Source organism: Centruroides vittatus, unplaced genomic scaffold (genome assembly GCF_030686945.1).
Source record: "Centruroides vittatus isolate TY-2023 unplaced genomic scaffold, ASM3068694v2 contig_876, whole genome shotgun sequence".
In the NCBI taxonomy this organism is placed as follows: domain Eukaryota; kingdom Metazoa; phylum Arthropoda; class Arachnida; order Scorpiones; family Buthidae; genus Centruroides; species Centruroides vittatus.
In genome coordinates, this window is record NW_027122568.1 from 64,071 (window position 1) to 352,428 (window position 288,358).

General features: G+C 31.6%; 12 protein-coding genes and 1 non-coding gene across 16 annotated transcripts in view; 4 read left to right on the plus strand and 9 right to left on the minus strand.

Annotated features, from left to right (window-relative positions):
• Positions 1 to 6,112: 6,112 nt before the first annotated feature.
• LOC136983091 (protein Skeletor, isoforms B/C-like) lies at positions 6,113 to 14,983 on the minus strand. The gene is made up of 16 exons (XM_067279720.1): positions 14,890 to 14,983; positions 13,200 to 13,343; positions 13,044 to 13,116; positions 11,956 to 12,064; positions 11,716 to 11,878; positions 9,857 to 9,926; positions 9,180 to 9,366; positions 8,983 to 9,088; positions 8,765 to 8,907; positions 8,571 to 8,694; positions 7,429 to 7,539; positions 7,078 to 7,260; positions 6,799 to 6,995; positions 6,676 to 6,733; positions 6,442 to 6,605; positions 6,113 to 6,370 (listed from the first exon to the last, which is right to left on the minus strand). The coding sequence occupies exons 1-16, from the start codon at positions 14,936 to 14,938 to the stop codon at positions 6,254 to 6,256; spliced, it is 1,998 nt and encodes a 665-aa protein (XP_067135821.1). The 5' UTR covers positions 14,939 to 14,983; the 3' UTR covers positions 6,113 to 6,253.
• A 6,403-nt stretch (positions 14,984 to 21,386) lies between these two features.
• On the minus strand, positions 21,387 to 50,190 carry LOC136983127 (uncharacterized). The gene is made up of 4 exons (XM_067279762.1): positions 50,069 to 50,190; positions 33,711 to 36,049; positions 27,765 to 27,837; positions 21,387 to 23,917 (listed from the first exon to the last, which is right to left on the minus strand). Exons 1-4 carry the CDS (start codon positions 50,105 to 50,107, stop codon positions 21,554 to 21,556), a joined length of 4,815 nt encoding a protein of 1,604 aa, XP_067135863.1. The 5' UTR covers positions 50,108 to 50,190; the 3' UTR covers positions 21,387 to 21,553.
• LOC136983120 (toll-like receptor 2) lies at positions 40,105 to 42,453 on the minus strand. The gene has a single exon (XM_067279757.1). It carries the CDS (start codon positions 42,451 to 42,453, stop codon positions 40,111 to 40,113), a length of 2,343 nt encoding a protein of 780 aa, XP_067135858.1. The 3' UTR covers positions 40,105 to 40,110.
• A 371-nt stretch (positions 50,191 to 50,561) lies between the features above and the next one.
• Positions 50,562 to 54,020, minus strand: LOC136983128 (toll-like receptor 2). The gene is made up of 2 exons (XM_067279763.1): positions 53,072 to 54,020; positions 50,562 to 50,704 (listed from the first exon to the last, which is right to left on the minus strand). Exons 1-2 carry the CDS (start codon positions 54,018 to 54,020, stop codon positions 50,562 to 50,564), a joined length of 1,092 nt encoding a protein of 363 aa, XP_067135864.1.
• On the minus strand, positions 52,432 to 52,503 carry TRNAH-GUG (transfer RNA histidin (anticodon GUG)). Its single transcript has one exon. It is a non-coding gene; the product is annotated as a tRNA-His (tRNA).
• A 118-nt stretch (positions 54,021 to 54,138) lies between the features above and the next one.
• Positions 54,139 to 60,321, minus strand: LOC136983092 (uncharacterized). The gene is made up of 2 exons (XM_067279721.1): positions 60,216 to 60,321; positions 54,139 to 55,361 (listed from the first exon to the last, which is right to left on the minus strand). The coding sequence occupies exon 2, from the start codon at positions 55,357 to 55,359 to the stop codon at positions 54,283 to 54,285; it is 1,077 nt and encodes a 358-aa protein (XP_067135822.1). The 5' UTR covers positions 55,360 to 55,361; positions 60,216 to 60,321; the 3' UTR covers positions 54,139 to 54,282.
• LOC136983129 (uncharacterized) lies at positions 56,387 to 57,280 on the minus strand. Its single transcript, XM_067279764.1, has one exon. The coding sequence runs from the start codon at positions 57,278 to 57,280 to the stop codon at positions 56,387 to 56,389; it is 894 nt and encodes a 297-aa protein (XP_067135865.1).
• Positions 60,322 to 81,530: 21,209 nt separating the features above from the next.
• LOC136983106 (actin-binding LIM protein 2-like) lies at positions 81,531 to 210,494 on the minus strand. Of its 2 annotated transcripts, XM_067279741.1 has the most exons (22): positions 210,244 to 210,494; positions 175,779 to 175,874; positions 169,157 to 169,340; positions 168,183 to 168,307; positions 160,807 to 160,933; positions 156,267 to 156,360; positions 148,936 to 149,026; positions 146,581 to 146,681; positions 136,456 to 136,530; positions 135,918 to 136,083; positions 123,233 to 123,283; positions 123,136 to 123,150; positions 121,548 to 121,715; positions 115,426 to 115,565; positions 105,363 to 105,504; positions 104,761 to 104,874; positions 99,961 to 100,049; positions 93,526 to 93,595; positions 93,427 to 93,455; positions 93,210 to 93,347; positions 82,012 to 82,083; positions 81,531 to 81,900 (listed from the first exon to the last, which is right to left on the minus strand). In XM_067279741.1, the coding sequence occupies exons 1-22, from the start codon at positions 210,245 to 210,247 to the stop codon at positions 81,787 to 81,789; spliced, it is 2,205 nt and encodes a 734-aa protein (XP_067135842.1). In that variant the 5' UTR covers positions 210,248 to 210,494; the 3' UTR covers positions 81,531 to 81,786. The 2 variants fall into 2 exon arrangements, with proteins under 2 accessions (XP_067135842.1, XP_067135843.1); XM_067279742.1 differs by lacking the exon at positions 136,456 to 136,530 and having other exon boundaries at positions 81,533 to 81,900; positions 210,244 to 210,491.
• A 21,453-nt stretch (positions 210,495 to 231,947) lies between these two features.
• Positions 231,948 to 232,503, minus strand: LOC136983122 (ankyrin repeat domain-containing protein 39-like). Its single transcript, XM_067279759.1, has one exon. The coding sequence runs from the start codon at positions 232,478 to 232,480 to the stop codon at positions 232,007 to 232,009; it is 474 nt and encodes a 157-aa protein (XP_067135860.1). The 5' UTR covers positions 232,481 to 232,503; the 3' UTR covers positions 231,948 to 232,006.
• Positions 232,504 to 245,481: 12,978 nt separating this feature from the next.
• LOC136983093 (nuclear hormone receptor HR96-like) lies at positions 245,482 to 255,629 on the plus strand. The gene is made up of 3 exons (XM_067279722.1): positions 245,482 to 245,640; positions 245,719 to 245,855; positions 253,365 to 255,629. The coding sequence occupies exons 2-3, from the start codon at positions 245,727 to 245,729 to the stop codon at positions 254,814 to 254,816; spliced, it is 1,581 nt and encodes a 526-aa protein (XP_067135823.1). The 5' UTR covers positions 245,482 to 245,640; positions 245,719 to 245,726; the 3' UTR covers positions 254,817 to 255,629.
• Positions 255,630 to 258,490: 2,861 nt separating this feature from the next.
• LOC136983095 (toll-like receptor 2 type-1) lies at positions 258,491 to 262,716 on the plus strand. 2 transcript variants are annotated; one of them, XM_067279723.1, is made up of 3 exons: positions 258,491 to 258,536; positions 258,612 to 258,652; positions 260,367 to 262,716. In XM_067279723.1, the coding sequence occupies exon 3, from the start codon at positions 260,370 to 260,372 to the stop codon at positions 262,644 to 262,646; it is 2,277 nt and encodes a 758-aa protein (XP_067135824.1). In that variant the 5' UTR covers positions 258,491 to 258,536; positions 258,612 to 258,652; positions 260,367 to 260,369; the 3' UTR covers positions 262,647 to 262,716. The 2 variants fall into 2 exon arrangements, with proteins under 2 accessions (XP_067135824.1, XP_067135825.1); XM_067279724.1 differs by lacking the exon at positions 258,612 to 258,652 and having other exon boundaries at positions 258,505 to 258,536; positions 260,368 to 262,716.
• A 7,526-nt stretch (positions 262,717 to 270,242) lies between these two features.
• On the plus strand, positions 270,243 to 281,637 carry LOC136983096 (leucine-rich repeat transmembrane neuronal protein 3-like). The gene is made up of 2 exons (XM_067279725.1): positions 270,243 to 270,382; positions 279,824 to 281,637. The coding sequence occupies exons 1-2, from the start codon at positions 270,379 to 270,381 to the stop codon at positions 281,608 to 281,610; spliced, it is 1,791 nt and encodes a 596-aa protein (XP_067135826.1). The 5' UTR covers positions 270,243 to 270,378; the 3' UTR covers positions 281,611 to 281,637.
• Positions 281,638 to 284,845: 3,208 nt separating this feature from the next.
• Positions 284,846 to 288,358, plus strand: part of LOC136983097 (phospholipase A2 inhibitor beta-like) — a 3,797-nt gene continuing 284 nt past the window's right edge. The window contains exons 1-3 of one of the 2 annotated variants that reach the window (XM_067279726.1): positions 284,846 to 284,875; positions 285,809 to 285,896; positions 286,817 to 288,358. The exon at positions 286,817 to 288,358 is cut by the window's right edge and continues 284 nt beyond it. In XM_067279726.1, coding sequence (XP_067135827.1) covers positions 287,047 to 288,358 — 1,312 coding nt within the window. In that variant the 5' untranslated portion in view covers positions 284,846 to 284,875; positions 285,809 to 285,896; positions 286,817 to 287,046. Of the gene's footprint in view, positions 284,876 to 285,744; positions 285,897 to 286,816 lie in introns of those variants that run through there. The other variant, XM_067279727.1, reaches the window with a different exon arrangement.

The following is a 288,358-nucleotide window of genomic DNA, read 5'->3' on the forward strand; positions in this document are numbered from 1 at the left end:
TATTTATTTTCCATTTCTTTATTTTAATTAATGTAAATTAAAGAGAAGTAAATGAAAATCTTAGAAGAGAGTAAATACATTTACACGATCAACAATATTTATACACGTCCCTTCAATGGATTTCACGAGGTAAGATTGTTAAATATTTAAAACTAGATATAAAATGAAGCTTAAAAATATATTTTATACAAATTTTTAACGTTTAAAAACAGAAAATTAACAATAAAAAATTAATTTCGATCTAAAAAATGTGGCCTGTTGGACATGTCCCTTTAAATAGGTCGAGTGATTTAGCATCCTCTAGAGGTAACAATCAGACTTACAGACGAACGAATATTTGGTATAAGAGGATCGAGAGTAAAAAAAGAAAAAAGAAAAATACGTTTGCAAATAATGTTTGAAAAGTAATCAACAATGTTATTCAAGTGGGAATTACACTTCTGTACAGAATTACCGCTGTCAAACAGGCGCAGATCGGAAGAGTATGTTTTCTAATGTAGCATCTTTCTCCAAAAACACAATTCGTGTCATTAACGAGAGGAGCGCTTGCTTGCAGCCAATTCCCAAGTTGATCTTAGCCAATAAGTGCTTTTCCGAAATGCACTAAAAACATATTGATTTCGATTCCTACGGGAAGATAAAAGTGGAAGAAAAACTTATTTGTAATTTTTCACTTAATCATTCTAGGTTAGTCAGTCAGTCATTGTTTGCGTGTTTTTACTGTAGATTAAGGTTAAAAAGTGCTCTTTCGCTTGCTTTAAGTAATTCGCTCTCTCTCGGATCATTTTTTCCTTCTTAACTGACATTAGAAGGGTTGATACACTTTGACACTTTGTTCTCTCTAGTGTTATACCATTAAATGTATTATATTACCTTTGACAGAGTAGAAAATCAAAGTAGAATATATGCTAATCAACTTGTGGCTCTAGTTTCGACACTTTTTATTCATTTATTTTTACTTTAAGTAATGTTTTAAAAACGTCTAATTTTTCAAACTTAGTTCGTTTTTTCCCCCATCATCAAATTAAGTTTAATGAATGTACCTTTTTAACCTTTTTTTTATTTTAGAAACAAAATCATTGTATAAATATTATCTTTCTAATTTTCTTCTTCCTCTTCAGCTTCCTTTTCTTCTTTAGCATCTTTGTTTTATCATTCGGAAATCTCTAAACTTATATAATTTTTGAGTATTTTTCGTGCATTTTTAGACAACTTTATTTAAATTTTACAACGAAATTACTATAATAAAGATAATTATCTACTCATCCCTTCAGCATCATCTTCTTTTCCTTAACATCTTTTCCTCCTCTTTGCTTTATCATCCAGAAATCATTAAATTTATAATTTTTAAACATATTTTCTCTCAATTTTTTTCAAAAATCCTAAATATAACGATTATTTTTACAAATTAATTTGGTTTTTTTTAACGTTTCTTCACAAAAATTATGTACTTAGAGAATCGATAGTTATAAGAATTCATCATATTTATTGTTGCACGCAATAACACTTAACCCGAAATAAAATGAACAATGAGTCACATTGTATGCGTGACAAATGGGCAAAAATTCTACTGAAAAAAATTACTTGAGTAAATATTAGTTCGGTCGAATCCTCGTCCAATTTCGTAAAATTGTTCGAGTTATGAAATTTGATGACGATATGGATGGGCGCTTTTTATGATCATTTGATCAACTAGATAATGCGAATAAAGTTATTGTTTTCGTTAGAGGGAATTTATATATATATATATAATAAAAACAAGGTACAGTTTGTCGATAATTCCTTTCATTTATTATGGTAAAAACTGTCTCTAATTTGCTTTAAAATCGATCGTAAAACTTTATTATTAAACTATAATCATTTTACTTATTAAATGTATTAATTTTATAAATTAATAAATAAAGCAATAATTCTATTTTTTGATTAGAAAAAAAATGTTTTAAAATCTATAATTTAGTATAAATAATTTTTAAGTGTTCCTCTTATTAGTACGAAATTTTAGCGATAGATGGCACGATTGTTGGTCTGTGTTTAAAATTTAAGAAATTATTTTAATATTGTAAAAATTATAAATAAGATTTTGAAATAATTTATAATTTTTTATAAATTTAATTTTATCGTTATTATCATTTTTAAATATAATTAGCTCTCGTTTATTATCCTTTATTCTGTATTACATTATTACATTGGCAAGGCTGGAGTGACAATACTGGTCATCCCCGTAAAAACAATCAATAACAAATCCTGTATAAAAACAACACAAAATATATAAAATTAAAGTGTGTTTCAAGTATGGCGATCGAGTTTCTATCGTGCAAGAAAGACCATTTTTAAACGATTGTTTTGATAATTAAGCTGTTATAACTATACAGAGTGTTTACTAAACCAGGGTTAAAATATATTCGATTTATTTCTTTAAAAATAGTGATTCTAAGTCTAAAATTTTGGCACAAATGAATTATTTGAATGATAACTACGCTTTCTTTATGGTAGGCTGATTCAAAATGGTTCGCCATCCCCTGGACTAAACACAAATGCCACAAACACCGTAAGTAAGCGTACTGTACAGACTGGCCAGGTAAGACTAAAGAAAAATAATAACAAACATTAAATATATTCAAACTTTAAATACTTAAATTTTATTGTCACAGTGCTTGTTTTGTTCATCTTGCCACATCGTATTTGATCTAATCAATATGCTTGAGTAGGTTAAATGGATTATATATGTTACTGTAAAAGTCCAAGTCCGGTAAACCGGTATTGACTGGTAAACGTCCGAAATCTTTGAGGAAATGTCTACATTTTGGACTTTTACCAAGAGATACTGATAAATGTCCTAATTTTTCCGATCGGCTCGGGTGAAAAAAGTATTCATATGTAATCTGTTGTTTTGCAATATACCTTAAAAATATAAATTAAGAAAATTAAAGTATATTAATGTAATGATTGGGTTGTAATTTGAATAAATTGTAGACCTATAAATTTCCTTAGTGTGTTCGGCGTTTGTCTGTTTGTCCTTGCTAAATCTCGAGAACGGTTTTAACGGAACATATGAGAGTCAAGATCAGATATGGAAATTTAGGGACAGAAGGACCCGATTAACTGTATTCGAATATCCGGAATAGACTGGAAGTCATGTGATTTTAATTGAAAAAGTTTCCCTGAACGGAGTTACATAGATGACCAGCACGACTCTGTTGTTATCAGGAAAAGTATAAGGTACAGGCGCAAGACACTACTAATTTGAGATCGAGAATCTATATCCTGATACATAAAGCTCACATTACTATTGGTCACAGTAAAAGAACTCGGATGACTATGGAACTGAATAAGGCAAGTATAAGAACGTGACTATTTAATCTATCGTTACTTATTTAAGATTATGTGAACCTCGTCAAAAGAAAGAAAATACACTGAAAAAAGGTGTAGTAAAACCCATCCCACACAATGAAATAAATTCACGATGCCAGATTGACTTAATTCATATGCAAGCCAATCCAGACAACGTATCGAAATTTATGTACCAGGATCATTTGACAAAATTTGTTATTCTCCGGCTAAGGAAGTTGCATATTATCTTTTGGATATTTTAACAACTTTTGACGCACCTAATATCTTTTATTCTGATAATGATAGAGAGTTATTTAACCAAGTTATCCAACGTTTATATGGCATGTGGGCTGATATAAAGATTGTTCACGAAAAACCGAGGCGCAGCTAGTCTCAGGGATCAGTCGAACGTACAAACCAGGACATCGGAAATATGTTATCAACTTAGATGAAAACAAATAAAACTTCGAGAAAGTCTTGAAGTTTGTGCAAGCAATGAAGAATAGAGCTTATTATCGATCAAATGTTCATCATATGAAGCTATGTTTGGTGTTCCAATAAAAATAGATATTGCCAGCTCAGTTTTTCTATGTGATTTAGTAAAAAACGTGGACACTGAAAAGAATTTGGATATAATGTTAAACGCTGGAAATGGAGAAACGCAGCTAGAAAGTGCAATTGAAGCAGAGAAGAAAGCTTCAGGAGGTCAGCAAGAAAATATATTTGGAGCAGACGAATCATCAAGAACGAGGCATTTGGCATTCGTTAAAACTGAGATCAGCAGACCCACCGTTATCTTCCAAGAGCTGTGACGTGACTTCAACAACTTCTGTCGGGGCCGAAAAAGTGATGCTGTTTGGAAAGACTATCGAAGGACACCTTGAATTGCAAGAGAAGAAAATGAAAACAGCTTCTTGTAACAAAATTCCAAAACCTACAGTTTGACAGAATGTACAGTACCTCGTAAGAATCAATGTACCGGATGTAGACCAAGCAAAGATCGATCCTAAATCAATAATAACTGTCGTTATAAATATTGAGAATGATGAATTTTATCAACTTGGCACCAAGGTCGGAAAACTGAAGTCATTTTACACTAGGAACCAATTTACATTATGAAAAGAGAGTTTTATTAGCATCGACGAAGTAGGAAAAGACGAAGTTAGTGTACGGAAAGTGGTTAGAAAACTATCTTTTGTTGGGGGTCAAGGGTTCAAAAAGTGCAATTGTTTAAAAATGTGTTTAAAAAAATATTTGTGCAATATTGTACCTAGCAGATGAGCCCGGACAAAAAATAACAGCAAAGATTAAGTTTATTAGATTATTTCGTACTTGTAACTCTTCTATTATAGTATTTGATTAATATTTACAAAGGTCATCTTACTCGAGAGTTTATCACACTACGTGCCCAATTTGACACATTGTAATTCCTTATTCGTCTACTGTACACAATTTAAAGAATCTTTAAAATGTGCCAAATTGGTCACTCGGTGCGATAAACCTTACCTAAGATAACAGTTGTAGTTGTGTAAATGAAATACTATACTATAAGAACATTAAAACGAAAAGCATATAAAGAGTTTGGTTATTTTAGCTATCATTATCACGTTTACCGCGATACTCGGATGGTACGAAATTTGACAAGTACATATAATATCATATTTTCAATTGGTACAATTGAAAATATGATATTTAAAATTTTTTCGGATATCATATTTTTTCTGATGTTAACTTTGCAATTCACAGCCGAATATCAAAGTAATCTTCCAACCAATCAAATTTCGCAAAAAACGGACCAAATATTACCCCCGTAAAACCACTTAAATCATATTTTGTGCAGGCTGGTAACCTCGTATTGTGTAATTTTCCTATTCAAATGCCACCATACCGGCAGGTCCGATAGGAGGAAGGAAGTGTTGTGAAAGGCGTCCAAGTAATTCGACCAAAAGTAGTCGTTGACCTCCTCCCGGAAGAGCGGAGGAGGTCAACGACTACTTTTGGTACTAATTAATACTGATTACGGTACTACTACACTACTAATTAATACTGGTCTATATTAAAATTTGAAAAATGATCCGTGTTAGACAGGTTGTGATGACCTCGCATGTGATCGAATTTGCTAACTTTAACGACCGAAAGACTTGATATAAAACTTGTTTAAATTAAAAAAAAAACTTGTAAAAGTGCGAGTAATTGCTTAATCTCGAGGACGGAGTTTGATAGATAAAAGTCGAGACCAGACATGAAAATCATAAATGAAAAGATCATATTACCTATATATGAATTTTCGATGTGAACCGTTAGTCACGTTATTTCAATACAAAAATTTTCCCCCGAACGGAGCTAGATACATAACCGGCACGATTCCATTGCTAATACGAAAAGGGTGATTTACAGGGGGCAAAGCATTACTACACTTTACGCAGGCAAGTGCTATGTGTTACCTGTCGTAATAGCGCATCTATCTATATAATATTTAAAATTATATCCTTTTTAGTAAGAATTATATTTACTTAATTATTTTGTGAACTTTTTTTTTACCAATAGATCGCGCTACGTATAAATCGAATGAAATAAAAATCGAATGTAAATAAAAAGGAATTGATTTATAGAAATGCGATCGGAATTTTGGGGTGAAATGTATGATATTATTCAAGTTAGAAGTATTTAAACGTAACTACCAAGTTTCGTAGCAATTGGTAGAATGGCCTAGGAGTGTATAGAGAACAAACAAACAAACATTCTTATTTCTGTATAACAAACACTAAACACATAAAAAAAATAAAATATACTTGTACTTTAATTGACATTTCGACGCTTGGAGTACAAAAAACAGCAAGAATGCAGTTTAAGAAATATAATTACATGAAAGAAAATATTTCTCTGCATAATGTATATTATTACCAAATTCTTACTTAGAAATTCAATAATTTAATTTTGAAAATACATAAAAAAATAAAATCCAGTTCCAAGATAATAGTATTCTTGCAGTGGAATTAACCACGTGAATTTTCCATCCAAAATTCCGATGTGTATAACACTAAAAGTGTAAAATGTTTTATAAATATTTATGCCTAATTTTTTATATGGTTGAATTAAAAATATATTTACCTGGTAATAAACAATATCGGGTGTATCATGGTTGGGTGTCCAATTAAATACTGCAGGATTTCCTTCATCGCAAGTTAACGTTACAGTTTTCTTATATTCTTCGAAAGTGTCTAAACTATCTGACATATCCACACCATTCAATTTATATTCGCAAAACCGTCCTCCTAAAATCAAAATATATTTTAATAGTGATAGACAATAAATTCAAATTTGTTTATATACTCAATGACTTACCTCCTGTTGAGATTATATGATTTTCATCTCTTTCTAGTCCAGCGTAAACCATATGTTTCTATGAAATATAGAATGTTTCTAAATCTGATAATTATTATTAAAACTACATAAATTAATACTTACAGGTGTCCAAAGTTCATCTTGATTTTGATATCCCCCACCTTCTTTATTATTTGTAATATAAAGAGGATGATTTTTAGCACCGTTAGTAATATCGTTACCCCCTTCTACAATAAAAGTGTATGTTACTCCTCTTTTTACAGTCAGTTCGGGTATTAGTAATCCGTTAATCCACCAGCAAAACCCCCAACTAGGTATCCCTAATGTTAAAGATTTATAGAAAAGGTTTTGCATTTAATTAATATAATTAAAACTGAAAAAATAATTTGCTATTGTACTAACCAGTTATAGCAGAATATCCTCTGTCTCCACCAGTGGGTCCTATCTTTGCTTTGAATATTGTCTCATCGGTTATTTTAAGAGGTAGCCAAGGTTTAAGAAAAGGTTTAGATGTCGGATCTGGTATTAAACGAGCACATTGCTGTTGTTCCTGTCCACCTTCCTTGAAATTTATTTTGATTGTATCTGTAAATTTGTGACGTTAAATTAATAATAATAAACCTTTTCGAAACTCATAGTTTAAATAGATTATTCTGTTCTGGCGAAACTACTTTTATGAGAACCGCGACTAATTGTTAAGAACTGCACGATCGTAACTGCTTAAATTACAAAAATAATATTTATAATTATTACCTCTTGTAACTAATCTATGTTTAGCCACTTCTTTTCTGGAATTGATCGGTCCAATTGCTGCTACAACAGTTGTAGCTTTGTTTACTTCTATCGACTTATCTCTCATCTCAACTTTGATTAAAATAATAGTTAAATTATTTTTCAATTTTTATAATATATATAATTACAATTTATAACAATTTTAGGGATAATAGATTATTCAATTTTAGTCAATTTTATATATTTTTTCAGGTTTAGATTTGATACGCAGATAAGCGGTTTTATAAGAATAATTATAATATGCCAGTATTATTTATAATTTTAATATAACATAAATGTACTTAATATTAATAAAATTGCATGTTTCACTTGAGAAAATACTAAATAACAAGGCTTAAATTCAGCCTTACATAGGGTAAGATTGCCCAAGTCGTACCCCTTAAAAAACGTTCTCAGAAATCAGAAAAGATATTAGTAAACACATACTTTTCAGTATCACTGGAAACTTTAGTAAACCCTGCTTTTATTTATTGCAAAAAAATTAAACAGACTGCGCACATTTTCTTTAAACTCATAAAATTAAAAAAAAATTGAAATAGGTACGACTAAGGAAACCAGTACCTTAAGTCGTACCACCTACTACCTAAGTCGTACCTCAAACTAAAATTAAATAAATATCTTGTATATGGTTTAAACGAGTGTATTTTATTAACACAACTACACAACTATATCTTCATTTACAGTCAATACAAACATATGTTTTTGTTTGTTTTGTAACTCCGCCGCATGCGGAGTCATGAATCCAAGACTCGCATTTTAAACATTGAATCATGTTTTCTTCACGGATATCGTTGCATATTTTATAAAACCAATCGTTGTTTTTACTATTCTTCACCTTTTTCGTTTTACATTCTTCTTTTTGTAATTTACGTTTAACAGAATTTTGCTTCATATCTTCTTTAAGGGGGTACGGCATAAGACACAGCATGTATGTCAGTTCATATAGCCCCAAAACTATTTTGAAAAAATCTTTCGCAAAACTGCAAGAGGCAAACAAATCACTAATAGATATATAAGTTATACTAAAAAACCAAAATGTAGGTACGACTTAAGCGACTTTCCCCTACTTAAATGGTTTAGATTTATCTAATTATAAGTTTTACCTGCTTCTAAAGGACGTAGATATGTTGATATTAAAATTCCATTACTATATTTCGAATTCATCAGCTCGACATTCTGTAAACCACCGACTCTAATGTCGGGACAAGCGCCATCGTTTAACGAACACTATTTATAATATAAAGAATATTTAATATGAGGTTATAATGATTATGCGTATAATGAATGCTTTACAAACCTGAGCTTTACTGATGAGATAATAGTCTACAACTTTAAAAGTTGATTCGCTTTCATCATAAAAAGCGACAGCAACGTCAGCACCTTCCATTGAAGCATAATCTTGGTGACCACTAATACCAAATGATAAATATTCACTGACACCTGAAACAGTAATTAAAGTGTTTATATTACTTACATAACCGTCATAAATAGAATTTAAATAGTATAACATCTTACTAGCTCTTCCCTCCAACTGAATATAAATATTATTTCCATCAATTTGCCATCTGACATTAAGATGATCTTTAATCATCTCATAACAATTCTCCAACGGTTGAATTCGCTTTAAAATGTAATATTTTTATATATTAATGTGCTAAGAAATTCATAATTTAATATAATTCTGTTTAAAATATATATTAAGAAAGAATTACATTTTGCATTTGAGAAAGATTAGACAAATGAATTGGGATATTGAGATTTTTTGGAATATAAACTTCACCGAAATTTTCTTTGTATGAAATGCAATAGAGGGCAAACCAATCTAAGTCAAACCACGTTAGATCGTCCGGAAGACGAAGTGTTACAGTTTTTCCTTGATATCCCTTTATTTTTCCTGCTCTAAATGAAATTAAAACAATTTAATCAGAAAATAATATCGAGAAATAGTTAATAATCAGGGCCGGATTTACATAAGGGCATTTGGGGCCTGTGCCCAGGGCCCCCACAAAATAGGGGCCCCCACAAAACCGCGACAGCCTAGTGTGGCCTAATCATGAGGGCAACAGGCTGAGAAAACCAAACATCGGAAAATTTCGGGAAAAAATTTCACATAGGTATTTTTCAGTTAAATTAAAATAATTAGTTTTACACAATAAAATATATGTATGTTTACAATAACCTTATTTTTAAATGAAATTTACAACTTCCTAGTTCAAATCTAATTGAAGGTACAGTATTTTGTGTAAATTTTCTAAATCATCAAATTTGCCTACTCTTAAAGGGGGGACCCCCACCGAATTTGTGCCCAGGCCCCTGGATTGGTAAATCCGGCCCTGTTAATAATAATATAAATAACTTAAAACTAGGAAAATAGAGAATAGAAAATAACCTTCCATTTTCGTCTGGTACTTTAAAACCGGATGGGTTGGGTTTACCTTTTCCCACAAGAAAATATGCATCTGAAAAAAAGAACATTTAGACAAATCTTTTATAAAGTAATATAGGATATATGCGCTAATAGACCAGATAGCAATGCGATAATATTAGTCTACTGCTGTGAAAGATCTGGATTCAAATTCAATCCCGATCCCCATACTTTCATCGATAGGCATCGTTCCCATTCCTTTTTCACCCGTGTTATCAATCCTAGTAAGATTATTTATACGTTAGTTATACATCCAGTATTTTTGGCATAACTTCATGAAAAGAGATACCAGATATAATTTCTATAGATAATGCTAAAACTAGACATATTATAATTGTTTTTTAATGACGATTGCGGATTCGACCTATAATTTATTATGAGAACTATGGGCATAATTTTTGATTCCTTTCACATCTATCTTAATCGTCCTCAATTCGTAGTAAATTCCAATAACGCCTTCTTAAAGGCGAATTGTGCAATGTGATGGTTCCTCGCGTACAAATCAATCGAATATGTTTATTTATTTTTAACCCTTCCGTTCTGTGGGCACTAAGAAGACCTTTTGAATCATATTCATTAAACATTTGGCCAGATCGACAATGCAGGCAGCGATAGTGTCGTACGAGACCGGGCATATTTGGGATAGACTACCAGTGGAAAAATTTTTGAGTCAATGATCTGGACTTAAAGATGGGAGCCGGCAGGTTGATGCCTTTAATACAATACTCAGTAGCCAGTTAATTAAAATTAAAACTCTAATCTTTACACCAAAATCGAACTGAAACCGAAAATAAAATTAAAAATAAAATAAAATTAATTAATTTAAATTAAAATTGAAATCAAATCAATTGAAACATAATATTTCGGGAATTGTGGATAAAGTATAGTCTTGATATAAACAATATATACATTAAAATCTATATATATAGATATAGAATAGATTAAATATTTAGTCTTGGCCATCCAGTTGTCTAAATAGAGTAAACTCAGCTAATACATTTCTCTGTACTGATTCACCGCCTTCTTTCGAAGAACAATAGCGTGACAAGTAATACACCCTCTTGCCCGTGTATGCTGAAAATGACTGCCACTCAATGAGAACGTGGGTGAGAGGCTCGGACGTTTTTTTTATACCATTCAACTCTTGTTGGTTGTTGATACTGCAACCCGTGTAACTGCTAAATAGATAAGTTGCCAAAGATCGTAATTTTTTGGTAGTTTGCTGTGTTGTTGTTCTTTATTATCCACGCAGAAGACAGTGCAGATGATAAAGATCATGGTCCGTATCATCAGCAAATTTTGCGGCTATAGTCCACATTACTAGTCATGACTGTGGTATTCCTTTTGTTGTTTTTTTCGATTTCTTGCAAAACCAGAAGGAAAAGAGTAGTGCAACTCTAGTTATTCTGCCGCTACCATGCTGGTGAGGAATGGATCCAATGTTAGAAGTGTCAGCTTTGGGCACATCTTTGAAATATGGTGCAGAAAGAAGACACATTTCTGTGTGAATTTTCTACAAAATAGTAACTTTCTGTCTGTTTCTAGAGGCATCCTTGTAATGTGAATTATGTGCAGGTAATATGGACCACAGTGGTCCATATTACCTGCGTGATTCATATTATCTTCACTTTTAAATTTTTATGATAGATGCACTTGTGATATCATTGGTATCAGTTTTTGCACCTTGCATCACAATGTTGGTTCAATTGCAGCAGTTACTCGAAAGTAGTGAGTCAAAGACAACATGGTGGTCCATATTAACTGCGTTTACTCTATTTGTATCGAAGTTTTAAAAATTCAACGTAAATAAAGTATTAACTGACCAGGAGCAACACCATCGTAATATAACTGATGTATGATAATAGTTTTCGAATCTTTCAAAATTATTTTTCCAGATTTAACTCCATGAGTTCTAGGAACCAAAGATGAAAGGGTCACTTCTTCGGGAGGAGTGAAATTGGAAACGTTTACATATCCAAAATTCGCCTGAAATTGAAATTTGGTTTAACCAATACAACTAAATTACAATTAATTTCATAATATTTAAATGTGATAATACATACACTAAATTTTATACACCAAACACTTAGCCACTTTATATCAGAAAAGGTTATATTTTTCGGTAATGATATTACAATATCCTTATTCTGATATTTTTTAAGAGGTCTGAAACTGTAACGAAAATAAATACCGAATAAAGTTCAAAAAAGGAATGATATTAGACAATATAAATTAATTTTAAATGAATACATCAAAATATTTTTTCTCTATTTATAGATTTTAACTTAAATTCTATCTAAATCTTCATTATTTTATTAACTGCAAACCAATGCTTGACAGACAGGCCCAGGAGACGGCAGCATACTGTGCTGGGAGAACTCAAAATCGAATCTAGACGGGTTGAAAAAGCCCCAGGAATTTTTCAGTTGGTGGTTCGTTCCGTCCCCGTCCCTCACCACCCGGTCGTCCCATTGTAGGCCTGGCCGAATCCATAATGGGCTTGTTTAAAGAGGGCCTCTTAGTGCACACAGGGCGGAAAAAGTTTAAAAAATACAAGCTCAGGCCGAATAAACACATACAAAAAGAGAGATGGAGTCATAAACGTCCTCACATTTACGCTCTATTTCTCTTCAAAGCTATAAAAACGCATGAATGAATGTATTAAAACAAATAAAAACAGAATTTTCAACGTTTATCAACATACTTGGGTTAACTTATTCTTAAGACCAAAAATTTGAACCCAGAACGAATTGCTGGTTTCTTTTGGAGAGGATGACCTAAAGAACTTTTATATTACTTTCATATAATTTCTTGTTCATAAATTTTTGAATGAAATTTTAGTTTTTCTGTGTCAATTTAGAATCAAACGGTCTGGCTAGTACCCTTCTATTTGGGAGTCATTTCAACATTGACAAATTCCATATTTTCTAGTACCCAATTTGTAAAATCAATAAACTGCATTAGATCATTAAAAATCAATTCTAGTAAACATATATTTTATAGAATTTATTTCTTTATTTATTCTTTAATAATAAAAGATTTAAATATAATAGTAATAATAATATTAGTTTTTCAATAAATAATATTAGTTTATTAATTAACAGTGATATATAGTTATAATAAAAATAATGAGAACTAAAATATAATTAACCTTCCAAATTCATCTGGAACTTTAGTTCCTTTGGCAGAGGGTTTTTCCGAATTTCCAACCCAGAAATGTGCATCTAAATGAAATTTTAGATTTTAAATTAATATAAAATTTAATTATAAAATTAATTTAAAAAAATTAAAACTGTTAACTACTTACCAGGTGCATTGCCATCATAGTTAAAATGTTTGATATAAAAAGAATTTTTATTTATAACATAAACTTCACCTTCGACTTCGTGCTGAACAACATTAAAACGCAAATTTCCTAGATAAATTCCTTCTCGTTCAGCTGAAGCAATTCCTATAAATAAATTTTGATTTATAAATTAGCAACATATATGTAAACTTTAGTCAAAAAGCTCAAGAAAATGTAGCAGCATGACAGACATTTCTGGTAAACCCTAGCTGTATGCAGTCGCGCATTATTCAGCTGAAAAATTGCTTTGCAGTCTTGCTGGAAAGACTGTGTCGTCACTGTCTCTCATACCGGTATCGCTGTTAAGGATGATCGATCTTTATAATGGCATGCTAATCTGAGGAGCCATCTCTGTTTCCCAGACTAGCACACCAACAGTGGTGACAGTGATCCACTCATAAGTAAAAACAGGATTGAAGCTCTCATCATTGGCCCGTTTCCAAACAGGATCGGGATTCGTATTTAGCGACAAGTTTCGGCTCTGTGGACTATCAGTCCGTAGCAGTTCATACTTCTCAAGGCACCATTGCAAACGAAGCTGATGCGACTGACAGACCGCGTAGCAATCACTGTTTATTCAAATTTGCCTATGCTAGTCGCCTTCCAATAGTATGATCATCTGTCCTGGCAGTCTGTCTGGAGCATTCAGAGCCTAGTCTTGACGTGTTCACTGTCCTCAACACTTTCACACACTTAACTCAGAACGGCCAGATAACGTGTAATTCGGTCATCCTGTCTCCCTCAGTCTGATAATGCCGCCTTTCTTAGAATTCGTCAGCTGTGCGTTTGGCAGTATTTTATCCGGATGTATAACTTTTTAAAATCAATGATCATAGTATAAGAAGAATCACAGCGTTTAAGTAACAATGATTTCAGTTAATCAGCTTAACAGCTTATCTGAATAGCTTATCCAAACAGCAAATGTTTTGCCTTTTGAGATAAAGTAATATGGACGACCTTGGTTCGAATCTCAAATAAATTCCTCAAAATCATATCCCAAATAAATTTAAATTAATTGATGTATTTAAAAGAGATTACTAATATCCACACAATTTATCTTTTTCAAAAAAAGGTAAAAAAAAAGAAGTATTTAAATAATAATTTCGATTTCATCAGACACAGGATGTGTAAAGCTCGACTTCCTTTTCGCTATTTCCGGAAGTTTAAGTCCTTCTATAGAAAATCTAATATGCCTTACTTAATTTATAAAATTCTGATCAAAATGGTAATAAATTATTTTAAAAGTATTCATAAATATATTGAAATTTTTAGAAGTATTTATACAAATATCGCTATCCTTTACGCTAAAATTGCTCTTTAAAAATAGGCCTATTTGTCAAAACAAGTTTTTAATTTATTTATTGTAAAGTCACTCAAAGATTATTAAAAAACTTAAAATTATATACCTATTTTGTTTAATACTATTTTAAAACATAGTTTCTTAGCTTTATATATAACTTAAGACCTTTTTTAAAATATTAACATATAAATAAATAACGTATATTCTTAAAAATAAAATTTCAGTAATAGAAAACGAAAGGTGTACTTTAAAAGTGCAAAAAAGAAATAAAATTAGATACATTTATTTTATTAATATATTTACAATTTTTAATTATTTATCTCAGAAATGTTTTTAAAAAAGTTTACATACCACAATAAAGTAAAAGCAGAAAAAATTGCATGATGGCAAGTGAGAACATTCGTGAATAATGCTAACCACACATATGAAGTCGGAAATGGAGGAAATGGAGGAAGTGTGTGTTTGTGGGGTATTTCTGCATTTTCGAAAATTCATTTACTTCAGTTGAATTTTAACGGAGAATTTCACTTGAAGTGAAGTGAAGTAATTTGAACTCTCAACTGAATGTCATTTATCATTTTCAATAAATCTTTTCTAAAACTAAATTTATTACTATTAATGTGTTTTTTAAAATTATATTTGATATCAAAATTTTACATATTTCCATCAATATCCAGGTTGTTACAATATTCTGTTAATATAATTAAGGAAGTAGAGACAGATACTTTCATTTTCTCAAACACATTTAAAAAAATACTCGTACATTTATGAATTGCTATGAATAAATATAATTGCTCATAGAAATAAAAGTAAATGTATGTTATAACTAATTTAAATTATATAGACCTATCATAGGGCTTACCTGATGGGGTTGGGTGAGTCAGGATCCTCCAAAACTTTAGCCTGAAGCTGCTGGACATACATAATTTTAAATTATATTTTATGATCTTATTTTAAACTCGGCTCCAGAGTACTATCGGAAAATCAGAATGTTAAATCTTTCTTCAATCGATGATAACGTATATCGATGCAAACGATAGCAGAGACAAATATTGAAAGTAGTGATTTGAGTGACACTTTATTTTAAGAAGTAAACGGATGATCTTACCGTTTGTAAAAAATCACAACTCAAAAAATTCAGCTGTTAATTAGTTTTTATTAACTAATATATCATTTAAAATCTATCAATAATCACACTAACTTTAAGATCTGTGAATCATTGACTATAACAGATGAATTATGAGAGTAAGGTTGCATTTAGATTACACTGACGTTTTCTGCTAACACATTGAGGCTAGGAATTGCAATTGCTGGATCCCTCATCCAGCAATCCAGTTGGATCCAGCGCATTCTTCGGCCTGCTGGATCCAGCACCAGGTGTTGGATCCAGCGCTGCGGATCCGCAAATACTCGATTTACTTTCTAAATAATGCCGCAAAAGTCTACGTTGTCGCATTGCCGCTTTGTTACGTGCGCTATCGCTCGGCGGCGAAAGTGACGTTGCCGTTCAGTGCGACAAGTGCTACACCCCCTCTCTACACTGCACCTCCCACCCTTTTGCCTCTGCTGATCTAATTGCCAGTTGACTTTGCGCTCTCGCTAAATAAAGTGTCTTCGCGCTAAATAAAATAAGTAACTCCTCTCATAGTCCTGGTGCATAATTCTAATTTACGGTCGGTTGTGACTTCAATGAATCACGTGACGGAACGATTTATGATTATTTGATCTTGAAACCAGTGCCGTAACTAGGGCGGTGCCAGCAGTGCCCAGGCACTGGGAGTAGACCCTGGGGACGCAGAAATTACCTGGACCAAGTTTTGGGTCATAGTTTTGGTGCGTAGTTACAGATGCTCGCACCGGGCGCATAAAAGGCTAGTTACGGCGCTGCCTGAAACCATCTAACGTAGAGGCAGAAAGGGCCTTCTCCGCAGCGGGATATATATGCAGTTCATTAAGAAGTAGGTTGGGAGACAACACCATCAATACCATTTGTTTCTTGTGATCCTACTTCCAGAAAATTAAAAATAAATAACAGAAGTGACTGATTTAATTGTATTTAATCCTTTAAAATACTTTATTCAAGACAAGACTAATATTTTAAAACTTCTACTCTAATTCTATTAAGTAAGAGTTTTTAACTTTTATTCTATAAGTGGTTAGTGGGCTAGGCTAGGCAAATTTATTGTGAAAATTAGTAAGAAACTGTGACTACCTAGTTAGTTAAATAGTTAATTAAATGAATGATTATCAGTATCTTAGATATATGATAATATGAATGTATTTGATTCTTGATTGTGATAATAATTACTAACTACTAATTACTTACTCACTACTTTACTAACATGAATAATTAAATTAGTTATAAATAACTACAGACTTACATGTAGAGCCTATATAAGAAAACTTATAAGACTGATAGCCACTGATTATCCGTCCTTACATTATTATAATCTTATATATAAAATTCTCGTGTCACAATGTTAGTTACCGTACTCCTCCGAAACGGCTCTACCGATTTTTACCAAATTTTATATGCATATTCAGTAGGTCTGAGAATCGGCTACTATCTATTTTTCATACCCCTACACCATTTCCCCCTTTCAAAAATATATTTATATATGGATTAAGGCTTTTATCTCCAACAGATGGCGCTAACTTCCGACGACCTAAGTTTGCTTTTCTGTGAGGCATTATGCTTTTCTGTGAGAATGGACTGAAGCAGATCATTTTCTATCTATCTATATAAATAAAATATAACGTTTGTTTGTTCCTACCGATTCCTTTGAAATTTTGACACAACGTTGCATTCGAATACGCACGTGTTTTTTATATAATATACATGTCGAAATTCCCCCCAGTGGGGGGAGATGGACGGGATTAAGGCTTACCGTGAAGAAGTCGGCTTCTATTATACTATTTTACATGCGGTTTTTTGCGTTTTTAATTGCGTTTTAATAGGTTACGTCAACAGAATATACACTAAAAAGGGATTTTTCGATATTCCCCAGCGGGAAAAATGACGGGATTAAGGCTTACTGTGAAGAACTCTGCTTTTATTATACTATTTTAGATGCGTTTTTGATTGCGTTTTAATAGGGTACGTCAAGAGAATGTACACTAAGAAGGGATTTTTTGAAATTCTCCCCACGGGGGAAGTGTTATACATTTATAATAGATACATTTTGAGCCACAACAACACGTGGCCGGGTCAGCTAGTCTTATATATAAAATTCTCGTGTCACAATGTTAGTTACCTTACTCCTCCGAAACGGCTTTACCGATTTTTACCAAATTTTATATGCATATTCAGTAGGTCTGAGAATCGGCTACTACCTATTTTTCATACCCCTACACCATTTCCCCCTTTCAAAAATATATTTATATATGGATTAAGGCTTTTATGTCCAACAGATGGCGCTAACTTCCGACGACCTAAGTTTGCTTTTCTGTGAGGCATTATGCTTTTCTGTGAGAATGGACTGAAGCAGATCATTTTCTATCTATCTATATAAATAAAATATAACGTTCGTTTGTTCCTACCGATTCCTTTGAAATTTCGACACAACGTTGCATTCGAATACGCACGTGTTTTTATATAATATACATGTCGAAATTTCCTCTCAGTGGGGGGAGATGGACGGGATTAAGGCTTACCGTGAAGAAGTCGGCTTCTATTATACTATTTTACATGCGGTTTATTGCGTTTTTGATTGCGTTTTAATAAGTTACGTCAACAGAATATACACTAAAAAGGGATTTTTCGATATTCCCCAGCGGGAAAAGTGACGGGATTAAGGCTTACTGTGAAGAACTCGGCTTTTATTCTACTATTTTAGATGCGTTTTTGATTGCGTTTTAATAGAGTACGTAGACATACCCTAATCCGTAGACATACCCTATGTACGTAGACATACCCTAAAATCCCTTCTTAGTGTACAAGAGAATGTACACTAAGAAGGGATTTTTTGAAATTCCCCCCACGGGGGAAGTGTTATACATTTATAATAGATACATTTTGAGCCACAACAACGCGTGGCCGGGTCAGCTAGAAATTACCTAGAAATAATTTATATGGCAAAACAACGTTTGCCGGGTCAGCCAGTATATTAATGTAAATTAATTAGTAGAATTACCTTTTCTATTATTTAACTTAAAGACTACATTATAATTATAATCTAACTAAACATTTAAAGTTAATTATCTCTATCTCAAGTGTTAAACCGAACCAAAGTTAAGTTTACTACCTAAATGTGTAAGAAGTTTTACTGATTTATAGTGACCAGTCTAAATAATAAAAGTTTCTTAAGAATTTAAATAAAAATGTTTTATTTCTTAAAAAAAAAAAAAACATAAATTGCTGGATAAATAGATAGATAACACTTTATTGCACCAAAAATGCATCCGCGCTGGATCCAGCTGGAATGATGTTGGTCCTGCAAAAATCCAGCTGGATTGAAAACACTGCTGGATTGCAATCTCTAATTGAGGCCAACGAGAAAGACAGGCCAGGGCGCCTTTTAGTCACGTGGTCAACTTACTGCTGTATAGAGTCTCTTGTGTTGTGTTTTTTTCCTATACGTACTGTACGTTTGAATTTCGAAACATTAAACATTAATTTCAATTAATATTTATACAATAATCAGAAGTATCAGTAGAGTGACATATTAGAACTACAGTCGCCGGCATTCCAATAGTTTCTTTCTCTTTTCCTAATTTTAACACACACATCAGTACGGATGAGTGTTGGCTGGATTATGAAGAAATGACGAACAGTTTCAAAAATTTAAAAGGTATTAAACGTGTAAAAGCAGCAGTCATTTGATGTGAATAGTGCAAACGTATGCTTTCAACTTATTCACCTATCATTATTTCAGTGTCTATGCTTCAGACTAACACAATTGTAATGACTGGTATAACCAATATAAACCCAATTGTAAACACATTTTCAATTCTCTACCTTCCAATATAGCTCTGGAATAGAAAAAAAAAAAAAAAAAAAAAAAATTATATTACCATTCTCATCAAGGCGGAGAAACAAATAACATTTTAATCTGCCCCACAGATGTTTGCTTGTAAACGCAAATTTTTATAATGTTAAAAATTTTATGGCTAAATAATATATATATAAAATTGGAATATGATAACTTATCTTTAATTAATTTCAATAGTTTAGTTTTTCTATGTTAATGACTAACAACAATAATTAATCACGTTTCCGATGTAAGACATCCGCTTACGAAAATCATGTCAGTTTCGAAATGAATAAACTAATTTAAGTTTAGATACTGTTTTGATTCTAAAAATATCAGAAATTAATAAAGTTTACGTTTTGTTTTGTTTTAAAATCAATTTTCCTGATTGGATTCAGATCGATTTGACCCTACGCAATTGCCCAATTTTCGGTTTGTGTTGTTGCATAAGGGGAAGAACTAATTCAACTCACACTCATTCATTACATCGAAGAGCAGTTTGAGCTCCCGAGTTGCTATTGTTACATCTACGGTATTTTTTATTCTTCTTGATCGAAAATTAAAATGGGAAAGTCGACAGTCGAAATTATTAAAACAAAACGTTTACTTAAATTTTTACAACAGAATCTAATTCAAAAATTGCAATTTATTTTTTCCTTTTGATACTTGTAATTTCGGGAAAACCGGAATTTCTGGCATCCCGGACAGATATTATCAGGGATGTGGAATAATGAATACGTATTTCCTGTCCAGAATAAACAACTTTGATTATTCATCTTAGTAAAAGCTTGGCATTTATAAATAATTATATTCAAAAACTCAAAAATGTTTCGAAGTATTAATCCATAACATTGCGTGCGATTTGAGTTTATTCGAGACAAATAAATCTATTCTTTAAACTATATTAATGCCTGATTTCGAAATTATTTCTCGATATTGTCATTTCATAAATTTATTTTACAGCAGATTTAAAATTCATAAAGATGATAACTTCATATAAGTAATGGAAGTACCGATGGTAATTTCCGTTGCTGCCGGTATTTCAAGTACAGGTAGGCCTATATAGTTTGTGGAAGCGAATGGAAGTGAATATACATTAAAAATGTTTCGTTAATTCTATAAATTTATACAGTATATATTGTAGGGCTACGAAAATCTTCTACTGAGAATATGAAAGATGAGCCTAACAATTTTATTCATTTGCTTATCTTTATCTTTTCCTCTCCAAGAATAGATTATTATGATATATTAATGTTTTCCAACCGATTTCATCCTATCAGTAGTTAAATATAATTTCATTTTATTTTAAAAACATTTAAACGATAACAAAAGCGTTTAATGCCTTCAAACTAAAATAAATCCATATTTATATTCTTTGTTTGTTTATGAATAAGCAATTGGTACGTGTGAAATATTGATAAGTCAAAGAAAATTATATGAAAAATTTATACTCAATACTACAAAAATATTTTTACACCGTATTTATTTATGATGATGAAAATATATTAACATTAACGTGTATATGAAAAAATGATACATTTGACACTAGAAGCATATCTTCATATTACGCGTGCAAAAACTATTAATAAGCAGTTCATAACTGATACATTCTACATGCAAAATTAATTTATGATAATTAATGCTACAAATGCAAATTATCGTCATAATATTTTATAAAGTTACGATCAAAACATAAGAGTAGTTGATAAAAATTTATTCGAAGTGTATTTTTCTGTCTCATTTAATTACATATTATGAGAATAAAATTAAAGAAACTAAACAATAGTTCGTTTTGTTTAATAAATAAAAATCTAAAAGGAGAAAAATCAAAAATAAATTATTTTTAGCATGATAGATTAGTGAAATATGTTCATATGATACATGTTAAATAAAACGTAGCGTAATACATGGTTAGATTACATACAGTTTGCAGAAAAATACCGAACTGCAGTTTAAAACTCATTGATATAGAAAAATGCAGTTTTTCTGTGTCAATAAAAATATTTACACTTAAAAATAGCATTATACACAGACATTATCTGATTTTATATAATGTTTTTCATGACTTCTTTATTGTCACTGTTATGTTTCTTGATAGCATCCGCCAACCGATTCCAGAATAATAATCGAGCATTTTCTTCTGTTGGCCACAACAAATAAGTTCTTGTTTTTAAATAATATTGAAGTCTGCGAGGAATCAAAATCTTCTTTAATTCTTCCATTTTGACTAAAATTAATGCATCTCTATTTTCTTCGAATAACTTGTCGTGAGCCAAATACAGTTCCATCATACACCAATCGCTCTCCAGGAAATTGTTCGATAAAAGAATCACCACTTTACGACTCTCTTCTATTTTCTCAGTAATATTTTGAACGATATCTTTTCCAGCAACAAAATCACGTTGGTGCATGCACAATTTTAATCCCGATTCTTCAGATTCCATTTTAGGTGCCAATTCATTCGCTACCCAATTCGTTTCTGCATCAGAGTACGATACGAAGGCATCGTACTTGTACGGACAAGAAGCTTCGCGCTGTTGTTTGTAGTTCCAAATAGCTGATATTACACGAAACAGTAAGTAACGAATGTACCAACGATGGTAATAAGCAAAGAACATAATTAATGACAAAATACACAAAACACAGATTACAGAAATCACAATGTTAGTAATTACATTAACATTTGAATCTAAGCAATCTTCATACTCAGAATTAATGCTAATCACTTTCTTGCGATATTGTTCTGCAGGAATAGAACAAATAAAAAGATCTGAATCTCTATAATCGGTAGCTTTCAACCACATCTGCAGATAGTAAACATTGCAAGGCGTACAGTTAAATGGGTTAGATGATAAATTAACAAATTCAATGTTTAGAAAATTATCAATCATTTCTTTGGAGATGTAACTCAGAGTATTAGATGATAGATCAAGACTGTGCAAGGAGGAGAAATTTAGAGAGTTTATATCACCAATAACATTATTAATTCGATTTTTTCTCAAATTTAAATACTTAAGATTGGAATGAGAAAAGTTTGACAAAGAATTTATGATATTGTCTTCGAGATTTAAAGTAATAAGATTATTTACCACATTAATAGTTTGTTCGGATATATATTGTAGACGATTTCTACTTAAATTAAGATGCCGAAGAGACTGCAAAGAGAAGAAAATGTCACCAGAAAGATTTTCCAAATAATTGCCAGATAAATCAAGAAATATAAGAGCAGTTAAATTGGCAAATATTCTATCGGGTAGAGAACTGATTTTGCATCTATCGAGATAAAGGAATTGCAAATTAGTGAAAGCATCAAATGATTCTTCACTTAAATGAGCGATAAATATTTTGGAGAGTATAAGTATTTTTAGGTTGGATGAAGATGATGGCACAGAAAACAACATAAAATTACCAACAATGGGCACATTTTCTTCTAAATTTAAATATGTCAAATTAACAAATCGTGATTTGTAAAATGGTTTTGGGATAGTTTGTAATTTACATTTACTAAAATCTGCAACTCTTAAAGCTGGAAGTTTGTCTAATGCATCGGCATGAATAAAATTAATTTTGCTTCCAGTCATGTTTAATAATTCCAATCTAGGCATAACAAATGCTATTGTGTTATTTTGAATGCTTTGAAGATTATTTTCAGGTAATGCTAATTTAATGACATTAAGTTTTGAACCAAACTTTAATATTTGTGATACATTCACTCTATTATTAAATCTCATAAATACATCTGTGATTTCTGCTTTATCGAGAAAATAGATTTTATTTAATTTATGAATAGTGCCGAATATCTCATCATTCGAAGCCTTGACTATCGGTGTAATCCAGTCATCAGAAACAAGCATTTTTATAATACCCCTAATTAATAAGTAGCAATTATTAGGTTTAAATTTAAACTTAAATGACTGAAGATTTGTAAATTTAGGATTGCATTTTCCTATTATATCACCAACCGCAAGTATTCTACGTTGAACAAAATTAATAAATATTCTTATTTCTTTTATACCATCCAATATATTTTCCATGATGTCGTATAAAGGAAATTTTGTTTTGTAATTTACTTTTTTGTTTGGTGATTCTGGAAATTTATTCATTGTTAAATTTGCAAATCTTAAACAAACCCTACTCCTCGTATGATTTAATGGTTGATCGCTTTCAAGTCCAAATGTTAATTCCAATGCACTTCTTACATAACTGGTTTTTGATGTCATTTTTTCTACGAAAGTATACATACCACAAGATACTTGAAGATAGTTTCGATCATTTAATGTAAAGCTGCAATCAGGCAGAGGTACTAAATCAATGATACTGAGTTCATCACAAGTATCGCTCTCTATATCCCAAGCATAAGTTGAATGCAATGTAATAGTCAAAATCCACACTGTTATAAGCATATTCATCTGAAAATATAAAATAAATTTTATTCAATCTTATTCAAAAGTTTTTAAAATAATTTTTTACTATTATAAAAATAATTAACTTTTTCAATCAATAATTAATTTACGCTACTTACAGACATGTAAATTTACAGAAAAATTAAGAAAAAAAGATGTAGACATATGAAGGTAGATGTAGCAGCTATAAAATTAGTTTCAATAGATTTACGAATGCAGGAAGTTTTGAATGATGCAATGTCACTGTGATAATAAACCAGGAAAACAAGCATCGTCACAGAAAAAGGCTTCGAGCTCTACTTTGTGCTTTAAAATTGTTGCACCTACAATTATTTAGCTGAACATTGGGCAATATTAGCGAAGGAACTTTAAGGCACAACGTGACTTTTTATTGAAATGTTTTTTTCGAACAGTTATTTATTAAAATTTTCACATAATTATTTGTTCCATTTCATACTTCGAAACTATGTAAGATACCAAATACCGTATCTTATAATATTGTACCTAATAAACTAGTTGGAAGAAGGAAAAACATACCTAAAACTGATTTTCAGTTTATATTACTGTATATCATTTTAAAGTTCAAATACGATTGTCTTAATTTTTTCTTTCAATTTACGTGCATACTATGATAATGATAAACCAAATACTATATTCATTTATTTAATTTGAATATGCAAAATTTTTCTATAAATATAAAAATTCTTAATATTTATAGAAAAATTTATTTTCTAAAAAGGCAAAAATTATACATAATTACGATAAATAAAATTAAGAAATGTGCGAGATTACAGACAAAGTCAATTTGATCACATTTCTGTATACGTAGTGTATTGGTGTATATTTCTTAAAATATTCATATTTTATGTTTTAATATCTATATATTACAATGAACATTTTAAATAAGAAGATTACTAACCTTAACATCCTTCGAACGAGGAACATTCTAGAGAAAATTTCATTAATATCCTCAGAGAAAGAATAATCCGTGTAGTCATTGCTTATCGTCTTTAGGAGGAAATAACGTAAATTTAGTATTGGTGTAAAAGATTTTTAATTTTTTTTGACTTTTAATTGGTAGCGGGGAGGCAGCCAATATAATTAAGAATATAAAATTCTCTCGGTTATTTGACCAGAAACCATTATATTAGTGTCTCTCCGGTTAGTCGGAATTCGTTGCGCTATGAAAAGGATATAGGTTAGCCATTTTTGCTATTTTAAAACATTGATTAGTTAACGTGAGATAATAAGATGTAATCAGCAGAGTTGATCTGTATGATTGTAGGTCTGTGGTATTTTAGTTTAATCAGATTACGTTAATGAAGTTTACATTTATAGGCTTTTAAACATATTTATTTAATATGTGTAAAGTAAAACGAAAACTATAAAAATGAAAAATCCATCAACGAGTTGCATAATATTTTCTGCAAAAACATTTGAAATTGCATGTGGCGCCATGTTATGATATTTTATTAATTATTACGAAATGTTAATTTTGGGGTAAGGATAGGTTTTATGAAAAAATTGCATATGCTAATAACGAGTAAAATCTTTATTAAATCCGACCCATCGCGAGAAATGACATACGACACCTGTATCTCCCCACCCCTCCGTCTTTAACCACAAACATTTAATAGCATCAATCCCCCAATAAACAAACCTCCGTGCAAAATTTCAGAAAATTTTAACAAATGACACAAGACTTATTATTAAGCTTCAAAGTCGGTGAATAAAATCGTGCCCACTCACACACACATTAACATCCACGTATACAAGAAAACACCCCGAATTTTTTTTGCATTTCTCAACGTTTCAAGCTCTCAGAGTTCAAAAATGTAGAAATCTTCAGAGGTCATGTTTTTGCCGATCGTCATATTTTCCCTCTGTTATATATAACAACCAGGAAAGTCTCGGCAATGTACTGTACAACGACGATCTGCGACACCCATTTTAGTATCGTGTCTATCCGAGAGTTTAACTTTACGATCCACTCTCCCTTCGGCCCTGGTCACTTTTTTTTATTATCTTACTTTGTCTGTCCCGATAAAGTAACTCAATTTTCACCCCATACTATTGAATAATTTTCGATCTACTCGAAACTTTGCATACGCATGTATTCCTGATGACAATACATGTTTTTAGTTTGCAAACAAGTTTAGCAACTGAAATGTAAAATATAAATTATCTTCAGCTTTCACAATAAATATTGAATTAAATAACCTACGAATTAATGTTTAGATTTAATTGTACAGTACATAAATAAGCTTAATATGACAAACCTTGTGTATGTTTTTACTTTCCCGGAGTAATATATAACAGAAGGAAAGTATGGCGATCGGTCAAAAAATGACCTCCCTTCATAATTTTACATTTTTGAACTCAGGCGATCTTGAAACATCGAAAAATGCAAAAAAATTCAGGGTAATTTCTGTATGTATGGATGTTAGTGCGCATGTGGGGGCGCGAATCTGTTCATCCTGTTTGAAGCTTAATAACTCCTATGCGTTTTGTCGAAAATTTCTGAAATTTTGCAGGGTGGTTTGTTTATTAGGGGGATTGATTCTGTTAAATTTTAGTGATTAAAGGTCGAGGGAGTGGTGAGATAAAGGAGGTTGTATATATTTTCATTAGGGTCAAACTTAATGACGATTTTATTCGTTATTAGCATTTACAATACCCATCCCTATCCTGAAAATTAAACTTTTTGCCATTTAATAGTTTAAAATATAAAAAGGTTTAAAACAAAATATCATAAATGGCGCTACCAAATGTTGCCGGTAAAGTTAAGCATCTGGTTGTTGGATTTTTTCATATCCTGATAAACATCTCATGATAAATAGGATTCCCAATGTTTCTCTAAAATATCCGATTATTATAAAGAAAATTTTCGTGAAAAACATTTTATTATTAGAAATTTTAATAGATTCTAGTAAATAAAGCTTTTTCCGATTTGAATGATTAATTTAATTTCAAATCTAATTTTATTGTTCGACTTAGCATTAAAAAATCCTTTAAAAAAACATGTGAAATGATGTAATTTGAAATTTTTAAGTTACAACCGTTTTGACTAAACCCCAGCACGTACTTTCTAGTACATTATAGCAATTAAATAAGTATTAATTAAAATAAATCACTTACATTTTGATGTATTTTGTTAAGTGTAAAAATCAAATACAAAATTTGTAAGAATTTTGAATTAATTACCAACTTACACTGACTTTTGATATAATAAGCATATATCTAATTGCAAGTTAATTTTATTCATAATTTTTCTTTTAAATAGAATATCGCTGTTCGTATATTATATCAGTTATAAGTATTTGCAGGAATAATACGAAATATTATAGTGTTTTAATCATAGTAATGAAACATTAAGAAGAATGATTGATTGATTTTAAATCACTATTATGAAGTATCTTCTTCAAGGTTTCTTAAAACTATTTTAATACAGGCCATAATTATATATATAGTTTTTCTTTTTCCTCCAAAGGCTATCCTTTTCCAGAGCTTCGTACAGTTAAGCTCAGTGTAAGTATGTATAGAACATAATATTTTCTTTTATATATTTTATGGTATAGTAAAACAGATATTTATGTACAGTACAGTATAGTACATTCCATAGAATACAGAATGTGTACAGAAAAGTTTTTACAATTATAAATATAACAATAAATTAAAAGTATGATTAAGCTAATTGGAAAACACTATACTCGTATATTCTCTCGTAAAGTCAATTGAGAACACTACTGTAGTTATAACCGTTTAGAATTAATAAAAGTAAATAACTGATATTAAATTAAAAAATAAGAGAAGCATTCTCGCATGTCTGGGAATTAAAAGCAATACATCATACCTGCAGCAGAAAACAATCAAAATATAAAATTTTGAAAGTAATGAGTTGTCGTCCATAGATTCCTAATTCAATCCTTTTTTATTTCCTGTCATTTACTGTATTGAATGATATGATAATACGCATCACATATATTTTCATCCAAATTTATAGCATTAATAAATTCAAAACATGAGTTCAAATACTTTCGATTTAGAGCCTCAGTCAGTCAAATTTCTGACAGAACATTATTCATGAAGGTTTTGTTAGTTTAACACGGTAATGCTTCACGAGCCTCACTGGTTGCGAAATCGTACTTGACCTTTAAAATAAATTAATCTTTTCAAGATGTTATGACGTGGAAACAACATAACACGAAAGTTTGCTACAAAATAAATGTGAGAGATCAGACTTGAGGAAAAAAGATTTTTTCCGCTGAAAATTTAATTAAATAATTTGCTATAATTTTCCTCACGATTGTTAAAATTGTAAAGGATATGATTTTATCCCTCTGTGGAGTCACTTCCCTTTCAAGATGATACATCGAATGTGTCACTAGGAACTTGGCGACAAGAAATTGTTATTGGACAGGCGCTGCAACTTTGCCAAAAAAAGAGCAAGGGGGAAAAGAAGGAGGACCCTCAATAAAAGACAATGACTGATGACGACAACAGGTTCGTCCACGAGAGAAATCCGTAGTTCGTCCTCACCGAGTTGCCCCTCGCTCGGATACCTCCGGGATCCTCCTCCGTCTAGAGCAGCGGTTTCCAACCAGTGGTCCGCAAGAGCTAAAATATTGTCCGCAAAAGATTTAAAACTTATTCATTTTAAATTATTATTCCCATGTTGATATAAACTGAATTTAATTTTTACTAAAAAATTAAATTCAGTTTATATCAAACATGGGAATAATAATTTAACTGAATTTAATTTTTACTAAAAAATTAAATTCAGTTTGCAAGTTTGCAGATTATGTTTTCTATTATAATAGTACTGTTAAAGCATGTTACTCTCGAGTTTAACGATTACTTATGTTAAAAGTTTTGATTAAAGTTTATTTTTAGATTTACACAGTTTATTTTTCTTAAACCTTGTGGTCCCTGCTAACAACAATGAAATCAAAGTGGTTCCTAGTCAAAAAAAGGTTGATGGTCCGATGGTCTAGAGTGAACACCTTGAATAAGTGAATTCCTTTAATTAAAATGACTTCTTCAAAAAGTGAACGCCTTCAAGGGAATAAGTGAACTCCTTTAAAGTAACTTCTTGGAAAAGAGAACTCCTTCCATCCAAGTGAACTCCAACAGTTCTTCTATCCGTTCAGATCCCTTACCAGGTATCTATAGAACTTATGTGTAAGCTCTCTCTCTCCAACTTAGATCTCGCGAAGACGCTTTAAGATTTAAATATGAGATAATAACCATTTTGTAGAACTAGCTTAATAAACGAAATTTTCCGCTCGCGCGAAAAAAAAAAAAAAAAAAAACGAAATTAGCGGCCATCTAGGTTTCTGTGTCTACCTTGAAGACACAGTGGTATCAGTCCTGACAAAATTGTAATCGCAAACGCTGTGTTGACCCTTCAGTCCCGTGGTGCCGAAGCATAGGGGGCGCTTCGCGCATTGTCACATAAATAGTCAACAATCCAACATGACACAAGTTCTATAATTGAATAGTATCAGTTATTCCTATAGACGTTCATTTCCATGTAATTGGGTACAGATCAAGGACGTAGTCGTAAATTACAAAATTTGAATTATGGCCACTGTTTGAATTTGAGGCGCTATCTTCTATGAAGTTTCGTATGGACAAAGTGCAACTTTGTGGCGCAATATCTGCAAGACGGTTTAAATGCGCTAAACACAATCAGCGAAAAAAAGCTGTGCAAGAAGTAATTTTTCTCAGTTTTTTTTCGCCAAGGTACTCTACATAAAGTCTAACCTAGATGTTCAAAAAGTACAAGGGCTTCACCCTGCTTTAAAAATAAATATTAGGGCGCCGCCCTGAAACGCTCTGGCACTGGTACAAACGTATTCTCTTATCAAAGTTTATACTGTAGTTTATTCGAAAAATAATTTTCTACTAGCTTTTTTGCTAGTAGAAAATTATTTTTCGAATAAACTATAAACTTTGATAAGAGAATCGGTTTTCAGATCGTTTACAAAGATAATACAAAAATAATCATCATTAATTGTTGAATACGTTTAGACATTAAATAGTAGGATATTTTATACTGGGATTTATTATCCCTTTCTGAGGTAATATACTTTTATTTAGGCACCCAAGTTTCTGATTCGTGTGAGGCTTTTGTTTTTATTTCGTTACTAAAGAATTAATAAAAAATAAACATATATTTGTAAAAGAAATAACTTTTTTTATTGACGTGAATACGTCTTTAAATTTGCTTCTGTAGTGGGAGGCAATGCAGAAAACTGATGATAACAAAATCGGGGAATACAGTTTGGCATCGCCGCTACATATCTATCATCTACATCCAAAATTTAATTACACCATTCGATAGTTAAAGGATCAAAGAATTCATTACGTTGAGTGGGGACCGTGATGCATCGCGCGCGGCGGAGGGGGAAGCGCCGCCATTTTGAGGTCGTTTCGCCGCGTCACATACTTTCCGTTTAATATGCATTTTGACTTGGAGAAGCTACGACGCTCGTTTGAGTTTCAATTTACAGCTCTCGTCAATATTTATCGATTGCGTACACAAAACATTAATGTGGAATAGTTATGGTGAATATATATGGTGTTAAAGTTAAAAATTAAGAAAACTTAATACAATATCGGCCTATACTCGTCGAAAAGCCAAATCAAAATATAGAAATTGTATACGGTCGGAAAGGGCTTCTCAAGTGCAATCCAGTGATACCCATAAAACATGTAAGTTCGCCGACCTTTAGGGGGGATCGTTAATCCCGCGACAGGATGGTCTAGGGTCGTTCGCGTGTGGGTGTGAGGGAGGATGACACAGACAATAAGTGTCTCACAAAGAAACCCGTTTATTTAAATATAAAACAACTCACACTATACACAGATCGTTACAAAGGTGAACGTTCGAACGTTTTTGTGCCGATGTGTTTCCTATCGTCGCTCGATAGAAGGCCCCGGGGCAGCGGCAGGTGCAGCGACTCGTCGGTTGGCGTCGGCGGACCTTTCGATGGACATCTTGGAACACCTCTTGTCTCCCTTGAAACCTCTCGGAAAAGTCTCTTGTCCTTCCAATTCGGCGATTACTTCAATCTCTTTTTTTCGTATTGTTCATGTTGATTGGCTCCACGTCCTTCCTTTCTCTCTTCTCGATTGGTCCCTCGCTTGTTTCCAAGCGAAAAACGACCCCTGTTCGAGTCACGAGAAAGAACCACCTCGACAAATCTACTTGACACCCTCCGTTTACTCAGGATGGAAAGAATTGATGGAACTTTGAAACTTGCGCTCATATTTTCCTTATTGTTGTCTAGTCTGAGAGATTTTTGAAATTCAATGCTTTGATATGAAGTTCCTTTTTATAATTAACTTTTCCCTTTTTCCTAATTTTAATGATCTAAATTTCGTATACGAGCGACTTGTCAAAGGTCCATCTATACTGGAGGACATTCGTCTACTATCATTACTCATTACAATTATTGCGTTTTATTTTACATTTGGCCTTTTTGCCTTTCGACATCTTTCTCCTTTTTTTCATGCGTCGCGGTTTCAAATGACTAACGCGTCTAATACGATCTTTGATCGGCTTTTGTCCCTTTTAACAATGGACGATTTTCTACATTCGTTTTAACATTCTTCTAATATAAATAATTAATGTTAACCCGTTTTTGGAACTTCACAAACACTATATGATAGCGTGAAGTGGTGCCGGGAACGTAAATAAAACATGGAGTTCCGAAAGACTTTTTACTGTTAAGGAATGATTATGACATACATATAATGCGCTCAAAGAAAATATTCCCCGTTAACGTACACGTATTCACGTAAAACACACGGCTATGTGCCCGACACAGCCACACAACAATTTTTGAATATTTATTTACAAGAGTTTTTTTCGGGCTGTGGTATTTTTAAAGAAGGCTCACAAGAGCTTAGCGCCTCTGACCTCGAGAAGTGAAAGTATGGCTCTATAAACGAGAGTGTGTATCATGTACTGTATAATATATATAAATTTTAAGTATAGTTATGCAGAATTAAAATATTCGTTGACGAGGAAAAACACTATACTCCTACGCAGTGGAACGATTCCTGTCAAAAATTAAGAAGACATGAGACTCGATCAACATTGCCGAGCCCCTCACGGTCTGATCATTATAAAAAGTGCAGTATTTAGATATTCGGTGTCGTTACATCGTATTCTCGTATAAACCTAGATGAAATCACTCGTTTCTTTATTTATTGTTAGTGAAATTTTTGATAGCTCACATGCAATAATTGGTTTTCATTTCAAGAAGTAACTGACTAAGAACTATTTAATCAGGGCTGTCGAAAGATTGTATGGGATTTGGAGGTAGTGCAGGCCTTTTGCCGTGTCTTTTTTGAACAAACGAACTAGAAGTTTGCAGAATGTTTGTTAATAAAAAGCAGTTTAAAGATTTTATTTTTGTTAGCAAAAATAATATTAATTTATAGAGGCAGAAATCGCAGGTTCCCAAGTTTTCTCCAGAAGAAGGAGAAGAGAGCCAGGAGAAGATTCCCAGCTCACCCTCTCGATGGCCCTGTAATTAATGTACTGTACAGTACAATCTCTGTAATACGGCCGTTTGCAGTTCGACACGTTCAGAAACGTGACACTAAACAACTTTTGGGTATAAATGGCACTGTTACCGGGTCGTAGATAAGCTTCCCACAACTTCAAATTTCAGTTCCCACTAAATCTAAACATGCTATTACTAAATGTGATATGATATCGAGCCAAAGCTTGGGTACGATATTAAAGATCGTTAAATAATGCTTGAAAGTTCCACGCAAATAAATAATTTTGATATTCAAATACAAGGTTAAGTAAGGTCTCCTATTTTTTAGAAATACAAAGAAACGTTTATTTTTAATAATGTTTACATCATTTTAACGGTTGAACATTTTTCTCTATTTTCCTACATAATCACCATTTTGGTCGATGCATTTTTGTAGGCGCTCTGGCAGTTTTTGTATGCCCATGTCATACGAGCTCGCCGCCAAGTCGCGGGACCCGTCTTGCGCATACCTTCCGATATTGCAGCTTTTCCGTTAAAATCCTATGAATTCGGGAAACCCCAGGAACCAAAATGCAGAGTACATCCAGAGTGATCCGCCGATCTTCACGCATGGTTTGCTCAACGTTCACGACTGTCTCGTCCGAAATTGACGGTCTCCCGCTTCTTTCTTCGTCGTAAATTCCAGTACGACCAGCTGAAAACTCCCTACACCACTTGCAGACATCCCTTATGCACAACTCGCCATACACTTCTGTCAATTGACGATGAATTTCAATCGGTTTAACACGACGTGGCAACGAGATGGTATGACATGGTCATACAAAAACTGCCACAGCGCCTTCAAAAATGAATGGACCGGAATGGCGATTATGTAGAAAAATAGATAAATGTTCAACCTTTAAAATAATGTAAACATTATTGAAAATAAACGTTTCTTTGTATTTCTAAAAAAAAATAAAAGACCTTACTTTTGGGATTACCTTCGTACTTTACATATTGCAAACAAGATTAATAACATTTTCTACCAAATTAGCTTACAGATAAGAAAAGAGATAAATGAAAAAAGCTACAAATACATGAAATGCATATTCCAATAAAATTCATTACTAATAATCATAAAAATCATATACAGAAATAGTTATAAAGTGCATGGTAAGTCAACACATTTTATATATTACAAATGTTTTAAACTAAGTCATTAAATATACTTTCGACAGCTTTACAAAGTTATATAAACGTAAATTACATTTAAAGTTAAACGTTGAAAGTTTTAAACAAGCTCTTTCATTTTATTTGAATTATTGTATTTCGCAATAGCTTCTTTCAATCTACTCCAGAATAACGATCGAGCATCTTCATCTGTCGACCAAAACAAATAAGTTCTTGTTTTTAACAAATAACGAAGTCTTCGAGGTATTAACACTTTTTTTAATTCTTCCATTTTGACTAAAATTAACGCATCTCTATTTTCTTCGAATAGCTTGTCGTGAGCCCAGTATAGTTCCATCATACGCCAATTGTCCTTCAGAAAACTGTCCGATAACAGAATTACAACTTTACGACTCTCTTCTATTTTGTCGTTAATATTTTGATGGATTTCCTCTCCGAGGGTAAAATCGCGAAGCCGGATGCACAGTTTTAGTCCCCATTCTTCAGATTCCAGTTTAGGCACCAATTCATTCTCTACCCATTCCGTTTCCTCATCGGAAAACGATATAAAGGCGTCGTATTTGTATTGATGAGAAGCTAGTTTTTCTTGCTTAAAATACCAAATTCTCGATTGTAAATGAAACAGCAAATAACGAATGCTCCAGCGGAAATAATATATCACCGATGCAACTAACAAAATAACGAATATCGTACTGCATAAAGATATTACAATTGTTATTGTTTCATCAATGACTAAATGTAAACAATCTTCAAATGTCGATGAAAGATTCATTACTTTTTCATTTGAAAGTTTCTCCGGAAGAAAGCAAATAAAACTGTCAGAATCTCTATAATCGGTGGCATTTAACCACATATGCAAATAATAAAGATTGCAAGGCGAGCAATTGAACGGATTCGATGATAAATTAACAAATTTGATGTTTTGTAAAATTTCTAACAATTCTTTAGAAAAGTTACTTATGAGATTAGAAGAAATATCAAGATTTTCTAACAGTGGCAATTCGATTGACTCGTTAGTAAACCCTTTGATACGATTGTTTCTCATGTTTAAATATCGTAGATTGAAATGAGAAAAATTTGATAGATATTTTACGGCATTGTTTTCCAGATTCAAAAACGTGAGATTGAAAACAAAACTGATAGAAGATTGCGGAACGAAATAGAAACGGTTACTACTAAAATTTAGGTATTGAAGAGAATGAAGAGCTACAAAGATATCGTCTTCAATCGTTTCTAAACGATTTCGCGATAAATCGAGCGATACGAGAGAAGTCAAGTTATCAAACGTGCCTTCGGGTATGGATGCGAGATGGCATTCACTAAGATAAAGATAACGCAGATGAGAAAAAGACGCAAAAGATCCTCTTTCCAAGTGTGTTATAGACGTTTTCGAAAGTATGAGTATCTTAAGGTTAGACGAGGATGAGTTGGATCGCGCTGGCAAAGAAAACATTTTGTTTAAAGGCTTATTAGCTTCTAAATTCAAATACGTCAGATTACTGAATTGGGATTTATAAAAAGGTTCGGGAATAGACTGTAATCGGTTTCTGCTAAAATCCACAATTCTTAAACCTGGAAGGTTGTCAAAGGCGTTTTCCTCTATTAAATAAATTGTACTTCTCGTCATGTTGAATACTTCCAACGTAGGAGTAAATGAAAAATCGTTATTTCGAATGATATCGAAATGATTTTCTGGAAGTTCTAATTTAAGGAAATTAAGATTCGGAACTACAGAAAATATTTTCACTGATTTCACATCTTGCGTTAAATAAAAAGAGAATTCTGTAATTGTTGCTTCGCGAATAAAATAAATTTTATTTAATGCTTCATAAGCTAATGCTACTTCTTGTTTCGATGTTGGAAACTTTTTAATCCAATTTGCGGTGAGAAACATTTTATAAATACCTTGAATAGCTAATTTACACGATGCGTTTCGATGTTCATCAATGGCCATAAAGTCAAAATTTGGTGAATCCACATCGCATTTACCTTGAGTTTCAGCGACTCCAATCATGGAACGTTTATTAAAATTTATATGAGCTTTTCCTTTTATGATACTCGACAATGCGGATGATAATGGAGGCAACAATGGGAATCTTAAACCATAATTATTCTTTTGATATGGAGAAACTCGAAATTTTGTAATCGTCATGTTTGCAAGCCTTAAACAAATTCTTTCGTCCAAATTGTAAATAAAGTTTTCACTTTCCATTCCTATTCTTGTTTCAATTGCGTATCGTTTATGCCCAACGTAAGGTGAGATACTGTCGATATAACAATAGATGCCACAACTTGCTTGAAGCTTTTGGCTATTCATAGAAAGTTTGCAATTTGGCAAAAATATTAATTCATGAATTTTTAGATCATCGCAAGTATCGCTGGTTACATCCCAACAATTTGTTGGGTAAATTGCCACAATCAGGAGCAAAGTAAAGATAAACATATTTATCTGAAAAAGAAAATATTTACATATATTAATATAGTAAATAGTAATATTGCATATTGAAAAATGTTAGAATAGTAAAATTTATTAATTATTATCGAACATATATCACGTTATCCAAATATAATACGTTCCTGAAAACGATAGAAATAGCAAGAATTTGGATTTCGGGAGATGTTTTCCAATATTTCTTATAAGAAAAAGTCTTACTCTTTTCTGGTTTATCCTATAACCTCAAAGACAGTAAAGCCCTTAAGAATCCTATTTACTGATCAATCGACGGTTTAGCATGATATTAAACAATATAAACTCCAATTACACACTATAAAATAATAGTGAGATCACTAAAGAATATGTTTAAGCAATAACTAAACAATTAGGTTTGTGTACAGTCTCCTACCGGGAATCGTATATGTACTGTAGTTAACAAGAATAATGCAATTATACAGTAACCTACCTTGTTTTTTTTATTAAAATATTATGTATTATATTATTTTGTATATTAAAACAGAACAACGAAGATTAAGATACAAGATAGTAAACATATTGTAATTTACTATTAATAATAGGCACATATAATTAGTGATTCTTATCATAAAACAGTTGAAACTGCACAACTGTGGTAGAATAGACGATATCACTAGATCACGCAGAAACCGACACTAGAAACAGTGGCACATTATAACTTTATGGGCGTCCAGGCAAAGTTGAATTAGGGTGCCCCATATTGTGTTGACTTCAGACATTTTCTTCGGAGAATTTTTGGGGGAAATATTTTCTTATAAAAGATTGGTTTGGAGCCCCGTGTTGGTGGGGGTCCCAAGCAATTGCCCTTTATGCCCATAGGATAACGCGCCACTGCACTGGTGATCTGTAAACATATTACTCTTTACGATTTTTATATTTTTAAAATTTTGTGGCTAGCATTATAACTTTCACATAGAATCGAACAATAGTGGTGTTTTTTGATTTAATTTATGAAAAATCTATTTATTTATTACGCCAGCTGTCGGAGAAATTCATCGGCAATTAAGTAAAACGAAAAAATAATTAACACGACTTAAAATTGGCTTGTATTTTTCAACTTTTACAACACTATTTTAAATAAAATATAATTAAAAATTCACATAATGAAATAGACTAGTACAGAAATATTAACGAACCTCAAAACAATTTGTTATTTGAGTAAAAATAAAAGAATAAAAAGCTTCCTTTATGCAATTTTTAATATTTATTTATTAATATGTTTTTATTTAAATGAAATATTTTTGTAAATGAAAATAGCTAAAAATCCCAAATATTGTAAAAAAAATTATATGATTTTTAAAATTTTTATTCATACCAAAACATAACTCAATTAAATTAATTTAGTTTTTTATAGTTATTGTTAAATTATCAGTACATTAGTGCAATCATTGTTAAAAAATAACAATGATTTAATTTTTCACGAAGGATTCAAAGTATAAGAATTGCCCGAATGAAAAGTGGACACATGTCAGAACTGATAAACATTTATTACGAATCTATAAGAAATCTCCACGTTTATTTAGGCAAATATCCCATCATCTCAGAAGCAGATCGATGTCTTTCGCATAGAATTCTGGTGCCTGCTGGTAAAAAAAATTTTTCGAATTTATCCTTGACATCATCATCCGACATGAATAGTAGTCCCTCGCAAACCTTTCTTGAGAAGTCCGATAATGTGAAAGTTGTAGTGCGAGTTGTAACTCGTCTATCACTAAAATAATAAATAACGCTTCTAGCACACGACTTTAATTTACAATGAATTAACTAATTCATTCTAAGTTGTTCAATTCTGGACGCTTCCATCATAACTAAATTCAATCAGCCAATTACTGGAGATAAAATCTATTCCCACCAATACTTTGTACAGCCCGTACTTCCACTTTTCGAGCTTATCCGCCCGAAAAGTGGCCCACCAATCGCTACTTTGCATGTTGAAATATGCACGTGTTCACTTTACAATTGGGTAATCCTTATACTTAAAGCTCGAAAAAATTTAATTAAAACAATTTGTTTTTTGATTAACAGATAACTTTTGATAAATCTTATTTTACGTTTTGATAAATTCGCGTTTGTTTTTGGTTAATGTTTATTAAATAATACAGCAAATACTTACACGCATAAAACTTTCCAAGTGACTTTCAACGGCATTCATATTGTCTTCAATTCTGTATAAGCCTATTTAAAACAATATTATTCAAGAATGAGACAATTCTAAACACAATATCCTTTTAAACTTCTGTGTTTCGTCACTTTTATGCAAAGGAAATAATTACATATAATTAATAGAACGTACAGAAACTACCTGATAAATTAATATTTATTTCTTAATTTTAAGAAGTTAACCGAATTGTACTTATTCCTGGCTTTTGTGTTTTATTTGAATTTAAATTTGATAAATTTTAATCACGTGTTAATAAAATTGAACAAAATGCAAAATAACTTGACTTTATAATCACAAAATTATAAGAGTAATTTTAACAAACTGTATTTTAAAGGATTTTAATTATTAAATAATTATAATGAAGATACACAAAATTTAATGATGTTTTTTCCTCGATACAATTTATAAATTTTATTTTATTCTATCTTAAAAATCTATTTTAATTTGAAGTAAAAATTTCTATTATGGATTATTAGTGGGAAAGCGCGATAGAATTTTCCTTCCTTCTCAGAAAAAAGAACTTGAATATTTTCTTATATTTTGTTTCACTTTATGCTGTGACACGTTTTTAGTTCATAAAAATCAACGATTTAAACCGAAATTCGTATCCTTCTCAAATTATAATGATGAATAAACATCTCAAACTACCAATAATTTACGGGGAAATTTCGTAAATAAAGTTACTTCTTTCACAATTATTTATAATAGTTTATTAAAATTATCGACATGTTAGTAAAATATTTTAAAAATTTAAATATAATTTATCGCTAGTTACTCTGCAATTCTATCACTGAATTTTCATTTAGAAGGAAAAGGAAAAGCTATCTAACATGATAAAATTATACGAGTTTAAGCACATTTCATCATATTATGATGCCTTCCTCTTCTTTGCAATAATAAATAAAAACATACAATTGGCTATTATCTACTGATTAATTTAAAAAGCTGAGAGGCTCTTGCACGACTTTTCGACACTCGTTATTTATAAACACAGATGGTGCAACACATAACTCTATGAGATTTTATAAAAAATTAATTTTATATTAAGCACTGTATTATAAAATGGCAAAAGAATTATTTGTGAAGACAGGACTGACTTTTTAAAGAAATTGTAAATGCCAATAACGACTGAAATTTTCATTAAGTTTGAGCCCACTGCAACACATATAGAAATACACCTGCCAAATTTCAAAACTTTTGATTTATACAGTCCTCAGATATAATGCAAAATAGGCATCGACAGACAACACACTCAAACACACATACACATACACATACACATACAGAATTTTTACATAATAATATATATATGTTACAGTAAAAACCAGTTTTTAGTTAGGACGCGTTTTAACTAGTTGAAACTAGTTTAAACTGGATGTCTTTGTTATAACTAGAATTTACTGCTAGTCAAAAATGAATTTGAGTTAAAACTAGTTTTAATTAGACAAAACGAGTTTTAACAAAGACATCCAATATAATCTAGTTTCAACTAGTTAAAACGCGTTCTAACTAAAAACTGGTTTTTACTGTAACATATATATTATATATATATGTTACAGTATATATATATTATATTATATAAAATTATATAACAATATATATATATTTTCTTTTTTATTTTTTCTTTAAAATTAATAATAATTATAATATCTTCACATTTATATGATTCGCTTTCTATTATATTAAACTTTCATGAGAGAAAATTAATACTATACTGTTACAAATAAAATTCATAAACATCCCAAAAATATTTAAATATTATAACTCATTTTTCTTTATATCAAAATTTTTTCATACTAAAAAGTATTACACATAGTTATTTTACAGCTTTAAAAGTTATATAAACGTAAATTACATTTAAAGTTAAACGTTGAAAGTTTTAAACAAGCTCTTTCATTTTATTTGAATTATTGTATTTCGCAATAGCTTCTTTCAATCTACTCCAGAATAACGATCGAGCATCTTCATCTGTCGACCAAAACAAATAAGTTCTTGTTTTTAACAAATAACGAAGTCTTCGAGGTATTAACACTTTTTTTAATTCTTCCATTTTGACTAAAATTAACGCATCTCTATTTTCTTCGAATAGCTTGTCGTGAGCCCAGTATAGTTCCATCATACGCCAATTGTCCTTCAGAAAACTGTCCGATAACAGAATTACAACTTTACGACTCTCTTCTATTTTGTCGTTAATATTTTGATGGATTTCCTCTCCGAGGGTAAAATCGCGAAGCCGGATGCACAGTTTTAATCCCCATTCTTCAGATTCCAGTTTAGGCACCAATTCATTCTCTACCCATTCCGCTTCCTCATCGGAAAACGATATAAAAGCGTCGTATTTGTATTGATGAGAAGCTAGTTTTTCTTGCTTAAAATACCAAATTCTCGATTGTAAATGAAACAGCAAATAACGAATGCTCCAGCGGAAATAATATATCACCGATGCAACTAACAAAATAACGAATATCGTACTGCATAAAGATATTACAATTGTTATTGTTTCATCAATGACTAAATGTAAACAATCTTCAAATGTCGATGGAAGATTCATTACTTTTTCATTTGAAATTTTCTCCGGAAAAAAGCAAATAAAACTGTCAGAATCTCTATAATCGGTGGCATTTAACCACATATGCAAATAATAAAGATTGCAAGGCGAGCAATTGAACGGATTCGATGATAAATTAACAAATTTGATGTTTTGTAAAATTTCCAATAATTCTTTAGAAAAGTTGCTTATGAGATTAGAAGAAATATCAAGATTTTCTAACAGTGGCAATTCGATTGACTCATTAGTAAACTCCTTGATACGATTGTTTCTCATGTTTAAATATCGTAGATTGAAATGAGAAAAATTTGATAGATATTTTACGGCATTGTTTTCCAGATTCAAAAACGTGAGATTGAAAACAAAACTGATAGAAGATTGCGGAACGAAATAGAAACGGTTACTACTAAAATTTAGGTATTGAAGAGAATGAAGAGCTACAAAGATATCGTCTTCAATCGTTTCTAAACGATTTCGCGATAAATCGAGCGATACGAGAGAAGTCAAGTTATCAAACGTGCCTTCGGGTATGGATGCGAGATGACATTCACTAAGATAAAGATAACGCAGATGAGAAAAAGACGCAAAAGATCCTCTTTCCAAGTGTGCTATAGACGTTTTCGAAAGTATGAGTATCTTAAGGTTAGACGAGGATGAGTTGGATCGCGCTGGCAAAGAAAACATTTTGTTTAAAGGCTTATTAGCTTCTAAATTCAAATACGTCAGATTACTGAATTGGGATTTATAAAAAGGTTCGGGAATAGACTGTAATCGGTTTCTGCTAAAATCCACAATTCTTAAACCTGGAAGGTTGTCAAAGGCGTTTTCCTCTATTAAATAAATTGTACTTCTCGTCATGTTTAATACTTCCAACGTAGGAGTAAATGAAAAATCGTTATTTCGAATGATATCGAAATGATTTTCTGGAAGATCTAATTTAAGTAAATTAACATTTGGAACTACAGAAAATATTTTCACTGATTTCACATCTTCCGTGAAATAAACAGAGAATTCTGTAATCGTTGCTTCGTGAAGGAAATAAATCTGATCAAACTGTTTAAACATCATTGCTATTTCGTGTATTGATGTAGGAAACTTTTTAATCCAATCTGCGGTGACCATCATTTTATAAATACCTTGAATAACTAATTTACAAGATGAGTTTCGATGTTCATCAATGGCCATAAAGTCAAAATTTGGTGAATCCACATCGCATTTACCTTGAGTTTCAGCGACTCCAACCATGGAACGTTTATTAAAATTTATATGAGCTTTTCCTTTTATGATACTCGACAATGTAGATGATAATGGAGTCATCAATGTGAATCTTAAACCATAATTATTCTTTTGATATGGAGAAACTCGAAATTTTGTAATCGTCATGTTTGCAAGCCTTAAACAAATTCTTTCGTCCAAATTGTAAATGAAATTATCGCTTTCCATTCCTACTGTCATTTCAATTGCGTACCGTTTATGTCCGATGTAAGGTGAGAAACTCTGGATAGAACAGTACATACCACATCTTGCTTGAAGCTTTCGATTATTCATGGTAACTATGCAATCTGGCATAAATATTAATTCACGAATTTGTAGATCATCACAGGTATCGCTGGTTACATCCCAAGAATTTGTTGGATAGATTGTTGCAATAAAAATCCAAATAAAGATAAACATATTAATCTGAAAAAATAATATTCAATTGTAAATTTTTTAATAATTGGCTTTGATTAGAAGTTGAATATTTTGTATAAAGTATAAACTTTAATAATAATACTTAATAAATAAAATTAATAATAGTAGTCAATAAAAGTATTGATTTGTAATTTATTAGATTTATTAATATAAATTTATAATTGCTACAAAAAAGTGTAAAAAGTTAATTAATTTAAATAGTGTGAAAACTTTCATTTTTAAATACACAAAATATTTGTGGGTTTGTGCGGTGTTCGGTAAATGGGCAATTTTCTAGAACCTATCAATCGTTCTGAAACATTCCTGTACACTACAGTTGTAACTAATATGTAGGTACTGTACGTACATTTTATGGTTCGAAAGTAACAGGAGATTTGGAGATCACTTTTAAGGAAATCCAATTGATAAATCTAATTAGAAAGGAAAAATACTTGAAATAAAGTGACATTCGGTAAAGCTGTAATGAACAAATTAAATAAAATAAGTACAGTGATCCTTTCTAAAATTATACTTGTAGAACATCGGCACAAGATTTTATTAGCAAAAGAGCTTTCTTTACCAACTGTGACACTGTGCTGTAATTTTTAATCTCGTTCGTATTATTTTTATTATATTTGATATTACTTTTCGAATTTATTTTTAATTCAGCTTATTCTAGAGCTATTATCTAGGCCACTGGAGAAAAAACTGGGCGACCATCACTTCGATGGGCAAGCAGAAACATCAGTTTTGATGTCTCTTTAAACAGTAGCAAATCAAGAGTCTTTCAGAGGAATTTCGTCTATACAAAGAGAATTTGTTACGTTTGTACGAGATGTCCAGCCTGCAAGATAAGGCCAAACAATAATGAAGCAAAACAAATCACTAAAAATTTCTCATCTCTGAGAGGTGCAAATAGCTTTCCAGGTGTAATAGGAATGTTTTTTGTCATGAGGTAGCACATGACAAACATTTTTAATATAGGAAAGTATGGCGCAAGTGACGCGTTGAGGTACAACATAAGAAAATCACACATGAAAGGAAACATAAATTGTTTACTTACAGCATCGTTGGCAAGGACGTCAATGTTTACAATAATTGCTTAAAATTGCGTCCACCAACAGTAATACGCTTGTCAGAGTCGATGGAGTGATCGGTGTACAGTTTGAAAGATGCCAAGTATTTCTCGCACATGTTGCAGTCGAACGAGGAGGTCCTCAACAGAGTCAACTGGATTCTCGTAAACGAGGGCCTTCAGATATACCCATAAGAAGTTTGACGCAATTATCAACGATGCTATAAGTAAACAATTTATGTTTCCTTTAATGTGTTACTTCTCGCGTTTGAGCCTCAACGCGTTACTTGCGCCCATACTTTCTTATTCAAAAATGACTTTTTGTCGTGTGCTCCACCACCCGTTAAACTTTATCCCATGAGTTCTGAATCAGTCTGTATAAAATGAAGAACTTCCGTCTCTTTCGTCTTGAAGTTTAAATTTTCGTCCGGCATTAACCACACTGCAACGGCTATGAGGACTGTTGGAGATCGAAAAAGCCAGTGCTCAACGGTCATGTGACTTACGCACTTCCTGCTGCTAACGGAAAGGATTAGAAACTTCTTCGGTGACGACGAAGTTTGTCGTCAGAAGTTGAGTCATTGAAGTGAACTCACTCAGCAAAATTAAATCACAAACAACCAAACACCTTAAGTTGCTGAGAAAATTTAATAACTAACAAACGTTTTCAGCCAAATCTGTTGGCCATCATCAGGTTAAACATATTCGAATGCAAACACAAAATGGAACAAAAAATTTAAATACAAATAAATAAAATAACGGATAAAATATACATATAAGAAAGTAAAAATTAAATATAAATAACAAAAATATATAAAAAATATGTATAGGTTAAATAAATAAATATTAATAAACTACACGAAACTCTAATAAATGCAAGAAGTGCATTTATCAATAAATTATACGAAATTCTGACAAATACAAGATATGCAGTGATAACAAAATCAAGGCATTAAATTAAGAGCTATCAAACCTCTTAATTAAATATTTCCATGCCGAAGGCAACCCTTCAGCATCCCTGGCATTAATGCAGGCATTGTGTAATCTGCTCTTAAATATTTCAATTTTTTCGGCGCAAAACGCTAAAGTCGGTGAGTGTACAGGTTTAATGATGTCTGCTTCACCCCACTTGACTACCGAGCCTTCAACCTGCGCCATCTGAGATAGAATTGTGGCGTTAGATCTTTTGCTGATGTTGTATTTGTGCTCCCTCAATCTAATCCCTAAGCTTCTATTAGTAACTCCAATGTAGTTTTTATTAATGCCTAGTTCTTGGTTTTCATAAGGAATTTTGTACACTCCAGCCATTCTTTCTTTATCAATACGGTCTTTGTCGTTCCTTAATAATTTGTACAAGTTGGGAGCCCTCTTGAAAATTAACTTGGTACATTGGGACTATTAACTCTACATTGGAGTTACTAATAGAAGCTTAGGGATTAGATTGAGGGAGCACAAATACAACATCAGCAAAAGATCTAACGCCACAATTCTATCTCAGATGGCGCAGGTTGAAGGCTCGGTAGTCAAGTGGGGTGAAGCAGACATCATTAAACCTGTACACTCACCGACTTTAGCGTTTTGCGCCGAAAAAATTGAAATATTTAAGAGCAGATTACACAATGCCTGCATTAATGCCAGGGATGCTGAAGGGTTGCCTTCGGCATGGAAATATTTAATTAAGAGGTTTGATAGCTCTTAATTTAATGCCTTGATTTTGTTATCACTGCATATCTTGTATTTGTCAGAATTTCGTATAATTTATTGATAAATGCACTTCTTGCATTTATTAGAGTTTCGTGTAGTTTATTAATATTTATTTATTTAACCTATACATATTTTTTATATATTTTTGTTATTTATATTTAATTTTTACTTTCTTATATGTATATTTTATCCGTTATTTTATTTATTTGTATTTAAATTTTTTGTTCCATTTTGTGTTTGCATTCGAATATGTTTAACCTGATGATGGCCAACAGATTTGGCTGAAAACGTTTGTTAGTTATTAAATTTTCTCAGCAACTTAAGGTGTTTGGTTGTTTGTGAAGTTGAGTCTTAGCTACGAGACTATATCATGGTATAATTTATAGAGAGGTTTCATGTCGACATCACGAGTAACGTCATGAGCATGCGCAATTGTCCAGCGCCATCTTTGTGACTCTGTGACTTGTTTACGTTTTGTGTGTGTTCACGTGCGCTTTAACTGGAGTTTTTGTGTTTTTTTTTCGTCACGTATATCACTATGGTGATTTGTTATGTAATTGGGTGTGATGCTAGTTCACTCAAGAACAAAGAAACATCATTTTTTAAAATTTCCGACATTATTTGTCATCAAGGATCCCAAACTGAGAAGCTTTCACGACGAAGGCAAACTGCATGGCTCTCGAGAATTAACCGGAAAAATTTCGATACGAATAAAGTGAATATCAATACAAGAGTTTGTCAGAAACATTTCATTTCAATATTTACATTAATAAACACTAAGTTATATTTTAAAACCTAAAAGAGTTTACTGATTTGCTTATATTAATTTATTTCGGTATAGTGCATTTATAAATGAATAACTAATGTAATTTCAAGCTTTAGCTAATGCAAACTTATAAACGTTACACGTGAAAACTAAAAGCAAGTAGGCTTATTATATGCTAATTTCAACTAGAAAATAAAGAAACAATTTAAATTAAAAAATTGCCACAGCTGGTTTTAATTAGACTTTTTTACTTTCAGACATAAATTCTTAGTTAAGAAATACGTAAAAACACGAGTTTTACGTACAAACAAAAGAAAACATATCTTTCCAAGCAATATTATTTTGCTGTTATTCATTACTTTTACTTTTATATCAGGAGAAACCCAGCCACTTGTTAAATAGTTATGGGCCTCTAAAGATTTATAAGCTTTCATTTGTGACAGGGTGTAGAAATTTGTTGTCAAAACCAAATAGTTTATATCACCAAATTCTACTTTCGGCCACAACTCTTGATCTACGACTTAGTCTGATAAACTGGCTTCGTATGGATCGCCTTGACATAACGAAATTTTCTCTTCGTGTAGAGCTGCATCTCGTCCTGTTAGACTGCTAGAATAGCCCGCAAGAAAAAAGTCTTTTTTAACTTAATCCATGATAATAGAACTGCAATATTTTTGTACGTTTAAACTAAAAAAGATGTCGAACAACAAACCATGTACAAGCTAAGCGAGCGAAAACTACCACAAAAATGGCGAATGGGCGGAGCAAACGTGTGTTTTATCACGTGACATGCGACCGTGAAACCTCTCTGTTGTTAGGTTGTATTAATGCCCTCTAGCGGCAGAAAGCCTTGTAGTAGTAGTAGACCAGTGTTCCCAACCGTGGCGATAAGTCGCCACAATAACGACTTTTAGAGGGACGTAGCGACGTAGCGGCGACTGCAAACAAATCAGCCAAAAATAGCGACTTTTAAAATTTTTCTTTTATTATTGAGAAATATAAATTATTTTTATAGTTTTCAAATTTACAGATTTTTCTCTATTTTATAGCGTTCTCTGGCGACAACTAATATTATTACGATAGACAAAACTGTAATTTTAGATTTTTCTAGTGTGCAGAGCTAAAAATCTGTAAAAGTAACATTTTGTAACAAAAATAAATCTGCCCGGAAAATTTTTCAAATTGTTAGAAATTAACGTCGGAGTAACCACAAGAGCACTGATTAATTAATGATTTAAGTAAAACTGACAATGAATTATTTATTTTGAAATGTCTAAAGTTTTACCAAAAAGCATTTAGTGAAGCGTTTAAAAACTTCCAATCGGAAATCTTTTTTAAAATAAAAATTTAAATTTTTTGAATAAAAACATTGTTAATGCCAATAAAATATGCAATTTAAAACCAATTACTGAAATTATGAAAATTGACATTAATGTTGACACACTTGAAAATGAATACAAAAAAATTAGACTTTATTTAAAATTTGATGAAGCCCCTTATAATACTTGTGATTTATGGATTCAAATAGCAGAAATTAAAAATTTCAACGACGAGTATTTGCTTAAAAACATTGTACAGTATAAGTGGCACAAAGTGCCTTAATTATTCCGCACGGAAACGCTGACGTGGAACGTGTATTTTCAATGTTGGCTGACATTAAAACCAAAAAAGAAATCTTCTTGGAGTTAATTTAACTTCGGCATTGTTAAGAATTAAAATTGAGTTACATAATACAAATTCGTGTTGTACTAATTACGAAATTACTCAAGAACATTTTTAAAAAATCAACAAAACTATCTATTAATTTAAAATAAGAGAAGCTGACACTGACAAACAGTCGTCAGAAGGCGAAAGTGACTCTGATTGAAGTCTGTTTTAAAATCTATTATTATTTTCATTTTTACATTTTTGTTATATATGTATTATAATTATATATCGTATAACAATTCAATTATTTTTGTTAATTGTTTTTGAACACATCTATTATGTGTACAACTTTTTTTGTATAGTATCAATAAATTTGTTTTGTAATAAAGCCTTTTGACGATTTGAAAATTTGTTGTTTATTGAGTAGCGACTTTTCAAAATATCTGTGGCGAAATCAGCGACTTTTATTTTAAAATGTAGCGACATTTATTTACGAAAAGTTGGGAACACTGAAGTAGGCTGTCAAGGCTTGTAGATGCAGGTTAGTAGGGTAAAGAGACAATCGCTGATGGTGTTTAAATTATGACGATGCACTTGGGGATTTTGCAGGATGATAGTACGGATGTCGTAAAGCTTGGTACAGTCGTTAAACGGTGTAGGGTAGTGTCAGTAACGTGCACTGCCACTTCCTTCATAAGCGTGATATTTATCACGCTTATGAAGGAAGTGGTTGGTGATAAGCATGTTGGCCCGAGCACGAGTGACGAGGAGGTGTCGGAGGGGACAGGCATTGAAGAGCCAAGAGTAATAATTTTTTTTTCATAGTTAGTCCAGGTAATATTCATGTCTTTGGTATTATCAAAGTCGACGATGGAGATTAGAAACGTTTCGTCGCAAATTGTGGCGACACTGTGGAGTTTAGAAATGCATAATTTCAAAGGAAATGTTGTATATAAGTAACGTAATAAAACTAAATTGCTAACTGAAAAATATTATAATGAACGAATTTCAACGTTATATAGCTTAAATCCTGGAAAACTTGAATCCAGATCAATAGGAAAATTATTTAGGGTGTCCCTTATTTTTCGAATATTTTTTTTTCTAACGCATAAGGCCTAGTTTTGTTTATTTTACCCTTAAATACTTCCACAATAAATTTCAGCTCATTTTGATCACTAGAACCCGTACCGACTTGCATCGAATTATTTCCATACATATGGTGCTAGAGAAGTGGCACGTATTCGCTTTGTTTGCCATTCTAACACAATTTGTCGGGCTATTAACACGTATAGTTTTTTCGAAGATGTCAGTGGAATTAGTGGAATTAGTGAAAAATTGGTGGATCTTTATCACATATGGAGAGGCTCCATACCTGATAAAGATCCACCAATTTCTTGACACAGTTAGGTATAGATTTTTTAGGTATTCTAGCTTTTTCCCGAAATATGATACACTCGCGTATTACAAGATTTACGCTTTCACTCACAGTTAGTTTAACTTCGCGAATGTTAAAAAACAAAACTGCGAGTACTTGCCGATTTGACAATAATTTTGCACCCGTGATTTGGTGGTTTATCTCTCCGACTAAGAAAATATGTTTTTTAGTGCTTCGTAATTCCACTGACATCTTCAAAAAAAAAAAAAAAAACTATACGTGTTAATAGCCCGACAAATTGTGTTAGAATGGCAAACAAAGCGAATACGTGCCACTTCTCTAGCACCATATGTATGGAAATGATTCGATGCAAGTCGGCACGGGTTCTAGTGATCAAAATGAGCTGAAATTTATTGTGGGAGTATTTAAGGGTAAAATAAACAAAACTAGGCCTTATGCGTTAGAAAAAAAAAAGATATTCGAAAAAGAAGGGACACCCTAATATATACATATATATATATATTGATGCCAAAGGCTTTAAACAATCCGTGAATTATAATCCGAACATATACATGTATCAATATATTTAAAATTAGCACTTGAAACTTTTTGATATTAAATCTAGGCCTAATGGTTTTATATAGGCATTATTGTTCCTTATCAGCTATATTATATATACACAGTATATATATATCGTGTCTTCTCGTTCTCTACATTTGAAATAGTGGCAAAAATGTTTTGCTACATTGTAGACTATTCCGATTGGTTATAACTTTATTTTATAACTTTACAACTTTATTTTATAACGTAAGCTTACAAAGTGAGACTAATTTCCTTAATAAAAGTAGGATTTTCCTTAAGGAAAGTAGGAATTTCCTTAATTTCCTTAGTCAAAATAATCCTATGGGCTTCTATGTACAATTACAAAGTGAGACTTTGCTTATACTTATAACGTTATGAATGTCCCTAACATTTTAATAAATTTACATTTACTTTAGGCTATTGTATATTTGCTTTAGGCTATTGTATAAATAAGAGAATGAATACTTACATGCATTGAACTTTCGACGTAATTTTCAATCTCACTCATATTAATATTGTGTTTAATTCCATATTTTTAATACAGTATTATTCAACAATAAAACAATAATTCTTATCGCATAAGCTAATAAATAACACGTATCGAATGCTTTGATTCATCTTCCTATAAAACTTTTGTTTTTTTCTGTTTATATAAAGGAAATGATTAAATATAATTGATAAAACTTCCTTTAATATTTATTTCATATTAAGTTTTATTTGACATTAAAATCAAAAAATTTAATCACGTATTTCAAAACGTTATACTATAGAATGGAATAAATAAACATAAATCTTAATTTAAAAAGGCAGACGGCATATTTACAAAATATAGAAAATACAGAAGATACACAACGTCTTTATTTCCGCCTTTTGTAGGCTGCGACTCTGCTACAATATGAATAACAGTTTAAAACTGCTTAAATTGGACCATTTTAAATCAAGTGTACAATTTTTATAAGTTTTTATGGCTTATCATCAGTGAGCATTTTTAAACTGTTTTGCGTATTGTAACCTACAATAAAAGATGGTCTCTGCGAAGGAAGATTGTTAGTTCCTGGTGGTTGCAAAGGGCGAAAGTGTAGACGTTTTGTATCTTCTGTATTTTCTATAAACATAAATCTATAAAAATTATAGCAATAAGAATACTTTCAATGAAAGTAACGATTTTAAATCAATAATTTTCATTTACATCTATTTATAATTTTTAAAATATTTTTTAAACATTGTTTTTAAGTTTAAATGAAGGTTTCGTTTAATATTTACTGGAAGGAAAATCGAAGAGAATTTTCCTTCCGTTTGAAAAGAAAGGAAAATCGAAGGAAAATTATCTTCGATTTTCCTTCCTTTTCAAACGGAAGAATTTCAAAATTCTATGAAATGTTTTTATTTAATTTGTCTTACAGTAATAAATTTTATTGCTGTATTTATTTTAAAAAGAACGAAAATAAAAGATTTTAGAAAATTTTAAAAATATTTAATTTAAACAAATTTTATCATTTTTAAATGTTTTTCTCCCGTTTGCAATAATAAATATAATATAGAAGTGATTAATTTCAAGCTATAATGAAATAAAAAATAATAAATTATTAATTAATTTGTTAGTGACATTTATATAAATAATACAAATTAAATTCTATTAATTTAAAATAATCTGTAAACTTTACTAATACAGTAATTTATGAAATAATTGCTATCTTATATATTACGTTCTACAGAGAAGTTCAAACTTTGTGATAAATTTGTAGGATATTACTACGAGTATTAATTAGTAATATATTTTAGAGTGCTAATTAAAAATGATTAGAATTTGTAATAAATGCTTTAAATTTTTAAAAGTAGAACTTTTAAAACTATTTTGTTATAAAGTATCCAAAAATTGATTACGAGGATTATAATGATTGAAATATATATATATACTGTATATTCATATATATTAATTGGAAATAATAACAAAATTACTATAGATTAGACACCAAACTCTTACTAATCCGGCCATTATTTGCAGACAAAGCCCATATTAGAGAAAGTGTCGGATTACTGAGAGTGTAGGCTAAAAGCCTGTCTAATAAGGCAATGAATGACGTGACCGGTCGCCTTACGTTACTGATTCTTTTACAGCTATTATTTAAAAGATAAACACGAATAAGAGACGAACATATAATAATGGGGGATATGTCGGATAATCGAAAGGCCGGATTGTTAAGAGCCAGATTAGCAAGAATATACTGTACTAATAAAATACTTTATATCAATATAATAAAAACTTTTAAAACATATTATTTTATGATACAAATAAAAAATTCAGCAACGAGTTGCTTAACTTCCCGGCTAAAAAACAAATTTAAAACTGCGTATGTGCCGCCATCTGTTATGATATTTTAGTATTAAAAAGTTTTTATAAAATATTTTTAATTATTATAAAATGACAGAAAGCTTAATTTTGAGAGTAGGGATGAGTTTTGTAAAAAAAATAGTAAATGCTAAATAACAAGTAAAATCGCCATGAAGTCCGGCTTTACTAGAGATACATACAAGCCCCTTATTTCCCAACCTCCTCGACCTTTAATCACCAAAATTTAACAGCATCAGTCTCTCTAATATACAAACCGTCCTACAAAATTTCAGAAGTTTCCAATCAAAAGCACAGGAGTTATTAAGCTTTAAACAAAGTGAACAAAATCGTTCTCCCACACCCCTCACACATATAACAACCGGGAAAGCAAAAATCGAATGTAAAATTACAGCTATACAAATCTTAGGTTTCAATTTAATTGTTCCTATAAAATATTACCATTTAAATTAATAAATTATTAACAATAAATCTAAAAAAAGTGCCGTGACCAGGATTCGAACCTGGGTTATTGCGGCCACAACGCAATGTCCTAACCACTAGACGATCACGGCAACCCGACACGTCTCTAAAGTCTTCTTATCGCCTATAAATAACTAAAGTTACTAAAGCGTAACAAGTAAAATGAAAAAATACGGAAAGTAGTTTGTTCGGTTGTAGATATTTCTGGTCGTTATCTCCAGTATACATTATATATAATGTATAGTGTTCTTGTATATAACAAATTTGTGAAGTAGAACAACACAAATATTTTAGTTATATTATGTTAATTGCATTTCATTACATACATTTTTATTTACAAGAACAAATAGTATTTTACAGATTGTCAGATGCGATGCTTGCAAAATATTTTATCAATATTTATTCAATTTACACAAATCAAGGACATGTCATATACAATTTATCATAAATTTTTATTTTAAAATATTTAATAATAGTCTACATTTTATTTTAAAATCTAACATCTACTACATTATTGATGCAAAAAAATAAAAAAAATCATTATTTTAATCAGATAAAATACACAGACACGCATTACTTGTATGTAAAATATCGCATAAACTTAAAATTGATGATTTTTAATAACTGTTCTAAGTCTTCTCCAAAAGAAAATTTGCGAACCTTCCATAGAAGGACACTCTAAACATATTCTAGTTCTAAGAAGATACGGAATGGGATTTTTAATTAGATCTTTGTTAAGTTTTTCCATTTTTATTAAGATCAAATCGTCTCTTTTGTTCTCAAACAACCTATGTTGAGCTAAATGTATTTCAAGCATGCACCATTCACTCTCCATAAAACAGTTAGATAGTAGTACTACTATTTTACGACTTTTATCAATACTATCGATAATATTTTGGGTAACATTTCTGCCTGCAAGAAAATCTCGATCGTGGATACAAAGCTTTAATCCAAATTCTTCTGATTCCAGATGAGGTACTAATTGTTCATATAGCCATTTAGTTTCTGTATCACAATACACTATAAATGCATCGTATTTATAATATCGCAATGCTTTTTCTTCTCGTTTACAATTGTAGAATATATTTTTAAAACGAAACCAAAAATAGCGGAGATACCAACGGTAGTAATATAAAATGGGACTTAATATTGATACGAAACATAAAGAACACATAATGGATAATGTTATTGTTATTGTCATATCTGTAATGAAGTCCAAACAATCTTCATATCTAGAATTGAGATCTTTTACTTTTTTGTCGGTTAATTCTGTAGGAAGAGAACAAATAAAACGATCGGAATCTCTATAATTGGTGCCATTCAGCCATGTATGAAGGTAATAAAGGTTGCAGGATGAACAATAAAATGGATTGGAAGATAAGTTAACGAAATCGATATTTAATAAAATATCGATCATTTCTTTGGAAAGTAAACTTATGCGATTGGAAGATAGATCAAGAACGTTCAGCTGAGAAAATCCTGTAGGAATAATCAATTCTTTAATCTGATTGTTCCTCAAATTTAAGTATTGTAGACTGGGATGCGAAAAATTATAAACATCTTTAATAAGATTATTTTGAAAATTTATAAATGTAAGATTCAATGCCATGATGATAGATTGTACGGGGATGTTGGTAAAACGATTGTTACTTAAATTGAGATATCGAAGAGAATGCAAATTTACGAAGACATCATCAGGCAGACTTTCCAAATAGTTGTCAGCCAAATCAAGAGATGAAAGAAAGATTAAGTTACTAAATGTTTTTTTAGGTATAGAAGTCAAATTGCAATGATCAAGGAAGAGAGAGTGTAAATGAGAAAAAGCAGCGAATGATCCGTTTTCTAATTCCACTACATGGTTTCTGGAAAGTCTAAGTATTTTCAACTTGGACGGTAACGATATCCGGTACTCGAGTTGGTAAAGAAAACTTTTTACTGTCAGGTTTATTTTCTTCCAAATTTAAATATGTCAGATTAACAAAACGTGGTGTATAAAATGGTTCGGGTATTGTATTTAATTTATTTTTGCTGAGATCTACTATTTTTAAATCAGAAACTTTATCAAATGCATGTTCCTCAATATAATTAGTTATACCTTCCGTCATATTCAGCACTTCTAATTTAGGAATAAATGGAACATCATCGTTTCTTATTAATTGAATATTATTTTCTGGAAGTTCCAACTTAATTACATTAAATTTTGCAATAAGAGAAAATAAAGTTTTGCTTACAACCACTTCTTTAAAATATATTAGCATTTCTGTAATTGTCGCTCTATCGAGATAATATTTCTCTTTTACTTCATTAATAAAATAAATCGTATTATTCTCTGTAATTCGAAATTCTTCAATCCAATTATCAGAAAAAACGTTAGAAAAGTTTGTTTTAACAATGAATTTGCACGTTGTATTCTGAATTTCAAGCTGAAGATTTTGAAAATTCGAAAAAGTATCATTGCAGGAATAAATTACTTCAGCTACTTCACTCAGTTTCCTTTCATTAAAAATTAAATTAATTTTCACTCGTTTCATATCTTCAAATATTGAATTTAATATATTCAATAATGACAACTTTACGCTTTCGTAATTATGCTTTTCACTTGGTAATATCGAAAATTTCTCCACTGTTAAATTTGTATACCACAAAGGAATATTTTCACTTGTATTATAAAATTGTTCTGCTACTTCCACGCTTTCCATTTCAAATGCCAATCTAATTATATCGTGTTTCGTAGCAAGTAATATATCAAACATGTTTTGAGCGTAATAATATAAATTACACAATATACGAAGGTGATTTCTGAAATTTAATGATACTTCGCAATATTTATTCAAATCTAATTCATATGTTTTTCGATCTTTATTGTATTCTTCATCTGTTTTTACAGCGTAAATGATCTTCAACGTAGAGACGAATGAAATAACCACGAACAATGAAGTAAATAACATATCTGAAAAAAAGTATTAGTAAATCTAAACACATACAGTTGATATCAATATTATAATTAAAATAAATAAGAATATAGAATAAAATATATAGTCGAACACCGTTCGTTCTCCTTGAAATTACTATTAAACCGAGCAGCGGCGGCCTTAACCATTGCGAGGCTCCGAGCGGCAGACCTTTGCGAGGCCCTTGTCCTTTGTGCAAAGTATGTGAATTGAAAGTAGGTACAGTAGAGACTCGTTAATGCCCCGGTAATCGGAATCGCCGGTAATCGGAACGATTTTCAGTCGGACTGTGTCGTGCTGAATCGAACGTTTTTGATACTAGATTTACTTCTAAAGTATAATTTTCATGTTTTTATATTCTTCAATATATTTATTTTGTTTGTACAAAATGCAGAAATAATTTTTAACGATACGATAGCCTCGATTATTATTATAAAAATTTTCGTTAGACTTAAAATCGACGAAAATTCAACACGAAGCGACACGCAACGGAGAAAAATTTGAACATCGGACAGGTTAATGTATTTTTTCGTGCATAATCAGTAATCGGAACAAATTACTAATCTGAACAACCCCAGTCCCCAATTGATTCCGATTTTCGGTTCTCTACTGTATTTCTGACGATTGACGAGAAATGCAAAAGTTATAAATAAATAAATTTGGGGTTTTAAAATATTACATTAGAAGATTTATAAAAGTTAATAAACATAAAGACGACAAATTATTAATGATGATAAACTAAGGTACATAACTGCCTTAAAGATATATGCAGGGATTTAAAAATGATGTTTGTGGCTTTTCCTAAGACTAAAATCTTTAATTAGAGCACAATAATCTAACGAATGAGCTACGTCATTTTCAATTGAAAGAATAGCAAGGGCTGAAAGCCGATCTTGTGTCATCGAATACCTCAAATATGTTTTAATAATTTTTAACCTCGAAAAACTCCTTTCAGCAGATGCAAATGTCACAGGTGTGGTGGCAATAATTCTCAGGACTACTTCGATAGTGGGGTACACTTCAGTTAAATTTTTTCTATTATATATTTCAGCACCGAGATAATGTCGTCGTTTCCTTCATATACACGGATAAACATATTCAGTTCTTCATACAATTCATGTTCATCAATATCAGATGTTTCTCCTACTGTTAGAGATATTTCCGAGTTGCTGCATTGCTTCAAAAGTTCACAATCACTAATTTCCTTTAATCTTTTTATGTTACACATGAAACCAAATATGCTCTCATGATGTTTAAGTGCCTCAAATCTAGGTTGGCAGCTTGCTCGCACATTGTCGACAATGACATAAAAATAGTTTATTTTGAAAATCTCTTCCGCAGGCAACTCAAGAGCTTCATCTTCCCCGTCATAATCAAAATTCGTTCTTTTACGTCTCCTTCTCACGACTTTGAACTTTCTATCAATATCATTTTTCTCGGCTATTTCTCTCGCTGTTGCCAAGGATGATTGGAAACCATTTTCCCGATAATTAACAAGCCAATGTGTAAATGCGTCTAGGTATTGTATAGCCACATCTAGGTGTATTTTTTCACTCTGCCACATTTTACTTATAACGTTTATCTTTGTAAGAATGTCATACATTACGACGAGTGCAACTACAGATTCGTAGGTAGTTATTTCCTTTTCTATAGAATGGCATTCACCAACCAATTGACAATCTGTTGTATTTTCTGCTAAATCATCCAAAGCATCACATATATCGCTTAGTTGATATTTAACGGCCTTCACCGATTCCACCCTGCATTCCCATCTAGTTCCGGAAAGTGGTTTTAGCGACAAGGATTTTACATGTGCTTTTAAAATAGCCCAACTCTGACTCGAGCCGGCAAACAGAGTGTACAGCCTTTGTAGCAAACCAAAAAAATATTTTGCTTGAAACACAAGATGATGATGCATCACCTAGGATGAGATTCCAGCTGCGACTCCCACAAGGTAAAAAATAAGCAAGTGGATTAATTTCAAGTATACGTTTCTGGACACCACTTTTTTCCTCCACGCATATTGGCTCCATTATCATATTCTTGGCCTCTGCAGTTTTGCAATGATATACCCAGCTGTTCTAGCTCTGTGATTATATAATTAGTCAAACTCTCAGCTATGGTTTTTTTTTGACGGCTAAGAATCCAATAAAATGTTCTTCAGTGTCAGCTGTATTTGTATTAAAAAATCTTATAATAATTGACAGTTGTTCAACACGAGAAACGTCACGAGTGCAATCAAGAATAATCGAGTAATATTTATTCTTTATTATTTTGTCAACAATTTGAGTCTTCGTGTGACTTGCCATTAATTGTATAAGCTCATTTTGAATATTTCTTCCGAGATAGTGGTCATTAATCGTCTTATCTGTTACTTGTTTTAGGTAAAGTCGCAGCATTGGATCAAATCGGGCTATTAACTTTATTAAATCTATAAAGTTGCCGCTAGCCTCACTTGAATCTGAGTCAGATATTAATTTCTCTTTATGACCACTGAAGGCCAAATTGTGAGATACTAAAAAATTTACAACTGCAAGTAGTCTTTCTAAAATAGCTCTCCAACGCTGCCTTTCTTGTTCAATTTGAGTCTGGGCTAAAGAGTCAATAGTGGTACAGCTTTTTAACCCGTTCTCTAAATTTAACCATTTCAACATACAATCTTTGTGCAGTCGGCTAGATTTATGAGACTTTAGGTAATCACCCAAATGTTTCCAATCACAAACTCCTTCACTGGATCCAATTCTTGTATTTTCTAGTCCGAACATTCGACACAGAAAGCAGTAAACGGCACCCTTTGTGAATAAATCATCCAGCGCCTGTCAAGTTTTTTACCATTAGCTAATATTTTACTGTAATGATATTCGCTGAATCGCCGTCCATTATCATTTACGGGGAAAAAAATCAACTTTAACCCGGATTGGACCTTTTAATACAATCTCAGTTTGGTCTACATCAGCAATTGTTAATGGCCACAAACCTGGGTCATTTTTAGGATTCAGATTTTCAATTCTGCCAGTCATGGATGTAGACGTAGACTCAGATACGTATTCTTGGCTGGATAGTGTTGACGGCGGCGGTGTAACAGACAATGATGTTGCTGACTCATTATCCTCGCTATTGTTACTAGGTGGCAGCGGCACCCATGACGATGTTGAAGGAATAATTTCAGCTGGGTTAGGGTTCCAGTGCAATAATGTGTCACTTTCAGTCAATGACAGGTTTTTAGTGGTTTCTTGACCATCACTTTTTATATATTTATATAAAGACCCATGTAGATATTCTTCACGTTTCCTTTTTGAACTACCCGACTCAAATTTTCTACCGGCTTACGATCACGCGAACTCATTTCATAAATCTTGTTTCGCATATAAAACTAATTCAGAAATAATTTACAATAGTTTTCACAGTTTTTTTTAACAATTCACTGTTTACTATAAGTACTGTTAATAATGTAAGATTCACTGAAACTTAATATCATTTAATGTTTATTTACCTACTGAAAGATATGTGCCATACAGCTGCTAGCAAAATAAGCGTCAGGTGACAAGAGTTGACGAACGAAATAAAACACGAAGATTCCCGGAGCGTAAATCGCAAATACGATGAATCACGAAAGTAATAAAACCGCGCGTTCAAGTGGGTTTTCTAATGCGCGAGGCCCAGGATTCAAATAGTAGTGAATTTTTCATATGTTTTACAGTCAAATTACAAAAAAATTTATTATTCTCTGATAAATTAATTAATTTTGATATCCGTTAATCTTACTTTTTGTACAGTACGAATGTGAGATTGAATAAATCTAAATGAGAAATTTTATTTAGGCACTTATTAATATTAATATATATTGTACTATGAATTAATCAAATTTATTTTATTGTTATAACTAATAGCTAAGGATAAAATAAAAAATTTTAAATATCAACTTTTTTTCTACTCGGGTTGTTGCGCGAGGCCCCTGCAAGAGCGAGGCCACGGGAGATTGCCTTGCTCGCCACCCCCTAAGGCTGCCACTGAAACCGAGTGTGGTCGAGACAAACAAGACGTTTTATGAACAAAAGGAGCACTTTACGTCAGAAAAAATAAATTATTCACGACTGAAAGAGGACCAGTACTTGCTGGTCTCTAAAACAAAGTACAGTAACACTTAAAATTTTCATCTTAAATTATAGAATGAACCGGCATTAATCCAATGAGCATTGTAATATTTAATCTACAATATATATTATCAATAAAGTATAATTAAAAGTAATTATATTCGATTAATAATAAAAACACTACTTGTTGACTATGAACACAATATAGTGCTTACGACGATCACTTGGCTTTTCTTCTCCCTGTTATTTAGTTGAGACAAGCATTACATGCGTATGTAGCTCGTTTTGGGCCTAATATGCCCCTCTTCAGTCAACTAAATATTAAGACGATGACACTTTACAACCAATGTTTCAGGCAATGACACTTTACTACTAATGTTAAGAACGTTGGTTTTAAAAACTTTTTAACTTTAAACCTTCTAACTAAAACTTCGACTAAAATCAGACTGTTTTTAGTCGAAGTTTTAGTTAGAAGGTTTAAAGTTAAAAAGTTTTTAAAACCAACGTTCTTAACATTAGTAGTAAAGTGTCATTGCCTGAAACATTGGTTGTAAAGTGTCATCGTCTTAATATTTAGTTGACTGAAGAGGGGCATATTAGGCCCAAAACGAGCTACATACTCATGTAATGCTTGTCTCAACTAAATAACAGGGAGAAGAAAAGCCAAGTGATCGTCGTAAGCACTATATTGTGTTCATAGTCAAATAGAATCAAGCGCGACACGGTTTCAAGTCATTAATCAAAAACACTTCTACTTACGGATAGTTTAATGCAAAAAGGCATTAAAAATTGCTGTTTCAAATCGACTCTGAATCAATTATTATGTGTTGATCATCGTAAACGGCTTTATGATAACTTGAAGATATACTGCTGTAAAAAATGTAGAAGGCATTAATTCCAAAAGGTAAAGTTTGAATTAGAGGCTTTTCATAATTGGTATTTTAAAATTTACAAATCTATATACCGTATTTTACGGACTATAAGACACATCTGAATTTTGGAGGCAATTTTTCGAAGAAAAAAGTGCGTCTTAAAAGTGAAAGACCGAATATTTGGTTTTGTTATTATACATTCGAACAATCGCCGGTCTATGTCGACAAGCACAGATAAGCTTTGGTGGAGGTCGAAACGACACCCGAGAAGCTGGTTCCCCAGCTATATTGCATTCAGATAATGGTAGGGAATTCTGTAATCAAGTCATATCCGAACTATGCGCCATGTGGAAAGATGTTAAGATAGTTCATGGAAAGCTTCGTCATAGTTAAACACAAGGCTCAAGTTGAAAGGGCCAATCGGGATATATAGAATATGTTAACTGTATGAATGAACGATAACGATACAAATAAATGGTCAGACGGTTTGTTCTTTGTACAATTTGCCAAGAACACTACATATCACGAAGGAATATGCCAAAGTCCTTATGAAGCCATGTTTGGCGTTAAATCAAAAAGAGGCATAGCATCGTCATCTTTGCCTGGCGAACAAATCGGAAATATTGAAACCGAACAACAGCTCGAAGAAATTGTTTATACTTTTGAAGAAAATTTGAGCAGTGGCCATAACGAATACCATATTTCAAAGGAAATATTGAAGAGGAGCTGCAACCCACCACGTCTTCGTATCAAGTCCTGACTGAACAACACGAAGTTATTTTCTATAAAAAGAGCGGCCGCGAAAAAGAATCTTCTACTGCAAGCAACGAAAATATTACGAATCTTAAAAAGAAAATTTCCTTCTGCTCAAATTGATGATACTGTACAAATACAAGTCCCTGATGTCGACCGTGTCCGTACAGATGCCCGAAATGTATTGGCGGTTGTTGTTAGAAAAGAAGACTCCGACTTTTATAAATTAGCAAACAAAAATGGTACCCTCAAGCAGCTTTATACCCGTAATCAGTTTGTAATTTGTAAAGAAAAGTTACTTTCCATAAATGAGATTTCTTCTCAAGAAATATCACTGAGAGAAGCAGCTGCACTAATTCGAAAAGTGGAGGGCAAGGCTATACACGCTATCATTGCAAAAAGAAGTGTTCCACGAATAAATGCAGATGTAAAAGCAAGGGACTCTTGTGCAATTCAAACTGTCATAACAGTTTAAATTGTTGCAATAAATAAGATTGTATAACGTTAATCACATAATTTATGTGTAAGTTTATTATTATATTATTTTCTTTAATGATTTAGAATGTACTATTCGTTTTAGGTTCAACAGTTTATTTACATGTGCTGTTACTTAAGTTTTCTGCTATTTTTTAATAAGTCAAAATAGCAGAAAACTTAAGTAACAGCACATGTAAATAAACTGTTGAACCTAAAACGAATAGTACATTCTAAATCATTAAAGAAAATAATATAATAATAAACTTACACATAAATTATGTGATTAACGTTATACAATCTTATTTATTGCAACAATTTAAACTGTTATGACAGTTTGAATTGCACAAGAGTCCCTTGCTTTTACATCTGCATTTACTCGTGGAACACTTCTTTTTGCAATGATAGCGTGTATAGCCTTGCCCTCCACTTTTCGAATTAGTGCAGCTGCTTCTCTCAGTGATATTTCTTGAGAAGAAATCTTCACTTACGTTAAGACAAAAATCTTGCATTTTTGTCTTAACGCAATAAAAATATTTTTATTCAACATTCACCATCAGTGCATACTGAATGTCGACATTCGCCGGATATCGGTCATTCATGATAACATATGTTATATATATATTATACAGTATATTTAAATATTTGAACCGAGAATGGAAGAGGTATAAGTCATAAAATTTAAAAATTGAGTTAATCAGTTTGTTATAATCGTATATCGTAATTCGTAATTTGTTTGCGAAGGTAAGATTATTATTATTTGGTTATTTTGTATGCACATATATGAGTTATTTCTCAATTAATAACACTTAAATATTTGATTATTTAAGCCATAGCGTCAAACCAAAATTTAAAACCGTTACCCATGATAGACAGTCGATTTACGGAAGAAGAGCTTAAAGAGATATTCGTATTTGAATACGATAACGGGAAGAAGTCAGTTACATGCAAGATTGAACACATTGAAAATGGCGTATCTATACAATGCAACTTCAAGGCAAGTGGAACTAGTGTGCGAAAAAGTTCAATCTTTGGCAGCATGTGAAGCGTAATCATTTTGAAATTTACGAAAGGATAGTTAAAAAGATGGATCAACAAGACGAAGCCGATGCAAGAAGAAAACGAAGAAAACGTAATCACGAAATTTTACCATTGCACTTTCATGTCATAAGAAATGCAGAACTGATCAACCAAAAATTGATACATATTTTACATCATCGAAGATTAAAATCACTATGGATAGTAATACTTTCCGCGAGGGACTTGTTGAGATGGTTTGCATAAGTATGACATCACTCACTACATTCACATTAAATAACAAAGGATTCCAAAGATTGCTGGTGACTTGGCTCAGAAGCTTGGTGTTTCGACAGGACATGACGCTATTCGTCATTTGGTAATAAGCACAGCAGAGTCTGCTCGAATCAATCTTACGTTAAACATACTTAAAAGGACAATTTAAAGCTAGATGCTGCAACCTGAGGAAATAGAAATTTTTTTGCCGTCAATGTACAATTTTAGAATGAAAAATACGAGAAAACTGAAATAAAACATTGGATATAATCGATACTAAACGAAGGCATAACTCTTTACATGTGAAAAATCAAATTAAAGAAACGTTAAACAAATTTGAAATCGATGAAAAACGTACTAAGCATTTGTGTAGATAATGCAGCAAACATGACATATGCTTTAAATAAACTTGGCGATCATGAAAATATTTCCCAGGATAAAGATGAAAAAACTGAAGACATCGAAGAAATGAATGTAGACATTTCGCAACAGTGGATTAGAGATCCTTCCCTAATATTGCCAGCGTGGACTAATGATAATAGGAAAATTCAACTAATGAGGTGTGGATTCATACTCTTCGACTGGCCATTTGGGATGGATTAAAGAATGAACGAATAATAAAAATATTAGGAAAAATTCGACAGGTTGTGGTAAAATTACGAACGTCAACAACTCGTAATGTTTTACTGAAAATGTATAGTAAAACTCAATCCCTAGATACAGTAAGGAGATGGGGTTCTACGTATGCCATGCTTGATCGTCCTTTTTTTCAAAGACTACTGCGACCAAGTAGCTGCTGCCGCCGGGACAAAAGATCTAGAACTTAGCAATGCAGAATGGGACGAAGTAAAAGATATCAAAGCTGTTAGAAAAAACCAAATGTTTCTACAATTGCCCTTCAAGCTGCCGATCTTACTCCGGGGATGTTTATGAAAGAATGGTGTAAACTAGAAAGATGTATGAAAGAATTTAGAGGATATGTTGCGTTAGGAATTCTGTCCTCCATGAAAAAGCGAAAAGAAAACCTTATTCAAAACACATGTTCTTGCTGGAGTGTGTGTTGATTCTAGGTATAGAATCTTATTAAGTGCGGCAGAAAAACTAAAAGCGAGAGGTCTTTCAGACATCCAACGGCGAATCAAAAGGCAAATACCATCAATAATTGATTTGGCTGAAAAGCCAGCAATTGTTGAGCTGTTACAGCCAATCCGTAACATAATAAATATAGATTCAGAAAGACAACGATTTTGAAAAAGAATTGGATAGAAGAGAAAACAGTCGTCTAATTTCCACTATAGGCCTACATAATAAAGATGACAATGAAATAGACAAACATATTGAGAAAGACTGCAATGCAATAGAGGATGTGGGGAGATTAAAGGAAAATGTGTTCGAAGCCATTGACCATTATCCAGAGCGCATCAGAAAAGCATGCCAACTTCTCAAGCAAGTGTTGAGCGTCTATTTTCCGGATTAAGATTAATTTTAAGTGATAATATGAAGGACGATTTGCTGTCTGCCATTTTATTTATTAAAATCAACGAATAAATTTTAGGTTGTATGTTAATTTTTTTAAATAACAAATAAATTAGTTGTAAATAAACAAGTTTTTTTATATGTACAGTACTTATAGGCCTATATCAAAGAAAAAATTCATGTAATTCCTATAAGAATATTTTAACCGGAGCATGGAGCAGAGCTGGAGCAAATACTTTGATGCCGGAGTACAGCTGGAACGGAGCAACTAAAAAAAAAAAAAAAAAATAATAATAAATAATGATAAAAAGGTCGCTCCAAAGTCCTGCTAAGAATTATATTCTTTATCTTAATTCATATGCCTTTGTGTTCTTATTATGTACAATTTATTATATAAATGTCTACTAAGACATATCGTGTTATTAGGGCTCATTATACTGGTGTTCGGTTTCTGCAAATTGAGGAAAACTTACTCAGAAAAAAACAATCTTTATTATTCATCTCACTTGGTATTTCACCTGGTATATCATATATATATCACCACCAAGTGATATATACCGTATATTTCCGCAGATAAAACGACCTTCAGATAAGACGAGGTATAAATTTTCATCAAAGTTTTATAGTTTTAGCATATATCTGTCCTATAAGACCAGGGCCGACGTGACCTTTTGCGGGACCAGAATACATTTAAATCCTATACTTAAATTTCACAATAAGGAATTATTTATTATAAGTACAAAGAATGTTATATATATTTTTTGTAAGATGAATATTACATAACTTTTTCTCGCTATTTTCGCCTCCAAATCTTTGATTACGTCATCAAAATTGATTGAGTTTGCTACTTCGCTTTCTATTGAAAGAATAGACAGAGATGTAAATCGGTCTTGGCTTATCGATGATCAAAGATAACTTTTTATTAGTCCAACGTTGAACACGGTAACAATGCGATAGCCTCATGAGTCTTTGTTTATTCCATTCACGCCCAAAATAAGACTACATGTGGAAATTATTTTAAATATTATTTATTATTACTAGGGTTTCTCAAACGGGATCCCGGGATCCCGGTTGTTTTTTTAACCCGGGAAATATCCCGGGAAATTTTTCTTATCCCGGGAAATCCCGCAAATTTTTTAAGAATTCACTTTTTTCTTATTTTGTGTTAAGGTTGAGGAAATTTTGCAAATAGAAAGTATAATTAACTCACAAACTGTCAGAATACATTTGTATTTATTAATTTTAAACCTACTTATTAGTTTTTTAAATTTTTGCATGTCATAAATGGTCAATAATCAATATGAAGCTTATTTGTGACAGGACTCTGAAAATTCTTTACTTGTCAGAACCTGTGATATCTGGAATAATTGTGCTTACGCTGTCTTAATTTTTAACCATGCCCAGTAGCTTCAATAATTGCGTAATGCCATGTTGTGCAAATTGGGCAAGGATACAAACGAGTACGAAGTCTGCAGTATGAAGTTTTTCTTCATAACCTGATTATTAAAGACAAACGAACTGCCGAATTATTGGGCTATGACGTTTCTATTAAAGCAGTCGAGGTAGACAAATCAAGAATACTAGAGAACAAAAGAAGTACTACAATCTCGAAAACGAACTAGAAATCTTCGAATTATTTATATTCGAATTAATAGGATACAGGTGAAAAACATAATATTTGTCTTTTCTTAAATGCATTAAACACGATTCCAATCCCATCAATTGAATCGGAAAAGGCATTCTCGGTAGCAAGACTTTTCATTACTAAAATAAGAATTAGATTGAGTGATCGGAGTATTGACCATCTTTGCTTTTTAAAATCTTGTAAATTTTTATAATATTTTGTATTATATTTTATTTAAAAAAACAAAAATTACCTTATAAGTTAAAAGTTTGATCTAAGTTCATTTTTTTTATATTTTCAACACAATTCAAAGCATTTTGTTGTTGTATGCAGTTTCCAGCAAACTTTAATAAATTTTTTCTATTTGTGAAAATTTATACGTAATTCAAAGGTAATTTTTAATATATATCTTACACAGCGTTATTAATATGATTTTTGGTTACAGAACGTATTAAATTACTTTAAAAAACGAAAAATAATATCATTTGATTTAATGATATTTTGTATATCTTAAAAATAATTAATTTTGTCCCGGGATTTCCCGGGATCCCGAGAAACAGTTCACTTTTATCCCGGAATCCCGGGACAAGCAAAAGACCGGGAAATGAGAAACCCTAATTACTATATACTAAACTAAATAAAAAGTAAAAAAAAAAATATTAAAAAAAAATGTTTGCCTTTGTATTTTAGTTTCCAGGATATAAAGACTTTGTGGACTTACAATTAACTTTGATGATTTTTGTCACGCCTTCGAATCGAATCATCGCTACTAAAAAAAATGTTTTCCATCTGTTCATGGTATTATAATTCTGTTAAAAGTTAATCAAAATTATTGTTTTCTAATTGGGTAATTACCTTAACACCTAATGTCCTCCGCACCCGTGCCAACGTTTGATGACAACATTTAATAGCGAGGTTGAAGCCGAAGTTTTAAACGCGAAAACGTGTACGTCGGACGTTCAGCGCCGCTTTCCAGTAAGCCTAGAAGTTTGACAATGGCGTTTGGAAAGTCAGTGCATTATGCTCGACATTCCAAACGCCATTGTCAAACTTCTAGGCTTACAGGAAAGCGGCGCTGAACGCCCGACGTACACGTTTTCGCGTTTAAAACTTCGGCCTCATCCTCGCTAATGTCAACGTCTGCAACACGCTGCAACGAAATATTTCAATGCAAAGATGGGAGAGAAAATCTTGCACTCATGTCAGTGTGCAGCAAGTTGTCATCGATTAGTGGATTATGCGATTGCATTTTCCACACACACCCGAATATTCAATCTTCAATACAGGGGGTCCTGCAAAATGTCTGATGAGTTTTCGTATACCTGGGCCTTTCAAAACACGGGGCCGAGTTCCAGCGAACGCGCTGAATCTGCCTCGCGGTGGGCCCTGTATAAGACGACCCCGAATTTTGGGGGCCTTATTTTATGATTCAGCTATCGTCTTATCTGCGGAAATATACGGTATATATATAAACTAATTACAAAATTTATTTATCAAACTTTATGATCATAAAGATTGTAAATAAATGTTGTAAATTATTGATTATACGAAGTTGTCACATCGTAATCAAATGATGTTACTATGTATTAAGCTACATCTTGCTACTTATTGATAGATCATACGAACTGAATCGTTTCTATTAAAAATACAGATGGAAAAATCTTACATATCAAAATTATTTTACGATTTACTAAGAACATAATATTATGAATCTATTTTAAGAATTAGACGTGAGTGTAAGTGTATATGTTAGGTTGAAAGTCCGAAAGCGCTTATTCAGCGGCGAAAAACAACAAAAAAGCGTTGTAGAAACAGCCACAAGAAATTTCGCATCCTGCTGCTTATAAAAATATCACGCGTTATATAAAGTGCAAATATAAAAAGTTTTTTAAAATGTCATAACGCGAGACGTTCCTGTTGTGACTGTTAAAAAAATGTCAACACGTTCTAGCATTATAAAGATAAGCCTACTGTTTGTTATGTAGTAGTAAACATACAAATATTTTTGCAAAAATTGCAAAAAATACATGCAAATTAGCATAGATTGCTGATTCAGTAGCGCTAGGAATGGATTAATATAATCATTTGTTGTCCGCCAAAACACAGATCCACGTATAAAAATCCCGCTTAAAAACAAGACCCTGCTGTATACTATATGAGTAAGTACACGAGAAATATTTATATGAAAATACTGAATGTGTTTATTTTGTGTATATTTTTGAATAAATTATAAGAAAGTATCACAGAAAGGTAAACTATTCTACTCATTGATACACTATATGTATAAAAATAATTCTATCACAAGCAACTTACCAAAGGCAACTACTGCATGAGAATATATAAACATCGTCTGATTAATTGCAACGCACTTCCGTTGTATTCACTATCATATGACCTAAACCGTATGCGTCAAATTCCCACTTACTTTCAAAACGAGTTAACGAAGATAATTTTCTATTTAATTAATTTACAGAAATTTATTTTATATCTTAAGTTAAATTTAGTAAACTATTAGAAAACCGAGGCTTTTTTATATATTAAACTTAAATTAAATTAAAAACTAGAACAAAAGTGACTTCTTTAAATTTTAATTTGGTAATTACACTAAAATTATTCATTGGTAAAAAATAAACATAGATTCGTTATCATTTTCAAATTAAAAATTCGAATTAATAATAATTGCTACGTAGAACTTAGACTTTATTTTGTACAAAGTACACTTTATTTATCAAACAGTGTTCCTGTATGATAAGTTCTACATAGTAATGTAGAACTTATAGGGTACTGTACAACATTTTTATTAAACTAATTTGTTTGTATAAGAATGTGTGCTTACTTCCAAAAAAGTCTTGAAACATTAAAAAGTAATTTTATCTAAAGACAAATGTCATTGACATTGTACACATCGACATCTCTGGGATTTACAGATTGCCTGTACTTGGGGAAATCCGCTCTTGCGTATTCTATATTATAGAATACGCAAGAGCGGATTTCCGGAACCAAGTGAGAATTTATAGAATGTATAAATCAATCGACTACATGCTATTTTCTTCTTTCAAATTTTATATTATCAGATAGATTAACTTAATTATCAATTAAAAAAACCATTTATGAAAATATAATTAATATACCGGAACAATTATTATAGTGCATAATGATAAAGATGTTTAACTTATTTTTATTATTATATACTCTACATTACTTATTTATGGCTATATTATTTTATATAGAAAATTTTAATATTAAAAATACAATAAAGTCATCGAACAGATATGATATATATTATATATTAGGCTACTTTAATACAGGACTATTAGTACAGTATTTGTTATTTCTTACTTGTAACTTTCGAACTTGTCCAGAGGGCAGTCTCATTTATTTTCTTGTTTTTATTTAACTTTTTCGTACTTCGTGCATATTTCATCCCGTCAAATAGTAGGCGTAACAAGTAAGTTTTTAGTAATAATAATAAAACAATCTTAAGTCCGTTTGAGTCATCTATTTAACTGCTTTCAGGGGAAATTTTGAATTGAAATAACGCGACTTCCAGTTTGTATCAGAAATTCATATACAGTTAATCGGGGCCTCCTACCCCTAAGGTGTCCATATCTGCTCTCGCTTTTTACCTATCTATATCCTTTCCCGAGATTATGGAAAGACGGATAGACAAACGGAAGACAGTGAGAATTTATAGGTCTACAATTTTTTCAAATTGCAGTCCAATAATAAATTTTATTCAATATCCAATTAGTCATTAGATTTAATCTTTCAACCTTCCAATCAAGTTTAAAGTCAACTTTTAAACTTGATTCAACCTTTTAAAAAGAATTTTAGCATGTGATCCTTAATATGATTTTTAGGCCTAATACTGTAACCAATTATTTACTTCTTAGTACATAAATTAATGTAAAATAATAATAAAAACTGAAATACGAGAAGTTATAAAAATACCAGGGCTGTGGAGTCGGAGTCGGAGTCGAAGTCGGAGTCGTCAAAAATCCCCCTCCCCGACTCCGACTCCTTTTCACTTTCCCAACTTGTTATGTATATAAAAAACGAAAAAGTATTTCAATCGTGTTACATTTGACTCTCCGAGTTTGTTTGCAAATCTATACGTTTGGAGATCTCTCGAACCCAAAAAATGTCAAATAAAGGGAAAAATTCGCGCGTCCACGCGTGTATGTTGGCGTCTAATTTGTTTAATTTTTTTTATTCTGCTCTGAACTATTAAACAATATCTCAGAATGAGTAAAGTTTAAGAAACAAAATTTGGCACAGTAGCATGTGTATAAAGGGCATTGATGCTATTAAATTTTGGTTCTTTATTAAAGGTCGACAGGGTAGAGACATAGAAGGGGTCGTGTGTCATATCTCTAGTGTGGTCGGACTTAATGAATATTTTACTCGTTATTAGCATTCACAATCTTATAATATAATCGAGATGGGTTAATAATAATAATAATAATAATAATAATAATAACTCTCCCGTGGTCACCACCTGGTCGTGGTGGGAGAGCCCAGTAATTTTACTGATCCATAGGGCAATGCAGGCTGGAGCATAAGCTCCTGGTAGGGACACCCATGCCAGTAAGGTCTATGGGGAGAAATGAAGCTAAGAGTGACCACGCCCACATTCTGTAGAGATATTCATCATGGTAATAACTAGATCGAAAGTGTGATACCGGCTCGGACGTCGCCCGGGTTAACAAGGTCCGCGTTCGTGGGTTAGGCAGAGGCTCACGTTCGAAAAATAGGTCACAGTCTCCCTTGGTTACCGGTGGCGAAAGCAGCACCGGCCCAAGCATGGCTACTGCAATGCCCTCAACAGATGTGAGGAACCAACCCAGCCTTGGTGTTTCTGTGGCAATGCATCCACAGACCACAAAGGCTGGAAAACCACGCCAACGGATGAAATGGACAGTAGAAATGAACGAGTTTATCATCCGTACTTATTACACCATCACAAAACTCGAAACAAACATGACAGCATACAGACAACAACTACACCATAGATTCACACAACAGTATCCTCATCTCACTGTCACCGAACAAAGGGTTGTTGATCAAAAAAGAACAATTATACACAACAACCTTATTCCACAAACAACACTTGAACATATCAAACAACAGGTTGCTGATCAAATACATCAACAGACAGAAACATCTACATTAATGAAGATCATGTAACCTGTCAGGATAATCCAGCAACAAGCATTGATAATAACACACATACAACAATTACCACTAATGATACTACAGACACTTCCTCATCCATCACTGATAACATAGACTTGGATTTAGTTAATACGCTCTCACTTATATTTCAGGAAACACTCACTAAATATACAGGAACAGATCCCACACAACGACCACGAATACCAAAAATCAACACGTCAAAGAAAGTAGGAAAAACACTAAATTATGTAAACACTCACTTACTACCACACTACATTCATTCAATTTCTACACTCGCAGACATTCATACATTAGTTTATGCTGGGGCAGTCACAGTAGTGACACACCATGGACTGAAAGTACAATCACAGACAAATACACAGAAAACACAATTCTATCACAAGCCTGCCTGGCAGAGAAGAATAGAAACACAAATAAATGACATTAGACAGCAATTAGGCAGGCTAACACAATACACTAAAAACAACATAACACCCAAATTAAGGAAACAGCTCAAAAACATTTTCAAGAAAATAAAAACACACACAAAACATGAACATCACAACACACGCATTACAGAATACATTGATACACTAAAACAAAAACTTGCTGCCAAAGCACGTAGACTCAAACGATACAAAACATGTACACTACGAAAACAACAAAATAAATTATTTACAAACAATGAAAAACTCTTTTACAGACAAATTAATAACAAAGCAAACACTGATACACAGCACAGTGGCACACCAACAGAAGAAGAACTCACAACATATTGGTCTTCTCTTTGGTCCAGTGCTGTCACGCACAATGCTGATGCAGGCTGGATCGAGGAGGAGAACAGAAACTTGCACAACATACCAACTATGCCCTGTGTTGAAATAAACATACATGATTTCCAATACACTGTTAACAGAACACACAACTGGAAGACACCTGGTGTAGACAACATTCACAATTTCTGGTACAAAAAGTTTACATCACTGCACCAGGAACTAGCTAAACATCTAACACACATCATCATCAATCCACAAGACATGCCAAATTTTCTTACTCAGGGCATCACCTACATGAAACCTAAAAACAACAATACCACAGACCCCACACAATACAGACCAATTACATGTCTTCCAACACTCTACAAATTATTGACATCCTGTATTGCAAACAAAATATACAAACATGTTGAAGAACACGACATTCTAACAGAACAACAAAAAGGTTGTCGTAGAAACCACAGGGGATGCAAAGAACAGTTACTCATAGATTCAGTCATTCTACGGCAAGCACACAGACAACACAGAAACATACACATGGCATATATAGACTACAGAAAAGCATTCGACAGTGTTCCACACAGTTGGCTGCTACATATCCTACACATGTACAAAATACATCCATCACTCATTGCATTCTTTCAAAACACTATGCAGCACTGGAGAACAACACTACATCTCAGGGTTAGTAACACTTCCATACAAACAAAGCAAATTTTTATTAGGCGAGGAATTTTTCAAGGAGATTCCTTGAGTCTTCTCTGGTTCTGCTTAGCCCTGAACCCATTATCCAACATGTTAAACAACACGCAATATGGTTACAATATCAGACACGAAAAAACAACACAGTTTACACTGTCACATCTCATGTACATGAATGACATAAAACTTTATGCATCCACACAAAAACAACTTCATCAACTCCTACAAATCACACATTCATACACCAAGGACATACAAATGGAATTTGGTCTAGATAAATGCAAAACAGTTCACATAGAAAAAGGAATCCTGAAGAAAGAAGATTTTGCACTTGGAAATGGAGACATTATTGAATCCATGGAAGAGGGCGAGTTCTACAAGTATTTAGGATTCCAACAGGCCAAACTAACAGAACATACACAAATAAAGCAAAGATTAATTAAAGAATACCAAAGTAGGTTGAATGCTATTCTCAGAACACAATTAAATGCAAAACACACAGTTAAAGCAATAAACACATATGTCATCCCAGTACTTACATATTCTTTTGGAGTTATACATTGGACTCACACTGATCTTGAGCAACTCCAAAGGAAAACAAGAACAACACTTACTAAGCATAAACAACATCATCCTAAATCCGCCACAGAAAGATTAACTCTTCCACGTAAAGATGGCGGACGTGGCCTGATTGACATAGTTAACCTTCACTACAAACAAATACAGTCACTGCGAGAGTTTTTCTACAAAAAACAAGAAACATCACAATTACATAAAGCAGTAACTCTAGCAGACTCAAATAACACACCATTAAACTTACACTCACATCATATGGACACAACACAACATATAAAAAGCATAGACACCATTAAGCAATCGTGGGCTCAAAAGGCATCCAAAGGCATCCTTACGATCTGGCCCAGAATTTTGTTGACAAAACTGCGTCAAACAGGTGGTTAGCTCAGGGATGCCTCTTTGGGGAGACGGAAGGATTCATGATTGCCATACAGGATCAGGTCATAAATACTAAAAACTACAGAAAACACATACTCAAAGATGCAACACTCACAAATGACACATGCAGAAAATGTCACATCATGCCAGAAACTATACAACACATTACCTCTGGTTGCAAGCTCTTGGCACAGACAGATTATTTACACAGACATAACCAAGTAGCAAATATAATACACCAAGAGCTTGCAAGGAAACACAAATTAGTAGACATCCACGAACCATAATACAAATACATTCCATAGACAGTATTGGAAAACAACACGCACAAAATGTACTACGACAGAGCCATAATCACAGATAAAACAATTTACCACAACATACCAGACATCACACTCATTGACAAACACAATAAAATCACATACATTATAGACATATCCATTCCAAACACTCACAATATACAAAATGCATGCACTGAAAAAATTAGCAAGTACACAGAACTCGCCCAGGAAATAAGGCATCTGTGGAGGATGGATAGGGTGCTTATTGTACCTGTTGTTCTCTCCTCTACAGGTGTCATACCACACACACTACACAAAAGCCTGGGCACATTAGAATTGAATAGAAACACATATATCACTCTACAGAAGGCCACTATATTGAATACATGTCATATTGTGAGAAAATTCCTGAATACAGACACACACACTGATACACTTCTTTAATTTCTGTTTTGGTTACTATGCCTTGACTTTGGTCCGGCATAGTACTTAGCCACCGGTGTTAACCGAGTATATCTAACTTAACCCAACATAAATAATAATAATAATAATACTGTAATAATAATGATAAGCTCAGAGTTCAAGCGGTTAAGAGTTGAAATTTGGTACACAGTTAGGATACATCATAAGAATGTACACTAAGAAGGAATTTTTCGAAATTCCTCTCGCGGGGGAAAGAGAGGGTTAAGGATTACCCAGAAGAACTCCGTTTCTACCCTGCTATTTTAGATGCGGTATTTTGCGTTTTTGTGAAAAATCGAACATATTTTTAGACCCATCTAAAAATTCTCTAATTAGTCTCGGAAGAGAGAGGACCTAATTCTTGCACCCAGTGAAAACGGGTAAAATCGGCAATTAATCTAAATATCTTAATCTTCGTTATCGTTACTTTTTGCGTGAGCAACATCTGGCTCATCTGCTAGTTTTTTTTTTTTTTTTTTTTTTTTTTTTTTTTTTTTTTTTTTTTATAAAACTCGTCTCCACCTTCAAAATTAAGCTCGAGTTCTAATATGAGTACGGACAGAAAAGGAAATCTTACAAAATTTGAAGATGATATTTATTATGCACTGGAAAAAATAAATCACATTGATCACTCTTCAAGTTTGGATGTTAAAACGGCAATACTGCGCTATCCAGACATTATCCAAAATACAACATTGATTGTCACAGCATTGTTACCAATCATGTTTCAGTAGAGCGTTTATTTTCCGCTCTTAAAATTATTAAATATGATTTAAGAACTTCAGTGAATGCTGATTTAATAGAAGTGATTTTTTTTTTGTAAGGAGTAATTCAGTTTATAACAGAGATGAAAAATAATAAATTAATCAACATGGCAAAATAAGCAACCTGTTTTTTACCAATCTAAATGTTATATTTCTCATTCTTGACTTAGTTTAATGTATCTGTATCTTATATATTATATAATCGAGACGAGTTGATAATAATAATAATCAGTGCAGAACCAAAACGGTAAGGAGTTGAAAGTTGAAATTTGGTACACAGTTAGGCTACGTCACGAGGACGCACACTAAGAAGGGATTTTTCGAAATTCCTCCCCACGGGGGAGTGGGACAGGATTAAGTCGTAACACTTCCATCAACAATGGAAGTGTTAAGTAACAATGGAAGTGTTACGAAACAATGAAATTGTTAAGAGAAAGCGACGTGCAAGACGCAGATGCGGTTTTTTTCGTTTTTGTGGGAAATCGAACATATTTTTAGACCCATCTAACAATTCTCTAATTAGTCTAGAAACAGGGGACCCAATTCTTGCATTCTGTGAAAACGGGTAAGGTTAACTATAACGTAATAATCTTAATCTTCGCTACCGTTACTTTTGCCCGAGCAACGCCGACCTACCTGCTAGTACAGTAGAGCATCGATTATCCGACTCAATTGGGGACTGGGGTTGGTCGGATAACCGAAAAGTATGAAAAAATACATTATTAGTATAGTGTATTAGGCCTGGTTTAAATACTAGCCTCCCTTTCATGGTCGAGCCAGTGAAGCCAGCTAAAACATGCAAAAATTTAACAAAAATAATATTAAAGTAGCCAAGACATAACCAAATATTGTAGCGCCACATCACTGGCGGACATTTGAATTTGACGACTAGAACGCGGTCGGTTAACCGATAAGTCGGTTAATCGGGGGTCGGATAATCGATGCTCTACTGTACTTATATATTATCCAAAATACTCGTATATTATGTACTGTACAACATTTTTATTAAACTAATTTGTTTGTATAAGAATGTACAGTCAAACCTGTTTTTATGCGGGGGATAGGGACCGCATTAAAAAAAACGCATAAAAAAATCTCACGAAACTTCACGAATGGCTGTAAATAATAGTTTTCGCAACACAATTTAAAAATATTTTTTTTATGCGGTCAACAGGGACCGCATAAAAAAAGTCCACATAGAAAATAACTCAAAACCGTACGAAATAGAATTTATTGACAACAGATGTCAGCACTTGACTGCATCGTCTGGTCTATCGTCTGTTTTACATATTTTTGTCCAGGTGGTGTTTTGTTGACTTAAAAAGTAAATTATTTCATTTTTCGCATATTCATGCAATAATATTACTATAATAAGTGCATTTATGCTATAATAAGTTTATTTAGCTATAATAAGTCAACGTAAGACATGACGAATCGCACGAGACTAGTCGCCAACTATACCGCACAAATTAAAAATTCGCATTAAAAAATCGCACATAAAAAGAGCGGATAAAAACAGGTTTGACTGTATTTACTATTTTTATTCATACACGCTTACCAAATACCTATGCCATCATCAAACAAGTCAATAAATATGAACTTATATATTCAGTAGATGTGTCAAATTTTAATTTTTAATTAATTTTTTAAAATCGTTTTATTTTGTATTTTTTTAAAAATAATCAGAATCATCGTCATTATTACTTTCCCGGCTGTTATACAGTAAGGCCTATAACAAAGGAAAAGAATGACGATCAGTCAAAAAATGATTTTCTCAGATTTTTACGCTTTTGGACTCGGGAAGCCTCGAAACGTAGAGAAGTGCAAAAGCATTCGGGTTTTTTCTGTACGCACGGATGTTAGAATGTGTACCAACCGATTTAATTCAACCATTTTCAAGCTTAATAACTCCTGTGTTAAACCATCCGACTCCGATTCAAAATCGTGCCTCCCATACAGTCTAACATTCGTACATACAGAAAAAAAAAACCGAATCTTTTGCAAATCTCGACATTTCGAGGTGCCCTGAGTCCAAAAATGCAAAAATTTGGGGTGGGATCATTTTTTGAACGATCGTTACACTTTTCCTCTGTTATATATAACAACAGAAAAGTAAAAATTATCGTATTGACTCATTACTTAGAGGCATATTTTAGCTTTGGAATAAAAAAGTTTCTACGTTCTATCTTTATTAGAACTAGCCTATATTTATTGATGCTAATATTCTGAGGTCACGTGATGACGTCAGAATTTTCGGGCCTACTTTGTTAACAAGTCCGCCCTTGGTCGGAGTCGGAGTCGGAGTCGGAGTCGTGTAAAAATCTACCGACTCCACAGCCCTGAAAAATACGCTAAAGTGTGTCATCGAAAAAAAAACAAGTGGAATGAGGAAGTCACTTTAAAGCATTTACTTTCGTTTTCTGATCATAATTGATTTGAATATAAAGACTTTGTAGCTAAGTGATTAAATGACTTCATTATTTTTGGATTCGAGCCTCGCCAATGGGCTGGCCATATGTTTTTCGGGTTTTCATCACGTTTATAACACCTAAATAGGGACCAGTTTCCCATTGAAAGTCCTCCCGGGAGGAATCCCCCTCGGAAGATCGTCCATGTGTCGTGTTGCTGTATAGAATTAAACCAAATCTAAATTAGCCTGCTTTAAAGATAATGATATAAAAATAAATCCTGTAGGATTGACAAACCAGAGTTTTCCCAATAGGGTCAATATTGACCCGTTAGTGGTAGATGAAAGTTTGAGAGGGGTCGATAAAACTTTGTAAGTGTAAAAAATTTATTTAAAAATTTTACACAATTTTTGTTCTCAAATAAATGTAGAAAACGTCTTTTAAAGGTTATATAGGAGGCTGTTCGATATGTATTTATATATATAATGTATAATATATAAAATTGAAGAGGTCGATGGAAAAAATTTTTCTTGTAAGGGGTCGATACATGAACGAGCAACAGAGTCATGCCGGTCATTTATTAACTGCTTTCAGGGGAAAAGATTCAAATAAAAATAACGTGACTTCCGGTTTATATCGGAAGTTCATATATAGTCAATCTGGGCCTCCTGCCCTTATGGTTTCTATAATCGGTTTCGGATTTCATCTATCTAACTCCATTCTCGAGATTAAGGAAAGACAGACAGACAGTGGGAATTTATAGGTGTACAATTTTTTCAAATTTCAGCCCAAAACCTTGGGAACGCCTGATATTAACCATCTTATCAGCGACTGTTTTAAATATAACGAAACTAGACTTTTGTTTGGGGTCCTCATGCTTATACAGGGTGAGGCAGAAGTCTGGAAACAGCCATTAATCTCGAGCAACAGCGCCGGCAAACTATAGAAAGGGTATCATACAAGACTGATTCAAAAAGTAAGGTAACAAGAGCTCTCACGGGTGTCATATATCTCCTCTTATTCGAATTTTCCATTAGGGCAGCAGCAGAAGACCACAACTTTATCGCACAAGCGTTACTTGGCGAAAATGTTGCGTCAGACTCTCGGAATATCATCTTGAAGATGGCTGTGCTCACAGAAACGTGGTCAAAAGTGGAACTGCGTAGTGTGATTCGGTTTCTGCGTCTAAAGGCCAACTCACCAGTAGAAATTCATCGTCAACTTGTTCAGGTGTACGGCGGTAATGTCATGTCACGAAAACGAGTGGGTTTGGTGCATTGAATTCGAAAAAGACAGGGCAGATGTGCAAACTGAATAAAGATCTAGTAGGCCAAACACGTCTTCTACTGATGACAATCTGTGCTGTAATAAAGGTCTGATTCAGGATGAAGTGATTTCCATCTCTTCGGACCATTAAAGAAACATCTGGGTGGTAGGCGATTCCAAACCGATATGGTAGTTCAGCAAGCCGTCATGACATGGCTGAAGGGACTGGAAGCAGATTTCTTCTCAGCCGGCATTGATGCCTTGTTATATCGTTGGAATTAATGTTTGGACAAGCATGGTGACTATGTTAAAAAATAATATGTACCATAATAATCTGTATCACTATATCTGCCTGTGAAATAAAATTTGTACAGGAGAGCTCTTGTCACCTTACTTTTTGAATCACCTACGTATATTAGGCAAGAAGCTTCAAACTTTGGTTCAACATCAAATCAGCGCTCTCATAAGGTTTTGGCACTGGTTGCAATCGGGCTAACCTAGCCTTGAAAACAAGGAACATTCTTTGTTTTCAAAACAATGTTTTGATCAACATGCTTCGTCGAACTACTTTACCACGAAGTATGTTTGACGACATGATTAACGATGAAGAAAAAGTTCCTCATCGTTAATCGTATCTTCTTTACCAGTAAAATTTTGAATATGACCATCATTAATTTTTATTTTTTCTCCGTTTTCATAACTGTGGCTTAATTTTTTTCGTTTCTTGAGCATTTAACAAATATCGTTCATTAATTTTTATTATGTTTGCGGAATAGGCTAGAAGCAATGAATTTTCTGTTGTTTGTTGATAATGGAATTTGGGGCTCTCTTGGGGATTTGGGAAAAGGCAAGCCAGACGAAAAGGGAAATACGTGCCCCAATTGTACGGAGCCTTTGATGTTGAGCATTGTTGGCAAATTTGACAAACCTCAAGATTTGACGAGGTCTCAATTTCATCACAACAGTCTAAAATTTCCTTCTTCAGATGCGTCACAACATAGATTTTCACCACATATACAAGGGACTTTAAACGCCTCCAAAGATAAGTCTAGTGACGTTAAATTTCATCTTAAGAAACGCAATAAGATGAATAATTTGTAAGAAATGATTTTGAGGCTTTCGTTAATGTAAGGCTCAGGCCAAAAGCCCTCGATAGTCTGTACTTGAACGATATGAACATATGATACAGATCTGATATTATATAAACTTAAAAAGACTTTGCAATAATATGCTTGTCTAGGACCTCGTTTAGGGTAGGCATATAGCCTAAAACTGTCATTGCATCTTATTGAAATGAGACTGTAGATTACTGCAGAAGTGTAGATTAACAATTTGTATACTTTCTATCTATTATTATTAATAAAACTGCTGAATAATTAATAAATGAACATAAACAAAATAAAATTAATAAAATAAATGAGTATAAAAAAATTTGTTTTATTATAGTCTTTTGTTCTTAATTAACTAATTATGAGTCTACAAAAGTCTCCTATTTTTTTTTTATTTGCTAGAGAGAGGGACCTCTTATATGCTATAGCCACAGCAAGTCTAAGCCCACTTCAATTTCAAGTAAAAGATTAAATTGTGAGTTCTTGAAATTTAGAATAAGATTCACGAAATTAACCCATGATAATTCTACTTTAATAAATGTTATATTATCTAATTAAATTTACATGTTCTGTTAGATACATATGTGTTGTTTTAATTTTGACAATGCTAAAACTTTCAGAATTTTGGATAATTGCAAATTATATAACGTTTGAACTGTAGTAATATATACAGTATGTCCTACTCTTAAAAATTGCTTAATAAAGCCAATTACATTATTTCTAAAATAATTCCTATTGCCAAATTATAAAAAGTGTTATTTCCTGAACATTTACGAAGAAATAGTTCTATAAAGTTAATTTCATTAATACTTCCTCTTATTAATACAGGATATTCATAAAAAATGGTGAAATTTCACAGATATGTATTTTCTGTATTTATCTTAGTCATGACATATCAATCAGAAATGCAACTGTCCAAGTGTTATGTGTGTGCACATAGAGGGAGTTAAAGTTCCTCTATGTGCACATCTTTGGTCACTCCACACACATTCAAGTGAAAATCATACTTATGCCAATCTGATTGATCAGATCTGGTGATACTTTCTCAGAGACATCATAGCATTGGAGTAATAAACTGTGCTTTTCACCTCCACAGAAAGAATTTACATGGAGTTTAGTCCAGGAACTGGGATGGTCATTATAAGGAGGTTATTGTCCATATTTGCAGTACTGCCAAGCAAGTATAAAGAGAAACAGCAATGACTACTTTAAGGGCCTGTATTATCCTAGGCCCCATACAAGCTTTCAACAGCCATGGTTAGCACTAACAAATTTAAACATTTAAAAATTTTCTACATGCTTTCATCATCATGAATATTTTGTGATTTAAATAAAAGAAGCTGAACAAGTTTGGTGTACACAATCTTTAAAATATAGTTACAGAATAAAAATTATTTGTTTATCTTTGTTATCTTAATGTGTGTTCTATGGAAAATTAATTTTAAGAAAATATTTTAAAATTGATAAAAATGTTATAACTTTCAAGATGATATTATTATAGTGAAAAGTTACAGGATGGTTTCAAGATATTAAAAGAAAGCAGGATTCCATCTTTTCCCTTTAAGCACTATGCAGAAAGGTTTTTGAAAAAAAAAATATATGCATATACAAAGAAAACACTTCTATAAAGATCATGATTATTTATTACTGAATAACAAAATAATTAAAAAGCATTTCCAAAATAGAACGTCACTCCATATATAAATTTAAAAAATTTATTATGTTAAAAACATTTATAACAGAAAATAGTGAATTATTGTTTTATAATATTCTATTTTGTGAAATACATTAATTTTGTAGAATAAAATCAAATTTCTATAATTACATGTCCATAAGTCTTATAAGAGAGTTTCACTTTGGAATCCACATACTTTAATTTGCAATTAAACACTTCTATTAAGAACTAATTATTAGATTTTGTTTAACTGCATTTATTCAAGTTTAAAACAACATGCATTTTCTTTTAATTTCATTCCTTCGCCATTCAGGTAAGCGATAGAATTGTAAGCGAGTCATATTAAAAAGTGAATGAAATTCGTCATTAGATAAGTGACGCTGAAAATGAAAAGTAAAAAATAATTTAATGACAATAATGAAATTAGTTCCTTTCTAAAAATAAATACTTAGAGTTTAAAATAAATTAAGATTTCTGTATAAAATAATTACCTCTAAATGACATCTATCAACATCAGGAGGAAGCCTATAGTTAGTTGTAATTAATAGATGGTATGGATAAAGCTGAAAAAATTCAAATTATTTGTTATTAGCATAATGAAGTTGCATATAAATAAATACATAACTCTAAGTAAGATTTAAATGATTTCAAAAGTATATTAGAAAATATTGACCAGATAGTAAGGTGATTCCTTTACCACTATGAGGGATCTGGATTGAAACTGACCCTGATCCCCATAATCATGAACAGTATTGTGAGAATCTGGAGCTGAGGGATTGATTTTAACAAGTTTTGTTAAAATATTCATTAGAATAATTGATAGAAATTTATCTGTTTGTAAATATTATATGAAATTGAAAAAGGAACTTCCTATTTTGATGGAAAAAAATGACACAGTTTCTTCAAAGCGATAGTGTAGGATTTCTCACACTCTATTCACAAGACCACCCGATTTCAGTCACGCATCAGAAGTGTGGAGGGCTTATTTCAAATAATCTGATTGGAGGAAATTTTCGTATAAAAGATGATAGGTCACCTCCAAACAACTCTCTCACTCTCTTTCCAGCTATCTACTCAGTAATCTTAACCTCAACCTCTCTACTCCATTTATTTTTTGTTTGTATTCCTACAATATACATATAAAAATAAAATTAACCTTATATATAACCTTATAATAAAAATAACTTTATATTTTTTATAGTTTATTTATTTAATTCACGTAATTTAAAATTTGTGTTTAGAATACTTCAAATGTAAAAATTTAAATGGAATGTTCTATTTATGGCACATTTTCTTAAACTTATTTAAAACTTGATAATGGCCTATGGCATTAGATTGAAAGTGTTTGTTAATAATGAATTCTCTCAGCAAATGCTCAGTTGTTGAAGTAAGTTGCAACTGTAGTTTTTTCCTGAGTAATATTTGCAGTTCAACATAAACAATTAATACCACATTTAGACCAATCTTTGATTGGTCCCACATCAGTGGTTCTCAACATGCATCATGGAATATTTTAGAGAGGCCATAAGAGTTATAAGAGGATCATGCTAATTTAAAAACTAGAATATAAAAGTTTATTTTCTAAGTGTCCTAATTAAAAATCTAATAACAAAGACATTGTTGGGGAAAGAAAAACTATATGATAAAATGAAACTAAGGTTCAGAGATCTACTAGAAATGTAAATCCCAGAATATGTGATGGATTCATTTGAATAAATGTGGCTAAAGTGTATGTGGAACTATAAGAATGTCTTAAGGATTTTGCAGAGCAATTCAGCACTTCTAGCAAGAAAACCAAGACAATTTATAAGTTAATGCAGTAGTTGAAAATAACTTCCAAGTGCCTATTTGGCTAAACTAAGTTTTAGTAGAGTCACTCATCTGATATCAAAAGCCTAGAAAAAGTTGGATATTGAGAACATGGGAGGTCTTCAGTTATGTTTAATTGATTTCCAGTCTAATGTGCAATAACTTGATTAGGTATCAAACTTAGGAAACTTACAAAACTGTACTCATGTTCAATTTTTTCCTAGTTTATAATTATTCAATTTTTGATATTTTTAGATTTCTGTTTTAAGTTCTATAAAATTGTGAATTTTTATTTTAAATGAAGAAATTTTCCTCAAGAAAGAAAATGATATTCAGTAGAACTAAAAATTGTTTATTTTCAAATCAATACCTTGATATCTGTCATTTCTGAGTTCATAGTCTAATCCTTACTTACTGTTCAATAAAATGTAATTTTTCAAATGTGAGCCACAGAGCCATGAAAGGCTCCAAGAGGACCACAAGATAAAAAATGCTGAAACTGTTGGTTTCTATTATAGTAGATATGAGTGACAATGACTGATTATTCTATACTCATTGAAAATTTTATCAGAGTAATTGATAACTGCCAATTATACATAATATGTATACTATATTTCCTAAAATTAGTACCAGGCTTCAAATAGTTATATGCCTTGAATAAGTGCTGGGATTTTGACCTGTGTAAATGAATAATTTCCAGGGCACTAATTTGTATCACAAGTTAAAATAAAAAGTTTAAGAGTTTAAGAAAGTTTGGAAATTTTTATATTATCAATATTTATGCATTTTATTTCAGACCTAAAATACAACACATTAGAATGTGTTTCTAGAAAAAGTTTCTGTTTTAATGAAATTCTTGATATAAGAATAATACTAGGTTATGGATAATATCAATACTGATAAATTATTGATGAAAATTCTGAATTAGTTTTTTTCTATACTGGAAGAGACTGAGGGGGAGTTTGGACACCATTTTCCATTGCACATACTCTTTTTACATAATATAATAGTTAATAATAATGAGCAGCTATTTATTGTGACATTTTCACAATGTTGGACTGCAATTTTTAATCATATTTTTAATTTATTTATTAATTTAAAATATATGTTTTCAATCTAAAATTAGTAGTATCTTGCCCCTGTACATCATACTTTCCTGCTAGCAATAAAGTTATGCTAGTCATCTATCCTTCAGGAAAAAACTTTGAATTGAAATAACATGACTTCTGGTCCAAATTGGAAGTTTGTATATAGTTAATTGGGCCTCCTGCCTCTAAACTTTCCATATCTGCTTTCAACTTTCATCTATCTAATTGCATTTTTGAGATTAAGAAAAGGCAGACAGACATACAGATGGATGACAGTGGGAATTTACAGGTCTGCAATTTCAAAAAATTGTAAATCTATAAATTCTCACTGTTGTCCATCTGTGCTGTCTATCTCAACAATAATAATAATAATAGTTATTTAATTAAATCTGTGTCTATAGTTATGTAACTATAGACACAGATTTAATTAACGCACTCACTAATTTATTTTAAGAAACACTGACTAAGATACAGGTTTAGACCACACACAGATACCATGATTACCCAGAATACACATATCAAAATGAATGGGGAAAATGCTACATTACCTAAATACACATATTACCAAAACACATTCAACCAAAATCAACACTTTCAGACATACATACATTAGTTTATTCTAGTGCAGTAAAATAAAGTATAATTATAAACAGACACATTAAAACTCTGCTTCAAAACACAGAAAAATTATAAGTCTGACTAGCAAAGAAGACTAGAAACACAAACAACATTAGACAACAATTAGGCAGACTGACATAATACTCTAAAAATAACAGAACACCAAACTTATGAAAAAGGTTAGGAAAAATATTCAGGAAAATTAAAACACAACACAGTTTGCATGTACAGGAATATACTGACATTCTTAAACAAAAATTAGCAGCCAAGTTGCAAAGATTGAAATAATACAAGTCTATATCCCATGAAAATAAAATAAATTGTTCATAAACAATGAGGAACTTTTCTACTGACATCTATATACCAAACCCACCACACAATCACATGCCAACAGAAAAACAACTCTCAGATTATGGGCTGCTTTTTGATCTACCCAGTTAAACAAAGATGATGAAGCAAGCTGGATCAAAGAGGAAGAAGATAACATGCTTGAGACTCCAATAATGCCCTATGTTAAAATAAATATACATGACATCTAACATACAGTACAAAGAACACACAGTTAGAAAACGTCTGGAGCAGACAATCATAATTTCTGACTCAAAAAATTTACATCTCTGCCAGTGGTGTGCCGTGACATTTGATGATAGGGAAGCTGTGTTTCTGTAAGAAGCCGACTTACAGGGGCAATCAATTAATTGCGCGTCAGGGCCCGTTCGTATTCGTTTGTTCGATAAGCCAGTAAAAACCGTATACTTCTTTAAATGTATTTTTAATAGATTATCTGAAGTACTTCTTAAATAACAGAGGTAATTATATTGAACTTTCTTATTAGATTCAATAAATTCCCTATGCCCTCTAAATGCCAATTCTTGCTTTGAGAAAAAACATATAACATCTATTAATTTAGATATATCTATTAATCGTAATTATCTTGTTATAATTTTCAATATTTATTTTATATTGTCTACCATTGTTAAATTCTATTCTATTTTGATTTCCAAATTCCTTCAATTTTACGAAAGAATTGTCATTCGTCATAAATTTTATCATCAAAATGTCAAAATTTTTTTGTTGACGTATTTATATTTAATTTAGGCATTGATCTTTCTCTTTTAATAATGTTTTCTTTTTCATTATATGGTCTTGAGCAAAAACTTTTTTAAAATAAATTTTTGAATCACTAGCCACGATATAAGAGCTAAAATTAAAATTATAAAAAAAAATGCCAAATCCTGTGCCGATACCGGTCAATGTCAAATGCCTCTTTTGTCGCGTCACTAGTATATCTCAAAGGATGCGACAGGGCTGTTGTAAATTTTAAATGTTTCTCACCATAGCTGTAAAAATCTAAATATGTTAAACTTAATAGTCATTTGTTTTCTAACTAATTCGTTTTAATACCAGGTGTACACGGAAATCAGTTCCCCACTGTACTGAGCTAGTAATTAGTTCGGTTAAGCTTTTGTTTAAGTAAAATTCTGGCTCTTTCGGCAGAGAGAGATGTCCCCATTCCCTAATCTCTTAATTATTTAACTACTTCTTAGTAGAAATAAGTCAAAACCAGTTACTTTGTACTTGAATATCTGTAGTCTTGGGAAAACACTGGAAAGACAAATTTTTATGACAACAGATATATAAATCGTAAATTTAAGTAAAATAAATTCTAGAGCTTTTTTTTTGTACCATTGTATGTCTCATTCATTAAATTTGGTTGTAAATGATGCTGCCAAAGTAACAGTTAATTTTTTAACACTGTACTAGAATTGTACACATTTTTTCTCCATTCCCTTACAGATAGGACATACTAAATCATAATATCACCGGTTTAACATTGAAATCCGTAAGTAATATAAGATGGGAGAGCGGAATAAACGCAGAATAAATATATCAAATATTTTAATGGAGTTTTTTTTAAACTTCTGTCAACTATACAGAACTATCATAAAAACATGCCAGTAAACTCCTATTAGTTGGGTTAAGTTATAAATCTAGTCTAGGGTGGGCAACCTTTTTTATAACATGGGCCAGAATAAATTTTACGTTTTTTCTGCGGGCTGTAGTAGTTAATTGACGCCTTCTTGTGACTTGTAAGTTTTTTAGTCTGCAAATATGAAATAAATAAATAAAAAGTTAATTACTACATTTATTTCTCTTATCGTTTTTGAAAATTACAAAGAATTGGAAAAATTACTATTAATTAGTTATTTTTCCAACTTAATAATTGTGGTGATTTCCTATAACCGTGAACGAGTCAAAAACAGGGCGAGGCAAAGGCAACAAGAACATTTATTAACTCACATACATCCGACTTGGATCTTACACGAAAAAGACGCCTCCTATCGTGAACAATTGACAAACGGAAGTCTACATTGACCAGACAATAAACAAAGCTTGTATATACGTAACTAACAAGGTTAAGTTTCAAATTATGAAGCTCGATCCCGAGCGGTTCTTTGACGGTCGGACACACAAAATAAGCGGATAGCGACTGACTAAAGCGCGGTTTACAATGACTAATATGATTAACCTTAACACACCTCCTTAATCATATTACAGTGTAACTTTTCGAATATTACACGATTCAAAGGTTTTGTTAATATGTCAGCAAGCTGATCGACGCTTTTAATATGTTTCAGTTCAACAGTCGTGCCAATATGCTGCTGAATAAATTTTCTCTGAATCTCAATATGCTTTTTACCCTTAGTTATCTTTCCTTGGTGAGCGTTTTTAAGCACGTGAATTGCCGACTGATTGTCGACAAATAACGGGGTAGGTTTATCATTCTTTAATAATCTCAGTTCAATTCCTATTCTTCGTACCCAGCAGATATCGTCGATAGATGAAACTGCTGCACGGTACTCGGCCTCAGCTGTTGAGTTCGCCACGAGATGCTGCTTTCTTGAATACCATACAATTGGACCTCCCCTCATGATAAGAACTCCACTTGTGGAATGTAGACTATTGGCGTCTCCTCCGTAATCCGCATCTGTATATGCTATCAATTTCGGATCTTGGTTAAAAAATATTCCAAAATGTGTAGTTCCTCTTAAATACTGAAAAATTCTTTTAATCATCTTCCAGTGACTTTTCATGGGTTGATTATTGAATCTGCTCAGATAATTGACGGCGTAGCTTATATCTGGGCGGGAAATTGTTGCTAAATAAAGTAAGCTTCCGACGGCTTCGAGGTAACGATTTTGTTTTTCTAGTGGCTGGTCATTGACAAGATTTTCAGAATTCGTTTTCATTCCTGGCTCTATCGGTGTATTCACGGCATTCACTTGATCATACCCAAATCATTTTAATATTCGTTCTGTGTAATCAGGTTGACTCACAAAAATTCCCTCAGACGACACTTTGATCTTCATACCTAGGTATGTCATATGTGATTGTAAAGTCCTTTTATAAGTAATTTCAAACTTGTCATTCAGTAACTTCAGAATCTTGAAAATGTCCTTCTCATTTTGGGCGGCAAAGAACCCGTCGTCTACAACTAATATTATCATCACACTTCTGTCGTTGTTATAATAAACGCACGGATCGTCGTCGGTATTAGCGAATCCTATCGTGAGAAAAAAGTCAGAGATTTCGTCATTCCAATCTTTGGCGGCTTGCTTTAAATCGTACAGACTCTTTTCAAGCTTGCAAACTTTTTCTGTCCCATCAGAGAATCCTTCCGGCTGGTTCATATATATCTCTTCTTTGAGATTGGCATGTAGGTAAGCTGTCTTGACATCAAAAACTGTTACTTTCATTTTACTGGATGCTGCGTGACTGAGCACGAGTCTGATAGATGCATGTCTGGCTATGGGACTGAAGGTGTCTGAATAATCGATGCCTTGTCTTTGTTCGAATCCTCTCACAACAAGTCTGGCTTTCATCCTGCCATCCTGCTTACGACGTAACACCCATCTGCATGTAAGAGGTTTTGCATATTTTGGAGGTTCCACCAAGCTCCAAGTCTTCAGTTTGATCAGGCTGTTGTACTCGTTCTGCATAGCCTTATACCATCCTCTGTCCTTCAAAGCCTCCTTAACTGAAATATCCTCGGTTTCTCCTATCATGGCATAGTTGTGAATAAGTCCCATCTCATAATCGTTAAATCTGGTTGGAGCCTTTAGTTTTCGGCGATCTCGTAAACTTCGTTGAGTTTCCTCTGGCGGTTGTGGTCTTTCATCGGTTTCTTCTAGAGTGATGTATTGTGAATGATTCTGTAAACATCTATCATCCGAATCCTCCACGGTTTCGTCTTCAGTTTCAGGCTCTTCTATCTTCTCTCCTGTTCCTTTTTCTTTCATGCAGGTCTCGACTTCAGCAGTGCTTCCTTTAGTTTCAGACTTTTCATTGAAAATCACATTGTCGGAGCAGACGACCTCCTTTTCATCTGGTAAGTAGATTCTATAACAGGGTGAATCGAAATCATATCCGATGAAGATTCCTTTCATAGACTTTCTCTCCATCTTTTTCCTTTTATGATCTTCAATCAACACATAACATTCACAGCCAAAGCTTTTTAATTTTGAGATGTTTACCATACGTCCAAACCAAAGTTCGGCAGGATTTTTGTCATCTACAGAGCTCTTTCCTGTTTGATTAATGGTGAATACAGCGTAGTTAATAGCTTCAGCCCAAAGATTCTCGCTTAAATTTCTGGCATGTAAAACAGATCGAGCTGACTCTACTATGGTGCGCATCTCTCTTTCTATTCGTCCATTCTGCTGCGGTGTATATATGTTTGTTCTGGTATGTAAAACTCCAAGCTCCTCCAATAACTCTCTGGTAGTCGAATTTTTGATTTCTGTCCCATTGTCAGACCTTAGGCTTTTCACTTTTCTTCCAAATTGATTTTCAACTAGTTTCATGTATTTATCCAATGCTGCAGGGGCTTCGTCCTTGGTTCGTAAAAAATACACAGTTCTAAAATGAGAAAAGTCGTCCTTGAATAAGAGAAAATATCTTGCCTTTTCCAGAGATAAGGTATCCATTTCACCTAAGTCAACATGTATCAGATCCAATACTTCCTTCGCTACCTTGTTATTTCTTGGATGAGAGATATGATGTTGTTTGCCGTAGACACAGCCAATACAAACGTTGTTGTCCCAGTCATCAATATATCTTATATTGTTTCTGTCCAAAATACTCTTGCAATACTTCACATTCTGATGTGCCAGTCTTTCGTGCCAGACTTTGATTGAGTTGGCCACCATACACATTCCTGTGACCTCTCTGCGGAACATCATTTGATATAATCCTTCGAGTTGTTGTGCTACTGCTATTTGCTCCTTTCCATCGGCCGTTTCGATAACTGATGTGTTGGCATTGGCAGTCTGAATAAACCCTTTATCCAACATTTGGGTAACCGAAAATAGATTGAATGATATATTAGGAACATATAAAACGTCTTTCACGGTTGCTGGATACCATTCCCTTCCATTAAAGGCCTCGAGTTCGACGTCACCTACTCCGATTCCATTGATTTCTGTGTTGTTCCCGAGTATCACTTTCGTATGTTCCTCCAGTGCTTTGTAGTTTGTCAGCCATTCCTTCCTGAAGGTCATGTGCTGTGTGGCAGCACTATCTTGATACCAAATATCCTGTCGGTTTCGTCTTGAGTTCTTGTCATTTATTTTCGTAGACGTCAATCCTACAGTGACAAGAGCTCGTCGTTGTCCTTTGGTCTTATCTCCTTTGTCTGATTCGTCTGACTTCTCATTTTTACATTCCCTTGCAAAATGGCCCTTTTGATTGCAGTTGTTACAATTGTAGGTTTTCCTGCAGTATTCAAGATATTTCTGACACGGCTTATTCTTGCAACATTTCTTTATATGTCCCTTTTGTCCACATCTAAAACATTCGACTCCTGAATTTTTCTGCTGACTTCTGTCCTTGTTACCTTGCGTTTTCTGTTTTGAAATGAGGGCATTCTGTGCGATTGGTTCCTTCTTGTCGTCTTCCTTCAGTCTGTCTTCTTCCAGTCGAAGTCGCTCAATTAAAGTGTCGATGTTCTTGTCTGTTGGATTAGCGTTATCCCATGACGTCCTGAAGTGATGTAGTTTCGGCGGCAGTATTCCGAGCATTCTTGTCATAATCCAGCTTTCCTTAATTGTTTCTCCTTCAGCTTTTAAGTCTTCTGCATATTGTTGAACTGATAAGCAATTCTCCACTACAGACTTACTTGAATCATACTTATAATTAAAAAAATTTCTCTGTAGTCCTTCAATTGTGAGATCGGACCTTTTACCATACAAAGTTTCTAATTTGTGTATCATACTATACGCAGAGGTGCAATTTGCAATTTTCTTTGCGATATTACTGCTCACATTTAAACCTATACAAGTTTGAGCGTCTAAATCCTTTTTAATCCACGCTGCGACATCTGCCGCATTATTCGCATCTTCAGGTTTAAGAATGATTCCGTTCGCAACGTCGTACAAGTCCTTCGATCTCAACGTAAGATTTAGCTTAAACTTCCATGAGATATAATTAATATTTCCCTGCGAATCTTCTGACAAAGTTTCCATTTGAGATTTCACGCTATCCATATTGACAGAGAGCACTGACGAGGTTGACCGACGAATGAAGCTCGTCAAAGATGGCGATTGAGGACGATGAACGAAGATGTGGCTGACACGTGTCTCGACGCAACTTGCGGTTCTCAATTTATGCAATTTCCTTTCTTTCAGACAAATTCGACTGTTGAGATTCGTTCACGGGACCTGGGCCCATAATCTGTGGTGATTTCCTATAACCGTGAACGAGTCAAAAACAGGGCGAGGCAAAGGCAACAAGAACATTTATTAACTCACATACATCCGACTTGGATCTTACACGAAAAAGACGCCTCCTATCGTGAACAATTGACAAACGGAAGTGTACATTGACCAGACAATAAACAAAGCTTGTATATACGTAACTAACAAGGTTAAGTTTCAAATTATGAAGCTCAATCCCGAGCGGTTCTTTGACGGTCAGACACACAAAATAAGCGGATAGCGACTGACTAAAGCACGGTTTACAATGACTAATATGATTAACCTTAACAATAATCTATTAAAGATCTCGCGGGCCAGATAGAAACTTATCGCAAGCCGTAGCTGGCCCGTGGGCCAAGGGTTGCCCGCCATTGATCTAGTCTGCTCATGATTCACATAATCGGGCGAGGGTGACCGAATATCTAGCAGGTGGCTAACAGCACAGAACCACTCCGGGATATAAAATTGGATGCTTTATGTGTGTGTTGCTTCTACCAGCTAAACCGTGATGTTGGTGCTCTGTAAAGCGCATGTGCCAATGCCTATAATCTGGCTGCTTGGAAGTTGACAGGCAGGTGGCTAACAGCTGAGAACCGGTCCGGGATATAAAATTGGACGCTTTACATGTATGTTGCTTCTACCAGCTAAACCGGGTGAAGTTGGTGCTCTGTAAACCGCATGTGCCAACGCCTATATAATCTGGCTGATTGGAAACTGACCCAGTTTCGATATTCCTTCCACCACCAAATTATTCGAATATACAATATCAATCTTATGGTTTTTTCACATGTAGTATGGAAATTTGTAAAAGATACATAATGCAGTTTATAATAAAATATTAATTTTAATTAATTAAAAGTACGTTAAAATATGAAAATTTATATTTTTTAAAATACAAGGGAAGGCCATTGGAAGGTGGAAGCAACGCTTCCATTGCTTCCAATGATGGCACGCCACTGATCTCTGCACCAAAAACTAGCCAAATCTTTTACACATCCACATGCATACAATCAAAAATCATGCTTACAGAGTAACAAAATGGCTATGGCTACACAAAAAACACATGAACAATACAGGTGAATGAATAAGTACCCAGGTGCAAATTCAAAGAAATACAGTATATCATTTAGTATTAAATAGTAACAAATATGATGTAAGAAATATAAGAACATTTCCAATTTATGATCTGGTTATTGAAATGAAATGCTATTGTAAATTGAGGAATATCTGTACTTTAAAACTTACTTATGGCTTTAAATTGTTCTATTTTAATATGTTAAAAATGAAAATTTATTTAATTACAATTATAATTTTAATCAGTCCCACAACTTTTAAGCATCATCTAGTTACTTGATTAAAAAATAATGAAATTCTTCCTATATAAATTTAACAATATAAAATAAAATAATTTAAACTAACCTTTGGAGGTTCACTTGATAAATGCAGATTTACATTAGGCATAGATCTACGCATATGAGGACTATAAGAAGAATATCTCATGCCTCTATAACCTTCTGAATATGGTGTGCTTCGAAAAATTCCACTAGAACTGTGACTCTAAAACAAAAAAATTAAAATTTCTTTCAATAAACAAAACATAAAGGATAAATAAAAATAATTTAAATATTATTCTTACAAGAACTCCTTGTTCTGATATTGAGGAAACTGCAAAAACACAAAGATTTTATTAAAAAGAAAATTAAAGTTAAAAAAATGAATTATTTAAGAAACTAACTATCTGATCTTCCACTTCCAAATTCAGAACTATGAGTCTTTTCAAATTTTCCACATCCCAACTCACTAGACTAAATATAAAAAAAGTTTAAAATTAATTAATTAATAATTTATATAATTATTCTATTAATATCAACTATTACTTTGGATTCAAATCTTAAACTAAATTGTCACTAGATCTCACAAATGCTAAAGGTTAAATTATTTTTTAATTGTCTACATGGACATTACCCATTACTAGGACTTTACACTGGTGTTTAGATATTGACACAAGAACGAGAATTAGTTCAGAAAAAACAAATTTTTTTTTATTATATCACCTGTAGTAATTTTCCCCGTACACCTATTACACGTGTTTCTGGCTTGCATGCCCCTCATTATTACTACAAAACAAATAAATATGTATTCCAACACTGAGTACAACAACTGGATGATATTTCTCATTTTAAATTTACATGACATCATCTCAGTCAAGGTTTTGTTCACAACCACTCAACAACAAAAGTTGTTGAATAATTGTGAACAAAACCTTGAGTGAGGGGCATGCAAGCCAGAAACACGTGTAATAGGTGTACAGGGAAAATTACTACAGGTGATATAATAAAGAAAATTTGTTTTTTCTGAACTAATTCTCATTCTTGTGTCAATATCTAAACACCAGTGTAAAGTCCTAGTAATGAGTAATGTCCATATAGACAATTAAAAATAACTTTAGAAATAAGGACAGTAAGGCAATTATAATTGCTAAAGGTTAAGGTTTATGAAGTTACTAAATTTTAGAGACTTCTTAAATTAAATAAAACAAATATTAAATACCCAAAATAAACCTAAGCTTAAATCAATAAAAAAATATTTTTAAAATAAATTTTCTGTTTTTTTGTTTTTTACATTTACAGGGTGTTCAGAAAGTCACTATGCCCTTTTCTAATCATATATTCACATTATTTCAAAAGACGAGTGGCCCTACGCTCACCAGATCTAAATCCACTCTAGACTTTTATCTATGGGGAGCAGCAAAATCTGCAGTGTATTGACATTGTCTGTGCACACTGAATGACTTGAAGGATCCAAGCCTGTATTGATGCTAACAGGGGACATTTTCAACATTGTCATTCGTATTCTATATTGAAACATATCTGTTAATAAATATAAAGGTGCACAGTGACTTTCCAAACACCCTGTATAATATAAAATGAATTCATTGATGACTATGAACATTAGAAGATTCTGGTAGAGCTAGCAGACATCTCTAATTCTACAGACTACTCTGAGTGATCCCAAATGATTAAAATGTATTTTGATAAAAAAGTGAGTTGATTAAAATTAATCAAAACAATGTATATCAAATAAAAAAAAGACATTTCTAATTCACAAATTAGATAACTAGATTGGTTAAGACAATAAATACTCATACATCAGACTGTTTCTCTGATGAACTCAAATCAGCTTTGAAATTTTCATGAGTGACATGACCAGGATATGGTACACTATGTCTTACAATATTTATTCTCTTGGTGAAATAGTCATTTTTCATATCATTACATGTGAAAAAGTTATATTCATTACATGTAAAAGTTATATAAAAGATATAGTTACTTCTTTCTGTCATGAGGCACAAGTCTATACCATCCAGTACCGATGAACAGACACAAGTATTTTAGGATTTTATTCTTTTATAGCTACTTTTTTCTTGGCTATTTAATCAGACTTATTGCACCACAATAAGTTTGATTGAATAGCCAAAAAAAGTAGCTATAAAAGAATAAAATCCTTTGGAAAAAAGGACTAGAAGCTTTATGAATAAAGACACAAGTACTGTACAGGGGGTTATAATTAAAGTTGCACTACTCAGACCTGTCTAGAGTCCATTCTTGTGGATGTATTTTGATGAAACTTGGTATATATGTTATATGGACCATGGGGAAAAGGAAAATGCAAAAAAAAATATTTAGTTCAAATTTTTACCACTAGGTGAAAAAATGGCGCATGAAGAACAAGAAACACAAAATGGAAACACGCAAAATGAAAACACGCAAACACGGAAACGTTTCTATTCACAACATTTGTTCAATGTGCAATCCATTTGCATCAATTACATGTTCAAAATGCCTTACAATGCTACAAGGCATTTTGAACATGTGACTGATGCAAATGGATTGCATTGTAAGACGTTTTGAACATGTAATTGATGGAAATGGATTGCACATTGAACAAATGTTGTGAATAAAAACCTTTTGCGTGTTTCCATTTTGTGTTTCTTGTTCTCATGCGCCATGTTTTCACCTAGTGGTAAAAATTTGAACTAAATATTTTTTTTGCATTTTTCTTTTCCCCATGGTCCATATAACATATATACGTTAAGTTTCATCAGAATACGTCCACGAGAACGAGCTCTAGACAGGTCTGAGTAGCACAACTTTAATTATAACCAACCCGTGTAAACCTGTAACCAACTTTAATTATAACCAACCTGTTTAACTTAATGTGAAATCAAAATACATTTAAGTTTAATTATAAGATTAAATATTAAAGATTTGATATTATATATTGTTTGAGTCACTTTAGCTGTATTACATAATACTTATAAAAAACATAATATTTTGTAAATATTGAAATTGAATAAAATTATTGATGATAAATAAACAGTCAGTCCTCAATTTACCCCCCACCATCTGTTCAATTCTGAAATTGGTACTAAATTGAACCACTTCAATGATAAGGATTATATATAATGAGGTCTACACATATTTGAGTTTTATACTTTGTTGTTACCAAATCATGTGACTTTTGGAAAGGAAACATGCTTTTTGATTTCCATCAGTAGTTTAATATCATTTATGGTATTATTACTAGAAATCAAAAGATGTGCTTTCTTATATAATTGTTTTACATCCAGTTTGCCTTGAGAATATTTTTAATATGCGACTTTCAGTATCATTTATAATGCAAAATCATGCATTATAAATGATAATTACAAGAACTGAAGGAGGTTTTCTATTTACTGGGTGTCTGCTGGTCAGGTGAGTTAGGAAAAAGTCAGATTTATTCCAAATCAGTAGCAAAATTTTCATCATTTCAAAAATTTCTAGACAAGATAATAAATTGTCAGGTATAGTAGTCACAACACATATGCAAGAATTATAATTACTGGATGTACTCTGTGAATGTTTTTGAGACAGCTATTGGCAAATACTGCTTTGGCTAAAAGGAATCATTATTAGAAAGTACATTTGTGTATGATACTACATTGTATTCACAGGGTAAATCATTCCTATGAATACAATGGTGCTGCAGCTAGATGCCTGTCAAGGAGGATCAAAGAGCATGATTATGAGTATACTGTCAAGAATAGTCATGACTAACAAACATGGTGCCTGCTACCTTTGCAACTGGTAATGAGAATCAAGTCAAATTCAACAAAGCATGCCTTTTATGTGCTGCCAACCCATCCTGTCTGAAGTACTTTGAATATGTAGAAATTTACAAGACCTCTAAGAAATGTATAGCAGGGATATTATAAAGAGATGAATTCTCTTTCTTCAGCTTGATGGACACTTTATGAGATCACATACTGCTCTTTATTAATAATTTTTATTTTTGTAAATTATTATATATTGCAATTTTTAATCATTTTACACTGGAAATAATTTATTCCATTTTTGCAGCAGCTCTACTGAGCATGCACAGTTTTTGACTACTGGAAGTTTTTATCTTTGTATATTCTAATTTTTAAAATAAGTGTTCTATTCTGCATTCCATATATTTTACCTAAAGATGTCTACTTGAAAACAAAAGAAAACATTTGTTTTCATTAAATTTGTTGGTGTTTTTTACTGGTTCTTGATGTGATAAAGTATTTATTCTTATCAGTTTAATAAAAATGTAAGTTTATTGATACTCTCTCTTAAAGAATAATCAAAAACAGTAGAAAAGTATAAAAGATTTTGAGGATTTTTCAACTGTAGTCAAAATAGACAAAAATAGCTTCTTATAATGAACAAGCAATTATTTATTGTAACATCATCACAATGCCAGGCTCTCCACCTCAAATTAGCAGTGGCTTGTCCCTGTACATCATACTTTTCCTTTAACAATAGAGTCATGCCAGTCATCTTTGAATTGAAATAACATATATAATTAATAGGGGCCTCCTGCTCCTAAGGTTTCCATATCTGGTCTCATCTTTCATCTATATAACTTTGTTCTTGAGATTAAGGAAAAGACAGACAGACAGATGGCAGGATGGATAGACAAACAAACGACAATGGGAATTTATAGGTCTACAATTTTTTCAAATTGCAGCCCAAAAGCCATTTTTAAGAACTATAAAAGCACTTTTATCAGATATAACTATCAATGAGTTATGCATAAAATGACGTTGAAAATATCTTGTCAGGAGGAAACTAGGATTTTATCTAAAATACGAAGTCTAGTTATAACATCAAATTCTTCTATAATGCTGGTGAAAACGCCAACTGAAACAAGTAAAATGTTATAGGCAGCTCATGGAGATCAAGCTCTATCTCACGGATAAATATTTGTTTAAGTGATTTTAAGATGTGGAAAATAACCATTGCTTTAAATGATTGAGAATGACTTTTAACTGAAAATCAGTGGAAAAATGCATAATATATTGGGTTGTTCGGAAAGTTCGTAGCGATTTTTGATAGCCGACAGTTGAGACACCGATTGACGCAAAAATGATTAGAATTGTACAAACCAATGAATATTACGATAAATGACCTTGAGACGCGTCCGTTACAAAAAAACCGTTAAGATTATTCAAATAGCGTTTAATTTGTCTCATTGCAAAAATGGATGCGAACAACGTGCATTATCGACACTTGTTTCTTTTCTTTTTTCGTAAACGCAAAAATGCTGTACAAACAGCAAAAAAGATATGTGATGTTTATGGTGGGAGTGCTGTATCAGAATCAACTGTTCGAAAGTGGTTTGCAAAATTTAAAACGGGTAATTTCAGCCTTGAAGATGCTCCTCGCTCAGGAAGACCTCCTGTTATTGAAGAGGACCAAATCAAAGCATTATTGGATGAAAACCCTCATTACACAACTCGAGAGATTGCAGACATAGTGAAGTCATCAAACAGTACTGTATTTCAACATCTAAAGAAGCTCGGATACGTGAATCGTTATGACATTTGGATACCTCACGACTTAACGGAAAAAAACTTACTGGATCGCATCTCCATTTGTGATTCTCTTGAAAGACGAAATGAAAATGACCCTTTTCTGAAGCGTTTAGTGACAGGTGATGAAAAGTGGATCATTTATAACAACATCAGCCGAAAACGATCGTGGGGTAAGAAAAATGAATCACCATTAAAAACTCCAAAGGCCGGTCTTCATCCAAAGAAGGTCATGCTCACTGTCTGGTGGGATTGGAAAGGAATCCTGTACTATGAGCTGCTTCCACAGAATCAAACAATTGATTCTGATAAGTATTGTTCCCAATTGGATAAGCTGAACATGGCAATTAAAGAAAAACGTCCGGAACTGGCCAATAGAAAAGGCATTGTGTTTCACCAAGATAATGCCAGACCTCACACGTCTTTACGAACACGCCAAAAATTATTGGAACTAGGCTGGGATGTTTTACCCCACCCCCCTTACTCACCCGACCTTGCCCCGTCGGACTACCATTTGTTCCGTTCTCTACAAAATTCCCTTCATGATAAAAACTTTGATACTTTGGAAGCTTGCAAAAACCACGTGGATCAGTTTTTCGCGGAAAAAACTGGAAAGTTCTACAAAGAGGGTATCATGAAGCTGCCCCATAGATGGCAACACGTCATTAAAAACAATGGCGCATACATAATGGAATAAAAGTATATTTTTAGTATTAAAACAATTTCTTTTATTTCTCTTAAAAATCGCTACGAACTTTCCGAACAACCCAATACTTGAATGTGGCTACTAATTAACCTTAGAATGGTTGCAAGTGAATTAAATATGAATAAAAATCTATAATTATCAAACAATGTGATGCATGAAATAAATGCTATTAAGACAAATTTTCAAAAAGATTTACAAATTCTAACATTGTAAGTAATGTATTAAATCTGTAAAGAATTATTTTAATAAATAAATAAATATGTATCACTAATAAGAACATACAGGAATAATGTATAGATGTAAGTACTTTATTGCCAGCCACACTGTGCAAATTACATAGATACATATATTATTCTTGATAAAATTTTTGCATTATTTTTAATATGTCTTACTTATAATGACAGTTGTTATCAATTATTTCTTTTTTTATAAGTAAGATTATCAAAAGACATTTTCTTGTTTCTCTGTTAATGTCTCAACCATTATAATATATATATATTTCAAAAATCTTTTACTACAAAATGTGTTCGATATTTTAATTTCTATGATTATATTAAGCTTTTGAAATCAAAAAATGATCTTACTGTAAATCCTAGACTGCTATCTCTTCCTAAACTAGATTTTATTGCTAATCCATAACCAGGTTTAGGAATAGCACGTAAAGATGATACCACTAAATAAAAAATAATAAAAAATAAAATTAATTTATAATAATAACATAAAATTTACACACTACATATTATTTAAAACATTAATACCTGTGAATTTAAAACATAACTTTTAACAAGCATTAACAGACTAAATTTAATGTTTTGAGTTACAAAATTAAATTTATATTAATTTAATAAACTTTAATACAAATTAATACTAACACTATCTAAACAATCACTGGATTCAACACTAGGTTAAATATTGGTTTAACAAAACAAACATTACCCAGCATGAAAGGATTTACAGATAAAAGACACAAGGTGATGGATTGAAACAAAGTGACTTTTCAGTTTCAACCTGAATTACATAGCCAAATTAAATTTTTGCAGCATTTACAATTGTACAAATAATTCCAATAAACCAAAATGTAATGATATTTCATCAATTTCCTTTGAATCAAAAGAACACATTAACTAATTGACTTATAAAAAATACCAGTTAATTTACATCACAGAATTTGTTCTGCTCAGTTTGAAGACTCGTACAGTATTTCAAAATTACAAATTCATAAAAAAAAGTTATTAAAAAGTGATGGAGTTTCAACAAAATTTATATTTTCTAAAGGAAAATGCAAAGAAAAGCCCTTCCTGAACAGAAACAGATATATATGTATTAAAATATTGAAAAATTCTGATGATGATTATTATTTTTAATCAATAATATAAGCTTAAATTAAGATTTTATTAACTTCAAAATTAATTCCAATTTTGATTTTTTAATTGTCATTACCTGTGTGTGTGTGTATGTGTATATATATATACACATACACACACACACAGGTTCTTTGTTATTATAGTTGTAATTAGTATTTTCATTTACACAGACCTAAATGAAAGTAATAGTAATGAGCAATTATTTATTGTGACATTATCACAATGCTGGGCTGCAATTTTTAATTGTATTTTTAATTTATTTAATTTAAAACATATGTTTTCCATCTCAAATTATTAGTGGCTTGCCCCTGTGCATCATACTTTTCCTGTTAGCAATAGAGTTTCTCACTTTACGAATGAGTTCCATTCCAACAACTATGTCGTTAAGCAAATTGGTTGATAAGCGAGGAGCTTGCGCTGGGAATATAGGATCGTTATAAAATTATACAAATTATGCAGCAAACTTCAAATTTATTCATAAAAAGACTATTATAGTACTATTAGCCTATTATAGTACACTTAGTGTGCATGTCACCATTCACCACTGATCGACATTCAAGCTGAGAAAGGGGATTCCCCAAATTGCAGGTCGAAACTCGATTGGTCGTAAGTGCGAGTGGTCGTTAAGCAGATAGGTCATAAAGTGAGGAGTACCTGTAACAACTTCTGGTTTGCATTGGATGTTCTTATATAGTTAATTGGGGCCTCCTGCCCTTAAGATGTCCCTATCTGGTCTTGGATTTCATCTATCTAGCTCTGTTCTTGAGATTATGGAAAGATAGACAAATGACAGTGGGAATGTACAGCCCAATGAATATTATTTTATTCAGTATACAGTAGAATCTTGATTTAATGAACTGTGAAACAATGGATTTTTTCCCCAAGTCCCACTAAATCAATGTAATTTTTTACCTCCTTTTATCAGATCTGTAATGAGAATAACAGGTTTATTTTCGCCCTGTCCATTGTAAACTTCACATTTTTTTTTACATTTAGCTAATATTTGATTATTTCTGGGAATTTTTAGAGTTCAATGATACACTTGTTACATCTTGGATACATACAATTCTCTAATTGTACAAAGAGAGTCAGGCTGATATAATTGAGAGGAGCCACCTGGTGAATATTCTGCTGCTGGTCCAAGAGAAGTACTGAAATTTAGTGAGGACGTGAGGACTTAGAATAATTCCAAGTCCTAAAGATCTTCCTTAAAAGTTTCAGCATAAATGAACAGGCTGTACATGACATTGCTAATATCAAGTGGTTGTTGTAGGTTATTCAATAGGCAGAAAAACAGCATCAAAACAAACCAAAATTGACAAGTTTTTAACAAATTGTGAAGTCAAGTAAAGTGGTAATGAGCACATGTAATTTTCCTCTTTTTGTGTTTATAGTATATACAGTTTCTGTCAGCTTTATCATATACAAGTACAGCATAATATATGATTTTGTAACATAGGTGTTTCTAAAGAATAAAGAACAGAGATCTCAAGAGACTGAATAATTTCAAATACTGGTATTTCTTATATGTTAAGGGTTAAAAAACAGAAATTTTCCTGGGTGTATGGAAAATTCATTGTTTGCAATATAATAAATCTTCAGAACAATGGATGATTTTAAGCATCCCACGCAATCCATTAAAACAAGATTCTATTGTATACAGTTCATTACAGCTTGATTTTTTATATATGGTATTTTATTAAATTACTGTATTTACTCTCATATAAGATGATCTCAAATATAGGATGAGGTGTAACTTTAAAGATCAAAACAAAGAAAATTAGATTTATTAATACAATTCTAATTTTAAAATTCAGAAATAAAATTTCAAATGCACATAAATGAACACATTATCCCACAAAAATTACTGGCATTTTAAACTTTAAGGAAAAATCTTGTAAAATCACAACATAATTTGTTCATGTAAAGCTGGACAATCGAGAACTTTTTGCCAATTCTTAACAGTCGAATCCACTCTCTGTCGATTACACTTATGAGTTTCTATGAATTCTGATTTTTGAATAATCATCTGTTTTCATATGGAAATGGATTAAAACTTATATTGAGCGCTTGTGTGATTTTGGAATTTAAATTTGGAATTCAATTTAAAAGCTTTCTTTTTCCTATTGCTGTTCATCTTTACCCCTGACAATACCACAAGAAGGTTTTTTGAAGCAGTAAGAATTGAATAAAATGTCATCTTATATGCAAATAAATATGGTATATTCACAGAATTTATATTATAGAACTCTGTTCAAAAAATATAAATCAGTTTACACTGAAAGTTATTATACATTAATAATTACATTTAGATATGCTCACATAATTTATAAAATTTTGTTTTCAAATGTGATGAAATATATATATATATATCTTTTAAACAAATAACTACTTTTAAATATTTTTAATGTGATATATTTTTGCAGATTTCAAAACCTGTATAACAAAAACACTTTACAGGCAGTGCTGTCTTTAGAAGAGGGCCTATGGGGCCGGGGCCCAGGGCCCCGAGGTTGTAGGGCCCCTGAATCCGAAAGTAATAAAGTTACAAAGAAAACAAATAGGTTACTTGAAATGAAGAAACCATTAATAATACAATTGAAATTACTCCTCCAACATGTAGTGTGAAGTGTTGAGTACAGGGTGAAAAATCTCACTGGCTAAAAAAAAAAAAAGGTCAACAGATTTTCTGGAATATGTTAAAAAGGTGATAGCACAATATCCGTAACTGGTCTCACCTGTGCTAGCTACACCAGTGACCCCTAGGTCTGTAATCTAGTATTGATTCTGTTTCTTCTTGGGGGCCCCCACATTCTTCTGGCCCAGGGCCCCTTATGTTCTAAAGACGGCACTGTTTACAGGACCTTTTTAAATAAAAACTCCAGTAAGTCATCACCTGTAGAAAGACATTTTTGATCCTTTCTCTGGATCTTCATCAGGTCAACAGCTTTTAGAATCAGAATGCTTTGCCTAGAGAGCTGTACCCATATACTGGGTTGTTTGGGTATGATTTTGCTATTCTCAAAGCAAAAATTATGAAACATTGCACAATACTTGACTGACTTTGCATTTGTAAAAAATATCTCAACCTTTATACTTTATTATTATTTTTTGCGTAGCTTGTTATGCTACATGAAAAAATTGAAACTAAGTAGTGTATGAGCCACTCAAATAATTTTTTAATATGTGAGTGTATTGACTGATTGGTTTAGACACAAGATAATCTACCAATTTTGAAGGTAAGGATGGGTTTCATAAAAAAATTGTAAATGCATAAACAAGTAAAATCAAATCATCATTAAGTCTGAACTTACTCAAGATATGACACACATCCCCCTTTATCCCCAACCCTTGATATGTTTAACCAACAAAATTTAATGGACCTGCTGTAAAATTTCAGAAATTTTTGACAAAAAGCATACAGGTTATTAAGCTTCAAAGAGGGTAAACAAAATCATACCCCTCACACACACATACTAACGTCCATATATACAGAAATTTTTTTGTATTTCTCAATGTTTCAAGTCCTGTGTCCAAAAATGTAAAAAATCTTGGGAGGTTATTTTTTGACTGATTGCCATACTTTTCCTCTATTATATATGAGAGCTGGAAAATTAACAATTGGAGATAACAGAGAATATGTTTTTTACAAGTACTATATTGTAACTGAAATATTGTAAAAGCAATTTGTGAATACACAAATGTTTCACAATCATGTGGTTGGTCCCAATTGTGTGTATTGGTTGGTCACAATGTGGTTTTTCAATTGCAAATAAGCAAATGTGTGGATACCAAACATGCAAATACAGCATGGAGAGTTACCTGTAGTATAAAGCAGTAAATATGACATAAACAGACCACATTAAGATTTCTAAGATCATTTAACTGTGTTAAATTTTCAGTAATAAAAATAACGGTGCAAGAATATTTATTGAAAACAAACTACTTTTCAATTGCAACATTTAATAATATAAAAAAAATTTCATTTATAATGAATTTAAAATATAAGAGAATAATTACTGTTGTAATTTGGTATTGTTCCTGCATATCTACCCGTTGATGATCTATACCCAGATCTTTGATCAAAGTCATCATCCTCCCATGGTTTAGGATGATCAGCATCTCGAGATGGAGCTATAAAACAAAAATTTTTATCTTTAATTCAATACAATTTAAGAAATTAAAACAAAAATTAATTCTAATACAGTAGAAGTTCCTTAATCTTGCATCCAATAATACAGATTGTCTGATAATTTGGAATTGTATGATGTTGATCTGATATGCTAAATACTGTACTATACTATATATTGTATATTCATATGAAGTGTATATTTTGTGCAATAACATATTAACATTTTTGACATTTTTAATCAAGCTTAACACTATTTGCACCATACCGTTTTCAGATTGATTAAAGAGCATGCATGAAGAAATTAAAAGTTAACACCAATGTGTGCTAGTACAAAATATACAGAAATATCTACAACATTCAGATTGCTTATAACTTATCAAATTTTGTAAAAATACAAAAATATCCAATAATCTGGCACCACTCTGGCTGCACAGATGCCAGATTGACAAACTTCTACTTTATTAGAGAATCATATTAAAATTTTATTTACAAGCATTAACAGGATTATCATATCTCAATTTCATATGTGGTTCTTTATTTGCAGATGGAGTACGTGATGCATTACGTGGATCTAAATGTATCCTCTTCCATGCTCTAATTCTTTCTCTTTCTTTAACAGTTTTCAAAAATACCTGAAAGTAATATTACCATAAAATTGTATATTTTTAATATAATAATTTTAAAAAACTAAATTTGCAGAATCTGATATGCTATCTTGAAGTATTACAAACAGAACAGAAACAATTTAAGATACAATATTTAGATAACTTTTAACATTAATAAAATTTTTTATAGATGCATGATGTGTCCAGAGCTTCTTGTTCTTTTATTCAATTGTTGTACTACTTAAATTTGTCAAGTTAACAAATATTGGACTTTTTTGCCAATCTGAAACAATGTCATTGTACATTTCTGTTTCATAAGCATTATGAAGTGCAATTAATGGAACACTAGGCATCCTTTCATCCTTTTATTTGTTCTTGTAGTTGATATGTCTATTCTACACATTTCAGGCCTTATGTCGCCCCTCTTTAGTCAACTTCAAATACTTATCTTTTTGGGATGAAAGGATGCCTAGTGTTCCATTAATTGCACTTTACAGTGCTTATGAAAGAAAAACATTGGACTCATTATATAGGAAAAGTTTTTAAAAGAGTGAAATTAATCATATCAAATTGTTTCTTTTTGGATGCATTTTGGATCTGAACCTCTCTTCAGCAGTTGACAATTCTTATAAAAAGATCCTGAGTAAAGTTACTAGGAAAGCACATTTTTAGTATAATATTAGCAGAAAAGGAATATATAATATCATATGCTGAATATTAGATTATGATATGAAAATTTTTTTAAAAATGTGAAAAAGCAAAAAGAATTTACCTGGGAGAGTGTCATAGAGTTTTTATATATCAATATTTTGATCTAGAAACTAAAAGTATAAATTAGTTACTAAAACACACAACAAAAATTATTTTAGTCAGTTAATAATTACAATCTACTCCTATCCTGACAATCTTGTTTCACTGATGAGTAAACTGGTAACTGATTGTATTTAAATGCTAATTTCGTGACCAGTGTGCATAAAAAAAAGGATGAAAGAGTGTGCCTTATGTCTTTTCCTGACCCCCTTCATCTTATGGTGGGTCCAACTTGGTGGAAAGGAGTTGTGTAATTCTGGGTAGTATCTGAGGATGGGAGTTTTATTGGAGGGTGCATCTCAGGGAGAAGGAGAACGGAAGTGGAGAGAGGACGTGGAAGAAGCAAAGTAGTGGTGGTGTGTGAAAGTGCACAGGAAATTAGTCAATAAGTGAAAAAAAAGACTATGCAACCAGTGTGGAGATTTTGAATTATGAACTGTTTTCTGCCCAGTGTGAAGCTAAGGAAAAGATACACTTCAATCTCATTTGTTGGTATGTTATGTCCTCTCGTTATGGAATTTTGAGCAGTATATTGTTGGGAGATTTGATGTTAATGATATTCGGTATATTAGATTGTCAGGCTCTGTATGTTCCTGTGATAATTGTTCTTAGAAGTACTGTATGTTCTCAGAAAAATTAAAAGGTTTCTTGTTAATTTGGATGGTTGTCTTTGTCTAGTCCCTACTGAGATCAGTGGATTCCCCCTGTTAAGCGTCTGCTCTATCAAGCATGCTTGTTCTAAATTTGTCCCTTCGAAGAAATCACTGAAGTTCTACGTGTCGACTCGTTCTCACATTTTATACTCTCACAAGAGCATGCAGAACAGAGCAAGAAGGATGTGTAATAAAAAGGGAATTCAAGACCTGTGTTACACATTAGGGTTGATGATTCCACTCACTTGAACATATGAAGAAAAACTAATGTCCTCAGACAAAACTTCTCTCTAACATCTACGCCTTGAGTACGTACTCGCCCAACATTCCAATGTACACAATCTGATGGGGTCAGATTCCTTCATGACAACCATATCGTGATTTTTGATCACTCTCGATAGTTCTGTATTTCAATCGATGCGTAGCTGTCCGTTCACCAATGTACAGTACTTCCTCATGACTAGCTCTCTTGACTTCCAGGTTGAGTGACAAGCAGGGTATAAGCACAAACAGAGAACAAAAAAGTTCTCAATACATGACACCCAATGTTTTTATATTTTCTCCCTCCCCACGTGACTCCTGCTGGCCAATTTGGATGCCAACTTAGTGTAGGTTGAAAAAAAGTGATACCACTGAATGTACAAAGGGACAGAAAAAAAAATGAAAGAACACAAAATAATATATATATATTGTGTAGTTAGCACAACATATTATGCTAAAAATGTGCTTTTCTTGTAACTTTACTCAGGACCTTTTTATAAGAATTGTCCTGCTGAAGAGGGTTCAGACCAAAAATGCATCCAAAAAAACACAATTCAAAGTGATTCATTTTACTCTTTTAAAATCTTTTCCTGTATAAGTCCAATATTTGTTAACTTGACAAAGAAGTACAACAATTTATAGATGCAATTTAAATTCATGCATAATTAAAACTATGAAAAACAATAACAATGGGAAAATGGAAATGTGATTAAAAAAAAAATGTAATATGTATATATATTATATACTTTAAATATATCTCTAATATATATAAAGTATACTCTTCAGTGAATTTGTAAAATAACTTGTAACCCAAAAAGCATCTACTTTAAACTGAAGAGGGACATAACTGTCTGAAATGCATATTTAATAAAGTAGAACAGACAAAAAGGCCTCTTGATACAAATGAAAACATTTCCCAAAAGGGAAATGTTTTCATTTATATCAAGTGTTTTCATTTGTATCAAATGTTTTCATTAGTAAATTCCTCAGACTATCTTTTAGCTGCTTTTAGTTAAATATGTTTATCAGACTTATGATTTTTCAGATTTTGGAATAGTAATACTATATTTACATATCATATACTGGCATCTATAAAAGTAAGGATTCCCTAGGATTCCACTAATTACTAACATGACCAATACAGGATACTCAAGCTTTACTGTATTGATAACAAATCATTTTTGACATATTTTGTTTCTAGATCATTTCTTATGAAAAATAACTCTCCTGTATGTCAAAAATTCACCTAAAATAAACAAAACATCTGTGAGCAGCAAGAGATATGTCTGATTTGTAAACAATCATTGCAAATGACTTGATGTGCAGACTAGTGAGTCTCCATGCTCCATGAAAAAACATTTGATTTATGGTGCTTTTTGGTTTTCAGAATTTCAAATAAGAAATAGTTGACCTGTACTTGATATTCATGTCATTTCATTAATTAACATTTTTATATTTATATAATTTTGTTAATAATTAACAATGAGAAAATATCGTTTTTCTTGAATTCAAATATTAAACAATCTCAAATAATTTATTAGTGAATTTAATTGTCTTCTGTAACTTATTTAATATTTGTTATTTAACTTGTTTTATTTATTTCAATATACTAATAAATTAATAAAGTAAAATGAAAAGTAAAAAGAAAAACAATTTACTAAATTTTAAAATTTTTAGAAATGAAACTTCAAACTTTTAATTTTGACTTTGAGTTTTAAAGTAGCTTTCTTTAGGTACTCTTATCTTGACTACAATAGATTAACAAATAATTGTTCTCATTCTCACTTACTGAAGATTTTTATTTAAAAAAAATGAGAATTCAAAAGCATTTATGATCTAGTCTTCTTTTCTTTTCACAAATTTACAGAAGTACTGAAAAGACATTGTGGTGAATATAAGAGAATATCATTGACACAAAAAAATTACAATTTATTTCTTTGAATTTCAGAACTTCAAAATGTTTTTTAAAATATGACGGCAGATGTGATTTATCAGATCATCCACAATATGTTCATTGTACTGTACATGTAAATGTTATTAGTAAAAGGTGCTTATTAATTATTCAAAAAATTGGCAATTTTTGAGTTATCTCCTCTTTGGGTACTTCTGCATCTGGTATTGTGACAGTATATAAGGCATATATTGGAAATTTTCATAATACTCAAATTTATCTTTCATCAACATAATATTTGAGATACCAAATCTTGAACACTTTCAAATATTTTAATATTTTGTGGGATTTGCGAAGATCCTTAGGGTTGAAGATCGCAGGTGTGGGTGTTTGATTACCACGAAAGAATGGAGACAAACGAGAGATACACTTAGAACTAACTTTATGTACAAAAAGTTTTTACATACAACGTCAACGTCTCCACAAGGTTGGCACACGTAGCACAAGGCGGTTCACAACACAGAAGTCCTTCGGCGAGAAGACAAAGAGTTGAACATATCTAATCGGTTCAAAATAAAAAAAAAACTATTTGCTCCGTGAGGTTATAAACCAGCGACCGATTCGCTTGTCTAAATCTTATATCGTATTTCCGATTTCTCCCTCCGATGGAAACGGATTACCAAGACCAGGTACTTCCACACACACAAAGAAGAGGAAGACTATTCACCCCTATGCACACAGCAGTCGTGAAAAATCGTCCTTTCCTCAAACACCAAGAACCAGAATGGAACGTTGCCAGCCCCTCACACTTTATATAGCGTGCCTACCGCCAACACAGTGCTGCCATAACATATATACAATAAAAAAAAAAATATGATAATGATAATAATATATTTTACAATTTAAAAAAAAAAAAAAAAAAATCGTGTGTACAGAAATAGATAAAATAAAAACAAAAGTGACAAGAGAATAAACAATAAAATAAAAATATTCCGACAATATAAGAACGACACATATGCCCCCTCCAAAATTGGAAAATAAAAAATTATATTATTATTATTTTTTTTAATATCCGCAGTTTAGGGTGACGTAATCAACTCTCCGTCGCCTGAGGTTATAGGGAGCATTCTGTTGGACCATTATGTCGTCTTGCCCCCCTTCGGCAAGTACATTGGTAGTAGGTTCCAGAGTCTGATGGACCTCAAGAGAGGGTCTGTGATACTTCCCCATGCACATGTAAGATTGCCGATAGTCAGTTTCCTCCTCGTCATTATCATCAGCCCCCTTGGCCTCAGCCACATGGGTTCTCCTTCTAACTCTTCTCCCGGAGTTCTTCTTTTGCCCGTAAAAAGGCTTAAGCCGGTCTATGTGTATGGTTTGATTATCCTTTAACTTCCAGCCTCTTACCCTAACCACCACATCACTAAGCATTTCCTCTACCCGGAAAGGACCTGTATACCACGCAGAGAATTTTTTGTGTATAACTTTTGACGGTTTCCTGATTAATACCAGATCCCCAACTCTGAATTTCCTCAGTTGCCTGTTTTTATTCCAATACTCCCTTTTTTTAGCTAATTGCTCTCTGCTGAACACGTCTGCAGCCTCACGACAGACCTGGAGCTTGCGGATTAATTTCTCACGGTAATCCAGTGCATCAGTAGCGACTAAGTCTCTGTCCAGTGTACGGGTTTCACCAGGGATGATGGGATCAAAACCATACAGCAGGAATGATGGCGTTTCACCAGTCGAGCCATGAATGGTGGTGCGATAAGCTAGTAACGCGGCAGGGATGTAATTATCCCAATCAGCATTATCACCGTTAGAAATCCTCGCGATCATTTCAATTATGGTTTTGTTAGCCCTCTCATATGTCCCATTAGAGGTAGGTCGATATGCAGTCGTTATTCTCCGATCGATGTTCAGTATTTTACTTACATCGTTCATCAGTTTCGAGGTCAAATTTGCACCCCGATCGGAGATAAGAGTCTGCCCGCCACCGTAACGACACACAATATTTTCGAACAGACAATCTGCTATAGTCCTTGATGATACCTCTGAGACAGGGATTGCCTCAATGAATCTTGTAAACATATCGATAAAAACAATAATGTACCGGTTTCCCTTCCGTGATTCGGGCACGGGGCCTATCACATCCACTGCGATCACTTGCATCGGCTCGTTCGGGTGAGTTACTTCCTGAATAGGTGCCCTCTGAGCAGTGTGATTGAATCTTTGGCAAATACTACATCTGGTTACAAAATTTTTAACTTTCTTCCTCATATCGGGAAAGAAATATTTATTTCTGATTTTCTTCAGCGTTTTTTCCACACCACCATGCCCGCTTATCTCATGGTAATGTTCAATTAAAGGGATCTGCGCAGAATCGCCAACACAAAGGCACTTAACAGGCTTGCCTCTATGATTCACCCCTTTTTCTATCAGGAGACCATTACTCACTTCAAAATCACGGAGATAATTGGGGGTGTCATCGGCCCTTTTTCGTACCAACGTGTCACGAGTCTCGATTATCTTACTATCACTTTGTTGGGATTCAATCACCCAATCATTAATGCCCTTAGAGTTATCATCATCCGTTGGAGATACGGAATTGATGTTTACTTTGACCTCAGGTGAGATCTTCTGATCCTCATGGGAGCGAGACAATATGTCAGCCACTTTATTTTCTCCGCCTTTCACATGCACCATCTGAATGTCATAACCGGCTATCTCGATAGCCCATCTCATGAGTCGGCGGTTATGGTTATTCATATGTCTGAGGAAAACCAATGGCTTGTGGTCAGAGTACACAATTATCGGTCTACCCAGGACTAAGAAACGGAAGTGGCGGAGGGCTGTCAATAGCGCGAGGCATTCCTTCTCCACTATTGAGTAGTTCAATTCGGCGCCATGTAACTTTTTGCTAAAGAAGCCGATAGGAGCGAGACGACCACCATGCTTCTGATGTAATGCGGCCCCCACAGCCCGATCGGAAGCATCCGTATAGAGGTGGAATTTAGATGTGAAGTCAGGATGTCTCATTGTTGGGGGAGTGGTTACAGCTCTCTTCAGGTTGTTAAAGCTGTCTTCGCATTCCTTCGACCACTTAAAACGATGCCCTTTTTTGGTTAATTCTGTGAGTGGTAAGGATATGCTGGCAAAGTTTTCTATAAAAGGCCGATAAAAACCGAGGGCTCCGAGAAATGAACGTACTTCTCTCACCGTTCTAGGCGGCGGTATTTCAAGGAAGGCCTTTACGTTATCGGGATCCGGCGAAATCCCCTCATCGCTTATTATGTGTCCTAAATACTGAACAGAAGTTACTGCAAATCTGCACTTCGAGGGCCTTAGTACTAATTCAGCCCTTTTTAGGATGAGGAGTACATCTCTTAACAACTCGCTGTGTTCGTTCATATTCTTGGAAAAAAGTACCACGTCATCTTGGAACACGAAACAGGAGATTCCTACATACTTGGAGAGTATCGAGTTCATAATGCTCTGGAAGTAACGGCCAGAGTTCTTTCCACCCTGGGGCATGCGGCAAAGTTGGTATTTTCCCCAGGGGGTGGAGAAGGCAAACACCTCACGAAGGTGGGGCGCAACAGGAATCTGGAAGTAACCAGAATTTAAATCTAAAACGGAAAATATCTTTCCTCCCTTCAATTGAGCCAGGATGTCGTCAATCCGCATTAGAGGGAAGTCTTGACCTTTGGTGACTTCATTGACCTTCCTCAGGTCTAGCGTGAAACGGATCTCCCCGTTACTCTTTGGTACAATATGTATGGGAGAGTTCCATTCAGATTTCGATGGCTCAATTATACCGGCCATCAAATATTGCTCAATTTTTTCCTTTAATTTTGGCAAGTACACATGCGGAATACGGTATTGACGGGTGTAGATAGGGTGATCTGTGCTCAGATCGAAATTATGAACAAACTTGGTCGTGCCCACCAACTCTTCTACATTTTCGCTGAATATATCAGAAAAATCCCTGATGATGTCTTGTATCTTTAATGCTTGATCATGGGGGAGATGCGATAAGTCTAATCGTTCGGTTTGGTCTGGTGATTTGGGAGTTTCTCGGAGTGACACGATTGCTACGGTTGAGCTTCCTCTATTCGCAAGAGCACCACCCTCCATAAGGTGTGCTATTTTAGTCAAAATTTCCGGGCAAGCATACAAGAAGTCCATTCCGAGGATACCTTGGTTGCCTACCAAAATTCCGGAGTCGACGCCGATGAATTGAGTAGGGACGACCTTACTACCGAACTTCACCTTAAACAAAAACCCTCTGTCGCATTTCATGATGCCCCCGGATACTCCTTTTACCCTCACGTTGACCACGTTGCATTGATGACCCATGTCCCCCAGAGACTCAATATTTTTTTGGTTAATAAGGGACCTCTCGGCCCCGGTGTCAACTAGCAAGCTTACTGCGATGCCATTAATTTGACCGGAGATCATTGGAAGCTGGTGCTCGTTAATCTTTGGTTCACTAGCCAGTTCAATAGTTAATTCCGAGCCACCGACCTGGCTTTCACAGTGGCTCCCTTCGCGTTTAAATTTAACGGGCAATTGGCGCACAAATGATCCTTACTTTTGCAGATAAAACATTCCCTCGTCCGATTGGTTCCCACCCTTTGACTACTTACACCCTGCTCCTCAGGTCTTAGAGACAATCCCATGATTGCATTAGATAACTTCGACACAGTCTCTTCCAGACTGGCTAGTCTGTTTGACAACTCTGCCGCATTGGTCGAGCCCCCTTCAGGCGGTTCCGTTTTACCAGCGGGCGGCACGACGACCCCACCTACTTGAACTTCCTTAAAGCCGCATAATTGCTCTATCTTATAGAGTTTCTCCGCCAACTCAACCGCATCGTTAAATGACTGAGGCTCACGTTCCAATAACTTCATCCTCAGACCGGGGATGAGCCCTTGGACGAATTGACTACGGAGCATTTCGCTCCTTAAAGTAGCCATATGGGGATTCGTACATATCATTTTCTCAAACGCGATACATAACCGAACACGGTACTCACCGACAGTCTCCTCGCGTCTCTGCCTTATACTGATAAAGTCCTTCAGAGTGTCTCCCTCACTTTGCTTAGGTCTGTGGAAGCTGCTTATGAGCGAGGATTTTATCCGATTATAGTCGTTGCCGTATGCCGCACGTAGATCCATAAAAAGGTTGAAAGGTTCACCCTTCAACCTCGATTGCGCCACCACTAATCGAGTCCCATTGCTCCATTCCGCAATACATGACACCTCCTCCAATATGTCAAAGAATTGCTTAATTGAAATATTATCAGTCTGTGATCCCGAAAACATCGGGATCATTCCTAAATACCCGGTGATAACCGGGGTTGCATTAACCATTTCCTGTTGACCTTGCCGGGCCGCTGTGCTTGTCACAAATCTGTCGCAATTGTTCAAGTCCCCTGTGCTCGCTATCTCCATTATCACACGTGGTAATCCTGTCGCGGACGCCAATATGTGGGATTTGCGAAGATCCTTAGGGTTGAAGATCGCAGGTGTGGGTGTTTGATTACCACGAAAGAATGGAGACAAACGAGAGATACACTTAGAACTAACTTTATGTACAAAAAGTTTTTACATACAACGTCAACGTCTCCACAAGGTTGGCACACGTAGCACAAGGCGGTTCACAACACAGAAGTCCTTCGGCGAGAAGACAAAGAGTTGAACATATCTAATCGGTTCAAAATAAAAAAAAAACTATTTGCTCCGTGAGGTTATAAACCAGCGACCGATTCGCTTGTCTAAATCTTATATCGTATTTCCGATTTCTCCCTCCGATGGAAACGGATTACCAAGACCAGGTACTTCCACACACACAAAGAAGAGGAAGACTATTCACCCCTATGCACACAGCAGTCGTGAAAAATCGTCCTTTCCTCAAACACCAAGAACCAGAATGGAACGTTGCCAGCCCCTCACACTTTATATAGCGTGCCTACCGCCAACACAGTGCTGCCATAACATATATACAATAAAAAAAAAATATGATAATGATAATAATATTTTACAATTTAAAAAAAAAAAAAAAAAAAAATCGTGTGTACAGAAATAGATAAAATAAAAACAAAAGTGACAAGAGAATAAACAATAAAATAAAAATATTCCGACAATATAAGAACGACACAATTTGCAGATAATATTGCCCATCTCTATTAAAAATATATAGAAAAGGTTTCCTCTTACCATTACAAACTGTTTGGTTTGTAAATGTACTAAAAATGTATTTATCATTAATGAAAGACTACAATGAAAAGATTTTCTCATATTGAATATTCATAAATGCATGCAGTTTTACCTTTCCAATTCCTGTTGCTATTTTAGCTAATTCTTCCTCTTCTTTCTTTAATTGTGGATCTTCTTGAATTATTTCTTCTTCTTCTAGTTCGTCATCTATATCAGCATCTTTAGAACTTCCGCTCCAACGCCGGCAACGTTCTATAAAAATTTCATTCATTATAAAAATATATTTTATCTCTATTTTTAAAATATTTTAAAAATCAATATTATCAATACCTTTTAACATAAATATAAACAACATTATTCTATATCAAATTTAGTTTTTATACAAAATAAATAAATATAAAAAAATGAATCATCAAATATTCAGAACAAAAATTTCTGTTTTTATTTATCAAATACAAAAATTTTGATGAATTGATTACAGTACTTATTTTTTTTAAAGACTTATTTATGATATTTTTATTTTCACGATATTAAAGAATAATTATTAATTTAACAATTACAAATTGCATTAAACAGTAATTTAATAAATTTTAATTCAAAAAATAAAATAAAACAATAAATTAATTAATTTGTGAATGATAATTTATCTCCACAAAACGAAAAAAATAATTAGTGGAGGAAAAACTACTTCAGTGGTTTTTTTAAGAGTCACTCATGTCTCAAAGCCCTGTCAATTACATTAACATAAAATTGATCAGAAACAGAGCACAGATATAAGAAATAAGAAAAAATATAAAAATAAAAATCCATGCCTCTATAATATATAAGATTTCTTTCAAAGACATTATTACAAATGATATCAAATTGTATGCAACAACACAAATTTATCTAAAATAGATCATCTAACTAAAAAAAAAATGTGGTCTCTTTTTTACATAATGGATAAATATATATAATATTACTGTCATTATATATATATATAATATATATATATATATATACACACACACATATATTTATATTTATATAAAATTTATATTGGAAGTAAACTGTTCAAAATGAATCATCATGAGCAAAGTTCAAAATGTTAATCTTTATTAATTTCAGTCCCTGTGGACCACCTGTCTCATTGTCATAGACCACAAGTGGTCAGTGGACTAAAGGTTGAGAAATTCTGAAGTAAGTAATGCACTTTAACAATGGGTAAGATTGAAAAAATTCAAACATTTTCAACCTGGTTAATAAATTATCAAGCACAAACAGATTGTAAAAAGAATCTTTAAAGGTTTATTGCTTACTTCATTAAATTAGTTACAGTGGCCAGTTTAATTTATGAATAAATTATATATTGTTTTTTAATATATAATAAAATTATTTTACTTATATATTGACATTTACTTATGATTCCGAATCATACCTACATGTCATATCTAAATTAAAAGAAAGATATTTCTGTGTCCCACCTGTAGGGGGAGGTGGAGGGTGATGTGAAGAAGCTGTGGAGAACATTTTTTTCCCCTCCTTCACATTACTGTGAAGAAGAAAAAAAAATCCATACATCTCCTTCACTTTGCATTTTTCTCCTTCACTCCTTCACATAATTTTATGTAGGAATAATAATAAAATTGATGTAAAAAATTAACAGTAATCATAGTAAATAAAATAGATCTTGAAGATATAACTAGAAAACTTACTCCTATGTAAAGCAAGTTCCAGATCAAAGAAAGTTCAATAAAATTTTGATGTTCTAATTTCTTCAAAAATTGATATACAAATTATCTGTCACTTAATTTAAATTTAACTAATTTAAAAACTAATTATAAATCAAAATGCTTTGTTCTGTTCCATTATATGTCTAGTCAAATCCATGATGAATATATCAAAAAACTTAATACCCATAGAATAAGAAAAGTTTAAAAAATTCAATGTGATGACACCAATACTATATTATGCTGATCTTTTTAGGTTTATAATTTATTTGAAATACATGTAAAAATAAATGGGAAATTAGATATGCAACATGTATTTACAATATACATGAGAAAAGATTTGGCATTTAGTGTTTGTTCATTTCTCAAAGACCTATATATCAATCATTAGTTTATTCTATTATTATTTATATCTTATATTACTTAAAATAATAATATTGATAGGGCATATTTTTATTTACTTAAATAACCATGTTATTATTGAAACAATAGGTACAAAGATAACCATTTGAATCTTAAAAGTATTGATACTTAAGCTTAATATAGCTTTAAAATGTTAAGTTTTAGTAATTTAAACTTTTACAAAAAGTTATTTTGGGTTGGATTTTAAAATGGTTGATTAATACTACAATGTAATGAATGTAATTTTTAAATTGTAAAAGCAATATTTAAAGTGCATATTTACCATTATATGGTAACACAACAATTTTAATAAGAATTGAATAAAGGAAACATAAAGACCATTTTATCCCAAAATGATAATTGTTTTATAATTTTTATAGTTTCTATATCTTTATAATCTTTTATATTTTATATATCTTTTTCTAAGCTCTGCATAATCCTAGTGTGTGTGAAAAATCAAACCATTTTGAATCTATAGCCATATCAACCAGAACCTTCATAACTTAACACACTTATAATTTAAATAATATCAATGAAAGTTTTATTTTTAGTTATTATTTACAGGTATAAAAAATTTGGAAAAAATAAAAAAAACTACCCATGGAATTACTGTAAAAACTTACAATCAAAAATCGAACCTGTTACCGGCATTTATCCTATAGAAAATCGTCCCACAAACGTTTTCGAACTTTTTGAAGTTCTTCTTCAGGTGGAAATGGAATACTTCGGAAAAAATAGAACAACTTTCAAATCGAAAAATTTGCCAATTTCCATTCCGACGGACATGTGCTGTTGTGCGCCGATGTCAAATTATTACTGATATTTGTCAAGGAGGAGTTGCCAGGCTGGTGATAGGTTGAGCTCCTCTTTCTGGTTAATGCATTTATTAGTGTGGCTCATTTTATAAATAGCCATAGCTTCTAACCATTTTATGTGCTTGCTCGGGGTGGGGCGTGGTTGCAACAATTTTAGCTTTGTCGAGTTCTGCTTCGATATCCTGGTCTGTTGCATAAATATTTAGGGCTGTAGTGAGCCTTCCATGTTGTAGATCAGCTTGGTGTTCCTTTAATCTGGTCCTTAACAAGTGCTTAGTAAAACCAATGTAGATGAGTTCTTTTTGCCATCTGTTATCCACTAGAGGGAGAGAATATACGCCATACATTCTGTTGTGATCTGGGGGATCTTTCCCATTTTTTAGGATGTCTGCTATGGTAGGTCCTCTTCTATAGATAATTTGTAATTGTTGTTTCTTGGCTATTTCTCCATATATTCCTTTAACATATGGGTTGAAGGTAACAGGGAGCCTTGTTTGTTCGTCTTTGGTTGTTGGTATCCTTCGTCTGTGTTGCAGAGGTGGCTCGTTGATGCTGTTGTTTGGTCATATGTTGTATCAATGAGGGATTCCCATGCTCCGCTGTGACTTTTTTAAGATAAGCCAATTCTGTGTTAAGAGCTTGCTTTGTAGAGGAGTGGGAGATTGCTCTTTTTACTAAGGTTTTGAACGCAGATATTTTATATGAGAATGGGTCACATGATCCCCTAGGTATGTATATTGGTGTTGCTGTGGGTTTTCGGTAGACTGACATTTGGATGGTCAGGCTTCCACTTTGATGGCTATATCAAGAAAATGGGCTTCTGTGGTGCTTGATTGCTCCATATTTATAATGAGGATGTATGGGTTGTTGTTGATAGCTTGTATAAAGACTGCTATGTCAGGAGTCTTCTTCCATAAGACAAGTATATCATCAATATACTCATCTACATTGGTTCTACTAAGCACTCGTTAAAGACCAGATTAAAGGAACACCAAGCTGATCTACAACATGGAAGGCTCACTACAGCCCTAAGTATTTATGCAACAGACCAGGATATCGAAGCGGAACTCGACAAAGCTAAAATTGTTGCAACCACGCCCCACCCCGAGCAAGCACATAAAATGGTTAGAAGCTATGGCTATTTATAAAATGAGCCACACTAATAAATGCATTAACCAGAAAGAGGAGCTCAATCTATCACCAGCCTGGCAACTCCTCCTTGACAAATATCAGTAATAATTTGACATTGGCGCACAACAGCACATGTCCGTCGGAATGGAAATTGGCAAATTTTTCGATTTGAAAGTTGTTCTATTTTTTCCGAAGTATTCCATTTCCACCTGAAGAAGAACTTCAAAAAGTTCGAAAACGTTTGTGGGACGATTTTCTATAGGATAAACGCCGGTAACAGGTTCGATTTTTGATTGTAAGTGTATACTTTCGGTGTTACTAAAGGGTCAAACAATATTACTGTAAGAAGTATTACATCCTACCATGCTACAAATATTTTGTTTTTTTATTCCAGAGAAAAAAGTCACCTAATTTACCATGTTACCTTAGTCATAACTCTGTTGTTTGTAATTACAAAGTTCACTATTTTACTACAAGAGGTCTATATCAGTAGTGCAAAACATACAGGCTGGGAGCCTATAAGGATACTTGAGCAAATATATACAGGGTGTCCTAAATTAAACTTGACATTTTCCAGCTGGCTATAGCATAAACTATTCATCAGAAAGTCATGAAAGTTTGGGAGTACCTTAATGAGATAATGGGAATTTTTTCTAGAGCAAAAAAGTTAGTTTCAGAAACCACCACTAGAGGGCATATTATAGCTTTATACAGAACATAGCAATGAGCTACACAAGTTATCTGTCTAATATGAACAAAACATGTTCAAAACATGATGGCCACCAAGGTCTGCTACCATCTGAAAGTGTAGAAGAACATTTTCAATGGTTGCATGCAGTTTATGCCTTGGAATGTTACATACATGCTCTGCTATCCTGTCCTTAATGTCAGAGAGTAATGTAATGGAATCATAGTAGATTAAATCTTTGAGATAGCCCAGAGCCAAAAATTGCATAGATTTAAGTCTGGAAATCTCACAGACCAATATGCCACTATTTCATCTTAAAAAGTGCACTCTAGTGGTGGTTTTTGGAACTAACGTTTTTTGCTCTAGAAAAAATTCCTATCATCTCATTAAAGCATTCCCAAACTTTCATGGTTTTCTGATAAATAGTTTTTGCTATAGCCGGCTGGGAAATGTCATGTTTAATTTGAGACACCCTGTATTTATTGCCTTTCCAAATATCTAACAATAATTAACACTAATGATGCCATGTTACTCAATGATAATTGGAAACTTGTCCTGGATAGTAAGGACTTTACTCATTTAGCTAATTGGCTATTAGAGCTATAACATTAGATATGTTGGGTATATCCTTCTTTCACATACTTTTTACTTTTATTTTTATTCACATCTTTGCTTGCTTTAGTTATAACATTTTCTTTGTACATTAGTTTTCTATTTCAAAATATGCTTGCACCTTTTAAATTTAAAAACACTCATTCTTTTTAAAGAACATATCCAATGTGAGCTATAGAAGTTTACAACTATTATTTGCTGAAGCTGACCTATAGGCAGTCAAAACATTCCCAATTAAAAAAATTAACAGAACTTGGGTTCCATAACAAAAGGTAACAGAAACATAAATATTTCTCACTATTTAAATGACAAAATAACATTAAAATTTTCAGAAAATATGTAGCTAAGAAAATAATTACTAGTACATAAAGATCCTAAACATACCTTACACACTTTTCCAGCAATTAAATTTAAGTTCTACTGTGGAAGTTCCAGCTTCAACTATTATTGATATTAGTAAATAATTTTTAAATAAGATTAATGTAGAAATATATACTTAATGTAGAAATACATAGGTATTTCTAAATTCTAAATATTTCTAAATTAGAGTAAAACATTTCAAATCATCAGATGTTACTTATCTACTAAATATAACAATTCACTTACATCAATTTAAGCAACTAAGATCATCAGATCATTTCTACATCTTTCCTTTAAAATTGCAAAATATGTAGAATCTCATATGTAAATCTGCTTAGTTTTTATTTTTAAAATTTAAAGTAATTTAATACTAGATTTTTCTGCCAAAATCTTTTGCTCACCTTAAACCATTTATGATTTATGCTTGTAAATTATCACCATAACAGAGTAACCATTTATTTATGTCTGAGCTCTGAAATGTAAAAGATAATATAATATATAGTATCGAGTAACTGACCAGCATCAGTGTATGGAAATGGTGGTGCAGGAAAATCATCCCTCTCAATCCTTGGTACCTCATAAGCTTTTGGTGGTTGTGCACCGGGATAATGGGCTAATTCAATTGGTTCTTCATTATTCATATGTGGAGAATGAGGTCGAGGAGTTGTAGCTTGAATTGATTCAACTAAAAGTATGAAAAACTTTAAATTAGAACTCCATGATTTATATAATTTTTGGTCAATAAAATTTTCTATAAAGGGTTAATAAAACAGAAAGAATATGTAAGTTATCACTACAAATAAATAAGAGAAATGTAGTATTTATTAAAAATGATATATAAAATCTTAAGTGCCTTTGATTGTTTTATACTGTGAATTTTATTCATATTAAAACAAAGGTAATAAATTAAAGTATATTTTAAATAAAAAAAATCTCTACAGTTATATAATCTATGTATTATACCTAACAAAAAGTTAGTCCCATTTTTAAACTGATGTAGGAAACTAAGCTTAATAAAATACATGCTAATTCTTTCAAAGAAGTTTTATAAAAATAAACATATTAACAAATTTATGGGATAACATCATAGATAATTTAATTGGCCAAATGTATTACATTGGAATTAAAATGACAGATGACCAGAACATTTGCCAGGTTCAGTACATAAAATAATTTCAATTAAATAAGTACTAGTGTGAGGCTCTGAAAGTGTACTGAAACCACACAAAAATGTAAAAGGCAATTTATAAAATAATTTTATAAAACTATTAATGTTAAAAGGTAGAAATTCTATGACCATAAATGGACATGTTTGAACTGAATGAAAAAAAAAAAAAAAAAATAGTAGTTCTCATATTTTAACAATAGAATAATGTAAGTCCTAAGTTCAACCATCTTCAGTTGGGATTGAATAAAGAGATTTTGACTCATCCTGCAATCTAGATTCAGATCTTGTTACACATGGTAATGAGTGACAACCAATTAGAAAGTATAGATGAGTAAAAACGACCTATCAAAGTGGTCGATATGGGATCCAAACAAAATCTATAAAAATTCATGTATGAAGGACACAGGGAGCGTGTCCCTCTGTCTACTGATTGTGTGGCACCATTCTCAGTTAAAAATCTCCTCTGCATCCCAACACTGAACCAGATTACCCCTCATCTTCTCAACGGACTTTCTCCAATCAATGCCTTTGGGCTGTCGACTTCCCAAAAGGGACCCAGAAGGATAGTTCCAGTAGGACTTTCATACTTCAAGAGAAAGAAAGAAATCGGAAAACCTGATTTTGCTTATCGATTGTCAACAGCTGTAGCTGTAAGCTTATTTTTAAGTTACAATAAATCGAGACAATTGTTTTGTAACTGTGGAATTTGTCTCTGTACCAAACACATCCACTTATGATTCAGAATTGCTCAGATATCCTGTTATTATGCGCATATCAGCGACCTCACACTAGCAATATTTTCTAAAAGTTAGGGGATCTATGTACTTATAAATATTTCTTAGATTTCAAAAACTATTTAAAATATATGTTTTTTAATAGATATTCTGCTAAATCTTTTTTATCAGCAAAAACAAAATATTTAATTTATAAAACTTACCTAAAACTTGCATTCCTGGAAAAATAAAAAAATAAATTGAATTTTTTATACAGTCATATGCATATTATTCTGTTAACAAGAAAATCACCATTCATACCTTGTTTTGTTGATATTGGTCTAAAACCTAAATTTCGTTTGCCTGTTCCTTCTAAAAATTAATAATTCAAAATTTTTTAAAGTATTTTTTTAAATAATCTATTTTGTATATTTATTTTTTTTATCACAATTCAATATATATTTACATTTTATTTTTGTTAGTTATTTAACAGAACTAGATATATTTACACTTTATTAAATTTTTTGACAAAACTATTTTTAAATACCATTTAATATTACTGCTAGTTTTATTTTTTTGAGCCTGAATTCTATTATTAGATTCCATTTAATGAATTATATCATTATAAGCTTCTGCTTAGCAATGACTGTAGATATGCCATGACTCATAGATGATTATTGTTTATTTATCTGTGTTCTGTGGGGGGCAAGCAACAGTGGCATAACTAGGGGGTGTAGTAGGTGCGGTCCGCACCAGGCTCCTGGAAAGCGATAGGCCCATAGGAGCCTCAAAATCACAGGAAAAAAGACCCAAAAAATTTTTCACCGCAATTAGAACAAAGCAAAATTTGGCAATTGGCTGCTTGAGCTGCTGGGTCCTTATTACACAAGAAAACAAGCAACTCAACTCTAATCTAGTTATACACTATATAAAACACCACACAAAAATATTTTAGTCCGTTTACGTAAACAAAACAAAAAAATACCTAACGTTGCTGTATCTTCGGAACTTAACCTGATTTGTCAAGATGGACCAATGGAGCTTCTGAATTTTATTCATCAATACAAATTGATCAATTCAGTACCGAATATAGAAATCGGTCTCCGAATCTTCTTAATGATCGGAGTTAGTGTTGCAATTTGTGTGAGAAGCTTTTCCAAACTGAAGCTAATTAAAAACTACCTTATTTGTTCGTTTGTTTAGTTATGGGAACTTAACACTTGGGTGATCTGCCTTAGGCGGGATGCCTTCCGGGAGGTCTTTTTATGGGAAACCGGCCCTTATTTAGGCATTACAGACGTGGAAAAACCCAGAAAACTCCACATGGTCAGCTAGTCCAAGCGAGGCCAAACTACCAGTGTTTAGGGTATGAAGACCACTTGGCCACTGGTGGGCCTTAAAAACTACCTGAGATCGATAACAATGAGCAACCTGAGATTGACAAACCTTGCCATTTTACCCATTGAACATGAAGTTACTGATTCTGTTGATTTCGATTCTGTTATTTCTGATTTTGCTAGTCAGTAAGCTCATAAAGTAAGTTTTTAAAATTTAAATGTATCCTAATATTATTTGTTTTACCTCGCACAAAACGCAATAAATAAATTCAAAAGATGAAATTTACAGAAAAAATTACTTGTTTTGTTTGGACGTTCCCGATTACCATTACCAAAAAAGGACACCCCTGCCGAAAATTTTTTTTTGGGGGCCCACAAATCTGGTTCAGCACTGGGCCTGGAAAACCCTAGCTACGCCGCTGGCAAGCAAGAATGAGTTTGGCCATGTTAAAGCTACAATGTTCCCCCCATGGAATACCTCAGATAGTTGGAGGCCATCCAGATATTTAAATGTAATAATTATTTATCAAGCCCTAGCTATCTGAATGATAATTATGTTTATCGAATACAGTCGATTATAATAGCCAATAATGAGTTTTAATTTAAAAATAATGTACTGAGATGTTGTTTGATAAAGTTGTATAAAGCAACTTTATTAAAACATAAGTTGCCACAGTGTCTTTTAAGATAACTGCTGTAATACTAGGGCAGTGAAGAGCTTTGAAAGTGCTTCACTTTTAAGACAAAATTCCAAGATGTCTGCCACAAGTGACAAAATATGCATAAAAATTTTTAAACTGACGAATATATATACCATCTACTATTTTGGATATTACAAAATTGTACAAAATTGTATCATTTCTGAGTAAATATTTGATTTATGTAAAGATAGGGTTAAAAACTGCTAAGTAACATTAGGTGTATTAGGCAATGCACCTAATGAGTTTCTCATCAAATCTTCTTTATCTTTGCCTTTTCCCATGTTTATATGGGGTTGACGTTTCCTTCTATAATATGTTTCCTTCATATCTTCCTATCAGGGGCGTCTTCTCTCTTAAGTCCCCTCTGATTCAAGTCTTTCTCCACCATATCTTTCCAATGCACCCTTGGTCTTCCTCTCTTCCTCCTTCCTTTCACTACCAGTTTTCCAATCTTCTTTCCAACATAATCTTCACTACTCTGCTACACGTGGCCAAACCACCTCAACCTGCATTCTTGCATCTTCTGCTCAAGGACCCATCTTAACAGAACCTCTAATAACCTCAACCTTATTCTATCATCCTTCCTTGACACTTGACAGATTCATCTCAACATTTTCATCTCTGCCACCTCCATCTTTTTCTTTCCTGGACTCTTGTGATTGCCCATGTCTCAGCCCCATACAACATTACAGGTCAAACAACCAATTTGTACAATTTACCTTTCAGTTTGCAGCTAACTTTTTTGTCACATAACACACTGCTCAACGTTCCTCCAGTTCAATCATCCACATTGAATTCTATGTTGCACTTCCGAGTTCAATCCTCTCTCCATCTCGACAAAGGTCCCTAGATACTTAAAACTCAGAACCATAGGAAGCGGCACAGTTTGGATTTTAATATTGCACTCATCCCTGCCATTCAGAGCAATATAAGCTGTTTTAGTTCTGCTAATCCTCATGCCCCTTTCTTTCAAAACTTTCCTCCACTCTTCCAGTTTCTTCTCAGCCTTGATTTTGGAAGGTTCACATAGCACAATATCATCTGCAAACAGCATATTCCATGGAGCACCACACTTCACATCACAACCAATGTGTTCATTATCAGGTCAAACGGATAAGGGCTAAGGGCCAATCCCTGATGTAAACCAACATTAACGGAGAACCTTCTGTAGTGCCTACGCTACTCTTAACTTGACTCTCCATTCCCTCGTACATTTCCTTGATGAGCCTAACATATTTTTCTGGAACATTCTCTTCCCTCAAACATCTACATTATTGTATTGCATGACAACTGTAAATCGTTTATTGCCCTAATTATTTCTGGCTTATTAGAAAAAGTATCAAAAAAGAGAATCGGTACCAATAAGTAAAGCTTGTTTAAATAATTCCCCATTTGAATATGATCTCTTGTTCTTCGCAAAAAAATGTGCTATTTTAAATGATGCCATAGTTACATTTTTTGATTTATCTGTTACCTTTTTGAACAATAATTGTTGGCTCAACAATCTCTTCTTTAAACTATTTATTTTCTCAGTTTGAATAGCACTATGAGGCATAAATTTTTTATCGAAGTTCTCATGTTCTAATTTAAAATGTCTTTCAATATTATATATCTTAGTAGTTACGGTGCAATTGCACAGAAGACATACACTATTTCCTTTTACTTCCACAAAACAATATTCTTCTTCCCAATCTTTTTGGAAAATGTAAGAACGTGATTGTTTACTAGGACCTGCCTCAACCATACTGAGTATTTTTTATTGTTAAATTAATAAGATAAAGTAGTAATAAAAGAAACTTTTAACAAAAAATAAATGAATTGGTTATAATACCTGTATTTCATAATTACAATATAATGTATACAACACAAAACCTTTAATGACAACACTCATATGACACTAACTGTCACTGACTAAGTGACATATGTGGCTCATAGATGGCAGAACAATCAGTAGTAATAAAATAAAAACATACAAGATGGCACTAAAATTCTATAGAATTCGATAAAATAATAATTTTTTGTAGTGGAACTAAGTACTTATATTTTATTATATAGAGAGTTATTTAATATGTCAATAAATAATTACTTGAAAATTTCAATTAATAAATAAGTAATAAGTAATTTCAAGAAAATTCTGCTTAAAAGCTGGACCATGAAATTGATTGGAAATAAAATTTAAAACATTATTTTACTTTATCGGGAATCGTGTCATCAGCGCATAATAAATTGCTTATGGGCGCACTTGTGCCAGTAGGCACAGGGTTGGCCACCCCTGATATAGACAGTTAACAATTAAAAAAATGTCTATTATACTTTTTCTCCTTTATTCAAATGCATGTCACCAATACAATCAGGCCTCATCAGTGAATAATGATACTAGCTTACATCAGTGTTTTTATAGTTGACAAAGCTATCTCAATATGCATCGACAGACATTCCATTATTCAAATTTATGTTATTTACATATTTCTTAATGCTATAATGTTCTTTTACACAATGTTTAACAATATTGTTTTCTTTATACAGAATTTTAATATTCAATTTTAATATTCAATATTTAATATTCAATATTCAATTTTACAATTAAAAATACTGCAATGTTGATACCATGGAGAATCTCTGTATTTTAGACATACAGCTGCTTCATGTTCTTTATGTCTCTTCTCTAGTTTATGGTTGGTTTCGCCTATATTACATTTAGGTTGAGGATATGAGCATGACAGTTTGTATACAACCCTGTGATATTTAGTTGTTAATCTTGTTCCTTTTCTTCTTCAATAAAAATCAAATTCATTATGTTAGCTAACCTATTTTTTTGAGAGGCTATAATATGAACAGAAACATCATTAAATTGACTTTTGTATTTTCATTGAAGTGAACTCACTCAGCAAAATTAAATCACAAACAACCAAACACCTTAAGTTGCTGAGAAAATTTAATAACTAACAAACGTTTTCAGCCAAATCTGTTGGCCATCATCAGGTTAAACATATTCGAATGCAAACACAAAATGGAACAAAAAATTTAAATACAAATAAATAAAATAACGGATAAAATATACATATAAGAAAGTAAAAATTAAATATAAATAACAAAAATATATAAAAAATATGTATAGGTTAAATAAATAAATATTAATAAACTACACGAAACTCTAATAAATGCAAGAAGTGCATTTATCAATAAATTATACGAAATTCTGACAAATACAAGATATGCAGTGATAACAAAATCAAGGCATTAAATTAAGAGCTATCAAACCTCTTAATTAAATATTTCCATGCCGAAGGCAACCCTTCAGCATCCCTGGCATTAATGCAGGCATTATGTAATCTGCTCTTAAATATTTCAATTTTTTCGGCGCAAAACGCTAAAGTCGGTGAGTGTACAGGTTTAATGATGTCTGCTTCACCCCACTTGACTACCGAGCCTTCAACCTGCGCCATCTGAGATAGAATTGTGGCGTTAGATCTTTTGCTGATGTTGTATTTGTGCTCCCTCAATCTAATCCCTAAGCTTCTATTAGTAACTCCAATGTAGTTTTTATTAATGCCTAGTTCTTGGTTTTCATAAGGAATTTTGTACACTCCAGCCATTCTTTCTTTATCAATACGGTCTTTGTCGTTCCTTAATAATTTGTACAAGTTGGGAGCCCTCTTGAAAATTAACTTGGTATTTTTGCGGGCTGAGATTTCCTTCATGATAGCTTCTTTCTTTCTGTCATACGTGAACTTTGTGAATTTGCGGAAATCCCCTCCTTGAGCTTTTGTTTTGTTATTCTTGTAGTTTTTGATTAGTGCGGTTATCATATCCGCCCTGTACCCTAGAGTTCTAGCGATATGCGATATCCTGTAGATTTCTTTTTGTCTATCAACCACACTACTGCAGTAGAGAAAAGCCCTGCGAACAAGGGCACGGAAAGCAGCCATTTTGTATTGGTAAGGATCATTCGAACGCGATGGAATGTACAAAGGGCTATGCGTTGGTTTTACGTACACTTTAGTGATCAAATGTCCTTCCTTGAATTCGATGTCAATGTCTAAAAAATGTATCCGTGAGGAACACGTCTGTTCAATCTTTAGCATGAGGCCGTCATCGTTGTTGTTGATTCTATTAATAAATTCCTCGATTTTCCGGTCATTTTTCCATATTACAAGGACATCGTCCACGTATCTTTTAAAATACATAATGTCATTCATGAAGCCACAAATAACACTCTTTTCTAACCTTCTCAATACAAGTTCACACAACAATCCTGACATAGGACTTCCCATTGGGACTCCCCTTTTTTGTTTGTATTGACGGCCATTAAAAGCGAAAAAAGATTCATAGCAGACAAGGTTAGCTAGCTCTATCAAATCATTACTGTAATTTGCCAAATCTGGGCTTTTGCTGTGCATGAAATCCAAAAGCGCTACCTTGCATGACTCAATTTTTATAGAGGGGTATAAGCTCTCGTAGTCCATTACGGTTCCAACCTCATTATCCATTAAAATTAGATCTTGTATCTCATTAACCACATCCCTGGGATCCTTTGCCACATATACGTTATTCTCGAGCTGAGAGGTGAGAAACTTATGTAATCTCTTTTCAAGAAAAAAGGTTGGTCCTCTGCATCTTTCAACTATGGGTCTTACTTCCTTGCCCTCTTTATGGGTTTTGGCAAACGCAAATAATCTCGGCATACCTGGCCTAGGATTCCGACAATTTTTGAGAAAAGGTAATAAATTAGTGATTTTAGCTTTTTCAAGTTTCTTAACTCTTCTGTCGACGCTATCGATAATCTTTTCGTCAACACGCTCGCATTCGGTTTTCTTAATATAATCATCCAAAGCGTCATTATACGTTTGCCTTTTCATGATGACTAACGTTTTGCTCTGTCCGCTCTAGTAGTAACAAATCGTTTCTCGATGAAGATCATGGAGTTTCTAAAGTGGGGACCGAACTATGTCCCTGAAAGTTCAAACTCTTGGGACGCGTCAATTCAAGAAATAGAAAGAGGAATATCTGGGCTAGATCCTTTAGAAAAAGAATACCTCCGATGGAAAACTGTCATTAAAGACCGGATGGCTTGGAGGAAAGGATGTGATGCCGGTAAATACATCAAACTTACTAAATGCTGGCTTAGAGAAAACGATTTGGTTACTACTAGAGCGGACAAGAGCAAAACATTAGTCATCATGAAAAGGCAAACGTATAATGACGCTTTGGATGATTATATTAAGAAAACCGAATGCGAGCGTGTTGACGAAAAGATTATCGATAGCGTCGACAGAAGAGTTAAGAAACTTGAAAAAGCTAAAATCACTAATTTATTACCTTTTCTCAAAAATTGTCGGAATCCTAGGCCAGGTATGCCGAGATTATTTGCGTTTGCCAAAACCCATAAAGAGGGCAAGGAAGTAAGACCCATAGTTGAAAGATGCAGAGGACCAACCTTTTTTCTTGAAAAGAGATTACATAAGTTTCTCACCTCTCAGCTCGAGAATAACGTATATGTGGCAAAGGATCCCAGGGATGTGGTTAATGAGATACAAGATCTAATTTTAATGGATAATGAGGTTGGAACCGTAATGGACTACGAGAGCTTATACCCCTCTATAAAAATTGAGTCATGCAAGGTAGCGCTTTTGGATTTCATGCACAGCAAAAGCCCAGATTTGGCAAATTACAGTAATGATTTGATAGAGCTAGCTAACCTTGTCTGCTATGAATCTTTTTTCGCTTTTAATGGCCGTCAATACAAACAAAAAAGGGGAGTCCCAATGGGAAGTCCTATGTCAGGATTGTTGTGTGAACTTGTATTGAGAAGGTTAGAAAAGAGTGTTATTTGTGGCTTCATGAATGACATTATGTATTTTAAAAGATACGTGGACGATGTCCTTGTAATATGGAAAAATGACCGGAAAATCGAGGAATTTATTAATAGAATCAACAACAACGATGACGGCCTCATGCTAAAGATTGAACAGACGTGTTCCTCACGGATACATTTTTTAGACATTGACATCGAATTCAAGGAAGGACATTTGATCACTAAAGTGTACGTAAAACCAACGCATAGCCCTTTGTACATTCCATCGCGTTCGAATGATCCTTACCAATACAAAATGGCTGCTTTCCGTGCCCTTGTTCGCAGGGCTTTTCTCTACTGCAGTAGTGTGGTTGATAGACAAAAAGAAATCTACAGGATATCGCATATCGCTAGAACTCTAGGGTACAGGGCGGATATGATAACCGCACTAATCAAAAACTACAAGAATAACAAAACAAAAGCTCAAGGAGGGGATTTCCGCAAATTCACAAAGTTCACGTATGACAGAAAGAAAGAAGCTATCATGAAGGAAATCTCAGCCCGCAAAAATACCAAGTTAATTTTCAAGAGGGCTCCCAACTTGTACAAATTATTAAGGAACGACAAAGACCGTATTGATAAAGAAAGAATGGCTGGAGTGTACAAAATTCCTTATGAAAACCAAGAACTAGGCATTAATAAAAACTACATTGGAGTTACTAATAGAAGCTTAGGGATTAGATTGAGGGAGCACAAATACAACATCAGCAAAAGATCTAACGCCACAATTCTATCTCAGATGGCGCAGGTTGAAGGCTCGGTAGTCAAGTGGGGTGAAGCAGACATCATTAAACCTGTACACTCACCGACTTTAGCGTTTTGCGCCGAAAAAATTGAAATATTTAAGAGCAGATTACATAATGCCTGCATTAATGCCAGGGATGCTGAAGGGTTGCCTTCGGCATGGAAATATTTAATTAAGAGGTTTGATAGCTCTTAATTTAATGCCTTGATTTTGTTATCACTGCATATCTTGTATTTGTCAGAATTTCGTATAATTTATTGATAAATGCACTTCTTGCATTTATTAGAGTTTCGTGTAGTTTATTAATATTTATTTATTTAACCTATACATATTTTTTATATATTTTTGTTATTTATATTTAATTTTTACTTTCTTATATGTATATTTTATCCGTTATTTTATTTATTTGTATTTAAATTTTTTGTTCCATTTTGTGTTTGCATTCGAATATGTTTAACCTGATGATGGCCAACAGATTTGGCTGAAAACGTTTGTTAGTTATTAAATTTTCTCAGCAACTTAAGGTGTTTGGTTGTTTGTGATTTTGTATTTTCATATAAACAGTTTATATATGTTTCTGTTCACATTACAGTAGAGAGTAGTTAATCCGAACCCCGGTAATCCTAATCGCCGGTTATCCAAACGATTTTCAGTCAGACTGTGTCGTGCTGAATCGAACTTTTTTGATACTAGATTTACTTCTAAAGTATATTTTTCATGTTTTTATATTCTTCAATATATTTATTTTGTTTGTACAAAATAAAGAAATAATTTTTAACGATACAATAGCCTCTATTATTATTATAAAAATTTTCGTTAGGCTTAAAATTGACGAAAATTCAACACGAAGCAACACGCAACTGAGAAAAATTTGAACATCGAACAGGTTAATATATTTTTTCGTACATAACCAGTTATCCAAACAACCCCAGTACCCAATTGATTCGGATTAACAATTCTCTACTGTATTCACTTTATTCATCTTTATTATGTAAATGTCATTTTAAATGAACTTGAAAATATAATAAAATAAAACACTTACTGGAATATAAAAGAATGAAAAGAAAACACCTTGGTATTTCCAGCAAACAAGTAAAATTTAATAAAATAAAAACGTTTTCGACTATTTTTAATAGTCCTCTTCGGTTAGACTCTTTAAATTGAAAATGGAACATAAAATAGAATGCTTCTTTAAAAAGAATTAGAACAAAAATAGAATGGCAGCAATTAAATTTAAAATAATAAAATAAAAATAACATGAAATAAAAGTAACATAAAAATAGTACAAATTAAACAGTAAAATAAAACAAAGCATTAATATAACTAATTGTTGTAGTAAAAAGATTTCCATGCACTAGAAAGACTATCAGCATCTCTATGGTTGATGCAACCTTTGGTATTATGCGCCTTGTAAATCTCGAGTTTTTCAATGTATTTAATAAGATGTTTGTTAGTGGCAGTCTTAATTATAGAAGCTTTATCCCAATAAATATTGATATCTTGTTCTTTTGCAAAGGCTGCCAGTACAGTACTGTCCAAGTGTTTAGTAATTGAATATTTATGCTTCTGCTACTTCTGTTTTAAAGACCTCATGATAGCACCAACATAAACTAACTCTGAATTAAAACGGCAGTCAGTTAATGGAATTGAATATACTCCTGATGTGTTGTTTCGATTTAGTTTAAACTTATTGTTCCGTAGAATTCTGTAAATCATAGGATTACGTTGATAGATCATTTTAACATTGTTCTTGCGAGCTATTTTCTTAAGATGGAATGTAGGAAAGGAATATAGTTGAGAACTACCTTTCGGTCCTGGTTGGTAGTAGTAGGATGTTTATTTGTTGGATTACAAAATTTATCAATAAGAGCGTTAATCTCCCGTAAATGATATCCCTGTTGTACAGCTATTGTGCGTATGTAATTTAGCTCTCTATATGTGTCATAAATACTTGTACAGTGGGTATAGGCCCGCTTTATCCAAGATCTAAAGGCTGCATGTTTAAAGTTGCTGGGATCGAATGAATTCTTTGGAATAATAATAGGTAGATAGCTAGGCTTTCGATAAATGTTCGTCCATATTTCACCAAATTTACAAGTGATGGATAGATCCAGGAAGTTTACATTCAGCTCACTTTTTTGTTCCAATGATAGCGTCAAACCATATGGGTTGTTATTCATTTTGTTAAGGAACTCGCTAGCGTTATTAATATTCCTCCAAATGATGAACACATCATCCACATATCTTGCATATAAAATTATGTTGTTGTTGAAGATAGGCAGTACTGTATTTTCTAAACGTTGTAATACTAGTTCACATAATACTGGGGATATTGGGCTCCCCATTGGAACTCCTCGTTGTTGTAAATATGTGTTGCCTTCAAATGCAAAAAACGAAGTATAACAAATTAGGTGTGCGAGTTCTAATATGTGTTCATGAAATTTTGTAGCATTATTAACATTCGTAAAAAGGAAATCTCTTATCTCGCAAAAACAAGGTGGTAATTTTATAGATGGAAATAATGATTTAAAATCCATTACGATCATAAATTCATTGTCTTCTAGGCTAATATTTCTGAGCTTATCCACCAGTTGAACAGAGTAATTAATAGCATACGGGTGATCTTGAAGTCGCGGTTGGATAAATCTAACAAGTTGTTTCTCAAGTTCAAATGTAGGGGAGCCACATTTTTCTGTAACAGGGCGTATCTGACAGTTAGGTTTATGGGTTTTGCCAAAGGCGAAGATTCTCGGTGTTCTTGGTGCTTGTACGACAGAGTTAGGCATACGTAACTTGTGAGCTAAGGGAGTTGAAATGAATTTTTTAACTCTCTGTTGTAGTGATTCTAAATATTTGTCAGGAGCACGTTGGCATTCGGTGTCCCTGATGTAATCCTGCAATTTATGGTTGTAGGAATCTCTTTTAAGGAGGACTTATTCGCCTTGATAAGCCTACCTTATATAAGTCCAAAGGAGCACTACTCCTTTGGACTTATCAGCCTTGATAAGCACTACCTTATTTGTATGTAGCCATTCTTTGGCGTTTTTAATGCAATTGTGGAAATGTGTACTCTTGGAAATTCTTTCTTTAGTTGTGCGAAATCTTGTTTTCCAACGTACGTATTCTTGACTGGTAGGATTCATTTCCTTAATAATCATTTCAACATTAGGCACAATGATATCAAGGGTTGGTTGAGGAGCAGGAGCAAACAGTGGTCCATATTTTAACGCTTCCAACAGACAGCTGGGAGGTGTGATGTTATCCCATGCCATTATAATGTCATTATTATGAATGCGTGGTTTGACGTTCTGGTATCATAATAACCATTACGTTACCAGGTAATAACCATAGGTTGCAGGAGCATAAATATTCAATTACTAAACACTTGGACAGTACTGTACTGGCAGCCTTCGCAAAAGAACAAGATATCAATATTTATTGGGATAAAGCTTCTATAATTAAGACTGCCACCAACAAACATCTTATTAAATACATTGAAAAACTCGAGATTTACAAGGTGCATAATACCAAAGGTTGCATCAACCATAGAGATGCTGATAGTCTTTCTAGTGCATGGAAATCTTTTTACTACAACAATTAGTTATATTAATGCTTTGTTTTATTTTACTGTTTAATTTGTACTATTTTTATGTTACTTTTATTTCATGTTATTTTTATTTTATTATTTTAAATTTAATTGCTGCCATTCTATTTTTGTTCTAATTCTTTTTAAAGAAGCATTCTATTTTATGTTCCATTTTCAATTTAAAGAGTCTAACCGAAGAGGACTATTAAAAATAGTCGAAAACGTTTTTATTTTATTAAATTTTACTTGTTTGCTGGAAATACCAAGGTGTTTTCTTCTCATTCTTGAAAATATAATAATATGGAAACATTTGTGTAAATAAATTTTGAAGTTTTAAAGATTTCTTTAAAATAAATTACAGTCTAAGATGACACCACGTTTAAATAAAAACTAAAAACAGTTTTAATTTAAACATCTGAGATGACTCAAACATAGAGTCTGCATCATCTCAGAATGTAATTACTTTAAATAAAGAATTTTTAAATTCTAATATTATTCTGAAATCATCAAGTCATAAATTTAAAAATGTTTATTCATATGTAAATTACATGCTGCAAATTAAAGGTTTAATTTTATTCAGTTGTTCATTACCTTATTAAATAAAAATATAAATGTAAAGTGCCAACTTTGAAATGTTCACTTGAATTCTTGTGCAATATTCAATATTTGAAAATTATTTTAATTAACATAATTATGAGTTTATAATTTAAAAATTTGCAAATATTATAAGATCAACAAGTAGCTAAAACAGTTAAATAAATCAAATAATAAATATTAATATACCTGGAGGCCTATGAAACTGAGGAGATTTCGGAGGTCGTGGATCAATTGGTCGTCTCAAATATCCCTGTATAGGTTCTTCAGTCAGATAGCTATGTGTATAAACTCTACTCAAATCTGATAGTAGCAAATCTCTTTCTGCAAATATTCCTGGGCTGGTCCGACCATACTATAAAATATTGGATAAAATTATTAAACAAATTGGACAATTTTTTTAAGGATCCCAACAAATCATGAAAATTATTTATTATCTTCAGATTATTATTATTATTGTTATTATTTTTTCAATATCAGCCAAATTTATTTCTCCAATATTCCTAACATGTACAATACAGGTCACTGCTTTCTTGAAGATCAAAACAAAATTTTCCACTTAAATCCAATATCTCTGAGACAAACTAAAAGGCTCAAACGTATTAAGATTTAAGTGGAATATTTTGGTCTAATCTTCAAGAAAACAGAGAACTATACTTTTTTTAATGGTTTTATTTGTTTTTAGTTACCTCAAAATATTATTATTATTGTAAATAAACTTACTAACCTTTCTATTAAATGATCCAAATGAACTGAAAGAATGAGAACCATGCAGGCTGGGAGAGGAAGTCAATTGATATTGCTAATAACAACATAACCATGGAAAACATGCAACAAAAATTATAAATAAATTAAAGGAAAACAAATTGTTACAGCACTTAAGGATTTTAGATTTGAATCATATTTTAAAGGATATATATAATTTATATATATCCTTTAAAATATGGACTGGATTTATATAATTTATATTATATTCCTATTTTATTAATGGATTTATTATTACATTTAATACTGGCAATTAATATTATGTTAATTATTTTATAATTAACATTTAAGACCAATTTGCCTAGTCCAAAGCAAGAATTTATCCACTTGAATATAAAATTCTTTTCATAATTTCATATGTAAATCTCCTTTTTTTTATTTTCAGTTTTATTTTTGTAGTTATTCCTTTTTGATAACTGATTCAATTTTATATCATCAACAAGATACAATGCTAATAATTTTCAAGGAGTCATTTTATTATTTTTTAAATTATATTTATATGTCTCACCTTCTTAAACATTAAAATCAACAGTTTATTTTTTTTTTAAATCAATAATGTTTAACAGTATGGTAAAATATACTGGAATATATCATACTTGTTTCAAATCTAAATAAATTTAACTCAAATTTAAAATATATTTATTCTAATATTTAATCATTTTGTGTGTTTACTCCATTTTTTCATTTGAGTGTATCTGAAAGGTTCTTTTTTATTGTATTTCTTGAAATTTAAATAATTTTGATAATTTTTTATTTCTTAATTTTTCTTGTTTTAAATTAAAATGTAAAAATGTGTTATAAAATTTTTAATTTTATTTAATTGTTGTTTTTTTATTTCCTTTGTTATATTTATTTTGTAAAATTGTTAATTTGCAGGTAGATATCAATTGTCTTTTGGGACTTTTCTGCTTAATTGTAAAAATAAATAAATAAATTCTTATTTAAAATATTTTAAACATTACTATGATAAAAGGACTCCTGTTCTATTAAATGTTCAATTTAATTTTTATTAAATTAACTTGGTCATTAAACTAAAATTTAAATTAAGCTTAATTTTATGATGTTATGATTAGGTTAATTAATATTGAAGTACAAATAATGAAGCTAAAGAAATCATTGAATTTTTGATCTGAAGACAAACAAATGATAATCAATCTACAAATGATCTCTTTTGTAGATGATTATTTATATAATTTGTAAGTAACAAAGGATGATTAGTAACAAAGCATGTAACAGTATGTATGCAAATAAACAAATTAAAAAGAATACTCGGAAAACTGAATGATAAAAAATGCACAAAACTGGTATATGTCAAATTTATTATATTCAGAATAAATATGGTGTAGCAAATATCTTTATATGGATGAAATAGGAAACTATAGCATGCATGTCCAAAATAGCACATCAAAAGAAACATACAAAATAATTCTGTATATTTTCTACCGTCTAACATTTGCAATAATAATTACTACATGTAAATTCCTGTTTTGCAATCTGTTCAATATGAAATATTCCAAAAACCATTTTTAAATACTAACCATCTCAACAAATTTAGTTGGCATGTAAATAAAATTAGATGATCTAAATTTGAATTATAGTATTATTTTTTCTTTCATTTTATATTCAGTTTGGATTGTAGCCGTGCGCCTTATTTTGTATATTTTTGTATATATTACTCTTAGTATTTAGTCCATTTTCTTCCTCTTCGTTAGTTCTTTTGTCCATCTTTTTCTAGAAACTTCTGTCTTCCCTAACCCTTCCCTGTTCAAATGGGGGTGACCTAATTAGAATACAAAGAAGAGGTGGTAGCCTGGGGGCTAAGTGGAGGAGGAGAGGTCACTTTTTGACTGAGACGTCGAAGGGACAGGACGTATTGTGAAGACCTCCAGGTTGTTCTAGCATCAACTGGAGGACAAAGGACGGTAAGCCTAAGCCAACGTTCGTGAGAAATCCGAAGTATATTCTGATATAGGAACTTCGAAAAACTTTATTGGGAGGATTGGAGAGACGTCCAAAATCAACAACACTGAAAATTATCAATCTAGTATTCGCAACCATCACCCCAAGATCGTCGACACTTTGGGTACCCATTCTTTTCTATCATACTTCCAACTATCCTATTGTCTATCTTTTCTTCCCTATCTTTTTTAGTCATATAAGTAGTTTTAAGTAATTAGTCTTAGTCCTTATATTTTGTAACGCGCTGAATATTCTTTTGTCGCGAGGTCGCATAACGATCCTATCCGAGCATCTGCCGGAATTATATGTGGAAAGGGTTATTATTGTAAAAACGAGGAGTGTCGGAAGTGTAAAGGAATCCTGCAAAGTAAATAAACACGGGTGACGAGAACATAATTTTGTGTTATATTCCATTGTGAATCACTCACCACGTGCATATCCTACATTGGCGTCCGCGACAGGATTCCGATTATAACAGCTCCTCAATAATCCTGTATCGGTAGAATCCCTTTTTTTTGTGTGTATTATTATAATTTTTGTTGATTATTTTTTTTTATATATATATATTTTTTTTTTCTTGTTGGTATGGCGACAAATAGCCAAGTCGGAAGCACCGTACATAATGACGGGGCCAATGGTAACCCTCCCTTTGTAGTAACGGGATTTCTGGGAATGATCCCCATGTTTTCTAATTCCCAGGGTGACTCGGTTAACGTAAGACAGTTTTTTCAAACTGTGGAGAATATCGCTAATCTAGCGGGCTGGAATGATGTGGTGAAAATAGCAGTCCTCCAAGCCAGGTTAAAAGGAGAACCTTTGGCTACTTTTTTTTGTCTTTTAGAGCAGTACCCATCATCTTATGAGGACATAAAACGGGATTTGGTCAAATGTTTCGATAAGAGAAGGGCCGGGGACAAGAATATTATCGATCAACTTCTAAATTTAAAGCAAGGGGTCAACGAATCCGTAACGGATTTTACAATACGTACTAGAACTCTGCTATCAAGAGCTGTAAAAGATCATAGTAAAATCGAAGCCCTGCGTGACGATATAATATTAGAGAGGTTCATAAAAGGATTAAGTGGACAGATAAAAAATAATGTATTCAGACGATCTCCAAAATCTCTGGAGGAAGCGTTTGAGTTTGCAGAGATTGAGGAGAAGATTGAGATGGAGTGTAGTGGCCAAAACGAGCGAAGGGGAATTAATACAGCGACAGAAGCGAATCTTAGACCTTTTACTAGCGAGCATGATAACACCCCAAGCCCCAGGGTTGACTGCGAGGACAAGATCGACAGGTTAGAGAGACAGATCGAAGCCCTAACGGAGGCAGTTAGTAAACTCGTAGGTAATCAGGATAAGAAAGATAGAGTCACAAATAAGAAATGCTTTATTTGTAGCGATGGCGGTCATTTTGCTCGTAGTTGCCCAAAACGGGGCAGGTATAATTTAAACTTGTAAGGGAACGTAATAATAGCCAGTATTGCGCTCCTAGTATTAAGATAAAGCTGGCTAAGCAAGTCTTCCAATCTAATAAGGGTCTCCCCCTCATTCAGAGTACAATAAACAACATAGATATGACGCTCCTCATGGATACCGGAGCAGAAAAGTCCCTATTAAATTCACTAACTTTAAGACGGATACCAAGCGCCTATCTCCAAAAAGCTATCGTAGCAGAGAAAAAAATGGGCATCCGGGGAATTAATGGAATTGTAACTGAATGTGAACAAATCCTGCAGGTTACGATAACTCATAGCAATCACACGCATACCACGACCATTGCATGTATGCCCTTCCCTGATCATGTTGAGTATGAGGGTATTGTGGGGATGGATGTTATTAATAGCATCCCTGAACTGGTGGACAGTCTGAGGAAATCGATGAATGTTGAACGGCACAACCCAAGTAAGAATCCAATTCTACCCATTAATTGTCTTGATAATGTCCCTGTGGAGATCCAAGGACTTGATAGTTTAGACCCGGTTGAAAGGGAAAGGGTTTATAGTATCTTTAGAAAATACCCGCGGTGTTTCGCTAACACAATCGAGGAGCTGAAGGGAATGATAGGGCCGTCCCATAAACCCATAATCAATTCTACCCGCCCTATAAATACTCGCCAATACCGAATCCCCGAATGTTACCTAAAAAGGTTGAAGATCTTAATTGAATCATACCTAAAGGCCGGCATTATAGAGGAGAGTTCATCTGAATGGAACTCTCCCATACACATTGTGGAAAAGACCGCTGACGAAATACGGATGACCTTAGACCTCAGACGCATTAATGAAGTGACCGCTTCACAAGAGTTCCCTCTTGCCCGAGTTGATGAAATTCTGAGTAAGCTTCATGGCAATAGATACTTTTCTGTATTGGACCTCAAATCTGGTTATTTTCAAATCGACCTCGACCCATCTGTGCGTCACGTATACGCCTTCTCGACTCCTTGGGGGAAGTATCAGATGTGCCGCCTACCCCAAGGAGCGAAGAATAGTGGTCGTTTCTTCCAAGGTGTAATGTCTAATCTCCTGGCACCATTCATTGGGATCAACTGTTATGTGTTCCAAGATGACATAGTCATCTTCTCTAAATCTTTTGAGGAACATATAACGCTGCTCGATAGGATTATCGGAATTCTTTATAATGCCAATCTTAAATTACACCCGAAGAAAAGTAAGTGGGTAGTCGAAGAGGTACGATATCTGGGACATATTATCAGTCAGGAGGGAGTACTCCCGGACCCAGATAACGTACGTGCAATTCGTGAAGCACAACCTCCTCGCAACATCAAGGGCGTGCGCAGTTTCTTAGGAATGGTCGGCTTCTTTCGAAATTTTATTCCTAATTTCTCGGACATAGCCTTACCGTTGACAAATTTGACAAAAAGGAAAAGTAAATTCAATTGGGATAATAGTTGCCAAGTTAGTTTCGAAAGATTTAAAATGTTGTTAACAAAACCCCCCTTATTAAAACATCCCGATTTCTCAGCCCCTTTCCATTTATTCACTGATGCGTCTGACTATTGTGCTGGTTCTGTCCTTGGGCAGATGGAAGATAACTCATTTTTCCCGGTGGGCTATTTTAGCAAAAAATTCAATGGCGCTGAAGTGAACTATTCTACGATCGAAAAGGAATGCTTAGCAATCATATTATCTTTCCGCCACTTCAAACCCATCATTTTGGGACACAAGGTAGAGGTCCACTCTGACCATAGGCCTCTGGTATTCATAGGAACCATGAAAAATCATAATAAACGGTTAATGAGGTGGTCTATGGAGTTAGAGGATTATGATTTTAATATTAACCATATCAAAGGAAAGATAAACCTGATAGCTGATGCATTATCTCGTCCCGAACCCTTTGAGTCCAAGAAAACATTGCGGGAGTGTAACGTTAATTCCGTTCACTCCGATCTGTGGAAGAGGGTAGTCATGTCACAGGAGGAAGATGAATTCCTTCTGAAAATAAAGAAAAACCGCATCAATCAGAATCCTGGTCCACCAATTGCAAATGATGGTATCAAACCCGAATTTGTGCTAGATGGCGGTGTATTAATACATATAAAACCGGGGTGCTTTGGACTCCGCCAGTGGAGGCAAGTTTGCGTAGGAAAGGGAATGATAGACGAGGTAATTAGGGCAGTCCATTGTTCACCCTTATCAGGCCATCTTGGTTTCGAGAAGACTTATCATTTAATTGACCGTTACTATTATATTAGGAACCTTAGGGCACACGTTAAGCGCATCGTTCGTTGCTGTCAGATTTGTCAAAAGCATAATCTCCATCATGGTCGTGCCCCATTCCAGGAAACGGAGGTAGCTGAGTTTCCCTTTCAAAAAATTGCTATCGATGTTATAGGCCCTCTTCAAATATCTCCGGGAGGCAACCGTTATATTTTTACCATGATTGACATCTACACACGCTTTGCCGAAGCAGTCCCTATTAAAGATCAATCAGCTCAAGTTGTAGCGGATGCCATCTTTGATTATATAGTTTGCAGGTATGGTTGCCCTGATATTGTCATTTCCGACCGCGGGAGTAATTTTACATCAAAAATATTTCAGGACGCTTGCAATCATCTACAAATAAAGCATAACATCACGACTGCGTACCGCCCATGCTCTAATTCCATCTGTGAGCGTTTTAACAAAACACTATGCGGTACTATAGCCCGCATATCGGAGGGAAATAATCGGAATTGGGACTCATTTATATCACCAGCACTATTTGCATACAACAACGCTACCCATGCGTCAACTAACGAATCCCCGGCCTTTTTATTATATGGCTTTGACCCCCGATTCCCTGTTGCGTTCCCATCGGAACGGCAGGATATCAGCCTGGAAAAGCCCCACGGAATGGAATTGAGAGGTAGATTAAGCGCTATACGGGAAGCCGCTTATGAACTGGGGAGGCAACGGAACTCTAATAACCGAAAACGTATCAACCAAAATAGGGAACTGAACAATTGGGTGGAAGGACAACGAGTATGGTTACTCCGTAAAGGTAAAAATAAGAACTCTGGGAAGTTCTCTGCGAAATATTTAGGACCCTATCGGATTACACGTATACTAGGCCCCGTCACTATGGAAATTGGTGATAATCGTAAGAATAACAAGTTTATTGTACACGTAGATCGCTTAAAACAATGTTATGTTCCGATGTATAAAAACGCGAAAAGAAGAGAGCATAACAGACACCTCACGAAACCAGAAGATGAGGAACCGATTTACGATTCGAACGATGAAGATATAGGTGAATATATCAGGTACTGGACTCGTGATAAAGATTGCCCTTCATACGGACCCCAGGATCAACAGAATGGATTTGAAAGACTTGATGATGATGGCAATCCTGGCATTAGATCCAACCCGTCACCGAAGCGGCGGTACGACCTACGAGGTCGCAGATTAGATTACCGTAAGATACATTACGGTAAATAACCTTTTGTGGGGGGCGTATGTGGCCGTGCGCCTTATTTTGTATATTTTTGTATATATTACTCTTAGTATTTAGTCCATTTTCTTCCTCTTCGTTAGTTCTTTTGTCCATCTTTTTCTAGAAACTTCTGTCTTCCCTAACCCTTCCCTGTTCAAATGGGGGTGACCTAATTAGAATACAAAGAAGAGGTGGTAGCCTGGGGGCTAAGTGGAGGAGGAGAGGTCACTTTTTGACTGAGACGTCGAAGGGACAGGACGTATTGTGAAGACCTCCAGGTTGTTCTAGCATCAACTGGAGGACAAAGGACGGTAAGCCTAAGCCAACGTTCGTGAGAAATCCGAAGTATATTCTGATATAGGAACTTCGAAAACCTTTATTGGGAGGATTGGAGAGACGTCCAAAATCAACAACACTGAAAATTATCAATCTAGTATTCGCAACCATCACCCCAAGATCGTCGACACTTTGGGTACCCATTCTTTTCTATCATACTTCCAACTATCCTATTGTCTATCTTTTCTTCCCTATCTTTTTTAGTCATATAAGTAGTTTTAAGTAATTAGTCTTAGTCCTTATATTTTGTAACGCGCTGAATATTCTTTTGTCGCGAGGTCGCATAACGATCCTATCCGAGCATCTGCCGGAATTATATGTGGAAAGGGTTATTATTGTAAAAACGAGGAGTGTCGGAAGTGTAAAGGAATCCTGCAAAGTAAATAAACACGGGTGACGAGAACATAATTTTGTGTTATATTCCATTGTGAATCACTCACCACGTGCATATCCTACAGGATTATCAATATTTTAAAATTTATTCTAATATACTAAATTTACTTCACTTCTTTAACACACCTGTCAAATTCTAAAACTTTACCTAGCATATATAAATTTTTTAAAGTTAAAATATTTCTGCTTTAAATAAATGGAGTTATAAAGAAAAATTTTGTTATTTTTGTTCACCACACATTAAATTTAAACCATTATTAAATTAACAAGTACAGTAATCATATCTTTGAAATCACCTTTTTATTTACAAGTAAATAAGAATAAGAGGAAGCATTATATTAAATTCATAATTAAACAAAAAAGAATACGATAACATGGTATACATATAATGAAAAGAAAAATTTCAAGCACATGCATTTTTATGTCACACTAAAACAAGGAAGAGGAAAATGAATGATATTTAAAAAATCAAAGTATAAACATTTCTGCAATGCAAACAGGCATAGCTCTAAATTTTTTTTGCTGCTTCAAGAAAGGTTGTTTGCTGTCTCATAGTTTTAAAAATTGACTAAAATAAATTTATTTATTTTAAATACAAAACAAGATTTTAATTTAATTGTAATTTCTTTATTTTTTGTGAAATGCCATTTTGATGTCAATAAATGCCTAAGAGTAGCATATAATCCCAACAGATTGGTTTTTTCTACGGTGTTTTCAAATTATAACATTTTTAGAAAGATTAGAATATATTTAGTACCTATTATGGCATCTAATGATAATTTTTGTACCATTTGACTTCCATAAATTAAGAACAAGTCTATAACTTAATTTATATATTTCTGCTAAATATAGTAATCCCAATAATGCTCATATTTCAACAAAATCAACATTCTTAGAATACACTAATGATGAAAATTGCTCTGAAAAATTTATACACAAACTGTTTGGATTTTTCATGGTAAAAAAATTTGTTTACTTTCTAAAAGACAATGATAAAAATAAATTATAACATTAAAAATTCTGTACTAAAAATATATTTGGTAAAAAATATAACTACATTATGTTCATTAATTATACAAGGACAGTAATGGCAGAGAATTAGTCAAAACTGTTAAGAAAGGATTTACAGTAATACCTCGGTTTTCGTTGACTTTGGTTATCGTCGCTTTTTTCGCGAAAAATTTGTCTCAGTTTTCATTGATTGCCCCAAATTTCGTCGGCGTGCTCAAGTGACTTCGCTGCTAATTTTGCAAAAACAAAGGGCAACCCATGCGTTTTCTGGCTCAGTGTGGCATTATTTCTCATTGTGTGAACATTACCCCATGACGGCCCACCATTGGCCAATGGTTCCATTCCCTGAACACTGGGAGTTTGGTTGTGGGTTTGCACTTCACCAGGGCTGGCTGGCCATGTGAAGTTTTCCGGGTTTTCTCCTGTAATGCCTAAATAGGGGCCAGTTACCCTTAAATGGATTTCTCGGAAGGCATTATTCCCCTCGATACGACTATCATAAACGCATACAACTACTATTACATGACAATTAGGTCACACTTTACCATGGGGCAATATAGGCTAAAAGCTCATGTCCAACTAGCTTCTACAAAACAAGACATTACCCCACGTGTCTAGCCAAACAATTCCTTTGCTTTCATCTTAATGCTAATTATCTTATCTTCAATCTTAATGCTTTTATCTCTATGCTAATTAGTCTTTATGTTAATTTCTTATTGCTTTTAGTATTTAATGCTATATTAATTCTCTATAAAATGTGTTTTTGGTATGTATTTTGGAGTGTCTAGAATGAATTAATTGGATTTACATTGATTCGTATGGAAATAATTGCCTCGGTTTTCGTCAGTTTCGGATTTTGCCAATTGTTTTTGGCTGGATTATTGACGAAAACCGAGGTATCACTGTATATTTATGTATTAATCTCTAAATGTATACTAAATCCAAAAGTGAAGACAGAAAATTTCATATTTAAACAAGTATCATCATGAAAATAATTGATAAAAAATATATTTTTAATTACAGACAGAGACTTCTCACCCACATGTTACAGGAAATTAACATAAATTTTAAATTTTAGAAAAAATTTTTCATGAGAACAAAAGAAAGTGTATTTACATAATGAAGATTTAATTTAATTATATAACGTTTTATATCCAATTTTCTCTATATAAAAAATAGTTCATAGCAGTGAAATGTATCAAAATTAAAACTGTCTTAGTTTCAAAATACGAATATAAATGTCTCTAAGAAAACAATTTTTATAAAAGATCAATATATTGAAAATTAAAGCATTAAAAATTAAAAAAGTAACAAATAAAACAAAGTGCAACCTAAACTGCAATGTGGTCTAAAAATTATTAAAATAGTATATTATTTTAGGATATTTAATCAATTCATGCAATTTTTATTCTCTACTTGATATATATTTAAATTCTAAATATAAATTTTCAACCTGTTGTCCATTTACTGTTGTTTCTTGTTTTGATTCTTCTACTGGACCATTTTCTTGATTTTCCAGTTTAGGACCACATCTTGGATGCCAAATGGCACCACCTATTTAAATATTTATAAAAAATTTATGAAGTTTTGAAATAGTTAATTATTACTATTCTACTTTTTATTTAATTTTATTTTAAAGATATTTAGCATTAATATTTCATTTATTTATTATTCATTTTTCTTTTTAAAACCAAAAAGTTTTATTATTTTACAGCTTAAAGTTTTTTAACTTCTAAGACAATTATATCTGACATAAATCAAATAACAAATTGATAATTGAAGGCTTGCATTGAATAATGTTGCAAGTGACAAAGTAGCATTTCCAGAAAAACATGAAAATGCCTAAATTGCACTGGAGCAGTTGAAGCAATAATTGATTTCAGTTAAAGATGTAAAATGACATTGCTGCAAAAAAGTTGGTCAGTTTCATCATGAAATACTTTAGAAAAGACAATAAAGCATTCTGTGTAGTGGAAAAAAGTTTCACATGCACATGTTGCATGCAACATTTTTCCATGTAATGGTTTAAAATTTTAATATATTTTGAAAATACACACCCACAACTGCTGTAAATAATCAGGTTATAATTTGGATATAATGATTGTAGATTAGAAATGAATTTGACATTAGAGGGAGGTGTTAGGTGCTATCTCGTATTAAAATTAATAATTATAATTTTTAATTAAATAATTTAGATTAAACTGGAAGAAAAGAATCTGCTTGAATTTAATATATTTTGATTTTAAATTGAGGTTCTACAATACATTTTAGTTTCAAAGCAAGATTCTGCTTTAAAGTACTTATTTCTCATGTAACCAATGTTCTTATTTCTTATTTATGGCACAGCATTTCATAAGTTGCATGTTTTGAGGTACTTAACAAAAGAAAAGGTGTGCTAATGGAAAAATGTTGCATGTGACATAATAGTTTTTGCTAGCTGAACAGGAATGCAATTCAAATTAAATTCAATTGGAACACCAATCAGAACTCTATCATGCGGATATCAATAACATCATTCGGGCATGCGCCCCTTTAACTGCTGTAGATTATCGTAAATTCTTGTCTACGAGTGCCTGCCAGGCTGTTGACAGAGTGAGTTCATCCTTATAGTTAATGCAATTACCAACTTTGAGTGTAGCCATGCAGATATAAATAGCCTCTAGCCAGCTAAGATTGTGTATGTGTTGTGTAGTGTGGATCACTTTTGCTTGATTGAACATTGGTTCTATGCCCTGGTCTGAGGGGTAGATGGCTAGAGCAGAGGTGGTCCTTGCATGTAGAATATCTGCTGTGCTCTTTCATTCTCACTTGGCTAGAGATGGACTACCTCTGCTCTAGCCATCTACGCCTCAGACCCGGGTGTAGAACCAATGTTCAATCAAGCAAAGGTGATCCACACTATGCAACACGTAAACCATCTTAGATGGCTAGAGGCTATTTACATCTGCATGGCTCAAAGATGGTAATTGCATTAACCATAAGAATGAAATCACTCTGTCAACAGCGTGATAGGCGCTTGTAGACAAGAACTTACGATAATCTACAGTGGTTAAAGGGGCACATGCCTGAATGACGTTATTGATATCCACACAATAGAGCTCTGACTGGTGTTCCAATTGAATTTAATTTGAATTGCATTCATTCAGGAGTTATTAGTTACCTGAAGAAGAACCTGAGAGTTCGAAAACATTTGTAACGGTCTGTTTATTAGAAGACGCACACTGGTAACAGGCTCAGTGGTATGTTTGTTTAGCATTCTTTATGCACATGGTAAATGAATGTTCTGGAGACCAATAAAGTGATTCAGAACTTCCTTGTGTGCATAACTTCACTTTGATGGCAGTAAGGAAAATGTGTCTCATGGCTGTAAATCATCATGGGAGCATCTTATTCTAATGTCAGTAAGAATGTAATCTGGACCCACATCACAGATAATTTTCAGATGCTCTGGTCTCATGAAGAAATCCTCTAAAATACTGAGGTCATTTATGTCATCCTTCATGCCCTATGCTGCAAATTTCATAGCACGGCACATGTAATGTTCTTTCTTAAATTTTGAATTCATAGCTCTGAAGAGGAGTTGAAAGCCTAATTGAGCACCATTTTGTATGCATATGTAATATTTTTAAATGCAGATGATAAGTTGGAACCATTTCTTATGGTAACCAGTTGGATTTTTTTGTAGTAAAGATGGTGTTCACTGCATCATTTCGCAGTGCACAATTCATTATAAAAATCTCAATTTGGCTATTTTGGAGCTTGCAACCTTATTTAATGCAAGCCGTCAATTATCATCATTAAAATTTACCTTGCATAAACATTTCTTCTCCATCACCAAATGGATCACCACATTTTGTACATCTTGCACATGTAGGATGAAAATGACTATTATCACCTGCCTAAATAATAAAATTTTGATTTAAAAAATATTAATAATGTTTAACTATGTATGTATCTTTTGTATTTTGTTTATATCTGAAAATACAAAAGACATACATAGTTAAACATTTTTGTTTTATTTTCAAATATATTGTAAATATAAAAATTTATTCACATTTAGTTTTTTGAATTATTTTCACAAATTATTATTCATTAAATTCTTTTCCACCTTTCAAAAAATTTCAATTCTTTTTCATTTGTATTAAAATATGAATTTACATTTTTTAGTTCTCCAACTTTTTGTTATTTTATAGTTAAGAATTCTAATGAGTACAAAACAGAAAAGAATCAGCACAGAAATGAAATTTTGGTAATAAAATTTAAACATTTCTGAAAAAAGATACTTCAAAGAAATAATTTTTAAACAACTATAAAAATTAATATTTTGAATTCTAAAGTTAATTCTATCATAAAAACAGTTAGAATAAATAGTTGATGTACTGTACATCCACAGTTTCACAAATGCAGGCAGACAAGATATAACTTTCTTATGAAAATTTCAAAACAGTCACCAATACCCCAAAAACCAGAAAAATGTAGAAAATTTTACTGTAAACTAACATATTGTGGCCATCGGCTATGATATTGTATATTCTGTATATTTTATATTGAATTAGTCTTAGATTTTCTTTGTTTCTTTGTCTAACTCTTTCCAGAACTTTCTTTGTCTAACTCTTTTGCCCTTGGGGGAGGATTATCCTTCCCTCGATAGTAAGAACAAAAGAGGGAGTGAGGCTCTGAAGCAAAACGGACAGAAAGAATGCCATTCTGGGTTGGAATCCCGAAGAGGTAGGAGGTGAAAAAGTCAGTGCTCCAGAAAGGGAGAAAGACGACAAATTGCAGAGAGAGATCATCGAGGAAAGATGACTAAGTCCAGAAGAAAAAGATTATAGATGAAAGGTCTACAAGAAAAAGGGCTACAAACGAAAAAGAGGGAGATCCGAAGTTGTTTCCTACCAAAGAGCACATCGCTAAGAAAACCCGGGTATTTCTACTACTTTCCTTATATTTCCTTATTTCTTCTATTCTTCCATTTTTCTTAGTTTTAAGTTAGTGTAAGTTAGTGTAAGTAAATACGATCCTCATCAGACTGTCGCGTGTGTGCGAGTTAACTATTTTGAGGACAAATATTTAATGCCTGTGTATATAAAATTCTGAAAGTTGTAAAGTTGGGATCCTATGTAAAAAATCTATTCAGAGAGAATAAAACTACCTTGTATTAAGATTTGTTTTGTACCATTTCGCTCGCGGGATCATGTACCTCTTATTACGAACACCACAATATCCATATATAATGGACATCTTTAGGTTTAACATTGTAGAATAGAACAGAAAAGTTATATAGCCATTAGCCTATATATGGATGAAAACATTAGTTTACATTAAAACTTTCTACACTTTGCTGGATTTTGGAAATGCTTACACTTTGTTGGTAAGCATTAATTTTGCATAATCAAGTTATCATCAGTTATTTGAGGATTATTTTCAAAACAGTTTTAATAAATACTATATAGTTGCCAACCATCAGTGTTTTGTAAGCTTCATCAATAGACAAGCTGCTTTTTCCTTTTGTCAGAGTTTTTAAAGAATTTGATAATTCACATAAACATTTTATTTAATAAGCCTAATGCCAATATATGTGTCAAAGATATTGTATTTTATTATGAATGATTGAAGGAACAAAATTCTCAAATTTCTTCAATTGGGAAAGAACCAAGATTGATATTTTTATATATGTATGTTTTTATATGTATGAGAATTTTAGCTCAAATGTGATAATATTAAATGGCAGATAAAATAAATTGCATCTTCAAGTCTGGCAACTTTAGTGCCATCATGTTGGTGGTTAAATCAATTATGGCTGACTCATTGGAGGAAGGAAGTGAGTTACTTTTACAGTTATATCAAATTATTGAGCAGCACTAGTTTCTCTGCCCAAAAAGAAAAAACATCTGATTTATCAAGAATATGATTTACAAGAATATACAGACTGTATGATATGAACTTTTTCAAGAAAAGAACCGTCACCAGCCTTACTATTTTACAAAGATTACAAATCTTTGTAAAATAATAAAATTATTGATGGTTTTACCACACAGCAATGCAATGCCTTGCAATGTTGTGTAACAAAAGGAAAAGATATTCAGTATGGTAAGAAAAAAAAGATAGAATATAAATAACCAGAAAAATTATTGTCCTTAATAATTGTAGTGAAAGTCAATAAACTGACTAATAGCAAGAGTACATTCTACCAGAACAAAAGAAATTATTAACAAAGCAAACCATTGCACAAAGGCATATTGTGGTGGGTAAAGCCCCCCCCATGTAATTATGTATATTATTATTATTATATTTTTATAAGTTAACGTCTAACATTGATTCTACTAACCCTATCGTTTCTAACTATTTTACTCAATTACAAAAATATTTTCCTCATGGCGAGTTTTGGGCTAGTGCGGGGTCACCTACCCCGTGTCAAAGGGCAGAAAGACAATTTTTGATGATTCGAAAGACGACTGTGAGATGAGAAGCACGTGGTGAGAAAGAGAGGAGCACCGATGAGAAAGGAACGAGAGGAGCCGAAGAGGTTCAGAGGAGTTGTGTCAAAGGACTGGAACGATCAAGATATAAAGGAGGTTTTGTCATTGGATATTTCGTCCCACTGAAAGAATTCCACGTGGTCAGGTTGTATTCTCAATTAATTGTAATAGACTTCGCAAATTGCCCAACTCGCCAAACAAAGAAAAGGGACCCTCTTCTAATATAACTGTCCTATATTCTTTTTTTATCTAAGTAACAGTAGTCTTAGTTTAATTTAAGTAAGTTTAATTAGTATTATAAGGCGATTCGAACTGATTGTGAACCGACCGCTTTAGGGGCTCGAACGTGCAACCAGATCTACAAGCATTGTGAACAGGAAGAAATAAACGGTTTAAATTCTGTAATTTACGTTGACTAAAAATAAATTGTTATTACTATCGTTTATTTGAAATATGTGTTTATCCGTGGTATATAATTTATATAACGTGGTTCTCATTAACCCGTCACACCACAATATAACAAGAGGTACTCATCATGCAATATCAAGATTCATGACACATCAAGATAGAACACATTATAAATCTAGGTGTAGATTTATGATGTGTGATAAAATATTTGACCTTGTGATTTTTATACTCTTGAAGTATAACTATTGACAGTGTTTATGGCAATAACTTTATAAGATATCCTATACAGAGATAACATTAAATTTTGTTTATTAAAGGTATTTAATATATGCATTGTGCAATATCAATATTAATAAAGAAATTTTTCATTTTTTATGTTGTCAATGTTTTTATTCAAATCAGCATTTTTCTACCAATGTCCCAGATATTCCCCATTCTAAAGGTTGGCAAAGATGCTATTAAATATTAAAACATTCAACATTTTTATAAGCAAATATCAACATATAATTATCATAATGTTAGGACATAAGAATAATTATTTAAAAAATAAAACTTTAAATTATATCAACAACATAACAAATAAACATGCACTAAAAGTTGATATTAATTTGATCAGTTATTTGATAATTATCATTTATTCAAGTAAATTTCAAAATAATTTTTATTTATTCATAATAAAAATTTAAAAGCAGACACTTAAAATTTATTTTGTACTACTAATGAGAAACAAACAATGAAAATAAAGTAAATAGACAAAATGCTTTTGTTTTGTTGGAGCTTCTAAAAAGTAAATAAATACAGGTATACCTCGTCTTACGTCGGTAATTGGTTGCAGGAGAGGCGACGTAAGTCGAATTTACTTGTGTAGTTACGACGTAAGTCGTAATTTCGACTTACGTCGTAACTAAATGCCAATAATGAGCACTTAAAGACCGCTAAATAAGACGACAACACAGAAACACAGATGTTTTCATGTTTCGTTCTCTAGGATTTATGATAATTATATTAACATTTACTGTAAATATACATATTTTAATATGATTTTATGTGCTTTTAACGCTTTTCTAGTGATATTACGACTTCAATATTTGTGGCGGACGGATGTAAAGTCGAATAAAATGATGTAAACTTGATTTTTATTTTTCCATATACTTTTTTGACAAACGACGTATAATCGGGAACAACGTAACTTGAGAGCGACGTAACTCGAGGTATACCTGTATCCATTTTTCAACCAAGTTTACAACTCTTCTTCAGAAGTAGAAAAATTAAACAAAAATTCAAATTTCAAAAACTTAAAAATATTAAAAATAAAAAAAGGATATTTATTTATTTTTTAAAAGCTCCAGTAGTGCAGAAGTATCATTCATTTCATAAAAGTAACTTTGTTTGAGTTTTGAACATTGATTAAAAAAAGGTTTAAAATAATAAAAGTTTATATTCAAAATAATAAAAGTGCTAGATACAAAATAGAATTTCTAGCATTTCTATTATTTCTGCCTTTCATTACAGATTCTATTGTTATTTAAATGGAATTCTAATAAATTTTATACCCTGCAAAAAGGAGAGACATCAGAGACAGGAATCAGACAGTCTAAAAGTCAGCGAGTCAACAGTCATAGTTAAAGAATCAGACAGACATCAGTCATTCAGTCAATTAATCTGTAGTGCTGCACTCCTATAATTGTGAAGAAACTTCCTAAATTTTTTATTGTATATCTATATCGTGTGTGTAATTGCATTTCCATTTATTTTATTCGGGTTTTGATTTGTGTTATGTGTGTGTTTTTGGTTTTGTTCCGTTCCACCTTATTCCGGGTCGTACAGTGAAAATACTGTTAATTGGTCAACTGCCATGTCATGTGACAAGTAACCCTCCCGAGATGGTGGGAAGTATAAAAGTGAAGGTTCAACCTGTTGGAGTGCCTTTTTCCTTTTGTCTTCCTCCCTCTTGGACGTTTTCAGAAGAACCTCAGGACTAGACACGTGAGTGTGGAGTCATGGTGAATCTCAGCTAGGACAAAGGAAGGATTGAACATCTCTTAAGGAAAGACAATCCAAGTCCATCAACCACAGATCACAGACAAATCAGTACAAAGGCTGATAAGGTAAATAGATACACAGAAATGGAACCTAATGTGACTATTATTTTTATAAAATTGTGGTTTTCTACAAACACGTGGGGTTTGAATTAAAGGATTGTAAAGAAGAGAATCAACAGAGGGAAAGGTCCTTGAATCAGTGCCAAGAGTTCAGCTACAAGTATGTGTATGTGTGTATGTGTATGTGTGTGTGTATATATATATATCCATCAATTTTCTCGTTATAAATTTGTAAAGTCCTCAAATTATTACTCCTCACCTAAGCACGATATATTTTGATATATCTGAGTCACTACAAATCCTATGATTCAGTGTTGTCCAGTAAGGAAAGTAAGGAATTATAAAGAACACAAAGAAAGAAAGGAAAGGAGGATTTAAGTGAGAAAATTGATCACACACACACACACACACCACCACACACAGTATTGCACACACATAGTATATATATTATATATATTGTATGTGTGCAATAAAGTTACACAAAATCTTGTTATAAATTTTGTAAAGTAAATAATTTCTTATTATTATGTGTTTTTATAATTACTAATATTAAATATGTATATTATTTGTAAAACAATTAATTAATTATATATAAAAAGGTTAAAAATGATGGAAGATGGAATCGGTTTTTTAACTTAAAATTGTTTGTGTTGTAAAATATCTGAGAAATTCTTCTCTTTCACTACCAACTTATGAGAAGTTAAAAACTTTTTAAACCATTATAAAAAGCTAAAATGAAAGACTCAAATGACATGTTTTTTTAAAACCAGAAAAAAAAGTTTTTACCTTGATCAAAACAAGGCCTCTTCAGTGGACTTAATAGCCATAAAACTTGTAACACTTGTGTCACCAACATCTTGATCTAGATAACAATCCACCTCACATAAAGTTGTATTTATCTCTCCCATCATTGTATCCCAACATGCAACAACTGGCTGGATGGCCGAGCAGTGAAGATTAGCAGCCTACCACCTGGGGGACCGAGATCGAATCTGGACAGGTCGAAAAATCCCCAGGAATTTTTCAGGGGTGGTTCGTCTGGATATGTCGGTCCCTGTCCCTCACTACCTGGCTGCCCTATTGTGGGCCTGGCTGAACCCATAATGGGCTTGCTATAAGAGGCCCTCTTAGTGCCCACAGGGCGGAAAGAATTACCAAAAAAAAAAAAAGAAAAAAAAATACATGCAACAACCATCATTACGACATTCAAATTAACTATGTTATTTTGCATAACTATTGCATAATGTTCTTTGATTTTTCGTTTTACAATATTTTTTTCTTTAAATATAATTTTAACTTTATCAATATTAATATTACAACCATTATCATGACAATAACAAAATACGGGTGAATTATTATTATTTAGCCTAATAGCCTCCAAATGTTCCAATATTTACTTTTCTAAATTTCACTTGGTTTCTCCAAAGTAGAAACTCAGTGCATCACTCATGCATGTTATTCTATATAGGATTCCTTTTTCCTCCAATTTATCTCTTCTTATCTTTGGACCTATCATTGTTAACTTTGAAAGTCTATTATTTTGAAAAAAAGAAAGTTTAATTTGTACATTATTCAACACTTTGTTATATTTCTCAAATAAACCTTTAAATTAATATACGGAAAGAATTTTTTATAATGGTTTAAAAAGTTTTTAACTTCTCATAAGTTGGACTTGAAAGAGAAGAATTTCTCAGGTATTTTACAACACGAGCAATTTTAAGGTAAATTAATTATATTTAAACTAAAAGTTTGGGCATAGTCACTCTCCATTGAAATCCACATAATGTAGACCTTTAAAACAAGTAAGGTCAGTTTATAAACACTGAGATTTACAAAAGCAATCTGCTCAAGCTACATCATGGTAACAAACACACAAGTAAAAACCTCATGTGAAGAACAAATATTCAATATTTTTAAATATTTATTCTTTAATATTTAAATTAAATTATGTCTCCTAAATTTGAACTAAAAGAAAGCTCAAGAACATTTGAGTATTAAATGTTTATTAAAAAATGTTCAAATAAAGCAAAATTTTATTATTTCTAGACAGATAAAATTATGAAATTCTAATCATTAAAGTCACCTAAATTTTATAACATAAAAATAAACATAAATGTATGGACATTTTGCAAAATGTTAAAACTATATACCTGAAGAACTTTCCCTGTAATAAATCGATCACAGTGTACACATTTTACTCCAAATTTTTTCTGGTAATCTTTTTCACAATAAGGCAGTCCATTCCTATAAAAATTCACTTACATTTGAGAACTTTAATTTTTTAATAAAAATATATTTAATTTTAAATATAATTTTTCGTTTTTACAATATAGACTCATAAAAACAAAAAAGTCTGCATGCCAATATATGCCCTTATCAAGCCAACAAATTAAAAAATTGGTAAGTTTTATAAACCTAAATGAAAAACATTTTATTTTATCTATTAATAAAAATTCTCTCCTTACTCAAATACATTTCTTAATTTCTTTTTTTTATAAATTTTCCTATTGTTCCTGATATTTCAGTTTTAATAATATAAGCGATAACTGGACAAGTTTAACTTAAGAAACTAAAATTTTTAATATCCAGCATCAAATTTAAGAATGTTTAAGAATGAACATTTTCAGCTAATTTAGTCAGGTTCCAATCAAATACAGACTCTTATAATTTCTTTTTATATTTGATTTGGAACCTAGCAGAGGATAACTTTCTCTGCTAGGTTCCTACTAGATGTTTAAATTTGTTGCTGGATGTTAGACGATTTCAGTTTCTTAAGTTTTATTTTTATGATTATTTAATAATTTTTAATACAGTTAATAACTTTTGATGAAGTTATTGCAATTTTTGAAATAGTTAATACTTTTTTTTTATTCACTTCTATAATTCTAATATTCCTATGACATAGCTACTAGGTATATCCATAGATCATGAATAGTAGAATGCTCTTCTAGATAAGGAGAACAGTTATAATATAAGAGGCTTAGCTTGATAAATTGTTCTTGCAAGTTTCAGAAGTAATGAGAAAAGACTATGGCAAACAACCTGATCCTCTGAAATTCAACAAACATCCTAATATGACATTATATTAATGATAAGGAGATGCTATCAACAAAAATAAGCACTCTTATTCCTTCAATAAAGAGAGAATAAAAATAGGAAGGGCCTAAGAGAGTAGGCACTCCCTACTTCTGCTACCATTTAAGGAGTATGACACATTCAAGTGCTCTAAAATTGAAGTAGAAGATGATCATAAAGCTAACAGCAATGGCTGACAGCAAACTCAGGAACATTTAAAAAAGAAAATTGTATAATTTATTATTTAAGAACTATACATTCAAATGGAGTTGCTTTCATTAGCCATTTAAAGAATGAAGTAGCAAAAGTAGTGCTAGAATTTTCGTCCATAAATAACAGAATTGAAGCAAACATTTTTAATTCATTCAAATAATCACACAATTTCTTGAAGTCAAAAATACAGCTAAACCATTTATCATCATCATACAAATATACATTCAAAGCTATACAAAAGCAGAGCTAGAAAATTTTTATGAGAACATAAAAGCTGTAATTGCAATTGTAAAATCTGATAAATATTCTATCATAAAAAATAAACTAAATGAAAAAGTATAGGTTAATAAAGCTGCTGAATGCATTGAAGAATAGCACACAGCACAAGAAATAAGAGAGAAAACTATTTATTTATTTATTGCAAAAGCACTATAGACATGTAAGAAAATATATAAAAATGCAAAAAATCCAACAAAAATAAAAATATGAGCATATACATATAAAGGCACATAAAAAAAATTCTGTGTCAAATACCAATTATGTAATAACAGCTAACCAACTAGTTAAGAAAAAACTACACGAAGAAACAACTGAAAATGTCTGTAGAAATCAACTTAATTATATTATAATCATGAAAAAATTCAGAAACTATCATACAAATCCAGATCAAACATTGCATCAGACTACAATCTACTGGTAATTAAAGTCAAACTGACTTATATGATGTCCCTCAAAATCCCAAGAACAAGGAATGCCTTCAAAATTGAACATATTCCTTGTTTTTCATATTTTTCAACTTTAATTTCTCAGGGAAATGTATAAACAAAACTATATACAAAGTTTAAATAAGACTTTAATTTTTCATGTTCCTAATTTAAAAAAGTAAATTATATTACTTAAATTAACTAAGTTTGGCTGTACTTTCATATCAATATTTCAGAATATAATCTCTTGTAGTGAATAAAGTCAGCACTTGTTACTAATTTTTTTATCATTATGGAAGCAATTTGTTTATTTAATTCATCTCTTATTAAAAATGATAAAAATATTATCATCATCTTCAACTTGGAGAATGCAAAAAACTAAGTTGTTTGATTTTAAAAATGTAATTTATATATATCAAGATAATATTAAAAAATAATCCTCAAATTAATAATTTTCATAGTATTTTTTGATAACATTTAATATTTTGTTTACTGAAATGATTATATAACTTAAAACACTTTAAACATTTTAACACATGTGCATTAAAATGTGAAAGGAATGATATAAAAATTTTATTGAAATGTTTTGAAATGAAGCAAAAATTTACATTTACTATAGAAGAACTGTAATAGTTGGAAAAGTGTTTTTTTTTTTTTTTTTTCAAAAATAATCCTATAACTACTACTAAAATTTTCAAACTTTACTCTAAAACAGGAGTCACCAAACCTTTTTCACTGTGGGCCAAATAACTGACAGAATGATGAGTGTGGGCCGCATAACCATTTTGTTCAATATAGTATACTCTGTATATAAAAAATAAAGAAAATAACATATTTATTTACCAATACACAAACACGATTGCTGCAGCAAGCTTGTAATTGTTTTTGTTAGAAACTTCATTGCAGGTACTTACACAAAAAGTGCTCCAATATCCAAAGTTGCAAAAAGTCGTTGAATTTTTTATTTCACTGATTTTCCTAAAAATTATATTACTATCAAATGCAAAAATCAGATTGGACCAATTTTGGCAGTTTACTTACACTTATTTTAATTTTTTCTACATAGTAAGTTCATCTACAATCTATGATATTTCCATATAAATAATTATATCTTAGTTTATTTGTGGCACAGTGCAGTGGCGGGCTGGGTGAACTGACCTCACAGGTTAGATCTGGCCTGCAGGCCATAGTTTGGTGACCCCTGCTCTAAAACAACTTATAACAGAAATTAAAATTCAATCATAAAATTCATTTAAATTATTAGGTTAATGTTGTCTGTAGATAGTATTGTTTGTGATAACAGTTTTTGCAACTGATGAGAATCTGAAAAATATATCAAAATGAATAAATACAATTTATATATTAAAGCCCATAGCTAAAGGGAGACCAAGGATGAGTGAGACATCCCTAGAAAATTTTGAACACCTGTTTATTATTCTAAATCAAAATTATATTTATATATTTATCTAAAAGATATAAATAATCAATTTTTAATGTTTAAATTTTGAATATTTTTCTACCTTTTTGTACCTACATTGTTTAATAGTATTATGTATTATATTTCAAAAATTTTTCTTGAGCCTCTAAATCTTCTTTTCCTGGGATATTCGATAAGCATCAGGCCATCCCATAAGTTGCTAGAGCCACTATAGTTGGTCTAGCTCTGCTTTCTTATACGTTATTAATATATCATTATGTTTAGTTTTTTCAATGTTATATGGCACAGTCTTCTATTGATAAATATCATGTTGTATCAAATATTAATCTTTGATTAACCATTCATGATCATAAATATATTTATGTATAGTACATGTTGTCATTAAAATCATAACAAAAAAGATTGTAAATTTGAGATACTAAATCATTACTTTGTTTCTTCTATATGATAAATAGACTGTGTTTCTACATACATTTTTATTTTTTCTTACTATTTTGAGACTACTTATAATTTAAGTTGTAAAAAATTGCAGAAATTTAAAAAGTTAAGTATAGGGTTTTGATTAATAAAGTTAATTTATATTTAATAAATAAATGAATGTTTTCTGTTTAAACAAAATGTATAACCTTTTCTTATTTTTTATATTAATTTATAATAGTAGTCTTTGTATTTATATGAAAATATACAAGTAATTTTTGAAAACATTTAATACTAAATTTCAGTAAAAACATTTTTATAGTATATTTCTAATACAGAAATATTCATTCAAAATCAAAGAAAATGAATACTTGTAAATACAAAAGATAAAAACACACTATAGCATAATTTTACAGTCGTAATATAAATGCATGAGAACTGAAATATTCAAATTTAATTTATAGATGACCATCAAAATATTTAAGATAATATCTTTACTTTAATTCAGTTTAAGCAATAAAATGTTTTAGTTCTAAATTTAATTATTTTAGATTTCTATAATTTAGTGTGTAAGTGTTTCAATAATTTTTGAGTCAGTAAAAACAAAACATGTTATTAATGCATTTTTAAATCTTTATAACAAAAATTTCTTCAAAAATAACTATAAAATTTAGTCCATTTAACAATTTAATTATAAATTAAATTTTAAAAAATTAAGATTGTTTTATTCTAAGTTATCAATTTAAACAGCAAAATGCTACAGATAATATTTCTTATTAAAATCATTCTATCACTCATTTCTAACATGCATTAATTTTAAAAAAGAAAATACTTACAACTTACTTGCCCATATATTCCCCATGTAGTACTGTTCCACAAACTGTGCAATTGAAACACCAAATATGCCATTGCTTATCTAAGGCAATTAAAGCTTGACCTTCTTTCAATAATTCTTTACAACCAGCACATTCTAAAAAAGAAATTTGAATACCTATGTAGATATTTTAGATATCTATTTTAAAATTCTGTTTTTAATTTATTGTACTAATGTAATAATAATATAATTTATGAATAACATGAAATAATTGAAAACTTTTTTATATACAGTATTTTATATACATTCATATGTACAGTAGAATCTGCTTGTTGTAGTCATGGATATTGTTATCATTCATTTAATGATATCAGAATTAACAGGTAAGTTAATAATATGAGGAGTGTTCAAATAAAAAGGTACGAAATGACACTGTGGGTATAATTGAAGTCTTTATTCAAAGTAATCACCAGAGGCCTGAGCACAACTATCTCACTGTTTAACAAGCTGAAGGATTCCCTGTTCCCAGAATTCCTATGGTTGACAAGAGCCACTCCTCCATTGTGTCCTTCAGTTTGTCATCTGAGTTGAAGCGCTTCCCTTTGAAATGTTTTTTGAGCAGACCAAACAGATGGAAGTCGCAGGGCAACATGTCCGGGCTGTAGGGTGGATGCTCAAGCTGCTCCCACTTAAACTTGGCCATTACACTTTGTGTGAACCTGGAGAGGTGTGAACACGTGTTTCTCACTGACTTGTTGTACACACAGTCTCCCCTGTATACGGCCACCATCCGGTGATGAATATTGGCCAGTTTAACACCTTCCTCAGTCAAAAATCTGAAAACACCTTGTTGCTTCTCAATTGTCAACTTTGGCGGTATGAACGCCATGATGTCCTCATACACACTGCTGCGTCAATTGGACGGAACACACAACTGCCTGCTTCTCTCCTGCGTCATGTGCGGGCACATGTGCATGATGCACAATCATGCCAGACACTACATTTGCGTCCCTGGATGTCTCACTACAGTATCCCATAGTGGCATATTCCCATTTCAACCTGTTTGGTTGTGACGATGTTTTGTACCTTTTCATTTGAACACCCCTCATAATAATAATATTGGGTTGTTCAGAAAGTAATTTCGTTTTTTCCATAGAAAAATAAATGCAATATTCTTATAATAAATAAATATTTTATTGAATTATATATTGACCATTTTGGTCAAATACCTGTTGTCATTGTTTCTGGTAGTAGCATGATTTCACGTTCATAAAAATTTTAATTGTTGTTTACAAAAAACTGATCCAAGTGATTTTTGACATTGTCATTTCAAGTAAATGGCTTACAGTTAAAAAAAATTTGTATAGACCGGAACAAGTGATAATCTGAGTGTGCCTGATCTGGCAAATATGGTTGGTGTGATAACACATCCCATCTAAGCTATAACAGTTTCTGAAGAGTTACCAAACTTGTGTGAAATTTGGCATTATCATAGTAAAACACTACACTTTGTTGATCAATTCTGGCCTTTTCTGTTTGATGATATTACTCAATTTGTTTACTCAATGGCAGTACACTTTTGAATCAATTGTTAAATTGTCTGGTAAAAGCTCAAAAATAAATTTCTTTATAATCCCACCATAGCAAGCATCTCTCTTTAATAACATGTGGAACCCATATATCGAACTTTGAAATGAAACCAATTCATTTTAAGTAATAATAAACAGTTCAATTTAACAGATTTAATCTCTTAGTGATTTCATGTGTTGTTATACGGCAGATTGCTTCAATCAGTACCTTTATTTTGTTTTCATTGGCTTCAAATGGCCAGATGGCCATTTGAAGCCAATGAATGTGAAGCCATCAAATGTGGTGTATCTTCGATATTAAAATTGCCAGAACGCAATTTTGTAAACGAGTTTTGGCACTGTCTTTCTTTCAACACATCTTTTCCAAACATGTACCACAATTTTTTTCTTGTTTCAACAACATTTTGGTTTTTTAGTTATAAAAAAGCAAAATATGCCGAAAATGATGCTTCTGATTTTCCAAATTTGATGGGACACCGGAAAAAAAAACAATTGTACAGAATCGAACAAAATTTTTTACAAATAAGCCTTAAAATGTCAGCTGTCAAAGTATATAATGAAAATGTGGTTTAAAATAAAATTGGCTGGTAAAAATACATCTAATTCCTCTAGTAATAAAAAAATGAAATTACTTTCCGAACAACCCAATAAAATGGAGTTTGGCCTAGACAAATACAAAACACTTCATATAGAAAAAGAAGGAAGATTTTGCACTTGGAAATGCAGATGTGATTGAATCTATGGAAGAGGATGAGTTCTACAAGTATTTAGGATTCCAACTGGCCAAACTAACAAAACATATACAGTCAAACCTGTTTTTATGCGATGGATAGGGGCCGCATAAAAAAAACGCATTAAAAAAATCGCACGAAACTTCACGAGTGGCTATAAAAAATAGTTTTCGCAACACAATTAAAAAAATATTTTTTTTTATGCGGTTAATAGGGACCGCATAAAAAAAGTCTCACATAGAAAATAACTCAAAACCGTACAAAATAGAATTTATTGACAACAGATGTCAGCACTTGACTGCATCGTCTCGTCTATCGTCTGTTTTACATATTTTTGTCCAGGTGGTGTTTTGTTGACTTAAAAAATAAATTATTTCATTTTTCGCATATTCATGCAATAATATTACTATAATAAGTTCATTTATGCTATAATAAGTTTATTTAGCTATAATACGTGAGACATGACAACGTGAGACATGACAAATCGCACGAGACTAGTCACCAACTATACCACACAAAAAAAATCGCATAAAAAAATTGCACAAAAAAGACCGCATAAAAACAGATTTGACTGTACAAATAAAGCAAAGATTAATTAAAGAATACCAAAGTAGGTTAAATGCTATTCTCAGAACATAGTTAAATGTAAAACACACAAGAGTTTTTCTACAAAAAATATCACATTTACATAAAGCAATAACTTTAGCAGACTCAAATAACACAACATTAAATTTACACTTACAACACATATGGACACAACACAACATAAAAAGCATGGACACTATTAACCAATCATGGGCTCAAAAAGCACTCCATGGCAGACATCCCTATGACCTAGTCCAGGATTTTGTTGACAAAACTGTGTCAAACAGCTGGTTAGCTTGGGGATGCCTCTTTGGGGAGATGGAAGGTATCATGATTGCCATACAGGATCTGGTCATAAATACTAAAAACTGCAGAAAACACATACTCAAAGATACACTCACAAATGACACATGCAGAAAATGTCATATTGTGCCAGAAACTATACAACACATCACCTCTGGTTGCAAGATCTTGGCACAGACAGATTATTTACATAGACATAATCAAGTAGAAAATATAATAATACATCAAGAGCTTGCAAAGAAACACAAGTTATTAGACATCCACGAACCATACTACAAATATATTCCACAGACGGTATCGGAAAACAACACGCACAAAATGTACTATGACAGATCCATAATCACCACAATTCACCACAACAGGCCAGACATCACACTCATGGACAAACACAATAAAATCACATACATTATAGACATATCCATTCCAAACACACACAACGTACAAAATGCATGCACTGAAAAAATCAGCAAGTACAGTAGTGATCAGTTAATGATTACAAATTGGACAACGAACACTTTTGTGAAAGATTTTTATGTTCAGACAACAAACACATTTGGATAACAGATGTGATCGTCAATGTCGTCATACTTGCTCAGTGGTTGTGATCGCGCATTCACGTGATCGCTCACGTGACCTATTTCCTAATCCAACTGCTGTCGGGCTTCCATCTCAATCACGACATGATGGTGTCATCCCTGACAGGGCACCAAAGAGATGCCGATCCTCCAGTCACACAAACATATCACAGAACAAACACAAGAAGAAGCTATGTTTAAAATTTGTAAAGCTGTATTTTACTGGAATTTAAGAATGTTTTATGGAATGAGAACTTCACAGTTGTATATATAACCATTTTTGCACAAGTTGATTTCTGTTTTCTGAATTTTTGTAAGTGCTTTTCTGAACTTTTTATTTAAAAAACTGATATTGTTGTGATTGCATTAAATATCCTGGAAATTCTTATAAGGTTCAGATGTGTGCTGTTTTTTGTGATAATATATTCCAGGCTTACTGTGTTTGAGCAATAAAATTTTAGGGTCTGAAAAAGTGGTGTCAAGAACTATGCTCACCATAGCAACTGAGCAAGAGATAATAGCCAAGGTAGAGAGTGGGCAGAAGACGTCTGATGTTGTTAGGCAGTGTGGCTTGAACAGGTCTGATGTTGTGACAGTGTGGCTTGAATAGGTCTACAGTAGCACAATCTTAGCTAAGAAAGATATAATCAAGAAGACTCAAGCAGCTAAAGGACAAAAATCACATCTGAGAAACATCTTTGTTTCTCAGATGTGATTTTTGTTACTCCTTGTCAAAGATGTGCCATCCATAAAAAAATGGAAAGATTGCTTTTAGTTTGTTATTACATATAAATAAACATAGAAAGAAATTATACAATTTTTTATTTATTTTTTTGGGACACGAGAACAAATTAATCAAATTCCCATAAAAAGCTGTGGTAAATCGTTAATTGGTTAACAAACAATTCGAGTAGCAAACACTGTCTTTGAACAGGTTATGTTTGTTAACCGATCACCCACTGCACACAGAATTTTCGCTGTCGTTCTCTCCTCTACAGGTGTCATACCACACACACCACACAATAGCCTGGAAACATACATTTGAATAAAAACACATACATCATACTACAGAAGGCCACTGTATTGAATACATATTATATTGTTAGGAAATTCCTGAATACAGACACACACACTGACACACTTATTTAATTTCTGTCTTGTTTTGGTTGCTATGCCTTGACTCTGGTCCGGCATAGTACACAGCAATCGGCATTAACCAAGTATAACTCATTAAACCCAACATAATAATAATAATAATAATAATAAAGTAAAAGCATTAAAAAGGGGTTAAAACAACAAATAAATAACAACTACCTTCACAACTTACTCAGTTTAATAGAATGTTTATAAATAAAATTAAACATTGTGGCTACACGCCATGCTTAAATTGTATATTTTTATATGTAATTATATCGTTTTCATATTTTATATTTTCTATTTCCTTTGTTCTTTTCTTCCCAACCTAATTGTCCATTCTTCCTGGAATGTACCTACCGCTCCCACCCTTTCTTTGTTGTTTCGATGACTCACCCCTAAAACAAAAGAGGGAGTGTAGCCCTGAGGGGAGAGAGAGGAAGACGTGGGTCATTCTGGAGCGAGAACTCGAGTTGGAAGGAGCGATAGTGGAATCTCCCGAGTGCGCCGAGTGCCAGAAAGATAGGGACAAGGACGATTTGAGCTGTTCTAGAGAGTGAAAGAGAAAGTGAAAGTGTTCGCCGATCCCCGTTTCACCGTGATATTTCGGCCGGTAGTTTTGTCATCGTCATCTAGTCGTGGGTATCCTCTTTCCTGTCCATTCTTGATATTTTCTTCCTTTTATTTCTTTGTTTGTATAATAGTTTTAACTTTATAATTTAAGTAATATTTAAGTAATATTGTCGGGAGTTTTTTTTTTGTACACTAGAATTAAGGTTTATGTTTAAGGAGATATTGTCGGGAATATTTATTGTACCAGTTTCGGTATTTTTGCTCTCGTGTATTGTCGGTGGGAAAAGGTGTTTGTTGGTATCCCCTGTATCCTGTTTATTTTACGAGCAAAGAAAATAAAACCCATTGTGTTTTGTTTCTCACATTTTCGTTTCTTTGTCTTCTTACCGCTCATTAGTTTCACACATTATAAATAAAAATGAACATGATAGTGTGGCTGTATGCCTTTATTTATGTATAGTTTTGTGGCTGTATGCCTTATTTTATGTATAGTTTTTAGTTTAATTTATATTCTATTTCTATCAATCTATCCTTCTTTCCAATTTTCTTTGTCTCTTTGTCTCGAACTTCCGAGAACTCGGACCTACCCATAGCCCACCAGGAGGTAGGGGAAAACAATAGATGGCGACGAGCCTGGAGGGAAAGGGAACGTTCCACCTTACATTCTTTGGCCGGACACGAACGAGGAAAGACGTATGGCTGCGAACCTCGAGGGTGAGAATTTGGCGAGCTCTGAGAACAGGGCCAAAAGGAACAGATCGAGAAAAGAATCTGATCACTGGAAGAAACCGTCATAGTACAAGAGAAACCGGAAACTGGAAGAAACCGTCATTGTACGAGCATACGAGCATTATAGATCGAGACAAGGATCTGCGTCCAACAACAGCCAAGGAATTGGGTACCCATCTATCCTACAATCCTTCTTACTTCCCTTTTTTCTTCTATCCCTTCCTATTAGTTTAAGTTCAGTTAAAATTCGTGCGCGTTAGTTAAGTAAGATTGTCGGGTGGCATTTGTAACGGGACTGTACTCGTGGATTTACGGTTACGATATGAACACCAAGGAACAGCGAGAATCCATAAAGAATTTGTATTATTTATTCCAACGCGAAATTAAATTTATTTTAATTGAGCAACACGTGTACATGTTTTTCTTTCGTGTCGTACTTTTAACAATAGCCTGTATTACAAAATGATTTGTAATACAGGTTATCATTTTAAGCTTTTTTAAAAGCCTTTGGAGTTTTTTGTTTCACAAGTGTCACTCCCTTTTTTGACAATGTTCTGGAGTCACCTCAACATCATTTTTCTTGGGCAGTCTGTCCCAAATATGTTGGACTCTGTCTTTCAACACTCAACCATTCTCACTGTAGATCTGCCCAACCCCATAATAGGCATAATAATAGTTCTATTATAAATTTGCACTTTATTCTTAAGCTTTTTGTTAATATTTTAATCTTGTATATGGAATGAAAATAATCCAAAAAAATATTCAAGAATATAAAGTACAGCAGTTTACATTAGTCTGCATTCACTGTATAGATATTTTTAATAATGATTAAAAAATATTTGAATTGGTTTATTATTTCTTATGAGTTGAAGAATATTCTCATATAAATATTTAAAGACAATATAGATATGTAAACATATTTTTAATAATAATTAATAGTAAATTTTTATAATTTTTTGATTAAATATAAAGAATTTGTTAAGTTTAAATAAATTCAGATAATTACATTTTGAAGTTACAAAATATGTGAAATTTTTTCTGTATCCATAAGATAAGCTTAATGTATAGAGCAAAGACAAATTTATTGATTTTAAAATAAAATTTTAGCAAAAGTATAAGTGATTATTTCTAGATTATTTTGTAAAATCAAAAGGAAAAACAAATATTAAAATATTCAAATACATACGTAATTCATCTTGAGTGAGAGATTTTTCTGGTGATTTTGATGTAACAATAGGGATCTGGATGCATTTTGAGCACAAACATTCCTTTCCAGTAAAAGTAACTTTTTCACCAGTTGGAAATGGTTGCCTAAAAATTTTTAATATTTTAATTAAAAAGATACATTTTTTAAAACCTTGTTATATAAGGATTAATATTATATAACAGGCAGTAATATTATGAATTGAAGACATGAATGGATGAAAGTGTTATACTATAAAATGAAAGTTTTGAGTGAACTGATTTTCAAGATTTTATTATGTAATTATTTTGGTATTGCATGAAAAAGTGTGTTGCAGAGAGTATTACAATGCCATTTAATTTCTGAAATCTTTGATGGTGGTATGCAAGAGATGAACATTACACCTTCATCCATGCAGGACAATCAGGTTTTGAATGATTGCAAAATAACACCTTCAATTATATTCTTATCAAAATATTTCAATTTAAAAGTTTGTTTTTTAGAATACTTTACACTTTTATTTCTTTAAAATCAGATTGTTAATTTTTATAGAATAGCTAAAATATGACTAGAAGTCAAATTTACAGAACTGATATTTATTAGGTTTAATTCCAACTTGTAAATAAAATTGTATAATTACAACATTTAGTTTAATTTTTTATAAATATATTTTATTTTAAATAAGCTGACATTTAATTAAGCACTATCATTATTGTGCAAGTTTTCAATGTTATATTTTTATCTTTAGAACTTGTCTTGAAAATTTAAACTGTTAAAATATAAATCTTATAATAGTCGAAGAATTCCATATTAAACACGTTATAAAATTTAAAATTTTTAGGTAATTTTTTTTTATAAATTCTCTCACAACAAATTGAAAAATCTTGTAAATAATAATAAATTATATTTTGTAAAATAAACTGGTCATTATATTTTGACTATCAAAAGATTAGCAAATGATAATTTAAATAACTTACCTACATCTAGCACATACAAAGCATTTTTGATGATATGTATTACCAAGAGCTGTAACTACTTCACCCTCCACATATTCTCCACAATTCACACATTTTGTTCCAAATTTTTTTTGGTAATCCTTAGCACAATAATAATGTCCTTCTTTTAAGAAAAATCCTCCATGAGCAAGAGAGGTAGAACAAACTGAAAATAAGAAAATTTATTTCTCACCTCAAGATGAAAGATGTCACTTCTAATTGAAATAATAGAAACCAAGAATTTTAAGTTTTATTTAATATTTTTCAAGTAACCTTATTGTATGTTTGTTGAGATTAGAAAATCTTATGTTAGATTTTGGACCACCAGGGTACACTGTAAGGATAACATCATGACATTTATCCAATAAAATTATATAATGTGAAAATACAAAAGATTTAAACATCTTGCACAGCCTGTTTTTTTTTTTTTTCTTTCACCTTGTTATGTGTAAAATGATTCTATGTAAACTGATTCTATGTTAAATTGTATTAAAGCTAATCTTTGTCCATAATTTTCATATGTCTGTTCTCAAAAAAACTTTCAAGCAAGATACCAACTCAAGATACAACTACAATGTTCATAGTATATTCAGCCTTTTAAAATTTGACATAAAAACTAAAAATTGTGAGCAATATTTAAAAAATCTCATTCTCAATTGAAATAAGCTTTAATAAACTGGTACATAAATTATCACAGATGCCACATGATCAAGCAAAACATTCACTCATGTATTTGTGAGGAGTAGAGTAAGTGATGTGGTGAGCCACTTGTGTTTGTCTTGCCTGCTATATAAAGATTTAAGTGCTTCTTACAGTGCTTGCCCTCTATGCCCATTAAATCTTGAATACTTAAATCTTGAATATTTATTTCCCTAGTAAAAATAGCCTTCAAAATTTTCATCAAGTCTACTTCTTGAAAATAAATTTTTCATTTCTCTGATATACATAATGTTCAATTATACTGATTGTTATTTTCTGTTTGTTGAACTATTTTTTCAAATCTTTTTTTAAGTGAATTATTGAATTTGAGAGTGATTGTTAAATGTAACTGAAAATACTACTTAGAAGAATTTTTGCTAAAATAAGAAAATTATACGTGGTGCGATCCAAAAGTTCGGGGACTGTAGTAATCTATGACAACAAAAGCATGTATTTGAAGTTACAGCGTGTGAAATGGATTCTACCAAACCACCTCTATGTGTTCAAGTTAATTCCACCCATGTCATGTGATTAAACCGTGAGCACTGCTGTTTTTTTCCGGAGATAGTTACCTTTGTTCTGCAATGTAATAAAAGTGGAGTTTCAAGAACAACCTCCAACATTTCGACTTCATTATGGTAGAATCACCATACACCTTTCTTAGCAATTTTAAAATCTCTGTAGGTGTTTTACCTAAACGCTGACAAAATTTAATGTTGGAGATTGTTCTTGAAACTCCACTTTTATTACGTTGCAGAACAAAGGTAACTATCTCCGGAAAAAAACAGCAGTGCTCACAGTTTAATCACATGACATGAGTGAAATTAACTTGAACATGTAGAGGTGGTTTGGTAGAATCCATTTCATACACTGTAACTTCAAATACATGCTTTTGTTGTCATAGATTACTGCAGTCCCCGAACTTTTGGATCATACCATGTATATCACAGTTTATATACATTTTACTTTGGAAATAATTTTACTGTTGTATATTTATTATTTATTTATCATTCAGTTTTTAAATATGTAATTTAAATATTTTATAATTTGAATAATTATATTTTTCTCTTTTGAAAGCTTTTGTAATAAATCATTTGAAATTTATTAATATAGCTTAGATTAGAAAAATAGCAACTTCATAACTAGAATTTTACCTTTTGATTAAAAAATTAAATATATTAATTCATAATAATGAGGGACTTAGTGAAAAAACAGCATATTCTGCAAAACTACAAAAAATGAGTTATCAAAATTGGATTTGTGCATCTGTCTTCAAGAACCTTTCATGGTTCAGTTACATGTCCCATTAATGTCTACCCACATTAATAAAATACTGTAATACTAAAATACTGATGAATTGAAATGCAAATCCTCCTTTTTCTCAAATATTTTCTAATCCATTTTCTCACCAAGCCCCTGAATTCATCAATTTATAAAATATTCTATTTCAGTTTAAATACTTCAAACAGAATTCAAATTCATCTCCAATTCTTTTAATTACTATAAGTCAACTTAAATGCTTTAATGAGAGTTTTTTTAATCAGAATACAAATTCAATATCTGATTAAAGCAGGGTTTCTCAACTGCTGAACTGCAACCCAGTATTAGACCCTGGTATCAACTATACTGGACCACAAGAGGTTCTGGAATTTATCATTTTAGTTTGTGGCTGTACGCCATGTGTTTGTATATGGTTTATATTTTATTATTATTTTTAATTTCACTTTCTCACGCTTTTATCCCCTTTTCTTTTCTTTACCTATTGTTTTTCCTCTTTGGAATGTCTCTCCAAAATTCCTTTCCTTATATGGTCATAGTATATCCCCTAAAACAAAGAAAGGGTGCGCGACCCCTGAGGGGTCGAGTACGAAACTAGAGGGCAGGAGGGTCGTGAAGGAGAGAACAAAAAGGATTCGGACAGAAAAAAGCAGGAGAGAGAGAAGCTTCTGGTGCGTTCTGGCAGCGTGCAGAAGAGAAAGAGTAGCGTTTGATTGACGGACTAAAGAATTCGTTGTGATCGATCCATTTTGTTTGTGATCAATTCATGAGAATTAACTGTGAATTTTGGCAAGCGAATGAACTGAAAGGAAGAAGAGAATCCCCTCTACATATTTTGTGTAAGACCCTCGCCAAGGACATTATAAAAGAGACCGATTTTTCGAAGACCTCAAAGACCAACGCTGGGTACCCCTTTCCCAACTTCTTACATTTTCTTATCTGTCCTTTATTCTCCTCCTTTAGTTTAATATTAGTTTTAATTTTCATTTTTTATTCGTGTTTGTAATAGTATAACATTAGCATAAGATTAGTTTAATTATTTTCCTTTTGTCGCGAGCTATATATGAGTCGGGGAATTTTTGTACAACATTGTTGACTCATATGTTTATTTCCATCTGTTGGGACAGAAAATATACTGGCATCCTAAAAGAACCTGTAGCTAATAACTTTTACCTAAATTAAAATTTACTTTTTTCATTTTTATTTTGGTTCCACATGTATTTCTTTTAACAAAGAAATTAACATATCTTCACAAGTTTTCTAAGCACTTTTATGAATAAAAGTTGAAAATAAAAGTGAATGAATTTTATAGTGAAAATATTCTGAAGAGAATGAAATTTGTGAATGTGTTGGAAAGCTCTGAGCTAGAACACCCAAATAACATAAGTATAGTAAATGTCTGTATCCAAGCCATATATTTTTAAACACAGAAGTAATTATGAATGATTGGTAATTTTCAGACATTGAAATCTTTCAACTTTTAGAAAAGGGACTACAGGTACTCCTCACTTTACGATGGAGTTCCGTTCTGACAACTATGTCGTTAAGCGAATTGGTCGATAAGCGAGGAGCTTGCGCTGGGAATACAGGATCGTTGTAAAATTATACAAATTATGCAACAAACTTCAAATTTATTCATAAAAAGACTATTATTGTATGCTATTAACCTATTATAGTACTATATAACTATAACAGTACACTTAGTGCACATGTCACCATTTGCCACTGACCAACACTCAAGCTGAGAATGAGGATTTCCTAAATTGCAGGTCGAAACTCAATTGGTCGTAAGTGCGAGTGGTTGTTAAGCAGATAGGTCATAAAGTGAGGAGTTCCTGTATTACTATTTGTGACCTGTCATAAAAATTGCCTGCATGCTGATTATAACAATGGGCAGCATTCTTCTTTCTCAAAACTGTATGAAATAACAACTGTGTGTTTGTGTAAATGTCAGTAATCAATCAGCAATGAAGTAGAAAGAAAATTTTTTCACTGAAATTGTAGAACAAAGTTGTATCTGGTTCTCAAATCTAGTACTACCAAATACTGTTTCTTTGCAAGTTTGCATTGCAGTGTGTAAGTGCTTGTTTCAAAATCCAAGTGCTGTGATTTTTTAAAAGTAATAGACCTACAGATTCATTTAATATGAATAAGAGACAAAGGACTTTGTTTAATTTTGGTGTTAAGAAATTTTGAAGGTGTTTGTGATGCAACTAGGTCAGTTTTGGGCTATTAGCTGCTTGCATGCTACAAATACTTTGCAACCTCTATCAATACTAGTAGCAAGTAAATTGATAACATACTCCAACCATTAAAGTCTACTGGTATGTTTTATGACAGTTTCATAAAGTTGGCAGGGGTTTTAAAAATCCATAAAAAATATTTGATATATATTTATTTTAATTTTATTCAAATCAAGCCATCCCATTGATAACAAGCACCTTTGTTCAAAATTATATTAGGTATTTTAGAATAAAATAGAATTCACAAATTAAAAAGAAATTAATTTAAAGGAATTTTTGTTATTTAGTATATAAACACAGTATTTATGTATGTGTATATAAAAATTAATTAAATATTAATATTTAAATTAATGATGTTTGTGCACATCTCTTTCTTTATTTAAACTTCCTTTTTGGTTCCATTAACAATTAAAACAATGATGTAAGTATTGCTTTAAGTTAACGATAAGGGTATAAACACCCATTCACAGTGAAAATTAAGCATAAACATAAAACCTTGTATCTTTATTATTTAATTCAACCAGTTACAATAAGTTACATTAAGCGTAACCTTAAACTTAATCATAAGACATTAACATAAATAAAGCTTGGAGTTTACAAACTCCAAGATTTTATGCTTTTTATGTAATTTAAAACAAGAAACGATCGTAGTGGTTATGGAATTTCCACTGATAAATTTTTCTCTGGTTCAAGGGATGAATTCCCCATCACCTGTTACTTGCACTTTTAAGTTTTCTGATGCAAAACACTAAGATGTATGCTTTGGTGTTATTTATATTCATAAACTACACAGCTATATCATTAGTTGTCATGCAAACATCAATCTATTTCATCACTGACCATTTTATTAAAATAATATAAAATTATATTTGAATTTTATTTTTTAAAGTGCACTATCATCCACCCTAGGAATTTGGCTGATATGTCTGATTGATAGAATTCCTGATGTCTGTAGTATGTGCATTCATGCACACACTACAGACCTATCAGAACCAGCCCTGGATGCAACAAGCAGTAACTTATCTATTTCAAAACTAAACAGTGATTTCCAGGATGTACAAAAGAAGGGTTAAACTACCAGCACACAGAAGAAAGTCTGGATTAAGCTTCCTGTGCTTTTTGTTGAAAATTCCTGAAAATTTGCACAGAGGTTTGTGTATTAGGGCAATTGATGCTATTAAATTTTAAATTAAAGGTTAAGGGGGTAGAGAGATAAAGAGAGTGGTGTGTCATATCTCAAGTAGGGTCAGACTTAATGATGATTTTATTTGTTATTAGCATTTATAATTTTTAGAAAACCCATCCTCACCCTGAAAATTAAGCTTTTTACCATTTTATAATAATTATAAATATTAAAAGTTTTTAATAATGAAATATCATAACAGATGGCCCCACACACAGTTTTAAATGTTGCCAGTAAAGTTAAGCAACTCCTTACTGGATTTTTTCCCATTTTCTTCTGGATATCTTCTTTCATGTTGACAATTGGAAATGAAGTAGTTCCTGAGAGCTATTTTTAGATTTTAATTGTTATAAGGAGAAATTTTATTTTTGTACAAAACAAAATATCACATGCTATCCAGTGTGGACTTTGAGGAACTTTATCAAGTTGGAACCATCATTTATAAAATTTGCTATCAGGATATATTCCGACCTAGATAATAATATCTTCCATAGGAAATATTTAACCACTTCTATATAATTGATACAAAAGAATTTTGAAATTTTGAATCAAAATTTTAATAATTCCTTAAGTCATGAGTAACATAAATTTTTAGTTCAGCAAATATAAAAATAATTAATAAATAAAAATTAAAGATATGTTGTTTCTTCTTTAATAATTTACTTGAGAATGCCTTATCATTAGTGAATTAACTTAAAACATAAAAAATATTTGAAAGTGTTAATTTTTATTTATTAAGTTTCATATTTAACAAAGTGTCACTTGGTGTCACTAACCAATTTAATTAAACATAGTATCAAATGAAAGATAATTAAGAATACAATCACATACTAAATATTATCTGCAGAACACAAGTATTAAACAAGTTATTGCTCATTAAAGTTTTTATGTTTTTCATACAAAAAACTAATTAGACGATGACCGTTCAACATAATTAGTACAATTATGATATTGAAGATTGAAATTCAGGTTGGTAATGAAGTGATGAATATGTTGTAGGAGTTGTGAGTTATTTTAAGTTATGTATGGTAACACAGTTTAGTCAATATCTCTCTAATGCTTGCTATTCTGCAAATAAAAATATGATGCTTTATTAAGCTAATCCCTATTAAGCCCTTCCATTTGACATATGCTTTGTCAAAATCAGTTAGTGACATCAAGTGTACTTCCCTTGGTAACTAAAAAATTAAAAATTGTTTACCAGAACATTTAAAGCAGTCTACATGGAAATGTTTATCTTGAACACGAAGAGCACTTCCAACACACTTTTTTTTACATCCTTCACAGAGCACTTTACCTAAATAAAATATTTTTTCATTATCATTATTATTACCAGTAATATAAATTTCAAAAATAATTTATTAACTTATGTAACAAATATATCTTTAAAGTAGCATTTTAAATAAATTATTATGATAGTTTTTATCACTCAAACTTTTTTATTATAATATGTATCTTTTAATTTGTTTATAAAATTGTCATTGGATATGCTATATATGAGTGTTATATATAATTTTTTTCTTCTGCAGTCATATTATCTTTACTATTTCATGTAGAACAGACAAATAAAAGAACATACACTTAATACTGTAAACGCTAATGATTTATATCATATTTTTATTAATTAAATTAGAATGTTGTTCAATGCTGTATTTTATGTAATTTAATGCACAATTAACTTGCAATTTAAATTTACTACATTTATTATAATTAATTACATTGATCACAGATATTTTAATGAAAATGAATTAACTAGTATGCTACCATGGCACTGCTTATCATTTTCCCCTTTTATTTGTCCATTAACATATTTAACTGCAAAAAGTCATCAAAGAATCATTTTTGCACAGTTGCTTATTCCAAAATATTATTTTAATCAATATTCTATTTAAAAATAACCTATTTAATAATATATTAATTTCCACAAAAGAAATAATAGAAATTTACATGTAAAGTCTTTCTTTACAAATGTTAGGATCTTCACATTACATATAGAATATTGAGTTTATTTGCTAAAGGAACATGAGACAGATCATTTGCTGTAAATGCATGAATCATATCTAAGTTTGTTTGAAAAGTGATAACCAACATATGTAACATTGCTTGTTTAACTCTCAACCTTCTTTTTTGTTTTATAATTTGATGAGTAGTAATCTCTCATTACTTACTTCACAAAATGGATTAACAAAGACAAAATAAATTAAAAATTACATAAAATCTTGCCATATGTTTTTGTAATATTTTATTTAAATTTTAAAAAATTTTCCACTGAATTCTAAAAGGATTTTTTTATTATTATGCTTATAATGGATTTGGAAGACCAACATTTGGAATTTTGCTCATCAAGAAAATGTTATTAATCAAACATAATGAAAAATAGTATTTTTCACAAAACATTATCTTTTTTTAAACTTTGAGAAAAAAAATATATTCAGTTATATGAAGAGATAAAGGCAAACATAAAAAATTTGTTTAGAAAACAGCATTCATTCTTTGTCTAGATTCTCAGAATGTTAGAAATCATTTCTTGCATAACGATGTTTTAAATTATTATTATTATTATTACATGTTTAAGTTGAATAGTCATTTCAATATCTATTGGCATTATAAATTTTTTAAAATATAAATTAACTCTTAAAATTTAAATTAAAACAAAGCTCTCTCTTCGTCTCTCAGATTTTTTCTTTCTTTTTAAGTCAGACTTCGTCAAGTTTGGAACTAAGTAATGTTTCAAAATAAAACTAGATCTCAAAAGATAGACATTTAAAATATTCATTAAGATTAAATTACAGCTAAAGTCAAAGTTGTAGTAAAACAGAACCCATTCAAGAATATAAACTTAGTAAGAACTAAATTTACTGTACAATTATGAATGGGGAGTAACAAAGTGATCTTCTGATGGCAGAACTGATTAAATTCTTATTTTCCAGATTCCATGTCATAGCATCATATTTAGATAGGTCTAAAAATAAAATAGCTAGAATTACATTTCTAAGAATTATTTTTTTAAAGCAATGTTTTTCATATTGCATATATTTTGCAACAACATTTGATGTCAAGTATGTGTTTTTCTATAGAATAAAATAAACATATCAAAATCATCATTATCCATTTGATTAAAACATTTATCTCCAAAAATAATTTAATTACCTTAAAAAGACAATTTTTTTCCATATTTCGCTCAATGGTTTTTACTTATTCATTTTTTATATAGTTCACTTTTATAGTTTTTAATTAATTATAAAATTTGCCTACATCTTACAAAAAAAGATTTATGAAATATTTAGTTATTTTAAATTCATAGAAAACAATTTTTCTTAACTTAAAATTCTATACATAGAATTTTTTAGGTTATAATTTAATGTTATTCAAAACTGAAAGTTGGAAATAGTGATTTCTTCTACTTCTGAATTACAGATTCCTTTATTTAACAAGTTTATTCAACAAAATTATTCTTTTAAGACCCATTGATTTTTAAAAAAATAATGCATATATACTCAGGGCTCTCAAGAATGAAGATTTTCTCCGGCCCTGTAGAAAACTCATTGGTATATAGTAGTTCCTATTCCTATAAATTAATGTTATCTTTACTAACAAGAAAAACTTTAAAACTGTTTTTTATTAATTAAGAAGCATTACACTCTTCATTTGTTCAAAAAAATGGTACAATTCTAGATCCAAATGATGCGGTTGGGACCTTAACAGAGCTGTAGAGCATACTGATAGGAACAAAAAGTCTAATGAACCATGGCTGTACGGGCAACCCTTCGCGAGATATAGGCCCCCTAAAATGACTATATGTGAACTTTTCGAGACCCTCAAAAATGGGGTAAAATTTAAAAGAGAAAATTTGAGGGAACATGAACAAAGCTGGCATAAAATATATTTATTTAATGAATATACAATATTTTAAATAATATTCAGTGAAATTCCATTTTAAAAAACTGAGAACTATGTGAAGATTTAAAAAAGTAACAAATGACATCTTTACTTACTTTCAGAAGTTTATAAATAATTTCTAATACAATATCTAGGCATTTTTTGGTAAAATTTACATGTAGATGATAAAATATTATTATAATCAATTACTTTTATATTTTTTATAAACAGCATTGATATAGCATAACATAAACTGGTAAACATCCTAGTTAACTTTTTCTTTCCACCATTAAACTATTTCTAAATGAGGTCATTTGTCTGGAATAGTGTTTCTCAAACTAAACGAGTTTCCTGAAGTATGCTGACCATAACATTTACAATCTGACAAGGAACACATTTCAGAATCAGTGTAAATGGGATCCAAAACTGATTAAACTTGATTATTTTTAAAAATTAATTAATTTATTGATCTATAAATTAGTGATATTATATTGGTGTTTTAATAAAATTGCTCTATTCAAAGATTGATTCTACAATAAAATACAGTAGCCTCTCATTATATCGTGCTTGTCGGAAGACTAAGAAAAAGCGCGATATATCTGAGTGCTAAAAATTCTGGGCGTTTGTTTTAAACTCTTTTTACCTTGTGGGCACTAAGAGGTTCTCTTAGCAAGCCCATTACGGGTTTGGCCAGGCCCACAATGGGGTGGCCAGGTGGTGAGGGATGAGGCCCAATATATCCGGACGGACCACCCCCCAAAATTCCTGGGGATTTTTCGAGCTGTCAGGATTGTATCCTCGGTCCCCCACAGTGGTAGGCTGCCACCTTGACCACTTGGCCATCCATCCAATATTTTACTATCATTCATCATTATAAAGTATCTTTATTGTTATTTTTTAAAATATCTTTCTGACTGAGAGAGCCTTTTGATCATACTCATCACAGGTTCAGTCAGATTCACAATGAGAAAAGGCACAGATTATCCATGAAAAGTTTCTGGGTTGTTCAAATTCGATCTCAGTTCTCCTGAGCAATAGGTTGATGCCAATACCATCTCAGCCATTAACTCATCTAATCATTTTATCAATGGAACAAGACTATGATTCAGAACCTGAAAGAACTGCAATAAGGTCAGGTCACCAAATGACTACCACCAATCTACAGAAGCCATGAAAATGTATATGTAAATCAATAAAACTAATAAAATCAGATTAATTACCACTAATCAAAATAAATTTTAATTTATATCGCTTTCATAACTTTTTTGTACAAAAAAAAGACTAAATTTTGAAGGCAATGACTATATGATCCAGCTGACCACATACTATTTGGGCTTGACAACAGATTATTATACATTTCTTCCTGCAGAATAAATAAATAAATAATCGATCTTTGCTGTAGACTAAAATATATTTTCGGTCTATGTGAAAAAAGCTTTGGCTTCCATTCATATCAATTATGTATCCAGGTGTCATCTTTAAAAAAAACATTGGAATAGATTTGTGCAAAGAACTTTTTCATAGATCTGTATATCTAGAATAGACTCTTACATACTGTACGTATTTCTGGTTAAAGGAAAGCATACATATATTATTGATGATGCAAAAAAAAAAAAAAGACAAAAACAAAGACAATAGACAGGAATCCATTTGAACATCAAACAAATGTCAATGGAAGAAAAGCAACTAACATCGACAGAAAACGGTTATCCCTCCTATTCCACAAGAAATTATACACGGAAAAAAGAGTAAATTTTAAGATCACGTGTTTTCTTTAAGCCAATTAGGATGCCGAGTTTTACACAATAAATCGAACGTGTTGTGAGTGTCACGTGATAGGGGCGCGTGAATGATCTCTCGAAGCAGATCATGCTACCTGATATCCATAACACTACACGAATAACTCGAGATTAATTAAGCACCCAGTATTCTTGCCTGACTGAGTTAGACATCTCCAAAATCGATGTGATATAACAACTGAAAAAGTCATGTTATATAAACTTGTTTCCTTTTAGAAAAACTTTTTATTTTATAAATGTTTATTAAAAATGGGATTATTAAATCATTAATTATTATTAAAAATTGAAATTTATAAACGCATTATTATTATTAAAAGTACTTAAATTTTATATAAAAATTCTTATTAACATATCATTAATTTTGAATTTAATACATACAGGAATCACGCGGCACCGAATATCTTTTTCCGTTTTGGACAGGTTTTACTGTACTTGTTAGGTTAACTGTTCTGTTAAAGTTCTCTTATATTAAAAATACAAATTGCCATTTTTTAAAATAATATTCTTATGAGATTAATGAAAAACTTCATTTCTCCTCTCTTCACTCCGATGGACGATAGGAGAGGAATGAAAGAGGAAGAATAATCAAAATTTCCAATCATGCTCAGGTTTTGATGATTTTTAAGATCTATAAGTTTATTGGAGGAAACATAAACGAAATTTGAAAAATTAGTTAAGGAAGAAAATCAAAGATCATTAATTTTAATGAAATGAATAATAGCAAGCAAAAATTATGCTGCGATATAAACAAATAATACATTTAATTATTAATTATAGAAAACCACACTGTTAACAACTTTTTCTTTCTTTGTTCTTCTAAAGAAGATAAGACCAACGCTTGACTTGATGCAACAATTTTATTTCATTTTTACGATGATGTGCATTTCGAGTGTCCATAGTGCTCCTTTCAGTTACCCATTTCTATACCAATTAAAAACCAAATTACATTTTATTTTAACAATTAAAAACAATCCTATATGAGGAAAAAACACATGGAATCATGGTTCTCATAAAATAAATTTGATTTCGTTTTTAAAGAACTCAAAAATATTCAAAAAGATGTATAAGTAATCTTTAATTAAAGAAATGTATTCTGATCAGTCTTGAGTTAAACGAGAACTATGATCTCGTGTTTTTTCCTCATATAAGATTTTTTTAATCATTACAATGAAGCTGTTAATATCGATTCAGCTAATATGATACACAACCGAAGTATTTCGTGATTTACGTGATACAGTATTTATTTTTAAAAAGTCCAGCAACGAGTTGCATAACTTTCCAGGCAAAAACACTTAAAAAGGCGTACGACCATCTTTTATGATATTTTATTTAAAAAATTATATTATTAATTAATATAAAATGGCAAAAAGTTTAATTTTGAAGATAAAGATGAGCTCTATATAAAAAAATTGTCCGACCCCATTCGAGATATGAGACATGGCCTCTATCTCCAAACCATCTCAGCCTTTAACCAGCAAAATTTAACAGCATTAAGAAAGATAGAAGAGGGGAATTTTCACCATCCTCTTCAAATCGCACCCTGCATTTAATTCTAAATAGTTGATAGTAACAATATTAAAATGGTTATTGGAAGAGTGAAACGGCATCAACATTAAAAGAGTAAGGTCCTAAGATAATATTGCTTCTAACGAAAAAAATTAATACACTGAAAAATCTAGAGTAGCAAAAACATTGGCAATGAAAATAAAAAATAAATTGTTTGTCTCGTTTTAAAAAATCTATGATTTATGACGTCTTCCAAAGCGGTGGAAGTGTGAAAGCAACGAGTGGAAGCAAAAGCCCAGAAGAAGAGAAAATGTAATTGAGGTATGTGTTCATTTCGAAAGAAAACTGAAGAAAAAGAGAACCAAAACAGATATTGGGTGGAAAAAGAGTAGTAGTGAATATCAAGAAGAATGATACTAAACTAATTTTAAAAATTCCAAAGAACAAAAAGAGATAGAAGAATGAACGTAATAACAGAACTAAGAATATCGATAGAAACACAACCTTCCGATGAAAGGAAGTGAATCTTTTTTTATTGGGGAAGATCATAAAATTATTTATTAGTTTCTTTGAAGTATTGAATGTGAGCGTTTTAAGGAAGTTATTTATCAAAACAGTTCTATGATGATACTCATAGATTATGTGGTAACAATAATAACGAGGAATAGTTATAATGATAACTTTTTTAGATAAATAGAGATAATGATAAAACTGTAAGTTATACTTTAAGCAAGTTTTTCTGAATTACTTGGTAATATTGTTGATAATATTTTGAATAGATTTTTTACAGTTGACTAATAGGAAAATTGATGATGACGAAGACATAACAGTAAAATCCAGCAATGAGTTGCTTAACTTTTCCGGCAACATTTAGTGGCGCCATCTGTTATGATATTTTATTTTAAAACTTTTTATATTTTTAACTAATATAAAATGGAAAAAAGCTTAGTTTTGAGGGTAGGGATGGGTCTTATAAAACATTGTAAATGCTAAGAACGAGTAAAATCGTCATTAAGTCTGACCCAACTGGAGATACACATGACCTCCTTTATCTTCCCACCCTCTCGACCTTTACTCACCAAAATTTAATAGCATCATTTCCTCTAATAAACAATCTTCCTGCAAAATTTCAGAATTTTTCGACAAAAAGCACAGGAGTTATTAAGCTTCAAACAGGGTGAACAAAATCGTGCCCCCCATACACTAACATCCATACATACAGAAAAAAACCCAGAATTTTTTTGCATTTCTCGACGTTTTAAGGTCCCCTGAGTCCAAAAGTGTAGTAATCTGGGGGGTCATATTTTGACCGATTGCCATATAAGTTATGTGGTGATCGGAAAGTATAATATAAGTTATACTTTCCGATCCCCAGCTGTTATATATGTTATTATATAACAGAGCCGGGGAAGTAATACGACAGAAAGTATATGCAGTTAAAAGATATCATACACAAAATGTAATTAGTAAAAGGAAGAGATGATTTATTCTTAGAGAATGCCAACTTTTTGGGTTTTAACAGACAACATTTCTAGCAGGTTCGCACAGTTCTGTTATTAATAATCATAAACATAGTTTTCAAAAATTATAAAGTTAGTTTTGATTACTTTGCATAAATATATAACAAAGTCATATGTCTTAGTTATATCACTTTGTCGCCAAAATAGAGAAAAATTCGATTTAATAATAGACAAGGATATTATTTTTTCAAAATTTTTTCAAATTATCAAATTATTTTGGATAAAAATTATCTTAAACGTAAGTTTACGTGTTTTGTGGAAAAAGAAATCAGAGCAAAATGTATTTTTCTTTAACATACTTAAACTTTAAGTAGAATTACATTTCAGATATATTATTATTAAGATAACATTTCTCAATTTATTGCATTGACTTTATCATATCTTCTCTGAGGGTGGATTGACTACAAATCGGAATGGATGAAATTTTATAACTAGTCCTGTGAGGCTTATTTGTCGGCTGTCTAATAGGAAAAAAAAAAACAATTTAAAAATAAACTAGCTTCAGTATTGGGGATAAAAAGATTTATTAGCTTCAGTATTAGGGATAAAATTTTAAAAATAATTTAAAATTTTTTAAGTTTGGGCTTGTACCCCTCTAGATGTCCGCCCTGAATGACCTCACGATACAGCAAAGTGGCCTCATATCTATGGGTGGGGGTTTGGAATCACTATTCTTATATCAACCTCGAAAAAAGCATGACCTCGTTTAAGCTTTAGAAATAATATAATCTACTTTATGAAATACCTCTTTCTAATATAATTTTATAAAAATATATTTCTTTTATTGAAATATTACTTTCAATAAAATATTTATACTTATATTTAAAAAAAAAAAAAAAAAAATTTATTGGAGTGATTTGAAAGGTCCAGATTTGACAATGCGAGCATGTTTGATTACGTTAGAAAACAGAAAAAAATAATTTTACATGCTATTTTTTCTCATTCATTAAAAAAAGTGAGAGTAAAGTAAATGGAGTGACTGTTATACTTCTATAAAATAACACAAAAGTTTTATAGATAAAATAACCATTCTATGTAATTAAAAATATATAATATGGTTAATGCGAAATTTAAGTAAATGCCGTTTATATTTAAACAATATTATATTTTAACAAAAAAAAAATTAACATGCTAGATAATCACATCTTATGAATAGGCCATACAATAGTATCTTGTGCTGAAAAGAAATTAATTGATCAATATAATTGGTATCAGTGTGTACTCTTCAAAATTACAGTCTTTAGTATCTAGAGAATTCCGGATGACGTTCTATGGGCTATTGTAAGTTTCCTTGAGAGACATTATTCAAATATTGCATTGAGATTAGGTCAAACGTTAACCATCTTACTTATTAAGTATTTTCATTTTCAAGATGCTTCATTTTCACTACAGTTCCTTATGTTTTAAGTATTAAATTGGGGATTTTATACAGGACTCTGCATCTCAAACATTTTTGTACCTTAAGTAGGGTTCATTTGCTAGTAACTAATAACAGAACTCCTGCCCAAAGATCTTGAGTCTAGTGACAATCCTGGAGATTCCACTTTAATCACATTTTATTTATTATTATTTTTTCTGTATTTTACATACGTCATAGGACGTTGTTGAAATAAATTTCTTTGATAAAATTTTCGAACTAGAATTGATCTTAAAACGATATGTCCTGTAATGTCGTTGCGACATTAAGATAAATAATGATCATCGGCGTCGTAATCTCTTGCCGATCCCAAATTGATCTGTGTGAGATATTTTTTTTTTTTTTTTTTTTTTTTTTTACTTTGAAATCTTTATGACCTAAACAATAGTATGAGTGAGGCAAGACAGTGTACACGGATATTTGCAAATTTAACTCCTACATTTGGAAAGAATTTTAAAAATTAAATTAAATTAAAATTAAGCAGCATTATAAATGACAAATTTATTTTGTACCGTTCAGTCCTCAGTTTGATGTATTGCACGACTATATACGAGCTAACTTACCTATATTATGAAAATAAAAAATTATGTTATGAAAAAATAATGTTTTTTAAACTTCACTCTCTTAAAAACCCTGTGCATGAACCTGTAGTGAGGATATTTACGATCCTAGATATCCAAGCTTGTGTCAGGTCTGCTCCATCCTGTCGATTACATTATATCTTATTGGAGAATTAAGATTGTCTTCGGGGATTTTTAAACTTGTAGCCTACAACTACAACATTGAAAAAGAATGTCTAAAATTTAAAGAAAACGTATAAGAGAGAAAAACTGAACGTGCTCCTATTTGCAGGTTGAATAATAATTTTTGCCGTATTTTAGAAGCTTTTAATAAAAAACGCTTTAAAATAAATAAAAATCGATAAATTTTAATGATAAAATGATAAATTTAAAATTTTTTCAAATACTTTTTATAGTTCAATGCTACTAATTTCCAAATACAAAATAATAATCAGAACCATTTTACTGTAAATAAGGACCAAATAAAACATATTACTGTACTAAATCGAAATTGGGCTGCAATTTCAAAAAATTATAGATCTATAAATTCCCATTGTTGTCCGTTCTGTTTTTCTTGAATCTCGAGAACGGAGTTAGATAGATGAAAGACGACACCGATATGGAAACCCCGATTAACTATTTGCAAACTTCCGATGTAAACCGGAAGTCACGTTATTTAAATTCAAAAAATTTCTCCTGAAAGCAGTTAGATAGATGACCGGAATGACTCTATTTTAAGAGGAAAAGTACGATGTACAGAACTAATTTAAACGTGGATAGGATATATTTTAAATTAAAAAAATTGTTCATTTAGCATTAAAAATGAATATAATAAAAAATAACAATAACAATAGTTTAAGCGAATTTAATTTTAACAATAATCAAATATTGAAGAGGATATTTTATAAACAACTTGGATAATCAAGATAAAGAAATCAAGTGTATATTGAAAATTATTTGATATAGAAACGTATAGCTTATATATTTAATAAATACATTAAATAATTTATATAGAAATATACAAGTTAACCATCTTCAATGCAGTAAACAAAAAGATCAGCGTTCAGATTTTCTTAATAAATAAATAAATAAAAATAAACAAAAAAATGGAAAGACTAGTTTTTACCATGGAAATTAAATATGATGTGATAATGTTAACACGAAAACTATATTTCAGAAACATATCTAAAGCTATAATTCGTGACGAAGTCCCTAGATAAGGCGTATAATCGATTAACAACAAAATTTTTCCAACACAAAAAATGTAGGGCCTAGTTTGCATCAGTTGTGTCAGATATATTTCTTGAATTTTTGTTTTAAACAAATATTTAAGAATATAAATTCAAAAAAATAAACATTTAATAAAAAGTATTACGCGCACTTCTTTCTATACATATTGGCTGACAAACTAAACTTGGAAGACCCAGACCCGAAGCAGTAGTTTGAAACTTTCATAAACGTCCTTGGCCCCAATAAATAAATTTTTAATAATATTTGTTTTCCATCTTTATAAAATTTCTTTGAGATAAAAGAATAAAGCTTTGTTCGCAATTTATGTTAAAATATTCTTTCTACACTAGGTAAAAATCGTCACGTAAATATTATCTCGAAATGAATCCAATCGTTTTCAGAATATTTGATACAGAAATATTTATTGAAGAGAAATAATAGTAAGAAAGCTACCTTAATATCTTATTTTTATCAATTTTCTAGGGAACTAAATGATAGTGTGAAATTATACATTACTACTTAATATTACATATTTAGAATTCCAAACACATTTAACACTAAATACTCCCACGTTTAACAATCAGGAACTTTATTCCTATATCACGTACTTGTTTTATGTTATTGCAAAATTAAAAATCGACTATCTGAGTGGAAAATAACTGACAGATATGAATAAAAATTTAATAATATTATTTAATCAATTGAAAATTTAGTTGAATTACTTTTAATACATATCATTGTATTGATATGAATGAAGCCTATCATTTTTCAGGAGTAGGAATTAGAAAGAATCACAATCTGAGCAATTTGATTACAATCCCAGGCAATAATTATTATGAGGATGTTTTTACAGTGTTTTAAGCATGTAGCAAAGAAACAAAAGAAGCAAATGATACGAATAATTTTGCCATATTACATTACGACATTTTGCCTATATTAATAATAATTTAAACAACCAACATAACATTATATAAATTAAATATCTAAACTGTTTAACAGTGAAAAAGTTTTGGAATCATGTAAAACTGAGGAAAAACTATGATATCATCGTATATTTAAAACATAGCTTGCTATATTGTTCAATATGCAAACAGTTAGTCTGAATATAAAGTAAATGCCACTGAAATATTTAATACTTTTGTGAAAGTAACAAAATCATTGTTCCTAGAAGGAAATTATCCATTGAAACTGCTACATGCTTAAAACATCTTTATAATGAAGTTATTCAATAATTTTTGCCACGGGTTATAAAAAAAGAGATTAAATATCAAAAAAATTTACTATAAAATTAGGAAAAATTGATGTGAATTATTTCTTACTTATAGCAGATATATTTAATCTTTTATTACTTACACTGTAAGTTATAAAAGATTAAATAATTGCTGGGATGTAATATAGTCAAACCTCTGAACGACGGATGTTGACCGGAACATAAAAAATGGCCGTTGTTGGAAGTGTTCAGAGGTAATGTTTGTATGTATCTTTGTTCAACGTTCCTGAAAAACAGTCTGCATTTTTAGAGATGACCATTATTGAAGGTTCGACTGTGTATACTTTTGATTAGAGTATAGGCTAATGCTAAATTAATTCTTCTGGAGAAAAGCAATTAAAATTAGAAATATAGAATAAGGTATGCAATATTCAGTATCAATAGAAAATGTTTCATAACACATTTTCTATTGGTAATGAAATAAGTAAATTAACTGATAATTTGAACAATCGCTTTCCGTAATTAATAACAAGTTGCTTTCCACAAATTGAGTAATTTGTTCATATATAAATTGTGTTAATAAAATATATAAAATCTATATTATAAATTATGCTTATTATCAATTAATATCTGTTAATTAGACAAAAATACGTTTTGTTGATAATTTTTAAATATTTTATATAAATTTAGAACTACGGTACTACGAAAAATTATATTAGTCGCTAATTCACCGAATCAATAAAGGAAAATGATTATTCAGATGCTTTGTAATGCTCTAATGGCACGCAAAATAGGCTTTTTTTTGTTAGTTAATATATAATTTATCTATATCTGCACTTTAATGCACTTTGTAAAATCTTGTATAAAACTTTTATAATATAAAAGTATAAACTCATTTAAAAACAAAATGCAGTTATTTATTTTAAAAACTTTCGTAGTCTTCTAATATAATTGATGCACGAACACCATAAAACGAAATTTGAAGATTATTTTAATTTTAAAAAATCCGAATATAATGAAATAATGTTACTAGGAAACAGTTTGTGCCTTACTGAATTTCTTTTGAAAGATTTCTTTTCTTTAATATGAGTTTATTACCTATTATACTTATACACCACCATTACTTCGATTTAACGCTACCTTTTGTTCGCTTCTCAAATTGGCACAAAATCGAGTATAGCGATAAACAGCCTCAAATAATAATAACTCTATACAAAAGTGTGAGTTTGAGAGCTTGAAAGTCGCATGGTTTCAATGGTAACAATGTCGTTTGCAATGCAATTAAGATTTACTGCGATATTTATTCACAAGTACAGATTTATTGGTGTTTTACGTAAATGGAGAAATTTAGGATTACTTTAAATCAAAGTTTTACTATAATATTATTTAATATTGATTTCTGCTCGACTAACAAGTCTTTCATATAAGATTCTATGAGACAAATTTATATAATTAAAAAACATAAGTTAGTAACAATAATAACAATAACAAATTCGTAGGTTCTTTACATCGACATTTGTTCTAAAAAATCATATTTAATGAAATAAACTAAATCTAATGATCAGTTTGAACGTACAGTCGTTCGTTTAATAAAACAGATAAATATTTAATGTATAGAAGTAATAATAACAAATAAGTCTTAATATTTTTATAAATAAAAATGGGTCACGAAGAATCGTAGTTCTAATCAACGGCGCCGCCAGATTTTTTTTTTGGTAAGAGATGACTAAACTTTTAGGATTGCATCGGCTGTTTGCTTCTCGGAAGGAGCTAATCATTCTAGATGTTATCTTCCCATTAAGTGCTAACACTTAAGCTAGACATTATCATCCCAGATGGTTCTGAATTGAACCATTAGAAATTTGCTCTGTCGGCATTTCTATTTCTAATGATTCAATTTTTATGATTAAATAATCTGTACTATTAAAAACATTTTCAAGAAAGGCAATATTTTTAAGAAAACAAAAGATTGTTTATGTAGAATATAAAGATTTTTTTCATTAACTTAATAGATAATCTTAGATTTTATATATATTCGGTTCGCTGATTTAAAAGTGATGCCCTATTTATATAATATTATAATGTATTCCAGTCAATAATATACGTCAATTGTCAATATATATATTATGAAGTTTTTATACTTTCAAAAAACTTTTTTAAAGATAGCTAATGATTGAACATAAAAACAACATCTATTATTCCGAACTAATCCTATTTTCTTTACATCGTATAATTTAATAATATGGAAACTCTGTTCTAATTATAGAATAATTTAAATCCCTTTTCACATATTAAATTTATGATCCTTCACTATCAATAAATTAATATACAAGAAAATCATTTAAGAGTATTTGGAGGATATATCCGGGAAGAAAGACGAGAAACACCTCATCTACTGAAAATCAAACCCGAATCCGTCTGTTGAAAGTGCAGTAGGCTTTTACGTTACACTCGTATGCTGGACAGATTTAGTTATAAAATTTCTGAAGTCGTACGTTTTCTTCTAGTGTAAATAAAAGTTTTAGACTAAAGAAATATAGAAAAAAAATTTACAGATAAAAAAAATAATCTTAAGAAAAGATCCCTATATACTACTATTCTTTGTATGAACTTTTCTGTGAGGAAAGTGTCGTAATTTAAGAATGTCTTCAAATTATTGGAAAATTAAAACGCGTTTTTGAATAAATAATTTAAAAAAGTTTTTTTTAACATCATTTATAATAATATAAAGAAAACAAATTTTAATTCAAATTACTGTGGAACTTGTAACCGAATCCAATTATTCAGATTTTTCAGGCGGGATTAAAAACGGTATTCATATCAATTTGAACTAATTTGTTATCTAAAATTAATAATTACGTTAGTTCCAATAATTAAAAATAATTTAAATATTTTAGGTTTTATCATGTTTTTTTATTGAGTTAATTTGCCATATATAATTCTTTATTGTGCTTTAACCCATTTAACACCTGCAATTCAGATAGGCCTGCGCATCCTCTTTTTTCCGGACACATTCTCGTACAATTTTTATTCTGACAGCTTTTTATAGATATATGTATTTTTATATTTTCTATTTTCATTATAAAATAAAACTTATAGCGATTGAGTATTTTAGACCTATATTATATTAGTTTTTTAATCAAAACTGTCTTTTTTATGATTTGGTTATGATAATCCTATTTTAAGGGGTTGATAAAAATTGAAAACTTTATGATAGATTCTGTACTAATTTATTTTTCTGAAAGGCTAAAATATAGAAATGATTTCCTTATAGGAAATATTTAATTGGTATTTTAGAAATATTTAAAGCTTTGATATATTTTTAAAAGTATGAATTTCGACTTTTACTTCATTTGTTCTTTTTTTTTTTTTTTTTATGACATTTCCTTGATAACGTACTCAAATTGTAACATATTTCATATCTAATAGCCTATCTCGAATAACTTACGGAGATAGAGTGACTTTGACCAGAAAAAATTAGCGGTTTGATAGATTGGTTTATACAAAAAACGTAATCTGAAAAAATAAAAGTATGAATAAAAATCTCTGAAATTATGAGATTATCTTGAAATAAATAATACTTAAAATTATTTATTATAAATACGTTTTTAACTTGTAAGATCAGGAATGTGAGAAAAATACAGAAAAACAAAATCGGAAAACGTAAAAATACCACCTGAAATTGAATTAAAAATTCGGTACATAATCTTTATTTATGATTTTAAAAAACTGATGCTAATATTCAGTCACAAAAATGATTTATTTCGTCAGGAAAGATTCTAACATCCATTATATAAGTTCGAAAATATAATGATAGACACATAAAACATACGAACAGTAGCTTATTGAAAATCAAAGATCTAATAAAATGTTCTAATAAATCCTGTTTATAAACAGGTAATGTTTATTTATTATAATAAATAACGCATTTTTATACCTCTTTATCTAAAATAACGAAACAAACTTCAATATAGAACCGAAAATACTGTTCTTGATTCTACTTATTTTATATTTGTAATATTAAGTAATTATTATGTAATATTTGTAAAAAATAGAATATTTACTACTAAACTTAGTAATGGTAACAACACTTGAATAGGGAAAAATTTATGATCAAAACCAACTCAGCGTTTTCAACTCGCTCAGAACATTACAGAAGGGCCTTCCAGAGAATGCTCTGGTAGGCCCTTCTGTAGAGAAATGCAGAGTTCGTACTGGAAAGAACACGGTGTAGCTTCATTTGTGAAATTTGGAAACTTTGTTGAGTATTAGGCAAAACACAGACAATTAGAAATATAAGAAACCCTGATCTGAGCGATATGTGCCATATCGAAAAATTGTAAGATACGTAAACAGAAATTTTCTAAAAGGCAGAAACTATAATACAATTTTATTATCTTAGAGATTTGCCTTGAGGTAGTCACTATATAAAATTTTGTTTATTTTTATGCAGTTAGTTAATTTATTGTAATTTTATTTGCATTTACGTATCTTTCGTACTTGTTTATATTTTTATGAGTCGTAATGATTTCTTTTCGAACAACCTTTTCAAATGTTTGTAACGTGTTCTAGATTACTCTTATAATATTCTGTAATGTAACCTGAGAATGACTCATAAAGCGAGTTGAAATCGTTTGTCCTGAGCGTAAATGTCTTATTTGTTAACGTGTTTCCCATTTGTAAAATTTGTATTGTGTAAAATTTATAATATTAAGATCAAAATCTAAATATTTTGCTGATCTTAATAAGTTTTTAGTTACAATTTTCGATTTCACATAATATGATATATAAATATAAACAAATTTTTCCCAGCTTGTATTATTAATTTCTATTTTCAGAAAATATGAATTCCTGGTGTAAGAATATACAGAAATGCATAATAAATACAGTATTATTTTGTGGAGGAAATTAGAAAATATGTTTCACATTATTTTAAAATACTCCTTAATCGGTGGCCGAATGGCCGAGACAATTAAGACATCAGCTTATCTCTTTGGGATCGAATCGGGACGAGTAACTACCTAAGAATTTTTTATGGGTGATAGGCTCCTGTCCTTCACCTGCCGCTATATTGTGGACCTAGAAGACCCACGATGAGTAGGCTCTATTGAATAAAGGCCTTCTAACGCCTATAGAGCAAAAAGGGACAAAAATTAAAAATATCTTCAATTGCAAATCAATGAAAACCTTTGTCATTCAAGTCAATAAATTGAGTTTTCTTAACATTAAAACAATAGGAGAAGTATATTTTCACAGTACCACAGGATCTCGGTTTCTATTTCAATTATCTTGTTAATATACGTCCTCTTTTTCTTAAATATTGCAGTTTAAAAATATATTTATTTTATTTTAATTTAAAATATCGATAAAATAAACTGTTAAATTTATTCTTAAAATAAATTTGATGAATTTTGTTGGAATTATATGAGGTGGAATTTATAATAGCAGGTTTGAATAAGTTTGCTTCTATATTTTAAATTATATTCAACAGATGAATCAATTAAAATTGATCACTTAAAGATTTAAAAATCATTTAAAATTCTGGTGAATCAATTTAAATTGATTCATCTGGCCAGAAAAATCTGTAAATTTAATAATCATAGTTCAAAAGGGATAAAGTTACGCAGTGTTAAGCATTTTTATGTAATAAATTATAAATTGACTGAAACGTATATAAAACAACATAAATTTATAAATAATAAAATAATAATAATATAAAAGTAAAAAATTAATTTTACAAAAAATTCAATATTTTATTTAAGGTCCAACATCTTCGCAAAATTAGAATCAACTCTTAGCATGAACGATTTTTATTTTAGAGAAGATTTATTATTTGAAGAGTCTGCTGTTGCGTGTGAAATTACCTTCATTACGTAATTAAGAATTAATTAAAAACAATTTTAAACTTGACGACCATCCATGTTATTGTAGCATCATAAATTGAATAAAATATCTTTTCGCATTTTCTCATATAAGATTTTAATTAATAATGCATTGGCGTATTTAATTATATGATCTCAGTATTAATAAAGTACGGCATGAATTCGATAATTAGTGAATCTTCCAATTTAAATATCATAAATTGGTACAGTAAAATAAAAAATATATAAAATATGATGACAAAATTTAGTTTTAATCCATCATACTGAACATATAATATAAAATAAATAAATAATATACTAAATAAAAGTATATTTTAAGTTTTAAATTTAACATTAACATTAATATAGATTTTGTATTTTAATTCAAGTTGTTTAAACATTAAATATTAGTATTAATTTTAAGACATTATCCACAAAATAGATTTTATTTGTAATAATTTCTCAAGCAACTTTCTACTTTAAAAATTTTTCTTAATATTGGATTATAATTACGAAAATTTACCTGAAATACTTCATGAATTTATTCTATACGTTTGTCTTCAAAGTGATGAATTTGTAGTATAAAATAATCAATAATGTAAATAATCAACGACAATAATTGCTTTCATGTTTTATGTGAAAGAATATGAGATATTTTTCTTAATATTCTCGATCGTATGTTTTTCTTGTTTTTCCACATTATTATCATGAATTTCTTATGTATTAAAACGAAGGAAATAAAAAAGGGAATAAATACATTCCGTTTAATTTATTAAGCTTAAATTTTGGCTTTTTTTATGACTCATAAAGCGAGTTGAAATCGTTTGTCCTGAGCGTAAATGTCTTATTTGTTAACGTGTTTCCCATTTGTAAAATTTGTATTGTGTAAAATTTATAATATTAAGATCAAAATCTAAATATTTTGCTGATCTTAATAAGTTTTTAGTTACAATTTTCGATTTCACATAATATGATATATAAATATAAACAAATTTTTCCCAGCTTGTATTATTAATTTCTATTAACTTCAATCACACAGGGAAAAAAGACATACCTGATATTGTTTTAACATGATATATTGATATTATTCTACAACAGTGAGCTTCAGTCTACTCGAATAAACAAGCAAACTTATATGACAATGCTAATCTGATTTGAAACTAAATCAAAAGTTATCTTATAAGTAATATAACAGATTATTTTTCGTTATTATAACATAATATTGTTCTCCAAATGTATGTAAGAAGACGAATTCATCATCTTTCTCAGAGATAAAAAGATGAATGAATGAATTATTTATTTATTCTTTATGCAATGAAAGATGTGCCAAATCCATCGCCTTATCTCAAACTTAGAACATATTTTCTTACTTAAAACACTATCATACGAATATATTCCGAATGTAATGGCTATAATATGAACAAACCTTTTGTAATTTTGTGTAATTAGCCTTTGTGACAATTGTATTAGAAGGTCACATTATTATCAGTGAATACTTGCTTCTAAAAAGAATAAGAAAATGATAATTATAATATTTAGATTTACTTGCAGACATCCAGTTCAAAAGTAACTTTAAAAGAAAGCATGTTTAAGAAGATTAATATCTTATCTCAGCTAATTTAACTTTAACCCACATTATTTAATGTATAATTATTATGAAGATAAAAATAAGTTTCAAAAAGAATTTAACGTTAATTACTATTCTTTACTATGAATTCGCATCACAGAATAATAGTAATAATAATAATAATAATAAATATTGTAGAATTAATATAGAGATATTATCTATTCCAGACATTTATAGCAATAAGTAATTGCATGAAATATTCTTAATAATTTATAAAAATTTTGTTATTTTTCTTAAATTCTGTTTATTTGTATCTGTTGTTAATACTATATTCTCATAGATTCTAGTTTAGAAGAGAAAATCTAATATATTCATCACACAAGTTTGTAATGAGTTTAAATAAAAACTAAATGTTTCGTGTTAAGATGAGGACGTGAATCTTTTCATGACAGATTTCTAAATAATCGTAGATAACAATACAAAAAAACCTGAGTTTAGTCATTGAAATAATATTTCAAAATTCGTCCAAGACATTTGAGAATATTTATGTCTTACCGATCTTAATCATATTCTGAAATGTCTTGTTCTGAATATTCTGAATGTTCTCGTATAAAAATCATCGATATTTGTACGATTATATATGAAAACATTTAGAACATTCAGAGCTAGTTTATTGCTTTCAGATATGAAAACAATAATCTAGCTCTACTATATATATTTCTTGGCACGAAAAGATTCCATATTAATCTAAAATTACTTTTTTCTTTAAAATTTTCTTTATTTCTTTATAACATTTTATTTTGCAAATAACTTCAGATAACAATATACGTTCTACTACTTTACAAAACTGTCAGCTTACAATTTTTCTAATCTATTTTTGGCAACTGATTCAAAAGATCTATCTTTATTGTGTTACTATTAAGTACTAGTATTCAACATATGTTTGTAACAGATATAGTCTATAGAGAATTAAAATAGGAGTCCATTGAAAACTTTTCTTTTTGTGCGTAAAATGTAAAAAGTATTATTCCAGTATAGCACAGTATAAAGACATTAATATAATTATTATAAATTTAATTGTATTGTATATGAAGGGTATATTAATTGATCACGAGAAGCTTCGGGGTGTCAGGAAACAGTAATCAGGGAAAAGGGAAATTCTTTCTGTTTATACATGACAAGAACTAACTTATTATAGAAATAAATAGCTAGATACCGCAGCTAAATATGGAACTTTAGTTAATATTCAACTCATATATAAATATTACGTTTCTCCTCCCTGAACTGTCGAACTCTCTTAGTGAAATCCTGACTACGCCCATCCTGACTACGCCAATTCCTATATTAATATTCACGCATCTCAGCGAGTTCAATAAAATAAAGTGTTCAGTAATTATTAAATAATTACAAACAAATTTAATTTACATTTAAATACGTAATTTTCCAAGTAAGTAACTATATAAAGTTTACAAGATGTCCGTATGATCTTGTATAAGGAGTAATTACGTTTATAAGAAATCGAAATAGTTTAAAAATAAAAACACTTAAATTGATACTGTTGATATTATTATAATCTCTAGATTAATCTTTAAAGACTATTTAATGCAAGGTCGACAGCACGACCTTCCTATTGGGCTTCTCCGCAAAAGAGAAAGCATGAATAATGCATTGCTTATTCTAAGTATGTTTCCTTGGCTGCATCTATTTATAAACACGGTTACGAGGTAAAGGGGATGACCACGATTTACTGATAACGGAAACTCACGTCATGAATAGCATTATAGAATTGCATATTGCCAGTGCCAGGTGCATCTTCTCCTTTCCAGTTTTGTTAAACGTTTATTTTCTATAGTGTGATACACGATATAGTATTTATGTTTATTCTTCTCAGTTGTTACTTATTTTTTAAAGTTATAATTTCTTTTATTTTACATTCTTTACATTAAAAGCAGTTTAATTTTATAGTAAATTTAAGTTTTATATTCAATCTTAAACTATTAGAAACGTTTTAAATTTTATAAATAATATTCATTCCTTACGCGTATTTCTGCTCTTTTCTATAATTTAATTTTTATTAATAATCGAATATTCTGCTAATTAAGAATCAGATGTAATTAATGTTCAACAAATGTGCACGTAATTTTAAAGAAATTCAATTAATTAGAATTTAAAATTTAATTCTGTTACAAATAAATAAACATTTATATACACGCTTTTAAAATTAAACAGCTCAAAATTATGGTTATAAATAAATGTTAATATTTACATTTCGAATCGTAAAAGACTAAAATGTTTATATACGTAAATAATTATTAAATTTTCAAATTAATTAAATAAATTATATTAAATTACTAAACTTGATCTCGGCAGATTTTACCATTTTAAATTATTGTATTTTTAGATATATGAGAAAAATAGTAGCTTGATTTTCTTCATATGCTCACTAATTTATTCTATGTAATTCAGAAGAATATAAGTTTACAGACAACTAAACATGAATCTCATACACAGTAACTAAATTAATTATAAAGAGAGAGCAAAAATTTGCTTAAAATTTTAATCCTAAAATCTTAGAAAATACAGAATAAATAAATATGTATATACCGGTTAAACACGTTTCAAAGTTTATTTTATATTAAAAAAATGCCTCAATAAAGAAGAATAGTAATTTAAAATGCATAAGTTAACATAACAGTTCCTTAAACTCCTGAGCTATTTATTATTTTAACGAGCTGAACAATACAAAACTGACAATTATGATGAACATCTCCAATACATAACGAAAATGGCTCTTATCAATATTGAGTAATCGTGATAACATTTGTTTAAAATATTTACCAAAAACAGTATTCGAACCTTCTTGATTTATATTTCCATAAATTTATAACTTGAACCAAGAAACCAAGCATTAAATATGAGTTTCGATTTAATCAAAGACGACTCGAAGACTTATTTTATTACGTTAACATTAATAATAATTAAGATTGTAGTTAGTTGTAAAGAAAACATCGAAAAGAAAAATTCAGGACATTTCAAAAATGCTCTTGGAAACTAATTTAAGGTTCTAAAAGAATCTTAAATTAGAATCCACTTTAAAAAAGACGACATGTCAGGATAGAAGTTGACAGTTAGTAAATGTATTAAATATACTCTATTTAAATTTATGATGCATTAATATTTGCAAAAAACAAAAAAGTGTATTTTATTTATCACTAGACAGAAATAAAATCAATAATATACAATGTTTTCCGGTTTAATACGTAATAAACAGAGGAATGTGATTGATTTGCGGAGCCCAGAGGAATTATATATTGTACATGTATTAAAAAAGCGCATTGATGAATAAAAGAAACTTTTTAAAAATGTTTTTTTTATTACTATTAGCATAACATTCAACTTTCCGTTAGATATTTTATTTTATTTACTGACTGTTAACAGAGTTCATAGAACCCTGTGAACACACGACTCTCTCTGCTCCTTCTCGCTACATCTCTGATTATAAATTTCACAAGCTTATTGGTAAATAAAAGAATTTTATATAGAAATTATATAAAATTCTTCTATTTACCAATAAGCTCTCGTGGAAAAACAAATAAATAAAAAATCAGAGTTCAGAAGTACATCATTAAATCCAACGAAATCTAATTATTTCATTAGATGATTTATTTTTACGTTTCAATAATTATATGCAGAATAAACAATAAATTTTGTAATAAAGAAATAAACAGACTGTTATTAATCATAAATATGTAATTAATATTTTTTATAACGCAACCAACCATTCTTCTAATTCTTTCAAATTTTTCTGTCTTCGACAACTTACCATGATTATTTTTCCATTAAATAACTTATTAGACTGGTCTAATAAATCATTGAACGGGAAAAGCAAGCAAACGCATAATAAACAGAATTTCTCCTTTTACCGGACATGTTTTTTATCGATAAAATTTTCATGACTGATGTAATTTGAACAGTTTTATCCGACTGTTTCTTTCTATTACTAAGTTATAATCTTATAAATTATTTTTATTGTTTAGATATGCATTGGTTTTGTTTTCAATGTATATATATATATATATATATATATATATATATATATATATATTTCTATGAAAACTGTAACATCAGTTACAAATTTTAATTTACGTAAATATTCAAAGTAAACTTAAATTACACTGTGGTTATACATATTAGGGTTTCTCAAACGGGATTCCGGGATCCGGTTGTTTTTTAACCCGGGAAATCCCGCAAATTTCTTAAAAGTTCACCTTTTTCTTATTTAATGTTAAAGTTGTGGAAATTTTGCCGATAGAAAGTATAATTAACTCATAAACTGTCGGAATACATTTGTATTCCGACAGTTTATGAGTATTAATTTTAAACCTACTTATTAGTTTTTTTTTTTAATTTTTCCTCGTTATGGCATGTCAAAAATGGTCAATAATCAATATGAAGCTTATTTGTGACAGGACTCTGAAAATTCTTTACTTGTTAGAACCTGTAATATCTGGAATAATTGTGCTTATGCTGTTTTAATTTTTAACCATCCTCAGTAGCTTCAATAATTGCGTAATGCCAGGTTGTGCAAATTGGGCACGGATACAAACGAGTACGAAGTCTGCAGTATGAAGTTTTTCTTCGTAAACCTAATTATTAAAGACAAACGAATTGCCGAATTATCGGGCTATAAGCTCGATGCCGCTATTAAAGCAGCCGAGGCAGACAAATCAAGAAATTTAGAGAGCAAAAGAAGTACTACAATCTCGAAAACGAACTAGAAATCTTCCAGGCTACCGGTGAAAAAACACATAACAACTGTTTTTTCTTAAATGCATTAAACACGATTCCAGGCATATCAATTGAATCAGAAAGAACATTCTCGGTAGCAGGACTTTTCATTACTGAAATAAGAATCAGATCGAGTAATGGGAGTATTGACCATCTTTGCTTTTTAAAATCTTATAAAAATTTACAATAATATTTTGTATTATGTTTTATTTAAAAAACGAAAATTATCTTTTAAGTTAGAAGTTTGATCTAAGTTTTTTTTTAAAAATTTTTAACTCAATTCAAAGCATTTGTTGTTGTATGCAGTTTCCAGCAAACTTTAATAAATTTTTTCTATTTGTGAAAATTTCTACGTAATTCAAAGGTAATTTTTAATATATATCTTACACAGCATTATTAATATGATTTTGAAAGTTGCGGAACGTATTAAATTAATTTAAAAAATGAAAAATAATTATATCATTCGATTTTACGATATTTTGTATATCTTAAAAATAATTAATTTTGTCCCTGGATTTCTCGGGATCTCGGAAAACAGTTCACTTTTATCCCGGGACAAGCAAAAGACCTGGAAATGAGAAACCCTAATACATATTTTTATATTTCATTAACCTAAATGCTTTTGGAAAAAAAATAAATTTAAAACAAAAAAAAATCGTATTATTACTATATTTAAATTAAAACTTTAAAAAATTTAAATTTTTAATTAAAATTATTCTTTTTTGTTTTTGTTTTTTGGAGGATTATAGCTATTCAACCTCGTGCTTTCGCCTGTGATTTCAAACCATTATATAATGCAGAATTAAGCACAATGCCATATGAAATTATCGTACACTCTGACTAATCCGAATTAACTTAATTATGAATTAGTAAAAAGTTCGGATTATCGAATAAAAATTCAAAAAAGACTACAGATAAATACAGTCGAACCTCTAAACAACGACTATTATCAAAAGCTTTTTTTTAAACGCAAAAATGGATATAAAATAACATCCAAATAATAGTCACTTCAGAACAACAGCCCTTTTTTATGTTTCCTTCAGCAGCCATTGTTGAAAGGTTTGACAGTATATACAGTATATTTTAAATCTTTACGCTGTATTTGATATACGTACTGTATTTATATTAAAACATGTGTACATATTAATCTTATAAAATTTTCGTGTTTTTAAGAAATTATTTACGGATGTTTTTTAAGCTAGAACATTCAGTGGATAAAAAGAGAAAATTCGGTTGGCATTAAGTGAAGTTCGGAATAGCGAGTGTTCATTGTATGTTTTAAGAAAGTAAATATTACAAAATTTATCATATTAGAAACGTAGTTAAACTTTTTTTAAAACCTCTTTTTGCACTAGCACTAAGAGGGTCTTTTTTCCATATTCATCGTGGGCCAAACCCACGATGAATATGGAAAAAACTATGGGAGCGGCTGGGTGGTGAGAGAAGGTGTTGGTTAGACTCTTATTTTTTAATGTTTTCTATTATTTTAACAATAAAAATAGCTGATATTTAGATTTTCAACTTTCTTAATGATTAATGTTTAATCAACATTGCAATTTTTGTTTCTTTTACGAAAAATAGAATAAATTTGCGCATATACCTGGTGTAGAAACAAAATGGCGGTAATAAAATGCGGTTTATGCAATTGTGATCAACGTGAATCTGCAATCTGAATCTTATGAATGTTTCTGATAGTAGTCCACAACTACACATACCTTGCTGTCGTAAATGGCATTATACTAATAAGCATTGTTGTCTCATAAACTAAGTTAATAGGCATATGTGAAAATTCTTGTGACTGTCGTTTACCAGGGATTGAGAGATAAGTTCAAGGTGCTGACGATATCATTTATTCTGTCAGACAACATTATTTGCGATAGAATATAACTTATATCGAATACGAAAATACTGAAGTATAAAAGTACAAAACTTAAATTTTTTAAAAATTTATTTAGCTGAATTTTGAATTTCTGGAAAAATGAATTTCTAAGATGATGCAGAGACTAAAGAGGCAGATGGGTGTGAGGGATCCAGGTTTTGTAAACTGTGTGGTGAAGATAAGCAGAAAGCTATGATACAATGTACTGTATGCTTTGACAGGATTGGGTTCATCTTTTTGCATAAACTTGAAACTTGATGCAAAGGTAGGGCATCGCATAAAGATGTTCAACTGCGCTGATTGCGAAATGTATCTTGCTGCCATGCAGAAAGAATAAATAATATGTGGGTTAGAGCAGGTTAGAGAAACCGTTTTCCACAACATATAATTGGCAGTTCAATATAAAACTAAAGTGGTCCAATTTTAGAAACAATTGCCTATATTATTCTAATCGACACAACTTTTTGCCTTCATGACCCACCTTACCAAGTCACATTTTCCTTAAAGGATCCATTTTCCCTACAATATAACTTTTATAATTTTAAATGCATTCTTATGTGAAATTTTAATTAGATAAATATCATCAGTGGTACAGTTATTCCTGGAGAGGTCAAGGTCCAAACGGAGGAACTCTACTTATTAAGATTTGACTGTAGACGGAAATATGACTAAAAACAGACAGTTTTATTAAATATATATAGCGTTTTCTTAATTCTAAACTAAAACATTTTGTCAAGCAGAGTTTCATTCTTAATTTACATGGAAGATTTTACAAAATAAATAAATATGGAAGCTCTGACCATATAATCGGGAAGTACATTTCAAGCTCATTAAATACAGTATCTTTTCTCTTTTACTTATCCTTATTAACGAAATGATGTGAAATTTAATACGAAAAATATTTAATCAAATATAAAAGATTATAAAAAATTTCATTAGTAAATTAGTAATTACTATAATTATAAATTAGCTAATTTCATGCTGTTAAAGCTCTTCATTAAATTTTTATATTGCATTAATATTTTTAATATATGTGAAAAGGGATGTACGATATTTTTCAAAAAAAAAAAAAAAAAAAAAAATGTTGGTTATTCTTCCTTTATTATTTAATTGTTATTTTAATTTAAAATAGTTTAAGCAAATTAATGTTTAAATTTTGGTAGGCTATATTTTATTTTTTAAATCGAATATATACAAGACCATTATTTATAGATAAAACTATATCAGATTCATGACTTTTTATACACAAATTTCCGAAGTTAATGCTTTCTAGCTTGTCTCTGTTTTAATTTTTAAGCAAGGATTTCGCTTGTTTGCGATCTTAGAATCGTTGCTCCTAGTTTTACCGAATCTTTGATCTTGCATCCCACGATCGGTAATCAATCTTCTCTCTCCTACTATTTATTGTTGCTTGTCTTGGGATAATAAAGTAAGCAGTGGTTTCTTGTTACCTTCTACCTATTTTTTACTAACGTTGTTAAAAAGTTATCGAATATTTCAATAAAATGGCGTTAAATTTCAATGATTCGATATGATGATCATAATAGAAACGTTTATTTTCTCCCAACTTTCTAATATGAGATTCCATTCTTCTATAGTACAAAGATACAAACAATATAATAAGTTTATGTGTAGAATAGTATAAATATGAGGCTAGAATGACCTCTCCTCTATTGTTCATAAATCTTATGAATTTCTACACTATCATTTCCTGATTGCCTTTAAGACATCTTGGTTTCCTGTAATCATCATATTACGCTATCAATTATATTCTCCTTGTAATTATCATGACAGCAAATATCTATGGTACAAACATATAATTTTATACAATTATTATTTTATATTTTTCACAATGATGTAATTCTAACACATGTAATTGGCCTATTTAGAAAATTTATATAGATAAACTTACATTCGATGGTTTTAGAAATTAATTATTAGACTTGCATTAAACAATTTATATTACTGGAAAGATTATAATTATCTTTTATCTGATAAATAAAAATTAATTATACCAAAACAATAGTCAAATTAATCCGGGAGTGATACCGCAACTTTTATTTATAGAAAAATACAAGAAAAACAGCAAAAGTTGGTACTGTATTGAAATTTGTATGGATATATGCAATCTATTTTTAGAAAATTCATTGATATTTTATTAATATTATTGATAAATAGTTAAGATTTATAACGTAGATTACACACGAATACTCATTATTTATTTATTTCATAAGTAAGCTCTGTAGTAAATAAATAACATTGTAAGATGTATGAGTGCATGAATGAATCTTGATTGCAGCAATATGTTGTCTTCAATTACAAATCGATTTGTTTAGTTCTCAAATTAATATTTAGTTTTATTTAGTAATGTTTACTCTGATTCTTGAATTAAATTAATGCTTAGTTGATAATACATATTAATCCTGTGAATGCAAGAAAAATCGATGTAATTACACTGCAGGAATGTTGTTGAAATTCTTTTATAACGACACTTAGATCAGTAAAGATTATAAAATTATATATTATTTTCATGGAAGAAGAATTTTATCCCATAGAATTTTTGACAAAAAGTAAGAATAAGTAATAAGGTAAGAAAAATTTTAAAAATAAATAAATAAATTTTGTTATAACTGTCAAAAAATGACCCCCAAGATTTTATATTTTTGGACTAATGGGACCTTGAAACGTCGAGAAATGCAAATAAAAATTCAGGGATTTTTTTCTGTATGTATGCATGTTAGTGTGTGGCACGATTTTGTCCATCTTTATAGCTCAACTATGCTTTTTGTCGAAAATTTCTGAAATTTTGCAGGGAGGTTTGTGTTAGGGGGTTGATGCTATTAAATTTTGGTGGTTAAAAATCTAAGTGGTGGGGAGATAGAAGGAAGTCGTGAGTCATATGTCGAGTAGGGTTGAACTTAATGATGATTTCACTTGTTATTAGCATTTACAATTTTTTTTTTCTATAAAACTCATCCCTACTCTCAAAATTAAACTTTCTGCATTTTATAATAATTAAAAATATAAAACGTTTTTTTTTATAAACTATCACAAGAGATGGCGCAACACACAATTTTAAATGAGTGGCCGAGAAAGTTAAGCAACTCGTTGCTGGATTTTTCTTAATATAATTTTTAAATATTTTCATACAATGTCTTAAGTTTCATTGAATATAAAAAATAATATTAGTGTTTGATTATGTTAGTTTAATGAATAGAATATCGGATCAAGCTATAGTTTTGGTCAGTTTTAGGAGACTTTTGTAATGTTTGTGTCTAAACGTTATTTCCAGTTGCGTTGTAAATTACTGTACTTTAGACAGAATTTTCTTCTCAATTAGTTTATATTGTGTACTATGATATCGCATAACAATCATTTAGAGACAAATATTAAACAAAATAATCCCTAAATCAGATGGCCGTACAGATAATAGTTATACAGATGATCGTTTCTGGTCATAACAAAGAATGAATGAAAAACGAACGATCAATTATTGTTTTTATTAAAAAATTAAGTGGCTAAAACTTGTTTGACCTTATATTACTTAAATTTTGGAAAATTTTAAAAATAATTTATGAATTAATCGTATAAATAAGCTGTAAAGAATGTTTGGTATGATGATATCCACAAAATCATGACAAACACTACAAAAATAAAATACAAATACACTTTGTCATTCTGTAAATCGAAAATTTCTTGTTTTAATAAATACAATAAAACAAGTGGCCTAACTACGAAAGTGACTGGAGTGACGAAGTCACCGGCTCCGGAAGCCCCGACATAAAGAAATCTGTCCCAGGCTGGAACTGCTGCGTAATGACAAATCTAAAGTGTTATTTTTAATAACTTAATATCATTACTACCCCACGTAATGGGAATACTGTGTCACGCGGCCCCTCGACGATTGAGTTACGTCGCTGAATAAAATCACTCAAGTTGGCACCCCTCTTGTAGACACCCCTCTAAATTGGACTCTTTTAATTGCATCTAGGGAACTTCTACAGTAAAATGAAAAACAATACACTTTAATACTTTAAACGGCTTTCGTTTGGAAAGTATTACAAAGTGTTTTAAAATATCACATTAACTGTATTTGACATTAATACGTAATTAATAATTAAAATTACCTACAAAAATTATACAGATGTATAACTTCTGTACACATTGTATAGTATTTTTCCTCTTTCCCAGTAGCCTACTTGGAGTCAGGGTCGGATTAACCATTACGCAAAACACGCAGTTGCATAGGGTTCAAAGTTAAAAAAAAAAAATAATAATAACGGGCCCTTAACGGGTCGTTATTTTTTACCTTTGAACCCATAATGGCCAACATTTTCCTTCAGTTTTAAAATAACTAATTTTCTTTTTTCATCGTATAATATTATTATTAATAAGCGTGTTCCTTACAATATTTTAAAATACATAATAAATAAGTATATTATGCATGGACCCACGAATCTTAAATGAATAAAACCGAAAATCTCTTGACCATCCCTTTGTGGGGTGCTTTTCTAAATTCAATGCATTTATGTGAAATTATTAGTGTCCAACATAGAGTAATTTTCTTGTAATTTCGAACTGTAACAATTTAGTTTTGTAACTATACCAACTGTAATTATAATTTCCTAATTTTAAATTACAACAGTATTAGTATTACAAACGCATATAACGAGAAAACGTCATTGGCGTTTGTAATACTAGCTTAAATAAAATTTTTACTTATATACTTGTAAATCCATCAGAGAGCTCATTATTTTAATTGAAAACTTTTTAATAAAATTAAAATATTTTGAAGTTTAACCAAATCGTTCGAGATTAAAACAATATAAAATAGGGGTCCTAACCTTGTCGCTAGAGATCTTTGATGATTCAATAGATTTTTCTGGGGGTCGATAAATTACGAGAGTTCATTTAGGATAGGACTTCCTAACAGGATCAGCGCTGACCCCTTAGGAGTCAATGAAAGTTTGAGAGGGTCGATAAAACTTTGAAAATATTAAAAAAAAAAAAATTATTTAAAAATATTAAAAATTTTACATATTTTGTTGCTCTCAAATAAATTTAAGATATCTTTAAAAATTATTTAGAAGGTTGTTTTGCATATGTAGGCCTATAATATTGAAGGGGGTCGATGGAAAAAAATTTTTTAAAAGAGGTTGAGAACCCTGAACCACTGGTTTAGTTGAAAAATTTGTAATAATAATTAATACATTTTAAAATTATATTAAAATAAAATATAATTTTGAATTTTGATTTTTGTTTAATAAAAAAAATTATATTCTTATTCGATATTTTATTTCATCCTATTTGTAATTTATTCTTATTTAGCATCAATATAGAATGAGGTCGTCAAATTAACTCTAAATTTGGAAAGAAACCGACATACAAAAAGGTTGAAAAGCACGTTATAATATATCGAGAAGCGTGACAATTTTCAAAAAATTTTTTGAGGTAAAACTTTCGTAAATTGCTTAAATAATAATTTCATGCGAGTTTTCAAAACATTTTTGTAATAAGCGTTTCACAATAGGCGAGGCTAATTGAACATCAAGCAAGGTTAAACTAAATATTCAAGTTCATGATGTAGCACATTAGCAACGTGACTTGAAACTTAATAACCTGCCTATCATTGCAATAACATATTTTTCTTTCTAATCCGGAATTAAAAACAATATTACTATATATCAAATTATAGTAAGGTCATAAAATTAGGAAATATCAATTAAGTTACAACATGTATTAATTGCGCTTGTTGAAGGTTATCACCCCTGATTTATATTAAATTATATAATATTTAGATATAACATATCATCATCTATATTTAATTAAAAAAAGCTATAAAGATTGCAAGAGATAATATTTAAAATTCGAATTAATCATATGTTTAGAGCTTGTTTATTTATTTGATAATAAACGTAGCTTATATTCCTCATATATGAAATTCAAGAATGACATATGATCGATACTACACCAAGAACTTGTCTTAATTTAATATCCGGAGCTCAATAAGCTATGTTTTGCTCAATAAGTCAGTTTATTAAACAAAATAAATGAGATGCTTTCGATTTTTATGCTGTTATTTTTATTTATAATAGGAATATATGACTATACATAGACTAAATAAGGGTTTTAGGGCCTCAGTACAAAGGACTTTACATTTTCAAAAAAATAATATGTATTGTTCATTAATTCATAATTCTGTTTATGCTTCTTTACTATTTAACAATAACTACCGCTATTTAAAAATGTAATATCTAATTTTGTCTTGTTTCATTATTATTTGGTGGAAGGAAAAGGCCTCTTATACATATAGGCCTATAATATAAGGTGGAGGCCCTTCTTCCTCCACCAGTTATAACACAGAATCACAAGTTTAAATCCGGCTTTACATATGTACAATATTTAATTAATCTGTAAAAACAGCAATTAAACAATAAAAATGGAAATAAATAACAAAAAAATATGTTTCATTCACTAAATTATTTTTAAATTAGCAATTAAAATTTATTATATCTTTAAAAAAGGTTGAAAAATAAGACGATTCTATTATTATAACATAGAAATCTTACTGTATTTTTGTCTACACTTTAAACAAATGACGTCAACATACCTCGATTAAAGGCAGATAATTTATAAATATTCTACAGTTATCGCACTTTTTTAAATTAATCGATTTGCTCGTATCATAGTGATGAAAAGCGAAGGATACAAATGAATTATTTAAGTTAGAAACTCAATCGATAGAACGAAAATAATTATATAAATAATAACTAAAAAAAAAAAAAAAAAAAGGAAATGCCACTAGCCTAAAAATATACATTATATCCTTCCTCTAGGATTTTTTCTATTCATTCGATTTGTCTAGAAAGATGAACGGAAATTACTATTGAAAAGTGTTCATTAGATAAATAAGATGTTCGGTAAACAACTGTAAATCATTTAAATAAAGTAATTCTTTCATCAACTGCAGAGCTACATATATAAATATAACTGAACTTGTATATTATTTAGACATGAATTTTTATAAGAAACATAAATTAATTTCATTAAGATTGATTAAATTTCATTCTAAAACCTTAAAAAAAACAAACAAAAAAAAAATTGAAAAATTACAAAAATGATATTTACAGTAGAGAATTTGGAAGAGTTAGATTCTTACTACTCTTCCTGTAATTCTTAACAGTACCCCGCTGATACACTAAAGTGTAATTAGTCCCGCGAGTCAATTATAGAAAATGTTTCCTTTTAAAAACATTTTTATGACATTTATTTTTTTTAAAAAAGTATTTTCAATTTAAAAAAAAAAAATAGCCATATAATTCACTAAAATAAAATTTCCAATTTAAATATTTAAAGAATTTGTAATATTTCATTAGTAGAATAGCATTTTGTCTTAAAATTTTAAGAATTTATATCAGAAATGATTTAATTTCTTAAAGACCTTACAAAAAGTTAACAAAACTTGTAATTTTTAAAACGATATTATTGATAATTATTCAAATTATATTTTTACAAGGCAATGCAGTAGGTAAGTATCGCCTCTTCTCATTAACAAGACAAGAAAGTAATAATTTTCTACTTTAAAAAAAAATAAGTAGTTAATATATATATATTATAAAAATATAACTATAATTATATATTAAACAGCGAAAATTAATTTATTAGTTATATTGATAATCTATAAATAAGCATTTTATGTAGCGAGAAAGAGCGAGAGAGAGATATGTTACATTCCTGAACGTATTACAAATTTGTTATGCTATTAGAGTGCGACTACTTAAAATTCCAATTAAGCCGAAATACGATATTCTATTGTCAATCTAACGAATTGCTTTACTGCTTATTTAAATCATTTATTTTAAGTTAAATGTATATGCTGAGTTATCGAGAATTCTTTATACTTTTATCGAATAATCTATTCACAGGTCATAGATCGCGAATTCTTTTCTTAATCTTTAAAATACCCAATAAAAATGTCAATATATAATTTAACACATCTTATCATATATAATAAATGTTCTTGTTTTTAAACTTTTTCGCCATTTCAGGTATGATAAAGTTTGAAAAACGATATTAATTTGTTTTAATTAGTCTGACACGAACGGTGTTAATTATTTAAGTAATTAAAAAAAACGAATGCATAGAAAATGGAAAGAATTTTCCAGCAGCACCCTAGAGAAGGAAAACACTCGAGGAGGGTGGAACAACCCTGTTATTTTTAGCAGAGACATGACCCGCTATCAGACAACACTTCATGCTTAGCAACCTACGTGTATCTAACAACATTCGAAAACAAATATCGAAAATACTTTAATTATTTTATTAAATATTAACAAAACCAAAAAGATCGATCTGAAGAGTCTGAATTGTCTTCGCTACATAAGAGGGTCGTATTATTTATTCCCGTTAGCGATCAATGAATATGATTCTAAAATGAAATTATAACTTACCCATCTGTGAAGCTTTGTAGGGTGGTGATTATAAATATCCAACCCAGAATCACTGGTTTCCTAAACCTACACAGCTCGACAGAACTCTCCCTCTTCAACAATCAACACATAAGCTTCAGCATCTCATTCCCGCAGGCGAGTCCATTTTGAGGTAAAGGAAAGTTGGCGGTGCGTTTGGGAGCGGTGGCGGCTGGTTTCTTCCACGATCCTGCCTTGAGAAGGCAGCTGGTTGGGTTCGAGGGGTCACGATACATTTCTCGATAAATGTGCAGTAGACTCGTTCTCTTCTAAGATATAATTTTCGCTGTTTAATATAATTATTCGGCTTAAATTTGATATTTAAAATACTACATAGCCTATATGTCTCGCTGAAATATTTTTAAATTCGGTACTTGTCAAAACAAACATTTATGTGATTAGATGTCACCTACCAGACTTTATTTTTCTCGTTTCCTGTATCATTATCTGCGTTATCATCGTAAATGTAGTGTGTGATTAATGTAAGATTTTATTCTAAATCAAGTCTTTTTAAACGGTTTGATAATTCAAACCGTACTTTCTTTGTGAAAAAACGAAGTCCTGCTGAGAAGATACCTAACTAGGAATTCCTAACTGTCATACATCGAGGTCGTTTTATATTTCTGTCTTAAATACAGTTTTAAGATTTTTAAACTGTATATAATTACATTTTTATCATAAATTATTTATAGTATAATATATATTATATACCCGTATATAGTATAATATATAATCTATATTGTTTTACATTCTTTTATACTATAAAAATCTTTAAATCCTTATTAAAATTTTCCTAACTTAAGTTTTGTGTATTTAATTTAAGGAGAATCATTGAATTTGCCTTTCTTTATCACATTAATTTAGAGACTTGTTTTAAAAAATGGACTCTAGTACTATAATTATTATGAATTTATCATTATTAGATATTTAAAAAATTTGATAAATATTTGATAACATTTATCTAAAATTGTAGAAATTCAGTGAAAATTTAGGAGCTTCTTTTTAACTAGGTTATGCGTCTATTGACATCGAAACCTTAAATTTGACCGCAATAGTGAATGACCTTTGTTTTGAAAAGAATCAGATTTATAATTTTTTCTGAAAGTTGATTATAGATTGCATTTCTTAACACAGCGTTTAATAAAGATAAAAAAATAATAATAAATAAAAAGTGCAGAAACAATTCCGTGATTCACGAACTAAGTTTAGTGTAAATTTAATTCGTGAATCAGAAAAGTAATATAGCGTAATAAACGCGCCTAATATGTCTCGATAAAATTAGTTTAATATAACGAACTAAGAGCAAAGAAGTTAAAAAATATCAATTTAAAAATTTACGATACAAAACACATTTTCCTTATCAATTTTATATCTTAAATAGTCTTATTCTCAATCGGTTCAATAAAAATTGATACTAATTGATAGCCTATACAAGTTAGATATAGACGGCCAGGTTGCCCGACAGGGAAAAAGGCCCTTTGTGTCAGAGATAGAGTAATGTAAATGAAAGTTTTCTTTGATAAAATAGCAAAAAAAAAAAAAAAATTATTTTTATTTGTTTTATTCGCATATAAAAAAATATATGAATAAAACAAAAATAATTCGTCCCTCTCCGAAAACAAATTTTGGTTTTCGGAAAGGGATGATTTCCGTTTTGTTACTGGCCCGGACTTTTATCTCAAGTCTCTCAATTCCTGCAGATATATGTTAAAATATAATGTAGCACACTACCCCCGAGCTCTTGACGTCTAAAACACCTAATTTAGAAAAATGTTTTCGTCTCGTAAAAGACGGAAAAGTTTTAAGTAAAACTAAATTTTATCTACATTAAAAATCAATCTTTAAAATGATAATAAAATAAAGTTATAATTTGGTGATAAAAATAGTTTTTTTAAGTTATTTAAATAATGAAAGCCTATAATCATAATGATAATGCTGCTAAGTTCCAAATGATATACGTAACATTTAACCTATTAAGGAAAATCAAAATGGAATAATAACCAGATAAGGAATTGATTATAATTAAGATTATTTTTAAGAAACTTTTTATGGAATAATTTATATCTTGCGTGCTTCAAAATAAAAGGACATTGTTTTAAAAAGTTTTTGAATCATTTTTTGAACTTAATTATTAAATCTAGACGTTATTACAATTACTATTTTATTTTTAATAATGTTTTAAAATATTTTCCTTAAATTTTAGAACAATATACTGTATTTTTATAATGAGAAAAATCAATTTAAAATTCTCTGAAAACTATAAAATATACTGAATAGATAAATATAGCTGTGACTATATTTATACAGTATAGTGAGTATATTTTATTTTTCATTTTTGGCTGTTTTTCACCTTGTGGATACTAAGAGGACCATTTTTCAAAACTCATCGTGAATTCAGCCAGGTCCACAATGAGAGTAGCCAGATGGTAAGGGATAGCTCATGAAGAATTCCCGAAAAGTTGCTCATCCGGATTCCCGGGTTTCCTAGATTAGGTTGGATTGATGGGCTAAGATAACGCAACACTTGGGCGATTTACCAAGGAACGGTGCCTCTCGAGAGTACTATCTATGGAAAACTGGCCTATATTTAGGCTTTGGACACGTGAAGAATTGTTGGAAACTCCATGCAACCACCCGTTGGTGAAGCGCGAACCCAAGACCCCGGGTCATGGGTTCTCCACAGTGTACCCAGAGTAAAAGGCTCACGCTTTTACTCTGGAGTACACTGTGTAAGAAAAGAGTCTTCATTTTTATACACTTCTTTACAAATTCTCATCAAGTATGTTAGATTTAATGTTTCAAGGGTTTGGATCATCCATACTAACTTCAAGAATGGTCCTACTTGTACTGTACAAGAATATAATGGTCTATTTTATTTTTATTTATGTTTTTAATTAAAAAATTTAAATTTCAATACTGATTCATGTCTTTTATTCACTTATTCGTATAATTGTTATTTTATTAAAATTTTCAACCGTTTCATTATAAAAACTTGCAATATCGAAACGAAGATAAAGTAAATTGTTATACAATTTGTTCGAAAAAGTTTTCACTCGTAATTTTTCGATACTATTTCTAGTGACGTAATGCAGTGACGTCGTTATTCATTTCATTTTACACACTGTATTAATTTTCTTGAAATTATTTGTTTCCAACATCATAGATTTTTTTGTTAAATTATCTTTATAGTGTCTGTTAAATACACTATAAAAATAGTATTTGTTACAAAGAAACAAAATTAAATTTCAAAAAGAATATTTTAATTTTAAATGATCACTCTTTGATTACAATTAAGTATTAGTGAATATTATCTTAATATATTTGATCATGCAGATCAAATATATTAAGATTTATTCAAAAATGATACCTGCTGTTATAGTTTAATGGTCTTTAATAGCGATTGTTGAACTGTGGTTTGCGAACACCTGGAGATCCAAGAGTTGCTGGTCCGAGGTCACTTTCGATAACGTGTTTTCAGCATCAATAGACTTTCTTGAACAAAAAAAAAAATATGCAAATAAAGATTAGAACCATTCAAAAGTATCGAGAATCTGATGTTTAAATGAAATATTCTTTACTGTTTAAATTACAGTAAAGAATGTTTTTATTGTATTAGAATCTCTCCTGTATAAGCCAATCATCAGTCGGGTGGCCGCGCTGTATGGGGTTCACCTACTGCCGAGAGAGATCCGGGTCAGAAGTCGATCCGGAAGCTCATCATTTTTCACGGATGAATCGTTATGTCATTTCTTATCTCTTATCTATGCTGATTGATCGTATTGCAAATTAGGCACTCCCATAATAAGAAAACTGAGGCGCTCTCATGGTGCGATGATGCATCTGGTAACTATTCAATTTATAATACCTTATTACGTAGATCATCCTTGTGTAATTTAAATTCATATAACAAGCAAATAGACGCCTTTCAATAAATAAGTAACAAACAAACAAATATTTATTATAATACAAAATTATATAGTCAATCCTCGATATAACGTTATCTTCAATAAGTCAATGAATATTTGTGAACGGATCTTTTCCACAGATATCAAATAGAAACCCCAGTGTTTTAAATTAAAAAATATACCAATTTTGCATTTAAAACAATATAGTCAAATTACGTGACTTTCAAACATACTTGTGTATAGACCTCATCATTATATATAATTGTTATTATTTCAGGTTTTTCACTTTAGCACCACATTTGATTTAGTGCCAATTTCAGAAGCAAATAAATTGTGGCACTATATCGAGATTTAACTGTGTCTATTAAAAATATCAATAATAAAGATTCAATTTAAATTTCGAAATTCCTCCCCACGGGGGGAGGGACGGGATTAAAGCTTCTATATACATTATCGAGACGTGTCCAAACGGTTAGGAGTTGAAAGTTGAAATTTGGTACATAGTTAGGGTACGTCACGAGAACGCACACTAAGAAGGGATTTTTCGAAATTCCTCCCCACGGGGAAGAGAGACAGGATTAAGTCTGAACACTTCCATCAACGATGGAAGTGTTACGTAACAATGGAAGTGTTAAGAGAAGGCGACGTGCAAGACGCAGCTGCAGTCTTTTTTCGTTTTTGCGGGAAATCAAACATATTTTTAGACCTATCTAAAAATTCTGTAATTAGTCTGGAAACAGGGAGGACCCAATTCTTGCATTCTGTGAAAACGGGTAAGGTAATAATCTTAATCTTCGGTATTGTTACTTTTGCCCGAGCAACGCCGGGCCCACCCGCTAGTAGGATATAATTAGGATTGATTTGACTTCGTACGAAACTAATTCGTAATGGTCTACTTTACACCATAGTTTCAATTTCGCCAATTTTCAGTAAGTCTCATTCTTATTGGGTTTTAAAGCAATCACCACGAATGAGAGATAGAAACTAAATATTGATCAATCGTAAAAAATTATCGGTTTCGAAATTGGTCTGAAAAAGAATTAGGAGAATTAAATAAGAGTAAAAACTGAATCGTCAATTTGGGAGAATCGATTATGCAGACATTTGAATAACTAAAAATATTTAATTTCTCAACTATCTCATGTTTGTATTTGTGTATTTCGACTAAAAATCGTTCTCGTTAAGTCTTCTTGATATTGATAAACATACTGATCAGAGTCTTATATGCGTAATTAAATATTACACATAATATCAGACAAGTAAACCAACAGGTAGAAATAATTTCACCTTCCTGATATTTACTTCTTTTTCATTATTGTCATTTTCAGTCCTATTCATGACTAATCATATCCATCGTAGGTTCGGCAAAGATCCTTAATGAAACGATCGGGTAGTGAGGAACGGTACCTGGCACATTCGAAACACATCGACAGCCATATGGCCGAGCGACCAAGGTGGCAGCCTACCGCTTTGGGTGACCCGGAATCGAATCCGGACGGGTCTAAAAATCCCCGAGAATTTTTTGGGACGTGGTCCGACTGGATATGTCAGTCCCTGTCCCTCACCACCCATAATGGATTTACTAAATGACGTCCTCAGTGCCCACAGGACGAAAGAAGTAAAAAAAAAAAAAAAAAAATCCGGAACCAATCGCTTATGAAAAGTTCCTGGGGTTGCTTGTCCGGTCTCGATAAGAGATTCTCAGAGTGGTAGACTTATATTAATTGGCTTTACCATCTCTGAAATTTGCTTAGAATGCGAATTTCAGAGATGGCAAGAGAAGAATAAAGGAAATTTTCTTGGCTTTCCGAATAACAATTTTATAAAGCTAAGATATTTTTCTAAGGGTTCAGTATAGAGGCTGAAATAACTCTTAGAAAAAGCTGTTAAACTGAATTACAGCAACTATATTCGGAGTGCAATCGAGATGGCCTTCTCTAATTCTTAAAGTTTTACGTAGAAGCTGTACGACTCAAAAGATTTCACGTAAGTTATAATTTTCGCTCGTATTTTTATGTGAAGTACAGTTTAAAAAAACAATAGTAAGTTAATAAATCAACTTGTTTAGTTGATTCAAATCATCTAATCAACTCCAAGACAGGATTCTGCTTTTGAAACAAAACGTTTATATTGCTCCAAGATAGAATCCTGTGGATGCTCTAGATATCAAGTCAATACACTTGTCCGGTAGTACCACATCTAAAAAGTCTATCAACTGACTGTATCTCAATTTCATCTGTACAGCGAAAGAGTTTGATTTCCACGAGTTCGACCAGTACGAAAGAGGAATAAAGACTGACATTCTAATTTAAACAACTTATGGAGCATCACGAAAGTCCAAATTGGAAATATTCTTTCGAGGCGATCTGGCCAGCATTATGTTTTTAATTTTTTTAAACTCTTCTGTGTGGGCACCTGTTCTTAGCAAGCTCATTATGAGTTCGGTCAAGCACACCGGGTTGCGCGGGACGGGACCCGACATAACTGGATGGACCTCCCCGAAAAATTTCTGGGGTATTTTAAAACCTGTCAGGATTCGATTTCGGGTTCTCCAGAATGGTGGGCTTCAGGGCGATTTACATAAGGGCATTTGGGGCCGGTGCCCAGGGCCCCCACAAAACTATGTTTAAACATAATTTTTTAAATATATATTACCGCGAGAGCCTAGTGTGGCCTAATCATGAGGGCCACAGGCAGAGAAACCAAACCCAGGAAAAAAACCTATGAAACATCGGAAAATTTCGGGAAAAAAATTTTACATAGGTATTTTTCAATTAAATTAAAATAATTAGTTTTACACAATAAAATATACGTATGTTTACAATAACCTTATTTTTAAATGAGATTTACAACTTCCTAGTTGAAATCTTGTTGAAAGTACAATATTTTGTGTAAATTTTCTAAATCATCAAATTTGCCTACTCTTAAAGGGGGCACCACCGTATTTGTGCCCCCTTTAAGAGCACGGCTTCTGATTGTTAAATCAGGCCCTAGTAGGCTTTATTACCCCATTTTAAAATCTATCATTAAAAAAGTCGATAACATGAAGTAAACGGTTTCTGACCTCCAGTTAAACTTGACATTGTAGCTTACTCTTTGTCCATTTCATATAATCGATGGTTGTGACTTTATACAGCAGAATTTAGTAAAAAAAATAAAAATGTAGAAAAGAACTTTTGAGATCTCTAACGCTTTACTGTATGTACTGGTACAGTACATCCGGAAAAAATTCTGCCATTGTGATCGCCATGAAGATCTCTTTCGAATGACCTGGGCATTAACCCGATTTAAAATTGCAAAGGGCTGCGGGTTTCTTGTTAGCGTGAGACTCTCTAGTAATTAATATTCTATACTAACTGTTTTCTGATAATTTTACCATTTGTCTTTCAATATAATTTCTTTTTGTTCTTACGAAAGTTTCTTTTCACGCGTTTCAATTCGTTGAGAACGTTCTTAATTCTCATTATGAATTTTTTGTAATGAACAAACGAGGTAGTCTCTGAACCAGAACTTTTGGACGCTCATATCCTCTAACCAGTCTAACACAATATGAAAAATATGACTACATTTTACTTTTCTGGCTGTTATATTACAGAGGGAAAGTAAGGCGATCGGTTGAAAATGATACCCCAAGTTTTTACAATTATTTTTGGATTCAGGGACCCTGAAACATGCAGAAATGAAAAAATTCTGATATTTTTGTATGTATATTTTGGTTTTAGTTTTATTCGTATACGACAACATGACGTATATGAGGTATGCAGAGGAAAAATTCTTTCCGGAAGATCTGAAAGACAATTAAGTAACTACTGTGTATTAACTGCAGTTGTAGTATATTTAACAAACCTTTAATAAAATAATACTACATATTTTACTATCACCTTATGTGTTTATGAAAAGTGGATGTTTTATGTTTGTATGTAAAAAAGATAAAAATATAAATGGTGCATGAATCAGTTAATTAATACTTTTATTCTCCCGGCTGTAACAGAGAGAAAGTAAGACAATCGGCTAAAAATGATCCCCAAACATTTTTACATTTTTGGACTCGGACTTGAAGCATCCAGAGTGCGAAAAGTTGGGGAGATTTCCGTATGTACGGATGGTTGTTAGTGCGTGGGGGGAATGAGTTTTTCGCCCACTTTGAGGCTTAATCATTCCTGTGTTTTTGGTCGAAAATTTATGAAATTTTACAGGAAGGTTTGTGTATTAGAGGATTGAGGCTATTAAAATTTTGTGGTTAAAGGTCAAGAGGGTTAAATTTAAAAAAGATAGCCTCATCCTGTCACTTCTATAACAAATTTAAAAAAAAATTCTTTTCCTAGTAACCATGTGACGTTCTATTATCTAATCAGAAGTAACGATGTGATGAGCTATATCTCTACTCTTCTCAATTCTTCAATCTCCACTTTCTCATAAAAAGTATTCCGTCATGCTTGGCGGGGAATTTCTAATAATTAATAATGTAGAAAGTTTTAAAAATAAAATATCGTAACAGATGACGCCAGATACAATTTTAAATGGTTTTGCCGGAAAAGTCACGCAACCCATTGCTGAAAATTTTTTCTACACTGTATTTAATAAAAAATGCTGTACCCTTCCAAGTTCAAAAACAGTTTTTCGACTTTTCTGTTATAGTATTTTTTAAACTATAACAGAAAAGTCGAAAAACTATATATATAAACTGAATGTAGCTTTATTTTTAACTTTAAATCTTTAAAATCATATAAACTATTTATCAATTACAATATAAAACAAATCCAACGAGTTGCAATATATTCAGACGAAACATACATTGGAAATTCTAACCGGTAACACCGCGGTAGTGGTGACTGACGTCATCGGTTATAACCGGTTATTCTAGGCAATTAGCAATTAACATTGGGCGCGTTTTTTTATGCAGCGAAAGTGTAGCGAAATGACGTCACGAGCAGCGTTGACCATTTAGAAACGGGTTTCAGAGGATTTGCTGTAAAGCGCTTCTCGAGCGTTGCATAAAAAACGCGCCTACTGTTTACGGATTAAAAAGTTTTAGCACTCCACGATGACAGTTCGATCGTGACAAGTTTTGACCAATCAAAGAGCGAGCGGATAATTCTTTTGCTAATCTTGGTTGTATAAAAAATTTACGATCCAGTTCGGCGATCTCTTACAGATCACTCTCTCGCGCCGGGGTAACGGATCACCCCATCTCACGTAACCAAGATGGCTACTTTCGCTATTTTTGTGCGCTCGAAATGTCCCGCAACATGCAATACTTTTGATGAAATGCGTGTGTTGTTCAGACACACAAAGCAGAGATCATTCGTATTATTAAAGGTGATAGTGTGCATCCCTTCAAGCGCTATTACATATAAAAAAAAAAAAAAAAAACTGCGATGGGGTGATAAGTGTGCGATGTTAACATCAAAATATAAATAATCAGAAGTGGTCTTTTTGTTTTCATTTAAAGACCTTTCGAGCAAAGATGAACGCACAACCTGCTTCTCTTGTCTGCCATTTTATTTTCTCAGCTTTTCTCCATATTCATTTTGGATTTGGCTAGATCCACAATGGGGGCAGTTCAGTGACGAGAGGGCAGACACTGATACATCTGGGACTGACCACCCATGAAAAGCTAGAGGTTGTTTGCCCGGATTCGATCCAGGTCTTACAAAGCGACGGCCTAACACCTTAACTTCCTCGTTATTCGACCGTCAAAATCGTGGTTACTAGTGACTTCGACACTGGTGTTAGTACCAACTAGGGAATTCGATCCCGGTCGTTATTTCTAATCCCAGAATTATACTTAGTCAATCCCGGGATCCAGGGATTATTTATTCGAATTTATTTAGTAGCGTTTGTGCCAACAAACGCTACTAAAATCCGCTGGCAAAACAAGATGGTTGACACATTGACAGGTAAAACGCACTGAGCACTAGGCGAGAAGATCTCACCCCGCATTCTTAAGCCTACAGTTACATAACATACCTGACACGCGTGACAGTGACTGTACATCAATGCTAGATAACAAACACACCTGACACGTGTTACAATTTTTTTTAATCGACTACAGAGTGTATTCGATCCTTAGAAGCTCTAAATTTTAATATAGATGAGTTCTCGAACATGTTATTTATGTTCATTATTCAATTTAAATTGGATGCAACAACCAGAGGCTGGTGGGAGCGCTCACTTAAGGGTGATGATATTCCTCCATTGAATAACTTGTTAGAAGTTTTGAAGGGTCATGTTAGAACTCTACAGCCAACCAAAAGTGATCTCGACTGCACCAGAAAATCGATTGGCGCCCGCGAAAATTCAAAAATGAAGTATATTACAAGGTAATCCAGTGAGAACTGCTTGCCTATCATTTTAGTTCAAAATACAAGAAGTTTTATATTAAAATGATAGGCAAGCAATTCTGTTACGAGCACTGGCACTGAACGTTTCGCTTCATGCAGTCTATTTTGCAACTTTTTAAAATAATGTCAATCCCGAATATCCGGGATCAGGAAAACTTAATCCCGAAAACTTTGGGACTAAAATGTGGTCGGGATCCCGGGATCAAATCCTCTAGTACCAACTAGGAGTCATATTGTAAGAGGTAGATTACAGTAAGATCCCGCTTAACGTTCCTAGACGACAAAGCGTTAAACAACCAAAAATAAACAGATTTTACTTTAATTCCGAGTTATTTTTATATTAATTTGCATAATAATATGTGTTAAATAACAAACGTATGCACACAGAAATGTAAAGTTCATTTTTTGTGATGAAAGTCCTGGCTCTTCTGAAATTCTTGTTTTTTTTTTTTTTTGCGATAAAGTCGTGTAGTTTCATTTGTCGCTTTTTTATTTCCTTAAGCAAATGTCGGTAGCAAGAGATCGCATCCAAAACGCCACGTCTCGCTTTTGCACTCCTTCCAAAATCTAGATCATTCGCTACAATTTGATCAACGATTTCGGTTATCTTTACCAAACTTTTACTAAGGAAACCTATAGCAAGTTCTTTGGGTTCTTCGATTACAGAATCACTATTTTCCAGCTCTACAAGAATTCCTTGTTCTACCAGTTCTTGAAGGTCGTCGTTGGTAAGGCTCTCACCAGAAACCTGCAGTAACTCCTCAATATCCTGTTTGTCTACATCTCCTAGTCCTGCTGTATCGATTAGGTTGAAATTTGACAATTTAGTCAATATAGCGATAGGCTTTTATCGTTGAGAATTCTTACCTCCAGCCATAACGTCTTCCACACTCCGTTCATGCATTTATCAGTTAATTCTTGCCAAGCGAAGTCGATATTTCCAAAATTACACCAAACAAACATAGATTTAAGGAAAGTGCAGTGCTACGACGAATTGCCATCTTTTGCTGATTGGTTCGTGTTAGTAAATAATCGTATTATATACGAATCAATGAAATGCCACAATAATTTGAATCAGCGTAAATTTTGAGTTTTTTTTAGGCTTCGAGCAGACCGCGTTATATCGAATCATCGTTAAGCGGGGTCTTACTGTATTTGTAAATATACTTATTGAAAGTACTAGTGAAAGTGTTTATCATTTATGTTTATATTCTAATCAAGAAATTAACATCAAATGACAGTATTTTCATCTTTTTTTATTATTATGTTGAGTTTTGCGAGTTATCCTCGGTTGACACCGGTGGCTGTGTACTATGCTGGAGCAGAGTCAAGGCATAGTAACCAAAACAAAACAAAACAAAATTTAAAAAACTGTTAGTGTGTGTGTCTGTATTCAGGAATTTCCTAACAATATGACATGTATTCAATATAGTGGTCTTCTGTAATGTGATGTATGTGTTTCTATTCAATTGTAACGTTCTCAGACTTTTGTGTAGTGTGTGTGGTATCACATCTGTAGGAGAGGACGACAAGCACAATAAGCACCCTATCCATCCTCCACAGATGCCTTATTTCCTGGGCAAGTTCTGTGTACTTGTTGATTTTTTCACTGCATGTGTTTTGTGTGTTGTGTGTGCTTGGATCAGATATGTCTATATAATGTATAATGTAATATAATAATATAATATAATGTATGTGATTTTATTGTGTTTGTCAATGAGTGTGATGTCTGATCTGTTGTGGTAAATTGTTTTATCTGTGATTATGGCTCTATCGTAGTACATTTTGTGTGTGTTGTTTTCCTATACAGTCTGTGGAATGTATTTGTAATGCAGTTTGTGGATGTCTAATAATTTGTTTCTTTGCAAGCTCTTGGTGTATTATATTTGCTACTTGATTCTGTATATATAAATAATCTGTCTGTGCCAAGAGCTTGCAACCAGAGGTGATGTGTTGTATAGTTTCTGGCATGATATGACATTTTCTTCATGTGACATTTGTGAGTGTTGTACCTTCCAGTATGTGTTTCTTATAGTTTTTATAGTATTTATGAACTGATCCTGTATGGCAATCATGAATCCTTCCATCTTCCCAAAGAAGCATCCCCAAGCTAACCAGCTGTTTGACGCAGTTTAATCAACAAAATCCTGAGACAGGTCATAGGGATACCTGCCATGGAGTGCCTTTTGAACCCACAATTGCTTAATGGTGTCTATGCTTTTTATATGTTGTGAGTGTAAATTTAATGGTGTGTTATTTGAGTCTGCTAAAGTTACTGCTTTATGTAACTGTGATATTTCTTGTTTTTTGTGTTTATGTTTGTTTGTAGTGAAGGTTAACTATGTCAATCAGGCCATGTCACTATCTTTACGTAGAAGGGTTCTTTCTATGGTAGATTTAGGATGATGTTGTGTGTTTAGTAAGTGTTGTTCTTGTTTTCTATTGGAAGTGCTCAAGATCTGTGTGAGTCCAGTGTATAACTCCAAAAGAATATGTGAGTACGGGGACGTATGTGTTTATTGTTTTAACTGTGTTCTGAGAATAGCATTTAACCTACTTTGGTATTCTTTAATTAATCTTTGCTTTATTTGTATATGTTCTGTTAGTTTGGCCTGTTGGAATCCTATATACTTGTATACTTCCATGGATTCAATCACATCTCCAATTCCAAGTGCAAAATCTCCTTTTTTCAGAACTGTCTTTTCTATGTGAAGTGTTTTTCATTTGTCTAGGCCAGGAATCACCAAACTATGGCCCGCAGGCCAGATCTGGCTCACTACTGCACTCTGCCAGAAATGAGCTAAAATATAATTATTTATATAGAAATATCACATATTGTAGATGAACTTACTATGTAGAAAAAATTAAAATAAGTGTAAGAAAGGACTCAAACAGGGAGATGCACTTTCTACAGTTTTATTTAACTTGGTATTAGAAGTGGTAATGAGAAAAGTATATGAGGAAATGGATGTAAATGCAAGAGGTACGATTTTTAAGAAACATTTACAGTGCTTAGCATTTGCAGATGATATAGTTATATTGGGGAGATCTAAAGAGGTAATCGAAGAGGCATTTAAAATAATGGAGGAAGTAGCAATAGATAAAGGCCTAACAATTAATGACAAAAAAACAAAATATATGAAGTTAATTAGTAAAGATTGTCAGGGGCCAAGTGGTCAATTTCTACATATAAAGGGCCATAAACTGGAACAGGTGAATAAATTTCAATACTTAGGAACTCAGCTAACAGAAAAGAACAAAATTGATGAAGAAATTAAGGCAAGAGTGACAGCAGGAAATAGAAACTATTTTACTTTAAGACAAATTCTAACATCTAAAGAAATATCAAGATGCAGTAAGATTAGAATTTATAAAACTATTATAAGACCGGTAATCATGTATGGCTTCGAGGCCTGGACAGTGACAAGCAAGCAGGAAGAGCAGTTGAGATGATTTGAGAAAGATTTTGAGAAGAATATATGGGCCAGTACAAGAGAGAGGAGAGTGGAGAATAAGAAGTAATAAAGAACTTGAAGATTTATATGAAAATTCTGATATTGTGACAGAAATCAAAAGAGGGAGATTTCGATGGATTGGGCATTTGGAAAAAATGGACCCGGAGAGAAATGTGTCTCAAGTGTATAGAGCAGTGGTTCCCAACCTTTTCTAGGATGCGGAACACTTTTGTGAGCAATTTTTCTTTAGCGGAACACTTACTTAAGTTAATATGAAATACATAAGCTTGTCATCAGTTATTTTATTAGAATTGAGCAGTTATAATTCAAAATCTCTACTCATATTATTAATGCCAATTTTGAGACAGGGAAAAATATACCTAAATAACTTTAATGGGAAACTTGTGCCTGATGTTTTTTACATATTTCTTCTATGTTGGGACATATACAAGACAATGCCACCTGTATTTCTTCTTCTAAATTTGTCAGTCTTTTCCTTTTTTTTAGGTTTTATATTGGTTAATGTGGAAAACCCAAGTTCACATAAATATGAAGTTGAAAAAAATAGTAAAATTTTTATGGCTTTTTTGATATCAGTGGATATTCTTGTTGGACCGATATCCAGAAGTCATCAAGATTCATTTCAGCATGTTCGATTTTCAAGGAGTGGCCAGATGACAAGGATATAAACTCCTCTTTCTCTGAGACATTAAATTCAGAATTATTACATAATTCTTTTGAAATAAATGGATTCCTATCCCAGTCATATTTGTCCGTGTCAAGAGAAGAAAAATATTTTCTTACACTGTTTTCTAATATTGCTAAATGTTCTGATATCAAGGAAACAATATCGGTATTATTATGCATGGATGGAAACATACTGAGATTACTTTCTTCTACTCTCTTTTTCCAAAGAATGATCTTCTTGTGGAAGCTGATAGTTTGTCCGTTGATGTTAAGATGTTTTTGTGTACACCTTGCATGGTAGTATTCACAGTGTTCAAATAATTAAATATGTCCATTAAATATCCAAGTTTGGCATACCACATATCATTTTTAAGATTTTCTGCAAAGCACATATTTTCTTGTTCGAAGAAAACTATCAATTCTGTTTTCAGTTCCAGTACATGAAAAAGCACCTTTCCTCAAGCAAGCCATCTGATATCTATATGAAAAATTAACCCTTCATATTTTGCTTCCATCATTGCATTCAGTTGTTTAAAAATTCGGGATTTCGATGGTCTTGCCTTTATGTAATTTACCATATTAACAACGCTAATAAGAACATCTTTTAATTCTGCATGTAATGTTTTGCAATAAGCACTTCCCTATGTAAGAAGCAGTGGTTTATATAAATCTCACTGTTTCATTGCTTTGAAAATGTCACAAATCCCTTGACTGAGCCTGTCATTGATGGAGCTCCATTGGTGCAAATTTCCACTCGGAGCACAATCGGTGCATTGTTCCCAATTCAAATTCAAATGTTCAAAGAAAGAATTGATAGCATTATAAATGGCTTCTCCAGTCGTTCTTTCTAGTAACTCTCTGCAACACAAAAATTTATTGACTATTCTATTTTCTTTAACAAATCAAATGTATACAAGTACAATGGCTTTTCCACTAATATCTGTTGATTCATCAATTTGAAGAGCGAAAGATGTATTGTGAAGTTTACTTGCAAGTCTGCTTTCAAATGTCACATGCCATATTAATTATTCTTCTGTAAATTGTATTATTTGAGACTGGTATTTTCATCACTTCTTTTTTCCCATCTTCCCCAAACATAATACTGGTGATTTTGCAACATGCTGGTAAAATGAGTGACTCGGCTATGGTATGTGACAGGTATGGTATGGCTTCTAGGGTAACATTAACCAATTTATCGGTTAATGTTACCCTAGGTATCGAAGATGGCAGATCGTCTGTGATTCCAGGAATTAGAAGACAGGAAACAATGGAGACGCACGTTTTCTAAATCTAACTTATTCTAATAGTTTGCTAATGGTTGCTAATAATTATGGTAATTTATTAGAATAGGTTAGGTTTAGAAAACATGCATCCCCATTGTTTCCTGTCTTCTGATTGCTGGAATCAGAGACAGGCCGCCATTTTCGATACCTAGGGTAACATTACCAAAAATTATAATGACTAGCGACCTCTTGTTTCAAAAATGTTCTGTTTCTGAAACAAGATATCTCTGGTCCACCGGTCAAGGTCAACATGCCGCTACTCTAGATCAGAACTGCCCTAGATATATTGGGAATAACACGGGACAGGAATTAATTAAAAAGTACACTAAATGTGTGGAAGTAATGTGTTGTTTTGTTTATATTTGCTAATGTGCAGAAAAGGCCTCTTCGTTTGAAAAACTCTTTTTAGATAACTTTTTGGTGTGGTTTAATTGAAAAGAATTAAAAATAAAATAAAAAATATATATTGTAAAAAGTTTTTTTAAGAGAAAGTCCCGCCAGGGGGTGAGAGAAGAAAAAACAAAGACAGAGGGCACTATAATTGCATTTTTTTAGAAGAGGAGAAAAGATGGTGGCCTAATTGTTGTAATTGTTATAATTAAATTTTATTCAGTTTTTATCATTGCCTTTATCTTATTCGAAACATTACTACACTCCATAAGTACGAGTCCTACATATATATTTAAGTTTATGAAAATTTTATGATTTTAATTTTTTGATATTCGGCGGCTCCAATATGATTGTACACTTTCCGATTTGTGACTAAATCTGCGGAACACTTGGGAGATGTTTACGGAACACTGGTTGGGAACCACTGGTATAGAGAAAGACAGAGGAGAGAAGGTGGAGAGGGAGACCATGAAAAAGATGGGATGAGGATGTAGAAGATGATTTGAGAAGGATAGGTGTGAGCTGCTGGAGAAGGAAGGCTCAAAATAGAGGGGAATGGGTGAAACCCCTGGATGAGGCCAAGGTCCTGCAAGGACTATGAGGGCCAGAGAGAAGAAGAAGAAGTAAGTAAAAATGCCAAAATTGGTCCAATCTGATTTTTGCATTTGACAGTTATAATTTTTAAGAAAATCAGTGAAAAATAAGATTTGTTGACTTTTTGTGACTTTGGATATGGAGCACTTTTTGTGTAAGTACCTGCAATGAAGTTTCTAACAAAAGCAATTATGAGCTTGCTGCAGTGATCGTGTTTGTGTATTGGTAAATAAATATGTTGGTTTTCCTTATTTTTTGTGTATTCAGTATATTATATTGAACAAAATAGTTCTGCGGCTTGCACTCGTCATTCTCTCAGTTATCTGGCCCACTGTGAAAAAAAGTTTGGTGATCTCTAGGCCAAACTCCATTTGTATGTCCTTGGTGTATGAATGTGTGATTTGTAGAAGTTATTGAAGTTGTTTTTGTGTGGATGCATAAAGTTTTATGTCGTCCATGTACATGAGATGTGACAGTTAAACTGTTTTTTCATGTCTGATATTGTAACCTTATAGTGTGTTGTTTAATGATAGTTAATATGCTAGATCAGTGTTCCGCAAAGTGTGTGCCATGGCACACTGGTGTACTGTGGTCAATAGTTGGTGTGCCACGGAAAAACGTCAAATTTTGTAAAGATAATGCACCTACACATAGCTGAGAGTTATGCGAGTGAAGTGCTTCGTTGCACGAGGAGCGGGACAGCCCACCCGTGTGCCACACGTATGCACGTGTCAATGTGATATTATAACGCTGCGCCCCGCTTAGTCACCGTTGTCACACACTTTTGTAAACTGAAACAAATCGTTTTTCGCCAGTAACTAGCCACTAGTTTGAGAATGTGTCGTCGTGAACGTAATTGACATTTTTATTACAAATAAATAGACCCTAATACATGTACGTGTATATAATGGTGTATATATGTATGTGTATATAAATTCCTTAAACCTGCCACAAGTTCATCAAGTGAAACTAATGATTCCCAAGAAGCAGAGTTAATGAAGAAAAAACCTAAGCTTGTTAATCGAAAATATGACACGAGCTATGTACGTTATGGCTTTATATATTGCAGAGACGAATCATGCTCAATCCCAAAATGGAGAAACTTTGGGTAATAATTCGATGGTACCCAGTAAACTTTTACGACATTTAACTACTAAACACCCATCAGTGGCTCAAAAAGACAAAGCCTTTTTTCAACGTTTGAAAGACCAGTCTAAGAAACAGGTAACTCTTATGAGTTCATCTTTCAAAACATCAGACAAAGTGCAGAAAGCAAGCTACTTGATCACTAATATGCTTGTTAAATCCAAGAAGCCTTATTCTCTTGCTGAAACTTTAATTTTACCTGTGTGCAAAGAAGTTGACAAGATTACGATTAGCCAAGAAGCCGCTAAGAAAATCGAAAAAATACCTCTGTCAGCAGATACGATCTCACGTCGAATTAATGATATTTCTAGCGACATTCAATCAACGTTAATTGAAAAATTAAGGCTTAGTGGAGTTTTTGCACTACAAGTTGACGAGGCTACTGATATCAGTGGTCATACGCATCTCATATCAAATGTGAGGTACACTGACGAATATGAAATAAAAGAGGACTTTTTATTTTGTCTGCCACTACCTGGTTATACCACTGCAGAAGAAATATTCAAAGTAACAGACCAGTACTTCAGTACTTCAGTGAGTATAATTTGGAATGGCACAACTGCATAAGCATTTGCACGGACGGAACAGCAGCTATGACGGGAAAAATTAGGAAATTTATAACCAGGGCTTTTGAAAAAAACCCTAATATTAAAAATGTACATTGCGTTTTACGCAGGGAAGTACTGATGGCAAAGTCTCTGCCTGATGAATTGTTGTCTGTCCTACAAGAAGTCGTCAAAATTGTCAATTACATCAAGTCGTGACCGCTGAACTCTCATCTGTTTAATGCAGTGTATCAGGAAATGGAAGCAGATCATCAGTCACTTCTGTTTCATACAGAAGTACGATGGCTTTCTCACGGAAAAGTGCTTTCTCAAATTTACGAGCTAAAAAATGAGACCCAGGTGTTTTTAGAGGCCTAGGGTTCAGATTTTACTTTTCTGTTTAAAAGAGAAGAATGGGTAGCAAAACTTGCATATCTGGCGGATATATTCCCCAATTTAAATGAGCTCAACAAAAAACTGCAAGGCAGGAATTCTAATATTTTAACGTTATCGGACAAGATTGAAAGCTTTCACACTAAGTTAGTGTTATGGATCAGCCACGCTACCGATGGTAGTAATGAATGTTCCCAAGTGTCATGGCTGCCGATTCAGAAAAAAAGTGCAGGCTTTGATAGTGAAACACTTGGAGCTATTGGGGAGAAAAAATGAACTCTTATTTTCCTAAGTGTGACCTGCAACTTATGGACTGGGTATGAAATCCATTTTCAGATAGCATTTCCATTGGACACCTACCGATAAACGAGCAGGAAGAATTCATGGAGCTAAAAACTGATCGGACATTAAAACTAAAATTTTCCGAAACAGAGCTAGCACATTTTTGGCTGCATATAAAAAATGAGTATCCACTGCTTTCAAAGCATGCTATTGCAATTCTCTTACCATTTGCCACGACCTACTTATGCGTCAAAAAATGATTCTATGATTTGATGATTTGAGAAGGATGGGTGTGAGCTGCTGGAGAAGGAAGGCTCAAAATAGAGGGGAATGGGTGAAACCCCTGGATGAGGCCAAGGTCCTGCAAGGACTATGAGGGCCAGAGAGAAGAAGAAGAAGTAAGTAAAAATGCCAAAATTGGTCCAATCTGATTTTTGCATTTGACAGTTATAATTTTTAAGAAAATCAGTGAAAAATAAGATTTGTTGACTTTTTGTGACTTTGGATATGGAGCACAACTCTCACTACGATTAAATCAAGAAAAAGAGACGCCTGAGGACGATCGACCAAGAGATGAGAGCAGCCTTATCAATGATTGTTCCAAATTTTGATCACCAGTGCTCAGTTAAGCAGGCTCACATTTCTCATTAAACATTGTACTGATTTTTATAATAAATAAATATTAAATAAACATTGGTTTTTCCTTTGGTGTACCTTTCTTGATTTCATAGGTGTACCTTGAACACAAAAAGTTTGCGGAACACTGTGCTAGATAATGGGTTCAGGGCTAAGCAGAACCAGAGAGGACTCAAGATGTTTGTATATTTTGTTTGTGATACAGGATATCAATAATTTATAGAGTGTTGGAAGACAGGTAATTGGTCTGTATTGCCATGGGGTCTGTGGTATTGTTGTTTTTTAGGTTTCACATAGGTAATGCCCTGAGTAAAAAATTTTGGCATGTCTTGTGGATTGAAGATGATGTGTGTTAGGTGTTTAGCTAGTTCCTGGTGCAGTGATGTAAACTTTTTGTACCAGAAATTGTGAATGTTGTCTACACTAGATGTCTTCCAGTTGTGTGTTCTGTTAACAGCATAGCAGATGTCGTGTATGCTTATTTCAGCACAGAGCATAGTTGGTATGTTGTGTAAGTTTTTGTTCTCCTCAATCCAGCACTGGACCAAAGAGAAGACCAATAAGTTCTACTTCTGTTGGTGTGCCACTGTGCTGTGTCTCAATGTTTGTTTTGGTACTAATTTGTCTATAAAAGAGTTTTTCATTATTTGTAAATAATTTATTTTGTTGTTTTTGTAGTGAACATGTTTTGTATTGTTTGAGTCTACGTGCTTTGGCTGTGAATTTTTGTTTTAGGGTGTCAATGTATTCTGTAATGTGTGTAAGTTGTGATGTTCATGTTTTGATTTTCTTGAAGATGTTTTTGAGCTGTGTTTTTTAATTTGGGGTGTTATGTTGTTTTTAATATATTGTGTCAACCTGCCTAATTGCTGTCTAATGTCATTTATTTGTGTTTCTATTCTTCTTGCCAGGCAGGCTTGTGTTAGAATTGTGTTTTGTGTGTATCTGTCTGCTATTGTATTTTCAGTCCATGGTGTGTTAATACTGTGACTGCCCCAGCATAAACTAATGTATGAATGTCTGCAAGTGTAAAAATTAAATGGTGATAGTAGGTGAGTGTTTACATAATTTAGTGTTTTTCCTATTACCTTAGAAGTGTCAATTTTTGGTATTCGTGGTGTTTGTATGGGATCTGTACCCATATATTTAGTGAGTGTTTCCAGAAATATAAATGAGAGCATATTAACTAAATCTATGTCTATGTTATCAATGGTAGATGAGGTAGTGTCTGTAGTATCATTAGTGATAGTTGTTGTGTGTGTGCTATAATCAGTGCCTGTTGCTGGATTATCCTGACAGGTTACGTGATCTTCATTAACGTTAAATGTTTCTGTCTGTTGATGTATTTGATCAGCAACTTGAAGTTCAAGTGTTGTTTGTGAGATATTGTTGTGTATAATTGTTGCATGAATCTATAGTTGTCTGTATGCTGTCATATGTTTCAAGTCTTGTGATGGTGTAGTAAGTATGGATGATAAACTCGTTCATTTCTATTGTCCATTTCATCTGTTGGCATGGTTTTCCAGCCTTTGTGGTCTGTGGATGCATTGCCACAAAAACACCAAGGCTAGGTTGGTTCCTCACGTCTGTTGAGGACATTGCAGTAGCCAAGGGAGATTGGCCTATTTTTCGAACACAAGCCTCTGCCTACCCACGAACATTGACCAGGCAATGTCCAAGCCAGTATCACACTTAGACCTGGTTACTACCATGATAAATATCTCCACAGAATGTGGGTGTGGTCACTTGTAGCTTCATTTTTCCCCATAGACCTTACTGGCATGAGTGTTCTTACCAGGAGCTTGTGCTTCAGCCTGCATTGTGTATGGCTCAGTAAAATTACTGAGCTCTCCCACCACAACCAGATGGTGACCACGGGAGTTATTATTATTATTATAATTTGGTATGGTGTCATCCTGTGTTCATTATAATTATAAAAAAATATTATCATCAACTAAAATGTGACAATGTAAGATTAAGAATCAAATCATGCATTATTATTGAAGATTTCTATTCTTAAATCAAATTCTTCTTCCTTGTTCATGTTGAGATTTATTGTCTAATATACAAACATTATATTAATTATCACAGAATTTTATTTTGAGCAGCTTCCTTTAAAATATTTTCAACATTTTTATGATTATTTTCAACTGCTTTATCTATTGGTGTTTTTCCATCACAATCACATATTGTAGGATCACCATCAGACTGTAATAATAACTGAACTATTTCATAATTTCCTTTAAATGCTGCACGATGTAAAGGAGTGGCACCACCTGGAGTTTGGGCATTGGGATTAGCACCTGATTTTAACAACAACTTACAAACCTGTAATTGATTATTTCTAGCTGCATAATGCAATGCTGTGTACCCAGAAGAATCTCTAACTGAAGGATCTTTGTTTTTGTCTATAAACTCTTTTACTCTATCATAATCACCATATAAAGCTGCTGACCAAATACCTTTTTCAAAATCAAGTTCTTCTAAAGTTTGATGCACTGATGAATATGCTGAATGACAACAATGATTTGTATGTTGATGTGATTGATTGGAATTCATCACTACCTGAAAAAATAATTTTCACTTATGTAATAAGTTTTGATGATTCATAACATATTTTAATGAATAATAACTGACATAATACATTATACAGTAAGACTAATTTAGACCTTTTTGTATGTGTATATCAAACTATACATATTTAACATATTAATTAAAATATTAAGAAAAAAATTTTGGACTCACTTGAATCTTTAACCAGTGTGTATTACGATCAAATCTGGTAGATCAAACATTTTCTTAACCCCTTCTGGGTTCTTCTTCAGGCATTCTTTTAATTGTAATACATACCGGTTAAAGGTTCAAGTGAGTCCAAATCTTTTTTATATTCACCACAGTGTGCGGTCAAGATTTGTTTTAAAATATTAAGACTGGTTTACTTGTAAATAAATAAAAAACTCCACAAACTCTTAGTCTTGCTACATATTTTCATTACTTTACATAGTCTAGTAAAGCTTAATAATATGACTGGTTTATGCAAATTATCTAAGTTTAGGATATGCATACTTAAAGATTCTGAACTAGAGTTTATTTCTTTTAGTTTATTTCTCTGGTCAAAAATATGGAATAATGTTATAAATTCCTGCATCACAATATTTCAAAAGCAAGTTTAAAAAATATTTAATGTTTACTTGTTGATTGCTTTTGCAAATTTTGAGATGCTATATTTGCACAAACATATGCTAAAATGAAATCAGTTTTATACATTATAAAAGAAAATATGATTCATTTACTAATCAAGAGTAGAGAGAAAAATATGGAATACTAGCATAACAAGGACAAAAGTTTAGAATTTGATGGGCATGTTCCATATTAAAATTAATTTAGTGACACTATTATTATGTGATATCACACTTCAAAATTGAATCTGCAGAACTGTAATTGTGCTTAATGTTTGCATTCTAAAATTATGCAAAACACAGAATTGCAGAATTTGAGTGGTGCAAAGAAACAGCTGATAATTTCATATTACAGGTATGGTGAAAAGCTGCAGATAATTACAAAACACATACAATGTACACAAATTGCAGTGTCTAAAATTATAGCTAAATATAAAGCACAAGGAACTGTCTCCAATCAATGTAGATGCAGATGCCCCCACAAACTATGACACGAGAAAACAGAAATTGCATCAAAATCTTAAAGGCGGAAGATTTAAGTCATCCAGAGAGATAAATGCTGAATGGAAAGAAACTGGTACAGATGTATCTGAAAAACAACTCTCAGAAGGTTAAATGAACATGGCTACATATCAAGAAAAGCAAAGCAGAAATTAAATCTGACTGAAAAGCATAAACTGTCTTCAGTGGGCAAAAGCCTACTAGAATTGGGATTTGATGCATTGAAAACAAGTTATGTTCACCAACAAGTCTCATATTTGCATAGAATTAAGATAACAATGGTAGCAAAGTTTGGAGAAAACCCAATAAAAAGTTTCTATCAGAATTCCTTCTTTCAAAAACAAATTTCCAAATGGAGTTATAGTTTGGGGTACCATAACTGCAGCAGGACCTGGACATTTGGAAACTGACAACACTACAGTGAATGCAGTGGTTTACTTGGAAATTTTAGACAATTTTTTGCTAAAAACACCAGAGAAACATTTTGGCAATGCTGACTTTATCTATCAAGATGACAATGCATTTTCCCACCATGCTAAAACAATATGTCAATGGTTCCTAAACAAAAACATTTCACATTTAAATTCGCCACCAAACTGCCTGATTTAAATCCAATAGAGAATTTGTGGAATGATTTGAAAAATCTGGTTCGTAAAAAGAAACTGCCTTCATTGTCCAAATTGAAGAGTGCTATTCGAACACCAGCTGGGCAGAAATACTTGCAGATTTATGTGAAAAGTTAGTTACTTCAATACCAAGACTTATTAAAGCAGTAATAAAGGCCAAAGGTGGTCCCATGCATTATTAACCTTTCAGCAGTAGAATAGTCAGGTATGGTGCTATCCCTTACTAGTGGAGAATATACCTGGGAAATTTTTGAAGTATTTTTTCACGCAATTTTTCTCATTACCATTTCAAAAAAAGATTTTGTAAACAGTTATGTCTAGTAAAGAAAAGTCTTTTTTTTTTTTTTTTCTTACATAATTCAATTTTTATGTGAATTTTTTTTCGTGGCAGTTTTTGGGGATACCTCCAAAAGAATTTAGCGGATATATATGTCTCTCACCACTGCCACATGATTGCCCTTGACGTATATATACATACCTCACTGCTGAGTGGTTAATTTACTTTATTCCATATTTATATTTCTGTAATCACTATATTCCATATTTTTGTTCTAATGTTGCTCAAGTGTTGAATGAGCTGTTTCCTAACGTTTTTATATAATTGCTTTCATCTCTATTCTGTTGTTACTTGCACATGACTGCAAATAAATTGTTAAAAAAGAATTAATTATTTAATGCCCACTTTTTGAAACTAAGCTGAATTGAATAACTTACTGCAAAGTGAACAATATTCCATACTTTTGACCAACGGTTGTATATGAAAAGAGTAAGTACTACAGCACTTAACACTTTCGTTTGGTTTTAAAACCAAATCGCGTGCAAAATGCCCTCTGCGTCGCAGTCAGGCTCGGCTTTATTGTATCGTTTTTTTAAAATTCACCTCGTAAACGTGGGACTCCATTATCCCCCATCCTGTATATAATCTTGGGTTAGATAGGTCAAGGGCAACATGCACACTACTTATTGCGCTTTTCTTGTGTGGTATTGCACATACCAATATGGAAATATTTCGATTGTGACCCACTTATTCATTCGAATTTAATTTGGCACATGCACGAAAAGGTTTGGTTATCACTACCTTAATCAAGAGGGTATATATTTTCGCAAAATGACACATAAATTACCCTTTTAAAAATATCTTCAAATTTAAAAATTTTGTTTCCAAAGTCTAAGTTTTCATTTTCGATGTAACAATTTTGTTTACAAAATTCAATGACATATTTAGCGCCCTCTTCCGAATAAAAATAGCTTTTGTATTAAAGATTTTAATTTAAACTTTTTTTTAAGTACAAATTTTCATTCAATTGTAAATAAAATCTACAGATATATTTTTTCAAGTAAGTAATTTATATGCAAGTATTTTATTTTAGTAATTTTTTAAAATTAGATTTGTTTATTTTTTAAATTTTTTCACCTCTGTGGGTAAAAAGAGGATCTATTTAGCAAGCCATTACGGGTCCGGCCAGGCCCACAATAGGACGGGGCTCTACATATCCGGATGAGTCATCCCCAAAAAATTTCTGAGATTTTTCAACTCGTCCAGATCCGATCCCGGGTCTCCAACTTGGGCTACCGCTTAATCACTTATTATTTAATATAATTATTTTTTTCGTCTTCTAGTCTTTAGTCCCGAATTTTTTCATTCTACCAATCATTTTTATTTTTCAAATCGTTTGTTTTAATAAATTCTTACTTATGTTAGTTTAAAAGCTTACGTCCGGCAGTAATATTTAATAGTTATTAACTATTACTACCAGACAGACACGAAGTTTTTTTCTTTTTAGAGTTAATTCTGTTGCAATAATAGCGAGGTTGAGGCCGAAGTTTTAAACGCGAAAACATGTACGTCGGGCGTTCAGCGCCGCTTTCCTGTAAGCCTAGAAGTTTGTCAATGGTGTTTGGAAAGTCAGTAGAATCATACTCGACATTCCAAATGCCATTGTCAAACTTCTAGGCTTACGGGAAAGCGGGGCTGAACGTCCGACGTACACGTTTTCGTGTTTAAAACTTCGGCCTCAACCTCGCAAATATGTGGGTATATCAAAAAGTAACTTTCCAAATTTTTTATTTACTGACATGACTGAAGATGCCAGATTATTTCGTAATTTCTTCTTGGTTTTAAGTTGGAAGTGATAAACCTAGGTTTCATCTTTAGTGATGATGGATTTAAAAATTCTTCCTCCTCTTCCGCGTAAAGACACAGATCTTTTAAAGACATCTATTCGCAGGTGCTTTTGATCTGAAGGAAGCTGTTTGTTTTGACTTTAACGCTTATTTTTGAATTTAGAATTAAAAAAGAACTCAATAAAGGTCGAAAATATAAGAATTTAAAAGAAATGGAAAGTTTTCAAGATGGTTGTTTATTAACTTAAATACACGCAGAGGATCCGCGTAATCACGAAACGAATTTTATTGCCGAGGAAAAAAGTGTTATTTTTTTAAACGTAAAGAATAATGAGGATATCGATCTTTGTCATGATAACTTAGATCATTTCAATTTTTACTAAGTTATATTTTGAAATCAAGGAATTTTACTCCTGAAAGTTTAACTCCAAGTCATTTTATAGATGATGATCTTGGTAAATGGCCACCAAATTTGACTAGTATTGTGAATTTATACGGTAAATTTATACGAAAAATTTACGAAAAATTTGGAAAGTTACTTTTTGATATACCCACATATTTGCGAGGTTGAGGTACATTTACGAAAAATGTAAATGAATAGTTTTATACTTATTTATTGAAAAATAATAATATTATTTTCATTTTAATAACGTAATGGAATAATAGTTGACGTCAACTTTTGATTATGAATTATTTAAAAACGAATTACAGTATACAACATTTTCTAAATTTTCTAAAGTTTGCCTGTAGCCCGCATAATTTAAGTTCGGTCCTGATTATTTATTTATTCTGTATTTGTCATATAGATTTTTTCATCTTTTAAATTCTGCTGCAATTTGAAAAAAAATTGTAGACCTATAAATTCGCATTAAGGCCAAGAACACACCATGCGTAAAATTGTTTGGCAGAAAACTGAATCAGAAATCAGCTTTCGGTTCAGTTTCTGTTTTACGCTTTTATGCTAGAACACACATACGTAAAAATTCTGGCAGAATAGGAAACACCACTGCCACTAACAGTGCTAATTTTATTAATTTTTTTTCTCTCATATATCTATCCCTTTGTACCTTCCATTTTTTCTCCGCTTCCTCTGCTATAATATAGAAAATTTAAATTAATACACTTGTATTCCGAATTCAAATAAAAAACGTGTGATTTAAATACTAGGCCTATATATCGATTCTACTAGACCTACCTGTTGTTTGAATTTTTGCACCTATAGCCATCCATAAACGTTGTTTAAATACGGTGTCTTTATACATAACACTGATGTGGTCGAACGGATTCGATAAACCTCTCTATTTCATTTATTTTTCGTTTTTTCGAGACGGTCACAATTATAGGGTTGTCCCTCATTGCCGCCATTGTTAGAATAAAAACCATGTGTTTACTTTGACGTCACAGAAAAGACTTCTCTTTATTGGAGGAATTTTGGCGTAAAAATTTTACGGCGAAAAAGTAGAGACACGCTCTACTCTTTTTTCAGTTCTGTTTCAGCCAAAATTTCAGAAAAATTTTTACGCTTTCTGTTTTATGCTAGATTTTACGCCGATTTTTACGCATGTGTGTTCCTGGCCTAAGTCGTCCGTCTTTCCGTCTGTCATTCCTTAATCTCGAGAACGGATAGATGAAATTCGAGACCAGTTATAAAAAATCATAGGGACAGGAGACCCTGATTAACTATATATGAACGTCCAATGCAAAGCGGAAGTCATGTCATTTCAATTCAAAATTTTTTCCTGAAAGGTGTTAGATAGATGATCGGCACGACTCTATTGTTAAAAGAAAAGTATGAGGTACAGTGGCAAGTCGCTACTAATTTGAGGCGGAGAGAATATATTTTAAATTTAATAAATTTAAAAATATGATTAAAAATTGTAGCCCGGCATTGTGACGATGTCACAATAAATAATTACGCGTATTAGTTTATAACTTATCTTCTGTCTATCTATATAAACCACACTCGTACCCAGCAGAATTCAACAAATAAAAAACTTAAACCAACACCTTAATGTTCGCTGAGAGATTTATTAATGTAACGAACGTTTTCGATCTAATCGATAGATCATCTTCAGGTTAAAAAGAATATTTCTTAAATGGAACACCAATTTCAAAATTTAAAAATATAACCAGTAACATTAATAAAAAAGTAATAATTGTAAAAGATACAACAAATGTAAGATAAAAAACGTTCTACTCGTACACATATATAATATTGTCCATCCTAACCAGAAATAATTCACCATTAAAATATACTAGAGCTCATGTGACTCTTATAAGTTTTTAACGGCATATTTCCAAGCCGAAGGAAGACCCTCTGCGTCCCTTGCGTTAATACATTTATCTTTTAGCTTGCTTCTGTAAATTTCTATCCTTTCAGCTGTTCTTGCCAAAGTTGGGGAATGTATTACCTGTTTTATGATTTTCGCCTTATTCCAACGTACCAAGGATCCCTTCGCTTGCCCCATCTGGGCTAGTACTGTTGTATTGGAACCTTTTCTAATATCATATTTATGTTCCTTGATCCTTATTCCTAGGTTTCTAGTGGTAACCCCTACATAATCTTTATTAATACCTATTAGCTGGTTCTCGTAGGGAATCTTATACACATCCGCCTTATCTTCTTTTTTAACTAACCCTTTATTGTTTCTAAGTATTTTATACAAATTCGGAGCTCTTTTTAAGATCACCCTTGTATCCTTAGTGCTTGCTATTTCTTTCATAATCCCTCCCAGATACTTATTGTATGTAAACTTCGTGTACCTGTAAGGCCCGTGCCTGGTGTCTTTATCATTACTGGTCTCAAATTTTCTAATAATTCCCTCGGTGACTTTCCTCTTATAACCTAATGTTCCTGCAGAGATAGAAAGAATTATACAGATAGCAGGAACATTAGGTTATAAGAGGAAAGTCATCGAGGGAATTATTAGAAAATTTGAGACCAGTAATGATAAAGACACCAGGCACGGGCCTCACAGGTACACGAAGTTTACATACAATAAGTATCTGGGAGGGATTATGAAAGAAATAGCAAGAACTAAGGATACAAGGGTGATCTTAAAAAGAGCTCCGAATTTGTATAAAATACTTAGAAACAATAAAGGGTTAGTTAAAAAAGAAGATAAGGCGGATGTGTATAAGATTCCCTACGAGAACCAGCTAATAGGTATTAATAAAGATTATGTAGGGGTTACCACTAGAAACCTAGGAATAAGGATCAAGGAACATAAATATGATATTAGAAAAGGTTCCAATACAACAGTACTAGCCCAGATGGGGCAAGCGGAGGGATCCTTGGTACGTTGGAATGAGGCGAAAATCATAAAACAGGTAGTACATTCCCCAACTTTGGCAAGAACAGCTGAAAGGATAGAAATTTACAGAAGCAAGCTAAAAGATAAATGTATTAACGCAAGGGACGCAGAGGGTCTTCCTTCGGCTTGGAAATATGCCGTTAAAAACTTATAAGAGTCACATGAGCTCTAGTATATTTTAATGGTGAATTATTTCTGGTTAGGATGGACAATATTATATATGTGTACGAGTAGAACGTTTTTTATCTTACATTTGTTGTATCTTTTACAATTATTACTTTTTTATTAATGTTACTGGTTATATTTTTAAATTTTGAAATTGGTGTTCCATTTAAGAAATATTCTTTTTAACCTGAAGATGATCTATCGATTAGATCGAAAACGTTCGTTACATTAATAAATCTCTCAGCGAACATTAAGGTGTTGGTTTAAGTTTTTTACTTCTGTCTATCAATGACAAGACCATGTTAAGCACTTTAGGGTACTCATTTTAATTTCTTTACAGGTATTATATAAATACAGATAAAACAAAAATTTTAATAATGAGCAGCAAAGTTTTAAAAAGTCAAGTTCCCTGAGAATGACTGGATATGTCATATCCAGAACACTGGCAAAAGGACGTACTGTTGAGCAAATTTCAATCTTCCTGTTGGAAACTTAACACTACATATTCTCATTCTTCCGTTATATATGTAAAGTGGAAACACAAAGAAGAAATGTAATTAATACGCGCTTAAACCTCTCTTCTATACTATCTAATCTATATTACAGAGGGATCTTCAAATTAACGCATGGAATGTACAATATTTTATTTCAGAACGATTCATTTGCTAATAAATGGATTAAATTCGTAATTTTAAGGTTTATTTTTTAATTCTGTATCTTTAATCGTCTTTAGAACAATTAACTCTTGTTTCATATATTAAGAATTCTTATCTTATTTAAGATTTAATTCCGAAGAAATTTTTATAAACTTTTCTGTTATATTTTAAATTAGATTAAGTAAAACGAGAAATTGTTTATTGTGACATCATTACAATGCCGGATCTGGGTTGCAATTTTTAATTTAAAATATATGCTTTCCACCTCAAATTAGTAGTGGCTTGCCCCTGTACATTATACTTTTCTTTTAACAATAGAGTCGTGACGGTCATCTATTAACTACTTTCAGGAGAAAAGTTTTGAATTGAAATAACGTGACTTCCAATTTGTGTTGAATACGGCCATTAAGGTTTCATATCCGGCCCGCGGCCTTAATGATTTATTTTCTAAAAATCAATATTTCTAACATCTTGTGGAAATTAAAACAGAAAAAAAATTTAAACGTCTAACTGTTTACGTAAGTCGTAAAGTCCTGGCAACAAAAGGACCTTTGTTAGAGCTGTTTTAAAATTACAGTATATTTTTGTTTACCAAATAATATTGAATACGATATTTATTTGACTGGCTTTTTGCTGCGTTTGAGTTTGAAAACCCTAACGTAGGGCCTCGTCCATTACTATCACTCCGCCCTAACGCATGATGAATGTGAAAGAAGGCTCTTTTATTGCCCTCCGGATTTCAGAAGCTAAAATTTAAAATATAAATAAATAAATAAGCGGCTTCTATTGTAGGTCTGGCTGAATCTATGACATGTATGTAGTGTTTTAATTAAAGAGAGAAAAAATTGTAAAAGAACAAAAGTAAAAAAAGTAATTTATAAAATTCTACCAAAATTTTTACTATCAGATAAGAAAAATACTTTATGAATATAGAAAACGACTAGTCACGTGGATTTTAATTACGAAAGGTTATCGCTGCGACTTTTATATCGGAGAAGTTATTATATAAGTTGTTACTAAAAATATCGACACTTCAGTTAATATAAAAATGATTATTATCGAGATGTTAATTGAATTTTTCTGTTTTATAGATACGCAAGCTTAAATAATATAATGTATTTCTTATACAGTTTTACATTATTTTTAAACTTGTTTCAAAGATTATATGTGAATGATATTAAAAAATTCGTTATACGTATTTACATATTTAATTTGTAATAATAATATTCATGAAAACTTAAGATGATTGGGAAAAAAACGATTTTTTGTTTTAAAGTTTTAAATACTAATATTTGGCATTTAAATTCCTTGTAATTTCTTAATTATAAGCAAGTAATGATTCAGCTTTTTTATCTTTCGTTAATCAGTCAATCGTGGAGTTGTTCAAAGTCGTATTAAATATAGTAGACTTAACACGTCATACAAAGACCTTTGCTTCAAAGTTACAAAATGCTTAGCAAACAGTTTTGCTTATCACAGATTTAGGGATCGTCTATTTATTGTGCAACAGAATTTTATTCCTTTCGATTTTTACATCCGTCTTTCCTTTCTGGTTGTTATTACAAATACAAAATGAAATCCTTTCTAAATTATTACAGACAAAATTAATCATCCATCAAAACGTCTGTTTTCATGAAACATTTAATTCATTTTAAATTTTTTCCTATTTGATTGTCTTGATAACTAAACTTTTCACCTTATTTCAATTTTAAAAGATCTTCAAATGTTTTACTTATCTATTACTTTTTTAAGTTTAAAAATAAAACATTATATATTTTTATGTATATATTTGTTACATAAACTTATATGAATAATCGGTTATTTTTTGTAATAAATCTCAGTACATGCTAAGAAAAGTTTTATGCAATCTTTTTTAGAAAAACATTTATAAAATATTCTATCAATAATTTCTATTAAAATATAAATTCAACAAAAATAATTATGTATAAAACGAAAGAAAACACTGCGAAATTCTACTCATCAAATACAATTCTCGATTATCATGATAAACATCTGTGCCTCAAGTCAAATTTGAATTCATGATCTAGTGAACATGTTAATTAATTACAATTAAGTTACAATTACCTCTATCTTTTCACCCCTTGACCTTTAACCACCAAAATTTAATAGCATCAATTTCCCTAATAAACAAACCTCCGTGCAAAATTTCAAAAATGTGCGACAAAATGCACCGGAGTTATTAAGCTTCAAAATAGGCGAACAAAATCATGCCCCTACACTCACACACACTAACCTGTAAAAATTAAATACACATTAAAAATTAAAATTCTTGTCCAAATTGTCATTTTTCTCTGCTTTATTAAGTGGTCATAATAACTTATAGTCAGAAACTCTAATTACACTGTATTAAGTTTTTTAATTAAATGTAATTGTTAAACTTGTACTTGAATTTTTAGGCGTATTTTACGCCATAAGAACTGGATATAGAATCGACTTAAATTTAAGGATTATGGATATTTCAATAACATCGAATCGTTTGTAAAATTATTCTGTTTGTATATAGTTTATCATATAAAAATTATTTTATTTTCGTCGAAGATCAAATATATCTGTTGAAATAATCATATTTAATTTTAATTCAACTACATATAGCATACCTTGTTGAATTTTTAATCGGTATTAATTGTATCCTAAAATTGAATTTAATTAATCAATATCATAAAATTTTAGTTATTTATTATTGTTCATATTGGTACATTATATTTAAAGATTTTAATTTTAATTTTATTTATTTGAATTTTCTAATAACAAAATCCTGCAATTACCATACAAGCAATCAGTTTGTATTGGTTCCGTTGATATAAAACGGACATAGAATCAAATGTAAAATGAAGTTAATGACACAACTTTTTATAATATAGTTTATGTATATATATATATATAGATATTCCAGATATAAAAATCCCCAGATATATATATATATATATATATATCTGGGGGAATATGGGGATTTTTCAGAGTAATATGGGTATTTCAGAGTATGGAATATGGGGATTTTTCAGAGTAAAGTCAGATACCGCAGTAGTAAAAACCTTCGTAAGGCATACAGTTTTCTTTCTGCATCCTCTCTAATGATTTCTGAATCCTCTATTCAACCGTAATACCTTTTTACGAAATCCTGTGATTTATTATGATACTATTATAGACTCATAATCTGTTAACAAAACAACCTGTACAAAATTACAGAAATATTAGTGTGTTCTTATAATTTTTTTTTTTTTTTTTTTTTTTTTTTAAGTTCTAGTCTTTAAAGAAGGAATTAAGTTTGAATGAAATTTCTTCAACAGGTCAATATTAAAAATCTTGAGAAATTAGTAATGTGTACAGAGAGTAAGCAATTCTATATGTAATTTTAGGGCATTAAATTTATATTTTTCCTGAGCATTAGTTGATTTTATATGAAAACATGTGTAACATAGTTTCTTTACAATGTAAAGATATAATATTAAAATGATTTTTTTTTTAATTTCACGCTGTACAAGAATTTTGGAATTTTGTTTTTCAAATAAATATTTATGATTATTGTAATAATAATTATTTCCTGTAAATGAATTTGCAATTTTTAATATAATTTTATTGTAAATTGTATTCATAATCTACAATTTTATTTATAATATTGATTCATAAATTTTCATCATAATTACTTATCAGATTTTAAAATATAATTTAGATGTATGAGTTTAATCATAATTTTATTCATAAATAAATAAAAATATCGCGAACATACAAAAACCTTTTTCTTAATGGTGATAAAGAACAGGTTTCAAATATTATCCTCACCTCTCAAAAGTATCATTTTAATGTATTTACTCGATTACTCTAATTCAGTTATCTCAATGATAATCCAGTTATCTCAAAATTCCACTGATAAATTTAAAAAAGAAAGAGTCATAGGTTATAACTAGAGCTAGGATATCCAAACACTTAAAATCATATAATTAGTTATAAAATCGTAACTTATACGATTTTTAACGCCTAGGAGTCATAGTTTTACTTATGACATTTATTTTGTTTTACAAAACTATAACATGCAATTTTTAATGTTTTTTTCTTTTTACAGTTTTAAATACTAATAACGAGAGTCACGACAGTGAAAATAGTTACTGACCGACTTTATATACAGGAATAGGAGTTGTCGATTTTCGTTCTCCAAACGCATACGGTAATTCTGAATATCTGGTTTCAAAGGTAATTGTTTTCTTGAGGTTATGTGCAAAATTTCAGATTTTTCTATAAAGGATTTACCGAAATATAAGTAATCGAAAACTACAAAAATTGCTAAAAAGCTGTATTTTCTTTTTCTTCATCCGGCATTGTAGACCTCTTAAAGTAAAAAACTACTAGATCTACAAAGCTAAAATTTTAAATTTAAGCCTATCTCGTTATAACAGGTGCTGGCGAAACTTCCGGATCGATAGAACAAAGTTCACGGGGGTTTCTCACATAGCGAATTCAGTTTTACGGCTTAATTTTATGATTATAAAACATAAAATTGCACGGAAACAAATGAATTTTATTCAATATGTTACTCCTCAGAATAACAAAGGTTAAAATATATGCCAATTAAAACTTTTTATAAAAATTTTACTAAACGGCATATTGTGCAGTATCGTAAGTATTCACAAGTATAGAATATGATTAAAAAGTAGAGACAAAACTTAACAGTTAAAAATGTTAGCCATATTCGGTTTGTTTATGAAAACATATTAAGAAACATTAATCAATTAAATAATTAGACGTTCTGTGTTTTTATAAATTGGTTGTGGTTAACCCTAGTGTTGACAGAGTTTAATCTAATTCAAATTATACACTAAAAAAATAATAAAATAAATTCATAACTTGTCCAGCAAACACAAATAAATAAACAGATAACATTAGAGAAAACAGGAAAAAAAAAAAATTAAAAAAAAATCTTCGTGTATAATTTTATGTTTAACTTTATCGTCACAAGATGGCGCAATATCATTTCCAAGATGTACGACGTTGAGATAAACAGTGGGAGGGGAACATTTATAGGAATGGTTATTTAAAGTCATGCCACCAATAAAATATACATAGATATATAATAATAATGATTAGTGAATCGCTTACGATAGTCGTTATCGGGAGTAATGGAGGAATAAGCATTAAACTGTGATTAATTTTTTTTTGTCGGATATTTTTTAATTTTCTATTAAAAAGCTTATGTAACTTGGAACTTTTTTATTACAGATCAAGACATGACTGACATAAGAAAAATGTCTAAAGTTTGTGGAGTTTGTGGTGATAAAGCTCTAGGTTTTAATTTCAGTGCCATTACTTGTGAATCTTGTAAAGCATTTTTTAGAAGGAATGCCCTAAAAAGAAAGGTAATTTTGTATTAGGCAGTGTATTAAGTCATATGTCACATTTTGTAATCAACTTTGTACCATTTAAGTTAATAGATTGTATTATTAATTAATATAGTTTATTATTTATTTAAATCTGTATGTTTATCCAGTATTATATACACCATATATCAGTAGCGTATATTGGCATTATAGTATAAACAGTATTAAAGTTGTAAAGTTATGGCTTTGAGCCTTATATACGAGCTTCTAATAATAAATTTAAAAACCAGAGCTTGTAGAACGAAACCCTAAGCTGGTGATTCTCAATCATTTTTTCGTCATGGTACACTTTTAATAATTTAAAAATTTGGCGGTACGCACGGTTACTTTGGTAAGTACCACAGGACAACCAGTGATGTCATAACAGTGATTTTTAAAACGCGGTTGGTTATTTAGATCACATTTTCTAAACGTCTTAGTTGTGTTGGCCACCTGTCTGGTTTTTTATTCATTGTCTGGGTTAAATAATTAATTTTGTCTGGGATTTTGTAGAAATTGTGAAATTATGATGAAACAAAGTATAATACTAGCAAACATTTTTATAAATTTACTTTAGTTTAACAGCAAAAGACTTCACTCTCTCACTGAAACTTAATTTGCCATCTTACGCAGACGTATGTTGCAACCTGTCGAACTTTTTTTCTTTTTTACTACTCAGCTCTTTAAAGCTAAGTTATTTCATTTCTTAATTTAATTTAATTTAATTTGTTCCTACACAAGTCCTTAACTGATTTAGAACTGGTGTGCACATTATTCTTCACATGGGATAAAATAACATTGTGGGATTTCTGTTCAAACAAACCTGACCTGATGTCCGGGTCAGCAATTTTGAAAAGGTGGCAACACTACATCTTAGTAATTACTGGCAGTTACCGGTAACACCAGTTACAATTTCCAAACGTGCCCTAGGAAGGTAGAACCGATTAAACTACTTGTCTGGTGTCACTTATGTATGGATATTTGCAGTGGTTGAGAATCTGCCCTAAGCTGCAGCTTGTTCTGCATATGAGTAAATATAACCCCAGTTAAAATTATTATTAAATTTGCAGCATTGATTGATTGCTGAAGTGTAAAAGAATAATTAAATTCATTGACAATGTTATATATAAAAAAAAATGATAATAACATTTTTGTTCTTGATTACTTTTAAACATCTAATATTAGTAATTGAATAATTATTTTATTCTGTTATTAATTATAATGAAATATATGATAGTAAATTTTACATTCATTCAAACTGTGTTATAAAATCAATATATAAAAAATAAAATAAAAAAGGTTCAATTAATTTTATGAAATTAGAATTAGTAATAACCTAGTTATTGTTGTCATGATCAGGAATAGTTGTTTTCATTAGTAGTAAAATTATAAATATGCATTACTAGCCTTTAAACTTAATTATCTATTTTTTGGAGAAGTAATCTTTTTTTAACCTTTGAAACAGAATTCTTATCAGATTGACAAATGCATAAGTAATTTCTTTCATTATCTTAGAAGAAATGTCTGTCTATCTTAACAATAGCATTTCAGATACAAAATAATAAAGAAAATTGATGTTTTAAAAGTTTTAAATTAGTTTTCCTGTAAAGTTTTGATATGATTCTGAAAACTAAGTGAATGCTACAATAAAGTGACAAATATAATGAACATAATTTTAAGAAGAGTAGAAGGAAGAAAAAAATTATTCAATAATGATATATAATATGTGATAAAGAATATAAAGCAAATGTAGCAATATTTTTTAACTAATTGGTTGTTTGTATTGAATGGATGATGAAAGATTATGCAAACAAATTTTAAGTGTTAAAATAGAAAGAAGTGCATCTATATAACTTAATTGTATTCTAGAAAAGTCTGGCGTCGCTTATGTATGGATATTTGCAGTTGGTGAGGATCACTGCTATACAGACAGTTACAGGATTGACAAAGCAAATACTTCTGGATTATGTCAGAGATATTTAGAGACTAGCAATTAATTTAGTAATCCATTTGATCTAGAAATAGATAGAATTTAAAATTTACATGGGCAGGAAAGAAAGTAATGGCAACATATCCATATATAAACCATTTATATATGTCCATATAATCCATATATACAAATCGTTTATTGTATAAACAGAATTAGCTATCTTCAGTATAATCTCCTGCTATATTTATTGCCTTCTATCATATGTGGAAGGCACCACTCACCAATAACACTGCTGTGTTTGTTTATGTCCATGAAGGAGTACCCTACTGCTTGAAGAATAGCATCTCTTATGTGGAAATGCTTTCTTTTCAGTGGTTTCTTTAGCTTAGAGAAGAGAGTGAAGTCACAGGAGCATATTTTGATTGAATATGGAGAATGTTTGAGTTCTTCTCACTCCCACTATCCTAAAAACTCCTTCACAGGAGCAACAGTGTGACAACGAGTATTGTTGTTCAAGAAAATGGGAGCATGTGTTTGGAAATGCTGCCATTTCCTATGGACAAAGATAACTACACTAGTATACAGTATTCACAGTCTGTCTCTGAAGAAATGTATGATAGAGTATCATGCCCTTCACATTATATATCACTATCAACACATTTTCATATTCCTGGGTTCTTGGTGCAGCTTTTTATGATGGGAGATGATAGGTGACACCATTATTTGGACTGGTGTTTTAGTTCTAGCTTGTAAGATCACATCCATATTTCATCCAATGCAATGTTCACACTTTGAAAACATCACTTTATGGTTGTCCAATTTAACACTACTAAATAGCTGCTTCATACTCACCAATTTACACATTCTGCACAAGTGCCACTAGGTGTGACAAACAGCTTTGCTTTTCTCTCCAAATTCTAGCAATCAACAGCATCTTTATTTGTTCCTATGGAGTATGGTGACCAGTTTCTTTCCAACTCTCATATATTTGGATTTTTTAATTTTGTTATAACCTTTGGATTAGTAATTTCATTTTAAGTATATATGATTGTTATGGAATTGGCTTGAAATTGTTTAATAGAAAAATATTTCAGAATAGCAAAATGAATATATTAGAAAGTTAAATCAAAATTATATCATTCATGTGTTCATTTGATATAATTATATATAAAATATAACAAAGAAAATATAAATTACTCTAATTGTTGACAGTTTGAACAAACCATTCAAATTTTTAAAATTAATAAATTTATTATTTTTATTGTATATGGTAACAAGTGTCAGTTTGCTTGCATATTATATATAACTTGTAAATATGAATTCACTTCAATTTTTCAAACTTTCCTACATTTTGTTAATTGATTTAATTTTTAATATTATCAATACATGATAATACAGTTTAGTTATGAAACCAAAATTATCTGAATAGATGATTTATAAACTGGTAGGCCTAATTATAGTAATTAATAAATGTTGACAAATTTTTAAATGTGTAACAATTTTATGTAATTTAATTAAAAAATAACTAAAAGCAAACAATTTTAAAATTTGTTTGGTTCAATGTCACGACTTGGTGAATTTTTAGCCACTTGGCAAATAATTTATCAATTTATTCCATAAGATATCTTATAGATTTACTTATAGACATAAGCTTTACTTATCTATAAGTAAAGGTTATGGATTAAATTGATGAATTATTTGCAAAGTGTCTATAAATTCACCAAGTCGTGACATTGAACCAAACAAAACAAGAAAAAGAGGACACCATTCCGACAAAACAAATAAAATATTAAAATTATCAAATCATAATATTTACATGAAAATTTTCCAAGTATTTAATATAACTTGAAGGCTTGGTGATAAAATATTTACTGTATTTACTCACATATAAGACGAGGTTTTTATCCATTTTTCACTGCTTCTAAAACCTAGGTCGTCCTATACGTGTGATTGAAGGATTCTTTTCGTTTTTGTATAATTTTTGTAAGCTGTGTACTGTGTATTTGTATTTTTTACCAGATTTGCACCTTCTGGTGTTTAAGAACAAAAGTATTTTATTTGGGTCATTTGAATCGTTCTTGTGTATTGTCAGGAGTAAAGATGAATAGTAATAGGAAAAGTAAAGCTTTTGAATTGAATTCCAAAATTACACGGAAGCCTGATATAAGTTTTAATTCATTCCCATGTAAAAACAGATGATTATTTGGAAATTAGAATTTGAAGAAACTCATTAGTGTAATCGACGAAGAATGAATTCGACTGTTAAGAATTGGCAAAAAAAGTTCCTGATTGTACAGCTTCACATGAACAAGTTACTGTATGTTGTCGATTTTACAAGATTTTTTGTTGAAGTTTAAAATGCCAGTAATTTTTGCAGGGCGATGTGTGCATTTATGTGCATTTGATATGTTATTTGTTATTAAACAAAATAAAATTAGAATTGTATTAAAAAATCTAATTTTCTTTATTTTGATTTTTAAAGACACACCTCATCCCATATGCGAGATCATCTTATGTTCGAGTAAATACAGTATTCAGAATAAACCATCTTAAAGTATAGATCCATCTCAAATTAAAATAGAAATAAACATAAACTTATTTGCATGAATTGAACAGTGTGTCATTACCATTATTTTGAAATTTTAACAGTTTTAAATGAACGAAGTTTTAAAATCAAAAAGTATTGGACTTCTGGAAGAAGACTGTCTCTTGGTTTATTTAAAATAAAGAGTCTAAAGAACAGCATGATTGTATTTTAAAATCAATATAACTAAATTTCAGTAATACAAATACAAATAGTAAACTTATGTTAAAGACATCATAAATTATAACATAAATAATAAAATAGATTTAAAATATTGTAACATAAATATAACTAGATTTAAAACAAAATATTACACAATTGCAATTAAATGGTACTCGCATCCAGACTTTAACTTTTCAATCTCAGTAATGCCCAAATGCAGTGGTTGGTGTTTCCTTCTTGTAAGTTCACTAATATATCTTTGAAAGTAGTAATAAATAAATCTTCAATTGTTAGTGGTGTTAAGCTTAAGATAAATATATTATATCTAGATTCATCACAATAGATCCTCACATTCTTACAGACTATCATGTCTGTTTTTTATCTGTCTCTTTCTGCACTTTTCTCATTGAAAAAGAAAATATGCATTAATTCTAAAAACATGGCTATCTGCAAGGGGGAAAATGGGGTGCTTGCCTCCCTGAAATTGAGAAAAAATTCCACAAATTATAATTATAAAACTGATTGAAATATGTAACTTCATACCCTCAACCATGGAACACTTTATTTGTCATACAAAGCCCAAAAAAATGAAATAACTAAATAAAAGATTTACTGATGTATTTATTTCTCTCCAAACTTTGTCCCCCAGAAAACTTTTTGTAGACACTCATACCTACAAATCTATCTTGTTGTCTCCATCTCTTAGAGCAGTGATTCTCAAACAGTGTATTATGGCACATTGCCGTACTACAAGAGATGGCTAAGTGTGTGTAAATATTAAAGGATACATTATGTAAATAAAGTTTTTCTCATTTTTAAATATTTATTATTTCCATGATCAACTAATAGCTAGGCTGGTCTAAGGTAACAGTTTGTATTGTACACAGCTATTTATAATTTAATATGTATCAATGTATTTTTAATTTTGTACACAGTATGCTCAAGAAAATTTTGACATGTTTTACAATGAGTTGAGATCCACTATTTTAGAAAAATATTGTAGACTCTTGCTTTTGAGTTCTCAGTATTCTTTGTTTTAATTTCTTAGAATATAAAATACTATTGGCTGTGTTAATGTTACTATTTATATTAAGATATTTTTTAACATAAATTATTATTTTATTTCACCTGACTGGGAATAACACCTATTCAAACAGAATAAAAATAACATTTTTATTATAATACTGTTTTCAAAATACTGTAAAAATCAATTATTGAATAAAACAAATAAACAAAAATACCAACAACAAAATATTTCTTTTCTGAAAGCTGCACTTGTCATAAACCACAGTATTACTACTAATGTACTGAACAAGATTGTTTAAGATAACCAAAAACATTTTGAAAACTAAAATTATACTGCAGTTTTAAAGATTTGAGCAATAGTACTGTGGTTTATAACAAAAGATCAAGTTTCAATAGCCATTTCTTTACCCATTTCATTTCTGTTACATTTTAACAAGTAATTAAGTATTGTATAATGAATACTGAGCTTACAAGCATCAACATACCTGTTACTCAGAAGTAGAGTTTACTCCTGAATAACATGTATGTACAGTACACTTCACTAAAACAGATATATACTCATTATAAAAAGAATATATGAGTAACATTTATAATAAACTGTTTGTTTAATTATATGCCAACTATAACTTTTGATTATATTTATCAGATATGATGTTTATTTTGCATTTGTTGTTTGGGTTAAAAATTTATATTTTGTAATTTTTCCAATAGTGCAGAAAGCTTTCAGAGAAGTGAAAGTTTTCATATTTTGATTTTGTATATTGAATTACAATGAGATAAACTAATTTTCAATAAGATCAGAGATGCTGTTGTCTTGTCTGATTGAATAATTTGAAGAATGATGACTGTCTTCAAGTGTTTCTAAAAAGTACTTGCAAAAATTTTATGCAAAATATTTAGTATAAGGATAAAGCATTTTTGTCATTGCTAAATGCTTTCATTTTAAACATTTTGCAATGATAAATATCTGTATTTTATCCTTTATATAAAATCTTTTTTTTATAAGTATTTAATAACAATGATAGTCTTTTTTTTAATCTTTCTAAATTATACTCATATGCATAATATAAACTTCCCAAAGCTCGATAAATTGATACTCAACCAAATGATCACCATAATTAATCAGATTATAAATTTGCTATTATTAAAAGTTAAACTAAAGTTTAAATATGTCTGGAAGCAAAAAATTGCTCAGAGGTGGAATAACTGGAAAGCACACTGCACAGTAAAGCAGAGGTTCTAGTCTCACTCTGGGCTAGTTCTTTCCTCCAGACAGTCCTAAATTATTTAATAAATTATTAAAAATTATAATTAGGCATCATCTCTTATCTAAATTAATAATGTCTACTTCTAATACCAAATTACTTAATATTTAATAATTGATGATAACAAATTTATAGCCTGTTAATTACAAAAAAACATTTAGTTGAATATAAATTGTATACATTTTACTTTTGTAGAAAGAAAAGATAAATATAAAATAAATAATGAAATAATTTTGGATATTAATTTTTTTTATGACATTGAAATATCAATATATTTCATTTTACATTGCCATATTACTATCCTTCTGCAATTATATAAGATTATAGAAACTTATATTTAATTCTGTTTAAAACTCATTCTTGATTTATTTAATGTTGTATCATTGAATAAATCAAGAGTGAGTTATAAACAGAATATAAATTTAAATATTTTTTGATTTTTCATTTAATTTTGCTACAATAGTTTTTTTACTTTTAATATATTGTACAAATATATATATATATATATCTGATGTTTATAGAAATTTGTTGTTCTCTTCCAGGAATTTAAATGTCCTTTTAATGAAAATTGTAAGGTGGATATTATTACACGAAGATTTTGCCAAAAATGCCGTTTAAAAAAGTGTTTCGAGATTGGCATGAAAAAAGAATGGATAATGTCCGAAGAAGAAAAGCAAAGTAAAAGAGCAAAAATTGAAAAAAATAAAAGTAAAAAAAAATTATCCCGTAGAACTTATAAATTGCATAATCCTAATAATGGTGCATCCAGAGAAAAGTCCTTGTCTAGTCCATTATCTCCTATTTGTGTTTCTAATGATAAATATAACTGCAAACTACAACTAAGCTCTTTACAGCAATCTAAAGAATTGACAGAGACAAAAAATATATTATTTAATAATTCATCCAGCCATCTTACTTCAATAAAATCAGAAGTTATTAATAATAGTCATATATCTGTACCATCTAATAATTCATCAGATATAGAAGTGAAGTCAGATAATTCTAATTTAAAAATTCATGAAGATAATTTCTCAATTTCTTCTGATTCTACTGATACATCATCATGTGTGTCTAAAAATACTTCAGATGAAAAAAAATTTTTTGAAATATCTCATATCAAACCTGAAATTATGTGTAGAATATCAAATGAGATAACAGACATGAGTGTTGAATTTGAAAGTCAGTCTTCATTTTCAGGATCTCATCAAATTGTTACTAGTCTTTTATCTGAAAAAGATGATATATATCTTCCATGTTCATCTCAAACAAACAGAAGTTTACATTTGAGCAGATCAGAAACAAATACAAAAGCACTAGGAGAGTTAGAGACTAATAAACTTCAAGAGTTAGTGATGGCTAATGAAATTTTAAAAATGCCATTATCATGTTGGGTGCCTGATCCAAATTTGTTGGATGTAATTAATATGACTGATCTTGCAATTCGTAGATTAATAAAGATGTCAACTAGGATTTCTGGTTTTAAAATTTTATGTCAGGATGATCAGATAGCATTGTTAAAAGGTGGATGTACAGAATTGATGATTTTGCGTTCAGTGATGTTATATGATCCAGAAAAAGAATGTTGGAAAGGACCAGGAGGACCAAAAGTGTCTATTAAAATGGATATATTGAAAGAAGCAAAAGGGAATTTATATGAAGAACATAAAAAGTTTATAAATTCATTTCATCCAAGTTGGAGAAATGATGAAAATATCATGCTTCTTTTAAGTGCAATAACATTGTTTTCACCTCATCGTCCTTGTACTATACATAAAGATGTTATTCAAATGGAACAAGAAATTTATTATTATCTGTTGCAAAAGTATTTAAATACAATATATTCAGAAAATGAAGCTAATTCAATATATATAAAGTTAATGGATATTTTAAAAGATCTTCATATTTTAAATGAAGAAAATGTGAAAGTTTATCTTGATGTAAATCCAAAAGATGTGGAACCATTATTGATTGAAATATTTGATTTAAAACATTAAATTGAAATATTTTAAATATTATTTAATTTGAATGTACAATATTTGAATTGAACAGATTTATTTACACACAAATCTTAAAATTGTTCAACACACTGAAAGTAATCAATATTAAATATTATTATAACTTATATGTACACATACTTGGATTATCATAATCCATTAACTTCCCGCCACTTAATGTTTACTGACATATTTTTATTGAATAATATTTATTGAATGCAACCTCTTGCCAAGAATTATGATGAAAAAAAATTATCCTTATCAAGTACAAAAGTATTTAGCAGGACATAGAATGATTGCAAAATGGAATTTATAGCCTTTAAAATAGTGTATATTTTGTTGTTATTGATCTTTTGATTGATGATTAATTCATTTGGAAGGCAGATACTTAAATAAATTTTAGTGCCATATCAGTTCAGTTTATTCAAATTTTTGGAAATGAAATAACCAAGCTATTAAACTAAGAAGAAAAACAAATAGTGTATTGATTATGAAATAACTGGAATGAGGAAATTTGGATTAGTTTATTACAACTAAATTAATAATAGTTGAAATAACACTGAAACATTTATGTTCAAAACAAATATTTTTGAGTCAAAATTTGTGCCTACGTATATGTCATTTGAATAATGTTTTGTCTTACATAAGTTCAAATTAAAGTTAGTAACTAATTGTTTTTACAAAGCTTTAACAATAAATTCATGTTTTTATATAAATACTTGGAAAAGTTTACATGGTAACTTTTTTAATGGTTATTTGGACAATTGATGTACTACTGTATTTGTGTTTTCATTTCATAACCTATAAAACGTACAGAAAATTAATCTTATAAGCTATTTGATACTAAAAAACATCGAATATTACTAATTTAATTTGTTATCATTTGATTGTTTTAGAATTGATTTGTTTTTTATCTAATAAGACTTGTTTGCAATTTTATAGATGAATTTTATGTTGCATTTTAAATACAGTATGCTTGTAAAACATACAGTTAAAGGAGAATATTGAAAGATTTATTTCACAATTTATCATTATAAAAATTATTGGAAATGTTTTTAACAGTAATTGTAAAATAAATAATCATGTAAAACTGATATATAAACTTTATTGATTTTATATAAATTCATCAGTTTGATATCTGTTATTGTCATTTAGTCTTGTTTAATTATATACAATTTTAAAAGTATTTTAAAGTTATTTTTAAACATTTAAGTTGTTTTATTGTAAATTATGTAAAATTCTGAATATATAAATCTAGATGATATACAATTATATCATTGACTTCATATCTTTATGATAAAATATTTATCTTATGAATGTATATTAATTTGTAAATGGAAAGTGATAAATGTATGAACTTCAAACATACAATTGAATTTTTTCTTCTACACATTTTTTAATTACATTAGCCTAACTCTTCAGCCTAATTATATTTTTGATTTTATTACCTCTTTAAGAAGTGGATAAATGAAAATGATATAATTTTGACTGGAGATGATAAAACTAGAAAGAGAATTGTGATAAAAGAGGAGGATTTTTTCTTTCATGTATTGAGAAATTATGTTATTAATGTTGAAATATGTGAAAAAGAATTTTTGTTTGCTGATAATGTAGTTTGAGGTGAATTCTCACGATGCCTATGATAATCTTACAAAAACATTTTAACATGCTGAAAACAGATATCAACAGTTAAGTTGGATGTTTGAATGTAAAATTGTATATTATTTTGATGTATTTTATATATAAGTATTTATAATAGAAATGGTTATTATTTGAATTGCTTATTGTGAGAAAAAGCATATTATGAAATAAAAGTAATTAAAAAGCTGATTATTTGTGTAATTTTTAAATTATTGATTTGTAGAATTGCAGAGAGAGAACAAGATACTAAAGTTTGAGGAGATAGAACTAGAATGGATGTAATCTCATACTGGTAAATGATAAATTTGTAAATTTTATGTATGGACTAAATGATAAAATATTTTATCCAAACTAGGCTTAGAGACTTAACCAATAAATATCCTACAAAAATTTAGTTTTAAATGAAAATCAAATCAAAGCAAGATATCAGTACCTAAATATTTTAAATAAATATAAAATCTCAAGTATTGAAGATGGTTTATCCCATATGACAGTTGTGTGTGTATATATGCTATATATACATATATAAAACTTAATTTAAATTCATACACACAACTATATATGATATGTGCAGGGGCGGATCTACATAGGGACTAATAGGGCTTAAGCCCTGGGCGTGAAGTGTCAAGGGTCCACAAAAATTGAATTATCATCATAAATTTTTGATACTTTTTCATTAACAATGAGTACTTGTGGATATAAAGTTTGTCATTCAACACCATTTCATGAATAAATATATTTCAACTCTGATTTTGATATTATAAATGAATTTTAAACCCCAATTTAGAGATTCTTAATCTAACAAAAAATGGGGCTCCATTGGACTTCAATAAGCCCTAGGCCCCGAAAAACCTAAATCCGACCCTGGGTAATACTGGGTACATTTATAAAGACTGGCTAAGGTCTGTATGGATGTTTTTGTTTCCGATCGTATTAACGTTGCTGTGTCGCATCATTTACTGAGTGTATTTGCTGGTGAATATCGTCATGGCTGTTCGTTTTAGTATGTCGAATATACTAAACGCACACTCCAAGACATCTACAACAAGTCTGAACAGTCAGAGAATTCCGACGAAGATAGCGACAATGATTCCCGGTCAACGGCGTAGCGTGGGTGTCAGCCGCCCGGGGCGGAGGAAAATTTCGCCGCCCCTTTATTTAGGTATTTTTACAAGATATTATTATTTATTGTGAAATTTTGCCGCCCGGGGCGGGCCGCCCCTGCCGCCCCCACTACGCTACGCCACTGTTCCCAGTAAAGATGAAATTTTTCAACTCGCATTGAGTGACCATAGCGAAGATTCAGCGTCAAGCCGTTCCCCATCGCTCTCGCGCGTCAATTGTGGACCCTGGGACTTTTTACTGACAGTTCTTTCCCTCAAGATGGAAGTGAAAGACGTGATCGCGTTAATGATAGTGGCGCCAGCGATACTACTGGAGCAGATTATCCAAGCGAAGCAAACATACCAAAAACATATACAGAATAAGCACGAAATGACACTGCGTGTCGTAAGAAATGTGTGTGGACGTGCAGAGGAGCATCAAAAAACAAGTTACTTGTGCGAATTTCCACAATGAATGAGAAAAAGTAATTTATGAAATTAGTTTTGACAAGTAAATTAGCTACTTTTACAAATTGTAGAAATGTCTGCCATGGTTTTTCGCCTATGTTAAATTATGTTTTCGGGCAGAAAGGGTTTCATCTTATAAAGTTGAGTTGTTATTCTCATCCCTGTTAAGAAAGATGTGTCAACTTTTTGTTGTCGTTTCTAAACGTATTGACAATTTCATTACATATTAAACGTAATAATAGAGCAAATTACGTTTAAAGTAAAAGCGAAAGAAAAATTAATTTTAACTGTTATGTTATTGTAAAAATAACATTTGTATAAAATAGTTTGAAATCGAGCTTAATAAACGAAATATTATTATTATTAAGTTTTTATTTATTAAGAAGCTCAAGTAATTAGTGTCGAAATTTCATGTAATAAAAGACTGGCCACACGATAAAGCGGAAGTGAAAGATAAAAAATCATTAGGTGTGGAGGCTTGTTTAATCGAGTCGATCATTTCATTACGGTAAGTTTTATATAGTTTTTAGTATGGATTAATATCAAAAATTCGTTTATTCTTTCTCCATTTCGCTCTTATCAGGTTATGTAGAGACGAAAAGTGTATATAAAAAGCAGCTTATCGTTATGTAACATTTTATTACTTCTAGAATACATAAAATTATGATTTTTAATTACTGTATTAAATAAATCGCTATAATTATTTTATTTTATAATTTTTCAATCGATTGAATAATCTCTAGAATTTTCTTATATTAAAAACATTAAAATGTTAACTACAGTACTTTCGATTTCCATGTTATAAAATCGAAAGTATTTTTGGTGTTAGAACCATCTGGTGTTAAATATGCAAAATATTTTACAATAGGTTATTAAATTACACTATGGAAGAAATGAAAATTAAATAAAATATTTACTTTTTAATAATCACTTGAAAACATATTAAAAAATAGTTTATTTTATATTAATTGTTTTTATTTGTATTACACATTTTTAAATAACTTAACACTATAAATGCCAGTATGGCCGAGCGGTCAAGTGGCAGCCTACCGCTCTGGGGACCGGGATCGAATCCGAACGGGTCGAAAATCCCCAGGAATTTTTCGGGGGTGGTCCGTTTGGATATGTCGGGCCCCGTCCCTCACCACCCGGTCGCCCCATTGTGGGCCTGGCCGAACCCATAATGGGTCTTCTAAAAGAGGCCCTCTTAGTGCCCACAGGGCGGAAAGAGTTAAAAAAAAAAAATAATAATAACTTAACACTATAAAATGCTCTAATATATTTTTATATTTATCTTAGATATAATAAAATAACTTAAAAATTTTTATTGGGCTGCAATTTGAAAAAAAATTTTAGACCTATAAATTTCCACTGTCGTCCGTCTGATTGTCTGTTGTCTGCCCTTCCTTAATCTCGAGAACTGCGTTAGATAAATGAAAATCGAGACCAGATATAGAAAGATGATCTATCTAATTTGCTTTGACCAGTTTGTTTCGATATTTTCTAGTTTACAGAGACCCTTGCGAATACAATTCTAATTACAAATCGCTTGCTAGCGTGCGACACTATCAGGATAAACCGACAGATTTTTCCATGGAGATCTCTAAGATATTGTTTCCCCTTCCCTTGCAACACACATATCTTTATCCAGGAAAATTTAGAAATTAGAAAAAATAACTATCGAAAATAGAATATTTATAAAGAAATTAGCAGATATGGAGAAACATGGCAACCGGTCTCCGGTTTTTGGACTGGACCACTTTTCTCTCCTTTTTATTGCCCTGATATGGGATTTATAAATTTTAAACGAGTATTTTTAGTGGTGTTTAAGTGTGAAATTTAATTGTTTTCTTGTCCAAAAAGCGGTTTTGAGAAAGATAGAGTCAATATTAAGACTGTTATGTAAATAAATATGGACAGTTATACAGTTTATAATTATAGACTCTTAAACTGAAATAGGCAACATTTTTTAAATAATTAAAATAAAATAGATCATGATGGAAGAAAGTTTATTACGTAGCAAAGTACCGTATATGAAATTTTAGATTTCTCAATCACAAAGCTCTTTAATTTTATTATCTTTTTTCAAAGGCAGATACATATGGGCCTCAAAATTATGTATCTGCCTTTGAATATGACCTTGTCGTTGATGCTCATTGATATTTTAATTTTGCTTTCATTAGCATTAGTCTTAAATGAACTTTTTTATATTCTATAAAAATTATGGGGTCTATAATAGAATTTTCATACTATTTAGATTAATAATAGCGTTTTCTTTCATTGATTAATTAAAATGAATATAATTTAATCTTCAATATACCAATTAATATATTTTTCAGATATGTCATTCGTACCATGGATCATCGTTTCACTCATCTATACTTTACAGATTATTTACGCTTCGAAAATAGGCCTAAATGTAAAAACTTCTACAGTTAATGACATTTTGCTGAATGAATATTGTAATTCTTCATTAGATTATAGAAACCATCTTCAAATATTATGCAAAATGTACGATGTTGTTGAAGATACGTTTCCTTTAGACATTAGTGAACAGGATACAATAGGACTGATATTTACACTTGAAAGTGATGTATCAGTTTATAATGCCAGTAACAATATTAATATATGGTATACAAATTTTATAGTGCAGAAATTTTTAACAAAAGAAAAAAATAAACATGGTGTAAAATTTTCATTGATGAACACATTGAAATCGATATTTAAATATATGTATCGAGTCGAAATTCATCTGAAGTATGAAAAAAGGATATTGGATGAATCCGTTGAAATAGCTTACATTTGCAATGAAACTCTCCCGAATTTTCAAAATTTTCTTATTTACAATATTCCGAATACAACGTGCAAATTAATTTTTAAAATAAACTTAGATAAGATATTCTCTAACATTTGGGCTGAGGAAAATCGAAGTTGGGAAACGTTAGATACTGTCAGTAATCAGCTGAAACAGAAATATCACCTCAATAACGTGACATTTACAGAAATGACTATTTATTTTAAGGATGCGGTTATATATTTAGACCCTAACTCAATAAGCAATCTCACTATAATTAAACTGGAATTTCCCCAAAGTAATTTTGCGATTATGAAAAACTATACTTTTCCTCCTATTCCTAGATTAGAGGTGTTGAATATGACAGAAGGTAAAATTAAATTTATTGAGGACCATGCATTAGATTATATAACTGGTTTAAAAGTAGTAGACTTCAGTAAAAATAAATTAAGTGCAATACCCAAAATGTTTTATAAATCTCTCTTTGTAAATTTGACATACTTAAATTTAGAAGAAAATAAACCTAATAATAAAAAGTTTTCTTTATCGCCACGTTTTCTGACATCGTCACCATCTTATTTGAAAATACTTAGACTTTCCAGAAACCATGTAGTGGAATTAGGAAAAGGATCCTTTGGTGCTTTTCCACATTTACAGTATCTCTTTCTTGATCATTGCAGTCTGACTTTCATACCTGAAGGAACATTTCATAACTTAATTTCTCTCATTTCCCTTGATTTGGATAACAACAACTTGGAAACTCTGCCTGAAGATATCTTTGCAACTTTGTATTCTCTTCAATATCTCAATTTAAGTAATAATCATTTTGTGGACATACCCGCACGATCTATTAACATGGCATTAAATTTTCAATATAATTTGTCATATCCCCGTCTAAAATATTTAAATTTGAGAAATAACCAAATCAAAGAATTTTCTGAAGATTTAACAGATTTTTCTCTGCTGCATAGTTTTGATTTGTCTTCCAATCATATAAGCTTCTTTTCTGAAAAAATTCTTGAGATTTTATTGAAAATCGATTTTGTTAATTTGTCTTCTAATTCATTTTACTGTTCTTCTTGCAATCTTTATTATTTGCATACGTGGCTGAATGCCACCGATTACAGAGATTCCGATCTTTTTATTTGTTCTCTTCCTATAGAATTAACTGGCAAAAAGCTGAAGGATCTTAATTCTAAATATGAAGATTGTTTGGATTTTGGTACCGACACGACAGTGATAATCGTTGCATTAGTAATAACTATTTTGTGTTTTATATCAATACTAAGTATTGTTGTGTATTACTATCGTTGGTATCTTCGTTACTTTCTGTTTCATTTTAAAAAGGCATTCTGCAATTTTAGGCAGGAAGAAAACTTATTGCAATTTGAGTATGATGCATTTATAGCGTATTGTGTGACAGAAACGAAATGGGTATTTGAACAATTAGTACCTCATCTGGAATCAGAAGAATTTGGATTAAAGCTTTGTATCCACGATCGAGATTTTCTTGCAGGCAGAAATGTTACCCAAAATATTATCGATAGTATTGATAAAAGTCGTAAAATAGTAGTACTACTATCTAACTGTTTTATGAAGAGTGAATGGTGCATGCTTGAAATACATTTAGCTCAACATAGGTTGTTTGAGGACAAAAGAGACGATTTGATCTTAATAAAAATGGAAAAACTTAACAAAGATCTAATTAAAAATCCCATTCCATATCTACTTAAAACTAGAACATATCTAGAATGGCCTCGTAAAAAAGAAAATACTCTTTTATTTTGGAACAGATTAAAAGAAGCTATTAAAACTCAAGTTTAAGTTAATATGATAAATAAAATGTAATGTAATTAATATGATATATTAACTAATCCATGGAAAATTATAAAACTTTTTAATGTTTAAATTTATTCATTTTAACTATATAATATTTTTATATAGATGAATTTTAATAAAAATGTATATATTTTAAAATGTCAACAAATAAAATTGATTTTGATATTTATATGATGCATATTTTGATTTTCATTTGCAATGAGATTATGATTCACGCGAGAAAGAAGCTATTAAAACTCAAGTTTAAGTTAATATGATAAATAAACTCGGCACAACTCGGCTCGCTCCAACAATATAAATCATAAGATTCATATTGTTGGAGCGAGCGCGTAAATCAGTGGTTCCCAACCGGTGTTCCGCGGAACACTGGTGTTCCGTAAGCATCTCCCAAGTGTTCCGCAGATTTAGTCGCAAATCGGAAAGTGTACAATCGTATTCGGGCCGCCGAATATCAAAAAATTAAAATCATAAAATTTTCATAAACTTAAATATATATGCACGACTCGTACTTATGAAGTGTACTACTGTTTCGAATAAGATAAAGGCAATGATAAAAACTGAATGAAATATGTAAAAAACATCAGGCACAAGTTTCCCATTAAAGTTATTTAGGTATATTTTTCCTGTCTTAGAATTGGCGTTAATAATATGAGTAGAGATTTTGAATTATAACTGCTCAATTCTAATAAAATAACTGATGACAAGCTTATGTATTTCATATTAACTTAAGTAAGTGTTCCGCTAAAGAAAATTGCTCACAAAAGTGTTCCGCATCCTAGAAAAGGTTGGGAACCACTGGCGTAAATAAACATTATCATTAATTAATATTAAATATCTCATAGATATACAGTACGTTAAAATTAAACAATACATTTCTGAGAATGCTTAACTAACAGAGCAACAATTTTCTAATCATTTTATATAGACAGATTGTGAAAAATTTTTATAATTAGGTAAGAGAAATTCTCAACAAAATTTATAAATATTGTATGAAAAAATTGAAATTTTTAATCAAAATTTAAATACAATCAAATCTCGGTTTTCGAACATAATTCGTTTCTAAAAGTTGTTCAAAAACCGAAACAAATTTTCCCATAAGAAACAATATAAAATGGATTAATCCGTTTCTGATCGCCAAAACAATGCCTTTTTTTTTTTTTTTTTTAAACACAGTTTTAGCTGTATTTCATGATGATAGGCTACTATTTTACTATGTGGACTTCTATCCTAATGGACTGAAATTAATTTGGCCAGTATGGTAGCGAGGAACAACAGGACATTCCAATTTTAAATATACTGCATATGATAAATTATGAAGTCCTGCTCAGATTAAAATTTAGGTCTCATAAGTACTGATTTTCTTAAAATCTTTGATTCCATGATAGCTTTTCAAAATGTCCAACTCGATCCGTTCAGGTCTATTAATGAGGGATGGGGTCTGAAATCTCTTATATATAAAATTCTCGTGTCACAATGTTAGTTACCTTACTCCTCCGAAACGGCTTTACCGATTTTTACCAAATTTTATATGCATATTCAGTAGGTCTGAGAATCGGCTACTATCTATTTTTCATACCCCTACACCATTTCCCCCCTTTCAAAAATATATTTATATATGGATTAAGGCTTTTATGCCCAACAGATGGCGCTAACTTCCGACGACCTAAGTTTGCTTTTCTGTGAGGCATTATGCTTTTCTGTGAGAATGGACTGAAGCAGATCATTTTCTATCTATCTATATAAATAAAATATAACGTTCGTTTGTTCCTACCGATTCCTTTGAAATTTTGACACAACGTTGCATTCGAATACGCACGTGTTTTTATATAATATACATGTCGAAATTCCCCCCAGTGGGGGGAGATGGACGGGATTAAGGCTTACCGTGAAGAACTCGGCTTCTATTATACTATTTTACATGCGTTTTTTGCGTTTTTATTGCGTTTTAATAGGTTACGTCAACAGAATATACACTAAAAAGGGATTTTTCGATATTCCCCAGCGGGAAAAGTGACGGGATTAAGGCTTACTGTGAAGAACTCGGCTTTTATTATACTATTTTAGATGCGTTTTTGATTGCGTTTTAATAGGGTACGTCAAGAGAATGTACACTAAGAAGGGATTTTTTGAAATTTCCCCCACAGGGGAAGTGTTATACATTTATAATAGATACATTTTGAGCCACAACAACGCGTGGCCGGGTCAGCTAGTATCCAGCTAAATTTCTTATAAAAAGATATTCAAATGTCTTCCATAGATGTGTCTTAGAAAAGACGCATAGAAATATTGTTCGGATCAGCAAAAGATATTTTGTTTTATTTTTTTTTTTAGCTTTCTTTAACTAAAAAACTATCGAGAGGGATGCTATCCCTTCTTCGCGTGCTTTTACAAAATGGTTGTAGTATTCGTCAGGCGAACATGGTTTTTTTTCTATGTTCCTGATTTGTTGTTGGTTCTGCGTTAATTCAGGGCTGAACCCTGAATCTGTGAAACCACAAATAAATTCACCAGTTATTTGCTGGAGATTTATGGTCCACTTCGTAAGTAAGCGCACAAATATCTTTTGGTCGGTCGAGGCGGATATAGCCGCCATCTTGTCTTTTACGACTGTTCGAATTCCAACTACGAGTTAAGTTAGTCTGCCAACACTTATTATTTGCTGAGCAGGGGCGAATCCTGACCAAAATTTTTGGGCATGCTGAAAGTTATAATAAGAATAATAAGCCTATCTCTGGCACTAAACAATAGGCAGAAATGTTATTTGGTGTGAATAAAAAAGTATGGACTATTATAAAGCCCATTATATCTACACATGAAATATATGAAATATATTATAACTAGCAGATGACTCCAGCGTTGCTCGGGCAAAAAATAACGATAACGAAGATTAAGATTATTAGATTATAGCCGATCTTACCTGTTTTCACAGAGTGTAAGAATTAGATCACCTTTTTCTAACGTTAGCTCTAACAAACTATACCATTTACAGACGAATATCAAATGTAATCTGCCAACGAATCAAATTTCGCGAAAAATGGATCAAATATTGAAACTCGGCACCTTCGAAAACCACTTAAAACATATTTTGTGCTCGGCGGTAACCTTGTATTTTGTAATTTTCCAATTTCAATGCCAGCATACTGCAGGTCCGATAGAAAGAAGTGTTGCGGAAGGAGATCGAAGTAATTCGACCAAAAGTGGTCGTTGACCACCTTCCGGGAGAGGATGGTCAATGACTACTAACACCGCTCTACTATTAATATTTGAAAAGTGATCCGTGTGGGATAAGTCGTGATGGCCCGCTTCTAATCGAAGTTACTAACCTTCACGTCCGAAAGACTTCATATAAAATTTGTTTAAATAAAAAAAATTTCTAAAATGCTAGAATAATTGCTTTTATGTGATAACAAAGTGTTTATATTTTTGCAACAGATTGTATAAACTACGTGGGAAAGTATGTCCTCGTAAATATCGCGTTTATTGTGAGGGCAATGGCGGATCACACGTGAATCAAAGGACTGTCGGTCCATCGCCCATCCATTTCCATCATTACTCAGACGTCGCTTATCGAAATGAGACGAAAGGGATTTAGTAAAGTCCACGACTATCATTAAAACTATAACAATATTTATTGCGAACAATCAGTACAAGTACCGTACACGTTAGAGCTACACGTGCTCTCTGCTAACATCCAACAAACTAAGGTATCCCAGAATCCACCGGAATAATCAAATTTCGTGTACGAGGCTATGGGGGCCTCTAGAGGAACGGCGCCATCTGTCGAGCCTGTGGCAAGTTACTGGTCGCCGCAATTGAAAAATTAATAGAATTGATTTGGTTACGGCAACCAAACGTGAGTGATCTTCCAAGGAGGATGTGTCCACTGTCCAGGTAAGACTTATGTAAAGCTGCCCCTATTTTGATGTTACTAACGTAAAGAAAACCCAGAGAATTCCATGTGGGTTTGCGCATGTCCAGTCTGTTGGCCATGCGCAAACCCACGACCGATTACCGGCGTTCGGTGGTTTTTATCCACTCGGTTACTGAAGGATACTAATTAGACTGCAATTTGAAAAAAATTGTAGACCTATACAGACTGTCTGTCTTCTTTAATCTCGAGAACAAAGTAAAATATATAAAAGTCGAGACCAGATACAAAATGGTTAATAGCGCATCTATTTCGCTCTATATCATTGTCGCAGTAATTAAGTGAATATAATATATAGATTTTTTAAAATTATATCCTTTTTGTAAAAATTATACTTAGTTAATTATTTTGTTAAATTTTTTGCCAGTAGACGGCCTACATGTAAAGCCATCAAATTGTATGTACACAGAAATTAATTGATATATAGAAATTTAAGCAATAAGTTTGGGTGGAATATATGATATTATTTTACTTAGAAGTATGTAAACCTAACTGCCGAGTTTCGTAGCAATTGGTCAAACAGCCTAGACGTGTATAGCGAACAAACAAACATCCTCATTTATACATAGATTACACTCGAAACAGTCGCATAAGTTTGCATGATCAACAGCGTTTCAACGAGGGCTCTTGGTATCTAATATGAAGGTGCTACTGCAGGAGGGCGCACAGAGCGCGACCTTAATAAAATCGTTTTGATCAGCTCTGGTTTTGATCAATTTTAAGATAAAATTAATGATTTTATCAAAACAAGCGCCGATCAAAACATTATACAAAATTAAAACGATTTATTAAGGACACGTGTCCCCCTTTGATAGTACCTCCTGATTATGCGGCCGGGTTGCCGAGCGGTCAAGGTTAGAAGCCTGCCGCCCTGGGGGACCCGGAATCGAATCCGGACGGGTCGAAAAATCCCCAGGAATTTTTTGGGGGATGGTCCGTCCGGATATGTCGGTCCCCGTCCCTCACCACCCGGCCTCCCCATTGTGGGCCTGGCCGAACCCATAATGGGCTTGCTATAAGAGGCCCTCTTAGTGCCCACTGGGCGGAAAGAGTTACAAAAAAATAAAAAAAAAGTACCTCCTGATTTACGGCGGATGGGCGAGAGGCTAGGATGGCAGCCTACCGCTCTGGGGGACCCGAGAATTAAATCTAGAAGGGCGAAAATATTCCAGCAATTTTTCGGATGGTCTGTCCGAATATGTTGGGCTCCGTTTTTCACCTCTGACTGCTTCATTGCTGGTCTGGCCGAACTCGTAATGGATTGTCCTCTTGGTATCCACAGGGCGGAAAAAATTTTAAAAAAGTATTCCCATATTAGACGCCACTATCTGCCATTGCAACGCTCAGAACAAAAGTTACAGTTACGAAGTTACAGATTTTACTGCGAGGCCGCGCTTCCGTGGATAGTAGGGAAAACATTGCATATAAACAAGTACAGTATGACTGAAATTATATTTCAACTAGCAGATAAGCCCGGCGTTGCTCGGACAAAAAGTAACGATAGCGAAGATTAAGATTATTACATTATAGCCAATCTTACCCATTTTCACAGAATGCAAGAATTAGGTTTGCCTGTTTCCAGACTAATTAGAGAATTTTTAGATGGGTCTAAAAATATGTTCGATTTCCCGCAAAAATTCAAAAAACCGCATCTGCGCTTTGCACGTCGCTTTCTCTTAACTCTTCTCCCGCGAAGAAGTGTTAATAATCTCTCCCCCGCAAGGAAAATTTCGAAAAATCCCTTCTTAGTGTACATTTTCGTGACGTGCCCTAACTGTGTACCAAATTTCAACTTTCAACTCCTAACCGTTTGGGTTCTGCGCTTATTATTATTATTATTATTATCAACCCGTCTCGATTATATATATATTATATATATATATAGATTTAATTTTTATAATGATATTTTTCATGAAATTTTTATACACCGTATTTACTCGCACATAAGACGAGGTTTTTATCCATTTTTCACTGCTTCTAAAACCTAGGTTGTCCTATACGTGTGAGTGAAGGATTCTTTTCGTTTTTGTATAATTTTTGTAAAGTGTGTATTCGCATTTTTTTTTTTTTTTTTTTTTTTTTTTTTTTTTGCCGGATTCTCACTTTCTGGTGTTTAAAAACAAAAGTTTTTATCTGGCTAGTTTGAATCGTTTTTGTGTGTTGTTAGGAGTAAATATGAATAGCAATAAAGAAAGCAAAGCTTTTAAATTGAATTCCAAATTAAAATTCCAAAATCACACGTGAGCCCGATTAAGCTCTTCGTTGAATGACCAATTCACTTAACGACCTAGGAACGTAACTCGGACGTTAAGTGAAGTGATTGTATCAAAGTTCCTTTAGAAAAAACTCATAAATGTAATTGACGAAGAGTGAATTCGACTGTTAAGAATTGGCAGAAAAGGTTCCCGATTGTCCACCTTTACGTGAACAAATTATGTTGTCGATTTTACAAGATTTTTCCTTGGTTTAAAATGCCAGTAATTTTTGCGGGACAATGTTTGCATTTGCGTGCATTTGATATTTTATTTGTTATTAAACGAAATAAAATTAGAATTGTGTTAATAAATCTAATTTTCTTTGATCTTTAAAGTCACACATCATCCTATATGCAAGATCGTCTTATATTCGAGTAAATACGGTATATTGATATAAATACTGTATATTGGATAATATTAAATTTATTTACTTAATAATAGAATGAGTCAGATCCTGGGTTTTTTCATTTTGTCTTAAAGATAGTGTAGAGATAAGATCTAAAAATAATTCAAAATGCTTTCGGTTTTACATACATTACTAATGAAAAGTTTCACTTTTATTCATTTAAATATATAAAACCTTATTAAAACTTATAATTGAAAAGTACAGTACAGTACAATATATTAAAAGATACAGAATAAGAATGTAAAAAGCAGTTTTAAAATAATAAATAAATATAATCTCTTCATTATTAAGGCAGCAGTTCTAACCTTTTCAATGTTCGCATCTAATTCTTAAAATGCACTTTCTCAAGCATCTTCATAAAAAAATCTATTGTATTGTCTTATTTACCCACGTGTATTTTTTGCCTACGTTTAGATTCGAATAAATAATTAAGAAAGAAAACTCATCAATATGAAAATATTTAGGTCTATATTTGAAAGTTTTAAAAAGCCTTTTCAGTCTCACATGGTGGAAAGTATTTAAAAAATAAATAAAACCCCAGGATAGTTTAAAATTTAAAATAGGGAAAAAACACATTTAAATTTGATATTAGTACATCTTTATTAAAATGTTTTTATAAAAAGACTCAATTACTAATGAAAAAAGGTGGAAAAATTTAAACCAGGTAAAAAAATTTCCTCTGAAAAGATAGATAAATGATACGAGTATCTGTCAAAAGTTTGGCACTATATTTAAAGAAAGTTTTTTTCCCTCTTGTATTTTTATGTTGTGTAATATGTAAGAGACATAAATTAAAACGAAGTTAAAGAGTTTGAGTTTCTTTTATACTTTTTCTTTCTATAAATATAAATATAAATAAATAAAAACGATTAAGCTCTTCGTTGAATGACCAATTCACTTAACGACCTAGGAACGTAACTCGGACGTTAAGTGAAGTGATTGTATCAAAGTTCCTTTGTGTAAACGGAGGAAGTAGATATGTTTTAATAGGAAGACACGTCATTCGACACTCGTGACTTATTAATTACTAAAACTTTCATTTTTAAATAAACAGAATTCGAAAGTAAAGTAGTGTACTTATTTGTCTCAAATAATAATAAAGTTACTAAATAACAAGAAGCTTTCAATATGTGTGAGTATTAAATTATTTATAAATGTTAAGTTAATGTTTATAAGTTATAACATTGATACAACAAAACGACAAATTTGATAAGATATAATTTATTTGCTGAACTATAAACGTAAATTATTAACTGTAGTAATTTAAAATAATGTTAAATCATGAGTTATATTATATTAGTTCTAATTAATATATTATTATTAACATAATATATTAATTTAAATTATAATTTCTATTATTATTTTGTATTAGTTATAATTTTATTATAATTTAGTTATTTATTATTATATTATTATATATTATACTATAGTAGTTAGAATTTTAAATTATATTCCTTATGACCTTTTAAATAAATAGGAAAAACCATCTGATAATGTTTTATTCAATGCTATACACTAGTGTAAATGGGTTTTTCCTGATGATCTCAGCTACATGTTTAATTAATGTTAAAATGCCAACTTTGGCCGTTAATATCTCCAAGACCAATGAACTGGTTTGGATGAAATTTAAAATATTTAGTGTATACGATGCGTTTTATGGACGTCTTAAATTTTGAATAAATTAGTTGGATTGTTTTGAACTTATACAATAGGCGTTTGGTCGCTTTTTTTTTCTTTTTTGCCTAGATTTACATCTAGTATACGACACAAAGTTATCGAAGAATCTAGGAATCTGCATATACTTAGTAGCTCTTTCGAGAGCTGACCACTTCTTTTGTGGTTCTTTTGAAGGTTTCATTTAAAAATATTGAGTATTTATAAAATAATAGCCCATGCTTTTAAATTTTAACATATTATTGGTCAATCAGCTATCACGTGATATGACGTTTTGCGATTACTTTTAATCTCCATGATTGGGATGCAATTTGGAAAACTTGTAGACTGGCATTGTGACGATGTCACAATAAATAAATGCTCACTTAAAAGTAGAATATGAATAAAACAATGTTCCATTTTACCTTCCGGCTGTTATATATAATATCAAGGGAAAAGTATTGGAATCGTCTCAAATTTGACTCTCCGAGTTTTGAAATCTTTTGTTTACCATTGTAGGCTAAATACAGTACAACAAAAACCTGGACACCTCAGCCTGCCCCTGATTTCACCCCTTCTTACTAACTCTTGCCCGATCTGCACGAAATATTTCATACTTAATCTCTGAGACTACCCGAGTAAAAGGCTATCACTTGACTGTCAGATCATTATGAAAACTATTCTATTGTGAAGTTATTGATGAGTGTAAAATACTGAAAATCTCACTAAAAATCTGGTAAAACCAGATTGAGAAAGTAAACCTCGGAAAACATATGTAAGTAAAGGAAAGTTTTGAAAGTTGTGTCCTAAGAATACTGGAAGCGGATTTGATAGTAAGACTCAACATGTGAATAAAGTGCACATTACACAGACTACAAATACAGGAAGTTTTGGATGAAGCAATGTTACCATGATAATAAATTGAAAACAAGATTTGTCACAAAAAAAGGCTTCGAGATTTACTTTATTCCTCAAAGTTCCTTCGCTGATACTGCTTAAAGATGTTCTAACGTTCAGTCAAATTAATGTAGGTGCAACCACTTTAACACACGAAGTAAAGCTCGAAGCCTTTTTCTGTGACAATGCTTATTTTTTCGTTTTATTATCATGGTGACATTGCTCCGTTCAAAACTTCCTGTATCTGTAGTCTGTGTAATGTGCACTTTAATTACATGTTGAGTCTTACTGTGAAATCCGCTTCCAGTATTTTTATGCCACAATTCTCAAACGTTTTCTTTATTTAGATGTTTTTGTTCAGCTTTACTATTTGAATCTGGTTTTGCCAGTTTTTTTTATGGGATAGTAAACGATCTAGTTAGGATCAACTTTTAAAACTCGTTAACATACAGGGTGGTTATAGTTAAAGTTGCCCTACTCAGACCTGTATAGAGCCGTTCTCGTTCACGAATTTTGATGAAACTTGGTATGTACAGTACGTTATATGGACCATGGGGAAAAAGAAAATGCAAAAAACTATTTAGTTCAAATTTCTACCACTAGGTGAAAAACGGCTCATGAAGAACAAGGAACACGAAAAAGGTTTTTTATTCATAACATTTGTTCAATGTGCAATCCATTTGCGTCAATCACATGTTCAAAGTGCCTTACAGCCTGTTCAACAGTAGCTTGATAGGTTTCTTGAGAAATTGCAGCAACGTGGACGTGATTCTGTCGTTGTAGACCACATCGCTCATGACGAGTCCATGGTGGCATGTTCAGAAAAACCCCCAGCTGTCTTAATTGACTTAGACACAACCAGCCCTAAAGAAAAAGAAATTCTGAGTCATGCTAGCAGACAATTAAAGCGCATTATGGACTTGCTTCCCGAGCCTTGTAAGAGCAATATAAGGATCGAAGACCGAAGGGAGATCAAGGAAAGGGTCACTCAGCTTTTTGCTGACGTCAACAAAATGTTTGGCATTTTATGTGAAATTCGGGCTTCCAAAGAGGAGCTAAGGGATACTGTCCCTCAACTAAGAAATATGATCAAAGAAATATGTATTAACAATGTAAATAATGAAACCACCAAGCAATCCTCTATAAAACAAAGGACATATGCTGAAATCGTAAGCAACAACAGTGCTGTTAGCAACACCACTAAAACAATAAATAAATCGTTGTCCACCAAACTTGTACACGAAGGTAGGGGAGGCAACAACGCAGTAATAATATACCCTATTAAGGAGACTCAGGAAGACAACGTGGACATGGAACAAATAACAAACACCATAAAAGATGAAATACAACCCCAAGAACTGGGGATACGGGTCAAGAATATTAGAAAAATCAGGAACGACGGCATATGTATCAGAGTACAAGAACTAAAGGATGGAGAAACCTTAAAAAAAGAAATAGAGAAAATCCAGACAATAAAAAACAAAATCAAATGTCAGGTATCAGAGGGGAGAAGACCCCGCATAATCCTCTTAAATGTGCCAAACTCAGTCGAAGAAGATAAAATAGTGGAAACTATTTACAAACAAAATGATTTTCTAAAAAAAGACGATCCAAAAGCCTTTATCAACAACTGCCGCATCAGCACAATAATTAGTAGAGGGAACATACGACATAACTGTCGGCACGTTGTTTTGTCTGTCTCCCCGTCTACGCGTGCTACTATTATTAATCGCAAATACTTATCTGTGGCATGGGCTAACATTGTCACAGATGATTACATCCCGATTCGGCGCTGTTACCGCTGCTGCGGGTTCCATCACGTGGCTGCCGACTGTAAGGACCAGAGTCACTGCAGCCAATGCACAGAAGACCATAGATATGAGGAGTGCAACAACAAGAATAAGACACCATACTGCATCAACTGTATGAAGTTTAACAAAAATCAGCCACCTAACAAGAAAATACCGACAAATCATAACGCCTTTAGTAGAAACTGTACCATGCTACAAAGAATAAAAAACCAACAAGTACAACTTACAGATTATGGCATATAATGGAAACCCAACCAACACTCAGAACTTACCTCACCATCAGCCTAACAATATGCAGTATGGCAGTCACAATTACACCAACACCGATTTAATTATTCTTAGCATCAATACACAGAAGTCCAAAGCGGCATCCTCAATGGTTATCAAGATCGCCGAGGAACAGAATGCCGACATTATTTGTATTCAGGAGCCCTATGTTATTAATAACACGATAGTCCGTTATGGCCGCTGGAGGGTCTTTTCTAACGACAACTCTCCTGTTTTCATCAAGACGGGCATCCTTATTAGGAACAATAACATTCTCGCTAACTATTGCCCTAACCTTACTACAGATCTGGTCACCACCGTTCTTCTAACACTCAATAGCAGACAAGTCCTCATTTCATCAGTGTACTGTTCTCCATTTCAAAACATCGAAGAAGTAATTGAACAACTCGACCAAATTAATACGCATATTGGGGACAGAAGTTGGATTATAACCGGCGACTTCAACGCAAAGTCACCAGTTTGGCATAGTCCAGACGAGGACCCTAGAGGTTTCAAAGTCTGTGAATTTATATCTACTAACCGCATTACTTCTTGTAACACTAGCCCATTACCAACATTTTACTGCACGAGGGGCAAGAGTTGGGTCGATCTGGTCCTCGCCAACAGTAGGGCTCGTAATCTTATCAAATCCTGCAGTACCATTGATGAAACAGGGGGGAGTGATCATAGATATATTAAAACTGTTATTAAAAACTCTGATCCCTCAATCAAGAAAAAAGCTACTATCAAAAAAACGAACTGGAAATTATTTCAAGACCTCTTCAAAGTCTACTGGGGCCACCTGAATGTAGGCTGTCTACACAATGTTCAGGACCCTGACGCCTTGGCTGAGCACTTAACCTCTTCTATCTTAGAGGCTTATCATCATTCTACAACTATTATAGAATCTAGTGGAACCAACGCTCCTTGGTGGAACTGCACTCTTCATCATCAGAGGACTATAGTACGTAGGCTCTATAAATCTTTCCTGAGAGAGACTGACCCAATAATTAAAGAAACGAAGAAGCGAGATTACATAGAAAAGCTGAATAACTATAAGACAAACATTAACATCGCTCGCACTGAAGCGTGGAAAAAGTATTGTTCCGATATTGGCAATAGGACGGCGTGGAGCGATCCTTATAGGATCGTGCTAAAGCCCAGGAAAAATACCAACATCCCAGCTCATATTGCCAAACCTGATGGCACAAGCACTGCTAATATGAGGGACACTCTCAACCATCTCTTGAACACCCATTTTCCAAGGGATAACACGGATAATGACACCGATGATCAGGCTAACATCAGAAGATCAACGGAAACGGCACCACTCACTGAGGATGATCCCTTGTTTACCTTTCGAGAAGTGAAACTAGCTATCAACTCCTTACGTAACAAGAAAGCACCTGGTAAGGATGCTATAACTGCAGAAATGGTGAAAAATGCCTACAACGCTATCCCTATGGCATTTGTCTACACTTATAACAAATGTATGACTCATTCTGCTTTTCCCAAAATCTGGAAGGAGGCTGTAATCAAATTCATACCCAAGCCTGGCAAGGATAGTCACACCACCGCCAATGATTTTCGCCCCATCAGTCTTCTACCGACTCTGGGCAAAGTTCTGGATGGTCTTGTTATTGGCAGAGTGAACTTTCACCTCTACGACAAAAAACTCTTAAATCCTAAACAATTTGGCTTTGTCCCCAAGAAATCAACTTGCCACGCTCTCCATTGCGCCACACAATTCATCTATAAGGCTTGGCAAAGTTCCCAACATGTCCTCCTAACATCCCTCGACTACCAGAATGCATTCAACTCGCTGTGGTGGCCAGCAGTACTACATCAACTCAAATCATTCGATTGCCCCAAAAATTTATACCTGATGATAAAGGATTACCTTAAAGACAGAACAATAGGAATCTATGATCTGGATAACCCGCTAGTCCTACCCATGACAAAGGGGTGCCCACAGGGCTCTCGCTCTGGCCCAGGACTTTGGAATATTATGCATGACAGTTTGCTAAATATAAATCCTCCCAACATTCATAGTCGCTGGTCTATTCAAGCGTATGCAGACGACACTTTACTAATGATGTGTGATAAAAACAACAAAAAACTACAATCAGAAACCAACAAATTACTTGAGGAGGTCTACAGCTGGAGCAAAAATAATAACCTTACCATTAATATCACAAAATCCTCTTGTATGCTTATGTCTAAAAGAACACAACTTAAGAAGCCTCCCTCTGTTAAAATCAACAACATCAGAGTTCCTTATACTACCGAAATGAAGTACCTGGGGCTTGTCCTGGACCAAGGGCTTAAGTGGACCTCCCATATTGAATACGTTTGCAACAAAGCACAAAAGTTATCGAACCTCCTCTTCCACATTGCTGGCAAGAAATGGGGCTTGAACAGCATAAGCCTAACGAACATCTATAAACAGGCAATCGAACCGATTATCCTTTATGGTACTCCAATTTGGGGAAAAGTGTCTACCAAGGTACATATCAAACGAACCCTTTCCAAAGTTCAAAGGATCAATTTGCTTCGTATAGCTGGAGCTTACCGGACCACGTCGACGGCGGCCCTACAAGTTATCACAGGCATCGCCCCTTTACATCTGACAATTCAAGCCAACCAAGCTGTATGGAAGATTAAACACTTGGACATCAGTGAACACAACAAGGAACAACTCCGTACATATTTAAACATAGGTAGCCTTCCCAACCTAAATATCGATGATCTCCTTCATCCTAATCCTAACACGGATCTATGGAATACTCAGCCACTTATGATACACCCCGCCAAGGAGGTTAATGTTAACATCATCAATGATAAGGAAGATCGCGGCTACCAGCATTACATATTCACTGATGGATCCAAGTCAGCAGACATGGTGGGTGCGGCCTTCGTCCATTATCAGTTTAATTGTGGGGTCCCCAGGCACATTGGTACCTACAAGCTTGCGAATTATTGCACCATTATGCAGGCGGAACTGTTCGCAATTTTAAAGGCCCTGCATTACATCAATATCACTTCAGACCTTAACCATTCAAAGGTCCTAATTTGCTCTGATAGCAGAGCTGCCCTATTGAGCATTGCAAACTATAGCTGCAAAGGGCACCTTCAGCAGCAAATCATCAGAGAGCTGGCCATGAATACCGGCGTTATTACTTTTCAGTGGGTTAAAGCCCACGCTGGAAATATTGGCAACGAGGAGGCCGATCGTTGTGCAAAGGAAGCAGCCATCCGTACTTTACATATAGGCTACAAGGAGATTCCCATGGTCGCAACTGAAAGACTAATTCATCAGACAATGATATACATCTGGCAGCGAAACTGGCAGGAAGAGACCACGGGTAGAAATACCTATAAACTTCTACCAAACGTCGTCAAACGACTTGAGTATCACCACCTGATTCCTGACTACATTGTGACACAATTATTGACTGGCCACGGCAACTTTCTTGCCTATTTACATCGATTTCGGCACAGCGATACTCCCAACTGTAGTTGTGATGGCAGCTCAAGTCAGGACAACTTCCACCTCATCTACGAGTGTAAGCATTTCGACCAACAACGAACTGCACTCTTCAGGACTGTCCTCATCGAGGGTCACAATTGGCCTTGCCTGCCCGAGGTCCTTGTGTCCAACAAAAATATCTACAATAAACTAATAAAATTCATTATTCAGACCAAAGCCTTGGACTTAAGAAACACAAGTAACTGAACTTTGCTTCTCTAGAAGCTATTAGGCTTCATTGTGTGCCTTGGTATTTTCTCCGAGCCTCGGCAGTTTGGACTCCCGTTCTACACAGCATTCAGCTATTGGCTGTCTTATGGATTTTCTCCTTTAACGGCGCAGCCTGCCTTGTGTGTCTTCACGCGAAATATATGCGGGTCATTGTAAATACTCCTCAATTAATTTTTTGTTATTTTTAGTATAGTCATCGCGATTTTGTGTATCTCATCTTCACCACCTTTCCTATTCTACTTTCCCCCCTCTTCACACCCACTCCCCTCTTCTCCCCTCCCCCACCCCCCTCCCCATCTTGATAGGTTTCTTGAGAAATTGCAGCAACGTGACGTGTTATGCTTGCTTTCAATATGGTTGTGGGGATATTTGAAAGATCGTCTATAGAGGAGGCATACGGACTCTGCCTGAATTGACACTTGACCTTGAGACTTTGGGGTTTTATAGGATTTTTCCTCACATCTTACCCTTTTGATTGGTCCTGTTTGCCCTCTCCCTTACCCCTATTAGTCATTCTTTTGTCTCTAGGCAAAGCCCGAGACCGATCCGGGTCGGGAAAGGTCCGAGAGATGTTGACGGAGCTGTTGAAGTCCATGCTCATATTTTACTCCGTTATGGCCCTTTTCTCTGACGTCTTTGAACCTAAACGGTCTGCCAGGTGTTCTTGGGGTCATTTACTCCCTAACGGGTTCGGGCTTACATGACTTAACAGATGTCCTTTCGGTCATTAACTCCCCCCTTTTCTCGATTGTTTAGACCCGACACTTGTTTGCGAGCACCTTGACAAAGCTCCCTCTCTCTCAGTTGACATTTCCCTCTATCGTTAATCATCGCGTCGCGTTTGTTTTAAAATAAGTAAGAAAGTTTCCTTCCTGTCTGGTTTACATTACCAACATGTGTTCCTGACCCGAAACGTCCCGCCTTAGGAACTTTATAGTTATTCGTAATTTTGACTCGATTTTAGGGACTTCACACACGCCATGTTGTTGCAATTTCTCAAGAAACCTATCGAGCTACTGTTGAACACGCTGTAAGGCACTTTGAACATGTGATTGACGCAAATGGATTGCACATTGAACAAATGTTATGAATAAAAAACTTTTTCGTGTTCCTTGTGTTTCATACGCCATTTTTTCACCTAGTGGTAAAAATTTAAACTAAATATTTTTTTGCATTTTCCTTTTCTCCATGGTCCATATAACGTACAGTACATACCAAGTTTCATCAAAATTCGTGAACGGGCTCTGTACAGGTCTGAGTAAGGCAACTTTAATTATAACCACCCTGTATTTGTAATATTAAGATATATGTAGCCAGGATTTATATTAGATTAACATGTTAAGAGATTATTCTTATTAAAGTTTTTAAAATACTGTTTACTTATATAAGATTATAGCATAAAAAAGTATTGAGAGAAATTAATAAAAGGGGAAAAGGAAAATAAGAATTAATTTATTAATTTAATATAATGTAATAATATTATTATCAGAATTATGTACACAAAATTCGATTCCGGATTCCATCCCTGGTTTCCTAGAGCAGTAGGCTGCCATCATAGCTTCTCGGTCTAATGTAACAAAATTAATCACGAATAGTTAGTTTTATCTAACATACTAGGACACATGAAGCACAATTAACTATATTTTATTTGTCTGCCAGTTGACTGCAGTATGATGTTAGTCTACAACCATGAAGAATTCTGATTCATATCCAATTGCATATTATGAGTTATGCAGATGGTCTCATTATGTTATAGGTCTTCCCTAAAGATGGTTCGCGTTAATGAATTAATCAATAAATTTATTTATGATTTTTATTCTATTCTTTATCCAAAAACGTTTTATATTAAGAATATTTTAAAAATTTACAACAAAAATTATTAAAATAAACCTTAAAATATGTTAATCAATATCTATATTTTAAAAATATATTGGCAAGAAATAGATAAATCTAGTAAATATTATGCTAAAAAAATTATTTTAGAATGAAACAATGGATACGTTTCCTTGTCAAGCAGTTAAGTAAGCAAGCCAATGACGTAAATTGTTTCATATGAAACGATTTATGCCATGGGTTAACTTACTTAGTTGCATGACAATAAAACGCGACCTATATAAATTTAAATAGAATAAATTACGGTTAATTCTATTTAATATTATAAATATAAATTTATATATATTTTCAGGTAGGTCTATCTTGTGCATCTTATTTTTACACATTCATATCGCTGTAGTATATTCTTCTTGGAACGTTCACAATAATACATGCAAAGACGTAGATCAAACAGAAAAAATAAACTTGGCCGGATGTCTCACAAAATTTGATTCTCAAAGACGTTTGCACGCCGAATGTGAGATGTATACTTTTATGCTACATTACAGTAAATTATTCGGATTTTGGAAAGATGTTCTTTTATTGAATGTTGGATTAGTGAGTGAAGAACCTGTACAAAACCTTACAAAACCCGTTTGTTTACTATTAGAAAGTATCACATTTCTTAAATCCCGTCAGCCTGTTGATTATGAAAACCATAATAATTATTTTATATTATCAAGCGTTTTAAATCAAGGTTTAAGTGAAATAGAGGAAATGAAATTCGTAATTAAATTTCATAAGAAAAGAGCGTATGCAATTGCTTCTAGTAACGGATATTGTAGTGTTTCATCTTTTCATGATAAACAAATTAATGAAAGCCATAATTGCACTATTTATATTGAAGCAATTAAAGAAATGATATTCACGGAATTCTGGTTTAAGGATTTTCCCAAAAATTGCAGTTTATTACTACAATGCATATTGATTTGTTTGGACGAGGTTTTCTTTGTAAAAGATGCTGTTATAAATATTTTCAAAATTGATTTTACGTCAGCCGTTGAAACGCCAATAAAATTTTTCGAATTCCTTTCATTATTCAATATTACAAAATTGGATCTTTCTAAAAATCATTTTGATATAATAGAGAGAGATCAATGTCCAGAATTTCCATCTTTAATTAGTTTGGATTTAAGCCAAGGCGACATAAAGTTTATTGAATCAAATGCCTTTGAAGATTTTAACCATTTGCGAGAATTGAATCTCAGTTACAACAAATTACAGTCCGTACCTGAAACTATATCACTTCTACCCACTTTAAGAATACTCGATCTGTCTGAAAACCATATTTATAACATTAACACATCTTCAGCATCTAATATTACTAAATTAATACTTCGAGGTAACCGTTTGCATGCACTGAACTCATCTTCACTAATTTCATATCCGAAACTTCAGTATCTCGACTTATCTAAATGCTCTTTGATCAATCTTCACCCGGTTGTATTTAACAACTGCATATTTCTGGAATATTTAGACTTATCTCAAAATCATCTTTCTTCTCTTCCGAAAAACTTTTTCGTTGGTATTACTTCGCTTAAAATGCTTAATTTGACGAATAATTATTTTATTGCGATTCCTGACTTGCAGCCCGTTGTATTTTTACAAACATTAGACATGTCGTATAATTTCTTGAAGAATATATCTAAATCAGGTAATGTTCGGATAGAAAATATGATTTTAGTGCATAACAGCATCAAGGAATGGGAATATCTTATGGACTTTTCGAAAACAAAATATCTAGACTTGAGCAGAAATGAGATTTCAGTAGTGACTGTTGCAATGGGAGAATCGTTTTTAGGAGTTCAAGTAGAATTAAGTGAAAATCCATTTGACTGTTCACCCTGTTCTATTAACCAGTTTTATGACTGGTTTAAGAAAGCGAATGTAAATTGTACAGATTTTATCTGCGCTACTCCTAAATCTGACAGAGGAAGAAACGTGTTAACGTTTTCTAGCAAGACTTTGTGCATTCAAAATTCTAAATCTGATAAATTTTATACAGCTGGATGTGTTCTTTTTGTTATTGGAATTTTATGTATTGTAATGACTGCGATGATTATTTTGCGAATGAGTAAAAAATATACTATAATTTTATAAACAACTGTATACATAATTACAATTCATATATTCAGTTATTTCAATATTATATGATAATATATCAATATTTTAATATTAAAGAAATTTTCAATTTTATGTAGTGTATTTAGAAACATATTATTAATAAATTTATTATACCCCACAGAGGGAGAGAGAGAAAATAGTTTATGTATTATGTTGTCATAAATTTTATAAATATCCATCTCATTCACCGAACCTAATTTTATACATTTTTAAAATAAAATTCTTCATATAATTAATTGTATTTTTATTTTATTAATTCTTCTTTATTTAGTTGCGTTTCTATAGATTATTCTGATACTGAACATTAGTAGGCTACATCAGGGGTGGCGACGTGGCACGTATTGAAAAATCGTCTGAACTTACCTGAACTAAATAACAATAATGTGCTATTAGGAAAACAATATTTATAAATTAAAGTTTTATATATGTAGATGAGCTACATGTGAAACAATTTCTCAATATTTTTTTTAACAATAGAATCCTAACAGATATTCGCAATAAAGTAACACAATAAATAGACTGAGGAATAACTGAACAGGTACAAATTAATATGCAATATACTGTTTTACTAACGTAGTAATATATTTTTGTGTCAAATGCTAAATGGGAGGAGTTAAACCACTAAAATCCTGTCTATATGAGTGTCTGAGAAAAAGACAATCGGCCACACCTCCACGTTAAACAGAGGGGAGAAGAAAAGGAGGATGAAGAGCATAAAAAACCGCTATTTCGTTAATGATATTGAAGTAATCGATATATGGTGGTATTTGTAAATACCTTTTCGAAGCAGTTTAGTTTTGATGAACAGTACGTCTATTGATTTGTGCCAAATAGGTTGAATAATAGAGGGCACAAATTATACAAATTCTTCCATCTTTCAAGTGACGAACGTCAAAAAATATGATTAATAAATTGGAGGAACGCAGACTGTGGGCCAATCGGCGACGATGAACTCTATAATGTAAGTATTTTTAAATACATTTATGATTTTATACTAATACTGATATAATCTTGTTTATTTGTGAAGTATAAAGTTGAGACGTCGAGGTGCAGATTTTATTTTAAAAAACGGCTAAAAAAGTGATGAATTTTCTCGAAAAAAGTGCGCCTAAAAATGTATCAAAGTAAATCATTTTTACACGAACCAGTAACCAACTACTAGCGTTCAGCGATTTTATCCACTCGGCCACTGGTAGGCCAGTTACTTTCAGAATCTGATCTGTATCAGTTTTATAATTTACAAACAGAAAAGCGTCGTTCAGCCGCAGTGTCAACGATCTCTTAACATCAACCGATATGAGTGAGAGAAGTATATTTGCTTTTCACTAAAATTCCAGGTTTTTTTTAATCGAAGAGACTCGGGAATATATTCTTAATATTCGAAATTTTTGCTCGGGGAATATTCTAGTTTCTTTAAAACAGCGGTTCCCAACCTTTTTTTGACCAGGGACCACTTTGATTTCATTGTTGTTAGCAGGAACCACAAGGTTTAAGAAAAATAAACTGTCAATCTAAAAATAAACTTTAATTAAAACTGTTAACATAAGTAATCGTTAAACGCAAGAGTAACATGCTTTAACAGTACTATTATAATAGAAAACATAACATTTTTAGTAAAAATTAAATTCATTTCGTATCAATGTGGGAATAATAATTTAAAACGAATAAAAGTTCGCGGACCATATTTTAGCTCTTGCGGACCACTGGTTGGGAACCGCTGCTTTAAAACAAATCCATTAACTGGTTTTTGACATGTTTAAAAATCTCCCGCTGCTTCTTAGTAGACAGACCGCTTTCCTTAGTGAAACGCAGAAACAGTTAGAAAGTAAACTGCATAGCAACTTGTATGAATGAAAAGTTCCTTTAATACGGCTTCTTGTTTCAATCGATTCTTGAGCGTTATTGCGCATGAGGCTTGTATAACAGTTGTGGAAGTTGTCTTTTTTAATTCGTAATTACCCAGGCACGCCAGTACACCCATGCTGTATTAACAGCATGGGTTGTACTGGCTTGCCTGTTAACAGACTGTTCGGCACGTATGTTTTCAGTACATTTGTTGTTTCATTAAAAATTAAAAAAGGGATTTTAATTTTCACTATTTTCTGTATTTTTCTGAAAGTTGCTTCCTACGCAAGCTGCAAATATCTTTTCCTTGGCGTGCTGTGGTTAAGGTTTGAGTAATGAGTACTTGGTATATTTTTCTAGAAAGTTTTTGAAAGTTGGATGATTTATCTTGTTTAAGAGCAATTCCTGATTGCATTAAATAAAACTGAAGCCAGTTCGCATAAAAATTCATTTTTCTTGTTTGCATTGTCCTTTACAGAATTTAATGATGACAAATTAAAACTCTCGTTCTTTTTTTCTTATTTTTTTCATGTTGGAAATGTTTTGCGTATTTAATGTGCTGCTTAATACGTAAAGAAATATTCTTTTCATTCAAATTTATGGTAGCATCAAACAATTCACATCTATAAAATACTAAATATAATCTCAAAAGTAAATATTTAAATACGTCGATCATAATTCTTTAAAGCTATTTAGTAAATTCTTCGTTATCTTTGGCATTTTTTTTAAACTGGTAAGCTGTCATGTCGATACCACTTCCCTTCCTCACCTTTGTGAATGATAGAATATTTCTTGTCATTTCACATCTGAGGAAGAAGATATTTAAATTTAAAATGATTAATTACAAACTTAATTTCAGATTTATAAAAAATATAAAAATACACAAAATACTCGATTTAAGTGCAAAAAATCAGCAAAATGCTCAGCGGTACAAAAAGAGAGAGGAGGAAATTGATACCCTTTCAAACAATTGTCACTTAATAAAAACATTATCTTGTAATACTTTTAAACAGTCCCCCTGTGCAAGTATCAAAAGGAGGAGCATCTCAACTTCCCAACTTAGTGATGTATTTTGCATCATAAGTAAAACAGTGCATTTTTTTTTTTTTATTTGCCAGATTAAACTGATAGGTCTAATCAATTTAGATCTGATACAAGAGAATTTTCTGTAATTAATCAATATTTACATATTCATTACTTTAATTGGTAATTTAAAATAATATTTTTATTAATAGTAATTACGAAATTTAGTTTACACTTATAAACTTTATTTATATATAACTAGAATGAGAAGTTTTGTATTGACATTTAAATCATTTAAACAAATAGTTTTCTCGGTGCTCATTTTTTAAATTATTTAAATTTTCATATGACACAATACAGCAACACAAATCAGGTAAATAATTTCTGTTTACATTATAAAATTATTATTGTTAATAAAGCATCGTTATTGATTAAGAACAATGTAATTGTTGAATTAATCACAAAAATTTCTGTTTCCATCCTTAGGCCAGAAACACACATGTGTAAAATTCGGCGTAAAATCTAGCATAAAACAGAAAACGTAAAAATTTTTCTGAAATTTTGGCTGAAACAGAACTGAAAATAGAGTAGAGCATGTCTCTACTTTTTACGCCGTTATATTTTTACGCCAAAATTCCTCCAATAAAGAGAAGTCTTTCCTGTGACGTCAAAGTAGACACGTGCTTTTTATTCTAACAATGGCGGCAATGAGAGTTAACCCTACAATTGTGACGATCTCGAAAAAATGAAAAATAACTGAAATAGAGGAGTTTATCGAATCTGTTCGACCACATCAGTGTCATGTATAAAGACACTGTATTTAAACAACGTTTATGGATGGCTATAGGTGCAAAATTTCAAACAACAGGTAGGTCTAGTAGAATCGATGTATAGGCTTAGTATTTAGATCACACGTTCTTTATTTGAATTCGGAATACAAATCTATTAATTTAAATTTTCTATATTATAGCAGAGGAAGCGGAGAAAAAATGGAAGGTACAAAGGGATAGATATATGAGAGGGAAAAATTAATAAAATTAGCACTGTTGGTGGCAGTGGTGTTTCCTATTCGGCCATAATTTTTACGTATGTGAGTTCTGACATAAAAGCGTAAAACAGAAACTGAACTGAAAGCTGATTTCTGATTCAGTTTTCTGCCACACAATTTTACGCATGTGTGTTCGTGGCCTTACTTTCAATATATTATTAGAATAAATTTATTACAGTAGCATTTCATTGCTATATAATTAAGTTTATTACATAGTTTAATATTATATTTATCTATTTTATATTTTATATTATGTAGAATATAGTGGATTTCAAACGTGAAACGATGTAACTATTGAAGACAAAAGAATTTCTTGGATTCTGGATAGAATAAAAATAATAAATAAGTAAATAAATAATACATTTTTACAAAACATAAATTTGTTGTTCTTTATTTTAAGCAGTTATCTAACATTATATATTTTCGGACTAAAAATTTGTACGAAAGTTGAACAATAGAACTGGACGTTTTGTCAGAATATTGACATTGTTATCGTTACCTATTTGTCGAAGCAGTTTGCACAATTACGTCATGGATTGTACGTCAATTTGACTTAATAATAATTTTACTTTAAATTTACCGAAAAGTATGGGAATGTCATGAAACTTACGTAAGAGTACACTGTGACAAAATAAATGTTCAGTACCTATGGTAAAGTGATATGATAGTTGAGGTTCGCTCGTGTACAGTTAATGATAAATACGTTACAATTTCTCTTTTGTTTTCTTCTTTCACGTTTATTATGGGTGTTCTGTAGTTGCCAAACTAGGAAGTGAGACACCGTCGAAGTAAGACGAATGTGAGATGCAGCCTGATTCTAGATGTTATAATATGAAATAATGTGTTTCAGAATTCGGAAAATACTATATTTTTCAGTTATTTCTAGTTTAAAATTAAAATAAACTTTAGATTTGAGAACACATTAAAGCAAATCTGATATCAGATTTTATTGAATAATTAAACAGTTCATTATTCAATTAGAAAGATTTTTTTAGAGTAAATCTTTCTAATTGAGTAATCAATTATTTTTTTTAAATTGTTTTTTTTTATTGCCACAGATTTGATTTATTCTTGAGAATATAATGATTTATATACATTATATCGTTATATTTAAAAATATTAATTCTTTTTCTGATTTATATTAGCAATTAACAGACACGAAAATACAATTAGAAAATAATTACCTAATTTTCAAATAGAATAAATAAGTATTTATTTAATATATTTACTTAATATTATTAATATAAATTTATATCTTTTTTTTAGGTAGGTCTATCTTGTGCATCTTACTATTACTGATTCAAACCGTTTCGATATATTCTTCTTGGAATGTCCACAATAACACATGCAAAGATGTAAGTCCGAATGAAACAAACAGCTTGAGAGGATGCATCACAAAATTTGATTCTCAAAGTCATTTACACGTTGAATGTGAACTGTATACTTATATACAACATTTAAGTGTATTTTGGAAAGTTTGGAGGGATGTTGTTTTAATGAATATTGGACTAGTGAGTGAAGAACCTGTATATAATTTTTCACAACCCATTTGCTTATTTTTATCAAATATTACATATCTTAAATCTCGTCAACCTATTCATTATGAAAATCATAATAATAAAGTCAGATTAAAAGATAAGTTTAACTTGAGTTTTAGTGAAATACGAGAATTCAAATTTACAATTCACTTTCATAAGAAAAGAGCTTTTGCAATTTTTTCTAGCAATGAAAATTGCAGTGATTCATCATTTCATGATAACCAAATTAATGAAAGCCAAAACTGTACTATTTATATTCACGCAATTAGAGAACTCTTATCTTCAACTTTCTTGTTTCAGAACTTTTCAGCTAATTATAGTCGCTTAGAAAACGAAATTAAAACCTTGGATGAATATTTATTTATAAATGAAGCTGTTATAAACGTTTTCAAAATTGATTTTATGGCAGCCGTTGAAACACTAAAAAATTTTATGCAGTTTATCTCATTATTCAATATTACAAAATTGGATCTTTCTAAAAATTATTTTGTTGTAATACAGAAAGATCAATATCCAGAATTTCCATCTTTAATTAGTTTGGATTTAAGCCAAGGCGACATAAAGTTTATTGAATCAAATGCCTTTGAAGATTTTAACCATTTGCGAGAATTGAATCTCAGTTACAACAAATTACAGTCCGTACCTGAAACTATATCACTTCTACCCACTTTAAGAATACTCGATCTGTCTGAAAACCATATTTATAACATTAACACATCTTCAGCATCTAACATTACTAAATTAATACTTCGAGGTAACCGTTTGCATGCACTGAAATCATCTTCACTAATTTCATATCCGAAACTTCAGTATCTCGACTTATCTAAATGCTCTTTGATCAATCTTCACCCGGATGTATTTAACAACTGCATATTTCTGGAATATTTAGACTTATCTCAAAATCATCTTTCTTCTCTTCCGAAAAACTTTTTCGTTGGTATTACTTCGCTTAAAATGCTTAATTTGACGAATAATTATTTTATTGCGATTCCTGACTTGCAGCCCGTTGTATTTTTACAAACATTAGACATGTCGTATAATTTCTTGAAGAATATATCTAAATCAGGTAATGTTCGGATAGAAAATATGATTTTAGTGCATAACAGCATCAAGGAATGGGAATATCTTATGGACTTTTCGAAAACAAAATATCTAGACTTGAGCAGAAATGAGATTTCAGTAGTGACTGTTGCAATGGGAGAATCGTTTTTAGGAGTTCAAGTAGAATTAAGTGAAAATCCATTTGACTGTTCACCCTGTTCTATTAACC

Coding starts and splice junctions, on each gene's coding strand:
- LOC136983092 (XM_067279721.1), bottom strand. CDS start 55,359: ATGTTATTTACTTCATTGTTCGTGGTTATTTCATTCGTCTCTACGTTG.
- LOC136983093 (XM_067279722.1), top strand. CDS start 245,727: ATGACTGACATAAGAAAAATGTCTAAAGTTTGTGGAGTTTGTGGTGAT. Junction 245,856..253,364: donor GGAATGCCCTAAAAAGAAAG/GTAATTTTGTAT, acceptor GTTCTCTTCCAG/GAATTTAAATGTCCTTTTAA.
- LOC136983128 (XM_067279763.1), bottom strand. CDS start 54,020: ATGGCATTGAATCTTACATTTATAAATTTTCAAAATAATCTTATTAAA. Junction 50,705..53,071: donor AGAGTGTCCTTCTATGGAAG/GTTCGCAAATTT, acceptor TTATGTTTATAG/AAAATACAGAAGATACAAAA.
- LOC136983129 (XM_067279764.1), bottom strand. CDS start 57,280: ATGCATCATCATCTTGTGTTTCAAGCAAAATATTTTTTTGGTTTGCTA.
- LOC136983095 (XM_067279723.1), top strand. CDS start 260,370: ATGTCATTCGTACCATGGATCATCGTTTCACTCATCTATACTTTACAG.
- LOC136983091 (XM_067279720.1), bottom strand. CDS start 14,938: ATGTTCTCACTTGCCATCATGCAATTTTTTCTGCTTTTACTTTATTGT. Junction 11,879..11,955: donor TTTGGTGTATAAAATTTAGT/GTATGTATTATC, acceptor TTTCAATTTCAG/GCGAATTTTGGATATGTAAA. Junction 6,996..7,077: donor AGGATATTCTGCTATAACTG/GTTAGTACAATA, acceptor CTTTAACATTAG/GGATACCTAGTTGGGGGTTT.
- LOC136983122 (XM_067279759.1), bottom strand. CDS start 232,480: ATGAATTCCAATCAATCACATCAACATACAAATCATTGTTGTCATTCA.
- LOC136983106 (XM_067279741.1), bottom strand. Junction 123,284..135,917: donor TCAGTTTCATAGGCCTCCAG/GTATATTAATAT, acceptor ATTAATTTTTAG/AAGGAACAGGCAAACGAAAT. Junction 93,348..93,426: donor TATCAGAACAAGGAGTTCTT/GTAAGAATAATA, acceptor TTTTTGTTTTAG/AGTCACAGTTCTAGTGGAAT.
- LOC136983120 (XM_067279757.1), bottom strand. CDS start 42,453: ATGTTTATCTTTATTTGGATTTTTATTGCAACAATCTATCCAACAAAT.
- LOC136983127 (XM_067279762.1), bottom strand. CDS start 50,107: ATGAGTGAGATTGAAAATTACGTCGAAAGTTCAATGCAT. Junction 27,838..33,710: donor AATTCAAATAAAATGAAAGA/GCTTGTTTAAAA, acceptor GAAATAAAAAAG/GATTGAATTAGGAATCTATG. Junction 23,918..27,764: donor TTGATTGTTTTCTGCTGCAG/GTATGATGTATT, acceptor TTATATTTTCAG/ATGAATATGCTTATAACAGT.